This window comes from Micropterus salmoides, unplaced genomic scaffold (assembly GCF_014851395.1).
Source record: "Micropterus salmoides isolate LMB-PRFRI ecotype aquatic unplaced genomic scaffold, ASM1485139v1 Ms_hic_scaffold_10, whole genome shotgun sequence".
Taxonomy (NCBI): domain Eukaryota; kingdom Metazoa; phylum Chordata; class Actinopteri; order Centrarchiformes; family Centrarchidae; genus Micropterus; species Micropterus salmoides.
Genome location: NW_024040041.1, coordinates 8,739,743 through 8,975,055, shown reverse-complemented (window position 1 = coordinate 8,975,055; position 235,313 = coordinate 8,739,743). Strand labels below are relative to the sequence as shown.

The following is a 235,313-nucleotide window of genomic DNA, read 5'->3' as shown; positions in this document are numbered from 1 at the left end:
GCGTTGAGGGATGTTGACAGAAGCCACGTGGTAGTGTTTCTGTGGTGAATTGTGCAGTTTAAGATCTTAATTTTTCCAAGCTTCTGGATCTTTTAAGCCATCAACTATAGGATGGATTGTTAATCAATTTTGAAAACATTCATCTTCCCCAGACGATGAATCTTAATGACTCTAGCTCCACCATGACCTTGACAGTTGCTGTTGAGTTTTGGGTAAAATGGCTCCAAAACTAATGGATTGGTTGCCATGAAATGTTGTTCAACCGCTCATGTTCCCTCAGAATAAATTATAATGACTTTGGTGTTCCCTGACTTTATTATCTAGCGCCACAATCAGGTCAACATTTGATCTGTTTATTGCTAATTAGCAAATGTTTGCATGCTTAACTGCTACACTAAGACGGTGACTGTGGTATGTGACAATGATGTCATGCTGGTGTTTACCATTAGCATTGTCATTGTGAGCATGTTAGCTTGCTGATTATTTATTTATTTATGATTTATTTAGTAGGGACCGATACAGCTTGCAAAGATTGACTGAAAACAGCAATCCAGTGTGTGTAACAAAGTGTTTTTAGCAATTGCTAATTCACAACACCTGTCCCTAGAAGGGCTTTTAAAGAAATACAACATTAAAAAAAGAAAATGGAAAGTATATAAGTACACTGCTCAAAAAAATAAAGGGAACACTTAAACCGCAATTTCCCCACTGTGGGACAAATAAAGGTTTTCTTATCTTATCTTAAACAACACAATGTAACTCCAAGTCAATCACACTCCTGTGAAATCAAACTGTCCACTTAGGAAGCAACACTGATTGACAATCAATTTCACATGCTGTTGTGCAAATGGAATAGACAACAGGCGGAAATTATCGGCAATTAGCAAGACACCCCCAATAAAGGAGTGGTTCTGCAGGTGGTGACCACAGACCACTTCTCAGTTCCTATGCTTCCTGGCTGATGTTTTGGTCACTTTTGAATGCTGGCGGTGCTTTCACTCTAGTGGTAGCATGAGACAGAGTCTACAACCCACACAAGTGGCTCAGGTAGTGCAGCTCATCCAGGATGGCACATCAATGCGAGCTGTGGCAAGAAGGTTTGCTGTGTCTGTCAGCGTAGTGTCCAGAGCATGGAGGTGCTACCAGGAGACAGGCCAGTACATCAGGAGACGTGGAGGAGGCTGTAGGAGGGCAACAACCCAGCAGCAGGACCGCTACCCCCGCCTTTGTGCAAGGAGGAGCAGGAGGAGCACTGCCAGAGCCCTGCAAAATGACCTCCAGCAGGCCACAAATGTGCATGTGTCTGCTCAAACGGTCAGAAACAGACTCCATGAGGGTGGTATGAGCTCCCAACATCCACAGGTGGGGGTTGTGTTTACAGCCCAACACCGTGCAGGCATTTGCCAGAGAACACCAAGATTGGCAAATTCGCCACTGGTGCCCTGTGCTCTTCACAGATGAAAGCAGGTTCACACTGAGCACATGTGACAGAGTCTGGAGACACTGTGGAGAACGCTCTGCTTCCTGCAACATCCTCCAGCATGACCGGTTTGGCGGTGGGTCAGTAATGGTGTAGGGCGGCATTTCTTTGGAGGGCCGCACAGCCCTCCATGTGCTCGCCAGAGGTAGCCTGACTGCCATTAGGTACCGTGATGAGACCCTCAGACCCCTTGTGAGACCATATGCTGGTGCGGTTGGCCCTGGGTTCCTCCTAATGCAAGACAATGCTAGACATCATGTGGCTGGAGTGTGTCAGCAGTTCCTGCAAGAGGAAGGCATTGATGCTATGGACTGGCCCGCCCGTTCCCCAGACCTGAATCCAATTGAGCACATCTGGGACATCATGTCTCGCTCCATCCACCAACGCCACGTTGCACCACAGACTGTCCAGGAGTTGGCGGATGCTTTAGTCCAGGTCTGGGAGGTGATCCCTCAGGAGACCATCCGCCACCTCATCAGGAGCATGACCAGGCATTGTAGGGAGGACATACAGGCACGTGGAGGCCACACACACTACTAAGCCTCATTTTGACTTGTTTTAAGGACATTACATCAAAGTTGGATCGGCCTGTAGTGTGGTTTTCCACTTTGATTTTGAGTGTGACTCCAAATCCAGACCTCCATGGGTTGATAAATTTGATTTCCATTGATCATTTTTGTGTGATTTTGTTGTCAGCACATTCAACTACGTAAGAAAGGAGTATTTAATGAGATTATTTCATTCATTCAGATCTAGGATGTGTTAATTTTGTGTTCCCTTTATTTTTTTGAGCAGTGTACAATAAGTTACAGCACAAGATAAAAGGGGTAAAATGAGTAATGGGGGAAACCATAGGACAGATGAGAAAACAATCAAATGTCAAGCAATTTCTTATCATAAAATTACCCCCAGATACTTCACATCTGTTACTTGTTCAATGACCTCACCTTTAATTAAAAAATAAAACATTAAAGGATTCTGTTTCAGATAGATTTTTAATGGAAAAACAGATTTGAAGATAACACTTAAAAAAAATAAATAATTGGTTAGCGTATGTGCAACAGCATGACAGGTTTTGCCAGACAGATGGACGACTGTTTCAACAGCGTACGTATCTGAAGACCAATATCAGGACATGTTTCTGGCAAGTCGTTGATATACAAACTGATACAAAGGATGGGACCCAAAACAGTTCCCTGGGGGATCCCTGTTCCAATTTTGCAAAAAGCAGACTTGATGTTATTCATTTCAATACACTGTTCCCGACCCTTTAAATATGAGTCAAACCATGACGATGACTGTTTTGACATTGAGACTTTTGAAATTAAAATGTTGTGTTTACAGTCTCAAATGCCTTTTTCAAATCCAGAAACACTGCGCCTACCACATTGCCTTTTTCAACTGACTGTAATTTTCTAATAATAAACAGGTTGCTGACCCTGTGAAATGGTTGTGTTTTAAACTAAACTGTAGGGGGTGCAGATAATAGTTTGACTCCAGGTAATGTAGCAGTTGTCCTGAGACAACTTTTTCCAGCGCTTTAGACAGGAAAAAGACTAATGGTCTATAGTTGCAAATTTCTTCAGCGTCCCCTGATTTTAAAATAGTATTACCAAGGCATTTTTTCATCCATCTGGGAATTGTGAAAAGTTGTGATGGAAATATGTAATAAGATGAGTAAGGGGCTGAACCAGAATGCCACAATTTGTTTTTAGGAATACAGTATCTAAGTTACATATATCCTTAGAAAAGGTAGTGTTAAATCATCAATAGCTTTCAAGACAACTAATTGGTCAACTTCCCTGATCTCGAATGAGTTGACATCATCTTCATTAGGAGCCATACCATTTGTTTTAGTGTTTATATGGGGGAAGCTTATAGCAAGGTCTTTAACAAATTGAATAAAGAAATCATTAAATTTGTTAGCAACTTGTACATGATTAGGGATAATGTCTTCCCGGACTTTAAGTTCATATTTAGGGGTGACAGTGACATTCGGTTTTATTATACTATTTATTTGTTTCCAAATGATATTACCATTTCCTTTTGCCTCTGATAAGACTCTAAAGTAATAGTTTGCTTTTGATGTTAGCATTTGGCTCGAAGCTGTTATTTCTAAATCAAACAGTAGCTGGAGTGTCTGTAGACTCTAATATACAGTCTATAAGGTATATTCATCAGTAGAAAAATGAATATATTATCCTAAATAATATTTACAATATAATTTAAGCATGTAATGAATGTTTAAAGCCCCAAGACCTACTGTTTGAATCTAGTAAGGGATTGACTTTGATACACAAAGTTTTGTTACATGACAGGCAAAAGCAAATGATTTATTTTCCTTTTCCAACTAAGAGCCTTTTGAGAGAGCATGTTTATTTCAGGAAGCCTTAAAATTGTTGGTAATTATTAGATGTACTCAGACAGCATTGTACTTAAGACACAGAAGAAAATGTCATTAAGTTGAGCTAGGGAGCTGGTGTTCTCATCCAAGGTCCTTATTAGTGATCAAGTCATGATTGTTTTTTGTTTCTCTTTGTATGATTTTCATTTCAAGCCTACCCTGCTTTTTTCGTTTTTCGTCCAGAAAAGAAAGAGACGTACAACATGAGTACTAAAAATAAACACATTTACTGCGGCTATCAGGACATACAAGTTCACAGTACAATGTCTGTGGTATTGTGCTTGCGACCCAAAACATATATGCCTTTGTTTTCTCTAAGGAGGGACGTGGGTTCAGATAGCAGCAAGGAGAGAAAGACAGGATAAAAGGGAGTTCATCCTCCACGATCATGTGAAAGTGCATTGTAGTTTTCACCGTTACACCATATTACACACTCTCCTTGCATCCCTTGGTGTTCACAGTAACCCTTTGCACAAGGAGTAGAAAATACAATGCAAAATAAAAGAGGGAAGGAGTACAAAAGGTAGGATGGAAGACAAGGTAAAAAGGTTCAACACTGAGAACAAAATATTTACATTTTAATAGACAGCTAGAAGCAAATACAAGCTAGTAATAACTAGTGTTTTGCTTGCGTCCATTGCCATGGGTTTGGGAGGCAGAGGGAGAGAGGGAAGATTAAATGAGAGAGAGGAGAAGTCAGGAGTGGACTATCGTAGGTGGATGAAAGGAAAGGGGAACAGGGTATGTGAAGGTCTTTTTCTCGTCTTCTCATTTCAAGAATATATAGTTTAAACAGTATCATATAATAATAATATAAAAAAAGAACATTGTTATGCTTTCCGTCCACTTAGTGGAGTCAAGCATGAGGTAGATAGACGAGAGGGCATTAGGGGGCTTGCTGGCCGTCTTATCATGGCGTGCCGAGCTGAGATGGAGAGAAGGCAGGGCGGATGGGACCAGACAGAGGAGAGGTACAGGCAGGCAAGGAAGGCAGGAGGCAGCAGGATTAAATGATGCCGTATTTGGCCAAGTCGCTGAGCTCCATGTCGCCGAAGGCTTCCCATGGGCACACCACTGTGATGTCTGTGCCAAGACCCTCCATGCCGGGGATATCGTCACCAAAGCTGGAAAATAGAATATAGAGAGGTAAGTGGCGCAGGTCCTGGTATAAGACCTGATTTGATTGTTTGCATTTAATATATACAAATAAGTATAATATAAATGGAGTTTTACCCCTTTTGGCCTGGCTTGGGGGCCTTGCTCTTGAATGTGCGGGTCTGCCGCTGCTTGAACTTGGGTGGTCCCTTCTTGGGTGTGGTTGGCCCAGTCGCTCCACCAGGGGCCAGGGCGCTTCCTGCTGGGGGGCTGGCGTTCATTTCTGCTGAAGGTGACTAAAAGACAGAGTTTTTGAAAAAGTGTAATGGCACATGCTAATCCTGAGATCGCGGCTTCCTCTGGCGCCTTCTGTTATGTCCTCTGCCCCACTCTCTGTTAATCCTGTTTACTTCCAGCTCTCAATGCCAATCAGTGGAGATTGTGCAGATTAGGTTAAACAGCCAGATTAGCTCTAATCCCACTCCAATCCGCAGCTGACAAATTGCCCTTCTTGAACAACAGGGATGCCATTTGCAATTGGAAAGCAACCTCTATTCGTAACCTCAAACTGTTACATTTGCTCTTTATCTTATGCAGCCAATCGACTGCTGATGTTTGGTAGTTTACATGCCAAACTTTAAGATTACTAAATGATGAACTATTAGAGTCACATCATCAGTGAATATCTAAGTTTGACACAGATCTCTTGCTAACCTTGTAAGGCTTCATCAACCAGTGAGCATGAAAACATGTCACAGTGTTGTTTTCTGTGTTCTTGAATACATCCCTGTTTGTCCTCACCTCAAACCTGAAACAGTATCCTGCCTAAACTCTACTTCTCAACCCCTACCCTCCTTCCTCTGACTGCTGACAGGTGAAATCCTGTTAGGGCACTTTGACAGAGGTGGAATACACCCTGGTTTGGCATGTTATGTAATTCAAACGTACATCAGAAACGGCAGATCTATCTGCCTGTGCGTGGGGTGTCTGCAATCATGTGTAGAGATCTGTGAAGCTGGCCAACATGTTATCAGCCAACTGTTGCTGTCATCGACGCCCCTAAAGTCAATCCTCTTTACACACACCTGTTCTCCTCTCTATTCATTGCCTTTTAAGAGTAAGTTTTTTGTTTTGTTTTTTAACACTTGCATTTCTGAACGTCACCTTCATTTGTAGTTCAACCTACAATTTCCGTCATGTTTGTATCCACTCTGTAGCAATTTAAATTGAAACATCATACCACTTTGCTAGCACAGGTTAAGTAGAACATTTCACAGTTTTCAGTCATTCTTCTTGTCTTCTTTTTCACTTGTGTGCAAACTTCTTTCTCTTGTCATTCAGTCATTCAAGCTGTTCCTAGTATCACTTTACAGTTTTATCTAGCAATTCACACATGCATATCTGCATTAACACCATCCTTATCATCAAAGTCATCCCCATCTGAATTTTTGCCTTCACTCCTCTCTACTAGTTTATTGTGGATATGACTCATTTTATCTAAAACCAGCCCACAGGCAGTTACAATTACCAATTCAGTGCCATGGAAACATTATACACACTGTAGAAGCAGCAGCTGTTCTAATTAAGGTGCGCTTTGACCTTAACTTTGAATAATGTCATTAGTAAATCAACAAGCTTGTTGCAGCAGTAGAGTTTGTTCTCACCTGTTGTCACAGATGTCCAAAGAGGCCACCACTGATCTCTGCTCAAAGATGCTTCTTTCTTCTTCTTGAGTTCGTGAAGTGCGTTGCCTGTGTTGTGCTTTTATATCTTCATCTCTAATCCCTGCAGCCTCCTCTTTCCAGTCACATGGTCACCGGGAAAGGTCAGGCCAAACTTCTCCACCAGGCCAGCATCTTCTCTCCTCCTCCCCTCCCTGACTCTCAATGTTCTTGTTCCCATTACTCCACATGCCCCTGCCCCTCCTCCACCTGCCTCTGGGAGGGAGGCGTTGCACCCTGCTGGGTAGACTGTGTCAAAGATCAATCTGGAAGGATTTGATCAGGCTTATCCCTTTAAACCTCAGCACGCCTGCCTTTAGCTTTCCAGTGAGGAGACAACCTGCTGGTCATGTTTCAGGTTCATGTGAGATGCTGGGTTTTTTTTCACATGTGGGATGTTGTTTTCTGTTGAGCCTGTGGAGCCACCAGGGAACAAAAGTCAAGTCTTATTTGACTGGGTAGGAGCTTGTACATGTAAACAATATTTCAAACATCCCTTGAGAAACAACATTTATAACTTGAAAGAAGAAAGTTTCTTGTCAATTTGATGAAAACAAAAATATCAATACAAGAAGCTTCTTCTTTCTGTAGTAGAAGGTACGCATTTGGAAGGTGAGTCAGAGGACATTTTAAGTACTTTACCACCTTAATCAGGTTTTCTGAAGAACCAAGCTGCTGGAAATCTCTAGATGTTTAAGCGTCACCTATACCGAAAAGTATAGGTGAACTCGCTCTTGTACCATCAACTACACATGACATGTCTCATGGGATAAAAGGTATCAGGAAGGTACAAGGAATCACATTCAGCTTCTCATTTTCCAAGTATTTTTTCCAAATTACAGTTAATTACATGCCTATTTGTGTCTGAGCTTCAGTGTGGGAGGGACAACGGTACAGTATTTAAAGAACAAAATGGGTGCCTCGCCTGATCAGTACTTGTTATCATTGTCATCATTCCAATGATATGCTATGTGAGGGAAAACATTTTGCCTTGATTATTTGGCCTCTGTGTGTGGAAACCAAGGGAGGATCCCGGATTAGCATGTTTGGAAGCAGAACAAATACTGAGAAAGGGCCATGACATAACCACAGCGCACTGATGGGAAGTTATGTAACAAGAGGTTCTTGGTGGTGGTGTTGGTTCCTCTGTTCATTCTTTTGTCCTTCATTTCTTTCATTCACGCATTGATTTCTTTCACCTTTCTTAGCTTGTATTCAATCTTGAATTCTTATCTTAAATATTTTTTGTTTTGAAGAGAGACAAATTTAACATCAGTCTTCAGACATACTGTGCATGACACTGCTGCTAAAGGATGGAGAAAAAAAGATGAACAGATGAGTCTTCAGCTACACCATACTTTTGCGTGCTAGCATGCTATTTTTTCCTAATTAGCACGAAATCAAATGTCTGGGGATCACCAGCTCACAATTCATTCTGAGAGGTACATAAATATGTGTGCCAAATCTTAACGCAATCCATATTTCACTCAAAATCACCATCCTCATGGTGGTACTTTATTTTGCAAAAGCAAACTTTATTATTTCCCATGTTGATCTGGAATTGGGATTGATCACTTGCTACACATTGAAGTTTTGAGGGCAGTATTTTAGTGTGGTGCCTGGTCCTAAAGGAGGACTCTCTAATTAGCCTGGAGGTTGGAAGGAGCTGGTCCACTTTAACAACGCAGATACCAGCTCTGCAGTATGTAATGTAAACTCTAGGCTATCAGTCTATAGGTTTGGAACAGGGAGCACCAGACCCGTATCATCAAGGTCCTCACATCACAAGTCTACTATACTGTGTGCTGAAAATGTTTTGAGATTTTGACTTGTGTTGCCAGCTTGTGTATCTTTGGCCTTTTTAAACTATGCAGGCAGATAATTAGCAGAATGCTACACTAACAGATCTAACAGGTGCGGTGTTTATCTCTGGATTGTAGGTCAATGTTTCTTGGAGCCCATCTTTATTCTGTCTGTGTACAACACGCTAATACTTAGGCTACTAATTAGATCACTGAAGGGACTCAGTAATGAAAACTAGCACTGGGCCAGCAAAGTGATGTAAGCAGCATAGATGTGTGTATGTTCTACTTCACAGGCAACATTTAAGAACTTGTAAAATGTATGTAAACATCAGCTAATTAAGTTTGACTTCAACAGACAAATCTGTTCTTTCACGAAGCTCATGAATTCCTGTGCGTGCGTGCGTTTGTGCGTTCAGACTCAGAGAAAACCAAACTCTTTTTACATCCAAGCTCTCAGGGGCATACAGTACTGAATGATTTGTGGGATGTTTGGAGGTTTGGTCCCACCCTGAAAAAAGCTCAAAGGGACCATGACTGACTATTCACGGCATGTGAACACACCTTTTTTTCATCAAAAAGGGTCTAGACAGGACTGAACCACAGTCTCTAGTGTCATTTTGGACTCAGATGCTGAACTCACGCTTTGTATCCAAAACAGATTTATATGTTTAAATTGTAAGCCATCTCTCCAAAAATAGGAAAAACAGTTTGAAGTCTTGTTTTAAAGACAGAATTATAGTATTAAGGAAGAGGTGCCAAACACATTACCATTCATTCAGCTTCCAGTCAACTCTTTATTGTGTTTTTACTCTTCTTTGCACCCTCTTAGTGGCAAAATATAAGCTGTGGTCCCTCCATCTTTGTATGGCTAAATAATGACTCCCATCTCCAGCGTCATCTATGTGAGGTTACAGTAGGATAGAGGAAATGATCTTAAGAAACATGACTGTACTAAATTATAGGTGGAGAGTGAATGTGTGCAGCAAAAAGACACAGCTTTGAGCGGGAGCATGATACAGAAAGTATTTTTAGCTAAATTAGAGAAAATGTGATTGTCAGAGCATAAAGGTATGGCATAGCAGAGAAGTGGATCATGCTGGAGGAGAAATTCAAGAGGTTTTAATGGAGGTTTTGATCCGGTTGGATCATTGGAACCTTTTTCGAAGGCAGAAACTACAAAGTTTGAACAACAATCTTTCAAGCCTGTGTTAAAATAATCAGTTTAAATAAGAAAAAATTAGTGTATAATATAGCACTTTGACTTTTGTGCATGAACCACACAAATGTCTTTTCCATTATCTGCCCCATATGAAGAGCTCAGACTGCCTGGTTTGCTGGTGAATATGAGGTCAGAAGGTGACGAGTGTGTTCAGAGAGCAATGCACAGCAGATCACATAGGCCTGCAGCCTACTTTAAGCACAGGACACTTCCTAATCCCATTGGAACACTTATTGACGCCTAGTATTGCCGGCAGTGATGACCTCAGTACTGCACACGCATTTGCCAAGTCAGTGGCAGACCCATCGGGCCGGGGGCCCTTAGCTGTACTAATGGACTATCGCCTCTTGAGGCACAAGTGGTATTACAACACAGGACGGGCGACACTAGATGATTAGCATGCTAACATTAGTAGATTTCTTTTCAATACTGACGTCTTTGACATTACACCAAAACTGCTATTTCTTCATTATTCTATTAATAATTTTAGTTAGTTTGTTTTAAACTCTAAAATCTCTTAAATTCACTCTTCATCTTTAATGATGAAGTTCACACAAAATGTTGCTCCATCCTAGCTAAATACTCGGTTTTGTTTTGATTTATGTGTTGCTCTTATTCTATTTGATCTGCCAGCTCTTTGATGATGTTGTTTTTCTAATATGTTACAGCTTTGATGCCATGATCATCTATTTATTCTATTTTTATATTTTTAGATAGTATACTGTGTTGTTTTCCTGATCTATGTCATCTGCCACCTCTTTTATATCTATTGAGTAAGAAGTACTTTGTAACTGCTTTCAGATAACAATACATACATATATTATTCATAAAGATATCACTGTTGTTTTGCTGTTGCTTTAAAGTTAGATACAAAACATTAAACATCCCTGCTTTGTATTTTATATAAGTCATTTTAATTCAAGTTCAGTCAGTAGCCTCTGCGCAGGCCTCTGCTCTCCCCTTTTGATTGAAATTCCATGGCATGGCTTACAGAAATTCACTTCAAATGCAACTAATGACTTTTTTCATTCATGCAAACACATTATGCATTTCCATTTCCTATCTGCCAGCCTTCTTTAAGCTTTGAAGTGCAAAATCCCTTCAGATTTAACCTAATTTTTTTTTTTAGTTTCATGGCAACTAGCAAATTTCTTTTATATATGGATTTGCCTGTAGTAAATATATTCGTTTTCATTGTATTTGATTAACAGGATTTCTTTTAGACACTTTATATTTCCATTTAACGGCATTCCAATTTCTTAGTATCTCTCTGCTGTTGAATAAGCACTTAAATAATTTGTTGTTTTTTCTTGCAAGTTATCATAATGCATATTGACTGAGGCGCTTTGCTTTCAGTAACTTGGGACTTTATTTTACCAGTTCAAAAAGTTCAAAATGCTAAAGGTTATCATTGTCACCCTCTGCATTTGATCACTAGAGGCCATTTTCAGGTGGGGAAGAGTTAGCCATCCTTTACTTTCAGTTTTTTCATGTGACACCTTTTTATTGCAGTAACAAATGGATTATTTGTCCTTTTCATTATTATTGAAGACATCTATTTCTGTTTTTGGTATCCTTCCAGGCATGCTGGGAATTTTCCTTTGTGTCTTTGTTATGTAAGACTTTAAGAAGCCAGCGTGCTGAACTAATTGGACACCGGGAAGAATTCTCTGAAGGGCAGATTGACCTGAATCTCATTTCATAGGATTACGTCCTTTGTCGTCGTGAAGGATTTCTAAACCATTTTCAGGAACTGGTCTGGTGTTGCTCCTTTTCAGAGCCCAAATACTTTGTGAAGATTGTATTTTATTCCTTCCTTTATATAATTTGTTTCAGCGTATTTGTCCGCGTACTATCAGTCAGGTGAAAATCATATAGAAGACATTTATTAAGTTATTTACAATGTAAATATTTTCAATCGTTCCAACCTAAATGAGCAGTCACTTACACTATAAAATAAAACCCATTATCTATGAGTACATGAAAAGCTATATGCCTCTAAAGGAAAATTCAGTGATGAGCCTGCTCCTCAGCAAAGGAATTTAATATGGTTTCTGCTGTGAGGTATAAAGACATAAATATTGAAACTTGTAATTTACAATTTTTTGCATACCTATCCACTTGGGGGGGGGGGTCCATCTTTCCTCTTGATTCTTTTCCTCTGAAACTCCTCACTGAGTCTCTAAAATCGGGATTAATGCATAAATGTGCATAAATGCAGAACTTTTCACAGAAGAGTCATAGCAAGGTCTCCTCTGCCATAAAATCCTGTTATTTTTTGCCTCACATACTGAGGCGAGCTGTGAGCTACATGTGCAGCAGCAAGTATGTGGGTGTGCAATTATTAATATGCCATATTTCATTTGAGACAGGGATGAAAACATTGTGCAAAGGAAAAGAGGGAGGCATTGGCCAACCTAGGAATCCTACAGCCAGTAAGGCAAAGTCAGAATATAAAACAGGAGAATAAACATTGAGATTCATGTTCCTCAGTATATGCTGAATTCTATTTGTTGGAACCCGTCCTTGGCTTGAAATGAAAGCAAGGACAAAATGAGAAATTCATGATTTTACTCTTATTTCTTTAATGGGAAAACATGCGCCTCACTGGTTGTACAATGTTGCATCAAAATCCATCCACACAGATTTCCTGTGTCCACGCGTAGGTCGTACTGATCATGAGGGATGATTGGTTTAACAAGGAATGAAGATTATTGGCTGAAATTGAAAACAGAATGTCACATAAACTTTAAGAAGTATAGAGACAGAGGGAGTACAAGAGAGGCAATGGGTGCAGATGTGACCTGGGCTTTGAAGTAAGATGAATGAGAAATTATAGATAAGCAAAATAGCAGCCATGTGAATCCACAGTCCAGATTAAATGCACAGCTACATTGTACAGCTGCTGAGGAGAGAGACCGAGAAGTCCATCATTTTTCACAATGAGGGTTCAACTGCAGGAACAAGAATGTCCTCAATCGCTGTCACTTGAGTTGGTGTCGGTTAGGGCTGAAGACTGCAAGAAGTAAGCTTACCAGATCTCTGTAGATCCTCATCTCTGCTTGAGGTTAGAGGCTCGAGGCTAGGACACACCTGAATTGACAAATGAACCGACTGTGGTCGAGTTGCATTGTGGGTAATGTAGGTGCAAAGTTTTAACAAGGAAGAAGAATGCGTGAAATAATAAATAATTTATCTCTTGATTCCATTTTTATCCTTTGTTATCTCCATCATGAGTCTGACACAGTTATGAGTTCATAGCCAATTTTTTCCCAATGTTCTCAATGGAAAAATCTGAGCCTAAATTACAAGCAGAAGAAAGAAAAGTATATATATGTATACATAGTTCTTTTTAAATCTTGTAAAGCAAGTTGCTTACTGCAACTGAATGCACAACGCTGAACACTCAAGTGAAAACAGAAGAATTCATCCATCCATCCATCGTCAACCGCTTATCCTGCATACAGGGTCGCTGGAGCCAATCCCAGCTGACATCATGTGCAAGGCGGGGTACACCCTGGATAGGTCGCCAGTCCATCGCAGGGCCACACATAGACGAACAACCACTCACACCTAAGGACAATTTAGGGTCGCCAATTAACCTAGACTGCATGTCTTTGGACGGTGGGAGGAAGCCAGAGTACCCGGAGAGAACCCACGGGGAGAACATGCAAACTCCACACAGAAAGGCCGGGGCAACCGAGGTTTGAACCCACGACCTTCTTGCTGTGAGGCGACAGTGCTAACCACTGCACCACTGTGCCGTCCACAGAAGAATTCAATTCAACAGAAAACGAAAAAAAATACTGAACATACGTAGAAGTTGCTGGTGAACAATAGACAGGTAAACAGACCTTTCTGCAGATCTTTTGGCCACCTCAAATTCCATGCAAACAATCTGGGAAAAAATTTACAAAAACACGAGATTGAGGAGTCTCAGAGAGGAAAGAACCACACTGGCTGAGGGTATGAGCACAGACAATCCCAGAAAGTTCCAGGAAGATGATACTAACCGAGAGAACAGAAAGAGACTTACTCTCATCTTTGTTTAAAGATGAAATCATGTAGCAGAGAGGAAGATAGTTGGAGTCGTGGATAGATTTCTGATACTTATTTCTCATCTATCTCCCTCAAAGGTTTTAACCCCATAACCAATGGCTGATTTTTCATAGCATGTACTGTAGTTGTGACTTCATCTTAGCTGCAGTGAGATGCATAAAAACCCGCTGGTATATCAATGCTGTGGAACATCTGCATCATACACATGTTGTGAGGTGTGACAATCAAAAAGGGCCAAAATGTGCTCAGAGATAATGTAACTGAGAATAAATTTGACCTGACAAGGGAAGCGCTTTGGTTTTCCATTCTCCTGAAAAGCAACAACTCTCCCTTCACACTTTGGGCATGCCCACGTAGTGATAAAGTAGCAGTCAGCTTCTCAGAGTGGGTGTAGAGCCACAGAGAAAGGTTTAGAAAGACAGAGAGCACTGCAGGACAAAACAGTGAAAGTGAGGTACATTATATTTGAACAGAGTGGGGCGGGTAGATTAGGTGAGGCTGAAAGAGGGAACTGGAGCTGTAATCTGGGTTTAAAGTCTTCCATTAGTATTAAGGGAGGACACTTATTAGATTGGAGCTGTGTGCGTTTTCTCCTCAGAGCGGGAGACTAATTGGATATCACCAAATCACAGAGCCTGACGTCATGACACAGTACAGGAGAGCGGAGGTAGATGATATTCAAACACGCTCAAAAGCAGCGGAAATTAATGGCAATTAAAAGATGCTGATGTCGCCATATATATAGGCTACTGCAGTAGTGCATGATTTTATCAAGCTCGCGTACTCACATGCAAATGAGGGGGAAATGGGAAGAAAATGTTTTCCTGTGTGTCTCTCTGCGTGTTGGCATGCGTAACACGTCAGGACGATGAATGCTTTTGCTGTAATTACATTCCTCACCGCCTGCATATCACAAATCTCAAGCAGGAGAGCAACAATTCCTGCAAATCAGTCCAGCATGCTGCTGCAAAAATACTGCAAGGGAGAGGGGGGAGGAAAGGTGGGGGCAAAAGGGCAGAACAGGTAGAGAATGAATATTGCGTGTCTGAAGGCAGAAACAATTGAAGAAAGAGGGTTGAATAGAAGAGAAGGAAGTAAAAGGTTATTCAGTGTAGCAAGTGCTCAGAGGCTTTGCACACTAGCACAATAAAACACAGTCCCGCTGAGGGGAAATTAGTCCTTTGAGTTGATGTGATGTAATTTTTATATTCTGCGGTGTCACACGGTCACGTTTCAGTCTTACATCACACACAGTGTGACTAGAGCTTTCCTGCATCTGTGCTCCCTTTCATTTTACATGGTGCACATGTTTCCTGTGTTTTCTCTTTGCCCCTGAGACCTGATAAATGCTGCATTCATTTCTGCATTGGAATGAAAATGAGTGATACATGAAAAGGAAATTTTTCATTCCCAACAGCCTCATATGTATTTTAAAAAAGCTAGAAAAATATGAATGTTGACATAATGTTTCATTACTGACCTGTCAATATCACATCCTGTACTTTTAGCATTAACAGTAAATGTACTAATGAAGTAATTACTTATTTTAGTGCTATACAATTCCTGTGAGCCTTTAATGGAAGCATCTGTTTATGCAAATTCTCTTGTGTTCAACTCATTTTCAAATGGTGTCTCGCTCCACCCTCTTTTTCTCTGTCACACACAATTACACATGCACAACAACACACACACATGTTTGAATGGCTTCCAGTGCCTGTTTTTGCCGCATAACTGTTAATGAACAAGATTAATGCTTATTTATATGTTTACGTCCTCAGTTGTAGCCCATAAATTCACAATCTGTTCAGCTTCATTATTCAGTCCCATGTGTGTACAAGGCAAGATACGCCCTTGGCAAGCTAAACATCCCATTTCCAGCCCACAGTGCAGTAATGTACTCATTAATACTTAACAGAGTCTATAACAATGTGATGTTGTGATTGCCGCTTTTAGGCATCATTAAAATCCAGGAAGCTGAGGAATACACATTATGGATCCTTTATGTTGTGAGCGGCTGTGAGATAATAAAATCAACACTATGCTGAGCATTTTAAATTAGAAAACAAACCCTGTGACCCCGTAAGGCACACTTGGAGTCTGTTCCATTAAGATGTCTCTCTAACATCTAACTAAACAAAAAAAGATCCCTAGACCAGAGACTCTGTTGGAAGTGACATTTCTTGTTGTAGAGAGAGCTCAGTCAAAAGTAGGGATGTCCGTCCATATTTCGCTTTCTGCTCCTGATAACAGCGCACTTACCTTTTAATTGTGAGTATTAACCAACCAAATCCAACATTATTTTTTGTTTTCCTTAATATTACAGCTGCGCAACAAGTAAAGTCCAGAGTGTAATATTTAAGAGGATCTATTGACAGAAATGCAATATAATAATACATACAATTACATTACATACATACAAAAATACAATTCATAATTAACCTTTATGTTTTTATTTTTTTATTTCTATCTACATTCTCCTCCAGTCCTCTTACATGGAAGTCACCATGTTGCGCCGCCATGTTTCTACAGTAGCAAAAAGTACCAAACAGAGAAACTGCTTTACCAAGTGTGTTACATCAATCAAAACGTTGAATATGTACAAAGAAGAAGACGAAGAATCAGTAATAGCAGTATTAGTATTATTACTCGTTAGAAGTAAGAAGAGAAGGGAAATTTAGAAAAATGGAGGACCACACATAGTATTTAGTACACAGCCGACAGAGCGAGTCTGCCACCGTAGCTTCTCCTGCTTGCAAAAGGCGGGATGAGTGGTGAGTGAGAGGTTTACAGAACAGTATGTAAATCTATAAGACACAAATACTAAAAATATTGCCTGGGGTAGTTTATATTATATACAGATATTAAAAGAGGACTATATGTTGTCAGTTTTCACAACCTTTTTGTTGTTGGATTTAGAAATTAAATTGATCAAATTTACAACCTAATTGAGAAAAAGTACAAAGTTTGTTTGTTTTTACTGCAGAATTTACATTTATGAATGTGCAATTTTGCCATTAGAATTCATACATTTATGCATGTTTTTATTTTCTTCAACTTTTATAAAAAGCAAAAATGACATTCTCCCCACATCAATGGAAAATCTTTGTAAATATGGTCAATGATGAATCAGCTAAAGTTAAAGAAAATTTAGTAAGAGTAGTTGCCGAGTTGTTGATGTCATACACATAGAAACATGGCAGACAACATGATGGTAAGAAACATTTAATTTGTGCAAAATCCCGTATTGCATGTACATATTTTGCTAACACATAATTTGTAATATGGTTATAATGATTAGTTTGCTGTACATGTAGAGTAAGCTAATGATAATCCAACACATCTTTGTAGCAGCATCCATGCTGATTCCACTTGAACACACACTGAAGTCAGAAGAACGACTTCACAACTCTGGAAATGGGACAATCTAAATAAAGAAACATTAGCAAAGTATAAAGCAGAAGAGCTCTGGCAAGAATTTTAGGCCTGTCCTGTCTTGTAATGCCACTTTGTTCCTCAAGAGACGATGGGAGATGGTAGATCTGCAAGCAGGGGGTTTACTACGTTTCTAAGTCAAATAAATAAACAAAATAAACTCACAAAATGTCAAGAAAGGAAATATTCTTTCCCCTATTTCCAGAATGAAAAAGACAACCAAACACAATGAGAGACGAAACGTCTTCTACTATCTCCAACCAAGTCCAGTTTCCCTTGACTTTAACCTTCTTTGGATAACTATGACCTGGATGACTGAGAATCTTCACAGACACAACCATACACCTTTGGATGTTTCTGTCTTTCATTAAATTTTATCATTGAGCTGACGCTTTTATCCAGAGCTACTTACAATTGCTAAATGTCGGAGGTCAGACGCCTCTGGAGCAACTAGTAGTTAAATGTCTTGCTCGGGGACACATTGGTGGATGCATCACTGTGGGAATTGAAGGCATGTGTCTTATCCACTGCACCTTCTGCAGTTCCTCTGAACTAATTGCCTTGTTAATTCATTGTAAAACACACTTCATTCAAATGTGACAGAAACACAATAAAACTTTCCACTGTTTAATCACCAGTTTAAACAATTTGTTTCCTGCAAGATTTTGTATAGTGTGCTGTTCTTTGAATAATATTTGTGCAGAGGAGTGTCAGTGTGGATTTGCTGTGATAGGAAGTTTTGGACAGGAATCACACGGTCTCTAAATCTCCAGTTGGTAATTCTGAAGATTTTTTCAACCAAGAGCAGAACCCAATAGTCCTGCTTCACCTGCAAGATGTCACTGAAAGAGATGCGAAGTGACATAAAACAATCAAAATGACTATGAAAAGAGACAAAACAACTGGAAAAACATTCAAAATGACCATTAAGAGACGCAAAATGACTACACTACAAACTTCTGTCTCTTTCAGCGTGGATGACTTGCTCTTTTGTAACGGGCGGCCTTTTACATATCTCTACTGAGGGCCCATTGTCTCATAATCCATTCGTTACACTAAAGGCTTTATCAAATCTGCTTCTGCTAATTCCCCAAGGAGTTGTTTTGGCTTACCAAACTAAAAATATAGCTTTTACATCAGGCCATCCATCCTGTGCTATGTCTTTTTATTAAAACAGCAGCAAGAATTCAAGATCAATTAATCCACGTGGACATTTAGTTGTACAGTTTGTTAAATGGCACAGAAACAGCTCTGCTACAGTATAGTTTCCTACAGTGAACATTGACATCCTCCTCTGCACCCAGATCCCAGCTGTGGGAATGTGGAGCCAAGGTGGAAGTTTCACTTTAGTCCCTCACCCACTCACACTGTTGCAACGTGCACAACAGCAAAGAAAATGGTGTGAGAGAGAGGTCCCCACACAAAACCAGTGTGAAGAGAGAAAGACAGAGCAGAACAGCAATAGGAAGAGATGTTGCAGCTCCCCGCAAGAGTGAGGAGAGGTAAATCTTCCGACTGAGTTTAGAGAGAAGAGAAAAAAGAGGAGATAAGAGAAGGGAACAGCACGCTCCACCCCTCCCCTGTTACCACTGTCAGGGCTAATATCTCATTACTAGTCTTAGCTGGCAGCTCTCAGGCAGTCAGATAGAGGTCAGGAAAGCTCCAGAGAGAGAGACTAACAGTGAACTTAATAGCATAAAAGTCCAGAGACACGGAAAGGCTCTGAGGAATGGTCTCAATAGAGGATTCATGAGTAGATGCTTTCATATAGCTAATTGTGGGAACTAAAGTATACATAACACTCGCATGAATGTACCCATTTATTAAATGTTGTTTTAAAAATCAGTGGTGATGCCAGCATTTGTCAAAAATGGAGACTTCTCATGCTCATTTGCGTCATGCCCATCTTACTTTCAGAGGAATGTTTTGTATTTAATTTGCTTTGGCAGAGAAGAGAAGAGAGGAGAGTATACAAGAAATCAAGCTTTAAGTAAGGAATTACAGCATTGGCAACAGATCATAGACCACAAGCAGGAGAAAGAGACAGAGAACAAAATATTAAAATAAAGGAGTGGCCCCTCATAAAGTACAAACTCAATCATTTGGATTTGGGCTACATATTTTAAATATCATACATGTATTCCTTATTGTGTATGTTTTATGCATAGTTCAGTCAATGAGTGTCATTACCACTAGTAACCACTGTTTTACACCTGCAGGGGGCAGATGAGTTTCACTCAGCAGAGTGTTTCAGCCATTCACAGGTGAACGGCCACTATAGTTTTTAGTCAGTGTGGCAGAGAGGGTGAAAGAGGACACATGACTAAGGTTTCACACTGCTGTAAATCTGACCTCAGCAACACACACACTTTATGCATACCAGAGTCAGCTATAAATAAAGTACGTGGTTTTGTGGGTAGTGATGTAATGTGTGGACTTCTAGTCCTCTGCACAATCATATCTGGGCTCGGTACAGATCGTGACATGTTATATTCCACTGTGCAAACCTCTAATTGATTAGGTTTATGAAATACAGTGTTAACAGTCTATGATTCATGCTATCATATCTGGTCAACAGTAATATCTAGCTTCTATGTTTGAGCTCCACTATGTCAGTTTTGACCACAAGGGGGCAGACAAACTTTAAAACAAAGTTAGTAACAGAACCTTTATATTCAATCAGATAATCAAGTTTGAACGTGTTGTGTACCTGACATATATCAGTCCGATATTTACTAGTATTTCAATTCTGTTTTGGTCCATCAACTCATGAAATATCAGATATCTCTGCTTGCTGTTTCACATTGTACACTGTAAAACCTTTCCAAGCTGGTTTAACTTAACAAGACTATGGGCTATGATCTTACACCCGTTGCTAAGCGGCACACATCGCAGAGCAAGTGTCATTGCTAGTTTCCAACTAACAGTCATTTTCTGACATCACCCTCTGTAATCATTAAAGTAAGTCATTAAACACTCATGCATCAATGCAACACACAAGAATAGAAATCACCTGGAAGTCAAAGATGTGAAATGAACAGATGCTTCACAGAGAAGAGGAGCATATGGATTTATCTGTCTGTCGTTCACTGTTAACTGAGACTCCACTCTGCAGGGGAATTCATACACTTCCCATATAACCCACAGAACTATAGAGTAGCATAAGGCTTCCTGATCGAAGAAAGTGTTTTATGTCAACACTTAAGTCCATACTCACTCTCTCACTCGCCCACATGAGCTCTCTCTCTCTCTCTGCTTCACACTTTTTTATTCATTTGTAATTTATGGTTTTTATAATGCGCAATTCATGCAGCAATGCGTCGAGGTACAAGCGCACCTGGCTTTAGAGGGAATGGGAGAAGACACTCTGATTGGTTTATTGCATGTTATGCCCAAAACACCCATGACAAATTAAGAGGCTCAGTACAACCCTTTTCAACCAACCATTTTTTCCGCCATTAAATTAGCAACAGTGGATTCAAACACACCCTAAATTCATCTGTATCATGCCCTCACGCCCTGCGCTTAGATTGTTAAAACAGGGCATTAAGAGTCTTTGAGCATGTTGGTTTTTAGCAGATACAATGTTTATCATGTTCATGCTTACAATATGTGAAACAGTTCTCATAAACTTGATTACTTTACAAAAGCAGGGGCATAACCATCATTATCATGATCATGAGCTGGCTGAACACAGAAGCACACAGAAGGTTTCTCTCATGTAATGTTTTCTTTAAACTACAGAAAAGCAGCTTGCTGGGAAGTCTGCTAATGTGCTAATTGTGTTTCTTCATAAACATAATTTAATGAGTTTAGTGAACACTCAGTGGCACATTCAGTCAAATCAACTTTCCAATACACAAGACTTTAAGTCACAATAAGATGAGTTCCAAAATGGATCTAAAAATGAAAACTAAAATTTTCAGTTTTTTTTTAAAGTGTAGTCCCTGATTTCATCTCTAACTTAGATGTACAGAATTGGCTACTCACACATGATTTTGGAAATTTATCATTATACGTCCTGCCTTGGTCATTTGGGGGATACAGCTCTTCTAACGAGGTGGTCCCTTTTTTCTCAGAGAGTGTGCTGCCTTTAAATAAGATGGCAGCTGAGAGAATGTGAGTCTGAAATAAGCTGAAGGGGTTGTAGGGTCCAAGCGGCAGGCCTTGTGGCTCACTGTCACTCTGTGCCACTGGCTGCCTGCGTGTCACTAGTCAGTTGCAGACGATGTGTTGGTTCACTGCTTGGCCTGTTGTGGTTGTGGCTCCATACATGTGATTACACTGACCGCTTTTGACAACCACAAAGAGAGAGAAAAGATAGAGGGCAGGGAAAAGAGAAAGATGGAAAAAAAGACAGAGAGAGGACACACACAAAGAGATGCAAGTTATTGTCACATAAATATTGTGACAGGAGGAGCAGTATGAAGCTGTATGAGATAGGAAATGAAGGAAAAGGGAAATAAAAAAGGCTGAAAAAGAACAAACACAATTAGCGACAATATTACAGAAAAGGGCATAATTACAAATGTTTTAGGTCAGATATTATAGCAGTATGTGGTCACACCAGATATGGCACCATCAAATAAATACACATTTTTGCAAATTATCTGGATCCAGAGACCGCTCTACCAGCTGGGCTATCGCTAGTCTGTTACAACTCTGACTAGTTACTCCAAGCTTTTTGTTTACCATTGTACACCATTTAATTCAAGTCAAATTATTGTGGAGGAAAATAAAGAAGAAAAAAGCCATCCAAGCTCATTAGCTAAACACAATATACGCTCACACAATTTTCAGACAATTCCTCTTTTGAGTAAACGTTTTTAGTGTTCCACAGAGTTAAAGTTAATTGTGCCACACAGCTAACAGGCCTTCAAACTACAGCTCCCATATTTGAATCCCTGTATAGAAACAGTACATATCCACACAGTTTACAGACACATATACCAATTGGCATACTTTGTCTGGCTGTGCACAGTCAGCTGGAAGTCCAGCCGTAAAGTATAAGTTCCCAAAAAGAACAGATGTAGAGTCCAAGACCTTCGTATAATTTGCAGGAATACTTAGCCAAGAGGAAAAGATGCATACTCACAATGGAGAGAAGCAAGTTTTATTTTATTTCTTTAATGGTGGGATGAATGGGGGGCAAAAAATGATAACTAAGATAGAAGGGAAAAGGAATGACAGTCTGCCCTTAAAAGGCAGGGAGGATGAGAAGAGAGAAAACAGTAGGTGCATGGCTCACTCTTATTTAAAAATGAGCAGATTGTTGCAGTAACTGTGTATTTGGTCATGCATAAGAATCACCGTGGTGATCTTGGTAAAGGAAATTCCTCCACATCTGATCGTACAGGGCACAAAGAATTCTGCTGTACTTTCATATTACTGAACTCATTTGCCTTTCAGATATGGAACTGCTGCCTGTGAACACTTGCTTGTAATGTCTGTTTGTGAATGCTATCTGATGAAATACGTGTGTGTGTGTGTGTGTGTGTGTGTGTGTGTGTGTGTGTGTGTGTGTGTGTGTGTGTGTGTGTGTGTGAGAGATTCCTGACAGGCGTAGGTGGGTTCTGGTCACAAGCCTTGCAGGTCAGTTTGTTAGAGTTGGCACAACAGAAGAGCAGCAGTGGGGCACTAAAGTAAATAGCACATAAAACAAAAAAGTTGGATAGTGCTCTTATGTGAAATTGAAGCAGATTATACTGAGCTATGCATCAACAGAAACACGTGTGTGTGCACACACACACAGAAATGTGCAGTGTGTCCTGAATTGACCCCGATTATTGACACATTGAATAATTTAGGCTGTGTTTATAATTTTACAGCTCACATGCCAAAGCCAAACACATCCATCTTCACGTCGTTGCAGTATTATATGATTATATATTTAGAAAAACCCCCCACTAACACTTCCAAGACATTATAAAGAAAATTATTATTGAAAAAAAGAGAGAGATAACTATGCATGACAGTTTGGTTGAGTGTTATCTATGTGGGCTACAGATGAATGTAGAACAATCTTGTGAAACCTTTTTCTCACTAACGATTGAACCCACAATTATGCAGGACTGAACCTGATGCTATTTTCTCGCACTGAGGCAATCTATTTCCTAATTGGAAGTAAACGTACTTATGTGATCTCTCTGTAATAACAGTGTTGCTGTAGGAGCGAGAGATTACAGGAGATGGAAGAAAGGATGTAAGACAGTACGCGGTGTTTGTCTTTGACAGCGTTCAGCGGCCTGTCCTTCTTATCCCCACCACCAATCAACTTGACAGGTTGAAGATTTGTCATTGTGAATGTGAAGTGTTATTTAAAGAGGATTTCACTTGGAACAGAGTGGACCGCAATCTTAGGAGAGTTTGGAGAGGAGGAGTGAAGAGAGTGTATAAATATTATGAGTCATTTGTGGTTCAAGATCTGAAATCCACTTCTAAACATCGATTCAGCCAGAGGAATTTGCAACCCAAATATGTTTCTGGTCATGTAACAGCAGGAGTTACATTACTTGAAGGATAATTTACGTATTTTTGGGCTTCTGATTGTAATTATTGAATCTCGGTTCCGGTTCCAATATTTTAAGCTATAATCAGTGAACTGTCAACTGGGACAGGAAAGTTTTTTTCCCCCCTTAATTTATAAAAATAAATATTACTCTCACAAAGAATGATCAGTGATCAGTCAGCTTTTTCTGATGTGCTATGACTCAGGAAAATATCAAAGAAGGCTAAAGTCTATGTATATTACTGTGAATAGCAGATACCATACCTTAACGGAGGAGATTCAACCGTAGGGATGTAACCCCTTCACCGCAAATCTTGTCACCGCTCTGTGATATCCATCCATTCCTTCCTTGCTCATTTTCCCCTTTATGGCTAAGGTGAAAGGAATTTTTGTCCTAGTGCCGTGTCTCTGGGGACTCGTATCTAAGAAAAATATATATTGGAATATTTTGTAGACATCATTCATTTACCTTCAGTATAAACAGTGAATGTCAGCTCATCTGTGTTTTATACCTGAGCGTGAGATGTTGCTACTGTATCTGGGGCGTCATTGTAGCTGGGACACCACAACATACTGAACACCATGCATACCTTCAGATTTACATCGTAAATGCTTCATTATATTGAGGATGCCTCCTTCCTTGCACAAAATGTCCTTACTGCAAATGTTGCATTTTACTGTCGTTCTCATTTTTAGTGAAGCTTAGCAAACCTTTTGAGCATTTGCTGCGGCCCGCCATGGTCCAGGAATGTAAAAATCTCTTCTCGCATGCTTTGTGACATACTGCTTAACAAATTCCGTGACATTAGGTTACTGTAGCAGGTCCTGGCAGAGAACTGCAACTTTATGCTCACTGCAGTTCAATCAGGAGCGCGACTGAAATATACCAAGTTAGGAACCGATAAGCACAATTAAAATGCATGTGTCTTAATGAATCCATGGTTCTTGTAAATTTGGTATCGGCTCAAACTCGGAACAGGTTCTTGATACACAACACTATGTCTCCCAGGCCTCTTCTCTGGGCTCCGCCAGCTACTGTGCTATGTAACATAATCATGACAACAGCGCAATGTTTTTTAGCACCACATCACATACCAAAAAAACTATATTTTGTTGATTGGGGCAGAGACAGAAGAAGACGTGGGAGGAAGCGAGGAAGAGAAAAAGCGAGAGTGACCAAACAAGAGACCGGGTAGCAAGCTAGCCAACAAAGCTAGAAAGCAACAGACGCAAGAGCACTAAAGCTGATGATACACGGAGCAACTTTTAGAGCAATGCTGGGCAATGTTGCTGTCAGTGGTAATGAGTAAAGATTACTGCCGTATTCCCCTTCTCCCGCCACTCCGCCGCTATCCATTCAAAACATAGTCTTGACTTGCCACCAACAAGATTGCCCAGCAACATTGCTCAAAAAGTTGCCCCGTGTATCATCAGCTTTACACTAACATTACAGATGTCCAAGTGTGTTACCTAGTATGTTTGCTAACAACAACTCGAGATTTATAGCTAGCGGTGTGTGATTGAGCAACATTATGTAACTTCTACCATAAAATAACACATGGTGGAGAGCTGTGTCGTGCTAGAGCCGGGCGAGCAGGCAGCATAACCGGGCTCAGTCAGCAGCCTCTATGAACATAGAGTTAGCTAATGGCAGAGGTGAAGAGACAGAAGAGGACGCTGACGTTGGCAGCTAAGAAAAAGAGAGTGAACAAGCAAAAGGAAGTTGGCTAGAGCTTCGTGAAATAAAAGACAGCAAGAGAGATGGCGAGATTACCTTTTTGACACTGGACAAGTTAGAAATATTACTATGTCTTGTGTTGTCATACTTGCTTGATGTTTGACTGTGTTAGAAAAGCTGCCGCGGTAGAAGCTGTTCTTTACCATAAGCAGGGATGGGCAAAGATGCATCTAGATGTGTTTTAAAATAAGGTACCAAATTCAAATTTTAAGTGTATCAAATTTAACTACAAAATAAAGCAGACACGCCCTGTTTCAAAAATACTAAAAATACTTTGCCAAGGTACCATGAAATCACTTGGCAAACCTTCTCTCTGTTGGCCTATGTGATCAATGCCTTCACCGGTACACTGACTCAGCTGATTAAGTGAACAATGTTTGAGAGCAACAGTTTTTCTGTGCCTAATGAGTTATTTGATACACCCGAGATATACAACCAGTTAAGGGCTACAAGCTTACACCAGCACAGCTCGCTTACCTCTTCTCTTCTTTGTCTGCTTTTCTCTCACTCATGCCTCTACTCATAGGCTTCAGCCTCTCCTATCTCTGCCTCCAATCTCCTTCTGACTACCAAAAGAGGGAGAACCACTCTGAAGGATGCATTTTCAAATGTAATGCCCACACATTATTTTTCAATATCAGATTTATTTAGGAACAATTCTCACAAAACACAAAATAGAACCCATTCCACACTTAGACTTGACAGGAAGTCGTGAGCTACAACAAACTCGAGTGGTGGATGGATGGACAATCTGTTGTTTAATGGTGTTGCATCATTTTAATCAACAACTTACACCATATTGTGGCATTTTAAAGTAATGTTGCACAACCAATGAAAACTTAACATAGGCTGAAACAGCAAGCTAACGTTAACTGTTAGGGCTGCTACTCAGGTTGAATAGTTAGCTAGAACATAAATTGTTAAATGATTTAGCCCAGGCTACTAAAACAAACACCAAAACCTAACAGGAACTGCTAAGAACTGTATCAATTTATGCTAAAATTTGATGGAAAGCTGGTGATCTACATGTTTCTCACCTTCTTCTTCAGATAAATTTTCTATTCTGATCTCAACAAGTCTGGCAAATTACTGAGTAGGCACCAATCAGAGGCAGCATTTTTATGATGACTTCACACAAAGTATTTTACAGTATTACTAAACTAGAAAAGAAAAAATATGAAGCTATTTTCTTTGACCCTATCAAATACAAATGACAAAATACTATTTTGTATTTGGAATACGAATTTTAACCACAAGCTTAGGTTAACGTTGCATGTTCTTAACAAATTGTTACGTTTAAGGAAGACAGGAAACTATGGTCACTTTGAAAGTTTCGGACTGATGGGCGAGTTGCAATGGTACATGAATAAAAAGAAACACTTTGACATTTTGGGCAATATGCTTATTGATTATACTGTTCACAAATATGAAGCTACAGCCGATTGACTTACAGCAACACTGTGCAATCCTATAGATTTTAAAAGGTCAGTTTTGTTGTTCAGTGCATTAGTGCATTGGGTTTCCTCCCTTCTCCATGAGGGCTGGAAGGCCGTCTGCCTAAAACAAAACTCAAATCAATGCCAAATGAAAATGTTTTACTAATGTTTTTGTCCTCTGTATTTCTTTAGTGCAGAGTATGTAGTCATGGAGAGAGCGCTGAGAGTTGGTGGATAGGTGAGTCGGGCCTGAAGTGGTATGTGATCCATTCACCACAAATCTACACTGTATGTGTGCCCTCGATTTTGTTAATAGGTGGTGAGGCCTGTGAGACAAGCCAGAAGGAAAAAAACAACTGACGGGGGGAAAAAAATCCACCGCTGCCTTTTGTTTTAACTGACTTCCCAGAAAGAAAGATTATTTTAAAAAAACACAGATTTAGATAAAATCACAAAAAAATGCAGACTTGACCATGTGTCCTGCAGGTTTCCAGTGTTATGCAACACCCATAAATCTAGATTTTGTTGTCGTTCATGTGGCAGAATTCACAGCCACAGGACAACAGGACCATCAGAGGCCTGAGTAATGTCTGTCCTTCATCCAGTCTGGCCGGATCTCTACCGTCCCACAGACAGAGTGAGGGAACGAGCTTACATCACATGATGTTTTTGATCTGACTCTGAGTCACTCACTCCTTAATGTGTCCACTGTTTTTGAATAGAGTTTTTTTTTGTAAGTGAATTACAGCAATGATCATTAAGAAAATAAGATGTAAAAATAGCCGGAAAAATCTCTGACCATGAGGCCTAAACTTTTTTGGGGAGTTGTTGTTGGATTACTGTTTGTCTGTGTTCTGTCCGCTCTGACCGACAGAGCCACAGAGCAGCCTGAGGTACACCTGCTCAACCACTGAGGGAAATATGAGCATACCCAGACAGGTTAGAGTCTGTGTTTTTGCAGACATTGTTAGGATAGTTTACATAAGTGTGGTCATGCACTCATTATGAAATAATTTCTGCATTCCATCCATATCCTGCACTTCTTCCACAGTGATGTCCCTTGCTATCATAATGTTAAGCCTCAAGGGAGTCTGTTCCAGTAATTTTCCCCCTCTGAGGGCGTACCTGCCTTACTTGAATTGGCCTTTTATCACCTCCTGCTCCTGCAGTGACCTCTCTCTTCAGTTCAAGCCCAGATGCACTATACTGGTGTGCTCTATTAGTCACAACCATCATGCTTAGCTCCGCCGGGTGTATCGCATCCTGTTTTTCACTTCCCTCTGTTTTTCATTTATTATTTATCTGGACTTCTGGCACACTTCACTGCTTACAAAAACATGATCTTGGCTCTCTAACATGCATTCATAACAGCTAGATATTTTGTTGCACTGCATAGACATGGGAAGGCTGAAGAGATGTCTGGTCGGAACAGGACATTAACTGCATAAGAGGGAGTGAGAAAAGGGAAAAGTACTGAAGTAGCACTGAGGTAAAGATAGGGGGAAGCCCACGAGGAGAACATCAAAAATATGACTTTAGAGATGGGCAGAGAGAAGGCGTGAACAAGAGAGAACATTGGGAGAAGTAGGGTCAAAATATCCACTATCTCATTACTTTTTCCATGCAATCACCCTCTCTATCTTTTCTCATTAACCCCCTCTCTTTGCGTCTCCTCTTGCCTCTCTCTAAGTTTAGGAACAAATTCAAGTTAACTGAAGTCACAAATCCCTGCTACCAGTCTAAACATCTTTAAAATCTAGAAAATAGGCCGTCCCGCTCATTCATATTTCTTTCCTTCCTTTGTGTTGGCATCTGCCTTCGGAAATTGGACATAGGATATCTGCGTTAGAGAACGCAACCGCTGCGCTGTGGTTCCAGAGTTAACAGCCTAATAGGACCACATCACTGAATATGTCTGCGGCCTCAGCGCCAAAAACATCCAAGACCGCAACAACATGTGCTTTCTTTCTTTTTGCTCCCTCTAACACCCTCTCTCTGAAACCTGAATTCCCCCTCTCTTATCTGTCAGTGGGGTTTATCTCCATCTTTATGGCTGTCTTAATGTTTATCTGTCTGTCTGAGTCCCGCTGATTCCTGACATAGACGATCCTATTCTGGTTTGTTTACTGTTGGCGAGGGTCTGCTTTCAATAAGCTATTCACAGTGTTCTGCCTGAGCCAAATGTGATGTGGCGTTACGTAACTCTCTGATATGCACCATGGGGATGTTGTTCTGTATGACTACTGCATTAACTGTAGGTGTAGCCTACTAAAGACTTGCTGAGTGAAGGGCAGCTTGTGAAGAAGCGCCCGAAAGGGTTCTGCATTATGTTGCTAAAGTACCAGCTGTAACACAGTGGACTTACATGTTTTTATACTTAAAACACAGAGTTCATGGCCTATGAGCTCACAGCTTCCATTCCTGAAAGTTAAAGGGGCAGTTTTCCCTTTAAATAATAGTCAGTGTAGCCTGCTCTCTGAAACAACAAAATACCAACCAAGTATTGCTGTACATGTACATGTTCTGTCTGTATGGTGGATGGTCTTTTCATATCATGCTGCCATGCTGGCAAACAGCAGTGAATATTATCATGTACCTGCTAATACGCGGGTTGGACGTTCCTGTGCCAGCCTTCCCTCACCCTCCCCTCTGTCTCTCTGTTTACCCCTTGCTTGTTTTTCTCATCTTTGCCTTTCCCTCACCCACTGTATTTCTCGGGGAAGGCGTGGGAGTTGGGGAGAGAGTGAGCTAATAACCCCGTCTGATTAAATGATGGAAAAGAGGGCTGATAGTGTGAGAAGGGAGGAGAAAGAGGATGAGGGCTAAGGGGAGGTGGAGGGGGGAGGGGGGAAGTTGGTGGGTAGAAATGAAGGGGTGGGGGGAAGAGAGGTGAGTATAAAAGCCTTGCTGTGAGGAATTAGCAAATATTCCTTTGGAGAAAATACACAGAGATATATTTCCAACTCTTCTGACGGTAAGTACATTAAAGCAAATAATCTTAAAACTGATGGCAGGTGAGAACTAAGTAGTTTATATCTTTTAAACAAACAAAAGTTAGGCAAAATTACTACTTTTATTTCTGAGCTGAGGACCTAGAGATGTGTTTTTATATTGTTTTCAATATAATGCTGCAAAGTGCCCTCCTCATGGTACAGTTAGGCCTACAGAACTACTGTTTGTGTAAAGAGAACTTAATATGTAGACTCAGGCTGGCTCGGTGTGAGTCTAGCATCATGCCTGTGGCTTTTTCCAGTGAGGTGGGCACATTCTGCCTGCAGGGAATATGAACCCGCCAGGACCCCTGCTAAGACTCAGACAGGCATAAAACTCTGTAGACACTCTTGTCAGCACCTGACACACATACTCACACACAGAGACACACTCATCTATATGTCCTTGCCAGTCTTTGGAAGTTGCTTTTTGATCTCCGGGCCCCAGGCTTGCTGTTCTGTACACTGTGAGTCTGGGTTCGGATGAAGCCAAGATATACGTGAGGGGCTGATGTGTGTGTGTTAATGTGTAATGAAAGCTGCTATTGACGGTGAAAAAAACAGAATCCTGTCCAAATACCACAAACAGAAGACGGGGATGAAAGCTTTTCTGCATTGCAGGCATGCAAATACACTGTGTGTGAGTGTGTGTGCGTGCGTGTTGGAGTGTTATAGACATCTGGTATTGCTGTTTTTACAGCTGTTTGTACAGGTGTCTTACCGTACCATGTGACTGAGTGCATTTTTTGTGTCCATGTGCTGTATGCATTTATGAAATAAATGTGTGTGTGTGTGTGTGTGTGTGTGTGTGTGTGTGTGTGTGTGTGTAGATCCACAGACAATACCTGCATCTTTATAATGACCACACATCTCCTATTTGTTAGTAATAATTTGGCAGTTAGACAGCTATTCTCAGCCACAGCTACTCTCTTATGGTTGTTCCCCAAAACTGAGGTTCCAGCCACTGAATGGCGTTTGTGGTTTGGTGCGGACTCCAGTCCATTGCATTTAAGAAAACTCTGGATACTTGTTTATCTTAGTGTAGATCTTCAGTCTGGTCTTATGAATATATACAACTTAGGTTTATGTTTGTCCCATGTGGAAATTCTGCTGCAACATGCCAGTATGTACAGATGTACGTCCACAGGATAGCTTACACCAGCAGTTTATGTGACTGGCTGTGCACAAAACCTCAGGAAACAGATTTAGAAGTTGTGCCCCTTTCTGGCATCTCTCCCTGCTTGTGGTTCTTTCCTGTTTTACCCTCAAATCTGGGACACTTTTTCTCTCTCACTTTTTCTCTCTCTCTTTTTCTGTTTCTCTTTCTCTTCATCTAACTATTACTTGGCTGCTGACGTGACTCACTGAAACACCTTTCTCCTCTTTTCCAGCAGACAGGCAGATAAACAAGCCCCAGGATGAGGAGCCTTCTTCAGTTTCTGGCACTCTGTGCGGCAGCCTCTCTCTGCGTCTGCTATGGTACAGATCCTCCCCGACATCCTCACTTTTCTAATGTTCAGCAATCATTATTTATGAAGTGTTAAATATCCAATTTAGACAGTGATTCATCATTTATGATTAACCCGATTCCATGTTTTTCCCGTAGACTCTCATGAAAGCTCAGAATCCATTGAAGGTGATTAAATGTTGTCTCTCGTTCATGGAAAAACATGCATGCAATTCTAACTTTGATGACGCAGCCTGTCGCACAGTATCATGTACTTAATCCTCATTTTACCCTTCACTAACCCCACCCTTTATTTCACCTGGCCCTGATTAGTTACATGAAGGGCAAACCTGACCTGATCAAAATAAGGATTTTTGTCTAGTAAAATTTTGTGGTTCCAGATTTGTTTGTGCACCGAAACCAAGCCAACACATTCATGACGCCACAGAGGGGCAACGGACACAGCCCACCCAGAAGGAATGGCTACAACTCCTATAACTTTATGAGGTAAAACAAACAACCAGAGACATGCACACAAAGCATGTATCTCTTCCTTTGTCTTGCACATATGTAAAACCACATTCCCACAGATACAGGCAAGAAAAAAAAGACTTAATTAGACCATTAAACATCTACATATGCTTAAAACATCTACTGGCACAAACACACAGAGCCTGAAGCTCAAGATAAATGCTCGAATGCAAAGTTTTGGGAAGAAATGCACCAAGACAAAGACACAAGCCACTGGCGGTTGTGTATCTGTTTCTGATTACAGTTCTTCTTCCCTCTAACTGTCTCTGTCTGCTTTTGTATATCTGCCCCCCCTTCCCTCCCCTCCCACCCTATCCAGGACAGTAAAGTCTCCAGCGGAGAGGCATGCCGAGACCTGTGAGGACTACTCTCCTTGCCGCTCATACGCCTATCGCTACGGCTTTCAGCAGGCCTACCAGAGATACTTCGGATCCAGAAACCAACCCCAGCAGAGACCAGCTGTGACTCGTCGATACTGAAAAGTATCTCTCTCTGTCAGATATCATTATCGCCTGGAAATGAATGCGTGTTCCTTCATTCCATATATCACGACTTTTATATAATTTATGTAGGCTAGTTGTTTTTGTGGTCTCTTCATAGTCCTAGAAGAAAACACATTTTGTAAACACAGAGTGGCTCAGATGTTACAGAAACCCATCATTATACACGTATAGAAATTCTTGGCGCATCTCTTGTGTAATCTCAGGATACCTTTTATCCACTATTATCACACCTTCCCAGCATTTATGAGCTTCATATTTCAAGCTTCATGATTGAATGAAGTGTTGCGCTCACTATCCACTAACCGTTTCTTACATTACCCACTTCTGTATCCAGGCCAGCACTGCTGTCAGTGATTACTTCCCCTGCTTTGAAAAAAATAAATAAATTTCCCTTTACTGGGTTTTGTCTTAATCCTGTTTATGCCATTTGGTTGCCACATGAGTGTGTGAAAACATTTGGTACTCAGGGCCAATGTTTTCAATGCAACGCAGATGTTAAAATGATAGTAACTAATTCTATTTGTGTGACTCCTCAACATAAAATGGCTAAGTTTACAGCTACATATGTTTTGAAGGCTTGACCAAGAATAGCAGCCAAGGAAAATATTTAAGTGATGTCATTCAGAAATTTGATTTTAAGTTGTAAATTATTAGATTTGTAATAGTGATCAGTGCATCAATGCATAAGCAGCAGGTCAAGAGGTTTGCAGTTTTTTCTGCTTTATATACTATTAGCTAGTTTGGTCCAGTGGTTCTCAACCTCAGCATCGGGCCCCTCAAAAGGGTTACAAGATAAATCTGATGGCCATGATGTCACATTACATTACATTACGTTTCATTTCATTTAGCTGACACTTTTATCCAAAGCAACTTACAATTACTTTATATTTCAGAGGTCGTATGTCTCTAAAGCAACTAGGGGTTACATGTCTAACTCAGGCAGATGTGTCGCAGTGGGACTCAAATCCCAGTCTCTGACTCCAAAGGCATGTGTCTTATCCACTGTACCATCGCCACCACATGAGATGATTAATGGAAAGAAAAAAACATTTATTTTTATCCATAAATAGGCGTTGCTTTTTTCCCAAAATATTGGATACTTTAACTTCTTTGAGAGTCAGTCAGTTATTGAAGTGAAACCAGTTTAGTGGGGAAGTGTTGGTCGAACTGCTAACAACTCGTAGACACCTGAAATTTGACAAGGGGCAATCTATTCTGCAAAGTAATTGGAAACTATATTTATCAAATACATGTAACAGGGTTAAAAGTACAATATTTACCTCTGAAAATAGCATAAAGGTACCTCAACACAGCACTTAAGTATAGTACTGTAGTAAATGTATTTAGTCACTATTTACCACTGGCTTGTTGGGGCAAGCCAATGTCCAAACAAGGACACCAGAACTGCAGATTTCAATATGTTTGTCGAAAACCGGTTTCTTGTAATCTCCAAAGGAATCTGTGCAATGCACCACAAATCTGTGTATCAGTGTCCTCACTGCTGCTTCATACAGTCATACAAACAAAGGCTGGTCAGCACACAGTAGATATCAGCATGGCACAGTCCTAAAAACACAGTCATATTGGATGTTTGTTTTACTTCGTTGTGTTGCCAAGAGGCCACAAATGTGCACAATTACAGTTGTTCTGAGGTTGAATCCTTGAAGTTTGTCCCTGAAACGAGACAAGGCACCAGCCTTGACCCAGACAGTAAAATTACACCCTGTATAAGACTGTCCAGACCAGTCCAAAATCTAAATGTCCAGTCAAAAAAAGCAATATGAGAAGCAGGAGAGAAAAGGAAATTTTCGTTACATTTATTTATTTAGCTGATGCTTTTATCCAAAGCAACTTACAATTGCTATAGATGTCTGGAGCAACTAGAACTAGGGGTTAAGTGTCTTGCTCAGGGACACAATGGTGGATGGGTCATAGTGGGGAATTGAACCCTGGTCTCTCACACCAAAGACATGTGTCTTATCCATAACCACCCATCTTGTAAATTAAGGAAGTTCAAAGGATTTGTTCTTGGAATGTACTAATGTGCTGAATAGTAGTAGCAGTGCATAAGATAATGTAATTCAGCATCAACCTTTCTAATAAAGCAATAAAATACAAATGAAAGTATTACAAAAACACCCTTCTAGTGGTGAGTTGTTGCACTCTACTGTATGGGGATTTCTGCCACTTTATTGGCAAACCACCCAGTTGTTGAGGTAAAAATATCTTTCCACATTTCAAATTGCCCTTTTGCAAATCTTCAAACACACTGGCTTTGTTTCTAAATTTTGCTTTCTTTATGTAGGAAATCACTGCGGTTTGTAATAAAAGAGAGAGCCCTCAAATTAAAATCATGTCCCATAATGTGGAACGGTTGAGCCTCTGTTTCAGTTTGTATTACATCGCTGCTCACACTTAGTGACCTACATGCAAATGTGTGTAGGTGCGCCATAAAACTCTAACCTCTCCAGGCTGCCAGCTGGCACTGCATAAGTAAGATTTCATTGAACTTTTTATTATTATCACTAAATCTGACAGTAAGTAGTCTGGTGACTTTAATCTGCAGCTAAATTACATCATTCTATGCCTTTTTAGTGTTTAAGGATGCAGTGCATTCTCTTTATTAGTTTTCAATTTCAAGATGTAGAAGAAGAAACTGAGATGCACATGCAAGCGATAATTCACAAGGACAATCTGGTTTCTCAGCAGCACCGAAAATGACCAAAACGAGGTGTAAAACAACAAGTGAAAGCCATTTCCAGTGGCTGATGTTTTGTGGCTGTCTACATTTGTTTTCTCCTCACTTATGCTTTAAAAAAATGCCCCACCTTTTGGAAGCAGACTCCACATTATCTGTGTGTGTGTGTGAGTGACTGAGTGCACATATGTATTTATGCCAACATAAAATATATAAAGCGTCCTTTTGTATACACGTTTTTTTGTGGAGGTGTGTATCTCTGGATCTGTGTGGGTGTGTGATACATGATTCCCTAACCAATCATATACCCATGTCATAGTGAGGGCCGCATCTATAAAGCGAGTGTGTATTTATGTATATATGTGTGTAAGAGAAAGAAAGAAAGAACAAGCAAGAAGAGTGACAGAGCTGTTGACCTCTCCGGTCCTACTTGCTGCCTGATACTGCAGAAAGAAAGAAAGAAAGAAAGAAAGAAGCTGAAAGATGAAGACTTTGGCTATCCTGGTTCTCTGCTCCCTGGCAGCCATCTGTCTGACTTCAGGTAAGAGCAACACAGTTCATGTTAGAAAAGCTCTTTGTTTAAACTATTGTATTATATTATTTCAAGTAGAAGTTCCTCTGCATATGCATTTAAAAGCTCATTCTACTACTAAAGATGTGACTTCAGTAAAGACAGAGGGTTGCTTTTATTAAAAGGAATCACTTGAAAATAAAAGAATGAAATAAAATAATTATCATTTTTATTTATATTTTTCTCTCTCATGTTTGACAGATGGCTCCCAGCCTGCCATTGACAACCCTGCTCAGGAGGGTACGATCCTGGTTTTTGACTGTATTTTCAATGTTATATTAATATATAACATTTTAGTCAGTTTGACTCCAAGATCAATAGTGAACGAGATGATTGCCACAGTTTGGCTAGAAAACGTCAGGTGCTGCCTACATAAAATAATAACTCAATGAAGTTCAACTGATAATAGAGAGTTTGAACATATATTGCACTCATCCTCACCCTGCAGAAATTCAATAGTAATACATTTTTAATCAGCAACATCTGGACTTTAACGCAACAATTCTCGGTGTTGTTGCTACGTATAAGCTAAATCTTCCAAATGCAATTAACTTAGCTTGATTTGAATAAATAATTAAATAAATTGATATTAAATGTGAATGATGTGCAGGTTTGTTTGTGGAGAGGGAGCAGGCCTCCACAGTGGTGAGGCAGAAGAGAGCCGCTGGAGAGTTAACCCTGACCCAGCTGGAGAGGTATTTTACACATCTAAGAAGCACACTCACATATCAGCATCCAATCCAGAAGCATATACAGAGTCTTACATCGAACACAGTCCACTGATAGTTCTAATAGTGTCAAAGATTAGATTTTGCATGATTTGAAGCATTGCCATCTGAAATATCCTGACTAACATTTATCCTCTCTGTGATCACCCCCCCCCCCCCCCCCTTTCCATTCCAGTCTGAGAGAAGTGTGTGAGGCCAACCTGGCTTGTGAGGACATGATGGACACACAGGGAATCATCGCCGCCTACACAGCCTACTACGGACCAATCCCCTATTAGTAGCCAAACCCACAACAGCTGATTACTCATCACAACTGTCTTTTTTTTTATTTAATTCAAAAGAATTACATTTTTTTGAATTTAATTCAAAAAAAGACCCCCCCCACCCCCTTGCAGTTAAGCTAAAAAGCATGAGATATCGTTTCCAAAAGTGCGCCAGTATGCAACAGTTGTTACTCAAATTAAAAAGTGAGAGATTAAAAATGCAAGCAGATGTGTGAGAGTGGAGCAAGAGGAACAATATCTGCTTGTGAATTTGTTTTTCCATCCTGCACAGACCCACAGAATTGGCACTATAATTCTATAATTTCTGTTAGCCTATAAAGTAGTGTGATGAAAATAAATACAAATAAAAACAACTCTTCTGTGTGTGTCCTCGTTTGTAAGGCCTCCTCTGGGATTCTGGATAAATGAACTACTGTGACATCTAGTGATGTCAACCCTCCAATTAATGAAATAGTTTAGTTTATCATTGTGTCATACAAACAACTATGGTCTTTTAAAACACCACCATTCATATAATTCAGATCCAGTCCAGAATGTTTGTATACATTTTCAAACAGTACTACAATTTGCGCCTCTGATAAAATCACTGGCTCTCAAAGAAATGTTTCAAACAGAAAGCAGAACAGTCTGAATGAAATCCACAATATTAAAACATTGGTATACTTTGAGTTCAGGTGGAAAAACTGAAGATTTGTTCAGTCGACCTTTTTTCATTTAACAGAGGCAAAAAGACATTCTGGTCATTGTAAAGTCAATGATTACCTGAATTCTCCTTGTTATTCCTGTGCTTGCTGCAATAACACAACCTGCACAAAGGCATACCCATTCAGGACAGAGCTTTAATGTAATGTTGGTTACACGCTAAAATGTCCATGTGGGTTAATGTATGTGGGGGAGACAAAGAGACATTTGATAAAACATATTTCAGAAAATAAAAGTAGGAGACAAGATCTAACTTCCTCTTGATCTATTGCTTTTACAAAGGAAAGCATTTTGGGTATAGAAATGAAGCACACTTTTGCCACATGGACTGGATGAAGAGCTGGCGTTTAACTTTGATCTTTTTTATTTGATTTGCTGGAAATTAAACTGGCTTTTTTAACCACAAGATGGTGGTATTTGATTGAGCAAAATGCTGTCTGAATAAACTCATCTCATCTGTGTCTTCTTCCTTTAGGTTGTTAAGTGTTCGAAGGCTATCAGCGCCAGCGTACATTCGATGGGGTCCAGGTGCTTTTTCATTTGACAAACAATACTACAAAGTGTATTGTTTGTCTGATGGATATGTGGTCTGTAAAATGAATGGCCCATCAGGAATAATAAAGATATCCTTGATTGTAAAATTACAGAAAAAAACAACAAAACTCATGAATTCATGAATCACTGACAAATCTTTTTTAACTACAAATAAATAGTGCATCTTACTGTTAGGATTTGGTTGTGTGCTGATGTTTTTCCTGTTGAGTCTGTTTTTATAGGTTTAGTTTTGTGTTCTGTAAGCTTCTTTTGATCATGTCATGTTTACGGTTTTGTAGCTTAATTTAGTCTTTTGTTCATTCGCATGTTTAAGTTTCTGTCTTGTCTCTTATCTTAGTTCTTAGTCCTGCGTTTTAGTTCTTTGCCTTAGTTTCACATTGGCATAATGCCTGCCATGATTACCGTAACTACCAGGGTGTTTCTAGCTGATCAGGAAGCCTCAGGATTACAGTTTTTCTACGGGGCGTGACTTTTCCGACACATTCTCTAAGCCAACAGGTTCTCAATCATAAACAACAGAATCGGTTGATTGCCAATGACTCCTAAAATTCCATATATGAGCGTTGGAAAGTACCAGCGACATCTCCCTGGACCTTAAGTACGTCACGTGTCTGGTTAACGCTGTGAAATGTTGCAGCTACAAAACTAAAACTGATACAAGCAACATAGAGAGAGACGATGAAGGTTTTGCATTGTATGTTCAGTGGTTACTGACTGCAGCTTTAAGTTAAATATACGTCACATAACATACTTATTTCAACCCAAAACACAATCTGTTCCTAAACCCAGCCAAGTAGTTTTGTTTGAAGCAACATTTCACAACGTTAACCAGACACGTGACATACTTAAGGTCCAGGGAGCCTGTCGCTGGTACTTTCCAACGCTCATATATGGAGCACTAGCCCACATCCTTCTCCTTACTATACTCAGTACCAGTTCATCTGTTAGTCATGGTTTTGCAGCTGAAGCAGTGGGACAGAAGACTGGCTGTCTATTTAGCTGTAGGCTACAAGTGCCTTCTGCTGAAAAACTTTCACACGCAGTACAAATCATTGAATTCAGGTGTTTCAATCACTTCCATGGCCACAGGTGTTTAAAATCAAGCACCTAGGCATGCAGACTGCTTCTACAAACATTTGTGAAAGAATGGGTCGCTCTCAGGAGCTCAGTAAATTCAAGAGTGGGACTGTCATAGGTTGCCACCTGTGCAATAACTTCATTCGTGAAACTTCCTCACTACTAAATGTTCCACGGTCAACTGTTAGTGGTTTTTATAACAAAGTGGAACAACACAAACTCAGCCACAAAGTAGTAGGCCACATAAAATCACAAAGCACATGCTGAGGCCAACTTTCTGCAGAGCTACAGATCTCCAAACGTTGTGTGGCCTTCGGATTAGCTCAAGAAAAGTTTGTAGAGAACTTCAAGGAATGGGTTTCCATGGCCGAGCAGCTGCATCCAAGCCTTACATCACCAAGTATTATGGTGTGGGGTTGTTTTTTCAGGGGTTGGGCTTGGTCCCTTGGTTCCAGTGAAAGGAACTAGAGCGGAGACTGTGAGCCAGGCCTTCTTGCCCAACATCTGTGCCTGACCTCACAAATGCGCTTCTAGAAGAATGGTCAAAAATTCCCATAAACACACTGCTAAACCTTGTGGACAGCCTTCCCAGAACAGTTGAAGCTGTTATAGCTGCAAAGGGTGGGCCAATTCCATATTAAACCCTACACATTAAGAATGGGATGTCATTAACCTTCATGTGCATGTAAAGTAGGTGACCCAAAACTTTTGGTAATACCGGGTATATCTTGAATAAATAAATTCTAAATGTGCTTCAACACCCTGCCGCACACCTCTCCCTCTCTTTTACTCCTTGTAGAACCTGTTTGTTTTCAATCTAAATTTGGAAAGTCCCACTGCGTCATCATGCAAGAAATCTTAAAGCTGAACTCCTGGAGCCAGCTGTCACATTGTTCATTTGCGATAACAGTGCTACAACAGATAGTAGGTCACCATGATGGAGTTGTTAACATTTGATAGGGAGAACCGGGAGCGTATCCAAGCAGTGGAGAAATCATTTGGTGCATCAGGGAGGTCTCTAACCAAGCAAGGTCGGATTCTGATGGGACAGGGCCGTCTGATGAAGCAGGGCCGTCGGAAGCCCCAACCTAAGATGTTCTTTCTCTTCAACGATGTGCTGGTGTACGGAAGCATCCTTCTGAACCGCCGCTGGTACAAAAATCAGAAGATCATCCCTCTAGGTGAGCAACTATAACCTAGTTTATTCCTGCTAATCAGAATGCTGCACAATGACACAAAAAAATAGGTTCTCCTGAAAAACCAGGACAAAGTTTTTTAAATATAATGCTTTTTTAACACCACAAAATTCAGTTCACCTTCGCAACACTGATGCAGCTGCAGTAGTTACTTATGTAGGCGGATATCTCAAAACCCCAGCCAATAAAATAAATGTCTATCAGTTGAATCCAATAACGGATTAGACTATCTTGCAGTGCAGAAATGGGACGTTATTAACATTGTTCATGACATGAATCACAGGTAGAAAAACAGAAATGTATCTTGGTGGACAAGCCTGTTGACCATAACATAGAATCCATATGTTTTTTTTTGCGTTTGTATCAATATGCCATCTTCACTGTCATTTCAGAGGACATCCAGCTGGAGGACATGGAGGACGGTATGGTATTGAAGAACCAGTGGCTGATCCGTACACCATGCAAGTCTTTTTTTGTGTCCGCCCCTTCATATGAGGAGAAGCGGGCCTGGATTGAGCACATTGAAGACTGCCGGTCCAGCCTGCTGCAAGGCGGCAGCCAGCAAACTGGTTCAACAACATTTGCTGTTTCCTGGATCCCAGACCAGGCCTCCTTCAAATGCATGCGCTGCTTCAACAAGTTCTCTGCGACCAATCGTCGACACCACTGCCGGAAATGTGGCTTTTTGGTCTGCAATTCGTGCTCCAAGCAGCGAGCAGTGATAAGCCACATTCACCCAACTAAGAAGTTGAGGGTCTGCAGTCTCTGCCACACAAGGAATGAGGACGATGAGAAATCTCGCCTGAGGGGAGACAGCTCTGGAAAGACTAGTTCAGATGAGGACGAGGTGGCAGCATCCAGCGATGAAGAGGAGAGAGATGAGGGAGAGGACATGATTCAGAACTACGCTTGCAGCAGCTGGCTGGACTCCCGGATGGGCACCTGGGGACAGATGGGCACCTATGTTTACCCAAGACCAATAAGTCTGCAGCTCTAGTGAAACATAACCACATCTGCTACATGTTCACCATCATTAAGAACCATAACAATGACTTGTGTTACCACAGTGTTGGACTTTTGAAAGGATTGAGATGAGACAAAACTGATCCAATTATTCGCACTAGAATCACGTTAGATTTGTATTTGTACATATTTACTGCTGTCATTACTGCACTTTTTTACAATGTATTTGGTTCATCTGCTGTGAAGTGTGTTGTTATTTGATGTCAGAGGATGTTGAGAAGAACAGGCCTCAGTATAACTGTAATCTAATATGTATGCGCCAGTCGCTGTTTAAATGTGAAAAGACATTTGCACATTATATCTGCTCTTTCATTTTGCTTTGGAATTATCCATGAACAATAAATCACACAGAAAACAAAAGGATTCGTGTTTGTGTATTGAGAGTCACGTTAGATGTACTTTTTCTGTCATGATTCTGAATTTTTCTTCCTCAAATTAAAATCTCAGTTGGGATTTTTTGTCATGGAGCTCCAAAGTGTTCAATATTAAATAATTATGATTATAAAAATGATTATGAAAGAAAGGACTGTAATATAAATTCTTGTGAGTTAGTCAAGGTCATTCTTTACTGTGATGTGTAAACATCCACCTGGATGTTGGTCAAGTGCTTTACCTAAGTCACAAGGCAGATGAAAGTCACATGAATAACATTCAAAGTGGAGACATTCAAGAAGCACACCAATCACACCATATCTCCTGCCCTTGGTTCCAATGTATGAAATGTTACTATCTGCACAGCTGTCATCATTTACTGACAGAGAGAAAGAGGTCGTTCTACTTCTAGATCTGCAAGTGACCCCGAGTGTGGCATGTACATGACCCATTCCTCACTTGAAACCCAGATTACGCCCACTAAGGGCACACTAAGAAAGAGTCCCTCACAATAACCACATGAATCAGTTAGAGAAAAATATATAAATTCAACAATAATTTGTTGTAAGAGATCCCGTCCATGATGTTGTTAGACTCTTCATATAAAAGTCTGAGCCTGTCAGTGGCAAAACAAAGCACTTTTTGTGGTTGACTTCAACCACCCTCAACCATTCTGCTTTGGATACTATGGCTAATGTAAACTTTTTACATGGGGGAGATTCTCCCAGAGGCTTTGGTGAGCAATTTCTTTGAATGTAGTGTCAAACCTATTTGACTTCTTATCACAGTGAAAAGGAAATATGGCCTATTTTCCTGCAAAATGTTGACTACAGAGTGCATTTTGTGATGTTGCCACATTGTGAGCAGGATTAAAGCAGGTTGTTCTGGCGAGTTCATTTCAAAGGAAATAGGACTGTCTCGTCAGACAAGCTTATCATGTTCTCTATGACGCAAAAAAGTACTTTCCTCCCTTATATTCCAGTCTCCTTATCTTAGCCTTTCTCTTTGTGTCTCTGTACTAGTGCAAAAGGACAATTTCATGTTATGATAATCAAGTAATTATAATAAAAATGTTGGGAAGCTCCCCTGGATGAAAATGAACCATCATTACTCTGAACTGGCTCTAAAGTGGCCGTATTATGCTTTTCCCCTTTTTATCATGTTTTTGTCTTTTTGTCATATAGCTGTTTTGTGTATAAGGTCTACAAAGTTGCTAAGTACCACCTATAATCATGCATAATTCAGGAGCAACAATCTTAAAAAACAAAAGTTGATTTTCAGCAGAAGGCACTTGTAGCCTACAGCTAAATAGCCAGCCAGTCTTCTGTCCTACTGCTTCAGCTGCAAAACCATGACTAACAGATGAACTGGTATTGAGGATAGTAAAGAGAAGGATGTGGGCTAGTGCATAATTAAATTGGGCCAATGATGTTTCTCTCTTGCTCTTATTTGGGTCCTTTGTAAAATTCCTGCCCTGATTTTCACATTGGCATAATGCCTGCCACGATTACCGTACCGACCAGGGTGTTTCTAGCTGATCAGGAAGCCTCAGGATTACAGTTTTTCTACGGGGTATGACTTTAAGTCAGCAGGTCCTCATACCTAAACGCAGATTAGGTTGATTGCCAATCACTCTCAATACTACATATATGAGTGTTGGAAAGTACCAGCAACAGGCTCCCTGGACCTTAAGTTAACGTTGTGAAATGTTGCAGTTTGGTTAGATTTAGGCAACAAAACTACTTGGTTGGTTTTAGGAACAGATTGTGTTTTGGGTTCAAAGTATGTTACGATACCTAAGAAGCGTAACTCATGTGACGTATATTTAACTTAAAGCTGCAGTCAGTAACCTTCATCTCTCTCTCTGCTGCTTGTATCACTTCACTAAGCCCCGCCCACCAAACCCATAAGAAGGAGCCAGTTGCCCTGCGAAACCTCATCCCACGGAGGGCTTGCTCTCCAAACCCCGGTCCCTCTCGCTTTGACTCGTCTTCTCAAAGACACCCCTCCAATGCTTTGCGACACAGGGCAGAGCGCCCCGGGCTTCAGAAGCTGCTGCAACGATGTCTAACAGCAGGATGAGAGGCTAGTACACCACTGTCCCCCCCTCAAGTTATTCCCCACTCTTTGTCATCATGCCTCTCTGCCACATTTTCTGCCAAGGACGAGCTGCTCTAAACTTGGAAGCTTAAAACACGTTTTTTGACAGAGGGTGAAAGAGGTACTGCAGCAATGAACATTAAAGGATGTAAACATTTTCTAGTAGCACCCCTAAATGAAAGCATGATGCTGAAAATGATCATAATATGGTCTCTCTAAAGTTATTTCCTCATCAGAAGGTGGCACAATGCCTAAACCTCCTTAGAGTTCCCCATGTATGTTACCATGCGGGTGTTAACCACACACATTGGATAACAGTATCACTGTTGTCTAGAAGTGTCTTTGATTTAATGACTGGAAGCATACTGTTTGTATCTGGCAGGTTTACATAGTCAGTATCTGTTCATTCCTGGAATGGCGCCAGTAGACAGGCAGGTGGGCCGCTCTGCTTATTAAAGACCTGCAAAACCAGATTTTGTTTCTCTTTTTTTCTCGGGATGTAAAGAGAATTTCAACAAAAAAGCTCTTGAAACATGAACTCTTGTGGAATCAGTACAAATTTTTTAATAAGAATTTTAGTCTCTTGTGACACATTTGTATTGTAGACTGCTGTTATGTTTGTCCAATTTCACATGTGCTTCATCCAATGTTAGCTTATATTGACACCAAATATCATATTTTGTAATATATGATAATATTAAAAAATTCTCAAATGGTTGACATAGTTTACGAAGTGTAAGTTTTTTAAGATTGGAACTTTTTTCAAACGTTTTGCTATACTTGGTCACAGAGTAATCCCTATGGCTCCAGATTAAAAATTTGAACAAAACCTGACTCAGTTAATAGACACAATTATGTATAATATCAACACATAAAATAGAAACTTTTATCACATTTTGATTTTAAAATTGCTAACATGTTGTAGTAAGATGGTGAACATGATAAACATACCTGTTTAACATCAGCATGTTAGCATTTAGCTCAAAGTACTGTTGTGGCAAATTACGGCCTCAAAGAGTCTTGTTTTAAAATAATTTCATACATTAGTATTAGCAACAAAATATCACATTAATGTTGTATCTGATTTTTATGAGCTGATCATTTGCTTCCAGTTGTATCTGTTAAGTAAATATAGAAGAGTAAAAATATTACATTTTCCTCCGAAATGTACAGTGGAGGTATAAAGTTTTAAAAAATGCATAAATACTCAAAACTGGGTAAATTTACTACTCACGTAAGAGTCATGTTATTATTTGCACTGAATTTGCAGAGTAACCTTTTAATTTTATAAACATGTACACTATATTTCCAAAAGATTTTGAATCATTGAGTTCAGGTTTTCCAATAACTTCCATGGCCACAGGTGTTTAAAATCAAGCGCCTAGGCGTGCAGACTGCTTCTACAAACATTTGTGAAAGTTGCTGAAGTACCGCTTTCACCCTCTGTCAGTTGTTTTAAGCTCCAAAACTTAGAGCAGCTCGTCCTTGCCAGAAAATGTGGCAGAGAGGCATGATGACAAAGAGTGGGGAATAACTTGAGGGGGGGACAGTGGTGTACTAGCCTCTCATCCTGCTGTTAGACATCGTTGCAGCAGCTTCTGAAGCCCGGGGCGCTCTGCCCTGTCTCGCAAAGCGTTGGAGGGGTGTCTTTGAGAAGACGAGTCAAAGCGAGAGGGTTTGGAGAGCAAGCCCTCCGTGGGATGAGGTTTCGCAGGGCAACTGGCTCCTTCTTATGGGTTTGGTGGGCGGGGCTTAGTGAAGTGATACGAGCAACATAGAGAGAGACAATGAAGGTTTTGGCATTGTATGTTCAGTGGTTACTGACTGGAGCTTTAAGTTAAATATACGTCACGTAACATACTTATTTCAACCCAAACCACAATCTGTTCCTAAACCCAGCCAAGTAGTTTTGTTGCCTAAACCTAACAGCAACATTTCACAATGTTAACCAGACACGTGACGTACTTAAGGTCCAGGGAGATGTCGCTGGTACTTTCCAACGCTCATATATGGAGTATTGGGAGTCATTGGCAATCAACCGATTCTGTTGTTTATGTATGAGAACCTGTTGGCTTAGAGAATGTGTCGGAAAAGTCACGCCCCGTAGAAATACTGTAATGCTGAGGCTTCCTGATCAGCTAGAAACACCCTGGTAGTTACGGTAATCATGGCAGGCATTATGCCAATGTGAAAATCAGGGCAGGAATTTTACAAAGGGCCCAAACAAGAGCAAGAGAGATACATAGAGATACATCATTGGCCCAATTTAATTATGCACTAGCCCACATCCTTCTCCTTACTATCCTCAGTACCAGTTCATCTGTTAGTCATGGTTTTGCAGCTGAAGCAGTGGGACAGAAGACTGGCTGTCTATTTAGCTGTAGGCTACAAGTGCCTTCTGCTGAAAAACTTTCACACGCAGTACAAATCATTGAATTCAGGTGTTTCAATCACTTCCATGGCCACAGGTGTTTAAAATCAAGCACCTAGGCATGCAGACTGCTTCTACAAACATTTGTGAAAGAATGGGTCGCTCTCAGGAGCTCAGTGAATTCAAGAGTGGGACCGTCATAGGTTGCCACCTGTGCAATAACTTAATTCGTGAAACTTCCTCACTACTAAATGTTCCACGGTCAACTGTTAGTGGTTTTTACAACAAAGTGGAAGCGATTGGGAACAACACAAACTCAGCCACAAAGTAGTAGGCCACATAAAATCACAAAGCACATGCTGAGGCCAACTTTCTGCAGAGCTACAGATCTCCAAACGTCGTGTGGCCTTCGGATTAGCTCAAGAAAAGTTCGTAGAGAACTTCAAGGAATGGGTTTCCATGGCCGAGCAGCTGCATCCAAGCCTTACATCACCAAGTGCAATGCAAAGCATCAGATGCACTGGTGTAAAGCACGCCGCCACTGGACACTAGAGCAGTGGAGACGTGTTCTCTGGAGTGACAATCATCAGTCTGGGTTTGGCAGTTGCCAGGAGAACGGTACTTGTCTGACTGCATTGTACCAAGTGTAAAGTTTGGTGGAGGGGGTATTATGGTGTGGGGTTGTTTTTTCAGGGGTTGGGCTTGGTCCCTTGGTTCTAGTGAAAGGAACTGTTAAGGCTTCAGTATACCAAGACATTTTGGGAAACAGTTTGGGGATGCCCCTTCCTGTTCCAACATGACTGCGTACCAATGCACAAAGCAAGGTCCATAAAGACATGGATGAACAAGTTTGTTGTGGAGAACTTGACTGGCCTACACAGAGTCCTGACCTCAGCCCAATAGAGCACATTTGGGATGAACTAGAGTGGAGACTGTGAGCCAGGCCTTCTTGCCCAACATCTGTGCCTGACCTCACAAATGCGCTTCTAGAAGAATGGTCAAAAATTCCCATAAACACACTGCTAAACCTTGTGGACAGCCTTCCCAGAACAGTTGAAGCTGTTATAGCTGCAAAGGGTGGGCCAATTCCATATTAAACCCTACAGATTAAGAATGGGATGTCATTAACCTTCATGTGCATGTAAAGTAGGTGACCCAAAACTTTTGGTAATACCGGGTATATCTTGAATAAATAAATTCTAAATGTGCTTCAACACCCTGCCGCACACCTCTCCCTCTCTTTTACTCCTTGTAGAACCTGTTTGTTTTCAATCTAAATTTGGAAAGTCCCACTGCGTCATCATGCAAGAAATCTTAAAGCTGAACTCCTGGAGCCAGCTGTCACATTGTTCATTTGCGATAACAGTGCTACAACAGATAGTAGGTCACCATGATGGAGTTGTTAACATTTGATAGGGAGAACCGGGAGCGTATCCAAGCAGTGGAGAAATCATTTGGTGCATCAGGGAGGTCTCTAACCAAGCAAGGTCGGATTCTGATGGGACAGGGCCGTCTGATGAAGCAGGGCCGTCGGAAGCCCCAACCTAAGATGTTCTTTCTCTTCAACGATGTGCTGGTGTACGGAAGCATCCTTCTGAACCGCCGCTGGTACAAAAATCAGAAGATCATCCCTCTAGGTGAGCAACTATAACCTAGTTTATTCCTGCTAATCAGAATGCTGCACAATGACACAAAAAAATAGGTTCTCCTGAAAAACCAGGACAAAGTTTTTTAAATATAATGCTTTTTAACACCACAAAATTCAGTTCACCTTCGCAACACTGATGCAGCTGCAGTAGTTACTTATGTAGGCGGATATCTCAAAACCCCAGCCAATAAAATAAATGTCTATCAGTTGAATCCAATAACGGATTAGACTATCTTGCAGTGCAGAAATGGGACGTTATTAACATTGTTCATGACATGAATCACAGGTAGAAAAACAGAAATGTATCTTGGTGGACAAGCCTGTTGACCATAACATAGAATCCATATGTTTTTTTTTGCGTTTGTATCAATATGCCATCTTCACTGTCATTTCAGAGGACATCCAGCTGGAGGACATGGAGGACGGTATGGTATTGAAGAACCAGTGGCTGATCCGTACACCATGCAAGTCTTTTTTTGTGTCCGCCCCTTCATATGAGGAGAAGCGGGCCTGGATTGAGCACATTGAAGACTGCCGGTCCAGCCTGCTGCAAGGCGGCAGCCAGCAAACTGGTTCAACAACATTTGCTGTTTCCTGGATCCCAGACCAGGCCTCCTTCAAATGCATGCGCTGCTTCAACAAGTTCTCTGCGACCAATCGTCGACACCACTGCCGGAAATGTGGCTTTTTGGTCTGCAATTCGTGCTCCAAGCAGCGAGCAGTGATAAGCCACATTCACCCAACTAAGAAGTTGAGGGTCTGCAGTCTCTGCCACACAAGGAATGAGGACGATGAGAAATCTCGCCTGAGGGGAGACAGCTCTGGAAAGACTAGTTCAGATGAGGACGAGGTGGCAGCATCCAGCGATGAAGAGGAGAGAGATGAGGGAGAGGACATGATTCAGAACTACGCTTGCAGCAGCTGGCTGGACTCCCGGATGGGCACCTGGGGACAGATGGGCACCTATGTTTACCCAAGACCAATAAGTCTGCAGCTCTAGTGAAACATAACCACATCTGCTACATGTTCACCATCATTAAGAACCATAACAATGACTTGTGTGTTACCACAGTGTTGGACTTTTGAAAGGATTGAGATGAGACAAAACTGATCCAATTATTCGCACTAGAATCACGTTAGATTTGTATTTGTACATATTTACTGCTGTCATTACTGCACTTTTTACAATGTATTTGGTTCATCTGCTGTGAAGTGTGTTGCTATTTGATGTCAGAGGATGTTGAGAAGAACAGGCCTCAGTATAACTGTAATCTAATATGTATGCGCCAGTCGCTGTTTAAATGTGAAAAGACATTTGCACATTATATCTGCTCTTTCATTTTGCTTTGGAATTATCCATGAACAATAAATCACACAGAAAACAAAAGGATTCATGTTTGTGTATTGAGAGTCACGTTAGATGCACCGATTGTACTTTTTCTGTCATGATTCTGAATTTTTCTTCCTCAAATTAAAATCTCAGTTGGGATTTTTGTCATGGAGCTCCAAAGTGGTCAATAATAAATAAATTATTGAGAAAAAAAGTAACTGATGAAAATTCTTTTGAGCCAGTCAACTCTTACTGATGAAGAAGATTTCAGGAAATTCAGGATTTGCAAACCAAATCTGCCGATTCCTCCTGTTTCACAATGTTTATCCAATTACTATCCCATAGAGTCTACGATGTAACCTTTACAAGGTCATTCTATGGCCTAAATATGTGTAGCCATCCTACTGGAAATTTGTCACACGCTTTACCAAACAGATGAAAGTCACATGAATAACATTCAAAGCGGAGACAGTCTGTAAACAACTAAGATGGAAGAAGCACACCATCTCTCCTGCTTTGGTTCCTATCACAGGGAATAAAATGTTATTTCCTTCTTCTTATAAAAAAAGTATAGGACTTTTTATTTAATAAATTACATTTTCCCAAGAACACTTGTATTTCATGTCACTTTTCAGTCAAGTCACTGTGGTCATAGCCCTCTCATCTTTCAGCCAATCGCACGTCCCCCAACTCTTAAGCTAGCAGTATTAGTTAGTCAGTTCCTGTTAGCTAGAGAAACAACAATGCCAACATTGGTTTGAATCAATCAACTACAAGCTGCTGCTATAAACAAACATACACAGTAACAAAACCTTTGTGGCTTTTGAGTAGCTTGTTAGCAGTGATATTTATTGTGAAAACAGTAAAATGACTAAGAGTAAGAGTTTGGAATAGCTGGTGCTTTCCTAAGATTTAATTATAGTTGAATTTAGTTGTATTTAATTACTTAAATGCTTAAATGCTTTGAGCATTGGGTTAAAAGTCTCCTCTGTTATCTATTTTTATTCCAATAACCACTGCCTACCTGGAACACATTGCAGACTGATTTGCAGTTGCGAAATCTGATCTCTTTTGGTGAATTTCAACACCGCATGAAAGACTTTGAAGTTGATGCTATAAATTTTTGTCACTGCTTTAAAAATATCTAAATCCTTTAAACCTATGGTATGTATAAATTGTACTTTTAAGTAGTCTAATGTTTGTATGTGTATGTGTGTGTGTAATGCATTGTAAGAGTCTGGTTAAATGTTCTTTGTTGTTGTGCGTGTGCTTGGTGTTCGTATTTGTAACTGTGCTCTGTCAATATGCTGCTATTTTGGCCAGGTCTCTCTTGAAAAAGAGGTTTTAAATCTTAATGATCGTCTGGTTAAATAAAGGTTAAACAAAAAAAATTAAAAATCTGCAAAGATTTTGGCTTTTGCATGGTTTTAGTGAATTTGTTTCCTGAAACAGTTTTATACACGCTAATGTTTGGGATTGACAATCACTGATATGTGAGGTTAAACATTTTATGTTGCAACCCTGTGTGAGGAAACTTGTTTTTGGATGTGTCTGTCTGTCTGTCTGTTGGTATGTGAGCCAGAGAGATGACAGTGGAGAGATGATATCTGTTGGGCGTGGCTTTGTCGGTAATAGAGAGGAGGTTTTGTGTAAAAATGCCAGAGATTTTCTCATCAAAGATATTTGTGCGTTATCTGGGACTGAAGGGCAGTTGTGACTTGCTTATACAAACTGAGGAGGCAGGTGTCATTCTAAAGTTCACTCAGTATAATCTGATTCTCTTTATACCACAAAAACATGGGACTTCGACCATCCTCTCTATTGCTTCTGCTTTGGATTCTATCCAAATGGCTAAACATTTCACATGGGGGAGATTCTCCCAGAGGCTTTGGTAATAATTACTGAGTCGTTTCTTTGAACGTGGTGTCAAACCTCCTAACTTCTATCACATGGAGCAAGGAAATGTGATATATTTTCCTGCAAAAAATTCCACAGTGCATTAATCAGATGAAGGTTTGTTTTGTTTCCTTAATAAAAGTGGTTAACCGTTCCTGGTTAGGTGTTATTTAATGAGTTTCTCATCATGAAGGCCTTTTGTATTTATAACAGCACCCTAGTGTTTCTCTCAAGTCTTCTCTCAGGAATGTCCACTCTCCTATTCCATATCATGCCAGAAACATTTATTTATTCACTGTAATTTTAGGGGGAAAAAACATTATTATATTATTAAAAGTCTTTATTATGCACCACTGAAACACATCTGATGCTGCATTGTAGTCATGATTGATTTAAGTAATGTATTTAAATGTGCATGTGGCACCTATTTGCTACAATAAATTCATTCATTTTGATTCATTTAGAAACCCCTGTACTTTATTAATATTTCCTGTCTTTCAGCAAGTTTTCTGCTCATGTTTAAAACTTCCTGCATGTTAAAAATCTAACCCACATCCCCTTCAGACTGCCACACATAACTGTTTGGGACTGTACTAGATAAGACAAGGAGGTGAAAAACCAAAACTAACCAAAAACACTTCTGATCAGGCACAAATTTCCCCACAAATCCACACAAATGTTAACTCCAGCATCTCCAATAATGTGCAGTGCTGTCAATGATTATTATCATTGTTTGCATATAAATAATATTACCTTACTGGGTTTTGTATTAATCTTAATCCTTCATTAAACATTTTATTATTATCACTAAATCTTTAGTGTTTAAGGAGGCAGTGCATTCTCTTTACTACTTTCATTCACAAGGACAATTTGGTTTCTCAGCAGCGCCAAAAATGGTATTTAACCAAGTCTAACTTTGATCACGTTGATTTGATTTGCTGGTAATAATATTGGCTTATTTTTTAATCTTCCAACCTGAGGAAGAGAAAAAAATCCCAGTTCTCAACTGTGCAACATAAAACCTTTGGTTTCTAAAAGAAACATAACATTTGTGCCAAGCCTTTGTTTGATATGCACATATATCCACATATGCTTTCAAACTTCAATACAAGCTTACTTTTAATAGGCTTGTTTCTCTGACCTACACACAGAAAAGCCATCTCTGATCATCTCTGATCAAACCACTGATGTTACAGTTAATAAATACCTCTTGAATTTAGAGTAAAAGTTTCCAGTAATACTTGAAATTCTCATATGTCAAAGTCCATGGCTAAACATATAAACAAGATACTGAAAGTGGTTTCTAAATGTAGCCTAATATTTGTATTTGTATTTGTATTTGTAAAGATGATTTGTTTTGTTGCAGCTATCAGGCCTTGCTGTTTATAGTTCTGGACTATCTCGTCAGATAAGCCTATTGTGTACACTATGGCATGAAAAAGTACTTTCCTGCCTTATATTCCTTATATATTCTCCTTATCTTTGTCTTTCTTTTTGTGTCACTTAGTGCAAAGCATAATTTCATGTTATGCTAATGAAGTAACTCTAATAACAATTTTGGGAAACTCCCCTAATTAACTAAATGAAAATGAACCACCATTTCTCTGTTTAAAGCCTATTGTGCTTTTTTTTATGTTGTTTTAGTGTGTTATAGCTGTTTTTTGTCTATAAAAAGGTGTGCAAAGTTAGTTACAGTACTGTCTCCCACAGAAACCATTGCTGGCTGATACGCCTTTATAGTTCAGCCTTTTCTTCTGTTACTCTCAAGCCTGGAATATCATTATTTTAGGGGCGAGGCCACTTGACCTATGGAAAGCAGGGCCATCAAATAAAACAATGACTTTAAATCCATAGAAATAATGAATGTATCTTAAAGGGGCATTATGGAGTTTTCAGCAGCCACTAGTGGCGCGGTTTTAAGATTGCTACCAGGCATGTGCTCGTACGTGTGCTCGCTTGAATTCATGAGCGAGCATAATCCGAAACAAAACCACTTTCATACAGAAATCCTGCAATAAAAGCAGGAACACCAACATGCCGGCTGTGGCTTTTCGGTCAGACATGTTCAGGCTCTGTTATTTCAACGTTCTCGTCTCAGAGGCAGATCAACACTGGCTCCGCAACGTTACTTCATTCAGCGCAGCCAGACGCATATCGGCAGAGTGACAGCGGCCATAGACAGGCAGGGAGACAGCTTCACACAATATACTGGAATCAGATAAACCCCTACTGGAACGTTACAGTAATAGTTTTATCAGCTGCAGGTTGAACTAATCCATGCTCCTTACATGATCACAGTACATTTACTGCATTTAGCCGACGTGGTACAGCGTTGTTAGCTCGCCTGCTGCTTTCAGTAACTATCTTTACTATCTGTGTATCTTTCACCGGAGGCTCAGCAATGTCAGCATAGCTACATGTATTGGATGATAATGAAACGGGTAGTGAGCTGGACTGAATATTATAACGAGATTGTGTCACACTTTATAATAATAAGGCCGCAGTAAGTAACTTAACTGTAGTGTTAGTGGATGGCTCTTCCTCTGGGTTGTTGTCGCTGTGAAGTTGCAGTATTGTATATTATGTGGGTCACGTTAGTTACAGCAAGAGCGGTGGAGAAGCTATGTACCTGAGTATTGGTAAAACCACAATAGACCTAAACTGAACGTTACGAAGCAAACAGCAGCAGGTCCGAGCTACTGTAGCGTTAGCTGGCTGCTCCACATTAGCTTTTTACAGTTGCATCCTTTCTTGCAGGCTAAATCAACAGTGGTACACAAGATAGTAACATGGGTCGCGTTAGTTGGTGAAGTAATGTGGAAAGCGATATAACTTTGCACCGGATAACATTAGAAACTGCTCGGCGTTTGCGAAAAGCTAACGTGACTTTCTCTGTGTTTCTGCAGCTTTACTAATGCTCACTTTGTTCTTACTCAACATCATCTGAACCTGTTTGGTCTGATGGACTTCAGCACATAAACCTTTATTGTTGTTTTGTATCCTTACGTGGAGCCTGTGTTTTGCTGGGAGCCGGTTGTTTTATGGTGTTAGTGGACTGCATGTCGTAACAATGAAAAGTTGTGTTTCAGCAGATGCCTACAGCTAAATAGCCAGCCAGTCTTCTGTCCTACTGCTTCAGCTGCAAAACCATGACTAACAGATGAACTGGTATTGAGGATAGTAAGGAGAAGGATGTGGGCTAGTGCATAATTAAAGTGGGCCAATGATGTATTTCTCTTGCTCTTGTTTGGGCCCTTTGTAAAATTCCTGCCCTGATTTTTATGTAACACATTCACATTGGCATAATGCCTGGCATGATTACGTAACTATCAGCCAGCGTGTTTCTAGCTGATCAGGAATTCTCAGGATTACAGTATTTCTACGGGGCGTGACTTTTCCGACACATACTCTAAGCCAACAGGTCCTTATTAATAGGTCAAATAGGTTGATTGCCCAGGACACCCACAACTACATTTATGATCGTTGGAAAGTACCAGCGACAGGCTCACTGGACCTTAACTATGTTACATAAGTGTCTTGGTAATGTTGTGAAATGTTGCAGTTTGGTTAGGTGTAGGCAACAAAACTACTTGGTTGGTTTTAGGAACAGATTGTGGTTTGGGTTCAAATAATAAGTATGTTATGTGACGTATATTTAACTTGAAGCTGCAGTTGGTAATAATTGAACATACAATGCAAAACCTTCAATGTCTCTCTCACTTCACTAAGCCTGCTGTGGTGTCCGAACGATAATGCTGCGATGATGTGTTGAGAAGAAATCCGCTTGACACTGTTCTTGATTATAAAAGTTTATTACATCAAGGAATTCAGCATCAATTACAAGCTCTGCAGCAGCTTGGAGAGTGACCCAGCCCGATAACCACTCTGTCTCTCTGTACATTGAACACAGCTTATATAAGACATGTTTAGGTCTCTGCTAAATACCATATAAGGGCACAGTGCTGTAGACTAAGTGTAACCATCTGTTAGACACCACTTCCCCTAACACTGTGTCTCTCTCCAGCTCTGGGTCAGGGGTCAAATTCTATAGGAGGGTTCACTCTTGGTTCACCCATCAATCATTACTTCCTCATAAGGGTTCACTGTTCCTTTCACCAGCTGCAGAGCATTATATTAAACTGTAATGTCAAAAGCATATGTTATACACCACACTGCAAAACCTCATCCTGCAGAAGGCTTGCTCTGTATGTCGAGAGCCTTGCCAAGACCCCGTTCTCTCTCGCTTTGACTGTTCTTCTCAAAGACACACCTCCAACGCTTTGCAACACTGGGCAGAGCGCCCAGAAGAGGCTTCAGAAGCAGCTGCAACAACATCTAACAGCAGGATGAGAGGCTAGTACACCACTCTCCCCCCCTCAAAAGTTATTCCCATTATTTGATGTCATTCCTCTTTGCCACTCATCGATACAAGCACCATGGCATCAAACATAATGAGCCCAAAGCTCCAACTGCATTCTTGACAAAAAGTTATATTTGAAATAACTCCCTACTGCTGCTTTAAAACTTTAAATAAATCAACACCGACTTGGTTTCACACAGGACACAAGCCCTCTACTGGTGAAAGTCTTGTGTTTGACCCATCTGTCCATCCTAACCACATCAGACTTCCTCGCTCCTTTTACTACGTCGCCTGACTTCCTCTTGTCGCCCCTGTCATAATTACAACAGCAATCTATACATCCATTTTTCTGGTGAGGAAGAGAATCTTTAAGGCATCAGACCAATCACAACAGAGTAGGCCAGCTGACCAGTCAGTCAGTTTTTGGGAAGCTAATACGAAGCATTTCAGACAGAGGGTGAAAGAAGTACTGCAGCAATCTGCAGTATGAGAGAAATAATATGTTTTGAACATTGAAGCATGTCAACCTATTGTAGTAGCACCCCCAAATAAAAGCATGAACCTGAAAATAAGGCTTACCACATACACTGTAGAAGTGTCTTTGATTTAATGACTAGAAGCATACTCAAGCATACTGTTTGTATCTGGCATGTTTACTCATCACTGCTGAAACTCATCCAAGACACATTTTCACGTACAGTTTGAGTGGTGCAGGTAGACAGGCTGGTGGGCCGCTGGGCTTATTACAGGCCTGCAACAACAAATACCACATTTTGCATTTGATTTGTTGATTAGGTGTAGCTTATTTTTACTGTTAATATATTGTTGCGTGTTTAATCTATAACAATGTATTTTATTGTATAAGCTGATCATGCTTGAGGAAAATTCTTGTAAGCAAGACAACTCTTATTGATGAAGAAGGTTACAGGATATTCAGAATGTCAAGATTAACTGAAACTCGGCCGAGGAGACCGTGGCATCGGCAGTACAGAGTGAGAACACAGTGTAGTATTACACCAAAGCTGCCGATTCCTTCCTGGTCCACAAAGTGTATCCCTTTGCTATCCCACAGAGTCTACAATGTATCCCGTAGAAGGTCATTCTTTACTGACCTAAATATGTGTAAACATCCTACTGGATGTTGTTCAGATGTTTTACCTCAGTCAGACACAAGGGAGTGTTGAGCTAATTGAGCTAATTGAAAAACTCAACTGTATCACACACAAAAAAACACTGTTCCTTTTCCAACAACTCAAATATGAACAATTCCAATATAGTAATAAAGAAAATAAATATTTGGCAAACCAATTACAATGCAAAAAAGAGAAAGCAATTATTTAGTCCATACTCAATGCAACAGGTACTATAACGCACAATCCGCAGGACATGAACAATATCTTTCATAAGCTCTATAGCAATCTGTATTCCTTAAATCATCAACCCAACCAGTCAGAAATAGACACCTTCTTAGATAATCTGGACCTACCTACATTACCTAGAGAACAAGCCAATCTTTTAGACACACCACTTACTTCTGAAGATACAGCCACAGATAAAAAAAAATTTTATCACTGCTATTGTACCAGTATATATACACAGTATATATACAATAGTAACAACAGAAATCAAAGGTACTTTGACCATACCCAAAGTCATAAAACTTCAAAGAAATCCTAATAAAAAAACCCTAGTTACACTCCTCTCGCTTATTTATACTGACTTAAAGCAACCAGAGTAAAGACAGTGCCAATGCCAATTCACCCAGATCAGACAGGCTTCAGAAATTCTTCAGATAATCTCCGTAGACTCTTTAACTTCATTAATATATCATAGCAAAAACAAGACAAAACCTTAATCGAATCATTACCACTGAAATCCAACGAAGGTTAAAATCAAGGGCAACTGGACTTGGTTGAAGATACTGCTTTCCAGCATCTTCAACCAAGTCCAGTTGCCCTTGATTTTAACCTTCGTTGGATAACTATGACCTGGATGACTGAGAATCTTCATAGACATTACCACTGAAACTGATCTTCACAATAATTTAACAAAAAGGACGCAGTTAAATAAATATAAACAGAAAAAAAATGTGTACATTGTGGTGTTGTCTTTGAGCCCTCTATTTGGTCTGGACTTAAAGTTAGAACACATATTTGCAGTGAATGGATGCACATGGACCAAAGAAACCTTAAGCAATGTTTTAAATTTGACCCGTAAGTTAGCACATACACCGGGTTAAGGGTTTGAGCAAACTGGGAGTTCGACTTTAGGCATGCAACTAGATTCAACAACCTGATGGAGTTCACTGCAACTAAAGTGACTTTTCATCTTTTATCACCTCAGACTGCAGGTACTGCAAAAGGTCACTGGAGGGTAAGAACAGATGTTACAAGTTTGACTGGCACTATAGCGACATCTGGTGGTCATAATTTCACATTGTAGATAAGACAGAACCTCACTGCACTATAAGCACCTAGTAATAATAAAAGTGAATTCACTGCTGTCATCCATGATATTTACTTAGTAAAGGCCATATACATACTGATCAATTTTAGAGTCTGAGGCTCAGCATACAAAAAAAAAAGCAATGTTGTTTACATTATACTAAATATAAACCGTGTTTTTGCAGAAACGTCAGTGCTTATGTTCCGTCTGTTCTCCAAAACAGTTAATATGTTTTTTTCTGTCGTTCTGACTTTATTAAATTAAATACTTGTAGTTGTCACACATCAGTAGCATCGACACAAACCAAGTGATGTGTGCATTTTACACACGTGGCACAGCCGGTCTTACTTCATAAATCTTTTAAATCTTTCTTCACGGTGACGGGTCAGGACCTAACTAACAAATAATAATAATAATAAATAACACACAAATTCGGGTATATCCTGTAACACATGTGGAACACAGAAGCCGTCGTCATGAGTCCAGCCGCATCAGAGCTGCTGGGAAATTTTTCTTACAAAAGTCAAATTACAATTGAAGTTGAAATTAGATATATAAATATTAAATATTGTCTGTCCTGTCAAGTTTACTATTACAGGGAGTTTTAAGGAGGTTTTTGGGGTCTTGAACTAAATTTTCTTTTACAATATTAGCTATAGTGACATTATTGTGCGCATGAAACCGCAACATCCTTATACATTCAGCAATTACTTCTGAAATGATAATCGGGAACAGATTATTTCCATTAGGAGAACAAATGAGATCACCAGCCTTTAATTAAAAAAATTGGTGCATGTTGCGGTTTAAAAATATATGTTTTGCTACGGTTTGTCTCCTGAATTCACCCTAGATCCAATGGTGACCTCAAGGTCCCCCAGCTGGCCCTCACTCACACCACACCCCCTTCATAATTCAGCATCATTTGGCGCCAAAATGTCGTGACGTAGGAAGCTCGGACGTCATCGGTGACGTGGAATGTCATACATGTATATACTGTATATAAGTGGCAACACAGGCTTTGTGACAGTAAAACGAGCCTGTCGACATCGCATATCAAACATCTCCTCATTGGACTGTGGTAAGTCTCTCCTACTTATTAAACTATTGTTTTGTATTTTTACAGAAGCAGTGCTGTAGAATAATTTGATATTGATGTTACCCATAAACTCCAGCTGGCTGGTTTTATCCTCAAACAGAATTCTGAAAGAAAATGTGCCATTACATTTAGAAGCTAAGTAACTTATTAGTTAATGTCAAACTAGACCATGTTGGCAAGAGGTAACGTTAACATTGTCATCACGGAAGAGTAGTTTTGTTGTAATATTTGAAATCTTCCATATATCAGTAAAAATGAGTCCATGTGTGAGAAGTTGGCTAATATTAAACAAGCTAACTTTAGCTTGATGTACTGTAGATTTCCCTGCCAAACAATTCGCGGGCATTCCTACAAGGACATAGCAAATTAGTGTTGCATGAATAAGTAACTGCCTATTTAGTAGTAAGTAGTGTTACCTTACTGATTTACTTTCACAGCCCTTTCAAAGGTGTTTGGTGGTCATGTTAAATAGTTAAATTAATTATTCCACTTATATAATAAATACATTTAATCATTTAACTCATGCTTTTATCCAAAGTGACTTACAATTGCTATTTATGTTAAAGGTGGCACACCTCTGGAACAACTAGGAGTTAAGTGTCTTGCTCAGGGACACATTGATGGATATGTCACAGTTGAAATTGAACACAGGTCTCTCACACCAAAGAGTCTTATCCACTGCTACACAACCAATAAGTATGCTCATTACTGTATGTAGACTTATTTAGCAGGTTTAGCTTTTGGGTGTAGTTTTTTCAAAATCATACTCTACAGATAAAAGCAATAAATAACAATGTTCAAAAATTATGTGGAATTGCACATTGCTTCATTGGAAAATGTTTACATTTTACACCCTGCGAAAGCATGTTTTAATCCCCAAGGACATTATTTTTATTATTTCTAAATGTACCTGCTTTGCACCTGCCTCGACTTCTCCCTGCACACACTCACACACACCTTTACCTCTGGTCTCTCACTGCAAACACACCAGCTTCCCCGCCTCTCTCTCTCCCTGTCTGCTCCCCTGAGTTTCTCCATAAGCAGTCTGTTATGTTTTATAAAGTCGCATAATAATAATAATAATAATGCATTACATTTATATAGCGCTTTATCATAGAAACTCAAAGCACTTCACAGTGAAGTAGGGGGGACTCCACTCAACCAAAAGACACAGAACTCGTAATTTTTCTAGATATTTCCACCCGTGATCCTTTTTCATGGCAGCAGGTGCACCGCATGCCAGCTTGTTAATTACATAGCCTATCAGTGTCATTGTCCAGCCCAGTGATTCATTGTTGACATCGTCCAATGCCAGAGTATGAGTGTGTTCTCTAAATTTAATGGAGTTTGGTACAAACAGTAACGTCATTAGTTTAAAGGCCCGACCAGAATCTCTGTGACAACTCAGGGCTACTTGGTGAACTTATTTAACTGGCGAGCTGACTAACGTCTAACATGCTAATCAGTTTGGCTAGTGCTAAGTAGGAATAGGGATCGAGACCTGGTTCTAAAAGGACCCGGTTCCAAAATTTCTGAAAACCCGAAAATCAATAAGGTCCCAGCTTATCAATACTGCTATCGAGACTAGGGGGTCCTATAATGTAACGTTATGTCTCGAGCGTCTAATCTGATTTATCTTGAAACGCGATGAATAAGAAAAGTAATGTTTTTAATGATGGCACAGAAACGGTGTATTAAATGGGCCCAGGACTGTTGATCATCAGGCTGCAGCCTCTGCTGCTCTCTGTCGGCTCCTACACACACACACACACACACACACACACACACACACACACACGGTCTGTCATCCTGTAGGCTGTTTACTAGTACAGCTAATGTTAACTTTGTTGTAAACTCAGCGGCTGGCTGAGACAAACCAAATGAATGGGAGGTCATCGGGGCCCAACTGCTAATTTTCGCCCAAGGGCCCCTCCCTGAATAATTCTACCTTGATTGGGGAATGATTATAAATAACAGCGCTCCATGATGTGAAAAGATGAATAGACCTCTATGCTTGTATCAGTTTTAATCTTTTGCAGGAAATGGTGAAATGAAATCCACTTTAATTAAGGCCTCTTGTTGCCTTTAGTGTGTGTGCGCATGTGTGTTGGTGCAGTGTAATGTGCCCATCCACTGAGAGACCATGACTTCTGGAGAAGGAGGAGAATCTCTGTATGCTAGACAGACGTCTGGAGCCCGCTGCAGGAAGGACCAGGTCAGACAGCTGCATTACAAGATTAAAGAAAAGGCCAACTCGTTGATTTATTCACTGCTCAATAATTAAACGTAGAAAACAATTTAAGTTACTTACTACTACTTACTACTTAGTTCATTGTCCCTGAAGTTAAAATCTTCTTGCAGCTCTGTGTAAACTTAAATGGACTTTTAGTCAGATCATTACCTCATTTGTCAAATCACTTCAAAGTCCATCACAGTCTTTTTAATATAAAAGCTCTTTAACGACGTTATTATTTCATCTCTGTTCAGTGCTGGACTGGGACAAAAAATTGTCCCTGGTATTTTTGGCCCAGGAGGCTCAGCTAAATCGGTCGGACACCCCTCACCAATACACTGTCCTTCCATATAACGTGTACCAACTGTAATATTCCCCCATACCAGCTGAGTGGTATGTACGTGTGAAAAGTGGTAGTGATAGGGCTCAAATTAGGAGTGTGACAAAACACTTTGGCCATGAGACATGACATTGCATAAGATTGGGGTCATGAGAACAAGACAAGAATATATTTTAATACGATTCAGAAAAAATATTTTTTGATTTTCAGCATTAGACATTTAATTTCCTGCATTCCAGAGACATTTTCTGCACCAGTTTATGGTGGAAATGTCTTTATTTTTACAAAGGGAAAGACAAAATTCTGAATGACAATTCAGAATACAAAAATATAATGCAGTAATCAGTACTTTATTTGGGTTTTTTTTTTGCTTAAGTTGCTTTTTTGGACAACGCAGAGGTTTCGTCTATATTTAAAATGCATTGCAGGTTTTTTTTATTGTGCAAATAAACCTTTCTCAAAGTATTTTCATTTGTTAATTAACAGTTCTTGGTGCTTGGTTATTCTTTAGAACATTTTTAGCAAGTGCTTTTAAAAAGTGATGGGGACAACATCTGCCATTTCAAACAGGTTCAAACAGGTCCCTAAAGGTTTGGCTACTGAGTGCTGCTTCACCTCAGGGTGGATTGGTAATCTGGCATACTGGGCAAATGACCAGTGGGCCGACGCACCTTTGGCGCCGGTGTAACGTAAATTATTTATTTAACTAAAAAAAATGGACCAACGACCTGCCCATAGAGCACGGACAGCGGCCCATTGGGTTATTTTCTATAGGCTACTGACAATGAGCAATCACATCTCTTACTGGCCCCCACGCCCTCCCCCTGCATGCAGCCATCCACACTACTCCTTTTTAGAATGAAAACGAATACGAATGCACCTCCATCACTGTCTGGTTTGGATCTGCCCCTAAAAAGGACCGGAGCAGACTACAATGGACAGTCAGGACTACAGAAAAGATCATCGGTGCCAACCTGCACATTCAGGACTTACACATTTCCAGAGTCAGGAAACATCACTGCAGAGCCATCTCACCCCGGACACAACCTGTTCCAACTTCTCCACTCTGGTAGATGCTACAGAGCACTGCACGCCAAAACCAACAGACTCAGGAGCAGTTTCTTCCCACAAGCCATCACTCTGATGAACAGCTGACTCTGACTCGCAGTGTCAGGAAGAAATCCTGCGCACCCACCTATCTCAAGTTCATAACACTTGCACAAAATACTCACATATTTATTCCAGCATCCTTTGCACTATGCTCCATTGCAATATTGTGTAAAGGTATGCATGTATGTGTACCTGCATAACACATCCACATCTGACATGGACATAATTAATGATTATAATAATTTTACTCCTGCATCCTTTGCACTCTACTCCTCACTGCACTATTTGTCAATATGTCTATATTGTTTTTATTTCTGTTTATAGTGTGTATATTTGTGTTCTCTATAGCCTGTGTCTGATTTTATTATTATGTTATGTATGTATGAGTAAGCACAGCGTGAGCAACATACAATCCAAAGTCAGACTCCTGGAATCTGTACACATACCTGGCGAATAAAACTGATTCTGATTCTGTGGCCTCTGTTTGTTGTGTTGTGGGCCAAAGACGGAGGCTGCCACATGCGTGAAAATAACCAATATGTTTGCTAGCGGGGCTGCAATAGCTTCAACATCAGCTGTAGTACCCGACATAGTGCAGACACAGGCACTTGAAGGAGTAAAGAGCCAGGGAGAGGAGGAGGCGTGAGACAGCGAAGCAGAGTGACCGTGACAGGGCCGAGGGAGAGAGCAGGAGGAGAGTGGTGGTAAAGCGGTATACGTGGATTAACTCTACCTGTCGGGACCTGTTTTAACTTGTTTGAAATGGCAGATGTTGTCCCCATGACTTTTTGCAAGCATTTGTTAAAAATGTTCTAAAAAGTGAAGAAATGTTACTTATCAAATGAATGCCGTAAGAAAGGTAGATTTGCACAATAAGAAAACCTGCAATGCATTGTAAATATAGAAGAAACAGCTGCGTTGTCCAAATAAGTAACTTAAGCTAAAAAAAGCTACTGATCACTGCATTATATTAAATTATTATATTCTGAATTGTCATAGACCACCTAAATTTTGTTTTTCCCTTTATATAAATAAAGACATTTCTACCATCAATTGGTGCAGAAAATGTCTCCAGAATGCAGGAAATTAAGTATTTAATGCTTAAAATCTTCTGGGGGACAAACCCCCAGACCTCCCGTTTGTATATTTCAGCAATAAATATTTTTTCTAGATGGTATTAAAATATACTCTTGTCTTGTTCTCATGACCCCAATCTTGTGCAATGTCACGTCTCATGGACGAAGTGTTTCATCACACCCCTTATCTGAGCCCTTAAATATCCCCACCACCACACGATTTTGGTGGGCCGCCTGGTCCAAAAATGCCAGGGTCGATTTTTTTGTCCCAGTCCAGCCCTGCATATGGGGTTTGAGTCTATCCTGCCCTTCATGGCGTTGATACTTTTGGAGAACCAAGCCCTGGACTGCCACCAATCAAAAGAGCTAAGAACTCAAACTAGCGTGAAAGCAGCTGCACTGCAACACATTCTAATAGTTCAACAAGGTCAAACACATCTGTTAATATTAGTAGAGTGAGGTCATCTGGGCCACCTGCCAGGACACCAACAGCCTCTGAGAGCCAGCTTAAGTGAAATGTTTCATCCTCTGCCTACAGTCTCCACCATCCACTTTTACATCTAAACTGCATACATACTTACATCTGATGCTCGACCGCTGCAAACACACACTCCACTAACAACTTCTGCAAGCAACCTGCAGTCGCCTCCACCTGGAGATTCTGACAGACAGCTGAAGCCTGAATCTCTGCCTACAGCATCTATGCGCATCCTCAGCTCCCTCCATCTGGAGTTTCTGTTAGACAGCTAAGACCTGCACCTCCACTTAAACCCTGTCACACACATGCAGGTGGAAGAAGCTGCTATACTGGCAGACAGCAAAGGATCTTGACAAAAGAAGCAACGTATTTGTTTATATAATGATAAAAATCATGATTGCCTCCACTTCTACCTTTAACCAGTCAGTACTGTGTTTTAGTTTAATTTTGGTACCCGGCAGTGCGTGTGTAGGGCGCTCCACAGGTTTTTCTTGAATAAAAGGTAAAGTCAAGTTTTTCCACTGTGCTGCTGTAACGCTGCTCTAGCTACAAGTGCAGCCAGTTGCTGCATGAGATTTAAATATATTTTGTTTCGCTGTCTTCATCTTTAAACAGTAGCAGTGCATCCTTGTCTGCGTCTTCTTCACCTTCTCATCCTCCACTTTAACCATCAATATCTACTCCTCTCCACAACTGAGAATGCTCCCTCACGTGGGCCCTTTCAGCCCAAACCCAAGTTTAACCACCAACAAGTCCCTGGCATTTGGACTCTATTGCAAGGACAACAAAGAAAAAACTATGGGGATCAAAAAAAAGTACATTATTGTGTTTTCAACCTATTAAAAAACATTGTCCAGCTGATGACACTTAGGCCTAGATGTTTCAGCAGAACAAAGATACTCTGTGAAGAACTTCTTAAATTTATTTTACTTCTCTTTTATGAAAAGCAAGACTGTCATTGTAAAGTGTTGTCAGCAAGTGGGTGGATTGTATTAGTGAAATAAAAGCACAGGAGACTGTACAAGGTACATTTTTAAATTATTATAAACATATATTAATTAAATGAAACTGACTTGAAACTGTAAGCAACATATTTGTTTATATAATGGTAAAAATTATGAAAACCAAAAATATTCACAATTCTTACACTGGTCTTGTAAACATACTGTGTCAAATGTTTTATTACAAAAGAGAAGTCATAGCAAGAGTCAGTGGTCACAAGGATGTCACAATACAAAGACCTTCTGACAGGTCTTAATGTGATCACAGCGCAAGCAGTCAGTACTGTTAGCTGCCACATCAGCACAACATTATGACTAATAACCATAATAATAATAAAAATAATGTTTCCCCTTTACTTTCTAATTGCATTGCTACACAGTAAACATTATATATGTATATATATATATATATATATATATATAAGCAATACACATAAAATGTAAAACACAGATAATGGGATAATTTTGCGTCCAGCCTGCCACTAGCCGTTTGGATGACGTCACAGTAGCCTCTTCCGCTCCTGCTCGCGGCAGTAAACATGGCGAATGGCTAACGAAGCCGTAGCGTTCATTCAGTCCTGAAGGCTTTGGATTTGTCTTTCAGAGTTTAAACAATACGTTTTAGTTTAATTTTGGTACTCGGTCGTGCGTGTGTAGGGCGTTTCGCTCTACAGGTTTTTTTGAGTAAAAGGTAAAGTCAAGTTTTGCCCCTGTGCTGCTGTAACGCGGCCCTAGCTACAAGTGCAAGCTAATGTTACCAGCTAACACACCAGCCAGTTGCTGCATGGCTGCGTGAGATTTAAATAGATTTTGTTTTCCTGGCTTTAAAATGTTTGCTAGCAACTTAAAACGACTGTAGTGCGTTTGTTGCCGCGGTATCTAACAGAGATGTGCTGACAAATGACTTAGCTTGTTCATTAGCGTTTACTGTCAACTTCATGTTCATTTGATAGCTAGCCGTGGCTAACTGCAGTAACGTAACGTTAACTCAACAAGGCATGCAGCGTTTATTTTTCATTTACAGGTTGTATTCCCAGATAGCTATAATGCTACTAATAACATGACAGCATGTCAATATGAATCAACAGTTAACGAGTAACATTATTGTTACCAGTAGGGTAAAATAAATGGAGCAGACCATCCTCTCAAAGAAGCCCTAACTACCATTGATATCCTTGGATTGATTGTAAAAAATGCAAATATAAAGAGGAGCTGTGCACAGCCTCTCAGTGGATACGCAAGCATTAATTTCACCTGTCATCATTGCTGGGATGTTAATGCTTTGCAGGGTGAAGGAGACGCACCGACACGATGGGGCGACGTTCAACCTCCTCCACCAAGAGTGGGAAGTTTATGAACCCCACCGACCAGGCCAGTAAGTACCGACCCTTAACCAAGAGCTGGTTCCTCTGGCACCCACATGCTGAATAACACCTGCAGTCTAATGTTGTCAGATGTCGAAATGACAAGTCTTCTTTTCCTTCCCCACAGGAAAGGAGGCCAGGAAAAGGGAGCTAAAAAAGGTACTCATGGTCTTCTTGAAATATAAGCCTAACTTTTGACGTACTCTTTCATCTTAAATACAACAGTAATGTCGCTGTGTGTATAACATGTTGCTTCGTTTGTAAATACTCTCTCTAGAACAAGAAGCAGAGGATGATGGTGAGAGCGGCGGTGCTGAAGATGAAGGACCCCAGACAGATCATCAGAGACATGGAGAAGCTGGATGAGATGGGTGAGGGCACTGAATGTTTTTGTTGCTGTTGAACTGGCTTTTGTCCAGTTTAAAATGGCTCTGTGGCTGTATACATGTGTTCTTTCCTTAGTTATCTCACTGTAATATTAGAAAGATAGTTTTATTAAAGTGAGATTCATATTTTTTCAGGATCTAAGTCTTTTGCACTATTTAGGGGGGGGGGATCACAATTTTCTAAATTTCACAAATATTTTGCTGCTTTTACTAAAGAAAATTAAGCATTTCTGTGAACACCTTCAACAGAGTTCAACCCAGTTCAGCAGCCCTTGCTGAATGAGAAAGTGTTGAGGGACAAGAGGAAGAAGCTACGTGAGACATTTGAGCGCATTGTCCGTCTGTACGAGAGAGAGAATCCTGACACCTACAAGGAGCTACGTAAACTGGAATTGGACTATGAGACCAAAAGAGGACAGCTGGCTCTCTATTTTGACTCAGTCAAGGTGTGTTTGTGTGTGTTTCTTTGGGTTTTTTTTATTCACTCGAATGAGAGGATGCAGCAATGTGAACATGATTTTGGTTGCAGGCATACAGCTTCAAGTGAATTTGAACACAAAGAATTTGACCGATCTTTGACCAAGTTGGTTTGAAATGTTGGCATACAATTCAGGAAATTATTTTTTTTAGAAGCACCGACATGTTTGTCTTTTGTTTAATTTGCTGAATCCTGTACATTTTATGTTGAACTTTAACACTTCTAGTTCCTTTACATTGCATAGCCTTTGTGTTGACTCAATTTAGTATTGTGTGTTTTATGTTCTTTTTTTCAGAATGCAGAGTCAGTGGAAGTTGACAGCATCCCTTTGCCAGATATGCCTCACGCCCCCTCCAATATCCACATCCAGGACATCCCGCTACCAGGAGCTCAGCCTCCCTCCATTCTGAAGAAGAACTCCTCTTTTGGGTAGGCATTCACCTGTGCATGTAAAAGGGTTCTGCAGGTAAACTCTGTAAATGATGCTTCTGAGAATTGCTGTGCCAGGTAGTTCTCTTTTGAGGATATTCTATTTTATGGATCTCTCAGTAAAGGACCTCTGTCGTCATCGTCTGGACCGGTTTTGGCAACAGTGCCAGGTGTGCCACGTTTACCTCCAGGGAAGAAGCCCCCAGGGCCCCCACCTGGACCCCCGCCTCCACAGGTCCTGGCGCTGTACGGCATTCCTGTTCGACGAGGTTATGGCTCAGACATGGGTAATGCACAAACTGCTCCCCTAATGACTGCATTTCTGAATGCTCATATTCCTTTTAATAATAAAATGACTTCATAACTGTGTTGCTGCTCACCTTTCTGCTTGTTCCCCTTTTTTTTTCCTGAACAGAGCCTACCATTCCTGGTTTCGAAAAGGACTCTGCCATGGAGTTGGGAAGAGATCGGGACAGTGGCAGTGAGAGCGACAGAGATCGAGATGATGTGGACGATGACGAGAGCGACTCTGAAGAGGACAGTGAAGACGAGAGAGACGAAGTGGGAGACGGTGACCAGAGAATCAGTGTGGACAGGCAGGATGATGAGAGGGAAAGAGAGGAGGATAGAGACAGAAATGAAAGACATGCTGGTGAGTGGTTCAAAAGGGCTTCAGCATATTTATTTGCATCACCTCAACTTAAAACTGTTTACCAATTGTGTTGATTTACTAGTGTTTGCAAGGTATTTTATGTTGCATAAATGTTATGGGTTTGATATTAATATCAAACTTACAGTTTACTATTAAGTTAACAATGTACTTTTAACTTAATGTTATATTATACTAATACAGTCATTTAGACTAGTTCCTCCTCCAGGTTGTGCCTGTGCTACACCGCCTACACTACTTACATTATTCATCACTCAGTTTATTCTCTTCATCTTTGTTCCTTCCTGCCCTTTTTGAATTTTGTTGTATTGATCAAGTGGTCGATGAAAGTTATCACACATATCATTGCAGGCAAGCTCACATTATCTAGTTTAAACCAACTAAAACACAAAATTACACTGTGTCACATGATTTGCTGTAATAGCCTATGTAAGACAGTTGCTTTTCGCAGGAAATCTGACCAGTCCTTCACATAGAAAACCTTTGGCCGATATAGGCTGTTATAGGCAACTGAGAAAGTTGGTGAATGCCTCAATTTTTAGGTGGCGTTACAACCTGATGACATATAAATTCCTTTTAAAAACTCAAAAATATCCCTTTTAAAGGTGTGTGGCTGATTTAATCGGTTACAGCTCAAAGTGGCGCGGCAGTCTTGAAATATGTTGAAAAGGTCTTGAAAAGGTCTTAAAAAGGTATTCTGATTTTTACTTCAGGATTCCTGTATATACCCTGAATAAAGAAAAATGGCACTATTATCAAAGTTTTAGCAATCATATTTTTTACAGAGAATTGTGTTGTTACTTGGACATGCTTTCTGCGATGTGGTGGCACTCTGCAATGAAAAACTATACAGATTAGAATTTGTGTTCTAAAACAAACGTATATATTGTTATAATGAATGCGTCAATGTCTAACTACCTTAGGTCGCATTGTACGTTTTGCGGACGTGCCTGCAGAGGCACCCCGTGAAGGAAAGAGGAAGAAAAAGAGGATTGTGAAGAGGACCAAGGCCATTACCCCTCTGCAGGCCATGATGTTGAGGATGGCAGGTACTTGTAGTGTCTTTCCTGCATACTTACTAAGCTATTACTATGCTAGACCTTAGTTTCTATTTCTGATCACATGGGGGGTTTTTTGTCTTCAGGTCAGTCAGTTCCTGAAGAGGAGGAAGAAGAAGAGGTAGAGGAGGAATACACAGACGAATCAGACGGCTCAGACATCGAGGACAGAGGGCCACCAGGGGACAACCAGCCCCACCTTATGGCCAATCAGCGTCTACCCCCTCCTGCTGGGCCAGTGGGACAGCAAGGGCCTCCACACTTGCAAGGTCCACCAATGGCTGGGCCTCCGCCATTGGGTCCACCCCCAGCTCCTCCAATGAGGCCTCCTGGTCCACCCTCTGGCCCGCCTCCTGGCCCACCACCAGGTTGGTGCTATACTCCATCTGAACTAGTTACTAGAATAAATTCCAGAACCTGTTGTTGTTTTAAGGATGTGCTGGCTGTGCTCATGTATTCTACATCACTTAGATGATACCTTCTGTTCTTTAGGTGCTCCTCCATTCTTGAGGCCTCCTGGTATCCCTGGAGGCATGAGGGGTCCAATGCCTCGTCTTCTGCCTCCTGGACCTCCACCAGGTCGGCCCCCTGGCCCTCCACCAGGCCCCCCTCCTGGCCTCCCACCAGGCCCCCCACCACGAGGACCCCCTCCCAGACTACCACCCCCTGCACCACCAGGTAGGCTTATGTGAACATACTGTCTATGAAGGAACACATCTGTGTGTGTGCATGCACATATATGTGTACTACTTCCAATCAAAAGGTAAACAGAGTGTGTAAACTGTATATATTCATGTGTGTGCATGAACACAAACAGAGTGAACATGATTAATTATAATAATTCTTTGTCAGGGCTTTGACAGCTTTGTTATTGTAAGAAGTATATTCTTTTTAAGGCCATTGCTGCAAACTAAGCTATTAAAATAGACTTCTATACACCATTTAATATATGTAAGCATACGTTATGTTGATGGTGTAGTGGCAAAGAGGAATGTCTCATACCTTTCTCATCAAAATACATCTGTCTTTTTGTATTTACAGGTATGCCACCTCCTCCCCCAAGAGCCGGAGGGCCCCCGCGTCCACTTGCCCCACCACTCTCCCTCTTTCCTCCACCTCTCAACTCCAACGTGCTCAGTGCTCCTCCCAACATTGTACAGCGACAAAAAGGTTCAGGATCCAACCAGGATGGTTCACAGAGCAACATGCCTCCGCCTGCCATGCCCATGCGGCCAGGTGTCATGCAGATGCCTCCTCCCCCGGGGACAGCTGCCGCCACAGGTGCAAATCCTGGCAGCAACCCCCAGAGCCACCACCACGCAGCCACCATCGAAAAGCGACCCAACATCACCTCTGTCGCAGCAGCTGGAGGCAACCTGGCAGCGGGTGCCGGCTCTGGTGGGGCCACCATCTCTGCCAAACCTCAAATTATCAATCCGAAGACGGAGGTCACCCGCTTTGTGCCCACAGCACTGAGGGTGCGCAGGGACAAGAGCGGAACAATGCCCGGGGCAGCACCTGGGCCTCTGGAGAAAGCAGGGGGTGGTGTTGGAGGAAGGAGGGGAGATGAAGTCATGGGACAGGGGCAGAAACAGCAGACAACTGCGGCTCAGATGGGCTTGTCCAACCCAGCCCATATGGGTGCATTGTCTCAGACCAATGTGAAGACTAAGGACCAGGTGTATGAAGCCTTTATGAGGGAGATGGAGGGACTCCTCTGAGACTCATGAAGGCATTGGGGCAGATGTTCAGTGGAGGAGTGTATTTGTTTTCTGTGCAGAGTTATAGAGGTAGTTGTCTTTAAGGCGATCAACTAGATCAGTTTCTCATTAGTAAACCAAGGAAAAGCTGCTACACTCAGCACAGCATCTGGATTATTTGTTGTCAAAGAGAATTTGATGTACGGAAGAAATCTGATTCTAAATGCCATTGGAAATATTTCGATTGGTTGGTATTCTACTAAGCAACTCAAAAAAGAACACTATTCTCTGCACTGAAATGTGTTTTTGCCAGAGACTACCAAGTGTTTTTAGTCCTCCAGTATGTTTTCTTCCTACATTCATGTTTTTCCTCCAGGCCAGCTACTTGTGATTTGCCATGACCAGAAAAGTCATTTTTGTATGATTTTATGACTGTTTATTTTATTGGTGGTCTCCTAAACCTGTTGGACATCAAAATAAAGGTGTGGAATGTTTGAGACAGAAACTGTTTGATCTGCAGCTAAATAAATACGTCGAAAACAGTTCAAACCTCATGTTTCAGTGTGATGTAATAAAGGAGACAATATCAGCAGTACACATAAATACACTGCTCAAAAAAAATAAAGGGAACACTAAAATAACATCCTAGATCTGAATGAATGAAATAATCTCATTAAATACTCCTTTCTTTGCATAGTTGAATGTGCTGACAGCAAAATCACACAAAAATGATCAATGGTAATGAAATTTATCAACCCATGGAGGTCTGGATTTGGAGTCACACTCAAAATCAAAGTGGAAAACCACACTACAGGCCGATCCAACTTTGATGTAATGTCCTTAAAACAAGTCAAAATGAGGCTCAGTAGTGTTTGTGGCCTCCACGTGCCTGTATGACCTCCCTACAACGCCTGGGCATGCTCCTGATGAGGTGGCGGATGGTCTCCTGAGGGATCTCCTCCCAGACCTGGACTAAAGCATCTGCCAACTCCTGGACAGTCTGTGGTGCAACGTGGCGTTGGTGGATGGAGCGAGACATGATGTCCCAGATGTGCAGATTGGATTCAGGTCTGGGGAACGGGCGGGCCAGTCCATAGCATCAATGCCTTCCTCTTGCAGGAACTGCTGACACACTCCAGCCACATGAGGTCTAGCATTGTCTTGCATTAGGAGGAACCCAGGGCCAACCGCACCAGCATATGGTTTCACGAGGGGTCTGAGGATCTCATCTCGGTACCTAATGGCAGTCAGGCTACCTCTGGCGAGCACATGGAGGGCTGTGCGGCCCCCCAAAGAAATGCCACCCCACACCATTACTGACCCACCGCCAAACCGGTCATGCTGGAGGATGTTGCAGGCAGCAGGACGTTCTCCACGGCATCTCCAGACTCTGTCACGTCTGTCACATGTGCTCAGTGTGAACCTGCTTTCATCTGTGAAGAGCACAGGGCGCCAGTGGCGAATTTGCCAACCTTGGTGTTCTCTGGCAAATGCCAAACATCCTTCACAGTGTTGGGCTGTAAACACAACCCCCACCTGTGGACGTCGGGCCCTCATACCACCATCATGGAGTTTGTTTCTGACCGTTTGAGCAGACACATGCACATTTATAGCCTGCTGGAGGTCATTTTGCAGGGCTCTGGCAGTGCTCCTCCTGCTCCTCCTTGCACAAAGGCGGGGGTAGCGGTCCTGCTGCTGGGTTGTTGCCCTCCTACGGCCTCCTCCACGTCTCCTGATGTACTGGCCTGTCTCCTGGTAGCGCCTCCATGCTCTGGACACTACGCTGACAGACACAGCAAACCTTCTTGCCACAGCTCGCATTGATGTGCCATCCTGGATGAGCTGCACTACCTGAGCCACTTGTGTGGGTTGTAGACTCCGTCTCATGCTACCACTAGAGTGAAAGCACCGCCAGCATTCAAAAGTGACCAAAACATCAGCCAGGAAGCATAGGAACTGAGAAGTGGTCTGTGGTCACCACCTGCAGAACCACTCCTTTATTGGGGGTGTCTTGCTAATTGCCTATAATTTCCACCTGTTGTCTTTTCCATTTGCACAACAGCATGTGAAATTGATTGTGAATCAGTGTTGCTTCCTAAGTGGACAGTTTGATTTCACAGGAGTGTGATTGACTTGGAGTTACATTGTGTTGTTTAAGTGTTCCCTTTATTTTTTTGAGCAGTGTATATACAATTAATTTCAGTATGATTCATATCTGGGGAGGACAAATCTGAAATTCTGCTGGTCAGCAATTCAATGTTCCTTTTTTTCTCAATGTACAAGGTTGGATATTTGTCATTTTATAACACATTGCAAGGTGCAACCTATTGCAAGGTTGTATAACAAGAAAAGTCCTTTCATGCTACACACACACAACTTAACAGATAATTAAATGTGTATTAAAATGTTTGTAACATAAAATATATAATCACTGAATTACAATATCAATATATTTATTTATTTTAGTGACTTTAATCATTTTTTAAAACTTTTAGGACGATATTTCGGGTTGACAAAAGCTGACAAAAAGGAAGTATTTAAAACAACAATTCCCGTCATCCATTGCGGCTTATTCTGGATCTTGTTTCCGCATCTGCGCCTTGCGGAGCTGACGACACGTTGGGGCGAAAAACATGGCGGACGTTGAGGAAAGCGTGAACCCAAACACAGATGAAACACTCGAAGGTTCGAGTAGCGATGAAAACGGTGACTTAAATAGTGGCGAAAATGATGAGGCAGTGAAGACCTTCAAGGATCTGGTAGGTTCATCTCGGAGAGCGAAGAAGAGATGTAATTTTAGCCTAAACAAGCAGTATTACAGCTGTTAAGCTAGCTAAACACAGCTAGTTCCATCTATATTTTTATCGAATGAAATGTGTCTGGTATTTTATAACGTGTAAAGAACGGTTGTGATTGGGGCGCAAAACATTAAGAGCTACTTTAAAATGTCTCTACACGGTGTCTTTGGCGTCCACAGGGTGTCACCGAGGTTCTCTGTGAGGCTTGTGATCAGCTGGGATGGAAAAGTCCAACAAAGATTCAGATAGAAGCTGTACCTGTAGCCCTGCAAGGTGGGTGATCACAGTCAGTGCCCTCTTTCTGTCAGCTGACTGCATCAGAGAAGGTTCCTGCCACTGTTTTCTGTGCAGCCCATCAGATGTGCCCGTCATAGTAAATGATAAAGTCTTCATGCAGCAGAATGAGTCCTGTCTGTGTTACGTTATTATATACTATATTATTGTACGATTATTTAAGCATCATTTAAAGGTTGTAGCTGGCTGTAGTGGATGTATTTCTACTTATTTACTTGCTGCTGGGTGGTTTAATGTACAGTATAACAATGCATCATGCGTTTTATATGTTTGTAGATTTTTCTGTGCAGGATTGTTTACTTTTCACAGTTTTTCTTAATCCGACGCACCTGTCATCATGGCTTTCTGGTGATACTTTGTAGGAATTATTATAGGTTTTTAACATCTTAATCAGCAAAGTAACTATAACTATCTGCCAAATAAATGTGTGAGGAAAAAGTACAGTATATGTTTCTCTGACAAATTATGGAGTAGAATTACAGAGCAAAATAAAATGGAAATTATCATTCATCATTGTACTGATGAAGTACAGTTCTTGAGTAAATGTACAGTTACTTCCCTCCGTTGCTCAATACACATAACTTCTATAACATCCGTCTGCAACTTCGTCTCATTCTGCAGGGAGGGATGTTATTGGCTTGGCAGAGACAGGTTCAGGAAAGACGGGCGCCTTTGCTCTGCCCATCCTCCAGTCACTGCTGGACTCCCCCCAGAGGCTTCATACCCTCGTCCTCACCCCTACCAGGGAGCTGGCATTTCAGATCTCTGAGCAGTTTGAGGCCCTGGGCTCCAGCATTGGTGTTAAATGTGGTATGTGTCCATTGAAAGGGTTTTACAGGTTTGCAGTGATACAGAACCATAGAAAGTCATCTGTATCTAAAACTAAACTCAGACTCATCTCTGTTGCAGCTGTCATAGTTGGAGGAATCGATATGATGTCCCAGTCCTTGGTGTTGGCTAAAAAACCACACATTGTTATTGGTAAGATGATAAGTAAATCTATGATCAGTGTTTGTTTTTTTACACCGATGTTATGAATTGTAGCAAATTAACTGTCACTACATGGTCGTGTGTGTGTGTATTTGCTTCTGCTGAACCAATGTTATAATGGTTGTTCATTATAAATGTTGTCTTGTTTATACATACAACATACATTATATATTTTTCAAACAACCAATATTCAAGTTACCCATATTATACTGTTAAGTCCCTATTTAATCTGGCAAACTCGCTAAGCAAGCACAGGTATCCATTTTCTATTGAAATGAACAATGTTGGGTCAAAGTTAATTGAAAGTTTTCTGTCAGATCATAAACTGATTTTTTTTTTCTCCATTCATTTTGATAGTCAACAGCTGATCATTTTAGCATTAATGTGATTAAGTGAATCAAATGTGTTGACAGCTACACCGGGTCGGTTGATAGACCACATGGAGAACACAAAGGGCTTCTCCCTACGAGCTCTGAAGTTCCTGGTCATGGACGAGGCAGACAGAATCCTCAACATGGACTTTGAGACTGAGGTATGTAGTTAGAAACTCTTGAGTTATTGGGAGTCATTTAGGGCTGGGCTATATGGCCAAAAATTTTATCACAATAAAAACATTTCATATCATTAGATATCGATAATTATCAAGTTATATGCCAAATTAAGGCTGATTTTTGAATGAGTGAAAATTGAAGACACCAGTGGTTAATTATGTGGTTAAACTTTCTTTAAGGTCAGAAAGACTTGATGCCAAACTATTATGATAAAATCTTTTTCAACAAATATGTTGAAAAAATCTTTTTTCAGTCGCTTGTCCTCAACAAAATAACTGTTAATAGAAAGATTAAGTGCTAATTTGTTGTGTGATTCAAATGAATTAAACCAAATATTTATTGACAATATATTGAACATTTATTATATTGTTATTGAGGAAATTTATATTGCGATAAATATCATTATTGTTTTATTGCCCAGCCCTAGTGTCATTGCATTAATTCAGTGCAACAGTTTCCCCCTATGCTTCATTTTGTTACGTTCACTGTATTTGATTAAACATGATCATTTGAGTGAAAAATATTCATCATTGCCACAAAAATAATGAAATGGCCGACATTTTTATTTTTCCTCTATGTACGTTTTTGTTCTTTTGCCAGGTGGATAAAATCTTGAAGGTGATTCCCCGGGAGAGACGCACCTTCTTGTTCTCTGCCACCATGACCAAAAAGGTAGACAAACACGTAGTCAATACTGAGAAGGCTTTTAGTCAGGCCTAGTTGACACAGCATGTGAGCCATAGTGTTTGTAGTCCTTCTTTGTTATGTGCTGCTGGTTGCTAGACACCAAAGCAATATGCCACCTGTGGGGAATGTGTTTGTGTCACGCTGACGTGCTTTCATTTGGTTTACAGGTTCAGAAATTACAGAGAGCAGCTCTGAAAGATCCTGTGAAGTGTGCGGTATCCACTAAATACTCTACAGTAGACAAACTGCAGCAGTACTATGTCTTCATACCATCGAAGTACAAGGTAGGGCACAGAGAAATGTACTTATTCTTGTTACATGTTTTAATGTCTGAAACCAAATGCTGCAAGCTGTCCCTCCCCTGTCCACAGAATACCGCATCACTTTTTAAAATGTATTTAATACACAAAGTATATTGCATTTACATTTATTCATTTAGCTGACGCTTTTATCCAAAGCGACTTACAATTGCTATATATGTCAGAGGTCTTGTGCCTCTGGAGCAACTAGGGGTTAGTGTCTTGCTCAGGGACACATTGGTGTCTCACAGTGGATTCGAACCCAGGTCTCTCGCGCCAAAGGCATGTCTTATCCACTACGCCATCACCACCCCGTATTGGAGTTTGTGACACCATTTTGTGCTTGTGTTTGCTTTGTGGCAGGACTGTTACCTGGTTTCCATCCTGAACGAGCTGGCCGGCAACTCATTTATAATTTTCTGCAGCACGTGCAACAGTGCCCAGCGAGTGGCGCTGTTGTTAAGGAACCTTGGCATCACTGCTATCCCTCTTCATGGCCAGATGAGCCAGGTAGAGCTTCAGAGGAATACACACACGCGCACACACACACACACACACACCAATGAATGACCAAGCGATTAATTGAGAAAAAGTGGGTAGATTAATTGATAATGAAAATAACTGCTAGTTGCAGCCCTGCATTATTATACCATTAGGAAAAGCATTCTTTGGTGCAGCCAAACATAGTTGATTGAATTTATGGTGCCATGGTTTACTTTTTTTTTGCAATGAAATGTCATAAACATCATCATCTTGGTTAATAGCAACGTATTTGAAGCCCACTGTCGCTGATTAATGAATGAGCGCCACTATTAAAATTTCACACGATTATCAATGATTTTCAGTAAGCTACAGTAACACTGAACTCATGGCTGTCTCCCTCTCCTCGTTCTTCAAAGGACGAGCGAATGTGAGAGAGAGAGCGCAGCAGAAAGTGACGTTGAAAGTTAGCGGAGGATAATATCAGCATTAAGTTGTCAGGTTAGAGCTCTGTCCTCTACTGTACATCTTGATAGTTAAATTAACTAGAAAGGACGGTGGTGACCACGGAGGAGCTTAGGTTAGTAATGTTAAAGCAAATATTCTTTTCGATTTTGATGTACAAATGAATGTAAAATCATTGTGGAGAGCATCAAAACTAATCAGATGAATTTTTCCCAGATCTAATGGTCATAAGTCAAACCCAGTAGACTTATTTAGCAAGTTTAGCTTTTGGGGTGTAGTATATTCAAAATCTGCTCTAGATTTTCTGACTTGTTATTCACAGATGTGGTAATAACAATGTTTCAAAATTATGTGGACTTGAATATTTCTTTATTGGAAAACATAAATCTTGCGGATGACCAACAAACCCCCAACACAAAAATACCATCTTAATTATTTTACATCATACCGCCCTGTGAACGAATGTTTTAATCCTAATGGACATTATTTTTATTATTTGTAAATGTCTGCTTTGCACCTGTCTCAACTTCTCCGTGCACTCACTCACACACTCCTTTACCTCTGGTCTCTCACTGCAAACACACAATCTGTCCTCGCATCTCTCTGTCTCTCTCTTCCTGTCTGTTTCTCCAGGTTACGTTTTATAAAGTCGCCGAAAAGACACAGAACTTCGTCGTCCGTGATCCTTTTTAACGGCAGCAGGTGCACCACATGCCAGATTCTTAATTACGTAGCTTATCAATGTCGTCATCCATCACAATGTTTCATTGTAGACATGGTCCAAATGCTCAACCCTAATTATTAACCCTAATATATTTATTTAGTCTGCAAGTAATTTTGTGACTGCATTTCCTTTGTATGTTTCTTTTTTGATGTCGTGATATAAGTCTTAAATTTCATTCATAGTGGTGTTAAAAAGTCTTAAATTTGACCAGGTGAAACCTGCAGAAACCCTGGTTACGTAACGCCCCCAAAGTTACATAGACCAGCCGGCGTTCCAGAGTTAGAGGTCATACGTGACCCACAGCTGTAGATTGTGCAGTGTGTCTCACAGAAAGTGCTTTTATGGTTAGGAAAGGTAAGTATTTTCTGTTTTTTCCTCTGGCTGCTCTGCCTCATCTCTGATTTATGAAGTTTCCTGATGGACAGAAAGCTTTACTTGGTGCTAACGCTATGGACTGCTCACCACTAGCTGTATTAACAGCTCCTGTTATCATCTGGCTCTGAACCAGCGGTCCAAAACTTCTGTAGTAATGTTAGAGGTGTAAACACCAAAACAACCCCGGAGCACCAAGCTTCCAGTCTTGGCAGAATCGGCAATAGGACGGCTAGCTGCACGGCTAACTCAGTAGCTTACTTAGTAGCAGCTGCTGTTAGCAGTAGTTAGCAGCTAAAGTAACCAGTAACAAATAAACTCTGTAAATCGGTAAAAGTGGAGGCAGAGCAGAGGGAACGCTTCTCTGCAGTGTCTTTTTTTTGTTGTTTATGTAATTTCATATTCACTCTCTGGATCTTTCTCTCTTTGTTGGTCAGAACAAACGTCTAGGAGCCCTGAACAAGTTCAAGTCCAAGTCTCGATCGGTGCTGCTGGCGACTGATGTGGCATCCAGAGGACTGGACATTCCTCACGTGGACTGCGTAATCAACTACGACATCCCCACTCACTCCAAGGTACCTTGATGCTGACATTCACATTGCTGCTTTATTTGATGATTTTGTTTGTTTGATTTGATTTGAACGGATCTCTGGATCTGTCTGCCCTCACAGGACTACATCCATAGAGTCGGACGAACAGCTAGAGCAGGACGGTCCGGGAAATCCATCACTTTTGTCACTCAGTAAGAATTGTCTGTTTCACACAAGTAGCCTCACATCCTGTACAATGCCTTGATATTTGATTGGATTGGATTTTTAAAATTTTTTCTTCCACAGTGATTTATTATTATTTTTTATTATTAATATTAAACTCAGACGTGTGCTTGTGTACAGCCTTTCTTCTTGCTATTTATGCTGAAAGTAAATAAGTGAAATGGAGTTGACTGCAGTAAACTGACATATTCTGTTATCTTAGATATGATGTGGAGCTTTTCCAGCGAATTGAAACCCTGATTGGGAAGAAACTTCCTGCCTTCCCTACGCAAGAAGATGAAGTGATGATGCTGGTGGAGAGAGTGAGCGAGGCCCAGAGATTTGCCAGGCTGGTAAGTCATGTTTACTGTGTGATCGCAATTGTTGTACCGGTGTTACCTCAAGCATGTAACGCAAAACGAGCTGCATAAACCCTCGTTAGCCTTCCAAGCCCTCATTAATTTTATCTTTATAAATTTCCCTTCTTATACTGTAGTTAAAATGTTGCTCGTTACTAACCCTTGTCAAAGGCTAAGTTTTAAACCTGGACCTTATTTTCCCATGTTTTTGTGTTGACTAATTGGGACAATAAAAAAAGTAGTCCACAACTTGAACAGAAGCTGCAGCCGGCAGCAGCTAGACTGGGCTGCAACGTAATCTGTGCCGGAAATTGCGTCCTGTCAAAGTGCGTCCACTGTAGTGCTTGTTTTTGCCAATGACAGGCTCAGTTTTTTATTGTTTGTTATTGTTATTATGAAAATAATGTAGGATCCCTACAGAGATTGTGTCCAGAAACCGTCATTGTGTTGCTCTCAAAGCCACCAAGACCGTAATTGTACCTCTCAGAACATGGGAGTTGCTGGTCTACCACTGCCTTGGTCGGTTAGTTTGTGTTATTGTGCCACTTTTTAACATCAAAGTCGCAAAATAACACAAACTAACCAATAAAGGCAGTGGTAATTGTGTGACGTTTTTGGTTAAACAAGAAGGTTCTCACTCTTTAAATAAAGGTCCAACTCTGTAGGTATCATTTCATTATGTTATCAAATACTTTTAATAAAAAGCCTGTCAGTGGCAAAAACAAGCGCTTCAGTGGACATACATGAGGGGGAGCAATTGCCTGAAAGGATTATGTTGAAGCCCCAGTTCACTGCTGCCTGTGCTCGCTCAATGCTGGATCAATTAAAAAAACGTTGTCCCAATTGGTCACAGACACCAAAACATGGGGAAATAGGGTCCAGGTTGCAAAATACCCAACTTAGCCTTTAAGGATGTGTTTTACGAAACCTGTCAGAAAGATGTACTTTACTGTCCCAATAACTTGTCCTTGTCCTCTCAAACAGACAAACTGAAGTTTTTAGAAATAGACTGAAAGTACTAAAGTTACTGAGATTAAACAATATTTCAAATTATCTGATTTTATACTGTTAATAATGTTAAATAACGTCCAGTTTGAAATCAGTTCACATGAACACATTTGGAACATGGCTGGACTCTTCTGGTGGTTCATCTGATAAGGCTGTGTGGGGTAGTTTTTAAAAAAAGGGTTGGGAATCACAGCTTTTAAAGAAAGATGGAGGTCACATCGGGACTTTAAGTTAAGGGGGAAAAATGTCTTGTCTTGCACAGGAAATGAAGGAGCAAGGTGAGAAAAGGAAAAGGCCCAGAGGAGGAGACGGAGACGAGGATGACACAGAACAAGCAAGCGGAGTGAGGAAGAAGGTGAAAGGGGGATCAGGAGGAGGACAAGGAGGAGGACGTGGTGGAGGAGGGATGAAGAAGAGGGGTGGAGCAGCCTGGAGGGGAGGACGCTGAAGCCTCCAACATTAACAGACTGCACATAGCAACATACATGCCTTTCTTGTTTTTGATGTAAAACTAGATGCACCAACAGCATGTTTTCCAGCATTTAGTACGGACTATTTAATGAAAGAAAACATGCCTTTCCTGCCCCTCTGTCAGACTGTTCCATTTGTAATAAAATGCCTCTGTAAAAACCCAAAGCTTGTGTTTTTGGTAGGGGTGATGTATGATCGCGTGAGTTTTGTTGAGCATAAAATGCTGCTGTTGTCGCTTTCAGACACAAGAGGGCGGTGTTTGAATTTACAGCAGGAAGACAGGAACAATTATTACCTATTAAATGGGATAAAGGTCTATATGGTCTTCTCTCAAAAACTAGATTCCTGTTTTGTTTTTTGAGTTTGTTTTTTTTATTCCTTTTTATCAAAGGATGTTTGGTTCAAACTGACCTGTGGGGTATCAGACGGTACCGGAAAGCTCAGCAGTGATAATGCAAGTAATTTTGGAAGCTATGTAATGTAGACATGCAACAGTTGCAATATCTATAATTTCTTCATTGGGTTGTACAAAATTTGGGGAGGCTGGTTCCTTCCAGCCAATGATAGAGAGGGGAAGTGAGAGCCCAATTGTCTGCAGGCTTCATCTGGTGGGTGTGTGCCATGCATAGATATTTGGGGAATAGATTTTATTTTTAAAAAAGCTTTTAACGCAGCATAATGTCCTGATAAAATGCTCAAAGCGTTTACTCGTGAGTTAAAATAGATGATTGCATGCCTCAGCACACACAATAACCCGCATTTGTGCTGATGTGAATCATCCCGCACAGTGTGTCACAGTGTGGTGTATTGATCTGCGTGGCCACTCTATTTGAGCACAGTCCATCGTAGGCGGGAGCAGCAGCAGCGGTCAAGCCTCATTCGGTTTAGGAGGGGCCCCAGTGTAGAGGCAGCACACACTGTGCCTGTGGTGCATACCGGACCCTAAATACATGCCTGCGTTTTAATTGTGTGTAGCCGCCAGTCGCATACAGGGTCGCTTCAGGGGGATATCGGACTGCCTGGTGAACGGGATCGGACTGCTGCTTCGCTGACTACACCAGGTGAGTGTTATTGGCCGCGAGGACGTGGGGTAGGGGGGGATGAGAGAGAGAGCGCGTGGGGGCATATTGGACCATCACTGTGGATGGACGGACCAGTCTCCGGGATGGAGGATGGACATCGCTCTGGAAACTTAGTTTGACCATAGTCAGTGTGTGGTTAGTGATTTAAGAGCCCGTCTTATAACGTGAGCTAGCCTGCAGTCTAACGTTACCTTGCGGGGTGTTTGAACACCTACAGACATGCTTATCAGGTCAGACCTCAGAGTAAGTGCTCTCTAACGTTAGTTGGGGTTATGCTAGCTTTATGGGTTCAGTTTTGTTTAAGTTAAACAAAGCGTCGCGGCAGACACTCATTTTCCCTCTGAGGCTAACGTTAATTGTTTTCGTTTATCCTAACGGTCGTTCATGATAACTGGACTTTGAGCTAGCGTCACGTTATTTATCATGGCACACTCCGGTTACCTAATTTAGCTATCTCAATTGCGCAGGGGGTTTTTTAGCGCAGATTAATTGACGTTAACTTTAGCCCTAATATTTGTAAACAGGACTTGAGCCTCAAGTTTCCCCCTGCTGATTTCCGTGCCTTTTTGGGCACTTGCCAGTGCACAGTCATCATATCTGTTGTATAAACTCCATCTGTATGGTGTAGTGCAGGTTGTATATATTATCTGGACGGCAGGGATATGTGTTACCGTGCATTATTTCCATTATCGCAAGATATTTCTAGATGAAGAAGGGGACCAGTACGTCCTGTCTGATCTGCTGTGAGAGCGGTGAAGACTACGCAGTATGCGCATTGCTATTGTGCAGACCCATTCAGTGAGACCAGACCTACACTAAACATTAAAATGTAGTCCAACTTTGGTGTCACCGTGCAGCACTAGTCTTGCTCTGCACTGGTGACATATGGTATCCCCTCCTCACTGTGTATTACTTTGTTATAGCAGATAGGAGTGCAGGAGATTTATTTTGATTCATGCTTTCTGTCACACAGTGAGATTTGTTCTACTGTTACTAAATATGTATAGTCAGTTACAAAAGGGAATAAGCATTACAGAGAATGCAGAACGTATTAGTGACACTGTTACCATGAAGGTAAACACCATTACCCCTTATTAAGTAGTCTGTGCTGATCATATGGGGGAGATGTCAAGGGCTATTAGACACATGAGGTGTGGATTCTGTTACTGATAATTTGTGTCCTGCATGTAAGGTCTAAGGTTCCTATCCCTGCACCCCTGTCTGTTCTAGGTGGCCACGTTGCTCTGGTAAACCCCAAGTAAAATGTCTCATCGGAGTGGGCAAGAGGACCCAGAGCGGTACCTGTTTGTGGACCGGGCTGTGGTTTATAACCCGGCCACACAAGCTGACTGGACGGCCAAGAAGCTCGTGTGGGTCCCCTCAGAGCGCCATGGCTTTGAGGCGGCCAGCATCCGGGAGGAGCGTGGCGAGGAGGTGCTGGTGGAGCTGGCCGAGAACGGTAAGAAGGTGGTGATCAACAAGGATGACATCCAGAAGATGAACCCGCCCAAGTTTAGCAAGGTGGAAGACATGGCCGAGCTCACCTGCCTGAACGAGGCGTCTGTGCTGCATAACCTGAAGGACCGCTACTATTCGGGACTCATATACGTGAGTGACATACACACAGATCCCATGGTTCTCGCAGCTGTAGATTGAATTTCACCCCTAGTTGTTATGATTGTGAAATGATGGGCAGTATTTCTGCCTGTATGCTCTCTTGTCTTAACTTTTAGCTGCCTGTCTTTTGCACTCTTATGTGAACATAAGATCTGATATATATCAGTCTTTGTTTGGAGACAGAGAGGGCATTGAGCCTCTTGCTGCCATGAAGGAATCCTGACCACACACACATATTTGCACACAGTATGAGTGACAGATCTCGCTAGTCTTTTAACCACTGCCAGACTTTCACCTTCACTGGATGTTCTGTCCTTAGAGCCTCTAGGTTACATATTGTTACCCTCCCCCCACTGCTTCTTTCTCACCTCAACCAAAGGCAGGCCTCTTCCATAAACACTACTAGCTTCTGTTTGTTTATCGTGCTTGGTGCTCGTACTGGTGGGACTTTTTTGATCACAGAGAAGGCATGACCTCGCGCTCTCACCTGTGGCAATCTCACTCTGTAAAACTAAACTAAATGTGGGGTGTAACAGAATGATTTTGTCACCTCCATCGCCATCCTCATGGCAGTTCAAGACTCAGTAAATGCACTCAGCTTGTAAGGAGGTAGGAAAAGCTCTGGTATCTGTGGTCAAAAATGTTGTTGACCTGTGTCATTATGGTCAGTCAAGTGATTTTCTTGACTAATCTCTTAATTATGTATTATGAAATGCTTCTATATGTTATCACAGCTAACATTTGTGGTGGTCTGTATCACTGCATCGCCACTGATCCCATAATCCAGTTTTACCTCTGTGAAGATGTAGTTGTGATCTTGACCCATTTACTGACATGTTTTCCAGGAATAGAATGTGGGTTGGTTATCACCTGAGAGACTGGTTCAGGGACTGAAGGGGGAATTGTTGCTCTTAAAATGTATCCTCCTTACAAGACGTGCTACAGCATCACCACTGGCTCTCAGCTGAAGTCTACCCTCTTTTGTACGTTAACTCATTACTTTACATACGCCAAAAGGTGAGTGTTTCAGTTTAGTCATGTGGTATAGTGAGAGCTGAATGCTTCAGAGAAGGTGGTATCATCACTCTCCCATATCTGCCCCCAGTTCCCTCCTAGGGTCGTCTTCATTTTCTCTTTCATACCATAGTGTCATGGTTTCTGCTTTTTCATGGTTCTGAAATTGGCTTTGGAGCTTGTTAATTTGCCTGGCGGCTAAGAGAAATTGAAAACATCTTTCTGACTGTGCTGGTTTTCGATCAGGAAGAGGATTTTCCCATTGCGCTCGCTCTTAGAAGAAGAAACCCCCTGTTCTAAACCTTTTCCACGGTATTTGACTTACCCCCAGAGCTCAGCTACATCTACTGCAGACATAATATAATGCCTCCCCCAGGCTGTGTTCTTAGTTAAGATGGTTGGGAAGACTTCCATATGTGAATCATAGTGTGATCAGCATATATTGGCTTGAGTCTGCTTAGGAAAAGCTGTGGCAAGTCTGCACCGATTCTTTACGTATAGTTTTACCTTTTTTTAGATTTCATTTCATTTTCATTTAATTGGGCATGCATGCTGTAGTCCATAGGTCACTTTACTTTCAGATGTTAAAGGGGATGTTATGCTCTCAGTCCCCTTGTAATAAGAACAAATAATGTGCGCATTTGTGACATAGAGACAGTTGTACCAAACTATTTGAACCAAGGTCAAACAAAAAACTAAAACGAAGCAATATCGCACCACACACGATACTATAATAAGACAGGTTTGTTGTCTTTTGCTTGAGATCAAGCCTTGACAGTGGAAATATCTCAGTTATGTCATTTTCTTTTGTCCTCCACTGTTGAACTTTTGGAAATGCAAGTGAATGTGTTGGCGTACATCAAGTGAATTTTCAAAGTCATACCTGTCAGTGGTACTGATCAGCTTCTCTATCCATCCCCCACACACATTTATTATTGTAATTATGTAAATGGTACTTATTGCCACTTAAGCATCCTTCTGTCTATCCTATGACTGCTCCATCCGTGTGAAGTCGGCCCGCCTGTTGAGCCAACTCATTTATTGTAGCAGTTTTGCTTTCTGTGAGGTGGTGAGTCACAGGCTAACTGCAGTGCTACACACTAGGCTACCCCACACTAGCGAGGCAACAAGCAGGCCTTTGTGCCGCTAGATAAGCCTCAGCTGTCAGAAAGCCTCAGCATTCTTCCATGGCAAAAAGATCGTCCGTCTGTCTGTCTCCTGCCGCCCACTTCAGCCCTGCTGCTGCTCAGTGTCTGTCCTGTCTTCACCAGCTCTACTCCCTTTCCCACACTCCCTCTGCTTCTCTCCTCTTGCCTGCCTCACTGGTCCTGGACAACAGTGACATGCACTTTGTGTCCTTGCATCTTTCTTGAATCTAGACCTCATTTTATTTTTTACATCTTTACTTTTTATGCCATTTTAATATTTCTGAGATTTAAATGATAGCTGCGTGCAAGCCAAACTTCTCCCATTTGTTTTCCTGCTTAAAATGTGTTTTACTTTCTAATGCTGGACCTGCTGCAGGGCAACAGGTAAAATCAGCACAGAAAAACAATTGAAAACAAAAATGCACAGTCATGCTCAGATCCATGCGAAGAGAGAGGTTTTACATGTTTGATTTAAAGTCTCTATTCAAATTTACAGGGCCCTGATGTAACCTTTCACTTTTTTGTCTGCTTTTCATGTCACCTTCTTTGACAAACAGAAGCATCATTCACACTGCATTCTTAATACATTGTAGTATAAGCTTTAAGCCAAGGGTCACCCTGCTCTAAAATTCATTGGACAAGAATTTCCAATTTATTAAAGCAGCAGAGAGTGTCCTGCTACTGTTCATGTTATTTGATACCATGTGTCTTGGTGTACTGATCATATTTCAAAACCCTTGTCTGAAGTGTTCACAAGCTTTGTTATGAAATCTGTCGAGGGAATGGTCAAGGTCTTCTATACGCCACACAGATTAATGGTACCGAGGCTGCTTCTGCACCCAGAGTGCCCTCTTTAGCCTCTGCAATGGAGAGGGGCCTATCCATATAGGCACGCTGCCTGACTGATTAGAGATGGCAGATGGGGTCGGCTGTTGTGTCTGCTGTTGCCTGTGTGTTGCTCAGCTGTTACTGGGCCACAGCATCCCCTCCCCTGGATCTGATTTCACAGTGGAAATATCACCTTCTCTTTCCTGGACTGGGCCAGACATGTTGGTTTGGCAACCGGTGTTGAGTTTGCCGTGCTAGCTGGCAACAGTGGTAGTAAATGTTCTTTATACTGCAATGATCCTGCAAGAGTTTTCCAATTATTCCTGGAGTGCAACAAGCATGCATAAAAGTACTCCTTGTTTCTTTTTGGTTTTGAGACATTTTTGTGTAATTGGTCACAGAAATTGGGGGATTGATAAGGGACCTCTACCTTTAACTTTAAATAAGTTGTTGGGTTGTTGTTTTTAGAGATCAGGTTAAGTTTCCCAAGCAAACATGGATGCACCATGCCAACTCTGTTTAAGAGGGGTGAAGTGCTCTGTGCAGTTTTAACCAAATAAAACATATGCATGTATATGGTGCCTCACATTACAATGCCCCCCTTGCACCCTTTAGCTACCTGGGACACTCCACATTGAACCTAGATTCCAGGTATCTCTCTGCGGCCTCGCCAGCTGCTTCAGTGCTGCATGTTGCAGGACGAAAGAGAACAGAACACACCCCCTATTTATAGCAGCTCCAGTTTCCAGATAAGGGGGAATACATTTTTCATTAGCCTGGAAAAGGAGAGTGGAGAGTTAGAATTTCAGCAGGCCCGGTCTCTCTCTCTCTCTCTCTCTCTCTCTCTCTCCCCCACCCCCGTCACGTTGGGAACAATTTACAGAAAGGCTGAGATCACGGTTCACTGTTTGTTACCAGCTCTGCTCTTCTCCACTGGATTGGACCTGAGGGAACCCTGTCAGCTCTATCATTGCTCCTCTCTTTGTTTCTGTCTGCCTCTCTCTCCTTCCGCACTTTCTTTTTTCTACCCCTATACATTTTTTCTTTTCTCTATCAATACAGAGCATCAGTGCTGACTGAGGGCCCTTACTGATCTGAATTACGTAACGTCTGCTCCCCTTAGTGAACCTATGGCTGCTGAGTCACTCATGCCTCCCTCAGCCTTGGATGTAGTTTCAGTTATGAAGCCGATGTCACGATGCCTGATGCTTTGATGTGAAAAGATGACTGTAGGACATAGTTTTTCTAAATATTAAATAGTTGGTTATTGGCGGTGCTGTAGTATGGTATGATGCCATTTATTGAAGCAGGAGTAACAAGAAAGGGTAACAGAATAAATAGCCATTGAATGAATTAAAGCTCTTTAAAACAGTGGCCCAGTCTTTTATTACAGACTGCAGTCTGTAGAGAACATGCGCTTTTTTATGAACTCCAGTGACTTGACTGGCAGTCAAAAGAAGCAACTAACATGTTGCAGATTGTGCTTGTAATTTTCCTTTCCTATACTCCTGATTTTTTAGTTTTGTAATTCAATGGTTCCTTGTTAAAAAAAAAAGACAGAAGACAGAAAAGACAGAAAGAAAGAAAAGTCTGTAGAGTGTATGTTTGGTCCCAAAAGGAGACAGAAATGTCTGTCACCCTGACCTTGAAGCCAGCAGGGAGCCGGCTGACTCTGATCCCCGGGGCCCCCAGCCACATAGGCCTGACTGCTTTAAACATGCATCAAGCGTATGTCTGTGTGATATGTGTCTTTTTGTTGGTGGTTTAATCCACATGTCATTGATTGTATGATTTATCAATTTGGCAATTACACATTTTTACTAATTGACTAACTTCCAGTTGTAGCTCTCCATTACTTCAGTGTTCACTCTTCTTAAAGTTTTGTGTACATCTGCATGTAACTGTAGTTAAGGTTCACGTTACGTACTGTTTGTAGGTTGCTAGTGAGGTAAGTACAGGTGGGCATTTGCGTAGGCCGCTACATCCCAGTGATGAAAGTCATGGTACTGTTAAGCAACTCCCCTGTGGCGTCTATAGGAGGAATGCAAAGCCCCCATAACATCTCCAGAATGAGAGAGAGCCTTTGCCCCACCAGGGCCTCTCACTCATTCTTAGCTGCCTTGCTGCCTGGTCGATTCAGCCTGCAGCATAGCTGAGAATCGTTCATACCACACACACTCTCTGGAGAGAGATCCTTGGGCTAATTACACAGCCAAATGCAACCCCACAAGTCATAAAGTTGACTAAATGTTTGCAGTGTAAGCTGCTTGCTGCAACATGTAACCAAATAATATTCATGTACATTGTTAAGTGCTTTGTTAGATTTGAAGACTCTTTTTAGGGCTCTCAGGGTATTTTGTTGAGTCTGTTCAGTGTTTCATTAAGTCAATCTGCCATGTATCTATCACTGCCCTGTAGTCAAGCTCCTAAATAGTGGGTAATGACTTGAGGTCTCTCACAGATAGAATGCAGGATTGATGATTTAAACAGCTGTAAACTTGCAGATGTTTTACATTTTCTCCTTCTATCCACTTCTAAATCTGGTTGGTGAGAGTTTATTTTGCCTGTTTATCTGTAGCCATAGCTCAGTTAATGTGTTTTTATAGTTTTGAAAATACAGTGATTCTGATGTTGAGCTGCAGATTCTCTTTGCTCCTTACTGTTTATTAATTTCCCATGTTTGTCTGTTTTGTATGTTTAATTACAGACATACTCTGGCCTGTTCTGTGTGGTTATCAACCCCTACAAGAACCTGCCCATCTATTCAGAAAACATCATTGAGATGTACAGAGGGAAGAAGAGGCACGAGATGCCTCCACACATCTATGCCATCTCTGAGTCAGCATACCGCTGCATGCTTCAAGGTATGTTTTCCTCAAATGGACCTTTTATCTTGCTTATATAAAGCTCCTTACTATCATTATTGTCTTCATTGATAGGTTTCTGAACATTTCATGTGTCATGATGATCATGCTTAGTGTGAATTTTAGTGTTTTAAAATGCTACCAAATGGAGTTGTATTATGAATTTTTCAGTTGCTATCGTCTCCAGGGAGATCCAAATGTATTTTGACTTTCGATTGGCAAGCAAAATTGTGGATTTTGGTATCACTGGATTGTCTTTCATGCAAGTGTGTTTGCATTTTGGTCTTGTTTGGCAGGGGGTTTAGCTCACTTGCAGGCAGCATGGGGTTCAGCTGCATAGCCCAGGAGATTAGTGTGTGAAGAAAGTGTGCAAAGGGTGTGAAAGGTCACAAGGTCAGAGAGGACGTGACATCACTGATTATGTCTTAGAGATCTGCTGTCACTGAGGGGGTCAAGTAGAAGATTACCTATCTGGCAGGTGTTCACCAGCGTCATATGGTCAATTGGTAATTGCACGGTAATGAGAGGCTGTTCAGCGCCATCGCCAGCATTGTAAACACCGGGCAAAGGATTAAGGATCGAAGTGTTAAGTTCCTTTGTCCACACTGAGCTTGTTCTCAATATTATTGGCTGGTGATATGCTGTGCTTATGTAACTTTCTGGCTCTATCTGCCATTATTTCTCCAAACTGTGGACTGATTTCTTTTTTTAACCACTGTAACTTTTTTCCAAGCACACAAATTCAAATTCAAACACAAAGTTCAGTCCATAGTGATGTCAATTAGGGCTGCAACAGTTAATTGAATAATCAATTTGTTGTCAACTATTATATTAATCAACTATTTTGATGATCAATTTACAGGTTTGAGTAATTTTTTAGTTTCTTGAATGTAAATATTTTTGGGTTTCATTATACCTCTGTGACAGTAAAGTGAATATCTTTTGGTTGTGGACAAAACAAGACATATGACGTCCTCTTGGGCTTTGGGAAACACTGATTGACATTTTACAGACCAAACAACTAATCGATTAATAGAGAAAATAATCAACAGATTATCGTCAATGAAAATAATCATTAGTTGCAGCCCTAATGTCATTATTTAAGAGGGCTAGATTTGTGCAGCCATACATCCTTATTTTGCATTTGCACCTGAAGCTTTCAAAAAAATGATAATGTAACTAAAAGGCTCACTTTTCCCTGTGGATTTGTTATAATTTATTTCAGTGGTCTCCACTTGGTTTCAACAATATATCAGTACATAATGATGCAGAGATGGACGACAGCATCGCTATGTGTTTCAGAGAGGAGCAGCGTTCTGAAAGCGGCGAGGGTGAGCTCTCTTCACTCCTAATAGCGTGGGTGGTGAGAGGCTTGCCTGATAGAGCTGATGCCCTCTGACAAAGAGACAGAGAGAGAGAAAAAGAGAGCGAGAGAGGGTAAAGCAGAATCAGCCAGCGTCAAACTTCAGGTTCTCAGGAACTGGACCTGCTGCACTGATCCTGAGAGTTGTCTTCATCCTGGACACACTGCTCAGCTGGTCTGTGCCACAAACCTCATACTCAAGATATTAGCTTGTTTACAGTTGATATTATAAGTCCATGTCAAGTTGTCCACCCTGATGAAGGCAAGATAACCCAAAACGTTCGAGGGACCAAAGAAGAGTGCAATTAAGTCTGCACCTCGCTGTGTGTGCAATATTAGATCTGAACATGTGAACATGTTTACAAAGTAATGACTCGCAAGAAACAGGACTGTGGCCCACTTTGGGTCTGACTAATTGTTTTTGAATCTCTGATGTAGAAGAACCGCTGTGATAAGCAGAACCTTTATAACAATGTATCAGTGTTTAGACAGCCTTAGCCTCTCTGCTGTGTGCCATCACTGTCAAACTGTGAAACAGCAGCATGAGTTTCTCCTTTTTGTTTCTCTTGCCTGTTGTTTCTCATCTGAAGGGTGTGATTCTTTAAATAGCATGTTTGCCAATGTTTCCCTTTTAGTTTTTACTTATCCCAACATACATCAGTCTTGTAAAGCTCCAGGGTTTGTGTGTCTGACTGATGGGCTGGCGGCTCCCTGTCATTACAGGCCCTCAGGCTGTGCTCTGGGCTCTGCGTTGGCATGTGACTTAGTGCATTGGTTTGGACCTTAGCACCAAAGCTCTGGGAAACTATTTGTTAAGTATTATATTGGGTTAATGTTGAACGAAACTTCTTAAGTCACTGATTTTCTCCTGAATCGCTGATTTCCTCCTAATAGCGCCCTGAAACCGTTTTATTAATTTTTATTCTTTGTTTTACAATTTAAGCACATTCTGTCATCAGAAAGAGTGTGCAATTATGTGGAGGATAAATTAAAGTTCAACAACTCAATAAGCAAATATTAAAAATGTAATCAATAGAAATTAATTTGATGTATCATGCAAATATGCATATATAAATATGGATGCAATTATTTATGTGGATGATTTACAATAAATGTTTTGCAACAGTAGGATATTAAAATACTACAATACTATTTAACAGGGGACAATTCATAATGAATACATTGCAAACCATGTAATGTGAATTATCCTCTATTAAATAGGCTATTTGTTGATTACTGGTAATAAATAATAATAATAATCTGAATCAGCCCACACAGCCACAAAGTCTACAACAAGCGTGTGTCTTGCATCTCCCAATGCTACCGAGGAGGCTCTGAGTCCCGCCGTTCGGTAACAGAGAGAGCAGAGTACAAAAGCAGCACCAGTAAATGACACCAAGTTGCTTAACAAAAGGGGTTTTTTTCTGTTGGTTTGGCTTCAGTGCTGTGAAAAAAATGGTTATGAAGCTAGGGACAACCCCAATTTTTATAAAATGCATCCACATTTGGCAGATTCCACAAAAATCCCTAGTTTTACAGTTGATAAAATTTTTATCAAATTCTACGATTCCTTAATATAGCTTTACTCAGAACCACAAACACACAAAGAATCACACACACACACACCTCCCTTCCTGTTATCACTATGCGAGAGGTTTGTCTGGATATGGGACACCTCTCTTGTGCCACCATTGTTGGCGGCGTTCATTCTTTCGGACAAAGGGGCGGGGCAATGCAGCCAGAGGAATGAGGTCATCACTGTTCCAGCTCTCCATACCATGCAGTGCTAAATTCTACATGCTGAGTTACCGTCAAGTTGTCACAGTCATCCGAGCAGCCTGTTACACACTGCTGGGCTTCTGAGCAGGGGGGCTTCACCATGGATACCTGTGTGTGTATCTGTGTGTGCGACTAAAATAATCTTCCCCTGGGATTTCAAATAGAGGTGTCACTTGGTGAGTGACAGTATTTGAGCTGGCAGCCATGAGGGACTTTTGTGTGTTGACTTGACTGGATCTCCTTCGGATAGTTTAATATGGCTACTTTGATCTCTCCAAAGCTAATATTGCAAACTTTTTAGGATCTCCCACTGTTTTTTAATTGCTTTCTTTCTTCTGTCAGTGACTAAAGCAGCTGGCCACATTTTCTCTGCTTTACTTACTAGTTTGTTAGTCTTCCCCTTTATTTTTTTCTTTCTTTCAACCATAATGTTCTGGCATGACACCGAAGAGGAAAATTCCCCACATCCTTGAAGGCATTTTGGTCGCCTTTCAGTTAACATGAAAAATACAAACCACAGCTCTGCTGGAAGCTTTGTGGTGGCTCGGTTTGCTTTGTTCCTTCCTTCTCCTCCTTTGATCAGGAAACACAGGAGGACCAGAGTGTGCAATGTCCACCTTCTCATCACTCCTCCACGTCAGGATTTAACCAGGGTTGCCATGGTTAGCCTTCTGTTTAACTGACAACGTTGTGTCCCCACTTTCTCTTATTTCAACCCTCAACCAGCTAGTTTCGGGCAGATTTCCAGATTCTGCTTTTGTGTTTGTGTGTTTAGCCATTTTAAGTCATCTTAGTCTTCTCTTATTAGTTAGTTGTTTCTGGCTCACGCAGCTGTTTCTCAGGAAGACTGATGAGGCAGACTAACACCCAGGTGGCAACTGCTCTGTACAGTAGCGTTACTGCAGCTGAGCTGACTCAGGAAACCACACAGCCTTAGCAGGGCTGGTCGTTATTTTATGAGTAAAATGCCACAGATAGTTCTGCGTATACCACATAAGCTGTATAGCAGTAAACCTCTCATCAAAAAACATCAAACATGTTAAACAATATGCATGCATGTGCTTTGCCAATAGTCAATGCAGCATTTAATTAACAGAATTTGGTTTGCAGCTTGGCAAAGGAAGATTGGAAAAGCATATACTAGAGAGATTTCTTTAGATTAGTGCCAGTCTTGCAACTTCACCCCATTGTCAATGCTATGGCTGCTTCTGTCATTTTTAAACAAATGTTATGGGATGGTGGAATCAATTGAAATTTGGAGCAACACAGATGGCAGTAAAGGCACAGCGTGTTCAGAAATGGCTAGCTAGCAACTTTCCCCCAGCAAAAAAAAGAATAATCCCCATCCAAGATATCCCTTACCTTAGAACACACCATCTTTGATGACAAGTCCACCCAACAAATTATCTTACTGCGATCCGAGAATGCTTATTAAACTAAATTCAAATATTTGTGAATTGGATATCATTATCCGGATGTATCCAGATACAGATTATATGTTAATACCAGGTAACAAAGGGGCAAAAGAGGTTGTGCGTAAGCTGCAAGAAAGAGACTCCAAGGCTGGCAAACCAAAACCAAATTGTAATCGGTGTACTCACACAGGTAAAATAGTGGTTTTATGACCAGGTAGAGGAGCCAGATTTGGCTTTGATTGCTGTAGTGTGTGCAGGCTCACCTCCCCTCATACACTCGCACCTTTAACTGGTCAACAGTGTCATGTCATTGTTTGCCTGCTATATCTTTTCGATTTATACTAGTTTGTGATGATGAATTACATTTTCTCTCGCAGTACCTTGCAGGGGACTTCATCTGGTATAGACATTGAACAAGACCTTTAAGTGCAGTAAATATACTGTTTATAATTTGTTTGAAGTGCCATATTCGACAGTAGTCTGAGAAGAAATTTGAATTTGTTTTCTACTGTACTGTCTTCAATGGCCTTCATTTAACCCTTTAGAAAATAATACTCTCTGAAATTGTGGAGAGGCAGTCCTGTAATATTGGAGAGCTGTTTCACTAAGCACTGAAGACAAGCTTTGGGACCCCAGTTGCAAAGCGAGTTACATTCTGTATTTAGTTTCCAGTTACAATCATGAGTCCTGCCTCACATGAACTACAGATACTACTATATATGAAATGCCTCTTATCCCACAGTCAGAGAAGTGTAAAATGTCTTGGAGCACAGAGGGGAGAGGGAGGGCCATGCTGGGAGAGATTGGGGGAGAGAAGACGCAATGTTTAAGGACTTAATATTGAAGGGGAAAGGGGCTAGCCTAAAAGAGGGCACAGACGAGACCACTACAGACACAATCAACAGAATTGGTAGTGGAGATTGAAGAGGAAGGAAGGAAAAGGAGACTGAAAAGCAGAGAACGAGGGAGTCAGGCAAAAGCAAGAGGGGGCAGAAGGGACAGAGTTATGGGGGAAACAGAGCAGAGGGTACAGGGGAAAGGCAGACGGGGCGGCCAGCATTGTGCTTACAATGGGGGCTTTGTGCAGCCTGAAGGGGGCTGGGACCAGGGTGCTGTGTGTGTGTGTGTGTGTGTGGGGGGGGGGGGGGGGGGGGGGGGGTGGGTGTGTGGGTGGGTGAGTGGGTGAGTGGGTGGGTGGGTGTAGACAGGGAGGCCTAGAGCTAAAGGGCTCTTCCCTGGGAAATGAGGCCTCTTGTTGGGGAGTGAGGACTTTAGAGATGGGCTGGTGGAGGGCACACCCAAGGCCTGAGTGACAAGACAGATGTGGAGGGTGAATGAAAGTAAGGAGTGTGTGTGTGTGAGGGACTTTTTCCTGGTCTTCAAATGACCGTCTGTACGTGCAGCATGTTCAAGAGATGACTTTCAGACAAATGGGGAAGCCTGTTTAAACTGCATGTTTGCATGAGTGTACTGCAAATACCATAGACTGTATATAAAAAGGCAAATACACTCTGTCTTACACACACACACAGACATGGCCAGATATGTTTTTAATGGCAGACAGCTGTGGAGTTCATACAGGATAAAATCATATTTCTGTTCAGGGGTCGTACATCATTTCTGATTTATGGTTACTTTCCTCCCCACATGTACACACGCACACTCCTTTCCTACCTAACCTGGACAGGGCGATGATTGGGAAAGCTGCTGTGTGCCAGGTGTCATGCATATGTGACTGTTTTATAGAAAGAAAACTGAATCTTGGCTTTTTATCATTTTTATCCACTGTTGACAATTTGTATGAAGTATGAATGTTAGGAAGACTAAATCTGTTTCACCCACCTCTTTTGCATCACTTATTTAGAGTATTGTATTCATTTCAAGACATAAAGGTGATTACATGTGTAGTCAATAGTCAACACTATTAGCTGCCATGAAGCCAGGTCTTAACCCATGATGGTAGACGGTCGTATCTGAGAGAGGTTGTGGGGGAAGTGATTTAAGGTGTCTGTCATGCATTGCCCTCGTTCTTGGATAGTGTTGTCATGGGAGACACATAGCAGTGATACCATAAGCCTCAACACGACAGATAGGGTTACCTGGCTGATGCTGTCACTGCCCTCTCACTGACACCCATGACCTTACAGCCCACGCCAGTGCAGGCCAGGGACAAAAGCAGCTAGCTGCACGGCTTGATCTGCTCCGTCACTCTGTTTAATGAGCTACCGATGACATATGTGTGTGTATTAATCTGTAAACACATTGACAAAAGTCTGGCACGTATCCAAGACTGCAAATCATATCACCTTTTTTATTTTCAAGGCAACATTACTTTGTTTCACCTTATCACTGCACAAACTGCCATATAGCACATTTTTGTTATTATTCTTTTATATTTGTATATTTTGTCAGTTTATATATTTTTATAAATATAAATCCTCTCCCCTTGCAATACGCAACATAGATCTGCCACTTTGTTTTTTCTCTACACATAGTTCTGTTATTCTTTTTTAACTTGCACCTGTTTATTTAATATTTATATATTTTTACATTTATTTAAGTCAACTGTATGTTTGTCTATGTGGGGCACCTTATCACCGTAGCAATTTCCTTGTGTGTATAAAATACTACTTGGCAATAAAGCTCTTTCTTTTTCTGACTTCTGATTCTGATTTTCTACTTGCCCCTGCTGTAGTGTTCTACTTTCATTTGTAGTCACTAAACTTAACCCTCTGGTAACCTTTTATCCCTTTTCTGATTTTTCTATTTTTTTCCGATTTAGTGTGTTATTTTTTTATTCTTTCACTCATTCAGATTCAGGCAAACACTGCCACAAAGTCTGACACTGATACAGTTTCACTTCTGTGGCTGAACCCACGCTCCCCCTTGTGTGTCTGGATTCCTGTGGGGCTGTAGAGCTTAGCACTGTGATATTAGAGGTGCCAGCATAAACACACACGCATGCACACGAAAAATGCCTTGTCCTGTTGGATTATGGCAGGCCTAGCCATCACAAAGAGCCACTGTGGACCAAACAAGCCACCCAACGGCTGCCATCTGCAATCGATTACATTGCCAAGTACTTACTGTCATATCTCCCGCAACTGCTTTCTCTCCCCTTTTATTGGCCTAAAGGCAACACCCAACAGCACAAGGCTAATTTTACCCACACTCTGTTAGCATAAACAAAACTGTGCATGTGTAAGACTCATAGTGCAAACTACATTTCCAGATACCCACTCTCTTGTACATAAAATCTATAATTGACCTTTAAGCAGCAATATTGATAATGTATATTGTATTTCCACAGGACCCATAACACGTAATCCTTGTTGACAGTGATGGAGAATGGATAAGCATGATGAGGTGTGACAGCCTGATGCATCACATGAGCTGTTTCCAAGCACATGTGATAAAAAAGTAGAAAACCTGGAGTGGAGTCCTGCTGCTTTCTCTACTTTCTCTTTATGTAGTGCTTTCTTTCCAAAATGAAGAGATCATATATTTAAAAAAGTTGATGACATACGTGTACAAATCTTCTTCCTGCAGTTTTGGGCTGCACACAGGCGCTCATTTTGCATCACGGCATATTGCACCCCATGCAGTAGTAAAATATTCCCTCGGCTCACATCTAGTAAGAAAGACAACTTATTTCATTACCTTTGGTGTTTTGGCAAAGTCCTGACTTTGTCATTTGGATCCTCGACTGGAACATTTCAAAACTGTCATGAACTACCATGAACTTTACCCACAGAGAAAGTATTAGCATTGTAACCGCAACAAACCTGAACTAAAAATGAACTATAATGAAATTCAGACTCACCCTGTTAAGAATGTTTTTTTTGTATTGTGACAGAATTACGTTTTTATTTTGGAGCAGTCGTTGCTGATGAGTTTATGAGACTGGAATGCGATTAAAGTTTGTTTAGCCAGGCTGATGAACAATGGTCTGAATAGTCAGTGTATCAGAAGCAGAGAATAGACCCCATACCCCTTCGCTATTGTTGAAAATGAGAACACAAGTGCATCTGTGTGTTATTGTGTTCTGCTATTTTGAAGCTGCTGGTACTTTGTCTGGCATGACCACTGTGCTCAGTGAACCAAAGGTAGATTACGCCTCACTGTTGCCATGTCTCTCTCTTCTCCATGTAGTTCTAAGGGTGTTTGTTTGTAGTCTGTAGTCTGTTCTCTGTTTCTCTGTCACTTATGTGTATTGCTTTTTCTCTCTAGCAAACACAATATACAGGTAATACAACTATTCAAATTGCATTAAACTGTCTCACCCCCACCAGATTTTATAGTCCCACTGACTGACTCCCAACTGGATAGTTGAGCTGTGGATTTCCATTCCACTGTCGACACTCTATGTTGTCTATGTTGTCTCTCCGCTATGCTGTCATATAACTGGTGCATATCTTCAGGGCAACAGACATGAACAACAGTTAATGCCGGGGAATAGGCATATTAGATTTCAAAGAGTCTTCTAATTATCCCAAGAATGTTTACCACACCAGCCCAGCACGTCTCCATGAGAAACACATGGGACCTGGTCCTCCACACCTCTCTCTTCCTCTCTCTCTCAGTTGCCATATTTCTCTCAATACCGCTCTTTTCACCTCCCAGACTTTTCTCATTTCACCCCTGCATCAGAAGCATTTGAAAAATGTGCTTTGTGGGACTTGAAAAGGGAAAGTCTCCAAAAGCCTGTCTGAAAGCTCTCTGTAGAGTACAGCTCAGACAGTATGAGACAAGCCTTACAAGCCAAACACAAGCCCACAGGACATGGGGCTTTCCATTACTCTCACCAAAGTCAGCGACCATCAATTTGCAATTTAATCTTGAAGGGGCTATATGTACATTTTACATAGTGTAAATAAATGTAAAAAGTATATGTAGTTTTTCAATGAAATCACTTATCAGTAAATAAACTTTTTACTATCTCTTTGTTAATGGGCTGCAGCCTCACTTAGGACTAAACAACACGCCTGTTTTCGCTGTTGCTTGGAACAGTCACTATTCTGCTTTTTGGGCTGCACATAGGCACTCACGGGATATGGCTACATGTACGCTCCTGAGCCTCTTGCCGACTGCAGCGAAAACACCGCAGCTGACGAAATGCAGTCCACTAACCATAAAACAACTGGCTCCCAGCACAACACAGACTCCTACACAAACTCCACTTAAGGACAACGATAAAGTTGTATGTGCTGAAGCCCATCAGGCCAAACGAGAATCAGATGATGTCGGGTGAAAACAGTCAACATCAGAAAGGCTGATTGTTAGCTCGCCGGCTAACGACAACCAGTTGCTAACATTATTCATTGCAATATAGCCTGCTATAGTTGTAATGTTATGGCTTTCCACATTACTTCACCAGCTAACGTGATCCATATTACTATCCTGTGTACCACTGGTATTATGTCAAAGTGTCGATTTGAGGATGCAAGAAAGGATGTAACGGTACAAAGCAAATGTGGAGCGATTTCTTTATACTAACCTAACACAAGGCAAGGTAGCCAGCTATCGTTATTTTAGCATGGATCTACTGCTGTTTGCTTCATAACCTTCAATTTATATTTATTGTGGTTTTACCGATACTAAGGTAGACAGCTTCTCCACCGTCTCAGTCGCTGTAACATATGTGACCCACATAATAAACAATAATACAACATAACAGCACAGAACTCAGTAGATGACCCATTCACTACAGTAAAGTTTCTTACTGCGGTCTAACTGTGGCAACAATCTCATTGATAATATTCAATCTAGCTCTAGCTAGTTACCAAAAAGCAGGCGAGCTAACACCGATGTATCACGTCAGCTAAATGCAGTCAATGTAACATTATGTAACGAGCATGGATTAGTTCAGCCTCAACCTGATAAAAATATTATTGTCACACAGCCTTTTTTTTCCGGGAGTATTGTGCCAATATGTGTCTTGCTGCGCTATATGAAAGGTACTGAGCCGGTGTTGATCTGCCTCTGAGCCGGGAACATTGAAGGAACAAAGCCTGAACATGTCTGTGTGAAAAGCCACTGTCTGCGTGCCGGTGTTTCCGCAATTATTCTGGAATCTCTGTATAAAAGAGGTTGTGTATCAAACTATGCTCGCTCATGAGTTCAAGCTGAGCACATACCTGGTTGCTTAAAATCAGGATCTTAAAACCGCTCCAAGCTAGTGGCCGCTGAAAACTACATATTTAAAGTGAAGCAGAGAAATTCATATATCACTTATTTGACCTAATAAGCTTTGTGATAAAAGCCTCTTGGAAATGTGTGGTCTTGTGTATTGTCTCTCAACTCTTGGCTACAGTCTTTTTCTGTCTGTGTACAATTAAAAGTAGTTCAACATTTTGGAAAATATGCTTATTCACTTTCTGCTGGAGAGCTAGAGATCAGTGCCACTATCATGCTATGTATGCCATTTAGCTTAGCACTTAGCACTACTAAGGTCCAAATAGAAATTTGTCATTTTACATGCAATTGCATATGCTTGTATTTTTAACAGACAGATATGTAAGTGGTATCAATTTTCTCATCACACTCTGCCAAAAACCGAATGACGAATGTCCCAAAATATCAAAATTCCAAGTCGCCCAATTGTGAAAAGAATCAGAATCAGAAATATTGATCCCAGAGGGGAAATTTGTTTTAGTATAATTACTCACATAACAAGGCATGAAACAAATATATAATATAAATAATATAAAATATTAAAATAAAATAGAAGTGCGTAGAATTATGTACAGATAAACAGAAGTGTAAAGCCAACCACCTAATAAACGAAAAAGGAGAGAAAGAAAGAGAGAGACTACTAACCTGTGAAACCCTCTCTGTAAATCAAATTAGTCCTCTGTGCATGTGTGTCAATGTGTATGTGTGGGCTTCGTTTTCATGATAGTTGAAGCCAGTGATACCACAGACAAAGTAATTTTTTAAGTGGGCAATGCGCCAAAGCTGAGGTTGTGTTTTATAAGGATCAGGTGATACAGTGCCCGCTAAAACCATTTCATGCATGTCATTTTTTTTCTCATTCCCTTTTTAATGAATTATTGAACTACAGCACATTTATTTTAAATTAGTATTGTAGAATATTTTTATTGCTATTGAGACAGAGTGGGCTACATTAAGAGCATGTTGTTACCAAGAATCTTAACCACAACTTCTTGAAGTGTGTTGAAGTCCTTCCCTTTGAGCTGATGACATCCCTGTAGTCATACAGCAGCAGGAATGAACTCTTACTTCACTCCTGTAGTCTCTTATTTAAATATCCAAACGCTCATTTCTCTGATTAACAATTAATCAGAATATAAGTGTTAGTTGCAGTCTTGCCTTATCATAATCCTGTAGTTATACTACTAAGTGTGTTGACGTGAATTAAACTGTTCAGATATGCCCAATAAAAATGACAAAACATAATCTGGAAAAGAAAACCACATGTCGAATGTTGCAGCCCATGTGTTTGTTAGACAGGTCGGAGAGCACTTGATGATCCAACACAACAACAGCAGACGAAGGGTTTTTTGGGTTCCTGTGGTCTGACAGGGGTGAGAGAAAGAAGTGGAGAGAGAGACAGACAGGAGAGGTTTACATGCTTCAAGAGAGGAAGAATGATGAGAATAGCTTCCTCTCTGTCTTTGTGTGTGTGTGTGTGTGTGTGTGTGTGTGTGTGTGTGTGTGTGTGTGTGTGTGTTTGATTTCTCTCTACCCCCACACGCTCACTCAGGCCGTCCCTCACACACTGCTGTCATTTCGGAGAGGGTGGGGACATTCACTATCCCATGATGACGATCTATTTCTGTCTGTGATCTCAGCTGCCAACTGTCATCACCATCCCGAAACTGAATCAGAAGTCCTGAAACACACTTAGGATTTCATCTGCATGTATGTCCGCGGGAGACATGACGTTATTTATAGCTGGAAAGCTCCGATATCTGTTCTCTCTTTTTCAGACTTCAATGTTCTACTGTGATCTTTCCCTCTGCTATCTCCATTTTCCCCTTTTCAATCTCTTATCCGGTCCCTTCCCACCACACTCTTCTCGCCTCATCTGGCTAAACTGTTCTGCTCTCTCCCTCCTCCTGGGAAGTATTCACTTGTGCCAGATACACAGGGGAACATCCTGTGTCAGTGGGGTTTAGGACGGTCTCCGCCCATTTGTTCGTACACTGATAGTGGTAAAATGATGCATCTAGCCTGCATAGTCTTAATATCATGCATCATTTGGACATTATTGTTACTGATTGGCACAGAGGGGGACTGTATTATTTGTGTGTGAGCCACACAAGCTAATAACCATAAAAAATCTCCACACCTGCCCCTCATTTCCCCTTAATGTTACTTCTGTTGCACCGCCAGCCTGCTGAAAACAACGCCTGTTCCACACCCAAGAGGCCCCAGAGCCTGTAGGGAGTGAAACCAGGGGCATCCGAATTCCAACACATGCACACACCCACACGCGTGCGCGCACACACACACACACACACACACAGATTGGTACATGCAAATGGCCTGCCTGGCCAGTGGGGCTGTCTGCCCTTCTGTTCGTAGGCTCATGAATGCGTAACTGGCAGCTGGTTCAACAGCATTACAGTGAGAAACACTCTTGCTGTTTAGTCACTCAGTGGTTGCAAATGGCCATATATACAGAAAAGTACATTGTAGTAACTAAAAAGAGTTTGATCTATGATAAATTATAAATATCTATATATAAATCTCTTAAAATGCTGCTGTTGTTTTCTTTAGCTGATGTTGTAAATGAGCATAATTATTAAACCTTTAACTGCTGACACTTAAATTTGACTAAGTACCCTTGGGAAAAATGAATAATGTATTTAGAAGTGCAGTTTTTCAGTTCAGAAACGGAAAGACATAAATACACATGAATTCGCTCTGGGCTGCTCAAACTGAACGCGAAGACATCTCCTGCGCAGGAGCCAGCATTTTTGATATCTCAGCCTCTGCTGACGAGTGACTAATCTGTTTTTATTCTTTCTCTTGTGACTCCTCCAACTTCATAGTATCTTGGTAGTTGTTGGTAGTTAATAATGAACTAAATGTGTACCCTCAAGGAAGACACCATTTCACTGACACATGTTTTAATTGCTTTGTGTTACAGATTTCTTCCAAGTTTGTAAATTGGGAACCCCAAGTATTGTACAAAGAAGTGTTAATGTCCGCCTTCAGCCTGCCTTCTCCTTAACTCCGTTCCACGCTGTGGATAAAGTAAAGTGACTTTTAGCATTACCTTAATCATTACTGGAGGATTTGTAGCCTCTAAGTCTGTTTATCTTATCAAGACTGCAGTTAGAGGATGTAACATATTACTGTTCCTCAGCCCTCTACTTAACTGTGTTTAATTTGCGTCTTATCATAATGGTCCGGAAGCTTGGAAGTGACAGTTAAACACTGCAGGTACCCACAGACCAGAACGCTTCCCAGATCACGCTGACTGTTTGCTACTTCCACTGTCTGGGAATGTGAATGAGCTCTGTCTCTCACACACACATACACACACATGCACACTTAGAGCTTTGTTCCTCTGGTTTTAAGTAGCTCTGGATTCTGTCGTGCTTCTGCTCTAGGCCACCATTTTTATATTACATTGCATTAATACGATCACCATATTCTGCTGTGATTAGGGAGTTGTGTGTGTGTGTGTAACAGTGGGTAAGCACCTCTCCACATATAACAGTAGTTTATGAGAGAGCAGCTCACTGGCTATCACTCAGGATTTCTTGTGTGTCTGAAGTGGTTGCCATGGCGCTAGAGTTTTCACTGTGTGCAGTTGTGTTTTATGACTTCTTTTATGAACCGAATTGTGAGAGCTCGAGCTGCAGTGTGGAAAAAATGTGTTATATCCAGATGCAAACACCCCAAAAGGCTGACAATCATATATTCAAGCCAACTTCCATTTCTGTAACATAGTTTCTTAGATATTTGCATGTTCCTAATCAGAAAGGTGGGTATTTTTTCTTTAGTTGGCAAAATACCTTGAAAAGGGTTTGTATGAGTAGGAACCTGGCCGTGAATTCCACTATACATAAATAAGTCTGCATAGGAGGGATCAAGGGCTGGTGTCAACTTTTTCTTTTAGTTATCTTTGCCCATGTTATCACAAGTATGAGATTAATGAGAATACGTGTGAATGCAATCATGGCTTGTTTGAGAGCTGGCTGATCCACATGCACAGAGTTAACATTAAAACAACAGTTTGCAGCAATTAGGAGTGCAATTTGTGGCTTAGACTTTGGGTCGAACTGCATTGAACTGGAGCCATATTGCTGAGGACCACTGACAACAAATGGACATGATTATGATCCTTAGCTAAGAAGAATGCTTTTCTACACCAAGGTTTGGTTTTAGCAGGGGATGTGGAGAATGTTTTTGGTGGTTGTGGGTCAGGGGCCTCAAACCTTTTCAGCCTGCAGCCTAAATGAGAGATTTTGCTTCTCACTCAGACTCATTTGAACCAGGAAAAAATAAAATACTGTTACGCTGGTCGTATTTCAATGTAACTCATTTTGACCCACAGCTTAAATCAATGGTTCTCAAACATTTTTGTCACGTCCCCATTCAGAAGCCAAAAAACGTTCTTGCCCCCCCACCCCAAAAGTGGAATTCATTTTTATCAGTCATTAACAATAAAGGCAATTGAAATAACTGCTAGCATTGTTTGTTTATGTCACCATGAATCATATTCATGCAACTTTAGGTCTGATCAACATCCATGACCCCCCTGAAGTGGTTCTGCGCCTCCCCAGTTTGAGAACCACTGGCTTAAATGATGATGCCTTTGTTTTTGCACGTTTTTGCTTATTAACTTCAAATCACTTATAGTTACTGATGACCATTTTCTAAGGCATACCGTAGTGTTGTTGGGTTTTTTTGTTGATTGTTGAACATATTTTCCCTGCTTTTCAGAATACAGTATATAGTCCTAATCTCTTGGCCTCCTGTTAATCAAGATCACTAATATTTAGTAAGAATGGGGAATTCCAGGAAGATTACATGTATAGCTATGAAAACAGTCCTGAGAGTGTACAGGGTTAAATGAGGTTGATAAAAGGGGGTCATGGTAATGATCAGGGCCTTTTGTGGAGATGGAGGGAGAGGGGGAATGCTCTGGAATGTGAAGAATGAGGGTTTGTTTAATCCTTGCAGGGGATAAATTATTAGCAACAAAAGAAACCCTGCTGTGCAAGACCTGCCCGTCTCCTACCATGGGAATCTAAAGTGAGATTTGTGCATGTGAGTATCAGTTTTTGTACACCCATGAGACAGACTGCATGCAGTTTAAATTGATAAAAATTTGTGATAGCAACCTCAATAAATTAGTGTCACTGTAGACGTGGACATGGCTGTTCAAGTGAAAGTATTATTTTTAAGAACTGCCTGCCCTCTATCTTAAACATGGAGTAGAAGTGAAGCATTTCACCCTTAAGTGAACTGTGATTGCTCTGAAAGCCTCCTTCTCCTGTGCTGTCATTTAGCTTGTATCCAAACAGAGACGTTATTGTGGTCTAACCTAAAACTTGATGAATGAATGGCCCGAGTTATTTCCATCTCCCATTAACATTACCTAAATGATTGGCTGTGAGTTGTTGTGGTGGAAATCACAGTGCGGCTGAAAGTTCTGATGAGGTGATCAAATGAAAAACATCTGTTGGTGTGGAAAAGTGATTTTGTTTTCGGTACTCTTTAGTGGTCTTAGTAATCTGGCTTTGCACCATTCATGGGGGAAAAGGGAAATGAGAGCAGCAGAGAGAAGGGGAAAACACAAAGGGGGAAAAGATTTGTGAGGCAGTAATGAGCTACTGGAAGGGAAGAGCACAGTTCAGTTTGATTGGTCCACCTACGCCTAGCCAGCATGGCATCCTGGGTAAATATGCGCCAGCAGTTAGGCAGTTAGTTGCCGTGGTGATCTAGGAAGCAGCAGCTGCCAAGAGGGCCGAGGTAGGAGCATGGACACGATGGATGCACGCATGCACCCACTCAAACGGCACCGGTAGACAAATTTACTTCTGTACAGTTACTTCTTCATCAGTATGTTTGATAGACAATGTTTCCATACCTCCAGTCTGGGGACAGCCGTGGCCAGAGGCTTACATTTTTAGGTTTTATGCCCATTCATCCCATTCTTGTGAACGCAATATGGGATTTGATAGTTAAAGGTCAAGGTCACTGTGTCATCAGAATGTCCTGGAAAACCTCTTTTTTGGCTTTTACAAATAACTAGCACCGCACGGGCTTCCCTCCTTCTCATACATTCTGCCTTTCATTTCCTTCCTCATTCGGAATTTCAAGCATCATCAGAATCACTTGACTGCAAACATCACATTGAAGCGAGCCTAGCTAATCGTGTGAGTGCGTGAGATTCACCTATGGCTCATAGAGAGGCTTTGCATCTGAAAATGCCAGGAGGAGACAAAAGCACCACATTTTGTCGGGCTATACTCTACAACAATCCACCTTTACATATTAATCAAGTACATGTCTACCTGTTTAGCCAATACTGTACATCTATAATAATCCTTCATTAATCAGTTCAACAATGTATATTCACTGGAATCATACATAAAGTGTTTTCTACATGTATTATGAGTTTGGACCGATAAGGATGTAAACTGCAACTTGACTGATTGGGTACAACCAGTCTAGTTACAAACCCTCCCCATGTTTCTGGCAAGTGAAGTCGGTGTCTACTTTAGCCTGTCTGACCTTACAGAAGGATACAATCACAACGGGGACAGTAGATTAAAGGAATGATTGTCTATCAGGGAAAGAGTTGGGGGGTGTAGATGTGGAGGGGATGGATTTCCACAGAGGAATATAAGGTCAACTGAAAAGTATGAAGAGGGCATCAGAGGTAAGCTGGGTAAATAGATGTCTGATGAGCAGAAAATGAAGTTAATGTAGCTGTAAAGGATTTCCAAAGAACAGTACCCTTTTATTTTCATACACAGACTTTTCCAAGATTCCTTTGCCGTTCCCCTCCCATTCGCCAGGACTGATAGGTGGCCTGTGTACACGTCACTCGTCCACAAACACAGTCATGCTCAAACACACCCCTACCTCACTTTGATAGGTCCATCTGTTTCTTCATTTATCTTACATGGACATTTGCCAATCTGCCATTTCATGTCAGCAATCAGGTGTCAGCTGAGGTCATCTTATTTCCCACACTGTCCAGAGGTCTCTTTATAATGATAGGTGGACACACACAGGAATATATTTACAAAATGTGAAAGGCTGTACTACTGTGGCACATTTTTCTGAATTTTTTGTTTTGTGGTTGTAGTTTTTGTCGTCATGTTGAGCCAACAACAAAATCTATTACTGCGCATGCCGCTACAATTCCAAACAAATGAGTGCTGCCAGACGAACAAAGCATAGTTTCTGTACACCAGAGGATTTTCACAGGAAATACTTATCTGTCACATGGTGTTTATTAAGGCACCAGAGCAACACTTGAAGTAACAGAATGGGCTGATTGACGATAGTTGCGGGGCACCTGGAAGGACCAGAGTGGCGCTTAGGGTGAACCTCTTAAGTGCAATTACAAAATCATAATTTGTAACAGGTTTTTTCCCTTTTCGTTGCAGATTGCAATCAAGTGCTAATTTCAGAGACATGAGGTCACACATGCAAACTGGCTCTCCCTTAAATCATGTAAAGCTGAATTGATGTTGCTTAGAGGCTGTTTAGTGAATGTGTTTTTGGTTTTCATATTCAGGAGAGGTTACGCAGTGTTGCGTGCCTCTGTCCAGTGAGACTGGAGGTGCAAGGTCTTGTGAAAATCAACATTCGGTGCACCTGATAAGCCTCAGGTTTATGTAGATGTGGCCGTGAAACGCAGACGGGAAGAGTAATCAAACTTTGACCTTTGTTTCGAAGGCTGCCTCATCATCAAGGGAGATGGGGCCAGTTAAAGTGAGCAGCTCATTCATCATTTCCACTGTTATAGTAACTTATTCAACCAAAGTGTGCATACATTTGTTTTATTCGTGCATATTTGTGTTTGAGCTTGTCTGCATTACATTTACATTCATCATTTTTCGAGAAAAAACAGACTTTTACTGGATAGAGAAAAAAATCACACGCACACATATGCAGCCAAACGCATTTGTCACTAGCTTGTGTCACCCGAGGGTGGCAGAATAAAAGGTAATTTCTTTGGTGAAAGTTACACCTTAAAGAATGTCTGAGCCGTCTGTGAAAACTGACCCACATCAACAAGGTGTGAGTTAGTGGTTTATATGAGGCAATCATCCCCACAGTGGATGGCTATTTGACAGAGAACTCATATTATTAGAGGTTCTAGCTCATCATAGTCTTTTGCTGAACTGGCTTTATTCAAACATAATGGAAGAAGAGCTCAAAGAGAACTGCATAGGAGACAACAAAGTACAACATTTAACAAAATGCCTTTCACCAGACATGACTGTAATCTTCAGGCACGTCTGCAATGTTCCTGCTACAAGACATACGGGGTAATATCTAACAGTCTAATCCGCTCCCATTCCCTCATCAGTGCAGCTTGCAGTTTTGAGAGATGTGAGTGCATATGGTATGGCCCCATTCCTTTCACTTTTATTGAGTTTAGGAATGTGGAGGTGTTCCTAAATTGCTCTTTCTCAGGAAATGAAATATCTCTTTACCTCCTGCCACAAGGATGTCAGCAGCGACCGAAGGGCAGCAGGAGGACTCACTTTGTGACTGACTCAAATAAAGTACCACATTAAAGTCATAATTAAACCCGTCTCTTGTCTTTGTATTGTCGTAGTGACATGATGGAATATTTACTCAATAAAGTCTCATGTGGAACCCAAATTACTTACCAAAATACCACCTCTACTCTAAGAGCCTGTTTGCTCACACAGGTGTGTGTGTGATGATGGACATGGTGTCCATCAGGAAGGAGTCCATATAGCTGTTCCTCCTTTATGTCGCTCACCTAGATGTTTTTGCCTCTGGCCTTTGTTGTTGGACCACGTGACGAGGTCATTTCAATAATGTCACCCATCCTCTAAAGAGCGCTGTGATGTCAGGCTTCGTTCTTCACACTACACAAGCAGATGGTTTTGTGATTTTAAGTCATGCCTGTAGCTTTCAGTCACAGTAAACAGTTACAACACTTCATGTGGTTTTTATCATGTGGCTCCTTTCATGTGAGCTGATGAGTGCTTTCTTGAGGGTGAATGTGTGGAAAAGGTGCGATTAATGAACAGTTTTAGGTATTTGTAGTTGTAGTTGAGGTTTAGAAGAGGTGTTCAGCTGAATGATAGATTGATGATGAAAATGATAAAGTTATTATTAGCAGTTATTATTAACAGGATATCACGAAATCAGGTTATGTAGAGGATTTACATAACTTCTATTTATTTATGAAACTGACATTTTAATTTTTTTCCAAAAATACATTATCTCATGTTGAAAGATATGCTTGTTGACCTTGTGTCAAGTAGGCCTAAGTTTCTACTTGTACACCAGTGGCTACTTCTGCAGGTGCCATGGGGTACTTGGAAAGCTCAGTTAAATCAACTAAATTCTGAAACAGTTAGCTAAATGTAATGGATGCATGATTGAAATAGTAATAGATCAGCAGTTTTACTAGTTAGCTAAAATTAAATTACTGAGACGTCCTGCTGCTGCCACTCCAAATAGTAGAAGCACAAATACAAACTTGAAGCTGAACCATATTCACAGAACTAATTCATCCTTTCTAAATATGAAAGAAATATGTGACATAATGTAAATGTTGTGTACCAGTGGGTATATTAGATTAGGGCATGGTCTAATTGTGCCATGAGAGGAGTGTCGGAGAAAAGGGTCAGTTCCCTCTGGGTTGTGGTTGTGAAGTTCTCTGTGGTGCGCAGCAGGGCCTTCGAAGTTGAGAGGTCACACACTTCAGTGGGCATAGCTAATCCTGTCATCTGGACTGTGGTCTGATTTCCTCAGTGTTTGAAAGGCGTGACAGCTTCGGTTACTAGTATGGGTGTCAGTTTATTGCCATTGCACAGCAAAGAGTAGTCTGGATGAAGGAGGCTGAGAAATGGGCTGTTTGATGTAAAGTGTAGAGCCCGACCAATATGGGTCCGATACCGATTTCGATATTTGAGGATTTTAAAATCCGATAACCAATATATTGGCTAATATTCTATTTTCTTATTTTAAGAAACGCATAACATAACACACATTTTGTGTGAAGGCACCGCGCAAGATGGCAGCCTTTTGTGTTTTCTGCTGTCCCTCTCTGGTAACTTTTACCAAGAAGAGCTCCTAAACATTGGACTTTCAACTGCTAACACTATTACACCGCTCCTGATCGAACCTGGAACTTTCCCAGAGTTATTAGTTGGAGAAGCGGCAGCTCTGTTTGGGATACTTTGGAGACGCCGAAGGGGAAGGCGAGCTGGCGCACTGGATAAACTGAGACAGCTGGGTTTTGCTCCCTTTGATCCACCTGGCGAATGTCCGCTCTCTGACCCAACAAAATGGACGAACTACTGCTCTTCAACCGAACTAACTTGGACTTCTGCAGATCTGCCGCCCTCTGTTTTACCGAATCCTGGCTCACCCGCACATCCCGGACACTGCTACACAACATTAAAGGACGCCTATCACTCTGTTCTCGGGGCAGCCTTGGGACTCTGTGATCACTGTCTGGTTCATCTCATCCCGACATACAAGCAGAGACTGAAATCCACTAAAGCTGTTGTAAAGAGTATGAAAAGATGGACCAACGAGTCAAAGCTGGTGTTACAGGCCTGCTTTGACTGCATTGACTGGAGTGTTTTTGAGGCTGCAGCCACTGACCTGGATGAACTAATTGACAATGTGACATCTTACATCAGCTTTTGTGAGGACGTGTGTGCAGACTAAAACCTTCCGCAGATACAACAACCAAAAACCCTGGTTCACAGCAAAACTCGGGCAGCTTCGTCAACCAGGCCAGGAACACTCTGACTAAAGAGGTCAAAGCAGCAAAGAGATGCTACGCTGAAAAGCTAGGAAACAGCTTCACAGCCAGCGACCCTGCATCAGTGTGGAAAGGCTTGCGGACACTCACTAACTACAGGAGACCATCCCCCAACTCTACTGGTACTCAACGACTGGCTGACGAGCTGAATGGTTTCCATTGTAGGTTTGAGAAGCTCACAGTCACACCTGTCCCCCACTCCAACACCATCTTCAAACAATCACCTGCCACACTCTCAACCCCCCTCTCCGACCTTTCACCTGCACTCATGATCTGTGAGGGGGATATGCGGCAGTTCTTCCAGAGGCAGAAGATCAGGAAGGTTCCTGGCCTGGACGGTGTGTCTCCATCCTGCCTGAAAATCTTCGCAACAAATCTGACAAGCTGGCCCACATATTCACACAGATCTTCAACAGATCACTGGAGCTGTGTGAAGTTCCCTCCTGTTCAAACGCTCCACAATCATCCCAGTCCCCAAAAAACCCTCCATATCTGGACTAAATAACTACAGGTCTGTCGTCCTGACATCTGTAGTCGTGAAGTCCTTTGAAAGACTGGTGTTGGCCCACCTGAAGGACATTACAGGCCCTTTGCGGGACCCCCTTCAGGTTGCCTTCAGGGCTAACAGGTCAGTGGATGATGCAGTCAGCTTGGCACTGCATCACATCCTGTAACACCTCGACTCTCCAGGGACATATGCAAGGATCCTGTTCGTGGACTTCAGCTCGGCGTTCAACACCATCATCCCAGACATCCTCAGCACCAAACTCACCCAGCTCACTGTTCCAGCTTCCACCTGTCAGTGGATCGCAAACTTCCTGACTGACAGAGTCAGCAGGTGAGACTGGGGAACATCACATCCAGCACCCGGACTATTAGCACTGGCGCCCCCAGGGGTGTGTGCTCTCCCCACTGCTCTTCTCCCTCAACACACAACGGTCATCATCCTGAATCCTTTGCTCTCTGTTCGTGGCACTATTGCACTATTATTCTGCCCTCACTATGATGAAGACACAGTGGCTAGCTTGGCGGATAGCTAACAGGTTCTTTAATGAATAAATATCCAGGAGACAGCAGGTAGTTTCGGGATGTTTACTGTTAGAAACACTGTAAAACTGAAATACAGAAATAAAAAATAAAGGTCACAATTTTTCCTGCATATGAAGCTTGCCGTCACAATATCTACGATTAGCACGATGCTAACTTAACATGGAAAATGCCATTAACGGTCTAACGCGATTATCATCGCGATCGTTTTTTAATGTTTGCCACACAATTAAAATGCTGTTTCCAATAACCATGACAAGTGAGCCTCATAAAACATAAGCAGTACTTTCAGACGTGTTCTTATGGATTAATACGAGACAAAGTGAACAAAAAGGGGGAAAACAGCTTTACTTCCAGACCTTTGCTATCATAATAATGATAAACTGGGCTCTCCTACATAGGCAAATATATATATATATATATTTGTCATGGTGTAGTTATTACCTTACATATAATCTGCCACAATGACTAGCCTACTTTCTACATCTAGTTTATCACCTGCACTCTGTTAGTTCTATCCAATGCTACAGATTTCTTAACAAACTTCTGGATCTATGATACAGTGACGCAGAGGAAACGGTGCCCTTGAAATGATCTAATACTACATGACTGTCTACAACAAGGACCTGCCACTGTGTGTTAGATACTTGTTCAGCTCACATTTATTCACAAGTTTCAGTCTGGTTTAATCATTTCTGATACGCTGACTGTAAGTGAGACACTACAGTTTAATCGCTCATTAGGCTACTGTTAGCCTCATCCACTGATAAACACAGCGTTAGCTTTGTGGCTAATTTAGCAACTTGCAGCGTTATCTACTGTTGGCGATGTTAGAAAATATCTAGAAGTAATAAATTAGAGAGAAATAAGAGGACCGGTCGCTAGGACTGCCAAACTGTTTAAAAAATAAATCTATAATCACGTCTGTCAGCAGCATAGCCTCCAACACTAGGTTACCGTAACATTAAACACGCTGAGCCTGGAGAGGGCAGTGAAAAATGGGAGGGTTATCAAGTCAGGTCTCCGATGAAGAGAAGTGATGAGAGCTATTTTATTAATATTTAAGTCATGTAATTGACGTGACAAAAGACAAACTCACAGGGCACACTGAGTGTGAGAGCTACTCATCGTAGCTCTGAGCTCCAGTAGACTGCGGTCAGCTGATGTTTAGTTCTGTGGTGCTGCAGCATTGTCAACAGAGCAGAACAGGGCAAACTATGCAACACTCAAGACATGAGGGAAGGATCCGACTCTCTTGTTTCTCTTTTTAATAATCATATCGGCTGTTATAAACGCCGATGCAGTTAAATCTGCAAGTAGCTTATATCGGCCGATAATATCTGCAGAACGATAAATCGGTCGGGCTAAAATGTACTCTTGCCACATACACTGGTTAAATGTCGCTTTGGTGTCCATGAAGTAATATTTCACTATTTCCAGTTCTTCACAGGAAAACTATTAGTTGTGTTAATTTGTGATCCTACCATACAGTCTTGCTCACATACTGTAGCTCCTGTATTTGCATGTTGATGCTGTGCCTGTACCAACAAAAAGAACTGGGTACGTTGTGTTATAGTCCCAACAGCTTGACCGCAGTTGTAATGAAGGGTAAAACCAGGGAGAGCATGGAAAGATTCTGACTCTGTTTTTCTGTTTTCTCAAAACAGATCGTGAGGACCAATCAATCCTTTGCACGTAAGTACAGCAACCCTTAGCTCTCTATTGATTGTGCTTTCCTCTCTTGAGATAATTACTCTGTTAGGACTGAGGGTTGTTCTGTTCTTTAAGGTGGTTCTGCTGATAGAGCAGCTTGATGGGCTGAAAAATGAAACTCTCTCAGGATAAAGATTATATAGCTGCACCTCAATGGGGTTACCTTGTATAAAGGCAGGGTCTCACTTCTTGTCCTCGAAATGTTTATATATGTACTTAACAGCTAGGAAGAGTAAAAATAAGAACTGATACAGTGCAATGAGAGCACATACGGATCATCACTTATGAATTAGCTGGTTGTTTTGTCTCTATGAAGAAACACGTTCTCCATCTGCCTTGTTTCTCTCACCCTGAGTCAGTTAGCCAGTTCCCATCATCCTGCTGTTTAATTTAAAGACTGGTTTCAAATAGCTTTTTGTGGATGCTGGGTTGTGCAGCAGCTCTACCCAATACCGAGGCAGTTATGAGTGTGGTCTGATGCCGTGCCTTCATCTTCTATGGCAGAGAGTAATTAAGTGGCACACTCTTTCAGTGTGGCTTTAGTTGACACTGCCAATGAGCATACAAGAGCTGTTGCATAATCTGTCTTCAATTCTCAATAACTGCACCCTCTGTTGGTGACAATGGGGCCATTTTAGCAGTATTTCGCCAATGTTTAATAAGTAGGGTGGTCACGAAGCTGGAAATAAATCTATATTGAACAGAGAAAGACTTTTGGTGATTATTTTCCATCAAAATACAGTAAAGCAAACAGGCCCAGTACGTGGTTAAAAGTGACTCTCGCTATTACCTTTTGTTGTCTTCCTCTTGCTGTAGTGCTAAATTTCCCTCCTGAGATCAATAATGTTTGATTTCATCTAATCTTATCTTGTATTTTAGCCAAACCTCCATTTCTTTCAAGAGATGTAGCATCACATTGTTAATACTGTTTTATATGCTACTCTTCCTCCAAGGAACATTAATCCTAGAGAAACACTGATTTAAAAAAAATAAATCACACTTTATGTGCAGGTCAGTTCCCAACAAGGATGAACCTGTGTTAAGTATCAGACACAAGATTTGAGGGTGAAGGAAGTCTGCAGACAGCTGTAAAACTGCTCTCTAGCTCACTATGAACACAAGCCTATGTCTATATGCTGACCAAAGAACAGAACAGGGAGTGGCCCATGAGAGAGAGAACTTGTAGAATCTCTCACTGAAGAGCTGAGACTACAGTTGACTTTTTGCCATATGAGAGTTGTGAGAAAGCAGGAGATAGATAGTGTTCACAGAGTGAGGGGTTCTGCCGCAAGTGACCCTGTAATATTACTCCTGTAAAACCATGAAACTGGCATGTGTAACTAACTTGACCTATATTGCTATGCCCTTTATCCTGTGTTCGAGGACCCGCCCATCGAATTCTAGTGCAGCAGCTAAAACTGCAGTGCTTATGTGCAGCTTAGCTAATAGCCAGCTAGACTAAAGCCACCGGTATGTTGCTAGATGCAGTATTGCTGGCCTGGTTTCGGTGTTGGCTCTGATTTTTCTGGGCTCTGGGACCTAACTGTGGAAGCTGTGGAAGGGCCTGCCTGAGCACAGCTATCATTAGAGACAGCCCAAAAGCAGAGCCTGGAAACTTTGGAGACTGGCCCACCAAACCACAGGGTTCTCCAGTAAAACAGACGGACAGACGGATGGATAGATTTAGAAAACAACAGATAGTCTGATGCTCCTTCACTCTCTCCTTCTCTCTTTGTTTATTCTTTTCTTGGGCTTCGTCCAGTCCCTCTTGACCACCATAATGATGAGAGTTGTTTTGGTTAGGGTTTTACAGTGTTTTGTGTGTACCTTGCTAAATTGTGGGCAACTTACACAGATTTATTTCTGTAATGTGGCTATGCCTCACAACTTGAAGCCTGTAATTCATGATTGCAAACAAAGGATGTTTTGTTTACTTAATTAATTTTTGGAAGTGATGGGAAAACAGTGTTCATTAAAGGTGGGGTATGTGATTCATATCCAATACATGTCTTTTTAACAAATTAAGAGAATATCTCCTCATGGTCTGCTAGCAGTCCGTTCTGTGTGTGCGCTGGAAAATATCCAGTGTTTGCACACAGCCCTGGCTCTGTAAATAGGTAACAAGCAAAGTGGCTCAGGCCGAGCCACATAACACTGATACAGCCATGATTTGTGTGTCAGGTAACTTTAAATGACTCACCCACGGACATTCAGCTTACTTTCAGAGAGTTATGAGTATCGCTGTCTGGAGCTGGTGTGCTGGCTCTGAGGCCGTCTCGTCCTCTCTCGTTGTTAGCTTTGCAGCAGCAACAGTTTGCTAATCCAAAACCTAGCTAACGTTAGTTACTTTACTTGCTGTGTCGTTGGTCCCGTGATATCATGTTATTTGTCGTAGTATTGGATTTCTCCAGAAACGCATACCCCACCTTTAAGTCACTCGGTCCACTGTGTGTATATCCATGCTGTCTGTCCCCTTTGTCTTCAGGGGTGAATCAGGCGCTGGCAAGACAGAGAACACGAAGAAGGTCATCCAGTACCTGGCCCACGTTGCCTCCTCACACAAAGGACGCAAAGACCACATTCCTGTGAGAGCCCCACTGCCTACATATTTACTTCTCTTTTCTTGGCCAAACACAGGCCTCTAGTTTCTCCTGACCTCTCATATACATCCTATTTGAACTAGCCTTGGTATTTGTGAATTAGCTCATCATGATTGTTATTTAAAGGAATAGTTTGTCATTTTTGGAAACACGCTTATTTGCTTTCTGGCAGGCCCCCCCATAAAACATCAAAGTGTTGTTTTTTTACACTTTTTGTTTTTGTTCATTAAATGAATGATATAATGTGTTAATTAGTGAGCTTTAGAGGTGCTGGTAGATGAATTTTGTTTGGACAGAGCTAGGCAAGCAGTTTCCTCCTGTTTCCAGTCATTGTGCTAAGCTAACCAACTGGTGTAGCTTCATATTTACCACACAGACATGAGAGTGGGATTAATCTTCTTCCTGAAAGCGAATAAGCGTATGTCAAAAAATGTCAAACTATTCATTAATGAATTGTAATGTTACTGTACTCTACTCCAAATGAAAGTGCATAGCTTAGTTTGGATATTTGATATTAGCTGATAACAAGTTGTGTATTAATCCACGGCTAACCTAATAGATTTTAATACAGCCTGACTGGTCACTACTCCTGCCTCATGTCATCCAAAGCCATTCTGCAAAGAGTGTCCCCAATGCTGGACTAAGTGTGTACTGGTTATCTGTTTCCTGAGGCTTGTGTCTGATATAAGCGCTTCAGGTTTTAACACTTACATTTGTTTATCCATAACAAACAGCCCGAATCTCCCAAAGCATTCAAGCTCCAGGCAAGTGTATCTCCCGCTTTCTTAAAAAGAGTGTGTGGTCCGTTTTGATATTTGTGTGTATGTGCATGCCCTTCTCTCTCAATCTCTGCTGCTTCCATGATGATGTTGACAGACTAAGCTTCTCTGTTCATGAGGTATTTGTTTGTGCTGGCTCAGTCTCACATGATTATTTGAAGCCCACTCAATCTGCCATTAAACCAGCAGGCTCATGATACTAAAACAACTTTTATCAGTTGCTTCAAGTTTGTTAGCAGTTGGAAATTGAGGTGTTTCATTAGAAAACATGACGTCAGTCAGATGCAAAAACTGTTCACATTAAGTGGTAGTCGAGCATTAACTGAATCTGTATAGCTTTTCTGTGTACGTCCTCTGTTTCTGCGGTTTACATGGTGCACATGAAGTGTGAATTCAGACCACAGCCACACTAAACATCTCTCCTCAAATGTTTTAAGGGTTTTGCATTTTAGTTAACTAAATATATGACACTACATGCACAGGTAAAAAGATGATGAAACATGATGTCAGTAATTTTTTAATATATTCTTGCATGTTTTCCATTGGTAATGTACTCTAGATGCATGTGTTTAGTTTGAAGAGTAGTTCAGTTAATAATTCATTGGCCTATTCTTTAGCCTTGGTTGGGATAATATTATTCCGGTAACCAACCATATGTGGCTTTTGCTGCCCAGTCAATAACCAAACACAGGAGACGTTTCTGTGGATGTTGTTGCCTCACCTGGATTTTCAGTTTTGAATCCACAATGTTGTGTCCCAGAAGTAACACAAGTGATACTCTGCTGACGCAGTATTGAATTTGTCCCATCTCCATCTCCTGTCTCTCGTGTGCTCAACAAAACTTGATATTTTCTGGCTCACCCCTGCTTTGCTTGATTTATCCAGGAGCTATTTTTCTTTCTTCCCTAAACCAATACCCGATGTTTCCGTGTCCTCTGTAAATTTAATAACTATAGAAGCAGAGTCTTAGCTGAAACCTATAACCTGCAGCTTTGAGCACACAGAATCCAGGTGAATGCCTGTTTAATATGCTGTATTTCAGTACCTGAGAGTAAGTAGCTGTAACTCAGGGCTTTAGTGCTCCCCTGCCAGAGTACACCATCCACACCATCTGACCTCCTTAATGCTGCTTTCCCTCTGTGTTGCATTACGGCTGCCTCTGAGCACAGGCCAGAGGAATGTAGAACCAGGGATCGAGGGAGAGCGAAGATATGGTGGAGGAGAGAGGTTCAGAAGGGGGAGATGAAGTAGTGGAGAAGAGGTAAAGCAGACTAGTGGGGACCAGACTTTCACATATCTCTCAGGGAGAAAGACAAATGGGCATGCCTGTTTTTTATTCTACAGGGACAGATGCACTGGTATCTGTGTTATTCCATATTAAAGCCTGAAATGTCTCATCAGTTCTCTCTGATGTACTCTTTTCTTGCTCTGTCTCTACTACTGGCCAAAGAATTAGATTTTGCAGTCAGAGAGTATCATGGAGTGAGATCAGGGTAAGATCTGATCTGCTGTAGGGGATAGTTCTGTACTGCCAGAGCCCTGGGCAGAGGAGACCGTTTAGGGGAACTGGAGGTTTCAGGGCCTTTAGGGAATGTCCCAACCACCTATCAACCCAGGGTTTGAGATTTGGGAGGAAGCCATCATTACCATCATGGTGGTACAGTCTTTGGATATATAGGGTATATCATCAAAGCCACAGGAATGTGCAGGCCGGAAGAAGGCTCTCACTCATCAACTAACCACTCACTGTAGGGAATATGTCGAAACACACTCACTATATTGCCTTTGTGGTTTCACGAGTTCCATTAAAACTTTTTGGTTGTCTTGGACCATTAAACTTGTTAAATTCCCCTGACAAAAATCACATTGTACTGCAACTGATTAAAGTAAAGCCAGCAGAGCCATGATAAATTGCTGACTGTCTGAACAATTGGTTTAGCATATTACATTTTTTCTTGCTGCTCTGTAATGAAGAATTGACCAGCTTTTGTATGTTTTGGCTGACACAGAAAATTAAATAGTGATAAAAAGACTCATTACGTGGTGCCAGGCGTTAGAAATGTTTGACAGCTACTTGGGTTCTAAACTCTCTGTCTTTCTCCACAGGGTGAGTTGGAACGCCAGCTCCTGCAAGCCAACCCCATCCTTGAATCTTTTGGCAATGCCAAGACAGTGAAAAATGACAACTCATCTCGCTTTGTGAGTCTTCAGTTCCTGTTTAAATGATCATTCTCTTGCTTTATGTACAGATAGTAGTCAGAAGGGAAAGAGATTTGCATCAATTTGACTATCAGTTGTAGTTTCCATTTGCCTTGCCTGTACAAAGAAATGTACATAATCTCAAGCAAAGTTAAGTTAGAAACACACATGCTTTTATTACCAACTCACCATAAAGATAACAGTAGTGAGGAGTCCTCCCTCTACGTCTTAGATACTATAATTCTATGGAGGGTTTCTCAAGGTTAGCATTTTAAAACTAAAATTGTATGGATTATAAGAAGTTTGAATCTATGTATCTTTCATGTTTTACCTCTTAACTCTACCTTGGGATAAAAAGCAAAATTGGCCCAAAATGTATGAGAGATAGAGATGAGAAGCTCAATACCCACTACTCTCATGTCTGGACCATGACTCTATATAAAGATGGAAGTCTTCACTTCCGCCCACTGTACAGAATTGAATCCAAAATATCCTGGATAAGAACGATCTAAAATTTCAGAAACGTTCTTTGGGAAAAATGTATTTTACGTGTACTTTTTTTAGTTTGTTCCATCCGCTAATGGAGGGGGCGGGGTTTATGACCTATACAGCCGCCGGCCACAAGTGGGTGGAATCCGAGATGTTTTGGATTCACGTTTGGGGAGCTGTCATGTCATCCATGGTCTGTGTGGTGAATATGAAGCTACAGCCACCAGCTGGGTTAGCTTAGCTTAGCATAAAGACTGGAAACGGGAAAACAGATAGCCTGACTCTATCTGAAGGTTAAAAAAATCTGCCTACCAGCACCTCTGCAGCACCAGGCAACCAGTGGAGACTCTGCTCCCTGCCAAGAAGTAGTCTGCCATGTAACCCCCCCGTAAAACCGTGTGTTGAAGAACACTTGTTGTTCCCCTTGCTTTCAGTCATAAGCTGCGTTTCGGCCAAAGGAACTATACCCCGGAACTAGGAACCTTTGAAGGAACTCACTGCGTTTCCAGGGACCAGGATCTAAATTTAGTTCTAGGGTCTTTATATAGACTAGTGCTAAGCTAAGCTAACCAGCTGCTCAATGTAGCTTCAAATTTACCACATGTAAGAGTGGTATCGATCTACTCATCTAACTCTCGACCCGAGAGTGATTATTTAAATTTCCCAAAATTCCTTTACTATATCTTTTGGGGCTTTTTAATTTAAATATGTAACTTTCGAATATTTGATAAAAACAATGATTTTGTTTATAGGTCTTGTTTCACAAGTCTCTCTTCTCTAATAATTTCCTAAAATGTCAAGTATTATAAAGTAGACTGATGCTGTGCTTGTTATATGATGAGTTTCAGGAATCACAACTATCCTCGCTCTTAGCATTTTACATTTTTGGATGACTATGTCAACCATGTGCCCAGGATTAACCACCATGGCGTTCAGTCCTCATGAATCACCAGTTGTTTCAGATGAGAAGCAATGAGGACCAGTAGACAGATGGGCCACATATTCACACACACACGTACATGCACACTGTCAGGAAACCACAGACATACCTGAGATTCTTTCTGACTTGTTAACCTACCTTTTCCTAATATAGACATTTTGTTCTCCACTGTGTGTCTGTCATCTGCAAGAGTCCACAAAGTGGTGTTTAAAAATGCAACAATGCTCGAAGGGAGAGGAACATATGACATATGCACACACAAACACACATAAACACATATAGCACAGTTCACGCTGACATCATAGGCTTTTTTAATTAACCTGTGAAGTTTCAACAAGCTCAACCACGTTTTTTTAACATAAATTTCTTGTCTTGTCTTGTTTCTTGCAGGGGAAGTTCATCAGAATCAACTTTGATGTCACAGGCTACATTGTCGGGGCCAATATTGAAACATGTATCCTCATTACTGGGACAGGCTGATGGAGCAGAAGGTCAAAGGATTGTTTCAAACACAACAAAGGGAGCTAAAAGACAGGGTACACATTGAGTTTGGAGCTGAGAGCAGCGGTCTGGCTATTGGACTCACTTATGCTTAACCACAAGAATGCCATTCCCGTTCTTCATATTCTCCAGATGGAGCTAGAGGGCACTGAGCTCTAAAGACGTTTTTATTTTTGTTCCTCATGTTTATTCATGTTTATTTATGCCTGGTGAGGGAAACAATGGATAAGGCTCCTCAGGATAATATTCCTTTGTTGCAACACTCGTAGTAGAAATAAGCATTTGATTCCCCAGTGTTTTCTAGGAAGACTTATTGGTTGTGTACTTTATTAGAGTTATTGAGTTCATGTTGTTAGATCCTTGTCAGTCCTTAACCTTTGCTCTCAGACCTTCTGGAGAAGTCCAGGGCCATTAGACAGGCCAAAGATGAGAGGACCTTCCACATTTTCTATCGCCTGCTGGCAGGAGCTGGAGAGCATCTCCGAAGTGAGTGTTTGACAACTGCTACAAAGAGCAATCAGAATAAACAAAAGTATCAGCGCAATGACAGTGAGGTTTCATGTTTCTGCCACTTTGCTTCAGGCAATAGAGCTAAAGAAAGCTGCTTTGAATTTGCACCAGCCAACTAATCTTTCTTGTTAATTTTTAATTTAGCTCATCGGTGCATTGTTCCATGATGATGCAGAACGTGTTTAGACATTTCAAGTCAACACTTTACAACTCATTTCTCTCCCTGGCTTGTCCGCTTACTCTCTGAGTCTAGACTGAGCTGTCTCTACTGAAAATGGATGCAAATTTAACACCTACCTCACTGACATCAGACAGTCTTTAAAAGTGGCAAAATCAACAGGCATCATGGGCCTACTACACTTCATAAACAGAAAGTATACACTGAAACGAATCCTGAAACATTCAACACTGTACATTAACTAGAAGAACATACAGCACAAAGCTAAAAGCATGAAAATGAGGATACTGATTAAAATGACCATTAAAATAATATAGTTTTTGAAAAACTTTCTTTTTGTTCTCCAGCGGACCTGCTCCTCGAAGGCTTTAACAACTATCGTTTCCTGTCAAATGGTAACATTCCCATCCCAGGCCAGCAGGACAAGGATAATTTCCAGGAAACATTGGATGCCATGCACATCATGAGCTTCTCCCACGATGAGATTGTCTGTGAGTAGTACTTCCAGATGTGCTCTGAAACAAAGTATTCTCCTTCTCTTTCTATAATGAATGACTTTGTTTCCTCTCTCTTACCATTACCTAATTGCTATCTTATCCTTGCCAGGCATGTTGAAGGTGGTCTCTGCGGTGCTGCAGTTTGGCAACATCATCTTTAAGAAAGAGAGAAACACTGATCAGGCCTCCATGCCTGAGAACACAGGTAAACCTCCATCATCCAGTCACAGTAAAACACCTCCTCCTCCCTACTGTCAGTCATGATTCATGAATACAGAAAATGAGATGACTATAGCGCTTCTGCTTCCACCACAACAGGCAGTGGAAAACCGATGATCATTTCCACACGTATACATACTCACACAATCGCCTCATTCTCAGTGAGCACATGCTTTATTTGAAACATCATTGCACTGAAGTTACATTTGTGTGTCTGTTGGCATGCTTGTCATCAGTCATGACTAAATTGTATTCACATACCTCTCAGTGTAATATATAAAATATAGTAATTTTATTAAGTTTTCGGTCTGATCCATTAACATAGTCAACATAGTCAGCCATCAACTTAGTTCCCTAAGAACTCACTTGAACAAAGTCCCTCCACCCAGCCAGAAAAGGCTGAGTCTGGGTATGGTCATATATTCTGCATTGTTTAAATGTAGTTAGGCAGTATTGTTTTCAGACTTGCTTATTTGATGTTTTATTTCATTGTTTGAACCTAACATCAACCTTTAATCTGAAGAGAGCAAAAAAAAAGTCTGTCTGTCTCATCTTTAATGAAATCTGAAGCTGTATATGCGAACCAGCGTGAAGTCTATATTGAAACAATAAATTACATGCGTCCTGCTTCCTCACACTCCCAGTGGCGCAGAAGCTCTGCCACCTACTTGGAATGAATGTTATGGAGTTTACCAGAGCTATCCTCACACCGAGGATCAAAGTGGGACGAGACTATGTACAGAAGGCACAGACCAAAGAACAGGTAACGTGCAATCGAACTCTTTGTGTTATGTTTGCATTGTATACATTTTTTTTAAAACATCAAACCTGGAAAAGTTGAATTCCAGTTTTTATATCTGCCTTTCTGTCTTTCTGTTTATAGTACACCTCAGTTTTGCTAACTCATGGGTGATAGGATATGTTTAAACATCTTCCTAATGGCTTGTCCTTACTGTAACCTATGGTCTGATGTCATGCCACGATAAAACAGCACCACAAAATTTCTATTGTTATATTTGCATTCATGACTCAGTGGGCTGTGTATTATTAATAGTGTGTTTCATGGTTACTGTCCGTGGTCCTGCGCGCTCTTTGTGTTTTCCTCAGGCTGACTTTGCTGTTGAAGCCCTGGCCAAGGCAACGTATGAGCGGCTGTTCCGCTGGCTGGTCCACCGCATTAATAAGGCCCTGGACAGGACCAAACGCCAGGGGGCGTCGTTCATCGGCATCCTGGATATTGCTGGCTTTGAGATCTTTGAGGTGCTGATTGTGATGCTTTAATACTAAAAAACTAAATTGCACAAAACATAAACTAACTTCTACACATTGTAGTTGTGTTCCTTTACACATGGATTAAACAGAATCCAATTATACAGATTGTCTGATTGTTTGAAATGTTTTATTAGTTTAATCAAGTAATACTAACAAACTTGACTTCTGCTTCCTTTCAGCTGAACTCATTTGAGCAGATGTGTATCAACTACACCAATGAGAAGCTGCAGCAGCTCTTCAACCACACCATGTTCATCCTGGAGCAGGAGGAGTACCAGAGGGAGGGCATCGAGTGGAGCTTCATCGACTTCGGCCTGGACCTGCAGCCCTGCATCGACCTCATTGAGAGGCCGGTCAGTGGTCCCCACTTGTGCGTGTGACTGCATGCGTCTGCTTATGAATACATGTGTTAAACACATTCTGTCTCCACAGACTAACCCCCCTGGTATCCTCGCTCTGCTGGATGAGGAGTGCTGGTTTCCCAAAGCCACCGACAAGACCTTTATAGACAAAGTGCTCCAGGAGCAGGGCACACACACCAAGTTTCAGAAGCCACGTCAGCTCAAGGACAAAGCTGACTTCTGCATCATTCACTATGCAGGGAAGGTATGTATTTCAGGCCCATTAAGTGGTCTTGCATTCTGGCTGCTCTCTTGGGAATGGCAGCTGGTTGGACGTACTACTTAAGTATGCCACTACTCTGAAAAGACAGCTCAAAAAAAAAAGACACTAAAAAAATTAAATATGTGTTTATTCATGGATGAATATCCATGTTCTGTTTTCCTCATGTAACAACTCTGCTTCTGACCTGTTTTGAAGCCTTTCCAGGAGGCACAGACTTTGCTCCTCTGAAGGCGCCGTTAACCAGGTCATTGCCTGAAAACAATAGTCCAGTTGTCGTACTGCTGCTGTAAGAAACCCACATCTGGTTCACATTGGTGTAAGATTGAGCCTTTGGTTGCCTGGCAGTTACATAACGGAAGTTTTCAACTTTCACCTTTGTGTGGTGGTCTGCCATCTGTAAAGAGAAAATGATACCCAGCAACATTCCAGAGAGGACGCTTGTCAGTTGCAGCATGAAAACTGATATCATCCCCAAAGTGATAGTTTATTTTGGTTTACCTGTCTCTTTTTCCTGTCTGACGTGCATATGAACAAAGTGAAGAGCATCGGCGTCAATCGTGTCTAAACATCGGTCCTGAGCCTTACCATGACAAACAGGAAGAAATCTCTGATTCAACCCGATGATAAGCCTCCAGTATTCAAAACTGGAGCCAGCATTAAATTTGAACTTCATCAAATAAATCCTGCATGGCAGAATGATACTGAAGAGGAAAATAAGTGCAAACACTGTGAGTTTGCTTTTCCAGAATTCTGATGAAACCCATATGGAGATATTACATTCCTCATCTCAGGTTGCTGACTGTGTCAATTGCTTATTAAATTCTGCTCTACTCCAACAATCTTCGTAGTACGTTAGACGTTTGAAAAACACATTACAAGTAAAATTCATTATAACGTTACAGAGACTAATCCCATCAACACAGTATGTTCCAGTAAGACCTGACTGCGGTGTCAGTCAAATATAATGTGCAAATAATATAAAGTCTTTATTTTAACAGTTCTTATTATGTCAGTATTGTGTATCATTGATTGATGGGAATTTTGGAACTTTCTACCACTAATTGTGTGGTCCCACAAAGCACATACAGCACATCTGGTATTGCCTGTAAGATAAAACAACTGTGTGGCATTTGAAAACACTATAAGAGCCAAATCTAGCTGTCACTGAAGACTTACTTCACATTCTGTTGTAGACAGGAGAAGCAACATAGCAATTATTTAGAGACTGGAAGCCAGTCCTTTTAAAAGTGTAGTTTTGCTTTTATGCTGTCAACATATATAACAGTATATGAAAGGACTGGATGACATGTAGCAAAATTCATGAATTGTATTGTATTTTATCTAATGCTGAGTTGCTTTTTCGCTGTTGGGATGTCAAACCAGCCAAATTATTGTAGAAGTGTGTGGCCATTGTTGGTATGTACAGTACATTACACCTTAACCAGTTTGGGTGCAGGCCGCTACCTTAAAATTATTTTGATAATCTGTTATGATAAAGAAATGCTGAGCACTAAAATAACACTGAGGGTTTACTTTTGTAATTCAGGTGGACTATAAAGCTGATGAATGGCTCATGAAGAATATGGATCCCCTGAATGACAATGTGGCCACGCTGCTTCACCAGTCAACTGACAAGTTTGTGGCTGAACTCTGGAAAGACGGTGAGTCTCTTAACAAGTTCTTTTGCTGTGTAAAAGCTCATCAAGTGCTTAATTGTACAAAGTGTATTGAATTTAATCTGCTGTTTAAATAAACCTGCAATTATTCATATCAGTCCAGAAGGATGTTACACACCATATCTATTGTGGAGTGAACCAATGAGAGACAAAAAGAAAATCTTTTAAAAGCATTTTCATCCTCTCTTTTGGGTTTTTAGCCATGGCTCTATGGATGGCAATGTCAGTCAGTTGGTTGTTCCAAGTATTGGATAGCTTGCCATGACATTTGGTCAAGATGTTCATGTTCCCCTCAGGATGAACTGTAACAAATGTGGTGATGCTTATCATCCAGGACCATCATCGAATCACAAATCAGTGTGCAAAACTAATGACATTTCCGTCAGCCTCAGCTGTACTTTGTATTTAATGCTAATTAGCAAATGTTAGAATGCCAACACGCTAAACTACATGATGAACATGACAAATATTATACATGCCAAACAGCATGTTAGCATGCTGACATTAGCATTTAGCTCAAAGCACAACTGTGTATAAATTCAGCCTTTAAAGAGGCACAAGCATGGCTGTAAATGTATTATTGTAAACAACTGCATCTCCTGTCTGAGTTTCATTCAGCAGTGAGCTTTTTGGTTTCTCTAATGTGGGATAAGTGTTGCCAGCAAAAACATTAAGTATAATCGAGGTAAACCACATCCAGGACTCTTCTCTCAGAGGTGAAGGACAGATTTATTGCTAATCCTGTATTTTCTCCCACAGCTCAGCTCACTCACTTAATATTCAGATGGCAACCATAGGCTTCAATATCATTATTTATTTACTGGAATCACATCTCAGATCAAATCAAATGGAAAGCAAAATGGTTATATAACACTTTCTGGACTAATCTTTCTCCTGATTAATGTTCAGCTGTGATAACCCAACATTAGCTTTGAATAATAACAAGGCTTTGATAATAAGCATGTACTGTAATATTAGAGTGCATGAACTGACTTTTACTCTTCAGTCCTCTTCTTTAACAGCCAATCAATGCTTCTGAAAGTGTGTATGTTTGTGAGTGTATGAATGGTGGGTGTGTGTGTGTTTGCATGCCTACTTTTTTTCTTTCTCTCACTCTCCTGTCTTCTTTCTCTGTCCGTGTCTCTGTTGCTGTAGACATTCAGACGTTTCAGAGAGCCTCTTTCTATGACAATGTGTCTGGGCTCCATGAAGCTCCAGGTGAATGATAGTAATACTTAACCGTGCACCAGCGGCTTCTCCTCATCATCTACACTTGAGGGATCATTGGTTCCCTGTCCTGTCCTGGCTGCTGTGTGCGCCCCTCAAAAAACTCCCATCTGGCTTTGCATGGCTGTACTCCTTTTGTATTTAAAACTCTGACGCTAAAACATTTCATTCTTCCATGAATGCTGGTGCCACTATAGTTATTCCAACAACTATTGCTTGAATGATAAGCCAGGTAAGGCCTTTATTTTTGTAATCATGCCAATAATGACATTTTGTTGAGTTCACACAACTGATACAATTATTATTGAACATTTGCCTGGTCAGATGATGACTTTTGAAACCTTTAAGGCCGTGGTACGTTTTTATTTACTAAAAGGGCTACAGTAATGAAATTGGATTAGTGGGATGCCATGCTTAGTGATGGTGTCACTACACCTAAAAAGGGCAAATATCCCCTATCCACTCAATAGATATATAGTTTATGTAAAGCTGCTGTGATTTGCAGCCACTGAGTCCACTAATACAGTTTGATTAAAATATTATTATCCCAGTGATTATACAATCTATCTTATTGCGTTCAACAGGCTTAACCATGAGTGCAGCAGATGGAAAGAAATCTCAGTGTCCAAATAAATTTTGAGGGATTGGATCCAGGTGGATCTGTATAATCTGAGACATATAGTACAGAGATGGGGGGCCTGTAAAGGAAGAAGTTTCAAGGTTCCCTGTGGAGTTTATGACCTCTGGTAACGCTATGGAGCTGCCTTTTTTTCCTTTTTTGTGAAAGGGTGGTCTACTGAACCGCCAAGACGCCCCTAAAGCAGGAAGTTTGATTGTGCATTGATTCAGTTTTCATTTACATGGATATATGTACATGTACCTGTTATTTAATACATTTGCTCTAAGTTTATTTGGGTGTTACAGAAGCAAGTTACAGGATGGGAAGTTAAAGAGTAAAGCAGATAAATAAACAAATACACACAATAGAAATCCAAGCAGCAAAAAATATTAAAAAAAGAAACATACAACATTGTGATCTTTTATCACACAAAAAAAAAGAATAAATCCTGCTCAGTTGCACACTTTAACCCTTACTGGCAACAGTTCCTGATGAATATCCCCATTGAATGTAAATACCAATAAAATATTCAATAAAGTAATTTTGTTGGCTTTACTCTTTTCTACATTCATGTATATAGCATCATAATGTACTCTACACATAAACACATTTATTAGTAAAACCAGCATTACTAAAGTCACGTCAGTTACCTATGTATCCCTGCATTAACACAGTTGTCTTTCTCTTTCTCTTCATCTCATTTTTCACCAGTCGACCGAATTGTGGGTCTGGACCAGGTTGCAGGCATGAATGAGACAGCGTTTGGTGCCGCCTACAAGACCAAGAAGGGCATGTTCCGCACCGTGGGACAGCTGTACAAGGAGCAGTTATCTAAACTGATGGCCACACTAAGGAACACCAATCCCAACTTTGTGCGCTGCATCATCCCGAACCACGAGAAAAGGGTGAGTTTTAATAAGATGGTCACAGTGACCGTCTGTATCAGCTGGCCTGAGATCTGCTTAACTAAATCTGCTGACCTAATGAGGCTAGAGTTTATATTTACTGTACATTATTATTTATACATTATGTGGGATTTTATAAAGACTCATGTATGCGACAGTTGATCCTGGGGGTAGTTTTTGATGCACTTTTAGTGACCACAAATAATGGCAAGAATCCCAAATAAACCCAAATTTAAAAAACTTCAAGTAAAGAAAATGTATACAGAACCTTTACCCATACATCAAAATCTTATTTTTTCTTCTGCCTCTTTCCCCAGGCTGGTAAACTGGATCCCCATCTGGTTCTGGACCAGCTGAGGTGTAATGGTGTGCTGGAGGGGATCCGTATCTGCAGACAGGGCTTCCCCAACCGCATCGTCTTCCAGGAGTTCAGACAGAGGTAATGTTGTAATGTCAGCTTAACAAGTCTGATACAGGAAATCATGATATACATTTTATAAAATAAAAGTACATTGTTAAGTTAAGGGGTGGCGATGGCGCAATGGATAAGACTATGCTTTTGGTGTGAGAGACCTGGGTTCAATCCCCCACTGTGACCCATCCACCATTGTGTCCTTGAGCAAGACACTTAACCCCTAGTTGCTCCAGAGGCGTGCGACCTCTGACAATTGTAAGTCGCTGTGGATAAAAGTGTCAGCTAAATGAGTCTGTATACATAACATAATTGTCATACATAGATAATAAATTATATTTTTGCAAGGAGTCTGAGTATATCTCACACCCTTTCCACGTAATCTGACATGATATAAGGCTTACGTATATGACCGGAACCCACCACTATATTTTTGCAACCTGTTAATAAAAGAGATCTGATGTCATCCTTCCCTTTTTTTTATTTATTACATTTTAGCCAGTATGGAGCTGCAATTTAACACTGTCCTAGTGACCCTCCGTCCGAATGCACTTCCATCATAATGCACTTATTTCTTTGCTCCGTGTACAGGTATGAGATCCTCACTCCTAACGCCATTCCCAAGGGCTTCATGGATGGCAAGCAGGCGTGTGAGAGAATGGTAAGGACATGGACTTAGTTTAGAACAAATTAAATCATTTCGACTGCTGCCTCAGAGCGCACAAGGCTCACATTTGAAACAAGGGTCTTGTATTCAAGATAAAATGATAAGACAATTGCATGACATAATCAAAAAGTTATTCATTTGAGACAGTCTAAATAAAGAATTAAGAAGATGAACAAAAGTAAGAGCTAAGGAGTTTTTTCCTTCGGTTACCTCCAGTTGCCCTTTGCCCTTTCAACATCTTTTCCTGTCTTTGGCAGATTCAAGCTCTGGAGCTGGACGGCAATCTGTTTCGTATCGGCCAAAGTAAGATCTTCTTCAGGGCCGGTGTTCTGGCCCACTTGGAGGAAGAGAGGGACCTGAAGATCACTGACATCATCATTTACTTCCAGGCCGTCTGTCGGGGATATCTGGCACGCAAGTAAGGGCTGCTCTACCGCTGCTGTCTGCGTTCGAGATCCACTACGCAGACATTTCTATATATTTGATCACAAGAAAGTAGAGTTTTCTTTTGTTTCACTGAGTCTTTGTTCTCTTGCTGTAATGCTTCAGAGCCTTTGCTAAGAAGCAGCAGCAGCTCAGTGCTCTGAAGGTTCTCCAGAGAAACTGCGCTGCCTACCTGAAGCTGCGTCACTGGCAGTGGTGGAGACTCTTTACCAAGGTGTGTGCCTGGACCATGTGTTTGCCTCTGGATGGTACTCATCTCCTAGTAACTGGTCAGATTTATGAGTAGAGATCATACCTGTGAAGCTTTTCTGTCCATCTGTACCTGCAGGTTAAGCCTCTGCTGCAGGTAACCAGGCAGGAGGAAGAGATGCAGGCCAAAGATGAAGAGCTGGTCAAGGTGAAGGAGAAGCAGACCAAGGTGGAGGGTGAGCTGGTAGAAATGGAGAGGAAACACCAGCAGGTCAGTTACAAACACAGCAATACTCAGCGGCATTAGTCCCATATTATATATATATATACTGTATATACATATCTGTTTATCTGTATTTGAACAATTGAAGGTTTTTGTGTTATTTGTGTGTAGTTAATGGAGGAGAAGAATATCCTAGCAGAGCAGCTGCAGGCAGAGACAGAGCTGTTCGCAGAGGCTGAGGAGATGAGAGCTCGCCTGGCGTCCAAAAAGCAAGAGCTGGAGGAGATCCTTCATGACCTGGAGTCCAGGCTGGAGGAAGAAGAGGAGAGGACCCAGAGCCTGCAGAACGAGAAGAAGAAGATGCAGACCCATATCCAGGTGTGTCCTAGGAGATGTGGAATTACTATCAAAATTACTGGTTAACGAAAAACAGATTTTGCACCCTCGGAAATGTATGTAAAAAATCTTTCTATTTTAAAAAGTTAAATAACACAAATATGTTAATTGTGTTTGTTGCTATGGCTAAATACTTGTGTGTGTAGGACCTGGAAGAACAGTTGGATGAGGAGGAGGCTGGCCGGCAGAAGCTTCAGCTGGAGAAAGTGACAGCTGAGGCCAAAATGAAGAAATATGAAGAGGACATTTTGCTACTAGAAGACCAGAACTCCAAGTTCCACAAGGTGAGCTAGAGAAGGCTATGATGGTCTACATTCGAGTTAAGTTGGGTATGAATGAAAAGAGTCATTGTGTCAAAATGTGAAGGTTAGTTTTAGAAATGGAGGGTCTTGCAGTTCTCCTTTACTGCACTGCATAATAAGATAAAGTTGTAGATCACCAAAATATGTCGATGCTGAGTTGAGAAGCTAGCTGTGCGCTAACCTGCCTGTATCTCTTTCCTTTAGGAAAAGAAGCTGTTGGAGGACAGAATCAATGAGATGACCTCAATGTTAGCTGAAGAGGAAGAAAAGGCCAAGAACCTCAGCAAAGTCAAGAACAAGCAGGAGATGATGATGGCCGACCTGGAGGGTAAAGGAGTAAAGTGAAATACAGAATGTGTAGAATAGTAAAGTGGTATACTTAATCTGTCGAAGTTTTAGAATGAATCTACAACGCAAAGACATTTCTTAATAAACCATCCGATCCTCTTCTTTTCTAATTTAGAGAGACTGAAGAAGGAGGAGAAGACTCGTCAGGAGCTAGAGAAGGCGAAGAGGAAGCTGGATGGGGAGACGTCAGACTTCCAGGACCAGATATCCGAGCTACAGGCCCAGATCGAGGAGCTGAAAGTTCAGCTGAGCAAGAAGGAGGAGGAGCAGCAGATGATGCAGGCTAGGTAATAGATACTGGGATCACCATAGAGGAGAATGGAAACAGCACTGAGCTAAATGTGGATGTTGGAGCTGTAATATTGAGTCAGTGGGATTATGCTTCAGTCTGATCTAAGTGCAACATAGCTTTTCAGAACGCTCATCTCACTAAACACAAGATACATTCACACCTGGGGTTTTATATGCCACATTTTATTGAACTGATTACACTCCAAAGTGTACAGCAGTGATCTTATCATCCAAAAAATAGCCTCTGAGCTTTTAATGTTTGTTGTGCTCCCCTATTACATGCTGCCTGCATTTATTCACTGATTCTCACTGCACTGGAATTTGTTTACGATGTGTGACTATTGCTGGTGTGCGTGTAATTTGTGTGGTATTTGTAAGTGTGAGACCATGCTAATAAGTGCCTTTTACAGCAGACGGCTACTTTAAGAGTGTCCAAAACTGTAGGCTTCAACTGCTTTATGAAACAGTGACTCTGCTGCCTCCCAGTGGAGTCTTTACCAAACAGTTCACTTTATGTTTTTAAGCAGTATATAATTAAAAGATAATAATAAATAAGATTTTCAGCACCATTTTGCACTTGGACATAATTAGTGCAAATAAGCATTATTAAGCATAATTCATATTTCTGACATGTGTAAAGTGAATGAAATTGTTTTTTAGTAAATAATAAAATAACTCAGGTGCATCTTAATTTTGCGGAAAACTGCAGCGAGGGTCTTGGTTTTGTTTTCCAAAGTCGTACCAGCACAGTCGTACCAGCACAGTCACAATATTGTGCCCACACTTTTGTTGCGTGTTCGTCATTGTTCTCAACGGTTAACAGGGGTGAAGACGAGGTCAGCCATAAGAACAACGCTCTGAAGCAGGTGAGGGAGCTGCAGGCCCAGCTGTCTGAGCTGCAGGAGGACCTTGAGTCAGAGAAACAGGCCAGGAACAAGGCAGAGAAACTAAAGAGGGACCTGAGTGAAGAGCTTGAAGCCCTTAAGACTGAACTGGAGGACACCCTTGATACAACCGCTGCCCAGCAGGAACTTAGGTACTTCTGTACTGCATTTTACTTTTCTTTATTTTTATATTTAGATCATAGACAGTGGGGTGTTTAGCCGGTGATATTATTGTTGTAGGACCAAGCGTGAACAGGAGGTTGCAGAGCTGAAGAAGACCATTGAGGAGGAGACTAAAAACCACGAATCACAGATCCAGGAGATGCGACAGAGGCATAGTACTGTCTTGGAAGAGCTGTCTGAACAGCTGGAACAGGCCAAGAGGGTAACATACAATCACAATCTTATTTCACAGGATTATCAAATCCACCAAAAAGAAAGGGACATAACTTCTGACTACACACTAATGTTTGTTGTTAATTATGTCTAGTTCAAGGCCAACCTGGAGAAGACCAAGCAGAGCCAGGAGACTGCCAACAAGGAGCTGGCCAGCGAGGTCAAGATCCTGCAGCAGGCGAAGACAGAGTCTGAACACAAGAGGAAGAAACTGGAGGCTCAGCTGCAGGAATCCATGGCCAGGGTCACTGAGGGAGAGCGGGCCAAGGGAGAACTGTCTGAACGCACACACAAACTGCAGGTGAGGGGCAGAGATTTTTGATTCAATACAGTGGAATCAGTTTTTTCAAAAATGGTTTTAGTTGGATTAATATTTAGTTTTTCCTCAAAATAGGGATAATTCCTGGATTTTTAGGTTGGAAAGTATGAGTAAAAATAAACAATACAAAACAATAATGACCATTAAAAAAATATTCCCAGAAAATACAGTAATTTGTTTCTGCCAATATAACAGTTCTTGTAATAAAGAACCAAAATAAAATGTCTTCTTTAATGCAAACCAAATCCCCATTACTGCATATGTTTAAAATGTTTTACATATACATTTGACTTACATTGACAACCATGTTGTTACCTTGGTACATCTCCATACAGACGGAGTTGGAAAATGTGTCTTCCCTGCTGGAAGATTCAGAGAGGAAGGGTATCAAGATGGCCAAAGACATCGCTGGACTAGACAGTCAGCTGCTAGACACACAGGTGGCATACAGAATGAATCATCAATCCACACAGTGAATGCATCCTTTCTATTAAACTTACTGGACACATACTGATTTTCCTTTAGGAGCTGCTCCAGGAGGAGACACGTCAGAAACTAAACCTCAGCAGTCGCATACGCCAGCTGGAGGAGGAGAAGAACACTCTGCAGGAGCAGCAGGAGGAGGATGAAGAGGCTCGAAAGAATCTCGAGAAACAGATGTTGGCCCTACAAGCTCAGGTAGGACTTGTGCTCTCTTGTGAATTAAATATTTGAATGTTAAAATTTTTGTTGATTTTTTATTCTGAATTATGCTTATTTTGTTTTTGTTTTTTGTTTGTTTGTTTTTTGTTTGAAGCTGATAGAGAGCAAGAAGAAACTAGAAGATGATGTTGGAACAATAGAGGGTCTGGAGGAGACAAAGAAGAAGCTGCAGAAGGACCTGGAACTGGCCAGCCAGCGTCTGGAAGAGAAGACCATCGGCTTTGAAAAGATGGAGAAGACAAAGACTCGTCTGCAGCAGGAGCTGGATGATCTGACAGTTGACTTGGATCACCAGAGACAGATCGTCTCCAACCTGGAGAAGAAACAGAAGAAGTTTGACCAGGTGAGAACGCACGTTATTGGGCATATTTCTTCTGGAAAACACCTTTGGATGGAGTGAGTTTGAAACTCTTAGATTGTTATGCTTTGGTTTTACAGTTTAGATATTTATTTTGTCAATCACTGCAATACCATTCTTACAAATTACAAATATAATTTTTATTAAATGCTGAATCCTCCTCCTTTCTAGATGTTGGCTGAGGAGAAGAGCATCTCGGCCCGTTACGCTGAAGAGCGAGACCGTGCCGAAGCTGAGGCCAGGGAGAAGGAGACCAAAGCTCTCTCTATGACCAGAGCTTTGGACGAGGCGCTGGAGGCCAAAGAGGAGCTGGAGAGGATAAACAAGCAGCTTCGTGCTGAAATGGAAGATCTGATGAGCTCCAAGGATGACGTGGGCAAGAACGTGAGTGTTAGGATCAATAAAGCACATGCGATTTGCTCAGATTATTGAGCAGTAGTCTCACCAATCATCCTGTGTTTATCTCCTCCTCTGTCAGGTCCATGAGCTGGAGAAGTCCAAGCGCACTCTGGAGCAGCAGCTGGAGGAGATGAAGACTCAGCTGGAGGAGCTGGAGGACGAGCTGCAGGCCACAGAGGACGCCAAGCTGCGCCTGGAGGTCAACATGCAGGCCATGAAGGCCCAGTATGAGAGAGACCTTCAGGGCCGGGACGACCAGAACGATGAGAAGAAGAGAGCTCTGGTGAAGCAGGTGCAGAATAGCACACAACATTACATAACAGCAGTTTAACAGCAGTTAAATCCCACCCCGCTAACGACTTGTCCCCCCCCCCCCCCAGGTGCGAGAGATGGAGGCAGAGTTGGAGGATGAGAGGAAGCAGAGAGGTTTGGCTGTAGCTGCTAAAAAGAAGCTGGAGATGGATCTGAAGGATATAGAGGGTCACATAGAAGGAGCTAACAAGGCTCGAGACGAAGCCATCAAACAGCTGCGCAAGTTACAGGTACGGATTTGATACTAATGTTTGAATCAGTCATTTCAGTACAACAGTAAGCAGCCATTCACAGCAAAATCTGTTCTCCTTCAGGCCCAAATGAAGGACTACCAGCGGGAGTTGGAAGACGCGCGAGCTTCTAGAGATGATATTTTCGCTTTATCCAAGGAAAATGAGAAGAAACTCAAGAGCCTGGAGGCTGAGATTGTCCAGCTACACGAGGTACAGGACAGTGGGGTGGTGCTGGTTTCCATTTTGTGATGTTGGCTGTGTTACATGGTAGGCAGTGCGCACAGTTAGGGTTGGCAGGTTGGTGGGTTTTTGTATTTACTGTGTACTCATGATAAAGCATTGAACGGTCCCTCTCGACATTGATGACGATGACAACCTGTGTTTCACCTTTGACCGTTCTCTGCAGGACCTGGCAGCATCTGAGCGGGGCCGGCGCCACGCAGAGCAGGAACGGGATGAGCTGCAAGATGAAATCTCAAACAGCACCTCTGGAAAGTAAGTAGTTACCCACTTGACAAAACACAGTATCCGTCATGCATCTCCTTGTTTATATTGTCTTGTAACCTGCAGACAAATGGGGATTTTTATGTCAGGACACATCTCTTGTACTGACCTTTCTTGGACTATTTTTTCAAGGAATCCACAGCTATTTGCTTTCCAGGCAGGCTTTTTTAAACATTTATTGTTACCGTTTTTGGTCATTGAGATAATTCAGGTACAGAAAATAGAAAAAAAGCCATAATAATAACAATAACAGTGGTAAAAACTAAACACAAGATAAGAAAAAGAAGAAGAAGTAACGTTAGTAGTATTAGTAGTCATCTGGCTAGTATGTGGACAAATGGAGGACCACATTTTTATAACATATTATTTAGCACAAGAGCCACTAGATGCCACTAAAACCAACACACTGAACCTTTAAAGAACTTTTACTTGAGGTCACCAACGACTCAGAATAATCGTTTGGAAGTAGAAGTAGTTTGGGTTTTAACTTTTTTACAAATAACTTGACTAACCAAATCAAAAACTTTCTTCCAAGGGGAGATTGTATTTGGAAACTCCCACCTGCAGTGAAGCGAAGAGCCCCTTTGCAGTTAACATTCAATGCATGTTTGTGGACTTTTAGCTGGTGCATAAAGTATGTGTTTGGTCCTCTTTATCGAGAGAGAGGTGGTGAACGTAGTGTATGGCATCCTGACTTTGACCTTTGTGTGTCAGATCTGCACTGATGGATGAGAAGAGAAGGCTGGAGGCTCGCATTGCCCAACTAGAGGAGGAGCTGGAAGAGGAGCAGGGTAACATGGAGCTGCTCAACGACCGCTTCAGAAAGACAAATATGCAGGTGTGGTGTGATATTGGAACAGTGCTGTGAGAGCAAATTTAATGATCATCCCTATTTTCATCAGATTAACATTACATCTAAAGATTTATAAGAAATATTAATTAGCCTGTGCAAAATTATAAATTAAATGAATGTCGCACATATTAATAGGATTTCAAAATCTTAACCCCACCTTGCACGATTCCCTTTTCACACTACCCCCTCCCCTCTGTCCGGCACGCAGGTGGACACCCTGACTACAGAGTTGAGTGCGGAGCGCAGCACGGCCCAGAAGAGCGAAAATGCTCGCCAGCAATTGGAACGTCAAAACAAGGAGCTGCGGGCCAAGCTGGGCGAGTTGGAGGGTTCTGTGAAGAGCCGGTTCAAGGCCTCCATCACTGCCCTGGAGGCCAAGATTGCACAGCTGGAGGAACAGCTGGAGCAGGAGGCCAAGTGAGAATTCAATGCCCTCTACTCTTTTCAGTTCAACAACTGAATCTATGCTAAAAAATGAGATCAAAATTGAGTTATGGGTTTACCCGTGACTTTAAATCTTACTTTGCTTGTCTAAACTTCACTTGTTCTCCACTGAAGGGAGCGAGCAGCAGCCAACAAGATTGTGAGAAGGACCGAGAAGAAGCTGAAAGAAATCTGCATGCAAGTGGAGGATGAGCGTCGCCATGCCGACCAGTTTAAAGAACAGGTATGTCCGACACTGTTGACTTTAACGCTGCTGTGATTGGAACTGTTCAGCCCCACGCTGGTGTTAAAGGAGATCAGTCACAGTGTTTTGAGCTTTGTCAGCGGCTCTCTGGTCGTCCTTCTCTCTCACTTACCCACTTGGACATTTAAGCTCTAATAATAGGTGTCCATTATTATATCTTACACAAACCTACTTCACTATTCTACAATCCAGATCAGAAACCAACCCTGCTGTCCCAAAATGCTGGCTTTTGAACATCTCGCACTGTTTTGCGATATTTTTTTTTCCTTTGCGTGTGCGTGTGTGTGTGTGTGTGTGTGTGTGTAGGTTGAAAAGGGTAACTCTCGTATGAAGCAGCTGAAGCGTCAGCTGGAGGAAGCGGAAGAGGAGGCCACAAGGGCCAACGCATCCCGCCGAAAATTGCAGCGAGAGCTGGATGACGCCACCGAGGCCAGCGAGGGTCTGAGCCGCGAGGTTCACACACTCAAGAACCGCCTCAGGTAGAAGAAGACATCATCTGCTATCTGCCGTTAACAATTTAGCATTTTGTTTTATTTTATGATGTTTGTGATTATGACCAAAGAAAGCATTCTTTATTTATGCCTATTTCCTTAACATTTTGGTGCTGAGGTATTTCAGTATATCATATAATGGCAAAAAAGCTATGTAGGTAACCTAAAGGCTAACACTGGGAAAAGCACCGAATTGACATAGTCTGTCGCTTACAGCAGCTGTTAAATAGGCAGCAACCACAGTTATATACACCTCTCAGACAGGTGTTTTCACTTTCATTAGCCTTTTTGTGTCAAGACTGTGTTTGATTGGCATCTCTCTGACCCTCTCATTAGTTATGCTGCATCGAAGTTTGATGACCTCATGTACACTGCTCAAAAAAATAAAGGGAACACTAAAATAACACATCCTAGATCTGAATGAATGAAATAATCTCATTAAATACTCCTTTCTTTACATAGTTGAATGTGCTGACAACACAATCACACAAAAATGATCAATGGAAATCAAATTCACACTCAAAATCAAAGTGGAAAATCACACTACAGGCCGATCCAGCTTTGATGTCATGCCCTTAAAACAAGTCAAAATGAGGCTCAGTAGTGTGTGTGGCCTCCACGTGCCTGTTTGACCTCCCTACAACGCCTGGGCTCCTGATGAGGTGGCGGATGGTCTCCTGAGGGATCTCCTCCCAGACCTGGACTAAAGCATGGCGTTGGTGGATGGAGCGAGACATGATGTCCCAGATGAGCAGATTGGATTCAGGTCTGGGGAACGGGCGGGCCAGTCCATAGCATCAATGCCTTCCTCTTCCAGGAACTGCTGACACACTCCAGCCACATGAGGTCTAGCATTGTGTTGCATTAGGAGGAACCCAGGGCCAACCGCACCAGCATGTAGTCTCATAAGGGGTCTGAGGATCTCATCTCGGTACCTAATGGCAGTCAGGCTACCTCTGGTGAGCACATGGAGGGCTGTGCAGCCCCCCAAAGAAATGCCGCCCTACACCATTACTGACCCACCGCCAAACCGGTCATGCTGGAGGATGTTGTAGGAAGCAGAGCGTTCTCCACAGTGTCTCCAGACTCTGTCACATGTGCTCAATGTGAACCTGCTTTCATCTGTGAAGAGCACAGGGCACCAGTGGCAAATTTGCCAATCTTGGTGTTCTCTGGCAAATGCCAAACGTCCTGCACGGTGTTGGGCTGTAAACACAACCCCCACCTGTGGATGTCGGGAGCTCATACCACCCTCATGGAGTCTGTTTCTGACCGTTTGAGCAGACACATGCACATTTGTGGCCTGCTGGAGGTCATTTTGCAGTGGCAGTGCTCCTCCTGCTCCTCCTTGCACAAAGGCGGAGGTAGCGGTCCTGCTGCTGGGTTGTTGTCCTCCTACGGCCTCCTCCACGTCTCCTGATGTACTGGCCTGTCTCCTGGTAGCGCCTCCATGCTCTGGACACTACGCTGACAGACACAGCAAACCTTCTTGCCACAGCTCGCATTGATGTGCCATCCTGGATGAGCTGCACTACCTGAGCCACTTGTGTGGGTTGTAGACTCCGTCTCATGCTACCACTAGAGTGAAAGCACCGCCAGCATTCAAAAGTGACCAACACATCAGCCAGGAAGCATAGGAACTGAGAAGTGGTCTGTGGTCACCACCTGCAGAACCACTCCTTTACTGGGGGTGTCTTGCTAATTGCCTATAATTTCCACCTGTTGTCTATTCCATTTGCACAACAGCATGTGAAATTGATTGTGAATCAGTGTTGCTTCCTAAGTGGACAATTTGATTTCACAGGAGTGTGATTGGCTTGGAGTTACAGTGTGTTGTTTAAGTGTTCCCTTTATTTTTTTGAGCAGTGTAATTCTAGCCTTTAAAGAATTACGTATCCCAAATTAGCCACATCTGAAATCACTCAAACCCAAAATAATCTGGGATGCTTTTAAGGAAAACACTAGAGGACTGATAATTTCCTTCTCAGAAAAAGAATTAATTAGATTATCAGTAAGAAACTGAAAAGTTATTTACCGACCTGCAAAACACATCTGGTTTGTTTAATGAGTTTTTCCAGGTACATGCAACTTTATCACGTTTATTCTAAACCTTTGATTTACATTCATTTGGACAGCAGAGCATTTTAGAGGAAATTCAGTTTAACTCATAAATAAGTTAAAAAATAATAAATAAATAAAGAGGTATGGTTCACAGAATCCTGCAGAAATCCTACTCTATAGACGCTTTGTTGTTGCAATCTAGAATAAATTATATTAATTTAAAATGGAGGGAACATTTAATGAGAGATATTGCCTATTATTATTACTGCCAATGAACATTTGTGTTTAAGCCAATATAAAATTATATACAGAAGAGAGACAGTTAATAAATAAAATAAAATATATTTTTAAATGTGGCGTTGCAGATTCATTGTTCCATGCGGTGTGGGATTGTAGCAAAATTCAAAAGATTTGGTCCAATAAAGAACATTGGTTTTGGGTGTGAAACTGAAATTTAATCCAACCATTTGCATATTTAAGGTATGTTACAGTATTAAAGATAATGTGTTGTTATTTAACATGGAAAAAACAATAGTCACATTTCATTAATTCAGTAGGGAATCATATGGGGGGGAAATAATACAAGCATTGAGTACATAAAAAAGTGTCCTTTATACGTAAACCTGGTTTATATGTTCTGTCCTTTGCTGGTTTTTGTTGTTTATTATTTTCTGTTAGAAAGTAAGACAGGTGGCCAAAAATGCCGCCTAGTATACAACGAATGAGCGGTCAGCCGACATTATTTACACATTTACATTTACACAACGCTAATTGACAATGATGTGGTGACCTGTGGCTGATTACCTGACATCACTACTCCATAAATTGTTTGTTACATGAGATTTTATATGAGTAATTTGTTAATACTTAGTTTGTTAGAGACCTGAGCAGCAGCATTTTACCTTTGAATACCTTCATTTTATCACCACTCCCCTTCCTCCTGCAGGCGCGGCGGCCCAATCAGCTTCTCCTCTGGTCGCTCAGGCAGACGTCAGCTTCAGGTGGAGGGAACTTCCTTGGACCTCCTGTCCGACGACGAGCCGGAAAACAAGATCACCGACAACAATGCCAACGAGACACCGATGCCCCAGCCGGAGTAGAAGAGGAAAAATAAACCTTAACTATTGCTCTCCCATCTATGTATCACCTCTCAGCCCCAACAGAGATACTTAGGCCTTGAATACCTCCGGCACCATGTCTGGACAAATCTACTCTCTCCAAACACGCACCATGATCTAAACAGGAAAAGCCCAGATTCCCGATCTTACGTCTGAACCCTAAACCTTAGCAGATACCAGCAGTTAGACCAACGCTCTCTTTCCCACCCCAGGAAGCACTACTCTGCCTTACCCCTCCTTGTTGAGCTTCAGGGCTGTATAATACCAACTTCCATCATGCGTTGAGCACTACTTCAGTAACCTGAATGGGAGATAAGCTTTTCTTAAACTGCATATGTGCATATTTTGTGAAAATGCCCCCCTAATCCGTTAGAAATACTTTGAGCTTCTGACTTGAGTTCTGCTCATAATTCAGTGAGTTAAAATGTGTCTGGATGACAATTATCCTCTGTTGGACCAGTATTCAAATGCTTCCAAATGCTAAAATAATGGCATTGCAATATTTGAAAGGAACAAATTGTGATGAAAGTAAACAACCTTCCCACTTTATTTTTCCATCAGTCTACAATATACAACATGTCCATCCTATGAACTAGTTTAGTTATATTAGTTGAACTGTAACTAAATCATATTTTACCAGTCCTCTGCTAGGATTGTTTGCTTGCATATAAATATAGAGATGTGACTGTAAGCTGCCTTCTCGCCTCTGTGCTACAAAACGTTGCTCTTTTATGAGCACTGGTTTCTCACATGTTTGACAGTAGGTCAGTGTTGACTTGTAATTATTTGGTGTGAGCGCTGAAAGCAGCAATCACGCATGTGCTTCTGCTTACTTATTCTGTGCCTTTTTTCGCTCACTCAGTACTCAAAAAAAAAAAAAACATTCATGCCACACATGCTGTTCATATATTGAACCATGCCTGATTTCAGAAAGGTATTTTCATAGAATATTCATAGATTTGCATTATGTAATGAGATATTAGTGGGAAGCTGATTTTCTTTGATTTGTATGTCCTCCTACAACTTTTATGTTACCACAATGACTGATATGTTGAACCGTGCGGGGATTCTTTGTAGATGGGTGCTATGACCTTTCTTATTGATAACTTTTATACTTTTTGAGTCATTACAATTTAAAAACAATCCAATAGACATCAATTGTATTTATATCTCTGCTATTGTAAACAGTACATACTCCATTCATATGTCAAAATGCTCAGTATTGCACATTGATCAACTGTACCTATGCTCATTACCCTGACATGTACAGTTGATGACTTATTAGGAGCTATATAATACATTAAAGTCTATGGAGCCCAATTCACTCACATTGTATTTATACAAAGGCTGAGGATTGCACAGTGGTCAGTTGTGCACTGGTCCATAATGATGCATATTTTCTGAGTTAACAGCCATCACATTAGTAATGTTGTCCATTTTAAAACTTTGGCAGAAAAAAATGCCAATCAGCATCACACGCATTTTCTTACAGTTAAAACAATATTTTGGACACTTCACCAAAGACTGGGGAGATAGAAGAATCCAACTGGAGACACTGAGCCTTTATGGTGTGTCTCTGCGAGCCACCAGCACCCCACTGCTTCAGGAAATGCTTCTTCCATTCTCAGGTTGCTCCTTCTGCTGCTTCTTCCGCCTGCTTCTCCAGATGTCACCCTGTTCAGGAGCAGATAGGTCAGATATTTATGCCACAGTGCTGGCAGAGCAGTTTGACTATTTGCTCAGTTTGCATGTGAAAGGGGCTAAATAAAATGCACAGCCAAAAATTCCACTGAACTAAATTCATATTATGGACAGCAGTGGTGGAAAGTAACCAAGTACTTTACTAAAGTACTGTTACTAAAGTACAAATAATTTTCAGCTACATACTTAAAATATTGGAGTTTTTATTTCATAATATTTATTTAACAGCTGTAGTTACTCTTAAGATTTTAAATTATAAAACATGTAAATGTATAAATTGCAATTACTTGTATATAATAAACCAAAATATTATTATATAAATCTATATATTATATTAGATAATATTATATAGATTAAACCTGTGGTTCCCAACATTTTTGGCATGTGACAAATAGCAGCATCAGAATGGGGCCCCTCCTTACATTTCCAATGTGAGCTGTTAGGAAGAGACATATTGTCTTTAGACTTCACAGGTGGTTTAATTTAAATAACTGTGTGAGAAACAAAGAGGTAAAGGTAACTAACGTTTCACCAAACAGCAAAGTCAAAGACAAGTAAAAAAAAATTGAGAACATGTTCCTGTAGCAGGACTTTGATTTTTCTTCTTCGCTTCCTCCCCTATTAATCCTCTCAGGACTCCTCAGATTCATCTAGTGACACAAGTTGGTGAACCCTAAACTTTGTACAAATTAGTAAAAAAATAAAATAGCTCCACTTCCACCAATAAGAACAATTTGAGACCAGTCTCTGGGCCATTTCTCCTGCAGAACAAGTAGGCTAATTTTATTATTGATACTTTTAGTATTTTTTTTTCTGATAATACTTCTGTACTTGTCAAAGGGTACACACTTTTAAATCAAGGACGTTTAATAGGAATCGCGTGTTTTTACATTTTTGTATTGGTACTTTCACTTAATTAAAGGATCTCAGTGGCCTGTTTAATATCAAAAGCATGTGATTGTTTCTAATTCTAAGATCATAACACCAACTGAAGACAAAGCAGCTGGACCAATCTGGGCCAGAGAGTCAAAAGAACTGAATCAAAGACCGGTTTTATTTGTAATATGATTAGGCCTACTGGTTGTTTTGTCCAAAACACGCAGCTAATTAAACGCGCTATACGCGCTGTGTGTCAGACAGGAGACGAAGTGTCGGTAATGCGCCGAGTTGTGGAAACAACTTCTGTAATCCTTCATCATGTGACTCATAGTAATAATCACTTCATAATGAAGAGAGACGTGTGTGGTGGTGACACAGAGGCTAAGAAGGACAGCTGGCCAGTCCACAAAACCTCACCAACAAACCTTAGGTAAGTGTGACCGTAGCCTCGCTGCTGTGAAGGGGAAGGTGCCATCAAAAGGCGGCTCGGTGGCGTTTGTTTTCAGGATTAACTTGTGTGCTTTAATTGTTTTATTTAATTGCGTTGGAAAGTAAGGATGAGTAGTTAATACACAGGGGCACGTTGTATATGTAGCCTACTACATTATTTGTTGAAATGTGGTTTAACAATGAACTTTTTAGTGGCACACACAACTGCTGCTGTGCCTCCCTGTGAACACGCGTCGGGAACCTGCTATAAATAGGCCGGAGGTGGTGGTTCACAGAAAAGCATTTGTTATTATCTGCCAGCTCGTTTAACAGACAAAAAACAAACTGCCGCAATGGACACAGTTAATTGTAGGGTTCGGTAAATTGCCCTACACAGTTGTGACCTTCATTCATTCATTGACATCAAATATTCAAATGCAAATTAGCTGGTGAATCACAGCCGGCAAAGCTGTCCCATAAATACGGGCACAAACCATCCTGTTGTCCTCGCAGGACCTGACAGAGGTGATCCTGCTGAGGGGCAGAGAAGGAGACGAGAGACGCGTTCGAGGTGAACAGAGAGTGAAATCGTATGATGTCCGTTGTTGGCGCGCAGCCTTTCATCAAACCAATGCAGCCAACACCCTCTGTTTCGCCCGGTATCCAAAGGAGACACACGCTTCCCGCAAGCGAAGTCCGACCGCTCAACACGCAAGATGCCATAAGCGTCTTTGAAATCGAACGAGAAGGTAAGTGGTCCCTAAGCAGTTGTTTTTTTTTATTATTAAAAGAAGCATTACATGGCTGGATGGCTTTGCGTAAAACCATGGCATCGACAGATCTAATTCCCTTTTTGTTTTAAATTTAGCCACTGGTCGGACATTATTTAATTTAGCTTTTAAAGAGACTGTTTTAAAGTTTATTTAAAAGTTTAAACTTTTTTGTTTTGTTTTGTTTATTGGGCAATTAGCACCGCCTTTAGTGTGCGTAAAAGTAGTGCCAAGCGATTTTGCACACGGCTATTCTCATTCTCTCTCTCTCTCTCTATCTCTATCTTCCTCTCTCCCTCTCTCTCTCTCTCTCAGCATTTATCTCTGTGTCAGGTGAGTGTCCCCTCCACCTGGATGAGGTGCGTCACTTCCTCACACTGTGCCCAGAACTGTCCATGGGCTGGTTTGAGGAGGGCCGGCTGGTGGCTTTCATCATCGGCTCTCTCTGGGACCAGGACAGACTCACTACAGTAAGACATCATGCATCTTTCCAAAATATGATTTACAAGTATATGTATACATGTATGAATGAGGTCAGAATTTATGATCTCTAACTCTTTGCTCCAGGACGCACTGACTCTCCACAAGCCCTGCGGCTCCACTGTCCACATCCACATCCTCGCTGTCCATCGCACCTTCAGACAGCAGGGCAAAGGTCCCATACTGATGTGGCGCTACCTGCAGTATCTGCGCTGCCTGCCCAACGTGCGCCGAGCAGTGCTGATGTGCGAAGACGTCCTCATTCCCTTCTACCGCAAGTCAGGCTTCAAGGTGCTGGGGCGCTGTAGCATCACCGTGGCCAACCTGACCTTCACAGAGATGTGGTACCCCATTAGCGGCCACGCGTACATGCGGCGCAACAGTGAAGCAATCCGTTTCCCTCAGCATCCCTTGACTCTGCCACTGGCAAAGACTGATGAACACGTTGACGTATGACATGGTGATTCGTTTTTGTCCCTGAGATGAGATATCTGCACAGGTTGTCTTTAACTTAAAATCAGTGTTGTAGGTCTTTGTAGGACATGTCAGGGTTTCAGATTTCAGTGGCTGCAGATGACATGGCATTTTTGTTCTAATCTCACGCTGAAGCTCTTCAATTTATCTTGTATTTATCTTGAATGTACTAAACTGTTATGTGATGTATTATATGTAATCAAGTTCACATTATGAGGCACTATCCTGTGTTTATCACTCACCTGTGAGAGGAGTAGATTAGTGTGTTGAACTGTAAAGATGCCGTGTTGCATTTGGATTTGTGGCTGAACAGTAAGATGTTGCCTGCGTAGCACCTTTCTTGGGCTTCCCACAACTACGAATTGACGTCAGTCACCAGGCTTTAGCAGCTCAAACGCAGCACCTCCAGCTCTATTAGGGGGCTTTAGCTGTTGAAAACGTCGGTGGATTTAGAAGGGGATCCACTCATCGGTTTGTCAGCAGATCCAATGACCTTACTTAAACCTGTACACCTACTGTAGATTTTGTTTAGATGGAAGTTTGTGAAGCTAGTCGTTGTATTGTGATGTGTTGTTTCATGTTTGTGTCTGTTCAAGTATCACAATTTCAATAAAATGTTTTATATTGTTTTTTAAGATGAAAAGGTTATGTTTTCAAATTTTTTTTATCACAAGCTGACACAAAGTCTTGTACTGATTGACAAGTTGATGTCTTGAATGCATCAGTATCGCTTTTATACATAATGAGAGGTTCCTAGCCTCCCTGTAGTATAATGTCACTGTCTTTATCTTTATCTTCAACTGTAACTATCTAATAACTGAACCTTGTGAGACTCAGGTCAGCCAGTGGGAAGCCTTATGCCTGTGAACAGAGCTTAAATCCATGACACAGTCACAGACTCATATCTAATCCACTAACGTGCCAGGGTGAGCAGCTCCCTCCCCTCTGAAGGACAAACTCGGCACTTAGTAATCACCTCAAAAATTAGCACACAGTGAGCAGAGTTAGGGAAAAATGTTTGATGCAAATACTGTAGTATATAATTTTACCAACAGCTAATATATACCATGGGTACCAAGGGCCAAAAGCAAGAAGCTTTTGACACAGCACAGTACAGGTGCTGGTCATATAATTAGAATATCATTAAAAAGTTGATTTATTTCAGTAATTCCAGTCAAAAAAAATCCCAAATTTAGTATCTCTGAAAATTAGAATATTACTTAAGACCAATACAAAAAAAGGATTTTTAGAAGTGTTGGCCAACAGAAAAGTATGAACATGAAAAGTATGAGCATGTACAGCACTCCTAGGGCTCCTTTTACCTGAATTACTGCAGCAATGCGGCGTGGCATGGAGTCGATCAGTCTGTGGCACTGCTCAGGCGTTATGAGAGCCCAGGTTGCTCTGATAGTTGCCTTCAGCTCTTCTGCATTGTTGGGTCTGGCGTATCGCATCTTCCTCTTTACCATACCCCATAGATTTTCTATAGGGTTATGGTCAGGCGAGTTTGCTGGCCAATTAAGAACAGGGATCCCATGGTCCTTAAACCAGGTACTGGTAGCTTTGGCACTGTGTGCAGGTGCCAAGTCCTGTTGGAAAATGAAATCTGCATCTCCATAAAGTTGGTCAGCAGCAGGAAGCACGACATGCTCTAAAACTTCCTGGTAGACGACTGCGTTGACCTTGGACCTCAGAAAACACAGTGGACCAACACCAGCAGATGACATGGCACCCCAAACCATCACTGACTGTGGAAACTTTACACTGGACTTCAAGCAACGTGGATTCTGTGCCTCTCCTCTCTTCCTCCAGACTCTGGGACCTTGATTTCCAAAGGAAATGCAAAATTTACTTTCATCAGAGAACATAACTTTGGACCACTCAGCAGCAGTCCAGTCCTTTTTGTCTTTAGCCCAGGCGAGACGCTTCTGACGCTGTGTCTTGTTAAAGAGTGGCTTGACACAAGGAATGCGACAGCTGAAACCCATGTCTTGCATACATCTGTGCGTGGTGGTTCTTGAAGCACTGACTCCAGCTGCAGTCCACTCTTTGTGAATCTCCCCCACATTTTTGAATGGGTTTTGTTTCACAATCCTCTCCAGGGTGCGGTTATCCCTATTGCTTGTACACTTTTTTCTACCACATCTTTTCCTTCCCTTCACCTCTCTATTAATGTGCTTGGACACAGAGCTCTGTGAACAGCCAGCCTCTTTAGCAATGACATTTTGTGTCTTGCCCTCCTTGAACAAGGTGTCAATGGTCGTCTTTTGGACAGCTGTCAAGTCAGCAGTCTTCCCCATGATTGTGTAGCCTACAGAACTAGACTGAGAGACCATTTAAAGGCCTTTGCAGGTGTTATGAGTTAATTAGCTGATTGGTGTGTGGCACCAGGTGTCTTCAATATTGAACCTTTTCAAAATATTCTAATTTTCTGAGATACTGATTTTGGGGTTTTCATTAGTTGTCAGTTATAATCATCAAAATTAAAAGGAATGAAATATATCAGTCTGAGTTTCACTTTTTGAATGGAATTACTGAAATAAATCAACATTTCGATGATATTCTAATTATATGACCAGCACCTGTATGTAGCCTACCAAGTGACAGTGAAAGTCTCCATTGAAACTCAGATTAAAGATGAAAGTGAAAAATCACTGACTAGAGCTGTCACCACGGGGGTCTCCTGAAATGTGAGGACCTCATGACACAACCAAACATCTGCTGTCAGGCAATGGTCACAGGGCAGGATATTGATCAAGGTTGTTTTGGCCTTGGCACATAATAACAAGTTGACAGTTGATCACCTCTGTAATATGCAGAAAAGGCCCACATCAGCTATGTTTTCTATTGGGAATCTCAACTCTTTCAGGTTGAGACTCACTGATCAAGCAGACTTTGTGGAGGTAAATTTTGGTGATAAAACATTAAGTTATGTTTACAGACAGAAAGCTGCAGAAAGAAGATGACTTGCAGCATCATTGGCTTCAAGCTGATGCAGCCAGCTGGCATCTTCGCACAGTCGGCTGTCGGTGAAGTCTGAGCTTTACTGGAGTTTATTTCCTCTGGCAGAGGGTTTAAACCAATGAGGAGCAAGACAAACACATCACACGTTAGTGCAGTGATTCCCAACCAGAAGGAACTTGGAAAAATTGTGAAGCCCAGCTAATTTGAAAAAAATTAAAAATAGAAACTACGATTTGACAATATTTATCCACATTTGTTTTTAGGAGGAAAAACACACAAGTAAAATTACAGATTTGTGTGATTCTGATCTTTATAGCTAGTGTCACAATAACAACAACCAACTATGGTAGTCTGCACAAGACTTGACTGTTTTCCACCAATCTGAGTCAGTTGTAAGTTGATCAAGACTGCAGAAAGAGAATAGTTAGAAATAGACAACAAAAAGCTAAAAGTAGATATACTGTAAATGTTTGAAACAACCAGTAGCTGTCACTCCAAATGGCAGTATTACTCATGAAAACTAGGCCAAAACTACAAAAGAAATACCACTAAACAATACCATAAAGCCATCCCATTTGTCAGAGGGTTATGATAAAGGGTTCATTGGGCCTATCTGAAGGGGCTGTGGGGGTACGTCAGACAAAAATCACTGGTCACTGATATTTTCATATGAAGAGGAAAAATACAGGACAGTGCTCCCTGAGTAAGAGTGCTTTAAATAGTAGTTGATATGGCATTGACATGATTACACAGCAGGCATTCAGGAGGCTTTGGTATCGTAATTTATTGAGAGAGTGAATAAGAGGAAAATGTGCAAATTGTCATGGTCAAGGTTTAAACCATCAGCACTGCAGTCAAGTATAATGACAATAATAATACAGCAAAACAAGCAGTAGCTGCCAATTACGCTTTACATCACTCAGGCATCGGTCCATCAGTGCAGATGTGCTATTTGTGTTTCCACGTGCTCTATGTGATGCTGTCGAATTCTAGTCTATTTAGCAGGCTTTTTATGAGGAAGGTCGTCATCCCGGATAGAAACAGTAGAAGAAAAAAACTCCTAGAATCCAGAATTTGAGGGTATACTTTGCTTTCAAAACGTATGCATCTGTTTAAAAAAAATCAAGAAAGAAAGACAAAGAGAAAAGACAGTAACATGAGGCCAACAGTACACCCTGTAAGCTGGTTCTGTCATTACAGCATCATGTTTTCTAACTACTTTAAGTGAGACGACACCACCATCAGGGAACATCCTTCATCCCCCCTCTAGACACAGAGTGGGGCCACTTCAGCCTCCAGACAGGATCATGTGCCGTAATCCCACAAAGTCCTTTCAGTCACCGGGTAATCTGGCAGGCAGACGTCCCAGCAGAGGCCGCATATTCCCACGTTACATCTGTGGTGGTAGAGTGGGTAATTCCCAACTGATATCACCTTTTAATCGTTGCCAGGAAAAAGGGGATTTTAGATCTTGTGTGAGACGCAATAGTGCAAATCACTTTCTACAGTGTTCATTGGTTGATATGTATACCTACTGACAAACTAGTGCACTCCATAAAGAACAGTGGGTCCCCCTGGTCCTAATATTTTAGTTGTCTACATGCTTCCAATGTTTTCACTTTTGTCAGACATGTCTCATCCATGTAGACCTGTGCTTTTGACCTTGTTAACCATACCACACTGCTACTTGTATGTGAGTCATATTTAATCTGTATCCTTAATCCAGCATTTCCAATCATATGACTCGCTGCTGTTTACAAGCATTGTATATTAAGTGCAGCTATGTTGCCATAAGTATTAGATACAGTAGGTGATTCACTGTTTAACGGAACAAGTGTTTCTAGAAATAGAAGGATATGCATCATAAATTCTACATCCCCTTTATTAATATTAATGGCAAGACTAAGGGTCGACAGCCACGCTAACAGCTCTGTGAGGCTGCACTTTGCTTTGAGCTAAATGTTAACATATCAGCATAATGTTATCAGCATGCTAAAATGCTGAAATGACAATGCCAACATGCTGAATTTTAGCGGACAATTTTTCCATTTTAAACTTTTAAGTTTAGCATGCTAGCTAGCACTAAACACAAGCACGTAGCATTGCTGAGACTGCCAATGGGAATTTCTTTAATTTTGCAGTCGGGCCTGTTTGGTCATAAATCAAAGTGTTGGACAAATTCACATTTGGACCTGATGATGGATTAAGGAATCATCAAAGTGACTGCAGTTCTTCCTGAGGGAGATATGAATGTGTACCAAATTTCACAACAATCTATCAAGTAGTTGTCGAGACAAATCACTCAAAACCACAAAACACGTATTTTTTTGACAATTCAATCAAAACCCCTGACCTTATGGTGGTACTAGAGAATCAGTCGTTGAGACATTTCAGTTTGGACAAATGCAGTGGACTGACCGACCAACTGACATTTAGCTACTGGCTAAATAACCAAGGTCATATGCTGACAATCATATGATCGAAGTATTGTGAATACCCCCAACCTTGTCTAGTTCATGAATTAAACTGACTCAGTTAAAATGCATATATTCTCATAATTCACCTCTTAATAGTTTAAATAACAGGAAAGAAACATGATTATTGCTTGTGGCGTTTAATAAGCACTTTTTAGCTTGAAAGTGCTGAAAAAAAAACAATTTAGCATATAAAACAAACACTGCCCTCTTTTTGTACAGCAGACAGAAAAAATAGCACTGAAAAAGACCCAGACCTACATGTACAGTTTCACCAAACACTTTACAAGTATCATTTTGCAATATCAAACACCCTCTAGCACCAGTGGCTGCAGCAAATAAAACATTTTAACTTCACATCTAGACTTTGCTGTAGGAGGAACTGAACCGATAGTTTGAGTATGACGGGGCATTTGCGGCATCAGTGGACGCTGCAGGAAGCAGCAGCAGGCCTGTGCTGATGTCTTTCTTACACAGATCCATCGCCTGCTTGTATGATATCTTCTCTTTAGTGATGGGGTCTACCAGCTCTTTTGTGAAGGAAGCTTCATCTTGCAGCTCTTTTGCTGTTGTGCTGTCGATCAGATTTTTGGCGAGAGCTTCTTGGACAGTGAGGCGGCCTGCTTTAGAGGGATCCACCAGCCCACCGGTCAGGTGCTGCGCCTCCATGTACCTCCTGGCGTTTTCTTGGGGAATATACCCTTTCTGTGCTGCTTGTCCCACTGCAAGACGCTCTTTGGTCACGGGATCCTCGACTCCAGTGAAAGCCTTCTGGGCATTCAAAAGCTTATACATGTGACCCGTGTCAATAAGGCCGTGTTCAGCTGCCTTGTGGACAGACAGTTTGTCCTTTTTGGCGAGATCTACTATTCCACCGGAGGCTGCTTGTGCCTCCAGCAGCTTCAGAGCTGTGTCGGCGTCAATGAGTTTGCGGGTCAGGGCACTTCTCACAGACATGCGGCTTTCAGTGGTGGTGTCAAAAATACCAGAGATGGGGAAATATTCATCACCTGCTGAAGGACTGAGGTTGTTCGAACTGCTACTATGAGTGTTGAGGCCGGTGTAGGAGGACCTCAGGGAGGATGGCATGGAGTTCAAACCGCCACTTTGTTGAGTGTTGAGGCTGGTGTAGGAGGACCTCATGGTGGATGGCATGGAGTTCAAACCGCCACTTTGTTGAGTGTTGAGGCTGGTGTAGGAGGACCTCAGGGAGGATGGCATGGAGTTCAAAGAAGAGGTTGGGGCAGGTTTGGTGGGTGATCTCGGGGCTGTTACTTGAGGAATATAGGGCTTTCTGGTTTCCCCTATAACAAGGAGTGCAAACTCAGAAATGTGCATTTTCCCTTCCTTGTAGCGGCTCACGTCATGCTGGGTCAAGCGACCTTCCCTCAGAGCATCCTTGACAGAGTACTGCTTCCCACTTTTGCGATCCTGCAGAATTGTTACATCCCCTTCAGGGCCAGTTGAAGTGATTTCCTCCCAGTCGCACTCCAACTCTGACAGGTGGATGTACTGGCTGCGATCAATTAGCCCCTGCAAGTAGGCATCATAGGGTGACATGTCTTTACCAGTTTCTGGATCCATGATGGTGATCTTTGTGGAAAGATTTGTCTCTCTGGTGTGAGTTTCAGCCTGGTCCTCTTTCTTAATGCTGGTCTGCAGCTCAGTGATGAGTGTGTCTCTCTGGTGTATTTTGTCTTTTTCATTTAGGATTTCTTTCTCCAGCTGTTGCACTTGAGAGGATGATTTAAGACTCCTCTGCCGTGCCATCTGGTTTCTCTCACTCATCAGCTTGGACTGTTGCTGGAAGGTAATGCTGATGCTCTGTCTTTGAGACTCTAGCATTTTGAGCTGTTTGAAGAGATCCTCCTTCTCTCTCTGCAGAGCATCTCTGTTGGCGATGACAGCGGTCTCCTCCTGAGAAGTCACAGACTTCGATGTCTGCAGATGGGTCATTTTGATGTTGATGTTCTGAATGTCATCCTCCTGGTTGCGCCTGAGATTTCTCTCCTGCGTTACCAACTCTCTTAGATGTTCCCTTTCAGCCTCCACTGCTGGGTCTTTCTCTACCCGAACAACTTCTCTGTAAACAACTTTCTCAACTGACTTCTCCTTTTGCAGAATTTCCAACTTGATCTTAAGGTTGCGGATTTCTCTCTCTAGACGATTGATATTGGTGCCCTCAGTCTCCAATTCGACGCGTATATCATCACTAAGTTTTTCCAGCTTAGGGTCCCTCTCCACTTTCAAGACCTCCTCAATGACAATCTTTTCCTCAACGGGCGGCGGAGCGTTTTCCAGTTCAAGAATGCGAGATTTGATTTGCCTGAGCTCTGACTCTACTTTAATCTTCTTCTGACGATCATCCATCTGAGCCAGGGCCTTCTCTTTTTCTTGAACCAGGGCTCTGAGCTGTCTGACCTCTAATTCGAGTTTTCTACGGGCTTTCAATTCATCATCCAGGGTCTTGTTCAACTTTTCATGCTCCAGGATCTGCTTGGGGTCCTTCTGAAGGCGCACTACTTCCTGCATTACAATCTTCTCTTCTGGCTTCTGCCTTTCAAGGACAATGTATTGGTTCTGGAGGTCAAAGAGATTCTCCTCCACACTGCGCCGTTGCTGAATCTCTTCTCTTACATTCCTCCGAAGTCTGTCAGCCTCTTTCTCAAGAAGAGGATCATCCTCATATTTGATGACCTCTTTATTGACTAGCTTGGTCTCCACCTTGGATTTTTCAGCTTTCAACTCGTCTCTTTCTTTACGAAGGCGTGTCAGCAGCTCTAGGGTGGTGTCATAGTTGACTTGCAGACGGGAAACTTGGTTGTTCAGCCTTTGCAATTCCCTGATGACTTCTGGACTTTTTTCTTCTTTGATCACCTCCTGCGTCACCTCCTTGTACTCCACTTGAGGTTTCTGAGCACGCAGGGTAGTCAGATTCTCTATCACAGTGGTGATTTCCTTCTCCAGGTCTGCACGGTTACGGCTCAAATCCTGCAGCTCTTTCCTCAGACGCACCAGCATGACTTCTGTCTCAGGATCAACTCTATAGATCTCATTGAGGATCTCCTTGACCTCGACCTTTGGCCTGAGCTTGTCCACTTCACCATAACGGAGCTGAAGGGTGGTCAGGTCCTTCATCAAGATAGCATTCTCATTGTTCTCCTCTTCCAAGGCCATTCGTAGTTTCCGCGACTCTTCAAGCATTTCTGGATCTTGCTGTACTTGCTTCACAACCTTGGTGACTATCTTGGGTTCGATGGTGGGAATGACCCTCTCTAGTGTGTTTATTTGGCTCCTTGTTCTAAAAATGTTATCGTTGAGAGACTTGCACCGGGATTCCTCTTCCGCAATATCATTCTGGAACGTGAGAACAGCTTTCAGCATCTTCGGATCCTTTTCGAGCCTCACCACTTCTTTCTTAACAACCATCTCCCTGATTTTTGGTTTCTGCTGAGACAAAAGCGTGAGCTCAGTTTTCACATGAACTGCCTCGTTTTCTCTCGTTTGGAGCTCCAGTCGTATCGCCTGCATCTCTTCTCTAATCCTGGCAGCTTCTTTGTCAAGTTGCGGGTCTCTCTCATATTCAGTCAAAACCTTGGTGACCATTTGTGGTTCGATTCTGGACAGCTGTATTTCCAGTTTGAGAATCTTGTCATTGATCATTTCTAACTCTGAATGGGTTCTTGACCTCTTCAATGCTTCATCCTGGATCCGAGTTTTCAGGGACTGTAGTTCCACCTCCACTTTTGGGTCACGGTAGTATTCCACTACCTCCTTCTCCTCCAACCTCTCCACCCCCCTCCTGCTCCTTAGAGACACAAACCTCTTCCGGTATGTTTCCAGTTCTTTTTCAGCATGTAAGCGCCTCTCAACCTCCTCGCTTAATTCATTTTTAAGACTATCACTCTCCTCCAGGTCCTTCTTCTGGCTCTGTAGCTGCAGCTGCTGATTGACGACTACCTGACTAATTTTCTCTTCATTCTGCTCATGAATAAAAGGACAAAGGAGAGAAAGCGTCGCTTCAGAACAACTGCCAATGATCATTTTGGGTGGGAAACACAAGAAATAAGTCTATTATTACATGAGTGTTGTTGATGTAATTTTGATTTCATAATATCATACCTGGGCCTTGATGTTCTTCGCAATCCCCAACTGCTTGAGCAGCTGGTCATTTTCTGCAGACGCCTCAGAGAATCGGTTCAGTAGATCTTTCTCCTATAGTTGAAGCAGAAAGCAAAGAAGTTGAAGACAACCGATTGAAAATTTTAGAGAAAACATAGAGAAATGTCATGAGATCTTAGTCTTTAGTTGATTGTCTATAACCTTTGTCTGTATAGACTGAGCCATAGATATTTGACGTTTCTTTAGGATTGGTTCATCATAATCATCATCACCGTCATCACCGTCATCATTCAGAGTGCCACGGTACGTGTTTGACTTAACCTCATACTCCTGAAAGGAAATATATTTATACAATAAATGAATTAAGTACTTGAAGTGTATACCTAATCTACCGTAAGTTAGGTTAAGTTGCAAATGGTAAATGAGAATAATCATATTCTCTGAACTCACATTTAAGATGCTCTGCAGATCACGGGAAAGGAACTTGAGATTGTCTAAATCACCTGATTTCCTCTTGATATCCTCCATCACTTTCTAAACAAGACATGTAACGCAAAAACAGCAGCTGATAAGACAACGTAGTGTTATGATATTGTTGAAAGAGACTTGAGTTAGTTTTTAGACAGAAGTTGGAGACAGGTTGATGTATATAAAGAAACACTTCCACTCACCTTCTGAGAGTTCTGCTTGGCTGTTATCTGTGCCACATCATCAGTCGGTTTGATCGTATTATTGGGCAAATTGACCAAGAAGAAATCCAGTGACTGTACAGCATTCTCGAAATCTTTTTTTTTATTGATTGCTTCCTGTGTGAGTGCAACCCTAAAGCAAAATACAAAAAATACTCCTCATCACTAATGAAATGTTTCCATTTTTATATAAAATCATATTTGTCAGGATGTCAAGTCAAAAAACACACGGGCACATTTACAACAATGCCTGAATGTGTTTTTCACTCACTTTTCCTGGAGCTGATTATTGATGTTCGTGTAGCGGTTTTTCAGCTGTTTCACAACATTCTCCTGGCGGCGGATATCAGGACAGTATTCATTGAAACTCCGCTGCAGGGAGCTGCATGCTTGCTCTGTCAGGTCCAAGTCTTTGCTTAATTTATTCAACTCATCCTTCTTTGAGGCGACCTCCATACGCACAACCTATTTGGCATAAGGAGAAAGAACAGAGAGATTAAACAAAAAACACAACAGGATTTGAAGTTGTGAATTCTTTGACAGTTCTGGTTGCATTATACAGTACAGCACCTGCAGCTGTTGGTTGCGACTCGGGAGGGCATTAGGTTGATCGAGGATGTTGCCATCTTTAGCGAGTTGCTGCTCAAAACCAGAGACCATGCCGTCCACGTTCTGCGCCTGCTTCTCAAGAAACATGGAGGCTGTCGCTCTGGTTAAGAGGAGAGAAACACAGGAGGTAATGACAAAATAAAAATGTGTACACATAGATGTGCATATGGAAGCCCTGAAAGGCAAGTGGAAAAAAAAACTCCTCTCATCCAAAATGTCATCCATTTATGAAGTCTGATCTAAGTTATTTTCTCTCCAGCGTTTAGGACTTAAGAACAGGTGAAAAAATGGTTTGGTCTAAGTTCCTTAAATTATTCTTTTTCATCTGTGAAAATAAAAGTTTTACCAGGACAATTTTTCTAGTTACTGTTTTATAATCTGTGAGAACATGTTTTTGTTGCTGTAATACTCTTTTCGTCCACAAGAGGCAGAAGTTCACCACCACTTAATAGAACATTAATTTATTCTTCCCGGTGAATTTAAATTTCTCCATGCACTCTAAACACAAGACATATATGGCATGTTATGTAACATTACTGTCATAGATTTTTTTAAAGGAATGTAGAAAAATTATGCTAGTAAAACCTTTTTCCCCCCTTGTTCATGAACAATGGAGAGAAAATATTCAGGACATCTGTATGTGCTACTTGCCTACTAGTAACAGTAGCAGGGAAGAGTGGAAAAGAGTCATGAAGCCCATTAACTGATGCAATATTCACCTAAAGTTTGGTAACATCAGCCAGCGTAAGTGAATGTATTGAATTGAGCAGGGATGTGTTTTATTGCTTATGTGAAGAAAACTTTATATTTGTAAGAGGAAAAATGTGTTATTTCTTTTGCATCTATGTTTTTAAAAACACTGCACTGTGTTATAATCCCATCTTCTTACTTTTTATTATAAAGATCGATGAGGGTGTTGATGTCATCAATCTTGTTGTTGGTAGCACTGAGTTTGGGGGGCAGGGTGGAGGCAATGGGTCCCAGGGGTTTCTTGGCCAGAATGGGCTCCAGCTCTCTCTGGACCGCAGCCTTCTTAGACTCCAGCTTTCTCACTGTCTGAGCACATTTCTGGAGGGCAAGACATATGGTGTTAGTGATCACAACGAGACAGACACGTGTTAACTTTATTGGAAAAAGATGATGAAACTGTGACATCGGTCATATAATTAAAGCATGATGTTCTTGATCACCTCGTGGTCTTGCAGCCTGTTCGCCAGGTCTTGTGTGGGGTTACGGTTGTCTAGCGGGGTTCTGAGTCGACTCAGGATTTCTTTTTGGCTCTGATCCAGGTCTCTGTTGAGCTTGTCTATTTCACTGGCGAGCTCTGTAGTTCTTGGATTCTCTGGAATACTCTTTTCAGTGGCTGAGGAGGAGCAGAGACAATAATTCCACACTGAAAAGTTAGATACACCAAATATTCATGGTCTTCTAGCAAGGGGAAACAATTTAAGAGTGTTCTGTTAAAATGTTTTTCTTCCCACCTGCCTTCTGAGGGTGATCCATCTCCACGGCAGGGTTCTTCAAGGAGGCCATGAGTGCAGATCTACGGCTCTTTAAGTCCGTCAGCGCTCTGTCCAGACTAGAGACAAACAGACACACAATGTTTCATTAAAACCCATCACAGGCTTTGTCTCTGTTGTAATCACATAAAAAAAACTATGGAAGGAAAACATTCTGTTTGGTGAGTTTGTACCTGTTTACTTTCTCCAGGGCCTCAGCATCAGGTGGTGGGACCATGAAACATGCCCCAGGGAGGGTTCTGATCTTTCCATTGCTGCCCTGAAGCTCCCAGTTGTTATTATCAGAGTTGGACTTCAGGTTTAGCTTCTCACCACGTCTCACTGTGTCCTGAAACACACAGAGAAGATGATAAAATAAAGATGATTTGTATCCATTCTGTTTTTATAAGAAAACCTGTAAACTGCTGATCATATCCCACCTCTTCATCTCTCCAGTCACACAGCGACACTGCAGTGGTGGGTTTGGTGGGCTTGATTCGGCGTAACTTCAGAGGCACGACGTTGCTGCTGAGCTCCCTGAGTGCAGCCAGGCGCTGCTCATTCCTCATAACTGCTGGTTCATCTCCCTGAAAGTATTACTGAATTAGAACTGAAGCAACACAAACAAAGATATACCGCGCTGTATGCCCAACCTTAGCATTTCTTGATTATCTAACCAGATTTAAAGCAGGTTGGATCTGCAAACTGACATCTTCAATTACCAGAGGCTTGTTCCAAGAAGCAGTGAACACCAAATCTGGAAAATGAAATTGTGTAAAAAGATCTGAGCTGTTATGTGTAATGTATTATGCTCTTATTTTTATATTTGAACAATGAGTGTTATGCATTTAGTGTTCAGACTTGGTCTCAGCTCCAAGGTTATGTAAGAGAGCTCCAGATGTGTCATAAGCCAGTTAGGACTGATCAGCAGAGGCAGCAGCCTATTTTGGAAATGTATGATGATAAGTTGACAAAAGGTACAACATGAAAAAGTTCATGGCTTCGATGGATTCATCATTAATACGATCGAATGTTCACATGTTAGCGTGGATCATTTAAAAGATGCTAATTAATAAAATGTTAAAATTATTAATTAAAATGATTTTAAACATATAAAATTGCCGGTATATTGGAAAGAAAATGTTTAATTTTTAGGTTGCAGTCTCGGTTTTGGAAAATAAAAATAATCATCTATTCTACATGACGGCCACAGATGGTGATTACTTACGCTGGTTATACTTCTTTATCCCAAATAGCGTATATTGATTTTGTCAACATAGCTGTAGGGAAATTATCTTATATAAGCTTTCCTCTTGCATGCTACAGAATCCAGAAGCGTATATAATGTTGGATACAATGTATGATTGATGTAACACAGACCTGATATGAGACCTGCTCTTAGCTGATTAAGTGGTTGATGAAGGGCATTGTGGGTACATAATTGCATTAGGAGTCACTGCAGTCTGCACTAAAGAATCACACCAATAGCTTTGTTAAAAGTTACTTTTTTACGTTTTTCTTTATGTTTTTTTTGTTAACTTTTTCAGTCCATTTCTTAGTTTTAAACATACCGGCCCTGTTCTGGGCTTGACTCAAAAACCATATCCAGATAACACAGTAAACCTGCTTCTTGGAACAGACCCCTGCAAACTGCAAAAACTAAACAAATATTGTAAGTCAACAGAGGAGGTGAAGAACCTGAATGAACCATTTTGACTAAAACTTGTAGAACTGAACAGGGGACTTCTTACAATCTCACGGCACACAGACACCCCAAAGCAAACTCTGAGGTCATATTTATTAAAGTGACAAAAGTGACATTTTATACTTAAGTAAAAGATAGATGTATAAATCCTTCACCTTTACCTCTACTTGCAGATGTATGTATATAACCTATTATATAATATTTTTTAGAAATACTCCTCCAGAGGCCACCTAACCTATTGTAAATAATATAATATACATGTTCAAGATGAATAATATGTATGTATAATGCAGAATAGGGATGTTTCAGCCTACTATTTGCAATTTGATGTGAACACTTGTGAAATGTTAGACCATTTATAACTTATTTTTGATTGATTTTATCAAACAACACAAATAAAGTTGGCATTGATTTGGTCACTTTCCATGCATCCTCACTGTCTGCACTTGCCAAAATGGAACTAAATTCTTATTATTATTTGTTCTCAGATGTACCCCCTCTTCTGCCTTTTTTGTTTCAGCCAATTTCCATTATTTTGTTCTAATTTTTAATTTCTAATATTTGCAACTTGAGATATTAAAGATTGACACATAAAATTAACTTGAAATGATAGAGGTTTTGTAGAATAACATTTCACTGCTGCATGCTGCATGCTGCAGGTTTCCATACCTTTTAAATACTTTCTAGTGGGGCTGAGCAATCAATAATTGCGATTATTTTGACTGACATGGCAATATGATATGCAATACTAGGAGGAATGATCATTTTTACATGATTATTCTCATTTTCATTAAATATTAAAATGCCATGATGTAATTTTTGCAAGGATCTGTACCAAACAAAGGTGTTTCCTTAAGTCTCTAGGATATGATGTGTAGGTCAGGACATCTTCGCAGCACGCCAATATTTAATTTAAAATGGTACTTTGACACACATATAATCTTTAACAAATATTGCACCTCCTGCGATTTGAAAATTGCATTGTATAAGAAAACACAATTGTACCTTCAGTGCCAACAAAACCTCAGGGTTGCTCTTGTTGCCCAGAGACTTTGGGTCCAAAGAGGAATTGAGTCTCTCCAGCGACTCAGACAACGTCTCTGCATCCAGCTGGAACTGTAGAGAACAAATCGTCACTTCTCAACAATGAGCTTTGGTGAACTGGTGGATTTCATAGAAGAAATCTTATGACAGTCAGCCATAGCGTGGTTCACTCAGAGGCTCTCTACCTTCTTGTATTCTTCTACATTGTCCAGGTGTATTTCCTGTGCTAGACACAAGTTGAGGAAGGCTTGCCACTCAGCTTGCAGAGCGTCTCTGTGTGCCTGGCAAAAACAATCACCTCAGTTAGATTTTATCATGATCTGTTCAGTTTGATTCATTTAAGTGAATGTAACAAATCCTAACTCATATCATTATGTTGAGTACTATGGTGATTTATCACACTTATACAGATGCAATGTGTTTTTACACACAGCTGACAGATGTACCTTTATTGTGGGGCTGCCAGGGTGTTTCATTTGAACAAGACGATCTCCTTCTGCCTGCAGCTGGTTGATCTCATTCTCGTGTGCTAGCAGTGCATTATTTTTGAATTTCTGTATATAAAGAGAAAGAACACAAAGTGCAATGTATTAAACATGACAGTGTATTTAAATCAAATTCTCCCAGCAGCTAAGCAGTCACTATGTAACTATACTAGTTACACCATTTGAGTCCCAAGCTGGTGCAGCAGGCTCCTACAAGATTATGCTTGAAGGCAAGCTGACAAACAAACTTTTAAGTCCCCTTTCCCTCTCCGCCCAGCACCTGCCTCTGATCACAAGACAACGGAAATAAAAAAATCGGTAGCCACATCTGCAAATAATGACATCAACATCAGGTACAGCCTGTCGATGTCCCCTCACCTCATACTCCATGCGGACGCCTGGGGGGTCGACCATGCGATCACTCCAGTCTCTCTGGAGGATCCTATCCTGCTGGCCAGACAAGTAGACGAGCTCTTTACTGCAGCTCTGCATGTACTCGTACAGAGAGGCCAGGTGGGCTCGTCTCTGCTTAGAGCTCTCCTGCAGAACACACAACACGCATGTCAGATACACATAGAATAATCGCGTCCCTTTGTATTTCACCGAACTCCTTCAAGCAACACAAGTCACACATTGAAGCCTGAGAGTGAAAGAAAAATAACTAACCAAAAGTTTAGCATATTTCTCTTTGAGGGCGGCGTACTGCTCCTGCGAACAAAGAAGATAGTGATACAGGTGAATGACTGATCCTGCGTGTAGTCCTGCGGCGAGCATGTATGTATTGTTGTGTGCCGTTACCTGTGAAGTGGTAGAGCTGGGGTTCAGCTGGGTGCTATAGGCTTCAATCGCCTGGTGCAGAATGTTATGTGCTGCAATCTGCTTCTCTACATCAGGCCGGCTGGGCCCATATGACCCTGAATTTAACTGTTTCTGTAAATGACAGGAGTACAAACCTGTGACGCTTGCTGATCATGAAGATGTTTCGCTTCTGAAACCTAAGATTGACCTACAGCTTGAACTGACCATTTTTTCATCCAGCAGAGGACCCCAGTCAATCTTTGGCGTCAGGTCCAAATCTTGAACCTGGCCATACAGTTCCCTGTAGGTGGCGCAATCATTCACCCAGCGATCATGCAGATTTCTCACACTGCAAAAAGGGAGACACCAAAGTATTCCAGTCATGTGTAAGCGGACGGGTGGAGCGCAGTAAAAGGGAATGTGGAATTGACACTCTCTGGCTAGCGTCTTTCGACAGTATGTGACAAATCAGGTTTTAGGCGTGTCTGTTGGTATTAGTCTGTGACACTCCAGAATAAACTCACTCTCCCTCTATCTCAGCAGCCTGCGGGTGCTGCAGCTTCTTGGACTTGTCCACGTCCATGAAGAGATCCTTCAGCAGGCCCTCAGCCTCGGCCAGGTTGTCTGCGTTCACCTTCTGGTGGATCAGGGGCAGATTCTTCCCATCACGCTCTGTGTCCTACACAAGCAGCCAAAGGAGTGTCAGACTTTTTTTCATCTCCAGGAGTTGCACCGATCATGTCTGAGCTTATCTGATTTTGATATATAGATATATAGTTTATTTTTTCTTTTTGTGAGTAGAATAAAGGGAACTACAACTTCATCTCGTTATAAATTACAAAAATAAATCTACCTTGTAACTTGTAAAAGCTTGAAGTGTTATTGAATTGTTTTCGAATTGATTTGATTTATCAAATGGTATCAAAATCTGGAAATCATATCACAATTGTTCCAGGTGTCCGAGTGCTGAACACGCTGATTAATGACATGGAATTAGTTCTGGAGGGTATTTCTTCCAAAGCTGTTTTAATACAGAAGGGCCAACTCCCTGTGTAAATGTATGTTCAATATAACTAAAACAAAGAACAAAAGAAAGAAAAACACTTTCACACTTGTGACTTGACTCAAAACACCAATTCCTCCCACAGAAATGACATCCTTCATTTCCACCCCAACAACAGCATGTTGGTCAAAGAAACTTGTAAATTCAGCCTTTATTGCTGAGACTTTCTGGTTCAAATTAAGCTACTGTTAATGCAGTCAAGTCATGAGTCTTTATTTTCCTGATCCGAGTCTGGTTCAAGTCTCAAAGGCTCTGGTGTATGTGGACTTCTTACCAAAGCCAGCAGCTCCTCTGATCGCAGGATATTCTTCTCCACTTGGTCTGCATTCTTCTGCATGCGAGAAATCAGCACAGCCAGGTCAGTGGCCTGACTCCTGAGTAAAGACACAGACAGATGATGGTCAACATCCCCCAAAGACATAAATCTGTGCAGAATCGTGACAAGGAAAACAGTATTGGTAGAAAGTATTAAGCGATACTCTTGTTACTGTATTTTTATTAGATCTTTATTTTGGTGAGCAACTACTTTGGGAAAACAAGATTTACAGAACAGCCCACAGTTATGTTGTTATGGTTTGAGCCTTTCTGAGAAAGCTCACCACTTAGGTCAAGTTCACCGCATTTCAGAGGAAAGTATTGAGAACTTTTACTTAAAAGCAGTAAGAAGATTGCTTCACTTGCTCAACACAATTCTTCACTGGCATGTCACCCATAAACTCTTTCTGAAGACTTGTTTGGACTCTGGCTTTTTGTCTGTCATTCCTCCTCCGCTGTGATAAGAAAGCCAACAATTTATTCTGACACACCCGGATCAGGACCCAGGGGAGCCCCCCCCCTACACCCATCTCCACCCATAAGCAGTCAGGAATGTTGTCTGTGTGTGACACAGACATCACTGCTGAGACAAACAGAGAAACCGAGCCATTCAGCTCTTATCGGATGAATGGTGTCATTGATTTCCAGTGAAGCCATTGACAGATGTAGTCACACATTACAGCTCGTTGTAGGAGAGCAGTTTTTATTGCTCCCAGTGGTGGAATGTGACAAAGTACATTTAGTCAGGTACTGTACTTAAGTACAAATATGAGGTACTTGTACTTTACTTGAGTATTTTCTTTTCATGCCAATTTTTACTTCTATTCCACTACAATTCGGAGGGAATGTTTTTCAAAACATATGAAGATCTTATAAATTGTGATGCTGTTATAACTTGTCAAATGTAAATTAAGTGGAGCTGAAACAATGAGTTGATTAATCGATTAATCAATGGACAGAACATCCATTATTTTGATGATCATTCAAGCCATTTTCCAGGCAGAAACTGTTCATGGTTCCAGCTTCTCAAATGTGATGATTTGATTTGGATTATTTGGTTGGAAAAAACAAGCACTGTGAAGGTGTCACTTTGGGCTCTGGCTTATTCTAATGGCATTTCTCACTGTATTTCTGAATTTTTACAAACCAAACAATTAATTGATTAATGGAGAAGATAATCAGCAGATTAATCCATAATGAAATAATCATTAGTTGCATTTAGTGGTAAAATCTTGATCTTGAACATTAATGACTAATAATAATCTAATGATATAACAGTCAGTGGCCATTTTTCTGCTTACTTTTGATACTTTTTTTCAGCTTGGTATTAGTACTGTAAATGATCTGAATAGTTCCTCCTCCACTGGTTGCTCCTTTACTCAAACAGGTTCTTAACTCAGCTGCAAAGGCCCAGCGCGTGGCTGAATTCATTCATTACATCACCGTTGAAGCAGAGTTGTTTTAATGCCATAAACATGAATATTCAACCCTGTATATCTGGCAAGCTTTCCACCACAGTATTTGTTCACTAACAGACTCACTCGGCTCCATTCAAGCTCAAGAGTCACTGTGGTGATTAAGACAAACAGACCTGGCAGCAGAGAAAGACCCTGCCCCGCCACTCCCTCAGCCCTTCCTGTCAATAACAATCTCAGGCCTATGACAGCTCGGCACGCCCCGCTGTGACCTCCAGTGTTCAACATCATGTGCCCCCCCATCCCCGCTAGGTGACATGCTGCACTGAGAGCAGATGACCTGCTTGGTCACTTTGAGAGGTGTGTGGTAGAAGTTGTGCAATTTCAAACACACACATTTATATTCATGTGTAACTTCATAAACATGACTGATCGAGTCAACTCACTCCTCTACTGACACACCCACCAGATCCAGTTCCACTACATAGCAACGACAGAAAGCTCTATTATATTATGATCTCTGTTGCATTAGAGCATTAAAGGCACAGTGTTGACACATGAGCTTACTGAGTCAGAACACTTGTCTACTGAGTGCCACCAGATATGGTTAAAATGAGTCAGTAAACTTTGATGATACACCCTTTGGACAAAGATACAAATAAGTAAGTAGTTAAGTAAAGGAGTCAGGTGAGGCGACAAGAAGACAACTGATGAAGTCTGCTCAACATGTAAAGTTTGTAACCTAGTGGTATTATCAGAGCAAACAGGACAGGACTGAGACACTTAAGGGATGGTTCATTCATTCATCCAAAGCCCCTCTTGCTCTTCTAGTGTTTTAAAGAATGAATGAAAGACAGATGTTTTTATTTGACACATTGTCAGCTCACTGCTTTTTACATAGCACCCGACTCCTGTGGTGCATTTTATTGTTCAGGGAAATAAAGCAGCCCTCTCCCGTGCATACACAAATAGCAGTCATGGTACAAGAATGCCAACATCAAGCAGATTTCAGGTCAGCCATTCAGGGGGGGGGCAGTGAGGCAGCGACAGGAACAAGGGGCAGTAACACAAGACTAGGAAACCTGACACACACACACACACACACACACACACACACACACACACAGACAGAAGGCGGCAGAACTCACTTGCTGATCTTTACAGGATTTGATTCCTTTTGCTTCGACATCTTGGGAGACTGTCTGGGCCCGTTTGTGTAATCTTGAGTCCAAGCGTGTTCCTTCCAACTCCTCACTGTCTCCTCTCTCCTCTCACTCCTTCTTGTCTCTTGTGGCGTCTCCCCACCTGTTAAGGAGCGTCCACCTGTCTCAGCCCCTCCCCGGCCCGCAGGTGTGTCGGCAGGAAAAGCGGCGGAGGAGCAGACCGGGCGGACCTGTTCCACGCTCCTGCCGCTTCACAGGGATCGCTCTGACTTTATGTTCTGTGAGCGGGTCCTTTATGCATTCATTCTCCGCAGTTACTGAACATCTACTACTTTTTGTTTTCTGACTCCACACGCCTGCGTCTAGAAATGGTCTCTGAACCTGATCCAGCGACTGCTCTGTTATCAGCTGCACTACGTGGCAGGACATTATATAGCACCCACTGTTTCCACGTGTGGTCGTAGGGGAATGTAGCAGAACTAGTCTGGATACCAGGGTCATCATTAGCACTTGTTCTTATTGTTCATTTAGACGAGCAAGTGTCTAACTTACACGTTTGTCGCATTATAAGCTACAGAATCTCAAAGGTCAATCAGAGAAGTACAAATAAAAACAGAAAAAGGAAGAGCATGAACTCAATTTAAAATATAAACGTATATATTTCACCATCGAGCTTCAGAATAGTAAGGTTGGTCACACTGGAAAGATGACACGCTATACCAGTGTTAATCTTAATAATACAGAAGGAAAAGGTTGTTTTTCATTTCACATTCACATTAGAGTTTTGGCAAAAGGAACGGTACGCCTGAAAAGAGAGTGATCATATTCCTTTAGAGTATCAGAAGTTATCGGGGCATACACCCACAGGAACAGCATAGGAGGAGTCAAGGTCTAGTGTGAAGAATGCAAACTTCCCCTGCTGCTAAAATTAAAAAAAGGGCTTAAAACAAAGTCCCAATGCATGCATAATATTTTATTTGTCCTGGAGCAAAACACAAATATGCACTATGCACAATGAAGCTGCTGATGGGAGTTGAAGGCACAATGTTACTTCTTCATGCCTCAGTGAGAAGAACTCGGTTCAGCATGCTGCTCCGTCTCATGCTTGCAGTGGGTGTGTCTCACATACACACCCAGAACAGATACTCCTCAAACCAACACCCGCATACCTGCGTGGAGCGAGTTGACCGGGGGGATCACACAGACACAGGGTAGTTTCACTTCGTGGTGACGAATCTAAGGAAAATAATCACCTGTATCTGCAGCTCCCCTCAGCTGTACAGCCGACCCAACTTCACTGTACACTGTGGTTCATTCTCACCACTCTCATATAGCGGCAGGTGTATGCAGAGAAAAAACTCCTACCTGCTCAGCACCCAATGGCTAACAGAGAGTGAGCGACTAGCTGGTGAACATTGTGAACAGCTAAAGAGCCAGATCTTCCCCACAGGAAGACTAAAAACAGAGCTAAGAGAAGAGTAAACTTTGGACTTCAATTCATCAGGTGGCCACAAATACACCTCCAGATGAATGCTGATGTTGCTTCATAACTTCTGAATGTGTAAATAAGCAACTGTTAAGGACCATATCAACCTAAAGGCATTTAAAAGCTCCCAAAGTCATCTTGTCTCTGCTGCTATAGGTTAATAACTTATTACGGGTTTAATAATTAACTGACCCTAACATGTCAGCCTTCAAAGTGAGCTGTTTATAGGCCTACATAATTTAAAGTGCATATTATACCAGGACCAGTTAAGAAATAGAAAGCATCTACTAGTTAATATTTTCAAAGAAACACAAAGTCCAGGCTAGGCCTCATGTATTGATAAGGGGTGGCACGCCCGCGCAATGTAAAGGAACGTCTCTCTCCAACTAACAAATCAAACCAAAATCACCACAGCTGCTTTCTCTGATACTTCCTGAGCTTCACAAAGGTGTTCATATTATTGTGTCCACCCCATATGTCAATCAAGCACGGCCAACAAATTCCACATTGTGCAATCCACCCGAGATAAGCATGGTTTGTCCACCTCTGATCGAATTGCCTTACAGCAAATCACAAATGACTGCTGTCGCTTTTAGAGTGCACCCCCCCCCCGAAAACATAAAACCTTCATACAAGCCAAACATGTTCTACTATGCAAATGATGCTTTCAACAGCAGGGTGTGGCTGTCACATATCAGGATGAAAAAGAAAAAGCAATTATCTGACTCACATGACGAAGAACGCTCAGTAGTATTTACTCTGCGAAAGTTCAACACATACTTTCAAGCCATGGTTCTGTAAATATGTAGAAGGCACTTTATATCAGCCGCACCCACAGCACTCTTGTGCTGTCCACAGGCAGCTCTATCACATAATCACTAGGTGCTGACCTGTACCCTGGTTTCAATCTTGATTATATACAGTACTGTGCAAAGGTTTTAGGCAGGTGTGGGAAAAATGCTGTAAAGTAAGAATGCTGTCAAAAATAGATAATATATAATATTTATCAATCAACAAAATGCAAAGAGATTGAACAGAAGAAAAATCTAAAACTAATCAGTATTTGGTCTGACAACCCTTTGCCTTCAAAACAGCATATATTCTTCCAGGTACACTTGCACAAAGTCAGGGATATTGTAGGCGTATCATCAGGTGCGTGATTAAGCAATTATACCAAACAGTTGCTAACGATCACCAATTCAATATGTAGGTTGAAACACAGTCATTAACTGAGACAGAAACAGCTGTGTAGGAGGAATACAACTGGGTGAGGAACAGCCAAACTCAGCTAACAAGGTGAGGCTGTTGAAGACAGGTTACTGTCAAAAGTCATACACGTTGGTAAGACTCAGCACAGCAACAAGATGCAAGGTAGTTATACGGCATCAACAAGGTCTCTCCCAGGCAGACATTTCAAGGCAGACAGGGGTTTCCAGATGTGCTATCCAAGCTCTTTTGAAAAAGCACAAAGAAACGGGCAACGTTGAGGACCATAGACACAGTGGTTGGCCAAAGAAACTTACTGCAGCAGATGAAAGACAGAACATGCTTATTTCCTTTCACAATCTGAAGACGTCCAGCAGCTCAGAGCTGCAGAAAACAGTGGGTACACCCATCTACTGTCCGGAGAAGTCTGGTCAGAAATGGCCTTTACGGAAGACTTGCGGCCAAAAAGCCAGACCTCTGACATAGAAACAAAGTCAAGCAGCTCAGCTATGCATGAAAACACAGGAACTGGAGTGCAGAAATGGCAGCAGGTGCTCTGAACTAATGAGTCAAGATTTGTCAGTGAAGCAGGGTGGAGGTTCTTTGCATTTCTACAAATGGAGTTGGGGATTTGGTCAGAATCAATGGTCTCCTTGATGCTGAGAAGTACAGGCAGATACTTATTCATCATGCAATAGCATCAGGGAGGCATCTGATTGGCCCCATATTTATTCTGCAACATGACAACGACCCCAATCACACAGCGAAGGTCATTAAGAAGTATCCTCAGCGTGAAGAAGAAGAAGGAGTCCTGGAAGTGATGGTGTGGCCCCCACAGAGCCCCGATCTCAACATCATTGAGTCTGTCTGGGATTACCTGAAGAGAGAGAAGCAACTGGGGCTGATAAATCCACAGAAGGACTGAGGGTAGGTCTCCATCAACCTACCTGCCGAGTTCCTTAAAAAACTAAGTGCAAGTGTACCTAGAAGAACTGGGGCTGTTTTAAAGGCAAAGGGTCGTCACACCAAATATTGATCTGATTTTCTCCTGTTCACTCACTTTGTATTTTGTTAGTGATAAATATAGCCTAATCTATTAACATGTTTTTGAAAGCATTCTTACTTTAACATTTTCCCCACAACTGCCTTCAAGCTTTGCACAGAAATGTACATGCTTGAAGTGTAGCAACAGGTTCTACTGTGACACATGTGGACCCAGGTCCTCTCAAGATTAAAATCAACAAACACACTCATCTCAGTATTTGGGGCCCAGAGGCTCAGGGGCCCTCAAACTATAGCCTCTACTTGAAGTGACTGTTATTTATGTTGTTGAATGTTTTAAAGCTCAGTCCTGATCACACCATACTCACTAGACTATTAACATAAAATACACATTTCTGCCACACAAATTTAAGACTTTTTTCTTTTCTAAAAGGAGATTTAAAAAGAACACGCCTTGGACTTACATTCATCAGGTGGTTAGGAACACGACTCGAGATCAATGTTGCTCCATAACAGCTGGATGTGTAAATGAGCAACTCTTTGCCATGTCAACTTAAAAGGCAATTAAAGCACAGTCTGTCGTTTTCTGGCGATAGAGTCTCTAAAAAGACGTAGTTTAATGACATCTTGAAGTAGTATGGGATCATAGGGAGTTGCCTTCACCACCATTGCCTTGGAGCGGTCAGCTTCTCCCGGTTAGGATTCCTTCGGTGTTCAGATTTTTACCGGGTGCCGAATTATCGGCAGAGGTCTCCTCCTCTCCAGAACAAACGGACCAGTTGAATAAAACAGACAGAAAAAATGGATAAAACAGTTTCACGTTAAAAATCACTGTCTCTCTGAGGCTTTAACCACACAAATTTAAAAACATTTCTCTTTTTTGTTCTATTAAAAGAACGTTTAAATTCACGTGAGCACTGTCTACTCAAACGTTAGTGAAAGAACCATTGGTTGAGGCAACCTGTCAAGACAGTAATCAGGTGTAGATTTTAACCAACAGGAGCACTCTGAATAAATGGCTAACCTGCTAAATGTCCTGTTCGGTCAGTAGCCGGCCGGGGGAAGGGGCCTATATTTCAGTATTACATCTTACTGGTCAAATGCTTAAGTCTTTTTTTGGATCACAGAAAACGCATTCTGGCCCTCGATCAGCAGGTGGAGTAATGTCTCCAATGTCTTCCAACTTCCTTAAACAAGATGTGCTCACATATACAGATTTTAAACTACAGCTGAGAAGTGTAACTGGAATGATTGACATTTTAAGGAGTCAAAAGATTTGTGTTGACAAGGTGCCAACCCTTACTAGTCATTCTGCCAGCATGCGACTGGCACGAGACTGACAGGGAAAGACAAGTTACCAATCCCTTTCCGCTGCTGGGGCACCAGGCAGGAGTGACAGTATGTGCACGTCAACAGAGCTATTCCATTTTTGGTACAAATGTTATGGCAACAACGAGACGGACAGAACCCGCAGAGTCCCCCCCTGCATCCTTCAGTATTGTAACATTACTATATACGTAAAGTTGACATGCTTGTTCAAGCGCATGGGAGAAACACTCAACAGGATGCCTGAATTCGTGCATTTATGAAACACGACCCCTACTGGACATGCTAGGCAGTAGCAGTGTAGCATTATTTCTTCTCCAATGAAGTATGAGTCAACAGTAACTTCCACAATGACTGAAAATTTAAATACCACAAAAGCAGATTTTTTTTTAATGTTTTATTTTGAAAGATCATGCAGTGCACTTCCAAGGTTGGAGCTTAACATCACTTTCAATGATACATGAAAAACCAATACATTTGTAATTACCTAGTACAAAACATAACTAAACATTGCTGAGGAATGTAACAAATTAAATAGTAAGGGAAACAAGTGCGCAACACATCCATTGCTGCACTGCAGATCTTAAAAGGCTTGATAGAGGTTAATGTTGTTTGTAACCCTGTTGTGTAAAAAAAACTGGATCAAGTGTAGAACTTAAAACAAGACAAAAGCAATAAATTACTTCTTTCAAGTGTATGGCGTGTTTACTGAGAGAACTGAGGGGGCATGGGGTAGGGCACCAGAGGTGGGGGATGCTGCGGAGCCTGTGCCTGGGGGAATGGGAAAGGGGGATGACTCGCGCCAGTCTGTGCACCACCCTTACTGGGAACAAACTGCTGGGCCTGGAAGTTGGTCTGGCCTCCGAAGGCGCCCGTTTGGTTGTTACTAAAGTTGGACTGTCCATTACCATTGTAGCTGCCTCCGCTGAAGCCATTGCTGCCACTGTTGTTACTGCCCCCATAGCTTCCGTTCTGTGAATTTGTGCCAAACGTTTTATTTGGTCCGTTGTCAAACCCTCTACCGTTATCCCTGTCCCTAAAACTGCCAAAATCACGCCTTCCAGAGGAATACCTATCCCGACGGTCATCTCTATAATCACCACCTCGGCCTCCCCTTGAACGACCTGGAGGAGAAAAAAAAACCCAAGACATTTAAGGAGAGGGGAATGGCTAGTCATGTTTAAAAAAACCAAACAAATTTAACCAAAAAAAGTGATACAAATAAGTTCATTATGATAAACCCATCCAATCCTCAGAACAAACAAAAGGAGCAGCAGGGGGGAAAAAAAAAGTGGCTGCAGTTCACAGCACAGTTTCTGTATCTCACCAATTAGATTTACCTCCTCTGTCTTCCGCCATTTGGAGGAGCTTGGGGTTGATTGCCTGGTTGGCCTCGCGGAGCACAGAGATGAGGTCGCTGGCTTGCCTCATGTTGTTTGGAGTGAAGAAGGTATAAGCTGTGCCTGTCTTTTGGCTACGAGCCGTTCTGCCAATGCGGTGGATATAGTCCTCAGAGTTGTTGGGGTAGTCATAGTTGATGACAAATTTCACGTCTTCAACATCTGTAAGATTGTGTTGCGGTGTGGCATAAAGGCAAAGGAGGACAGCACACAAAGACGTGCGCCAGCGCCACCACAACCACATCAAAAACAAAAGTTAGAATGCTCATGAGGTAGGGACGGCTGGGCAAAATCTGGCTGCAAAAGACTAGCATTAGACAAAGTACACAAATATTTACTCCACGGGGAGACTACGGTGGGAAGAGAGAAACGATGCACACTCCAATGGCTTCCAATCCAGTGGGATACGATAAAAACCCTCCGAACCACTGCTAAACCACCCTCGGAAAGAATGGAGCAGAAGTCTTACCACTTTTTTGGAGTATGCATTCACTAGTCCATTCCCATTGCAGCTCAAGCCCCACTTATGTTCAAGTGACCCACAGGTGTCCCTACAGTAGGGCTGCTATGCACACTACTGCCTCCTAGTGTTTGAACTAGAACTTAACCAAGGTCCCTTTGCACTCACGGGATGCTTGTTATAAAGCTCACACTGCAGTGTCTCTTGCCAAGAAACTGTAGATCTGAACCAATTTGCTGGATGCCTACAAAACAGTGCATCCCCACTCAGCATGGCAAGATTTTTCCAGACCCCGTGTTCACTTGATCTTAATGTCTCTCGTTGGCAGGTCTCGACATGACTTTGAAACGCAGGCGAGGGAGGAGTGTGAGCTTGGATTTTTTGTCCAAGTGTGTCCAACTAGCATGTCCCACTGTCACCAAAAGCGCCAGTAGCCATGTCATTACAGAGGTGAGGTATGATCGATCTGGCGGACTGCTCTTCCGACAGGAGTTTAGAAAACTGCAACATAAACGCCACCCATGCTTTACAACAAGTCTACGCAACAAAAAGCACCCCCCAAATGACTCAAATGGCTTGCAACGCAGTGCCCAAACATACATGCAAGACAATAGGAGACAGTGTAGCTGGGCTTTGAGCTGGGACAGTTACAGAGCCTGGGTGTGAGAAGCAGTCCAAACCATTGCCAGAGAACAGACGAGCACATGGGGGAGGAACTGTGGCCAGCCCTCAACTCGCCCCCCTTTTTAGGCAGGCCAGCGCGTAATGCTGCACTTGGGCCTGGTCACCTCTGTATATCTGCGCGACTGGGAGACCCGTGCCTCGCCAGTCAGGACACCTCCAAGAATCCTCCTTCCCCCTCTGGAGACCTGGGCTTGTCATGCCAAGGCCCTGCCACACAGACTGCTCCTTCAGGCCAGGGGAGAAACTCAGAAAGAAGCAGAAGAGTTAAAGAAAGCAAATACACTTTCTTTTTGAAATACATTAGGGTAAAAACCCAGCGCAGATAGGATACTGACCTAGACCCCTGGAGGCAACATCTGTAGCAATGAGAATTGGAGCCTTTCCGTATTTGAACTCTGGTTCAGAGAAAGAAATTTCAGACATGGTCATTTCCTGAACAGCTTTGATTAACCAGTATTGTAAATTTACTGGTGATTCATGCTTACCATTGAGAACCCAGTCTCTTTCCTGCTGGCTTTTATCTCCATGGATTCCCATAGCCGGCCATCTAAAAACAAAAGGTTTCAATGTTTATCTGTACTTCATAACTCTGAAGGCCATTACAGAGTCATGCTGTGAATCAGTATTTTCATTTCAACACTTACCCATCCCTTCTCATCCTCCTGGTGAGGTCATCACACCGCCTCTTGGTCTCTACAAAGATTATGGTCTTATTCTCCTTCTCACTCATGATTTCCTCCAGGAGTCGCAGAAGTCTTAAAGAGAAAAGTCACTTACTGTTACTAGAAATGTAAAAATGCGTCACTGTCACCTAAAGCCATTACAATAACATTGGCGCCAACACCTCTTACTGCCATGGTAAGATTACTCACTTGTTCTCTTTCTCTCCATCATTGCAGACATCCACTATCTGCAAGATGTTGTGGTTGGCACTGAGCTGCAACGCCCCGACATTGATCTGGACGTATTCCTTCAGGAAATCCTCTGCCAGCTGGCGAACCTCTTTCGGCCAAGTCGCACTCCACATCAGAGTCTGACGGTCAGGCTGCAAAGACAGTGTAACAATTAGAAACAGGTTCCATTACATTTAGAACTGGTGAGCAGTGAGACATTTGACAGATGTCATGACCCTCAAAGTACTTACTCTGATTTGGTCAACAATTTTCCGGATCTGTGGCTCAAAGCCCATGTCCAGCATTCTGTCGGCCTCATCCAGCACAAGGTAGGTGCAGCGACGGAGGTTTGTCTTTCCTGCCTCAAGAAAGTCAATGAGCCTTCCCGGAGTAGCAATGCAGATCTCCACACCTTTAAGAAGAGACTCATTGTGAAATCCTAACCCTTAAGACAATGCATCAGGGCAAAAAAAAAAAAGGAAGCTACAATACCTCTTTCCAGGTCACGGATCTGGGGTCCCTTGGGCGCTCCTCCATAGATACAGGTCGATTTCAGGCGAGAAGCTCTGCCATATTCGGCAGCCACCTGCTGCACCTGCTGTGCCAGCTCACGGGTCGGCGCTAGCACCAAGCACTGTCAAGGAGGAAGTTATGGCATTCAAAAGGCAGCTACACTCTGACCTGAAATAAGATCGCTTGCTGCATATTGTATGTCACTTTGTTGTCAACGGGCTAAAACCCTTTTCTGAGATTCATGTAAAAATGTGGCTGTGTACTTACAATGGGACCATCTCCACGTTCCAGGAAAGGCTGGTGGTTGATGTGCACAATTGCAGGCAACAAATACTGCAGAGCAAACATGAAACAGTCAGTGCGTGGGACAATATAAAAATCAAATCACACCCTCACTGATCTAGCTTGTCTGCTTGTCATGTGCAACTTACAGAAAGAGTTTTCCCAGAGCCGGTCTGTGCAATGCCAACCATATCCTTGCCACTAAGAGCCAGTGGCCAGCCCTGAGCCTGGATGGGAGTTGGTTCACTCCAGTTTTGTTTGTTGATCACATCCATCACATATGCTGGAGAAAAGAGCCCAGCATTAATTGAGATGCACTAAAATTGATGAAGTATTGTGATATTGGTTCATGGTTTCATACTTACATGGGAAACTGGCCTCATGGAACTTTGCAATAGGATTTGGGCAATCTCTCCCTTTAAACGTAATTGTTTTGGCCCTTCTATATTGTTCAACTTCTTGCTGCAAGATAAAAATTAAATAACTTTAGTTCAGTTTACATAACCTCTTACATAAGGGCAACACGTGTATGAAAGGGCACATTCCCAGTAGTGTTGGGTAACATCTCAATGAACATGTGGACTAGCGCTACTTACCAGAGACCTTCGGGCAACATCGGGATGCTGCTGGTAGAAGTTTTTCTCAAACTTTGGGAGCTCGTCCAGGTTCCACTGTTTCTTCCGCAGCCGTTCGCCAGGATTGCCAAACTTCCCTCCACCTCCACCACGGTTGCCACCGAAGCGAGGAGGGCCGCCGCCATAGCTGCAAATAAATTAACTGTTAAGTCGTGGTTTGAGTCCGGCTGGACCGAATTGTCTCAATAACGGCGGCGGCAACAGCGGTTTAAAACAGACTAATCTTAACTGCGTCACTGAAGTTATATAGCTGCCATATACTTTCCAGCCAGCAGAGGAACAATGGATAAACAGCCGGCATTTTGTATCCGCATTCACTCTGCCACATGGCGAAAAGCCGACTAGCCAGCTGCATTAGCAACAGCCCTCCACGCTAGAGCAGTGACTCTACACATTACATGTTAACTACAGATGGACCATCTGCATCCAACTCATCTCTAGAAAAGTCTGTGAAATCACAGTCCACCGATATCCACGATCGGTGCTTCATGTGGCGGTGAAACGTAGCGCCTAGTCAGCTAACGTTTCCCTGAAGCTAACGAAAAGCCGCTGTGCCGGGGCACGAGGCCAAACTAGGCCTTGAGCCAAAAGACAACGGGTTTCCTTCCTCGGTAAAACGTTAGGCCTCCCATATACAGATAAAGCCGGCAAACTGCCTGCTATTCACATAGGGAAAGATCATCACTTAGAATAAAACGTAATTAGATACTCTAAAAAAAAAAAAGATTGTATTTAGCCAGTCTGTTCATTTTTTTGGTTATATCGTTAACGTTGTATTCTTGTCGGCCATTTCTACAAATCACACGAAAGAAAAACTCGCCTTAAACAAACCAGAAAATGTACTCACCCTCTATCTCTGTCTCTACCACGGTCTCTGTCGGAATACCCAGGCATTTTGTAAAGTAAGTTTACGTTAACGAGTATAAATAAAAAAAAAAGATATAAATATTCTACACTGTGGCTTGGCCGTCTAAAAGAAACCCCGACCGGCAGTGGTGCTGAAATGCCGGTATAGAGAAAATGAGGCCCGGGTTATATAGCACAAGGAAGTCCCCCCTTCTGATGTATCCATCCGCCAGACGGTTCTCAACTTCAGTTTCTACCGACTGACAACATAGACACATTGCAGACGTAACTTTTTTTTTAACATAAAAAGTAAACATCGTTTATGTGTTTTTTAATTTCTCTTACACTTAAAAAATGCCACCGTGAAAAGCCAAACTCGGTTTTCCGGCGTTTCCCTTTGATACATGGGCGGATGAATATGTACGAGACAGAAACTGGTTATCCGGCTGTGATTGTGCTTCCGATGTATTACGGTAAGTGACGTCATCGGGACCAAAAAAAAAGAGACTACTTTTTTTCCCTCTTGTATTTTTCGATTACAGCCAATGTAATTAATCTGTGTGATGATTTTTCACATTAACTTATGTTGGAAAAAGTGGACAAGCAAATTTGAAGTGTTAATGACTTTATTATAATCTTTAATTATTACAGATTTGTTGGTATAAACCAGTATATAGCTTGGCAAAAAGCATTTTTCTTCTAGAGGAAAATAAACAGAGGTCATGTTTATGACCTTTGGCTACCTCGGTCTTAAAAGTGGACCAAAACGACAATGAGAGTACGGTTTACTCCCTACCTGAATATTTTTTAAGAAGTATTTTGTCTTTCATAATTACTGCACCTTTATATTGTAGATTGTGTTTTTACATATTGTTATCCCTGACATATTTAATGATACTGATTACACAGGGAAGCATCAAAATATGTGTAATTATCCTGAAGTCTAAACTACTATTGTCTTTACAGTCTTAGACGCAGACCTCTGTGTAGTATGATTTACTTGCATATCTATGAAACAACAATACCCCCTACCCCCCAACCTCTCCAGTCATTTACCCCCTTTCCCTGCCCCCATCTGACAAAAGTTTTAATCCAGAGTGGTATCAGAGTACACAGTGGGTGGCCGGAAACATGTGTAATTGTCATGTAAACCATGAGTCTTTGCATGATAACTAATGTAAATAAGTGCTGTACCAAAGGGCCAGTTGAAGAGCACCTCTATTGTAAGCAGCCTAACAATTAAAGTCTTTGATTAAAAGTCTTTTTTATGACATTTGACCATTCAAACAGAAAAAGGACAAGACATATCTTTGTACAAGGCCTTACATTGTTAGACAAAGGCAAGTTTAATTAGAACTAATTACACACAAAAATAAAATACTCTTACAAAATGATAGTGTTAACATACATCAAATTGCATCAGTCAGCTATGAGAGATATAGTCCTGCTAGTGGATCATGCTATTAAAAAACAAAACAAAAGCGCTCAAAAATCTCTCTCAACTTTGACTTGTTTAATAAAAAGTTCAGTTCTTCAATGAGAGGCAGCTACGGGGCAATGCTGAGCGATGTAGTGTAGGAACAGACAGTAGGGTGATCAGCTTGTGCACTGGACTTAAAAAGGCGAATGAATATCCGTTGCAGAAGTCACCGTTAAAAACACACGGCGACCTTGTTCTGTTTGTGTGCAATTCCTTTTTTTCCATTTCAAGAAAATCTTCTTCTACTTAAGTTAAAAGATAAATTACAGGTCGTTGGATCCACACATATGAACAATATCTTATTACTGTACAAAGCACCATCTGAGGACACTTTTCACTTTGCATACACACAAGTCCACATAAAAGAAGGAAAATTAAGAGTTCATTTTTTTTGTGTGTATGCAAACGTTAAGAACAGTCCACGGTCATAGAGATTGCTAGACAGGCAGCATCTTTTGAAAACATTCAACAATTTAATTTTTAAATCGTATAAAACAATCCCCTTTCCTCTAAATGAAAACATTACTGATGGGGACTGTGTAGCAGGCTAAAACACAAGTTCATCTCATTCATTTTCCTTTCAAAACAAACAAAAGCACATGGACACATGCAACGATTACTATATGTCAATGGTCTACTGTGGGCAAAATTATTTAAATGACAAGACTTTTTAAACCGTTTCACATTCAGGAAATCAAGACAAATGGTCAGAATTAGTTTCTTGTCAGTCGTCAAATTAAAAGGACATTACAAACTACATATGACATCTCCTGAGTATGTGGCTTGGTAGAGCTCTTGGTTTCTTGGATGTGTTTTGTGGCCACAAGCAGGTATGAGCACGAGTAGTGTATTGTGCACTTTAAGCAGTAGTATGTCAATGAGTAAGGTTGCCAATATAAGACAAACGTTAATGCTATTTAGCACCACATGGCCACAAGGTAGTAGAGGTTTTTCTTTTTCAACAACATGGAGGCAACACAAAATAGATTATGATGACGCTTCTGAACAGAGTACCATTAGAAATGAATGGTAGCTTTCATGCTAGTGACATTAATATAGCCCAGCTACAAATGACAAACTGTAAAGGGTAATAGAAGAGAAACGTCACACCACACCACCATGTGTTGCTACAGGATGAAAATCAGTAGAATTTAAAGGGTCCGCTCAATATTTGCAAAGATTCATTCATTCATTCAAAATGATAATGGCACTCACACGACAGTGTGTTTAAGATTTTTTGCCCTTGAAGACATACCTCTCCTTGTACAGTATGAGAGGGGTTACGTCAAGAAATAAAACACAGCCTTCTTAAGTGAAATTCAGTCAAGCTTAATTCTGTTTTCACAAATTGTCTTCCATAATTTAAACAGTTAACTTAACATTTAAAAGATTTGTATTTTTTCTGGAACAATGTAAAGGGGTATCTGAAATATAACAACAATAAATTATATATATTATATAGAATTTTATTGTTTCTTTTTTAATTTTCCCTGTTATATAAAAATAACACATTTCAAGCAATTCATTCACTCAGTCATTCATTCAACAAAACTTGTTGTCAGACGTTTGAAAGTGGTGTTCTGGGAATGTAGCGCTAGTTGTTCAGGCAGCAACTCGGGAGCTGAGGTCCCTGCTGCTGTCTTTGGAGAGGGTTGTAAACAGTCGGGCTCTGCCTAATTCAGTCTCCAGTCTTGCATTCTCATCCGCTCACATCACCGTTTTCCAGCCCTGGCATTACTGATAGCCCCAGTGTGATCACTGAGGCACCGAACAGCCCAAATCACACACACTCTGCATCCAAATTTAGTGTTTCCAAGTGGCTGTGGTAACCATCAATAACCCTGTATTCTAGCAAACAAACCAGACTTGTTAATGTCGTTTCAGAGTGGACTGACCTTGTGTTCTGCTCGATGGAACATTGCTACATGGAATACAGTCTATTTTTTTAAATGCTAAAATGAACTTAAGAGAAAAAAAAAAGGGAAGACCCAGCAAATTTTGCAGGTTCCACAAGTTAGTAAATAGTCTTATTTATTAGCAGCTGAAGAGATCCTTTTGAATGATTAAAAAAAAGTCATAAAGGAGGGCTGGAGAGTCTAAAAAAAACAACAACAAAACAACCCCGGAGTCAGATGACATTTTCTGGTCTTCTCTGCCCACCCTCCCTTAGCTTGGCCACGTGTCCCCGGGAAGTATGGATGTCCTTGGGTGAAGCAACCGTGGATGACGCCTGTCTGAGTGGACTGATTTGTAAGGGGAGGCTCATCATGGCCAAACCATGTTGCTTCTGGTTGTTGCTGAGCTCTGCCTGCATCTGTGACTCACTCAACAGCGAAGCCGCACGTCTCTTCGATGGCAGTGAGCAACTTGTCGTACAGTTTGTCATAGTGCTCGTAGGGAGGAATGTCAATCCGATTGAAACTGGGAAAACAGAAGGGAACAGATTTTAAAATCATATTCTGAAAACAACAAGACCATTTGGATGACTATACCGCTGCAGAACCTCACCAGGTGTGGGCTTTGGGCAGGTTGTTGGTGCTGGCATCAATCTGGTGGATGGTAAAGAGCCGAGGCCCAGCAGCACCTGTTTAAAACACAATTAGCTTAGTTCACTGTGAAGAATTTCTCTTTAAATTTCCAGAAGTTCCTGAAAGTTTAGATTTTTCCCCCCAGGTTCACAAATTCAGACTTTAGTGTCCAAAATATATTAAAAAAAAATGCTCAGATTAAGTGCGTCTTTCTGAGATCTAAAATGTCAAATTGACACGGTGAAAATCAGATGCCAAAATTCAAGATGTTAATTCAAATTTGAACATACGGGTTGGCAAGGATAATCCATCAAGCCCAAAAGACTCAATCAGACTTCTGTCCTATCCCGTCAGGATCCCCAAGAAAGAAAATTTCAGGTGAGGGATTGGAAACAGTGGCGTCGCACAAAATTCTGGACCCTCTACCTGTGCATTCTCTATGGGCCCCTCCCCGCATCCACAGCGATTTGTTCAAGTGTCTTTGTGGCACCTCCTCACACGAGGGCCCTGTTTACTCAGACCCCTCCCCCAGTCCTTCCCCTTGACTAGAAACCCTGGACACAAACATTTTTAACTCAATATTTTTCAGTTTTTTAAATTACATAACTTTAAATTACCTCAGTTTTCAATGTAAAATATTTGCAGTGCTGTAACTTTAGTGATTTCTAAATTTAAACATTTTTAGAAGTATTCAGTAGTTGTTACATTTCACAATTAGTGTTTCAGTTACTTTATAAATTATAATTATGGTCGCCTTCTCTGCTTTCATACAATAAGAAGCAAAGCTGTTACTTGATAGCACCGCAAATAATGAGTTGATGTTTGCTTTCCGACTACAACAAAACAATAAAGAAACATTAATATACATTAGTGATGGCCATCCTTTGTTGCTGTATTTAGTAGATCACTCATTCACTCGTGAGGTTTCCTGTTATTGGAGACATTCATTAAATATTCAGATGGTCCACCAATACATAGTCCTGTAGAGCAGTGGTTGGCAATAGGCGGCCCGCAGGCCAGAACTGGCCCGCCAGCAATACGCGGCCAGATTGCTATGATAGCAGAAAAATAAAAATGAATAAATTGATAGTGGCTGATGCTGAAATAGATCTCACTCATGACAGCAACAGTTACTCACATAATCACTTCCTCTTAAGTGGATATGCCTCCAAAATAAAAGCGTGAGAATGTTTTTTGAAGCAATGCTTCATGTTGAGTTCATTGAGAGCTTTTACTTTGAAATGTTCTGAAGGACATTCATAAGAGTCTCTAGTTTACATGACACAACTCTGAAAAAAGTCGTCCGTAAACACTAATGAAAGTTAGTGTCCATAGGTTTATGAATGCGGATCAAACGCCGGGGACGCACACGCACTGCGGCGCATGCTTTATTGCGAGCATGTGAAAAACTGTCCTCATCAATTTGTTTAACAAGGGAGAACATTTTTTTTTTTATTTTGGGATCGATCATACAACTCCTCCAACAGGAGTCCCGCAGTCTACCGACTGGGCTAAACGTGCACATGAGTATCTAAGGGTTTGAAGTAATTTGACTGAAATAATGTTCTGGCCCGCCATGTAATGGCTTGAAAAAAAATTGGCCCGATGTCAGATTTATTTGCCGACCCCTACTGTAGAGTATTTAGATACCAACAGTCCTAACTCAGTTGACTTTCTCCCTTGACTGTAGCTGGGTTTAGCTTTTAAAACTTAAGTGATGCCACAGACCCCTGTAAGTGTGTGTGTTGTTTTTGGGTGTTCTGGCTTCGGGGGATGTTTTGACCATGAAAGGATGGCCACATTATATAAAGGTGTGTAAGGGTGCCGTCTGCCTGTGGATCACCGTGTACTCGACATGCCTGCGTGCTCTGTCTCTGGGCAGTGCAGTCTGCCAGGATGGACCCACTGAACCACTGCACTAAGCACAGACTCAGGGTTCATCTCAGGTTGGAGAAACCCAGAGACACAGACACACACAGACACACACACAGAGAAGCCAAGAATCCCAGACACACATGTAGTGTTGTGTTGACCGAGCCTGTGACTATAGAGCAGCTGTCTGTGCACCAAAAGAACAGTAAAGAATATATTATCACACTTTTTGTACATTATAGATCTGACATCACATTAGCATGCAACACTTTGTATCCCTTTAAACTGATGGCTAATATTTCATTCCACAAAGAAGGCAATTCACACCAAGCTATTTCAGTGGCGGTTTCGAACGCAGGACTGTCTTGCGTTTATTGCATAACAAGTCCAATGTAAAAGAGCATTTACATAATAAAACATTACATCTGCACAGTTTTCCTCCTTGGTGTTATTACCTTGGAGGGCCTTGAAGCCTTGTAGGGGAACTCTGGAGGAGCCAGTGACAAACTGCAGCAGCCGGGCTCTGCGCTCCTCGTCGAAGGACTCCACAGCTTTCCAGAACCATTTAACAATGTTGCTGTCTGGAGTGCAGTGTTTGAGCCGTGTATTGGACTTCCAGTCGTTGATGTCGATTTTACCCAGGCCGCATACAATCAGCTACAGGTCGAGGAAAGAAGTAGATTTGCTTTGTTTAGCAGTGTCATGAAATGATTTCAGTATGTTCAACCAAATGTACTTGGAGGTAAGTCAAGCAACAAATAGACATGAGAAATGGGAAATAGATAAAAGTACCTCAAGCTCCTTCTCATCGAAAGACTTTAGCAGGTGTTGGGGGATGACCTCATTGAAGCCCTTCTGCAGGGCCAGGAACTGGGCCTCTATGCCTCGCAGAAAACGCCAGTTGACGTAGAGCCGGACGTACTCTTTCTTGGTGTCCTGGGTGACGGGGATGCTCTTCCCGTTGGGCTTGAGTTCATGCTGGATGATCTCTCCGTAGGCGTTGTGTTCTACGCAAAAGGTGTGGTCCAGCACACCTGTGATGTCATTGTCCCTGAAGAGAGATACACATTTGGATTACTGTTTGAGGACTTTCACTCACTCACACACACACACACACACACACACACACAAAATAAAATATTGTTTTAAACATTTTCATTCCAATAAAAACAGTAGTGAGATCCTTTTTGTTGAATGCGTGCCGACTGGGGAAAATCAGCAGATGTGATGTTAATAAGCTGATCTGGTCACATGCTTAGGGACCACTGATGTAAGAAATATTCAAAGCCCTGGGGGGCGCTGTCATCCAAGTACGGGAGAGAGGTTTTCATGTGGGTTGGGTAACAACTTGGTAGATTGTAATTTTCTGAAATTAATGTTAAAGTTATTTTTAGGTACAGATAACAATCCTGTATATATTCATAGCACATAGACTGTAGAATGCATACTGTTTTGTGTAATCCAGAGAACCTCTTTCACTTACACAGAAAAGTCAGTAATGTTTTTGGACTTGAAAAATGTGTCTTGTACGTACAGGATCCACACAAGGCTGTTGTGTAGGTCAGGGTCGACAGACTCCATGTCGTCCAGAGTGATGGGTTTACCCAGCAGTTGTTTGTAGAAAGGCAAAGTGAAGCCTCCGTCTATGTAGTGGCCATGGAACACTGCCATCCCCATAATACGGCCCACAAAGTGAAAGTACGACAAGTGCTCCTGGAGGGGTACAAAACATAAATTTAGTTTCCAAATGAAGAGCAGTACTGAGCATTTAAAGTGTTTGTGACAGTTCTGCATTCATTTCACATTTGTCAGTATTTCCCAGCTGTATATAACAATAAATAATTGAAATCTAGTTAATCAATTCTCGTAACCTGGAGATAAGTGGCAGAAAACGGATGGATAGATTAAACCATCAAAAACTGTTGTGTTACTGTCTACAGGCAACAAATAATATTCAGAATTTTTGTAAAAGAGGGAACTAGATTCCATGTTTCTTAACCTCTTACCATTCCTATAAAATTCATGCAAAACGCCTATTCAGGGCATATCCAAAGTAAATTGAATGCAGTTCTTGAACCATTTGGAGTAAATGCATGGTTTTGGGGCTTCTTTGAAAGATAACACTCTGAAGTCCCTAACCCAAAAGTCAGAATCACTGTTAGTGCTACTGGAATTGATTAATATAAGTTTAAACACAGTAAAAGTAATATATTTTTCGTTTCCGTTTGAAAAAGTGCATGCAGACAATTATAGCTGGGACTTATTAGCTGGAAAACACTGTAGGGCCACGGCATAAAGCCTAGTCCAATTTTAAATTTTATACAAATACCATGAAAAAGGAATATTTTACACAGGTTTTTCTTTTAGCAACAGCTTAACAGCTCCGCCCCTGGGCTGCGGCTGCGCTTATGCCGTATTAGCTGGTAGCTTGACGCAGATGTGTTTTTTTTCACTGGTAGATCATGAACTTCCTAATTAAAGCTGGAAATCCTTATTTACAGAATTATATTGGCTACACAACGTGCCAGTCATCAGTACTATTGGTTGCATTTTGCTAAGCCTACCCATGAAATAATAGGGACTGGTACTTCCTGCCATGTGAGCGACTACTGGGTCGAATTAGGTGTCAATCAAAAGGTCAGAACAGCTAATTTGAATACAAAATATTGTAGCTGTTTAAATACAAATCTGAGTTTTTACGGTTATAATCACATACTAGGCACGTCTGCCAGCAAATATGAAACAATGCAGCTGCAGTCTCTGGGGATTTATTGATAAAATAATGTGTTTGGACAAAATAGCTTTACTGGATTGGATCGTCTGGACCTTTGACAAAGTAACACCACCATTTTTGCTGGAATATAATCGATCGGTGGATTACTATGAGGCTTCATAGGTGTGTCACGTCAACTTTGATTGGTCTGACAGAGGCGCTGATTGTACCCGCTGTGACGACTGTATGTTGAAATGGTTTGCATTTTAGCTTTTAAACGGTGTATCATATGAGTACGAGCTTAACATAGCAATTGTGGGCATATAGCGAGAGCTGCTGCGAGGACCTGATGGCCCGCGGGCCATTGGAATGTTATGAGGTTATAAGACTCTTAAAATTTGCAGATGACGCCCTGTTGATCATGTACATTTTGAGTTTTTTGTGTGTTGTTTGCAACAGCTGTGACTCACAGGGTTGACAGCAGAGTCAGGGTTTATCTGCAGTGTGTAAATATCATCACGGGAGTACTGGAACAGGCCGTAGTACGGATTCAGCATCTCATGCGACAGCAGATATAGCCACTCCCTGCACAGCGTACACCACGCAGATGCACACAGGTCAGGCAGTAGACAAAGGGGGAGGAAAAAAAAGACATAGGTCACATACTGGTCACATCAGAGTTGCTAAACATACTAAATTAAAAGTGATGAAGAAATGACTACAACAAACCAGACAACACAATGGTGAGGAAGCGGTGTGCTTTTGCTCCCCCACTAGGAAACAGAGCGCTGTGTAAAAGGTCCGTGTGTTCCATGCACCATGCTCATCTTTTCCTATGGCTTCTTACCTGGCTACTCCTCCATAATCAAGCCCCTCCTCGCCTCTGAACTTCACCATTAGCCTTTTCCACAGGTCTTTTGGTCTCATCTTCATCACCTGTCGATACGATTCCTGCAACACGGATGCAAACAACCACACACACACGTCAAGACACTAACACCGTCAGACAGCTGGTTACCGTACGTGCCCTGCTGCTGATGCAGAGCCATTTGGTTCTATATGCACCTCAGCGGGAGAAAGAGTTAAAGAGAAGCCATTTATCAGTTTGCAATAGCTATGCCAGGGGCCCTTCCTCTGGGGAAACTGCCAAAAGGTCATGTGTGACCAGTTTCAGGGATGCATTCACTCTCCAAGCTCCATGTCTTGCATTATGGCGCATGTTTAATACGGTAACTGCTAGACCAAAGGTTGAGACTAAAAGGTTTGAAATTAGGATCTAGAAGTACTGGGGAGTGTTTTAAAGTAAAATGTGCTTGACGGTAGCAGTATTGGAAGAAATGAGCGTTAAGCTGTGTGGCGTTATAACAGTCATTTCCAATTGGTTCTCTGTTGTGAGATCTCTCCGCCTCGATCAGCGTTCATCCCATGTGCAGATGGCTCACAGCGTCAGAGGGAGGGTTCATTTAAAGTGGATTAGTGGCAGTTATAATAAACACAGACATAAGACTATAATATCACAGCCAGGTTCCACTGTGCCCTCCAGATACAGCAGACAACATAGAGGCGCTGCAGGACAAATGAAAATGTCTTATCTACGCCGAAAAGTATGCATAAAGACAGTTCTGACAGCCTACCAGCTTACAGTTGGCTGTTCAGTCATAATGTAATGCCTCAGCTGGTCTGGAGACTCGCTCAACCTCAACCCACCGCCCCTACCCCTCCTCTCCTTTCCCCTCCCTGTCTCTATCTCTCACATTGAGATCAGCCAACAAAAATGTCTTCGTTCAGATTAACAGACTTGGCTGTTCCAGCACATTCCAGTAAATATTTTATGAGGGTCATGCAGTCTGTTGCAGGTGTTGTTGCTCTGATGAAGGCCCCACACCTCCTAGATGCAGAAAAAACAACAACAACAAAAAAAAAAAAAAAAAAACAACTCCCTAGCTGAGAAAATCCTAATCACAAACATGAGGCCTGCTTTAGATTTTGAACAAAGACTACCTTCACACATCACAGATATCTCTGTGAGAGGGGGGGAAAACCTTGAGAGAAAGTTTAACAATAACGTGGGTACATCTATAAATAAAGTTTACAAGCAGCTCAGCAGGTACAAAAGAACGACATAATGTGCCGTTTGCTTCTCAGAGGGCAAGAAGTGTAGGGGCATTACTTGTAATCTGGGGGGACAACGCAAAATTGCTATTGTTTATTGCTCACGGTGCTAAATTTACAGTTGTTGGCTGGAGTTTGGGGGAAAAGGGGTAAGATGGATGTGTAATAGAGAAAATATTAAATTATTTCCATGTTTTTCTACCATTTTGTCATGCAATTTAATTTGCTTAATTCATAATCTGTCTGTGACAGCTGAATTTCCCTCTGGGTTCAATTATGTACCCGTTTCTGAGTATCGTAAAATAACAGGGACCCCTTGTGTGCTTCAGATGACATGATGACATGACTGAGCTTGTTTGTTTTCATATTCACCTCAAAGATCTCCTCACGGGACACCTCGATGCGGCAGTGGCCAGCCTGAGGCTGTTGCTGGGACAGTTCCTGGCGGAGAATCTTGAGCTTCTGAACAAGGTCCCTCTTGTACTTGGGCACCGTGAGGCACTCGGCCTCCTCTGGGAGCTGACCGGGGGACACCAGAGCCTGCTGGACCTGATCCTTCAATTGGTTCTGACGACTGGAGGGCAGATGGCAGGGAGAAGGACAGAGCAGCGATAGAAGAAGGTAGACATGCAGAAAAGAGTGGGAAAAGGTGAGAGAGGGGAAGAGGGAGAAACAGGCCAAGAGAAAGAGAGAGTAAGACACAGAGGGACAAGATGAAAGACAAACATTGTAAGTCTTAGATGTACCTATACCAAACAACTGGTGAGAAAAAAGAAAGCAAGCAAAAAGGAGGAATGCCAAGAAACTCAAAATACAGCTTTCTGAGAGTGAGAGGTCTTCGTACTTTGCCGACTGCAGAGTATGAGGAGTAAACACACTGAGGTCATCTGGGAAGCACATCAAGTCAAACAGCTGCCTCAGCCCCTCACAGACAAGACAGACATGCATAGGTGGAGGTGGGATTACTGGAGGTAAGACATTTCCCTCACCGTCAATCACTCACTGCCTCTCACACAGACACACACTCCCCTCTCTCCAGCTCTCCACTTGGCAGAGGCCAAGTGGTCTCACACAGAGCGATGGCTGAACTAAAATAAGGCTTTCTGCGGGGGAGCAGCAGAATATGACTGCGGAAAAGAAAGTTCTGCAAATAGTTTCTTGGTTGCTTTTATACCATCATGTACACTTGAGGTTTTGTAGTGTCATCCAGTCCTGGTACAATTTACAAGCCCAAAGGTTTGTCTTAAACTAAAAAAAACACTAAGTACATACTTGTCAAACTTCAGTCACAACAGAAATCTGTTTTACCATATACAAATTATGTTATAGAAATGAATAATCTATGTAAAACAAAAGCATGTACAATTTCCACAGAGAGGCAGACAACAAGACAGAAAGCTGAAAATAAATCTACTAACAGATTTTTTTACCTAGCTGTAATAAGTAATGGAAAATTAACCATTTTGATTAACTAACATCTTTGTAATTACTTCTGTTTTTTATTTCACATAACTAATGATGCATTAGCTCAATGCCATCATAATGGAGAAAAAGTATACCCCTGATAAAGCGCGCTTAGCAGAGCAGCAGTATCTACTTAGGTCAACCACTGCAATTGCACAAATTCCACTACAGTCAAGAGCTAACAATGAAAAATAAAAAAATTGCTGCAATAATTGATTTGTTTGGCCACTTGGGGTCAACATTCAGAAAGCAACATTATCCTTCATTTGGAGTCATTTGTGGCCAACAGATATAAATGGAAGTCAAGTCTATTTATGTCGCACATTTAAAACAACCACAGTTTACCAAAATGCAACCAACTCCTGAGAGAAATAAGTGAGAAATAAGTGTCTTTTTAGCTGCTAAACGCTCACTATGATCACTAGTCTCTAACTTTGTCTGTCTGCTGTTTGGTGCTAAGCGGGTAGAGAGAGAGAAAACAGCTGCCTACTGCAGCTGAAAATGATGCTATGACAGGGGTAAGACTGAACCAAAACAGTGAAGATGTAGGCTGGACAGCTGAACGATGAGCTAAAACTCACTATAAAGCTCAGTAAAGCTGAGGAAAGCTGCAGATTCAGGTGATAATCCTCTTTAGGTTCATCAGTATAAGCAACCCTTTTCTCATTTAATATACTGATCAAATTATAGATCGCTTTAATGTTGATTTCAATATACTGTAGTAACATATAGTCAGTAGCAAAACAGGGCTACATTTAATCCCTATAGACTATGGATTGTAAATTATCAAAATAGTGTATTTACATTCAAGAAAAAAACCCAAAAAACTAGTGTATACGGACAAGCAAGGTGAAAGAACAAATTTTGTTTGCTGAAGGCAGAGTGCAGTATCTGCAGAGGTACTAGCCTGGAAAAACTAAATCATTTTTTATCCAGGACCTGGTTGAAGATTCACAAAAACGTTTCTAATATTTCAGTTCCAGAATTGAAGAAGCCTTGTGGATGAGTGGCGAAACGTCTTTGAGTATCTTCAATCACTCCAGTTGCCCTTGATTTAAACCCACCTTGGATAACTATGACCTGGATGAATGAAAATCTTCAGACATCCTCTGTAGGCTCTCTGCCTTTGTAGAGCAGTCTAGTTTGAATGTACCGGCATTTAATTTAAACCCTTTTATCCAAACTTCTCTGCCTTTCAAATCACTAATGTCTCTTTTTCACTCTATTTGATACTCCAAAACTGAAGCCAGAATGTGCTAAAAGCAAAAGATTTTCTTGAAAGCAGCATTTGATGAAACAATTCAAACATTGATTAACCACTTTTTTATTAACCAAAGTTTAAATGGCGCAGCTGTGAACATCAACTGCGGTTATTGATGACCGAGGTCTCGAGAACACAATTTCTAAACTAGGCGCCGTGTTTGGGAAGATGGCCTCAGAGGGTGGCACACTAGGAAGGAACACACCACACACACAGAATCAAAAGAGCCTTTATGGTGCCGGTACTAAAGGATTACTTGCACAATGGCCTTTTGCACTCAAGTGGGGGGTGGCAGGCATGCTCGGCCCTGAGCAGGGTCATAAACACCAGATTCTAGAGCCGAGCACAGAGGTTGGTGGAAGCATAAACGTCAGTCTGTGTGCATGGAGTATGGATATTTAAGCTGTAACACTCGAAGTGATGCCAAGGTTAAAATAAACCAGGCTTTATCAGGTACTTTGATCAAGTTCATTTGATTCAATGCCCATCAGTCATTTCACACATGGGACATCACATCCCTGAGTGGCCTGACTGCAGACACCAGATGACCTAAGGTGGCGTATATACATCCATCACTACGGCCATCCCACAGTTCTTACACTCTTCACCTCATGAAGAACACCTGCTAAATCGGGCTAAGTAGATCAAGCTAGTTAGCGCTCTTTTTCAGTAGGCTACTGCCAGCCCAAAGTTAGCTGAATGGCCCCTGTTGGAGCACAAATTTTGAGCGTTTTGCCTACATGCTTTGTGTCTCAGAATAAACACCAAGCCTAACAGGCCAAGAAGTAATCTTCTGTCCGCTTCAGCCCTCAGGAGTGCGGCTTCTCTTTGCATGACAAGGACCAGCGTGAGGCATGTCGCGTCTGTCTGGGGATTGTCCATGCATGGAAAATGTTGACCGAGGCACACTCCTGTGCACCAGGTCCAGCGCTCCACCCCGGAGAGGCGGGTCACATTTGTGAGAAAAGTGCTGGGAAAGACTACAGTCGAACGGCATGACCCCCTTTTCTCAGAGTCAATGGACCCAGCTTTGTCCAAGTCAGACACTGAGGACCTTTTGGTCCAAGTCCCCACCGGTAACTGGGCTGACCTGGGCAATCAGAGCTTTAGCCGGAGCCCTCTGAGAGTGCTAGCTAGCTGCAGCTTGGGCTGGCTGCTCGCCATGATGATGATGACATACTGGACATCAGCTTGGACATGCATGGTTAATCTTAGGATACTCTTGCCCCTTCTATCTTATTAATAGTATTATTTTGATGTATAAACTGTATTACCTGGATTTTGTAATGTGTTCTTGGAACTTGAAAGGCACTTCAATGTATGAAGTATTATTCATCATCATCGTCATAATCAGAAGAGGAACAGGAGGCTTTATCGTCAGGTGGGTATAGCACACTATGCTGGTGGTTTGATTCCAATTTAGTGGCTGCTCTGTGGGGCATTAATACATGTCCCATACTATGTTTTATACCAAGTGAATTGACAGAAAGGGAACGAAATGTTATAACTTCTTCTCCCTGAACGAGAGGAACAAGATAAAACAACTGGGTTTGGCTGGGCTTTCAAACGGAGGGATGGCCGTGGTGATGGATGTGGATGTGCAGGGCATGAATAGAGTTGTCTTTAGTCAGGGAAGTGATATCTTATACTATGTGTGTTGTACCTCATTCCTTTCCCTCAGGGAACAAATGCTGTAACGTTTTGTTAGCTCAAAACTGCTACTCTCAAGTATCCACCCTATGCTTTCATTCTCCTCTACCACAATGACAACTTCTCCTTACTGAGTGACTACGTCTGGTTTCTGGTGTCTGCCCAGTAGAATCCAGTTTGGCTTTTCAATCACTTCCTGCTATCCCAGAAAGCCACAGGGCCCCATAGGACACTCGAGACCTCCTCTTGAATCCCTTTATTTCCTGCAGACTAGACTCACAGGGAGGGAAGGAAAGGGAAGGAAAGGGAAGGAGGGGGAGGGCAGGAAGGGCACTCTCCCGACAGAACGCTAACACTGTAGACAACTCAGAGGGTGGGAGAGGCATGGAGCATCTTTTCCTGCTCTTTGACCCATAAATCAAACATTTCTGCTCTGGCGCTGTTGCTCTTCCTGTCATGTTTGCAGGCAAACATGCCCCAGAGTTCTCTCTTCTCTTTCCCACTCCTTATTGATGAGCTTGACTCTGGTGCATGTTACCTGAAGATGCTAACTGCAGAGACAGGTCGCCCTAATAAAAGCAATGATTTGGCTACATGACAAATCACAAACATCTGGGAAATTACATAGTTATTTCTCATGCAACTGTACAGAGGACAGTCTTGCAGCCAGGTCTAAAAACCAGACATGGATTCAGTTACCTATTGAACAGTGACCTCGACCAGTCAGGGGGCTGGAATTCGGCAGAAGATTGCAACATCATAAGGAAAATATAACCGAAACCGTGGTCTGGGTGCTTAGGCAGTGTCTTTAGCACATAGAAAAGGCAATAAACTATAACTTTGATGGACATGTATATCAAACATTTTTGTGGGATGACGGCACTTGAGGGTTGAACATTTCTAAAATCCTTGACTTGATAAAAAGCAGATGTGTCTTGATGGAAATCCATGATGACTGATAACTTTACCAGAGATTTGTCACAAGCGAAAAAGTCACTCCAAAGTCCATCCTATTTGCAGTACTAGAGCAGCTTCAGTTAGGACAGAAATTGTACCAAAAAGGCAATAGATCACCTATTGCAGAGTTAATGTAATTTGAAGGTTAATCCTTAGTCATGCATACTTAAGAAGTTACTTTACGAAACTTAGGCCAATGTCCGTGTGCCCTTGAATAACCAGTTGTACGACACTATACACCCTGAAATCTTACACTTTATATCACTTGACTTTTCACTTCACAATATCAAAAATGTGCAAGTGTACTGCACATCACTAATAGCTACAGAGAGACGCCAAGCTGTGAAAAAATTATACAAAATTATTCCGGTGACATGCCAGTCATGCTCATGAAAAAATTTCTACAAGAAAAACAATTGTGGTTTTCCAGGCTACACTTTTTTTAAGACTTTTCAGAGGGCCATAGATGAAAAAACACAAAAACGAATACAAAATCCCAAACACGTTCTTTGATCCATCCAAACAGGAAAAAAAGAAACCCGATCTCTCCGTCGATGCATTCCATCTCTCTCTGCATGGAGAAGGAATGAGATCAGGCGGAGGAGGCCCACCAAGGCACCCACTCGCTGCTCCATCTTTGTGGAGCAAGGACCTATGGGTAATTCTATGGCTATCACTGCACACTATGTGTTTGAACAGCTGCGCAGGGGAAGAAATCCTGAACACTTGCACCCATGCACGCAGGCATGTACTGTGCACTTAAGCATGAATCAACACACATGAACTTATGCAGAAGGACAAACACATGCACACACAGCTCATTCATGGACTTGGGCATCAAATTTATGCTCCGTTTCCTGGACGTAAGACGTTCCTCAGCCACAGACACAGCCGCCTTGGTTTCCACTCAGCTATCTGATGTCTGGCCAAAGCCAGCTTTGTGACGGATTGTGTGCTAAAACGCCTTTATGATCAAAACCTCTGCGGGCCTGAGGAATTTGACAAATTTTTTGTGGAACGACAGGCTGTGGGGGAGAGCAATGGGCATGTATTTCTGCGTGTGTGCACACAAACGTCTGCTCAGCAGAAGGGCCACTCTGAGCGCTGAACCTCTACAGGTGGTGAACACACCTTGGCACAGGATCCCACTGTAAAACACTGAGTGAAGGGGAGGCAAAGTGAGTAAGTCTGAATGTCTGGGGGAGTGTGCGCTTGTGTGTGTTCCCGTCTGTGTGCAGTGAGGACTGCTGGCGTGATTCCCAAACCTTACCTGACATTCTGACTTTCGATGCCTCCTCGAGAACCGTTGGGGCTTGGACTACAGAAGCAAAACAAAGAAAGAAAATAAATCGCTCTGCTTTTATACACTGTTTTTTTTTTTCTCTCTCTCTCTTCTTCTTCATGTACTGCCTAATTTATTTCACTACTAGATTTTTCTGGCTCAAGGGTACTGTAGTACTCACTTTAGGACTAGATGCAGGTTGGCCGAGAGGCGTGGGTCAGTAAACTGCGTGGTTCGGTTATTGTGGTCGACAAAGTAAACCCTCCCAGTGGCAGTGTTCCGTATCTCCCATCCAGGCGGTAGAGGACCCAGTTCCTCACAGTTCACATTACTCAGATCTCTGAAATGCAACAGTAGAGCCCAATGAAGCATTTGAGAATTTAAGAAAAATAGAGGCAACACAGGGTGGGAGACAGGGGAAAAGAGAGGCAAAGAACACACACACACACACACACACACCATTTTAGGTATAAAACATACCAAAGCACTGACTAACTGGACTCAGGCGGACACCAAGATTCCGAGATGTCTGAGAAATCGCTTTTATTCTATTTTTCTTCTTACTCCCATCTAAATTATTTACTGCTGCCCTGCAACCCCTTTCAGCTGGACTCCATGGAGACAAAAAGGTTCAAAAATTACAGCAGGCTCTCGATGCTGGCGCGGACTTTTGCAGGATTTAAGCCAAAAAGGGACCAGAGCCTCAAGAGCGATGAGAACTTGGCAGCTAAGCCATCTGCTAATGTTGGAACTGTCTGAGGAGCGCCCAGTGAGGTGTGGCGTGACCAATAGCCTCCTATCAAGAGCAATAAAAATATCATCTATCACTCATACACTGAGAATGCATGTGAGCAGTGGCCAGGTATTATAACATCAGTCATGTTTTATTGATAGTGTCTGGAGCGCACTGAAGCCTGTCTTTGCACATGCAGATCTGTGTGCGTGTGCACTTCTTTTGGAATATGATAATCAGTAGGTCACACATGCCTGACTGAATATTGCCCAAGAGCCCCTGGTATGGCTGATTGAGGCCTGTGTGCTGATGGCCATGTGTCCCAGAGTGAGGCCTTTCAACGCTCGTGCCACAGGACCATATCGCTCTCAGAGCTCCGTGACATGGGTATTCTCACAGCATGTCAGACTCATAATCAGCTGCAGGTTTACAGCAAACTACAAGGAGACAAGGACTAAGAGACTGCCATGACACAGGATATGGGTAATGGCAGTAATGTCAGTAAATTCAGAAAGGACTGCAGACATCTGCGGACGGTAATTTCTCATTTATGTGTTTGATTATTCTTGTGTTTTATACATTTTACAGTATGTGTGGTGGATAGTAAAAAAGCAAAACAACACTAAGTGATAAAAGAGAACATTATAATGTTGTGTTGTCTCCCTGAAGTCACAGATCCTGTGGCCGACTTACCTTGGTACTCTGGGGTCATGCCACGTGCTGACACCTGTCTGCGTGTGAAGAAAGTACACTTGGCCTTGCTGCGTGGTCCTCTGCTCTGTAGGAAGACATAAAAACGGGATTAATCGATGCAAGATTTGGAGATCCTCGGTTACACAATGACATGAATCACATTACAAAAGAGGAGGAACTAGAAGATTATCCCTCAACCTTGGCATCAAGTGTATGTCAAATGTTCAAAACGCATGCAAAATTAAATAGAGTTTAATTCATGTGCCACATGCAGACAGATTGTGCTTATAATCTGACTGACTGTGTAAGAGAGATATCACACAGATGGAGATAAAGGACTGCCTGATTCAGTGGAGTTCCCAAAGGTAGCCGGGAAGAGGCAGAAGAGGGAGGAGGGGAGGTGAGAGACAGGGTGAAGAACATTGGAGAGGAAGGGAGAGGAGAGATGGGGTTGTCTGACTTTTGAGTTGGTGTACTCATTCATCACACCCTGACAGATATTTCCATGGAGCGGCTTGCCAGAGAGCTCTTCTCTGGCACCCCTTTGGACTTATCCCCTGCTTTTACATGCATGTACACCAGACCTTCCGAACACATGCCCATCTGATCACTGCACGATATACGTCCGACACATAAGGTGACATCTCTTGGCTAGTGTGATTGTAGAAACACATGAGGAGAATCAGAGGTGCTGACAGATTTTATGGGGACTGCCCAAGAACTAAGAAATTATGGACAAAGATATTGAGAGCGCCAGGAATAGAGAGACAAGCGTAGCTACAAGCCTCATAATCTGAAGGACTGAGAGCAAAGCTGTATATGCTTATAGTTCTGGTTCCCATATATTACAGAATATTTTACTGTTAGGATAAACAAAACTCCCTTGGGCTATGTGGGGGATCACAGCTTGTGTGTGTGCGTGTATGTGTGCTTGTGCGTGTATGTGTGCTTGTGCGTGCTTTTATATGAATGTGTCTGATTATTTGACTTTGAAAGGAGAACAGAGAAGGGGAGTCAAGCCAGCCTTTAACAGCTAGATCAATTCAAATAGATTGTCTAAAATGGAGCCAGTACTTCAGGCTCCTTGTGTGGAGCTGCAGCAGCACCAGAGCGCCGCTGGACTGAATGAGGCTACAGATTAGCTGGGTAACTGAGCCCAGTGTTGAGCAGGGAGGAGGGCAGAGGCGAAGCAACTAACACAACAGCATTACAACGACGACACAGTTCACAGTGGAAGTAGAGATGGCTTTCACACAGGATTTTAAAACTCTAGTGCAACAAGAATATTAATATTTACCGGTAGATAGAAAAGCTGGTCAAAGCTGAGTATTGATGGTATAGTGAAGTGGTTTCCAACATTTTTGTCAGATGCGCCCCCACAGCTCTGAGAGATGAACTCAAGTGCCCCTTCATCGACACCATCACTGTATCAATCACTGGTAGAGTGTTTCTTCAAGTGGATGTGAGGTTATTGGGGATAATCTAAATGTAAAGTTCCCTCTCAATCCAGATCCAGTAGGTACATACACTAATCTAGCCTTGTACAATTGTAATTATTTTAATGAAGGCTGAGCAATAAGGCTAGACGATAAATATTTACTCATACATACACACAGAGGATACTATATACAAGTCCACTCTATGGCGCTGGCTTCCCACTAACCATAGCCCTCAGGGAGGTCTGGGGGCGTGTGCAGGTGGGTTCTACTCATGTAGTTGCGGTGCCTCTGGGAGCGGACCCTTCTCTCCTGGGCCCGCTGGTCACTGCCACTAGGCGGCAATGCTGTGGTGGGCGTGGCCCCGTTTGTGCTGATGGGCGTGTTCTCATCCACAATACAGCTGAGAGGCCGGCCAGGGCTGGAGTACTCTGATGCAGGCCTGAGAGGAACCACACAGAAGACCAAGAAGAAAAGCTAAGGTAATGGGTGAATCCGTTTGAGAAAGAAAGAGACAATATAGGGGGACTGAAAAGGAGGAAGTCATTTCTACTAACACAAACAGATCTATAGGCAGCTTTTAGGAAATCTTCAGATGCTAACTACAAAATCTATTCAAGGCAGCTCACTAGCACAACAAACAGAGACTAAGCTGGGAAGAGATGCCTCTGTTCCCGCTCATGTTGGCTCTGTGACTTCCCTGGCTCTTCCACATCATTAAACACCACTGTCTGGAGCAGACACCTTTTTTTTTTTGAGAAGCCCCACTTCCCCCGTTTGGGAGCACTGAGGTCAGAGACGAGGTCTTCCATCAGCCTGCTGCTGTTTGATTTAAGACGTCTGGGTTCTAGTTTCTGTGGGCTGCAGTGTACTCACCTGGTAGGCCTCTCCCACTGTGTGGTGCGTGTGATATGGTTCAGGTACTGGATTCGTCCAGTTGCCGTCCTCCTCTCCTCCCAGCTGGCAGCAGAAACATACAGTGTTCAGTGGACATGGTTAAGCAGCCACAAAACCACCTAGCAGTGTTGTGTCCCCCCCCCCAAGTCTCACCACATGCAAATATCATATTCGCATAGTCTTACTCCTGTACTCCAAGGCAGCATTTATTGTTTAGGATTTGCAACGGCATCTCAAAAAGCTCCTTCTGAGATGATAAGAGATTTCCCCAAACTCACTCACCCATCTGGAAGATCATTGTCAAACAGCCGACTGCAATCCACCACAGGGCCTCCTGTGCCTATCCGGTCCCTAGACTGCAGGCTCACTGCAGCAACACATGGCAAACAGATGCACACGCTAGGATTACTAGACAGCAGATTACAGTGCAGGCAAATATATTTTATCGAAGCACAAAATACAGCTATATATCTTTATGAGTAACAGGAATAGGGTTACATTTTATCAGTGCTATCCTGGAGGGTCTGGTTGAAGAAAGTTTTTTTTTCCTCCTGCAGGAAGGGTCTGGTGTTATGAAATCTAATCCTACATTTTATATGAAGACTGTGATAAATGTGACAGAGAATGGGCAACATTTGGCAGACTAGAGCTGAAAATATTTCACATGTATATGTTTATAATAGCATTAAAGAATATCCTCAAGACTATTTTTGACCTATAGTGAGAGAGAGTGTAAATAAATATAATGCATCAACAGGAACTGTCAAAGTAAATAATAAAAACATGATGAGGTCATTTTAAGGAAAATACTGAAATTACTTGCTTTTAACATTTTTGCCTTCTGCTGTATACTTCCCTCCTTGTATATTCAACACACAGTGAATGACAGACAGCATGCTATACATCAGGTGAAGAATACAGTCAGTGGAACACACCGCAGATAGATTATAAGTTTTAAGTATTTATTTGAGTAAGTTTTTTCCCCCCCATTTACTTTCTAATTAAAAAGTACCCATCTTCCCCAAATCTGTTTGTGCTACCAAATGCATCATCGTTTGCGTGTCCATCTGTACTCACCCACTATCTGGCCCCTGACTGTGTCACTGTCATTGGGACTCAGCTTGTTCAAGTCTAGTCTCTGGTCTGTGGAGAGAGGACAGATAGAAGAGAAGCAAGCGAGTGAACACCACAAGACAAACAGGAAAAGAGAATGGAGATGAAAGAAACAGGAGGAAAGAGAGAAAAGGGAAGAGGGAAAGTGACAAGGGAAGATTAATCAGTGTCAGCGAGATGCATGTAAACTAGCATGTGTTGGGATGCATTTTTCCCCTCCTTGGACAAGTCCCTTTGCTCTGTATCATTTACATCACTCAGAGTCAATTCCTCTGTCCCTCATTATCCGTCTCTCATTCTTCTGTCTGTAGACCACAGCTTGGCTGTGCCCTGGAACAGATGGTCTGGTCTGTGGAACAGCCACAGGCTGTAAAAATCTCACTGAGCATCGGTATAGAGCAGGCTTCAGTTCAAATGTAGAGGTCAAACATTTGACAAATTTCAGTACAAAGCCTGCACTATTCCACTCCGTCTTAGCATGGACATGAACTTCTGCCAAAGTCTGGAAACTCTTTGTCTGAACTTCTTAAAGTCTGCGGAATTTGAGAGTGAGGGAAAAAGAAAAAGATCAGGCGGAAAAAAAAGGCAGACAAAAAAAATGTCCAAGTTGCCTGCAGACATGAGAAATGCCACTATCTTCTCTCTGTTGTCTGGGTGTCATGCAGATCAGTTCAGGATGTCTGTCTAGACTAAACAGGGACCAAAACAGGCAATGGTCAGACCGTTACAGGGCTGGCCGGAGGTCAGCAGCCACAGAGAAAACAGAAAACACACACACACACACACACACACACACACACAAATGTATGCAGAGAAGTGCACTCACAAGTACATACATTTAAATATATACGCGTCATATACAAAAAGACAAGAAACACAGACACTCTGCAATTATACAGAAACGTTACAGTCAACTCCAGACACTCTACAATTATACACAAATGTTGTAGTCAACTCGATGCCCTCTCTAAGGTCTGTGGAGGGGACAAAACTGCAACTGCTGGTAAATTCCATACAAAAGCAACAAAAGAATGACAAACACTCACAGGGGGGAGAGAGAGACCACAACAGAGGGAACACAACAAATCTACGCTTACACTTAAATAGCTGTACAATTATGCATGTCTGTGTGAAATGACCGGTTGTCTAGATCGGCAGACGAAGATAGAGGGAGGTTAGTCACAATGGCATTTTGTGTGTGCGTGTGTGCACATGCTGCCAGTCTATGCAGGAGACTGAAGGGGAAACTCAGGGGTGAGGAGGAGGCCAGGAGAGAAAGGAAATGTGGAGGCAAACCACTCACAGCTGTGGCACAAGGTTCAGGTTTCCTGTGTCGCTCCAGGAAAACAACAGTGTCAGGGGCTTCTAGGGAAAGCAGTGGGATTCTTTCCCGTTTCTGCCTACAAGGCTGCAGGACCGGGGGAGCTGGTACCACCTCCCCAACGCAGGAAAAAAATAAAATAAAATCACTCCAGGCCGCTTTGTTGATGCTACAACTGTCTGGCACTGCTTTTACTAGGAGCCATTTACTAAAGCCTCCATCTCTCTTATCCAGTTAGCCTCTGACATGGGACATTTTTACAGTAATTGCAGGGTGATGCTGATTGGCTCATCCTGTTCTGGCAGGGGGCAGAGTGCTGACCCCTCTCACACACAGGTCTGGCCTCTGTCAGATCTAGTGAGGGAGACGGGACACTAAAAGGAGCTACTCTATATTCTGTCATTTAGCCCCGACAGCAGCAGTGTTATTAACTTCTGCTTTTTAATCACACTACAGGTGTAAGACTGGCTTGATGAATACGGCCTTATTTTACCATGATGGCTGTGGCAATCAGATGACGGACATCTCATGAATAACAGAAATTAACCCACCTGAGCTAACTAAACAACTAATAAATAGGTCACAAAAGTAAAAGATGATGTGTAGTTTTGCAGCAAAATCTGTGCTGCAACTGTAGAATAATTTCATTTTCAGAACAACAACAAAGAAGAATCTGGAAATAATAAAAATTCTGGACATCAACTTCTTTGCATGTTACCATTGGCAATGGCTAATCAGCGGAATAGCGTGACAGTGGCGACAACAGTGTTTCTTGGGCGCTCCATACAAACAAAACGGGCACACAGGACACCTTTAATATGCAACATGGCTCCCTTCACTAGTGACCAGACAGAGCCACAGAGTCCCAATACAGTTCAGAAATGTCAACATATAAGAAGACACCATTGACAGGTTGTTACATTGGAGTAACACGGACACTTACAGCCTGTGTCTTTAAGGCGGTTGATCGCGTTGGACAGAAGGCGGACACAGCCCAGGAACCCAGCCCCTTGCTTCTTGTGAATCTTCTTGTGATTCCACACACTGATGGTGATCGAATCAGATTTTCCGATGTACCTGAGGGCAAAGAATGAAGGAGGAGTTATTCAATAGCGAAATGCTCTCTCATAGATGCAGTGAGAATCACTTATTAGAGAGGCACTGGTAATGTCCACATGTAACAGCTAATGTGCTGACAAGAGGCTCAGTCAGGATGTCCCCAGCAATGCAGGGGAGACACATATCTGCTACAGAGGCTACCGCTAAGTCGCAGTGTCAAGGACACATTACAAGACACAGTCGGGATGCGAAAGAGGAAGGTGGGGTGACAGACATATTTTTCAGCCAGTGTATGTGTAAATCTGACCCTGAGCGTCTGAGTATGAGACAGAGCACCACAAGCAGACTGTGAATCATTTATAATATTCACAGCACCACCTCCCCACATATCCGGGGGAGGGAGACGGAGGACTGACGGAGGAGAGATGCCACAGAGGGATGACATACATTTTTAACTACAGTGACGCGATGAGCAGCAACAAAGATGCTGCGAATGTGAAAATACTGTGAGAATCTGTCACTGTAGTAAAAGTTTATACAAAATGTATTTTTTAAAATTAGCCCCTTTTGGTTTTATATGAAAAATCTGAATGACCAGCTTAATTGAAAATGTAATTGGATATAAACGGTCATCAATCATGCTGTCAAATGTGGAGAGTAGTTACATTAGTTATATAATTCAAGGGTTGTTTGCCTCCAAGTAAACTATTTTTGAATCAGCTAATGAGATGTTTAGGAGAGGTTCATAAACGAAAGTAAACACATTGGGACATTCTGCAAAGAGTAGGACCCCCTACTCTTTAACTGAAGAAGTTGTTAATAAGTTGCTTGGCGTGAGAGAGCGATGTGATGCCACTAATGTGGAGATAAAGATCATCATCACATAGTTAGAGGTGGAACTGAATCAATTATTACAGAACAAAAGATAACACACATGACTACGAGTCTACATCCACGCTAGCGGCTCTGTGTGGCTGTTCTAAGGCCGAGTGGTGCTTTGAGCAGAAGGTTCATGTCAGTGTCATCCCTTGAGCTATGCAACTAGCATGGCAAAAACCAATATTAAAGGAAATAAATATTTGCCTGCTATACAAGTAAAGAACATGGTCAGGTAATTATATTGTATACACACAGCCAAAGATGTGTAAAGAATAAGAAACAGATGAAACTGATTATTTCCTTTCCCTCCAGCGCATTCGTGGTGCTCCTCATGTGTCGGCCGAGGGTGTGATAAAACCCCTCCATGTGAACCAGTCATGGCACAGCGGCTCGCGTGGGCTCCCCTCCTTCATCCTAAAACTAATCATCTGTACGATTTGCAGAACTGCATCCCACTGTAATTATCATGCTGCTTACCAAAAGGGATATGAAACAATGGGGCTGTGAGTAAGATGTCTGGACATTTTGAGCCAATGCCAAATGCCTGTCTGGGGTGCGATGTGAGAGAGCTGCGATGTCAGACAGACGTGACGGGAGGGAAGTATTACAACCAAACCCTCATCTGGATCACAGTCCATGTAATAAAATTCATTAGTCTGGCTAAGATTTTTAATACCAGTCATAGGCAACACACACACACACACACACACACACACAGAGAGACACAATGGGAAAATTGCAATAAAAGAGCAGATTTAAAGAGTCAGATGTGCTTTCTAAATACATCCTTTTATTTGGCAGACTCATACAAGAGACATCTTCTGCACTGTTTTTAGTAGCTTTTTCCTGCAAGTTACTGCCAAGAACATATGGTCAAACTAAAAGAAAACCCTTACAGTACAGCAACAGCTTTTGTGTCTGTTTGTATCTTGGACTGTGACTACACAGTCCAAGATACAAACAGACACAAAAGGGAAGGCCCACTACTAACATTCACAGCTTGGACTGGAACATGCTGATATTCTCAAACTGATTGACAGACCTTTTTAATACATAGACACTACTGAACAGCTAAATAGGTTTCCTGTAAAAAACAAACAAAAAAAACCCACTTAACTGCAGAACAGTGATTCATAACCTCTGGTACTCCTGCACTAACCAAGAGGTACATGAAAAGATCTCAGAGTAGCTTTACTAATTTGATTAAAATAAAAATGACAAAAACACACACACACACACACACACACACACACGTCAGCTGTAACACCTGAACACTACATGTTGCAATAGAGACTATGTGAAAACTAGTTAGCAAGCAGGCGCAGAAGTCTAAAAGCGATGGATAAATGGTTGAACCAAGCAGCTTCTGGTTCTCCAAGGGGAAGCAGTTGCGTTTTAAAGTGAAATGAAACAGGCATTAAAATATAAAGTTTGACAGATTTAACAGAATTCCTCTGATAAACATATCAGATGAATCTGTAAGGGCCCGTGTCCACCAAAGCGGTTTTTTTCTGACGCCAGCGTCTTTTTCCAATTCATTGCAATGGGAGCGCCGCGTTTTTTCAAGCTGGTAAAAACGCCAGATGCGTCACGAGGTGCTGAGCAAGTAGGCCTGCGTACTTTGTGGTGACATTTTTACATTCACTAAAATTAAGTAGGCTAACCTACTTATAGCAACCACAACGTCTCGAAATAAAACAAAAAACACTGCGCCTCCAAAACGCACCCTAGCACTCCCAGCTTGGCGTTTTCAGAACAGCAGGTGGCGTTTTCAGCTGGCAAAAAACACTACTGCATCGTAGCACTTATTTCTTTTCCTTTTGTTCAGCCCCAATTATGCTACATGGTAATACTACTAAAGATCTAAGAAAGCCATTGATGGTGGTGCCTATTTAACTGGGTGCTTCTATACAAATTCAAGTTGGATGGTGGGATGAAAGATGGATGGATGGGTGGGCGTAAATCATTTGAGTCTAGACTGGGCACTTATATTATTTAACTATGCCATATTTGAAGAACTTCTAATTAACCAAGTTGAGTGCACACTGGAGGGACACTCCAAAAACACTTCATGACACTGACTATGACGATGAAGTACATCTTTATATATTTATTACTAATAATCACTGTGTCCTTGTCCTTTATAATTTGAGTGGTTGTTTTGTTAGTGTTTCCTTAATTTCAACCATATCCTGTAGTAGTGGTTGTCTGTTTTACAAACGTGGTGCAGGCAGACTGAGTGTGAGAGGCACGCAGCCAGACAGACTGTCTGCTATCCTTGGCATGCAGGCCACATCCTGCAACAATGCTGAAGGGTCACAGTTCATGGGCCAGTTTGCTGGCTGTGGCTGACCAACAAAACCAGGGCCCTGTATGCACACACAGGATTTCTACTCCCTCACATGAGCACATTATAACAAATGGAAAAAAAGAGTCACTGCCAACAGCTTTAACGCACTAGGCTGTGTTCAGAACGCCAGGTGTTGCAGGTCCTATTTTAATAAGCGAGAGCCAGCCAGAAGGCTTTCTAGGCTGCTCTCAATCAATTAAAACCCCTCTCCTGCAACACACCACCTGAGAGTCCGTCTGCTAGCCATGAGGATAAACACTGACTGACAGTAAAGGCAGTACACTGTTGCTGAACTTATCACTGGCACAGAAACGGAAGGAATCTTCACATAAACTCCAGTCTGCTACGTCTGCAGGCTCTTGGGACAAATTAGTGCAGAGAAGCTCCACGAGTTTGTGTTCTCCTCTCCCATCCATCCATCGTTACAGGTGCATGCGCGTGACTTTTTCCCCCTCTTGTCAAATGTGACATGAGCAGCTAATTTAACAGCCATGTAGAGAGAGGGTCCTGTATCCCCAGCAACCAAACAAACGGAGACATGTGCTTCCTCTCGCTGTTGGCTTTGCATGACGGTTGGATAAACACCGGGGCAAATACTGGAAACTTTCACTCTCACATTTTCACTCACGCGCTCTGTCTCCATTTTTTTTCCAGGTTACTTTTGCGGCACAAACCATCTTTGGGAAAGGCAATCAGGATACAACAAGACATGCACGTGTTTCAGTCAATGGAAGAAAATACTACTGGAGATGCCTCTCCTTTTCGGTTTCTTTAAATACCACTCCAAGGGACATTTTTAGACTCTTTGCTGAAACTGAAGGGTTATGTCATTACAGAATATCTAGATAAGTGAGAGACCAGATGCAAGAGCTGTTTACATCTGTTACAGTTTAGGCCCTGTTAATGACACAGTCTGACACGCTCTGTATGCTCACTTATTGGGGTTAAAAAAAAGACAGACATAAAAATTGTGAGGCATTGTAATAGCCCAAGCAGGGCCTCAAACTGCTGTTTGTGTTTAGATTAAGTCTTCAGGAAGGTGGGGGGTATTCAAATAAACATACATGGAATCTGATTTTTTTTTTTTGTCTTTGAAAACAGCGGTCAGTGAGAAGTGTCAAAGTCTCTGGGACTCACAGGTCATAGTGTTGATTCCACTTGGGGTCAAGTGTGTTCCTCACAGTGTCTGTGGAGTGGCATTGCCCTGAACCATCCACAACAACCTTGGCAAAGGGATCAGGTAGGCCTGCAGGGAGAGAGGAAAACACGCCGCAGCCACACTCAGCTTCAGCCATATTCACCAAGAATAAATAACAGATAACAAACAATTTAACAAGACAAATAACAACATTACACAGTGGTGTTAGCTCGCTACAGATGGTGATAAACAACTGACACAGATGCTGTGGTGTCTAGAGCACAGTTTTCTGCTAGGGGACCAGTCTAGACTAGTCACAGATTAGTCATTGTTTACTTCCGCACATTGTTTTTTGGTGCATTTTGATTTAAAAAAAAAATGGGAGGTCCTTTGGTGACAAAACTACAGTCGCAAATAAGATGCATTGAATTTGTTGCTCTCAATTAATTAAGCTGGTCTTGTGTGTTACACCATGTTATCATCGCTGAATGTATAAGCAGATTAATTTATTAGTCACACAAAAATCTTTGGTGTTGGGTTGGACATTATTTAAGTAATCTATCTGGAGAAATACCAAATGTCTGCTAGTTGCAACGCATGGTATCTGCTAGCTGCAGTATTGTTTAAAGGTATTTTCTTTGCTTACTATTAGAAACATTTTTGATATACATCTAGAGATTAATTTATAATGCAAATAATTATTTGTGGCAGGTCTATAACCGATAGGTGGGACCTGTGTGTGACATTTTCCTGCAAATAACGTAGATGTGGTTGAAGCAAGCACAATAATTGACGCAAACATGTCAACACAACGGCAGAACAGACACGCATGTTAGTTCACAATTAGGGAAGCACACAGACATTTTTATCTACGGTTTTGGTGGTGCTCTCAGCCAACTCCCTGACTGAATGTTTGCTCAACTCCTGAGTGTTGGAATGGCAGGAACGGGCACCACAGAAACCACCTGAGTGAGCAGAAGCCCTTAACATGCTCACTCACCATGACAGCCTGACCCAAACACAGCAAAACACTCACAACACTAAAGACGCCTACACATGAGTTATTAAGTCTTTAGTGGAGGAAAAGAACTTGGTATTTTAAGCAAAGTAGTTGCAGAAACGTTGCCCAAAATGGAAATATATTCACTATATTTTTGTGACTTTTTAAAAACACTTATTTATAGATAAAGTATTTTACAGTTGTTTTACAGTTTAAAGCGATGGGGCACTACGTGGACAACACGCTCCTACTTAAATGGACATATGTAGTAAACCATCCACATCTGTTGAAATGGATAAATAAGTAGATCCCAGTGTGTCGTTGAAGGCTAGCAGCAGCTGAGAGCAGGCACTTTATCAGGCCAAAAGTGACCCGCATCATACAGTGCATGCACCATATACCACAAAACCAAAAGAGAAAACCAATCAGGGTTTGAAAAGCAAATATAGGTTTATCATAAACGGCTATGATTGGCAGATACTCACGGAAGAAGTCTTTTTTCACCAGGTTTTTGGCGCAGAGGACTGAAAAAAAAAAAGAAAAGAAAGAAAGAGTTGAGCTTTAATTTAACATAAACATTAAAGTCAAGAACAGTAAAGCAGGGTTTTGTTTGCTAGAAAAGTGGCAGGAATGTGCATGGGTAGGCAGCAGAAAACAATCTGTCTAGTTTAGGATTCAAGCAGGAAAACCCTCTGAGAACAACTTTGGCATAGGTTACACAAACCATCTCTTACAAACAATTAGATTGCATTTTAATAGCACACAGTGCCTACGATGTGCATCAAGACAGCCCGTCAACTACAGCAAAGTAAGCAACTCCTTAGCTGTAGGTTTAAAGTTGAAGCTTTACAGCAATTAACAGTTATTGTATCATCAAAATAGAAACATGTCACTCTGTAGGAGGGGACGTTTTGTTTCTCTTTCTCCTTCCCAAACCCGCCCGTTTGCAGCAGATAGGTTGATCCTGTTGATCTACTCTGAGAGCCATGGAGGAGGTTGCTGAGGTGATGAGCCAGAGCCTGATGGATGAGGAAGCTCAGTCACCTCCTGGGCGTCTGGAGTAACAGTTTCAGCCTATGAGTCAGGCACATGGAAATACAGTTCTGGCTTAGCTTATTTCTGTGATAAAGTGTTCTGAGGAACAGACACTAATTGGTCTGGATATTGATGTGGTTGATTCACTGAAGTTTGAAGAGACTGTATATTGAAAATAAAAACATACAACAGTTCCAGCATAGTTTTGTATTCAACACTGATTCCGTTTCTAATAATATTCAAGATTATATTTAGTTTAAAATACACATATATTTTGTTTAATTATTATGTATTAAATACTATATTTTGGGAGTAAAAAGATACACCCCTGTTCTAAGCCACAATATTACCCATGACACTCAGTCCATGTTTGATCATATAATATTAGACTGGTCTAAAGGTGACAGTAGCAAAGGGCATTGTGCTGCCATATGAGCCCATTTCACACTTTTCATCATCTATCTGACGTTTAGTCCAGCTCCAGGCGGGTTAAAGAGCTTTAAGCAATATTATGTAGTATCTTAAAATAACAGCTTCAAAATAATTTTGATGGTACACTGACTTGTAATAGGGGGAATGGCGTCCCTATCATCGCCTCTCTGGCCCAGAGCGCTTGGAATTATCTAACACTGATATCCTGGGCAGGACATCTATCGCAGGCTAATGCTTTACGACACCAACAAAACTCTTCAGCAAGCTAGCTTTAAGAACAAGCAAAAAGTCTAGAATGTACAATGTAAGTTCGTTGGAAGAAGCCAGCTCGGTATTGTCAGTATGGATATCATGGTAGAGGCTGCGAAGACAGAAGAAGTCCTCGTCAGAGAAAGCGAGGACCACGAAAGGAGTGTGAGCGAGCAAGAGACCGGACAAGAGTAAATATCGGACTGGCTTTTACTTGTTGTCATAAGCTAAAAGATCTGAAATGATGGAGAACAGACAGGGAGCTGGCATTCTTGCTGTCGAAGTACCGTAAAACTTCAATTAATAGCCGAGTCCCAAATAGCCGCCTACCTCCTTTACTGGCCTGGTTTGGGAACACATTTTGACAAATAAATGCCTGCCTCAATTTAACGCCTGGTCTGGTTTTTATAGAAGTTCTTTGGATGTATAAAACCTCTCAAACCCCGCAGGATCGCCCATTTTAGCTGCTTCTAAGCTGCTTAGATCGTTAATACAAATATTAATGTTTAAAAATATGATCAATATGGATATGCTGAACATTGTTAGATCGGTTAGATTCTCCACAATACCACAGACCACATTTAACGGAAACAACAAGACCCAAAGCCTAATTCTTCTACATTTACCGATGTAACCTATATAGCTACAAGAGAGGAAAAGGAGGGAAAAAGTGCTGACTCATGTTAAGTTTGAAGCGCTCGTTAAGTCCGAATGTGTCCGTTCCTTGATTATTTATATTCCTTTAGTCTGTAAGGGTCAGCTTTTCAGAAAAATTTATCGAAGTTCTGAATCCTTACAAATAAGTTGTCTGTCGGAGCTAGATCAAATGAATGATGTGCATTTGATATTTCATAATTTTTACATAAGTATGATTCTGTTAAATAAATAAACTGTTTCAGTTTTGTGCGAAAAGAATTAAAGGCCTGTCCCATATGGACGCCTGTCCCAAATAAAGACAGGGTCGATTCAGTGATTTTAGCAAATAAAAGCCCAAAAGTTTTACGGTAGTTAGAAATATTTCTATCTACTTTCTATTTTTGATCATATTGTAATATAACATAACAAATGCACTTTTACAGCTATGAAGGCAGGGGGAACAAATCACACACAAAAAACCCCACATCTTACATAATGTTGCTTTAAATGATTAGTCAATTCATCAGTTAAATCAAATGAAGGAAAAATAATAGTCAGCTTCTCAAATGTGACAGTTTACTGCATCTTTTTGGGACAAAACAAGCAATTGGTAGATTGACCAACTTGTACTAATGGTTTTTACCATTTTCTGACATTTAAAAGATCAAACAATTCTATGATTTATTAGAAAATAATGAGTGAATGAGATGCAGCCCTCACTAGGTGCACGTACCCAGCTTGCCCCTTCCCCTCATGTGCAAGTGAGCGTGCTCAGACTTTACTTTGCTAACACAAATAGACAAAGGCATGCCCACTGTGGCAGGCTGCAACTTGAGCCATTCAACATGCAGTCACTGCCAGTTCATCTGTCCCTCCATCCCATGCCGCACATCCTCAGACACACACACACTCACCCCATCTCAAATATCACCCCGAACCACTTAAGTGTCTGTCTGAGCTGAAACAATTTTGCCCACCGGTAAACAAAGGGAAAATTAAATACACAAATCACCAGCGTCAAACACACACACACACACACACACACACCCCCCTACATCTGAATGGTGCTTACAGATGCACAAGGAAAGGAACCCCATCAAGAGCCCCATTAAAAAAAAAGTACAGAGGGTGAAAGGGGGGGGGGGCATAACATGCTTGACAGATGAGGAAGAATTTCTTTCCGCAAACATCCCTGGGAATGTGTTACGTTCCAGTGAAACCCACCTCATTTCTAAAACATCTGGTATGCATCGCTTTTGGTCGTGCTCTTCCTGAACACACAGACGAGCACGCACACACACGGGCAGCGGAGACAACTCGCTCTCCACTCTAGCTCCAGGGATCTAATTAATTACCAAGAGTAAGTGTGTATGCATGTGCACGCTTTAAACCTTTAAAGAGAGGTGAAAAAGGTTGAGTAAGGCAACAGGTGACAGTTTTCGTGTTTCCACAATGCTCCTGCCCACATGCCACACACACACCCCATGTACATAATGTAATGATGGCGTTTCCAGAAGGAAAAAAAAATATCAAGCACAATGTTCCCCAGTCTAGAAGTCACAATGCAATAAATCCACACGAGGTAAGGAGAAAGAATGGTGAACCACTGTGAAACGTGACTCTAAAGCAAGGTAAGGCACGGGCAACACACCCTGCATTCAAAGTCCAGACAGGAACAAAGAAATGACGATAAAGACAAAATGAGACCAACTGCTGGGAAAGGCTAGGCCTGACATGGCCCACACCCCAGCCAGCTCAGCCTGAACCAAACCAAAGCCCTGCAGACCCTCCTGCGAGTCCTCAGCTAGCCACACAACAGGAAGGCAACACTACAATTATACCTATATAGGCTCTTTATGAAAACACAGAAGGGGCCAAATTACAGCTGAAAACAGAAAACGGAGGAAAAAAACCCTGGAATGGTACACGCAGGGAGACAATGGTTGCAGGGAAGCCAATTAAGAGTCTGAGGCTGTAGAGCAGCGAGAAGGAGAGCAAGGACAGCACTCAGGATGCAGAGGAGTACAGCCATCTGAATACAGTTCTCATTACACAGTCATAACATTTTATGATGATGTACATACATTTTAGTTAGGCCAGTTTAATTTAAAAAAAGCATTTTATTGGATGGGGGGGGGGGGGGGATCATTCTGCTGCATCAGAATAATCTTGTAAGACCGCATAGGAAATCAAGTGTGTATGGTTGTGTATGGAGACCTTTTGCTACGTTTGCACCTCCCCTCCAGACAAAACGAAGACCTATAAGGAGATGTCTGAAAATGCTTCTGACCTTGTTTTTTAAGGGTGCTCTGATCGATCACCGATCGTGATCGATTGATAAGGGCTTTAACTAGTTTGATCGGTGGTCGCTATAAAGGCCATTAAGAAAAGTTGATCAGTTGATGTAATACTCGCCAGATAAATTTTTCAAAGGCAGTTTGTTTCACTGCATGGCCTGAGCGGTTTTCAAAGCTAGCACCGAAGTCCTTCTCAGACAAGAAGGGATTAATGCGCCATGGTAATCATTTACAATTAGAGTTGAGCAGCAATAGGACAAATGTAGCAACACGCAGGAGCGATCATGTGAAACTGACGCGGCTGTGCTCATCTCTCTCTCACACACACAGTTTAATTGTCTCAGACACTCAGCGCATCAGGCAGAGAGAGACTGATCCTTCAGTGTGAGTTTCATGATGCAAAGAGAGGCGCCACTCAATCAGCTGACTGCCCCTCTCTCTGTGTTTTCGTTACAAAACGGAGACCTTTTGCTACGTTTCTGCCTCCCGTCCAGATTAAAACGGTGAATCAGAAGATGTTTGTTTGAAAACGCTGCTGACCCGTTGGACAAAACTTTAGGGGACTTTATAAAATGATGACACACACTCGCATTTGGCTTTGTGAGTCGGTCTTATCAGTCATGCAAAGCAAAAACACGATGCTACTTACAGAGTTTTAATTTGGGTATTTTTATTAAAAGATATGTACTGTGTAAATATCTTAACAGTTAGCCTAGCCTACTGTGCATGTCGCTGTATTTACTTTGCGACAACTCCCAGTCTGTTTTCCGCCGCCGCCTCCCTTTCAGTAACAGTTCCACTTCGTTGTCGGTCAATGCAAAAAAAAAATAAATAAATAAAAAATAAGCCCAGTGTGGTTGTTCTTCGTCTGTATTACTTTCTTCTTTCGCTAAATCGTCTGCTACTGCGGAGTAGATCATCTGCTTCATGTTTATACAAGCACGCGCATGCCCAGTGAAGGCTACCTGAACGGCCACTACATGTGTTTTAAAACCGTAGCAGTGTGGATGTAGCCTCACACTCCTCTATCTACTCCTTATGTTAACCCTCCCGTTTCCCCCGAGATTCTCCCGTATTTTTCCGTTATCACCCGGTATCCTCCCGTTAAATCTCCCGTAAAATTCTGGCCGTATTTAAAGTGTTTGCTACTCTCTCCTCTGGTAAAGTCGGTGGCAGTACCTATGTAAAATATGTAGACTGTGCTTCCTGCACAAGGATAACAAATTAAATCAATCCACTTAATGATATAAGGCCTATAGCCTAATAATGGTAAACTATATGAAATTATAATGAATATAGTAGCCTAATATTAACAATATATACTAACCGTATAATATGGAATTTACATTGTACTTTTATTTAAATTTTCCTTATTTTCAAATCTCATTGAAGGCAGTTTTGACTCCTCTCTGTAGCCCACACTCCCTCTCTCTGCTCTCTAAAGCCCATAGACCTGCCTGAGCTTTCCAGAACAAAAAGCAGCTACTTCAGAGTTTATCATCGACTCATGATGCCTGTGCTCCTTTATCTCCTAAATATTTTGGCTACAGCTTTTTTTGTTGCAGTTTTTATGGTTGTAGTAAATTTATAAAGATGCTGTGTGTTCTGTTTTTGTAGTTTATTCCACAAGGAAGCTATATTTGTTAAGCTATAAGATGTTCACAATAACCAGGCAAAGGCTACTATGGTTTAAGTCTCTAAGACAGATTGAGCGGAATTTGTTGCCCATGTTTCCTGGCAATAAAATAAACAGTTGTCTTTTCATGATACTTTATCATCTGTAAACTTTAACACTTAATACATTATTTTTAGGACCACTTAAATAAATATACAGTATACTGTATAATGCTACATGATAAATAAAAGGCTCCAAATAGACCCAGTGATCGGCCCAAAAAATCCTCATCGGAGCTCCTCTACTGTTTCATTATGAAACTCCGGAGGGCGTTTTAGTGAAGGACTTCAGAAACGATGATGCAGACACTCATGCTTGGATGTGATTGGATCTTATAAGTCATGCAAAGCAGACACATGGTGCTACTGTTAAGAGTTTTTGACTTGGTATTTTTATTAAAATATTCTGTACCATGCAAATAACACTTATCTGCCTACACTTGTACTGTGCATGTTGCCATTTACTTTGCGTCAACTCGCAGTCTGTTTTCCGCCACCACACTCCCATGTTACATTCAGTAACAGTCCCAGCTCGTTATTGGTGCATGCATGCAAAAAGGAAAATCTGGTCTGATTCTTCGTCTGCATTACTTTATTCTTTCGCCAAATCTTCTGTAACTACGGAAAAGACCATCTGTTTCATGTTTACATCGGCACGTGCATGCCCAGTGTACATGAACGGCCACTAGACGTGTGATTTCAGTCATTTTAATATAGACGGAGACCAAATCTAAAACGCAGGTGTGGACGGAGATCGTATTGTTTTAATTATTTGTTTATAAATCTTTACTCTCTCTCTCTCTCTCTCTCTGGCCGCCCACCCTGAGCCATGGTTGTGCTCGAGGTTTCTGCTTCTTAAAAGAAGTTTTTCCCTTGCCTCTGTATCCTAGTTCTTGCTCTTGGTGGGAATTGTTGGGTTTCTGGAAGTAACATCACAGAGTACGGTCTAGACCTGCTCTTTTATGAAAAGCGCTCCGAGATAACTGTTGTTGTGATTTGGCGCTATATAAATAAAATTTAACTGAAACTAAAACGGAGTAGTTTGGATGGGGCCTCAGATCTGCGACATGAAGGGTGGGCTGGGTTTTTGGGACCCTTGGTTGGAGCCGTCATGTCACCCTCTGTGGAAAGACAGGCCTCATTTATGTTTGACGGAGCCTCTCTGGGGTTTCTGCTTCCTCCTCTCTGACAATCTTAATTGCCTTTTGTGTGCATAAATATGAATTTCTAACACTTCCAGCGTGCAAAGGTCTCTCTAATGATGTTGTTTTAACTCCAACTGTGATGCTCTGAATTTACAAAGCCGCTTCTGAAAAGAAAGAAAACAAACAGAAAGAGGAGTCGGGGGATGTGATGCGGGGGGGAGGGGGGGTCTGAATGTAGGGCAAGGAAGGAGAGCAGAAAGTGCAAGGAGGGAAATAAAGAAGCAGCTTAATGTGTTGATCCAATGATGAAAAAAAATGTAATACAGTGGCACCAAAACACTTTATTTTAAGCTTATGATTAGGTTTGGCATGACCTACAGATTCCAGAGCCTGTTATGTTGAACCCCTTGCACAGAGATATCAGCAAACACCACAAAAAGGCACAATGAAATGTTGTTTCCCTTTCGTTAATAGAAATGGTGGTGCCTCTGCCAGCACACAGAAATGCCCCAGAATTTATGCTGTTTTGGAAAATGGGGTCCTGATGACAGAAGCCTTCCCTCAAAGAAAAAGAAGCGGGCGAACTTGCACCTACAGGGCAGCATCGTAAATCTGTTGTTTTATTGGTCACTCTGGACGGGCTCGCTCATACTCGCAAACCGACAAATGTAATTACACGCTCTCTCTCTCGCTCCTTGTACATAAAAATGGAAGAGAGACACATACGTCAGCACACGCGCGCACCCCCCCCCCCCCTAATGTGATGGGCACATACACATGGCCCCAAGGTTTACAAACTACACACATTAAAAGCTCATTTCAGATGGCAGCTAGAATCACATCCTTTCTGTTCTACACTGTACAGAACTCCGTTTTCAGAGAGTGGCCATTATTAGCTCAACCAAATCATGTAGTAGCCTATGGGGTGCAGATCAAACCTTTATTTAAACAAATGTGACAAATGAGTGACAAAAGTACACAGAATTAACATCTTATTTGTTCCTTTAAAGTGGTGGTAATGGTGGTGATATTATCCGGCCCTTAACATAAAACCACCATAGCACAAACTCATTGCCCAAAGGTTTCCCGCTTATGGCACAATATTTCACAAATGTGACAATATGCATCCTAAACTGCCGATTCATTTACAGTTGATTGACTAGTTGATGAATCATTGCAGCTCTAATCGAATACATTTTACAATTTAGATTAGACTTGAATATTTTCATTTGAGTGAGTTTTTTGAGAGAATTTGCATTTTGTATCAAAAGCCATCAGAAAAACCTATTAAAAAAGTGTCTTTAAACTGTTCAAAAATCTTAAATACATTTTAGCCATAAAGTAGAAAAACAAGAAGTGGTGTGTAAGTTTGTTTCATCAGGAGAGTATTGAACAGCAAAGTCTGTGTAATATTTTGCACTGAACGGGAAGAGGACTATATCATTACGCTCTTTGATGGTTTCTAACTTACTCCTTCTCTGTCACAAAAAACAGACACACACACACACACACTCCGGAAAAGCGTCGCATATCCTCGTGCATCTCGGCCCATCTGAAATCCTCTGTCGTCATAGCGACGGCAAGTATCGCGGCAGAGCTGAGAGAAGGGTTTCTCTGTGTAGCCTGTGTTTCTCATTCCGGTCGCACAGCCTGCAGCGCCGACTGATTCACAGCAAGAGACGGGTATAGACATTTAAAAAGACAATAAACAAAGAACGCAGCATCACAGGCCAGTTAGACTAGAATGGACTTTTGATAGGGATGAGAAGTCAGCGTACCGTTTTTACGTGGCCATACATAAATCACAGTATCAGTCAAAGACATGTATCGGACACGGTTAGTAATTAGCTTAACTGTAGCAATCGCCAAAAGTCCATCTTTCCATCACTAGCTCATCCACACGACACTTTTGAGCGCAAACAGATAAATGACCAAAACCTTTTAGGCTGACGGCCCACTTCTTTTTCACAGAGTACTGTTAGTTTAAAACAGACCACAGAGGAAGGGTAAGGAATTTGTGGATGTGATGGCAGGCAGACGGGCTCACCCAGACAAAAGATCATATCAAAACATTGTTAAAAAATATGCAGCATCATCTAACAACCACTTACTGCCTCACCACTGGAAGAAACAAATACTTGGCAAATTGGTAGTAAGTGGAATTATAACCTGGTGGCTCCACATAAGGAGCAGTGTGTTGCTCTCAGTGGCTGCTTGGCTGACTGCAGCTTATTAGTCACATAATGGCTGTCCACACTGCCTGAACAGGGCTGCGTCCAAGAGGACAGTAGGGAAAGCTCAACAAACACCACATATGACTCATTATCAGCTCGGATTTGCTCAGCTCCTTCTTTTGCCAGCCTGTATCTTTGTTAAAAAAAAATAATAATAATAAATTCCTCTGAGCGGCAACAGCAGCTCTGTGCAGGCAGTGACGGAGACCTTGGGGTGAAGTTAAAGTTCCACCTGTTGAGAGAGGATGGGCCCGGTTTCTCACAGGCTGGCACACAAAGAGCCCTACTGTGCAGGCGAATCAATGAAGTCCACCAGACGCAAGCCAAACACCTGGAGAGGGAGAGGTCACGTGATGTCTAGGGAAGGAGCGGTAGGGGGTGTAGCCATGGTAGCAATCACTGGTCGAGATGAGATGGAAGCAGGTGTCTACTTTTGTCTGTTCTTGATCGACATGTACGACCACTTTAACATTCGCGTTCATACACACTAACACAACAAAGTATGGAAAGAATAAAAAGAGAGCAGCACTGTGAAAAGAGGGTTCACACTGCCTACAGCTCTGCGGTTAACCATCACACTGGAGCCTATGAGGTGGAGGAAATGGGGGTGTGGGAACAGAGACAACTGCCTGTTAATATTCCACCATCCCTGTCCCTTCTTGTCCACCTGGTCCCTCCAATCCAGTGCACTGACCCAACGCACCAGACAGTCTCACAGCCCCCAACCTTTCCTCTACCCGTTTGTCTACCCTGTTTTGACTCCAGGCCCAGGGCCGCGCACGCTCATGCGCAGCATTGTTCTTCGATAAACAAAAGGCTTCCCTTTCCCCTCTCCACTCCTCTCTACAACCTAAAAGGAGGGAGAGAAACAGAGATGAAGAAGGCAGGGTTGTGACTGATGAAGTGCTAACGGTTGTGCCAGTGAACCTGTTCTTTATCTGTCTCCTGCTAATCTCTGAGCCATTTCCTAATCAATCTCCTATGACAGTAATATTTGGTCTTGAACGCTGCCTCTAGTCGGCCCCTGTCACTGGGGCTGCAGCGGAGGGAGGGCTGATCTTAGCTGTGTGCTGGAGGTTACAGGCATGCCAGCCTCACAGACATGCAGGCATTCAGTCTGACACAGGAAGGAAATTAGGCGCAGTTTATGAACCAAGTGAACCAACTCGCAGACTGACCGATAACCCTTTTCTCTGAAAACCAAACTATAGGACCTGACGAACTAAACTAGACGTCCCCTTGCACATTCCTGTTTGCATTTCCAATACATCTAAAGAACCTAAATGATTAGACCAATGACAGTTTAAAAATAGCCATTACACATAAGAAACAACACAAGGTTGTCATGTTGTTTGTATTTATTGTGTTGTGACTATTGTGTGGGTTTGAAAAAGGAGACATGCAGAGGTGGAAAACTCCCAACTCGTCAACGATATCGGGACGATATCTGGCACTGAGAAAATCGGAATCGGGCGATGCCTGAACTCACGAGCCAAATGAAAAAAATGTCTGGACACACCAGCACACAACCTTGTGGCTGCTGTGGAACAATGTTAGCACTCCTTGTGAGTTTTCGGAACGTGGTGAAAAAATTTGTTTGGCGCCCTAAATTTCCTCAATCACTATTGTCCTTTCTAAATGTCAATCGGTACCAAGTTGGTTTCAGTCATTTTGACAGGCTTCCTCCCCCCCAAACAACCCCCCTGAAATTTGACAAAATTTCTAATATTTAACGGTAAAACGCGAAATATCATGGAATCTGCCAAAATGTTGATGTAATGCGGAGGAGCACTGCCCACATTAGAGTAGCCTCCGTCAGACCCACTCAAGTAATACATGTACTGCAACAATACATTCATCTAATAACTTACTGACATCGGCAGTTGAAAAACCCATATCGGCAGACCACTTGAACGTTGCTCCATGTTCGACTGCAAAAGGTTTTATAAAAATGTTATCGTTCAGGGACGGGTATTGAAGAACCATTTTGAACGACAACCGACCCAGGACAGAATTTGATTGATTTAATATCTACTTCCATATTCTGACTAGGGCTGAATGATTTTGATAAAAATATCTAACTGCGATTATTTTGACTGATATTGCAACTGCAAGAAGATTTGTGACACTAAGAGACATCATCATTTTTATATCATTGAAAAACTAATTTAAAGTAGTAGCAGCATGACAATATTTAATTTAAAAAGGTATTTTGTATTGGTATTTAACAAATACTGCGCCTCCTGCGATTTCAAAATTGTAGTAGACTATACTGCGATTTCGATAAAATTTAGATTAATTGTCCCGCTCTAATTCTGATGCATGTGAGATGTAATGTAAGCAAGTGGAAGTGCATCGAAACCCTCATCATCTCTCAAAAGCAAATGCCAAACAAGCTACCTCTCAAAAAGGCCCTGCTTTATAGGGTAGTCCAGAACCACACCACCCATTCAGCGCTGCCCTATTCAAGACAAAAGTGGGTTACTTTTTAAAGACCTGGCTACACCACTTAACTTTAGCCCTTAACTGCAGTCAAGCAGAATAGAGTGAGAAAGCAGGGTAGAGTTTCAGGAAGTCAGTCCAACTCTTCACAGGGTGCAGGCTAACTGTGGAAATTTGGTTAAGTTAAGTGACTTTGTAGGCAGTGGGAGATCTCCCAGCTTTGGCAGGTTTTTTATGTCTTGGAAAATCCACTTATGTAATATGCAAATCTGATAAGACTCCTTCTGGTCAAATAATACAGATATTAAGAGTCATTGGTGGCAGAGTGATCATGGAACTACTAACTGCCAGGAAAATCTTCTAATACCTCTAAACAGACCTGCAATTTCCAAGATTTAGAGAATTAGAAAGGAAAAAGAGTAACAAAATCCCCCATGCATCATTTTATGCTAAGAGGAAAACCGAAAGGAAACACTTAAAAAGAAAAAAAGGGGAAAAAAAGACTGCTGCCCCCTCTTTTTAAGCTTCAAAGAGGCATTCAAAAACATGCTCCATCTCCTTCTCACATGTGCCCTTAGCAAGGAGGGGGGAAAAAAACAATCTTGTCAACAACTGAAGAGTGGAGAGGAAACCAGCAGTGAATGTCTTAAGAAACTCATAGTCCCTGTGACGTGCATTAAATACCGCAAAGCAAACAGAGAAAACTTAGATTCCCAGGACTCCGTTTACACACTGGAGTTAAAGGACATCTGGGGACAACTGTTGCACCAAATCACTGTGACTAGAAGCATAAAACAACGGTGGAATAAGAGGAAAGACAGAAGGTATAATATATCACCCAAAGTTCCTCTTTATAAAAAGCCATGCCTAAGACATGCCATCCATCACTATACATCACACTCAGCACCTGCTGAAGAAGTGATGAGAGATGTCGTGGAACACATTGAGATGCTCAGAGGAAGCACAGGTCTACTCTGCAAGGTGGAGCTGTATATAAATGATGTGCTGCGGTTAGAGAATGAAGCAGCATTAAAGCTCATTAGGCATTGTTAATATCTGGGCAACCAGCCAAGATAAATAACTGGACAGGAAGTAAAGTTTCGTTTAGGTGCCACGGTGAGTAACGCTGGCAGCTGTAACCAATGGAGATCAAGATTTAATGTGGCTAAGTGACGAAGCAATGTTTCTACACTGACAATAACTGAACAACAAGGACAAAATAGTGAATGGATAAACAGCAAGGTCATGATTGAGAATGATCAGATGCAAACATAAGTAGAGCTGCAACTGTTAGGAAGATTGATCAATCAGTTGAACAACAAAATCAATTGGCAGCTATTTTAATAAATCGATTAAATGTTTTTTAGTCTCTTTTTAAGAAAAAATACCTAAATTCTCTGGTACCACATTCTTCAATTTCTTCTACCATTGTAACCTCAATGTATTTTGGTTTTGGACTGTTTGTCGAACAAAACAAGACACGTGAAGCAATCTCCTGGGAAACTATGATGGACATTTTTCACTATTTTCTGGCATTTTATAAACAAAGATGAATCGATTAGGACATCAATCATTACTTGCAGCCCTAAACATAACAGACTTACTGGTCTCACCAAATGACATGTAACAACGTGTACAAAAGTTTTTGAACCAAGCTTGCTTCTTAACCAAACTGGTCTTTAAATAAACAAACAGACAAAAAGATGCAGATACAAAGATGCACAATTGTAATAAATTCACCAACTAAGGCAGGTGAAGAGCTTATTGCCCTTTGCAAAAACCCGTTTTACTACATGGGGAAACTCACCACACACATCCACACGTGAAAGGAAAGAGGCTGGCAGCATTCTAAGTGTGAGAACATTTCATCCATCTCACGTCACCTTTTCCCTCTTGTGATACAGTCCACTGTAATTGCATAATAGAGGAGTCCACCCCGACTATTTTCGGCTCCAAATAATGGGAAACCATGCCACAATGGCAATTTTTAGTGGCATTCCTGTTACCCCTGCATAGTACATCACTCTGTCTTTCCACTCTGTATCATACAACGTGCCTAACAGAGTGTCATCCAGGCGAGTAAAGTCTTCCACAGTACCTCCGCCGCCGCTGCTAAGTGAGAAGTCAAAACAGTGAGCAAATCAGAGCGCGGCGCAGCTTAGGCTTCTGCAAGCTTGCACTACCGTTGGCCTGGAACCGAGCTGAATCCAGTGGCTGTGCGGCTCTCCTAGCTTCTTGGCTCCTTTGCCCTGTCTGATGTAATGGAGGAGAGGCCTGGACAGTGGAGAGGGCGGATAGTACAAACCTGTTTAACAGAGGGTGAGGACCACCACACGGCTGGGTTAAAATGCCAGAAATGCTGCTTTGCGTCATCACTTTGCCCCCCGCCCCCAAAAGAATTTTGGGGAGTTTTAGCTTCTAAGAATGATTTCTCAACTTCATCTGGGTGCACGGTGCTCAGCAATATTTTTCCTTTTATACCGTGTGACTTGCCAATGAATGTGTTGGACCCTCAGCCACTTTTCAGAATCATGTTGTAATCATAGGTGGAAGCGCAGCACAGCCATCTACTACTATGTCTTGAGAATAAGGCTGCAACTCACAATTATTTTCATTACAAATCTGCTTATTATTTTTTCGCTTAGTCTAAGAAACATAAAACAATTTGGGGGGGGATCAAAATTTCTACAGTGAAATCTTAAAATGTCATGTTTAGTTCGACCAAAAGTCCAAAACCAACCACATACCATTTTACAATGATATATGACAAAGAAAAGCAGCAAATCTCATTTAAGAAGGTTTGGCCTTTTTTCCACGATCAATTTAATTAATTAAAAAAGCAACATAGATGTCTGTCGACGGAGTGATTGTTTATTAGTCTATTATTCTCAGCTCTACTTGAGAAATATTAAATGGAAAATGTAATTCTGGGCTGAGCATAGAATGACTGGCGGCTGTCCAGGTAGATACAGGATGAAGCCATTTTATCAACAATTCCTTCCTGCATGACGTTTTCATCCTCAGTAATTAGCTCTGATGTCTCACTGAGATTCAACAGTGGCCTCTGATCAAAAGCCAAGACCAAATGCCGCTGAGTGCAGGTGCACGCCATAAACAGCTTTTACCAAGTGCTGCAAGTCATGTTTAAATTACATGACACGTGTCTATGTTTCATCATGTCTGACCCACATTTAGCTAAGCTTGGATGAAATCATCTCTCAGAGCTTGGGTTGTCAAATGAATCCATCTTTTAAAGACTTCTGCTGAAGTTATTTTTACCAACGCAGTTAAACCTGTGGCATTTGACAAAACTGCGTATTGACGTGTAAAGCTTTTCAAAAGTAAAAAACATGGACCTTAAAACACTGAGCTGTGAATTTCAGACTGAGTGAAAAAGAAAAGGAGATGAGGAGAGCAGATGTGTGGAGAATGCTTCATGTGACCATCACAAGCCTGGGCATAGTTTCTTAATTTATCTAAAGTCCAAACAATAATTTCATTCAGTCGTGGGAGACCAAGGTGGAAGGTACATCCCGGCTTGGCTTACAAACATTCATCATCATCACCACCACTAGCACACTCTTTTAGCCTTAAGCTCTGGACGGTAAATTAGTACATCAGGCGCTTCGCCTTTATCAAGGTTTGTAAGAGTAAATATTAGGCTGTTAGGGCTAAACGGTGTTGAAAAAATATCCAAGTGCGATTATTTTGACTGATATTGCAACATGATTTGCGATATTGGAGGGAATGATCATTTTTACTAAATTATTCTCATTTTCACTGAAAAACATATTTAAATAATTAAGGTGTGGCTTTCTCAAGGATCTGTACTAGAGATGCACCGATTGCATTTTTCCTGGCAGATTCCAATTACCGATTTTTTGAAAAGGTCTGACCTGCCGATTCTGATTTTCTTTCTAAAACCTATTATTGGCAGAATACACAAAAATATTTGTGACTTCTCTTTATTGGAAAATTATCTTATTATTAGGAGGCCCCATTAGCATTTGCTTTCCTGATGTGAATCCATTCAACTGTATGTTCATTATAAAACACTGACTATCAAATGACTAATGTTCTGCAAACAGCAGCAGGTTACTGGATCTCCTCTCACTCAAAGACACATCTCAAAATACAGTATAAAACGCTCCACGTCAGACTGCTGGATACCCACAGAATGACAATGTAACTATAGTAGTGGGGATATATTTGTATTTTTATTTGAAATATTTGAAAGAATATATTACCCTATTTTTAGTGCCCTATGTTTTGCGTTTTTATTTCTTTCCCCCCGCGATTCCATTTCCAACAGCTGGGTTCACTGTGTCTTTACCTGCCCCGTGCTTGTAAAATATCCACTGTGTCCGCATCTTCTGAAGTAGCCTAATACCAGATAGAATCTCTGTGTTTTTCTACAGGTGTAAATTGCGAGCGTTGTGTCTTCTTTACTTACAGTGAAGAACTTGCACGCTTAAGACATATTTTAGTGCGCGTGTGTGCATGCATGTGTGTATATATGTGGCTCTGACATTAGCCGGTTACTGTCTGTGCCGCTGTGCACATGACATAAAACACCATCCAGCACAGCACGTGTGTAACGTTTACTGTGACTGGCAGAAAATCGGATATTTGACGTTGCTCGCCGCCCGTCACCAGTCCTGGCCATTTAAGTTGGCTAGGGACCGGCCAATTCCGGTCCCTAGCCGGTGGATCGGTGCATCCCTAATCTGTACCAAACAAAGATGTCTGTAGAATACGATGTGCGGGACATCTCTACAGCAGAACACATTTTTAAAATGGCATTTTGACACGCATTTTGCCTTTCACAGATATTGCACCACCTCAAGTTGATAAGATTTTGGTTAATTGTTCAGCCCTAGGCTCTCTCTCTGAACATTCCCAACACGACTGACTACAGTTTCTGCAGCCTGAGAGCTGAATCATACAGCATTTGGCACGCCCGGTTTTGGATTTGAAGGTTAGTTTAGTGATGAATTTCCTAAGAATCAAAAAGGCAACTATTATCAAGTAGACAATTACACATCAGAGTCATTCTCACCAGTCATCAAGAACAGACAATGATCTACAGTCTACTTATGTGCCTCTGTACATATTTAGGATTCTTCTAGGGCCAGAGCGTTAGGGAGCAAAAAATCCAGTGTTGAAATACCGCATTCGCTTCTCTGTGAATATGCAGACAGACTTTTTTTTAACTACACAGGAATCCTGTGGTGTATTTGTTCAACTTTGGTAGAGGTTTGCTATTTGAAATGTGATCCAGTGTGAATATAAACATCTCTCTTCTGGTCTTGTCTCCGCAGAGGACTGAAGGGGCTCAAACGTCAGGCCAAGGCACGGACAGATGCCTCCAGTCAGCTGCTGGCTGTCGGCATTTCCACCAAACCACTCCCCCACGCGCCAGCCGGCAACACTGGAGACTTGAGAGACCCCCCATCTGCTTGAGGTTAGTCAGAGTTAATCACATCAACCCATGTCCATTCAGGTTTAAAGCAGAGACAGCACATCGGAGAATTATTCTCAGGTTACCCTCCTCCATCAGACAGGTAGGCGGGAACGCTCAGGCCACCCGGCCCCCACCTCTGTTTCTAGTGAAAATTAAACGACCGCCACATGTGTGGATATTTGGGCTAACGAGACTTTGTGCAAACTTGCTGAGTGATCTCACCTGGGCGCACTGCTGGGAGATGATAATAATCACAGACGTCCCGACAAACACACGAAGGAGGAAACAAGCTTAATGCCACAGCCTCAATCACAGATCAAAAGGGGGAACGTGACAGGAGAGGCCTTTACTGGCACACTGCTCCACCACCTCCACAAGCCCTTCACCTTCCAGAAGAGCGCAACACTGACCAGTGATAATGACACACACCATTGTGAACTAGGAGTGGGGGGGGATGGCGGACCACTGCACACTTAACACAAAAGCCAGAGATGTTGTGAGACAGTTAATGATTGTGAGTTAGTGAGGCTTTACAAGGGCAGCAGATGTATTGTATTTATTGCTATTGCAGAATGAATTTTCACAATAAAACACATCGCAAAGGGATGCTCCATTCTTTGTTGCACTCCTTTCAGGGACTAAAAGGTCTTGCGGTTGAGCCGTCTACAAAGTAAATGCCTTTCTCCACTTTTCATTTTTGACAGAGGCTAGAATCATAAAGCTTGTAGTTAGAGTTTTCCCCTTTGCCATACTCTGTCAGAGCTGTGACGAAGTCCATTTCTCCAATGCAGTATTCAAACTGTCGACAAAATGGCACGAAAGTATATACAGATCTAGTTTTAGCTCAGCTGTGTAGACAGAGCGTAGCGGATGTCTTCCATGTACATCATGTGACATAAGCTATTAAAACAGCCATGGGAATCTGACAAAAGCAAGATGACATGAATCAAAAATGACAAAAAAAAACACATCTGTCATGTACAACGAGAGACGGGTGAAAAGGAAAATCCACGAGTTTTACACATCAGAGTCTGTACCGCCATCACATCAACATTATGCAACCCTACAAAGGCGAAAACAACTGAATTGTCTTTGTGATTCATTAATGATCCTCACAAGTCACTTTCTCTCCAGACAGTGAACATGACAGACAACGCCACAAGGCTCAGCTAATCAATACAACAAGGCAAACTGAAACTGTCAGTACAGACTCTGCAAAAACCTAACGGCATCAAAAGTCAAGAGGGGATCTAGCATATGCATGCCTCAAGTGGAGTTTTTAAATTCAAAAGGGAGCACTAGTTTGGGAAATAGGCAAGAAATAGAGGGGCTAGGGTGGTGGGAAGGACAGCACGGATTAAAGCCAGGCAGGAATGATAGGAAAAGAGCCTGCGGACAAGAATCAGTTGAGTTCTCATTGGAGCTCCCCTCCCTCACACTCACCGCAAATCCAGGTCTGACCCATTCACCACCACAGCCAGGTTAACTGAGCAGGCCTTTGAAGTAGCCCTTTCCCAAACCACCCCGAAGGATTAGCACTTCTCCAAGGCCAAGAGAGACGCTCTCTGCACTTGTTCCCTCCGACAGTACTACAGGAGTCACACGACCAGTGCAATGTGGCATGGCGTGTAGATCCTGGACTGAGAAGTAAAGTCGTATGACTAAATACACCGTACCGCTTTAAATTCTTCATGAAGTGTAATTAACCATGGCTTCCTGCATACTGACTACATAAAATCACAACACTGGAAGTAAAAGGAGGGGACGTTCAGGTGTACTTTCAGATCAGGGGAGATCTTTCTCGGGCACAGAACAATATACCATGAGAGATTTGCATCTGTGTGTGTGAGAGTTGAATAAACCAGTGGATGAGTTGCAGCTCAGTCAGTTGTAGGATACCACACAGGCTTGAGAATAGTGCTGCAGATGTTCTGGTGTCTGCAGCCAACTTTAAGCATCAGTTCCCACATGGATTCTCCCTATATTGAGCACCCTGCAATAGCGATAAGATAAATAGTATAGAACTATATACTGCAAAATGCATCCCCAGTCAGAAGCTTAGATCAAAATCTCAAGCTAAACCCGTCAGACTGCGAACCCCGAGGCTGTACTACAGTGGTTTCCAACCATCTTTTTGCCTTGACAGATGAACTCAAGTACTCCTTCATCGACTCCACCAGCCATGTTCATTTGATCTGATTTCAAACTGGGTGTTATTTAACTTTATTCATTCACTATATAAAATTAGATATTGCCACAATAATTTTTCATTCAATAGAGTAGTTAGAGTTTAGGTCAGCTTTGCCAAGTTTGTATTTGTGCTATTACTTTTAAGTAGTAGAAGATGTTTCAACTAATCATTTTGGCTAACTTTCTTACCAAGTATTTATCAATACTTTTAGCAAGCGGTTATTCATTATAACCGTTTAGACAATTTTCTGGTCCGATTTCTTTCTTTCTAAGAACTATAATTAACAGCACACAAAAACATTTTTGTAACTTTTTTAATGGAAACTTCTCTCTGTATTAGGAGCATGGGCTATAGTTCCGGGGGTCAATTCAATTGTATGTTCATAATGACATAACACTGACTAATAAATGAATACATTACCCTATTCCTTTCATACACTGGCTTGTCTCGCCTCTTTTTCCTCTCTCCTTGTATGGGTCTGCTCTGTGGTTCTTCTATAAAGTCGCCCAAAAAAACACCGAATGACATTGGCAAAGGTGCGTTCACTGTTGCTTTACCTGATCCGTGCTTGTAAAATATCCACCATGTCCGCATCTCCTAACATAATACCAGATAACATCTCTCTCTGCAAAGTACTGAAATGGGTGGTCCAATATACTTTGGAAGCCGTTAATAAACTTGGGGGGGGGTCCACTAAAGCAGTGGTTCTCAACGAGAGGTTCGGGGACCCCCAGGGGGTCCCCAGCAAAAAGAGAAATGATTTATTTTCTCTAATTCCATACATTGACAGAATTTTTCTGTGATAAAACATCTAAAAAGCAAAAGATGGGTAACCCTGGGTTTAAAAAAAAAAAAAAAAAAAAAAAAATCAAATGGTGTTCCATGGTCAAATTTTTGTCAGTTTAAAGCTTGTGCAGACTACATGACTTTTAGCGTCGGCCGATGGCTGTGCTGTTCACACTAGACAACTTGCCGTCTTGTGACGGGAGTCTTGAAGTCATTGTGGAGTTCACACTACGTGTCTGATCAGTGACAGGGGGTCACACAGTACACGAGCTGACAGTGCAGTGTCACCCGACGCAGGTCTCCAAACCACGTTTTGTCAAGAAAACACAGGTGAAACGAAACAGCTGTTTGTTATTATAAAGATACCAATTATAAAGACAAACAATATGGGGGAAAGAATGGATTAGCACACGCAGGTAGCAGGGATTATCTGAGCTACAGAGAGAGCTGGAGGTGAGTAGCTGCCTGTTCTGCCAGCTCTCATTGGCTGGATGTGGATGTCGAGTCGGCCGACTCCTCCAGATATTTGGCATGCTAGATATCTGGCAGACGTCGGTGATGTGTCAGAAATGTGTCAGGGAGCCGACTGCGGATCGACTGCTGATTTACCCCTGATCACAGCCCAACGGTCGCCGGCAAATCTGGCTAAAAATCGTGTAGTATGAACTAGGCTTAAGGGATCCCTGACATTAAAAGTTTGACAACCATTATGCTAAAGTATGTGTGGGGAAACACAGCTTGATTTTAGCGTCACAGGTATTACAAACTGTGAGTATTGTGTTTTCTTAACTCACGGTGACTAACTTACACACAGACCACATGTTTTAGCATGTGCGGGTGTGACAGTTGTCTGTATAGTTGCCACTATGCGAATGACATGGATCATCGTATGGCGCAGCACTCATGTAAATTTGACCGGCACAGAATCGGATATGTGAGAGTGATCGCCCTCCGTCACCGTTCATGACCGATCAAGCTGAAGACAGGCCGATTCCAGTCACCGGCCGATCAATTGGTGCATCTCTTTTTGTAAAAAGTTTATAGGCACTCTGAATCACAACACATAGTGTTACAGCTGACTCAATAAGAGGATATATTGTATTTTTAAAGTCAAATTAAATTGTCACAGCTACAATTTTTCCATGTATACTCTGGCAAAGGGGTTCAAGTAGCCCTGGTTGGCAAGAACTGCTGAAGGACAGTCGAGTACAAACAGAGAACGTTGTAAGTGATTGTTCTTTCAGGCTCCAAATGAAACAGGATGTGTGGATACAGGAAATATTATCTGTTGTTCATGTTACAAAAGCAGCCATTTTGAAGTGTTGATGCTCTACTCTGCAGGAAGAGCCAATCTCCCCAAACCACACATGCCGCCCACTAATCAAACCCATGGCACGCTGTTATAATACAGTGACTGAGACAAGAGGCCTAATGTCCTGCTGAGTAATAGTAATTCTTCCCTTTATTATTACAGGAGAACCTCAAAAGGGGGTTTCTGGACTGTGCTGCTCCCCACCTGTCAGGGGTGACGTTTGGACAAGTGTTCGGGTCTGGGGAGCACTTCCTCTCGAAGGAACTGCCCAATCTCTCTCCCCCTGCTACATCTGGTCTCCTCCAGGCCGTCGCTGGCGGCGGCTGAGGGTAGAGCAACCGCAGAAAGCTTTGTCCTCGTTGAAGAGCAGCTGAAGCAACAGGAAAACCAACCCCGGCCAGTCAATTAATTGATGGAACAATTTAAAATTATGGGAGGCTCTCAGCAGGGGGAAGGAAAATGTTTACAAATGATGTGCAATAATTGCTTGTTACATTCCCTCTGTGATTGCCCCACCCCTGTTTTTCTTTTTCTGGTCTTTTGCCGCCATTATATTTGTTTTCTTTCGCATCTTGTTAAAGCAAAATGTGGAAATGCTGGCTCAAACTGCATGTCCATGATGGGCCAGCAGAGTCAACAGTTCCCCACATGCAGCTAATCACTGTGTATTTACAATGTATCCTGTCTGAACACCCAGATGAACCCAAATCACTTCCATACAGCCACTCTGTAAAAATGGCTCTGTCTGAGACCACATGAATGTACCCAGCACTGACTCAGACCACATTAAAACGGTCTTGATCATCAGGTCCTGTGCCTCCACAGACCCATCTGTGCCCAGCTGTGTGGGTTTCTTCTTCAATTATCCAACATCCAAAGACCCCCTCCCTTTCTGTAGACTACAGTGGGACCAAGCTGCATTGAAAGAGCGAGGACTCGCACTAAAAAGAGGACATAAGCCTTTCACTCAAAGCCACATAGCAGGCCAGTATGAAACCCCCAGGGCCTTTGTTGCATCTTTAAAATAAGTCTGTTTTATTCTCAAGCAGCATCTGTGTCAATTCAGCTGTCAGTCACCTTACAAGGTAAAATGGGAAAATGTGCAACTATTTAACCAAAAATAATAGTGCTGGCCCACCTATTCGGCTGCAGCAGCTTCAAATCCTGTTAATTTGCAACAGCAGCTGATTAAATGGAAAGAAAGACACCCAACTGCCTAAAGAGAGTGCATCAGACAGAAAGGGAATCAGTGCACGCGGAGGAAGCTCAGTTAGTGAGGGTGGGAGTGAAATATGCTTTGGACTTGGTCTGAGGGGGAAGAAGCTTACAGTCGGAAAGAACAGGAGTGACTCAGAGAGGAAGAGCTGGGAATGCGAATGGAGAATTCTAGGGAATCCCACTGAGATACCTCTCTTTGCTAGTCTGTGCTGCGCCAAAGAATTCAGATGAGCAAACCATATGCTTAACAAGTCACATGTAAACCCCTAGCTAAGACAAAAGCAGCAATAAACGTCAAGAATCTGAATCAGACCAGAAAATCAAACAAACGTCAGTTCATTTATTATTCTGCTGCACATCTTTCTGGGCAGAAAACGTATTCAGAAGGGCAAAGGCAGAACGCCGTTGACTAACTGATTTTTATGAGTGATTTCACTCCTATGTGAAAGACAGCTTGTGACTAACAGTCATGACGGATTGGAGGCGTGCGTTCTCTTTTCTGCAGAGTCTCAATCATATCAGAGGCAACTCTAAGACTTGGCATTCAGCTGCGTGTCATCAAATTTACGGTTGCATGGAAAGTGGTGCAAATTATACCGCAAGCTATGTCTGCATGACAGAATTTAAGAATGATCAGACGAAGCAATGAGCCGTGCCCTGCTGATGTCATTCATGCCGACTCGGTGGATCACGCGTGTTCTGCCATTAGCTGTGTTTGTGTGTCACATAATTTAGGAGTGATCAGCTGTAGAGTATAATGGAAACCTGTCCTGTGTGGTAAAGGGGCAATTCTCACCTCAAGTGTTAGTTTTAGCAGCTTGCTTGCCATATTTTTCCAGTTTAATAGCTGGCAAACATCTGCAACATCTGGTTCAAATGGACATGGGGGTTGTCAGCACAGAGAGACGCCTACAGCACAAACAGCTACAGGCCTGTTTAAATGTAGCAACTCATCATTCACAACCTGCCTGGAAACAAATTCATCTGCAGCTACGTGTCAAAAAAATCAACTTGACTTCAGATGACAACATGCAGCTACAATGTCGCAATGACGCTCTCCGGGCCCATTACTCCCTATGCAGCAATCTAACCGGCCTAGTATACACAGCTGTGCAGTGCTGAACAAAGAAAACACATAATGACAGTGTGTAGCGAAGCCTCTCTGCTAAAAGTGCAGCAATTGGGCTTTACCACCAGACAGCTGCCTTCCTATAGAGCTTCCTCTCATGCTCTGACCTCCCACTGCTCTCCTGAAGAGGAACGCAGTGCGCCGAGCTATGGGACAGGGCTGACGGTGTGGATGTCATGGCACAATATTACATAATTACTCAAAAGAGAGGGAGGATATTTAGTCTGGAGGGGTGTGCAGTGTCACTCAGCATCAAGAGGAGAGCTGGTCTGTGAGGTTCCCATCTCCGTTTGTTTTTTTATGTCCCTTCGAAGTGGACTCACATTCTTAGCATTCCACCAGGAGACCACTGCAGTCCATCTTGAACTGCCGTGACAAACTAACGGACTCTAGATTTCAACACGAAAGTTGGGTATAAACATTTTTTTAGTGGTGAGCAACGATAAAAAAAATTTAATCGCGATTAATCGCATGATTTTCTTGCGATTAATCACATAGTTACTCGCAAAATTGAATAATGAATTCTAATGTAGTGTATTGTGCAATTTTAATTTAAATGTACTGCTATGAACACAAAAATGCAATAACATGTGGTTTGCAAACACTTTATACAAATAAGGTGCTTTTTCATTTTACACAGTAGCAATAAAATATTTCTTGTAAATCTCAACTTAAACATTAATATAATCAAATAAATTATTAAACCAAAGCTATTTGCCACTGCCAGGGCATTACCTATTATCTAGCTTCTTAAAACAAGGGGGGGGGGGCGTCTTGTGTGCATGTGTTCACTCGCACAGACTTCACTTAGTTAACAACATGAAATGACGTTACAAGTTGGACGGGCCAGGTAACGTTAAAGCAGCATTGAACACAGGGTTCAGGTGTTGGTTTCGGTTGTTTGAGTTGTTTGACAGGCTGCATCATTAACAAGCAAGCGGCTCACCTGCTGCCGTGATAACGGCTCGCGGAAAAACGATGACATCATAGTCTGCTTGTTTGGGTGGGTGATTTGCAGGCTGATCAACATCTCACCCCTCCTGTGACCCGTTTGAATGTATGTGTATTCAGAGCCAGTGAGCAACGGACTTTCAACATAATATGTTTGTTTTTTTAAACTGCGTTAACGCGCGACAAAATAATTGAAAATAATTGTTTTTGTGGTGACAAGTTTCTAAGGGAGTAAGAGAATGATGAGGAAAATAACCAAGTAGGGCCAGCAGGTTGGAAATTTCATGCAGTCAGAAACTCGCAATCTGATGCTGTGCAGCTGTACAAGAAAGAGACCAATGACCTGTCCGTCCACAATATCTCCATGCCTATATGAGGTATTTCATGACAAACACAATTCAAACTGTCACGACAATCCAAATATTTAGTTGCAAAACCCTCAAAATCGGTTTGCGAAATATTTCCACCAGACAGACATCCACTTGTGCGCTTCTGAACCCTGAATGACTTCTGACAACAACAGAAATGTTGCTCCAAGCTTGATGTCCTTGGCCATCTTGCAAGTCTAGCTCATTAAATCCACCTCATTAAGATCCCGCCCTGTTGTCTCCACTTATTCCTATCAGAAACAGCACCAGCTTAAATATTTAATTTGGCCCTTCCCGACACGGAGTTTGATTCGGGACAGATCCTGGACGGACATCAAAGACGGCAGCTGTCCACCACTTCTCCCAGTCAAAATAGTGTGCTCTCATGTAAACCTTTTCGTTGTTTGTGTTGAAAAGGCACAAACCAAACAGCTGAGGGAGAGAGCCTGGGAGATGTCCAAACATACCAGGACAAGGGCATGTTACTTCACATTCATTACGCTGTCTAAGAAGGGCCAGACTTCCAGTGTGGATCATATTGTGAAAGTAAGAGCTGCTTTATAAAAGGGATGCAGGTCCCCTGCAGGAATATAACTTAATGGTGACCTGTTGTAACAACAATGACAATCAAAGGAGGCGGCTGTCTGTCAGTAGGCAGTTGCAGACCCTTGTGACCTCTGGATCTGCCGGTCATCTCAACAGAGGCTTGTTCTGGCATAAAGGCTTGGTTGTGGCTAGCTGGCTAGGCTAACGTCAGCTAGCCAACTTTTTATGAGCCTGTCTGTCAGCAGAACCGTGTGATAGTTATAGCACTCTTACAGCAAATATGAATATCTTTAGGTTAAATACACATGCGAGATATCGTCCCAGATGTTCGTTTCACCAAGCGACAACCACCCAAATGGCAGAGCAACACACAGCTACGATACTCCGGGACCCATGTTATGGCTGCTGGTGCTTAACGTTACTGGGGACAATCACAAGGTTGAGACTACTTCCAAGAACAATAATATCCATATACGGCGTTATGTACGGGTCCACTCTGTCATTTCCCCCTACACTAGCTAACACTGTAAAAACTAATATTTACAAGGCATTGCAGCTGTTAAGAAAACCGTGAAAATCATTGGATAAAGAACCGGCGGTAAGCCAACTCCATGGCCCATGGGAACTGTTCCCATCCAGCAAATACACCGAGCCTTCCTAGCTAGTGTGTGTGGGGAATATACTTGGGGATTTAAAAGCATTGCTAGCTACCTGTTAATCGGAGCTTTACAGGGCCATTCCGCCGGACTCCTTGGTTAGACATCTCCTCTTGGTTCCAGCCTTCACCGCACGTAATAAAAATCAGTCTTTAAGTGTAAAAAAAAAAAAAAAAAAAAAAAAACTAGGTTTATCAACCTCTCCGCCAGTTTTAGACAATAATGGAGTCAATGCATTGTGGCCCGGATGTGAACTGAACTGCCATAGCGACTGCTCACAAAATGTAAAACGTTTAAAAAAACAAGAAAAAGAAAAATCACGAGTGACTGCAGCAAAGTGCATTTACTGCAAATGACTCGGTGAAACGTGTGAAGTAGCTACTACGGCTCTGTAACACGGTGCTTGTCTTCACATCTTCGGAAGGAGCCTCTGCCTCGGACTGAGTCCTCTCCGCTCGCCCAGAGTTGAACTGTTGAGCCCTCCAGTGCGGATCCACTTCAGGAGGCTGCTGGTAGGAGCTGACCAGTGACGACAACACATGCAGGGGGAGTGAAACATTTCTCCAACATGTGGCACCTCACTGTAATTCACACACAGACCTCAGTGTGTCTCTGAGTTGGTGATAAATTGTCCCGATTACAGGTTTATACTTTGATGGCATTATTAAACACAGCTACGTGTGATTATGGCAGTTTTTGCAGGGGCGTAGCCACAATTCTACCATTCTAC

General features: G+C 41.8%; 12 protein-coding genes across 17 annotated transcripts; 8 read left to right on the top strand and 4 right to left on the bottom strand.

The window, feature by feature from the left end:
• Positions 1 to 4,092: 4,092 nt before the first annotated feature.
• On the bottom strand, positions 4,093 to 6,794 carry LOC119884030 (retinal cone rhodopsin-sensitive cGMP 3',5'-cyclic phosphodiesterase subunit gamma-like). Its single transcript, XM_038694508.1, has 3 exons — positions 6,644 to 6,794; positions 5,118 to 5,275; positions 4,093 to 5,008 (listed from the first exon to the last, which is right to left on the bottom strand). The coding sequence occupies exons 2-3, from the start codon at positions 5,258 to 5,260 to the stop codon at positions 4,891 to 4,893; spliced, it is 261 nt and encodes an 86-aa protein (XP_038550436.1). The 5' UTR covers positions 5,261 to 5,275; positions 6,644 to 6,794; the 3' UTR covers positions 4,093 to 4,890.
• Positions 6,795 to 29,747: 22,953 nt separating this feature from the next.
• LOC119883997 (matrix Gla protein) lies at positions 29,748 to 32,769 on the top strand. 2 transcript variants are annotated; one of them, XM_038694487.1, is made up of 5 exons: positions 29,748 to 29,871; positions 31,282 to 31,366; positions 31,494 to 31,523; positions 31,736 to 31,841; positions 32,185 to 32,769. In XM_038694487.1, exons 2-5 carry the CDS (start codon positions 31,306 to 31,308, stop codon positions 32,342 to 32,344), a joined length of 357 nt encoding a protein of 118 aa, XP_038550415.1. In that variant the 5' UTR covers positions 29,748 to 29,871; positions 31,282 to 31,305; the 3' UTR covers positions 32,345 to 32,769. The 2 variants fall into 2 exon arrangements, with proteins under 2 accessions (XP_038550415.1, XP_038550417.1); XM_038694489.1 differs by having other exon boundaries at positions 29,775 to 29,871; positions 31,279 to 31,366.
• A 2,660-nt stretch (positions 32,770 to 35,429) lies between these two features.
• On the top strand, positions 35,430 to 37,002 carry LOC119884018 (bone gamma-carboxyglutamate (gla) protein). Its single transcript, XM_038694496.1, has 4 exons — positions 35,430 to 35,607; positions 35,839 to 35,877; positions 36,248 to 36,332; positions 36,541 to 37,002. Exons 1-4 carry the CDS (start codon positions 35,550 to 35,552, stop codon positions 36,641 to 36,643), a joined length of 285 nt encoding a protein of 94 aa, XP_038550424.1. The 5' UTR covers positions 35,430 to 35,549; the 3' UTR covers positions 36,644 to 37,002.
• A 2,878-nt stretch (positions 37,003 to 39,880) lies between these two features.
• On the top strand, positions 39,881 to 41,565 carry LOC119883984 (pleckstrin homology domain-containing family F member 1-like). The gene is made up of 2 exons (XM_038694480.1): positions 39,881 to 40,164; positions 40,572 to 41,565. Exons 1-2 carry the CDS (start codon positions 39,918 to 39,920, stop codon positions 41,174 to 41,176), a joined length of 852 nt encoding a protein of 283 aa, XP_038550408.1. The 5' UTR covers positions 39,881 to 39,917; the 3' UTR covers positions 41,177 to 41,565.
• A 5,829-nt stretch (positions 41,566 to 47,394) lies between these two features.
• LOC119883973 (pleckstrin homology domain-containing family F member 1-like) lies at positions 47,395 to 49,083 on the top strand. The gene is made up of 2 exons (XM_038694473.1): positions 47,395 to 47,682; positions 48,089 to 49,083. The coding sequence occupies exons 1-2, from the start codon at positions 47,436 to 47,438 to the stop codon at positions 48,691 to 48,693; spliced, it is 852 nt and encodes a 283-aa protein (XP_038550401.1). The 5' UTR covers positions 47,395 to 47,435; the 3' UTR covers positions 48,694 to 49,083.
• A 16,479-nt stretch (positions 49,084 to 65,562) lies between these two features.
• Positions 65,563 to 71,685, top strand: LOC119883967 (WW domain-binding protein 11). Its single transcript, XM_038694463.1, has 12 exons — positions 65,563 to 65,749; positions 66,347 to 66,433; positions 66,550 to 66,581; positions 66,700 to 66,793; positions 67,058 to 67,254; positions 67,582 to 67,715; positions 67,836 to 68,002; positions 68,131 to 68,367; positions 69,309 to 69,434; positions 69,530 to 69,811; positions 69,936 to 70,121; positions 70,485 to 71,685. The coding sequence occupies exons 2-12, from the start codon at positions 66,370 to 66,372 to the stop codon at positions 71,162 to 71,164; spliced, it is 2,199 nt and encodes a 732-aa protein (XP_038550391.1). The 5' UTR covers positions 65,563 to 65,749; positions 66,347 to 66,369; the 3' UTR covers positions 71,165 to 71,685.
• Positions 71,686 to 73,741: 2,056 nt separating this feature from the next.
• On the top strand, positions 73,742 to 81,558 carry ddx47 (DEAD (Asp-Glu-Ala-Asp) box polypeptide 47). Its single transcript, XM_038694454.1, has 12 exons — positions 73,742 to 73,902; positions 74,121 to 74,214; positions 74,857 to 75,045; positions 75,145 to 75,216; positions 75,639 to 75,757; positions 76,377 to 76,448; positions 76,631 to 76,747; positions 77,126 to 77,272; positions 79,241 to 79,378; positions 79,475 to 79,545; positions 79,779 to 79,908; positions 81,185 to 81,558. Exons 1-12 carry the CDS (start codon positions 73,777 to 73,779, stop codon positions 81,368 to 81,370), a joined length of 1,461 nt encoding a protein of 486 aa, XP_038550382.1. The 5' UTR covers positions 73,742 to 73,776; the 3' UTR covers positions 81,371 to 81,558.
• Positions 81,559 to 82,236: 678 nt separating this feature from the next.
• LOC119883918 (myosin-10) lies at positions 82,237 to 143,389 on the top strand. 4 transcript variants are annotated; one of them, XM_038694417.1, is made up of 42 exons: positions 82,238 to 82,454; positions 83,706 to 84,083; positions 89,790 to 89,946; positions 114,199 to 114,226; positions 116,730 to 116,829; positions 117,579 to 117,608; positions 119,730 to 119,822; positions 121,642 to 121,705; positions 122,140 to 122,238; positions 122,788 to 122,931; positions 123,047 to 123,142; positions 123,801 to 123,919; positions 124,264 to 124,416; positions 124,608 to 124,781; positions 124,861 to 125,034; positions 126,599 to 126,713; positions 129,286 to 129,479; positions 129,797 to 129,918; positions 130,483 to 130,552; positions 130,816 to 130,976; positions 131,108 to 131,216; positions 131,331 to 131,462; positions 131,586 to 131,792; positions 131,957 to 132,094; positions 132,317 to 132,440; positions 132,576 to 132,747; positions 133,575 to 133,787; positions 133,876 to 134,020; positions 134,126 to 134,332; positions 134,686 to 134,790; positions 134,876 to 135,028; positions 135,147 to 135,395; positions 135,582 to 135,794; positions 135,889 to 136,101; positions 136,190 to 136,351; positions 136,436 to 136,564; positions 136,761 to 136,849; positions 137,573 to 137,696; positions 137,920 to 138,128; positions 138,270 to 138,378; positions 138,706 to 138,878; positions 141,898 to 142,051. In XM_038694417.1, the coding sequence occupies exons 2-42, from the start codon at positions 83,739 to 83,741 to the stop codon at positions 142,049 to 142,051; spliced, it is 5,967 nt and encodes a 1,988-aa protein (XP_038550345.1). In that variant the 5' UTR covers positions 82,238 to 82,454; positions 83,706 to 83,738. The 4 variants fall into 4 exon arrangements, with proteins under 4 accessions (XP_038550358.1, XP_038550345.1, XP_038550347.1 ...); XM_038694419.1 differs by lacking the exon at positions 82,238 to 82,454 and having other exon boundaries at positions 83,739 to 84,083; positions 141,898 to 143,389; XM_038694430.1 differs by lacking the exons at positions 117,579 to 117,608; positions 141,898 to 142,051 and having other exon boundaries at positions 82,237 to 82,454; positions 138,706 to 138,882.
• Positions 143,390 to 145,129: 1,740 nt separating this feature from the next.
• On the top strand, positions 145,130 to 147,410 carry LOC119883952 (serotonin N-acetyltransferase-like). The gene is made up of 3 exons (XM_038694442.1): positions 145,130 to 145,827; positions 146,164 to 146,318; positions 146,416 to 147,410. The coding sequence occupies exons 1-3, from the start codon at positions 145,671 to 145,673 to the stop codon at positions 146,782 to 146,784; spliced, it is 681 nt and encodes a 226-aa protein (XP_038550370.1). The 5' UTR covers positions 145,130 to 145,670; the 3' UTR covers positions 146,785 to 147,410.
• Positions 147,411 to 152,364: 4,954 nt separating this feature from the next.
• On the bottom strand, positions 152,365 to 167,545 carry evplb (envoplakin b). The gene is made up of 22 exons (XM_038694416.1): positions 167,133 to 167,545; positions 164,529 to 164,628; positions 163,716 to 163,870; positions 163,417 to 163,540; positions 163,192 to 163,323; positions 163,060 to 163,101; positions 162,772 to 162,933; positions 162,355 to 162,462; positions 162,094 to 162,189; positions 161,870 to 161,980; positions 159,600 to 159,746; positions 159,354 to 159,508; positions 159,142 to 159,239; positions 158,851 to 159,023; positions 158,550 to 158,728; positions 157,622 to 157,760; positions 157,323 to 157,516; positions 157,034 to 157,184; positions 156,813 to 156,896; positions 156,564 to 156,692; positions 156,363 to 156,455; positions 152,365 to 156,221 (listed from the first exon to the last, which is right to left on the bottom strand). Exons 1-22 carry the CDS (start codon positions 167,171 to 167,173, stop codon positions 152,601 to 152,603), a joined length of 6,234 nt encoding a protein of 2,077 aa, XP_038550344.1. The 5' UTR covers positions 167,174 to 167,545; the 3' UTR covers positions 152,365 to 152,600.
• A 5,004-nt stretch (positions 167,546 to 172,549) lies between these two features.
• ddx5 (DEAD (Asp-Glu-Ala-Asp) box helicase 5) lies at positions 172,550 to 178,045 on the bottom strand. Of its 2 annotated transcripts, none has more exons than XM_038694414.1 (13): positions 177,882 to 178,045; positions 176,996 to 177,161; positions 176,765 to 176,861; positions 176,549 to 176,682; positions 176,385 to 176,450; positions 176,097 to 176,238; positions 175,856 to 176,016; positions 175,584 to 175,756; positions 175,356 to 175,466; positions 175,197 to 175,258; positions 175,047 to 175,106; positions 173,508 to 173,729; positions 172,550 to 173,291 (listed from the first exon to the last, which is right to left on the bottom strand). In XM_038694414.1, exons 1-13 carry the CDS (start codon positions 177,926 to 177,928, stop codon positions 172,873 to 172,875), a joined length of 1,860 nt encoding a protein of 619 aa, XP_038550342.1. In that variant the 5' UTR covers positions 177,929 to 178,045; the 3' UTR covers positions 172,550 to 172,872. The 2 variants fall into 2 exon arrangements, with proteins under 2 accessions (XP_038550342.1, XP_038550343.1); XM_038694415.1 differs by having other exon boundaries at positions 173,128 to 173,291; positions 173,495 to 173,729.
• A 1,143-nt stretch (positions 178,046 to 179,188) lies between these two features.
• Positions 179,189 to 235,066, bottom strand: LOC119883833 (E3 ubiquitin-protein ligase SMURF2). The gene is made up of 19 exons (XM_038694411.1): positions 234,639 to 235,066; positions 208,304 to 208,342; positions 206,818 to 206,926; positions 202,336 to 202,469; positions 200,036 to 200,101; positions 199,241 to 199,325; positions 198,938 to 199,021; positions 198,289 to 198,503; positions 196,626 to 196,710; positions 195,381 to 195,539; positions 195,188 to 195,235; positions 188,958 to 189,159; positions 187,321 to 187,424; positions 186,944 to 187,058; positions 185,295 to 185,473; positions 184,553 to 184,811; positions 184,216 to 184,417; positions 181,869 to 181,944; positions 179,189 to 181,781 (listed from the first exon to the last, which is right to left on the bottom strand). Exons 1-19 carry the CDS (start codon positions 234,688 to 234,690, stop codon positions 181,682 to 181,684), a joined length of 2,313 nt encoding a protein of 770 aa, XP_038550339.1. The 5' UTR covers positions 234,691 to 235,066; the 3' UTR covers positions 179,189 to 181,681.
• Between the last annotated feature and the right edge of the window lie 247 nt (positions 235,067 to 235,313).

Coding starts and splice junctions, on each gene's coding strand:
- LOC119884030 (XM_038694508.1), bottom strand. CDS start 5,260: ATGAACGCCAGCCCCCCAGCAGGAAGCGCCCTGGCCCCTGGTGGAGCG. Junction 5,009..5,117: donor CCCAAGCCAGGCCAAAAGGG/GTAAAACTCCAT, acceptor TCTATTTTCCAG/CTTTGGTGACGATATCCCCG.
- LOC119883997 (XM_038694487.1), top strand. CDS start 31,306: ATGAGGAGCCTTCTTCAGTTTCTGGCACTCTGTGCGGCAGCCTCTCTC. Junction 31,524..31,735: donor AAGCTCAGAATCCATTGAAG/GTGATTAAATGT, acceptor TTGTGGTTCCAG/ATTTGTTTGTGCACCGAAAC. Junction 31,842..32,184: donor AACTCCTATAACTTTATGAG/GTAAAACAAACA, acceptor CACCCTATCCAG/GACAGTAAAGTCTCCAGCGG.
- LOC119884018 (XM_038694496.1), top strand. CDS start 35,550: ATGAAGACTTTGGCTATCCTGGTTCTCTGCTCCCTGGCAGCCATCTGT. Junction 35,878..36,247: donor TGACAACCCTGCTCAGGAGG/GTACGATCCTGG, acceptor AATGATGTGCAG/GTTTGTTTGTGGAGAGGGAG. Junction 36,333..36,540: donor ACCCTGACCCAGCTGGAGAG/GTATTTTACACA, acceptor TTTCCATTCCAG/TCTGAGAGAAGTGTGTGAGG.
- LOC119883984 (XM_038694480.1), top strand. CDS start 39,918: ATGATGGAGTTGTTAACATTTGATAGGGAGAACCGGGAGCGTATCCAA. Junction 40,165..40,571: donor TCAGAAGATCATCCCTCTAG/GTGAGCAACTAT, acceptor CTGTCATTTCAG/AGGACATCCAGCTGGAGGAC.
- LOC119883973 (XM_038694473.1), top strand. CDS start 47,436: ATGATGGAGTTGTTAACATTTGATAGGGAGAACCGGGAGCGTATCCAA. Junction 47,683..48,088: donor TCAGAAGATCATCCCTCTAG/GTGAGCAACTAT, acceptor CTGTCATTTCAG/AGGACATCCAGCTGGAGGAC.
- LOC119883967 (XM_038694463.1), top strand. CDS start 66,370: ATGGGGCGACGTTCAACCTCCTCCACCAAGAGTGGGAAGTTTATGAAC. Junction 66,434..66,549: donor GAACCCCACCGACCAGGCCA/GTAAGTACCGAC, acceptor CCTTCCCCACAG/GAAAGGAGGCCAGGAAAAGG. Junction 70,122..70,484: donor ACCACCCCCTGCACCACCAG/GTAGGCTTATGT, acceptor TTGTATTTACAG/GTATGCCACCTCCTCCCCCA.
- ddx47 (XM_038694454.1), top strand. CDS start 73,777: ATGGCGGACGTTGAGGAAAGCGTGAACCCAAACACAGATGAAACACTC. Junction 75,217..75,638: donor AAAACCACACATTGTTATTG/GTAAGATGATAA, acceptor ATGTGTTGACAG/CTACACCGGGTCGGTTGATA. Junction 79,909..81,184: donor CCCAGAGATTTGCCAGGCTG/GTAAGTCATGTT, acceptor TGTCTTGCACAG/GAAATGAAGGAGCAAGGTGA.
- LOC119883918 (XM_038694419.1), top strand. CDS start 83,739: ATGTCTCATCGGAGTGGGCAAGAGGACCCAGAGCGGTACCTGTTTGTG. Junction 84,084..89,789: donor ACTATTCGGGACTCATATAC/GTGAGTGACATA, acceptor GTTTAATTACAG/ACATACTCTGGCCTGTTCTG. Junction 134,791..134,875: donor GTCAGCTGCTAGACACACAG/GTGGCATACAGA, acceptor ATTTTCCTTTAG/GAGCTGCTCCAGGAGGAGAC.
- LOC119883952 (XM_038694442.1), top strand. CDS start 145,671: ATGATGTCCGTTGTTGGCGCGCAGCCTTTCATCAAACCAATGCAGCCA. Junction 145,828..146,163: donor CTTTGAAATCGAACGAGAAG/GTAAGTGGTCCC, acceptor TCTCTCTCTCAG/CATTTATCTCTGTGTCAGGT. Junction 146,319..146,415: donor ACCAGGACAGACTCACTACA/GTAAGACATCAT, acceptor TCTTTGCTCCAG/GACGCACTGACTCTCCACAA.
- evplb (XM_038694416.1), bottom strand. CDS start 167,173: ATGTCGAAGCAAAAGGAATCAAATCCTGTAAAGATCAGCAA. Junction 162,934..163,059: donor AGAAATATGCTAAACTTTTG/GTTAGTTATTTT, acceptor TGTGTTCTGCAG/GAGAGCTCTAAGCAGAGACG. Junction 156,456..156,563: donor CTCAGTCTATACAGACAAAG/GTTATAGACAAT, acceptor CTTCAACTATAG/GAGAAAGATCTACTGAACCG.
- ddx5 (XM_038694414.1), bottom strand. CDS start 177,928: ATGCCTGGGTATTCCGACAGAGACCGTGGTAGAGACAGAGATAGAGG. Junction 176,683..176,764: donor CCATGAGGCCAGTTTCCCAT/GTAAGTATGAAA, acceptor TCTTTTCTCCAG/CATATGTGATGGATGTGATC. Junction 175,467..175,583: donor GATGGAGAGAAAGAGAACAA/GTGAGTAATCTT, acceptor TTTCTCTTTAAG/ACTTCTGCGACTCCTGGAGG.
- LOC119883833 (XM_038694411.1), bottom strand. CDS start 234,690: ATGTCTAACCAAGGAGTCCGGCGGAATGGCCCTGTAAAGCTCCGATTA. Junction 202,470..206,817: donor TGGAATCAACACTATGACCT/GTGAGTCCCAGA, acceptor CTTTGCCCTCAG/GTACATCGGAAAATCTGATT. Junction 185,474..186,943: donor CTGACTCTGCTGTCAACCCT/GTGAGTCACAGC, acceptor GTACCCCTCCAG/GAGCACTTGTCGTACTTTCA.